The sequence below is a fragment of the Phocoena sinus genome, chromosome X, assembly GCF_008692025.1.
Source record: "Phocoena sinus isolate mPhoSin1 chromosome X, mPhoSin1.pri, whole genome shotgun sequence".
Taxonomy (NCBI): Eukaryota; Metazoa; Chordata; class Mammalia; order Artiodactyla; family Phocoenidae; genus Phocoena; species Phocoena sinus.
The window spans coordinates 41,507,350-41,795,707 of record NC_045784.1 but is presented as its reverse complement, the minus strand read 5'-3'; the positions used below and the strand labels follow the sequence as shown (position 1 = coordinate 41,795,707).

General features: G+C 41.5%; 2 protein-coding genes and 1 long non-coding RNA gene across 7 annotated transcripts; 1 reads left to right on the top strand and 2 right to left on the bottom strand.

Moving 5' to 3' along the window:
- Nucleotides 1–109,638: 109,638 nt before the first annotated feature.
- Nucleotides 109,639–264,174, top strand: SLC9A7 (solute carrier family 9 member A7). 4 transcript variants are annotated; one of them, XM_032619552.1, is made up of 18 exons: nucleotides 109,639–110,080; nucleotides 185,299–185,498; nucleotides 187,452–187,529; nucleotides 193,358–193,434; nucleotides 196,329–196,441; nucleotides 212,441–212,546; nucleotides 212,879–213,020; nucleotides 213,977–214,082; nucleotides 215,337–215,425; nucleotides 215,518–215,631; nucleotides 217,837–217,948; nucleotides 220,836–220,989; nucleotides 229,027–229,086; nucleotides 236,078–236,141; nucleotides 245,364–245,446; nucleotides 253,201–253,306; nucleotides 257,033–257,282; nucleotides 264,066–264,174. In XM_032619552.1, exons 1-17 carry the CDS (start codon nucleotides 109,753–109,755, stop codon nucleotides 257,252–257,254), a joined length of 2,154 nt encoding a protein of 717 aa, XP_032475443.1. In that variant the 5' UTR covers nucleotides 109,639–109,752; the 3' UTR covers nucleotides 257,255–257,282; nucleotides 264,066–264,174. The 4 variants fall into 4 exon arrangements, with proteins under 4 accessions (XP_032475443.1, XP_032475442.1, XP_032475441.1 ...); XM_032619551.1 differs by having other exon boundaries at nucleotides 257,033–257,299; nucleotides 264,066–264,160; XM_032619550.1 differs by lacking the exon at nucleotides 264,066–264,174 and having other exon boundaries at nucleotides 257,033–259,951.
- Nucleotides 135,579–149,133, bottom strand: LOC116747428. Its single transcript, XR_004348038.1, has 3 exons — nucleotides 149,001–149,133; nucleotides 145,426–145,428; nucleotides 135,579–135,614 (listed from the first exon to the last, which is right to left on the bottom strand). It is a non-coding gene; the product is annotated as an uncharacterized LOC116747428 (long non-coding RNA).
- Nucleotides 263,551–287,711, bottom strand: CHST7 (carbohydrate sulfotransferase 7). 2 transcript variants are annotated; one of them, XM_032619559.1, is made up of 2 exons: nucleotides 286,030–287,711; nucleotides 263,551–264,186 (listed from the first exon to the last, which is right to left on the bottom strand). In XM_032619559.1, exon 1 carries the CDS (start codon nucleotides 287,522–287,524, stop codon nucleotides 286,061–286,063), a length of 1,464 nt encoding a protein of 487 aa, XP_032475450.1. In that variant the 5' UTR covers nucleotides 287,525–287,711; the 3' UTR covers nucleotides 263,551–264,186; nucleotides 286,030–286,060. The 2 variants fall into 2 exon arrangements, with proteins under 2 accessions (XP_032475450.1, XP_032475451.1); XM_032619560.1 differs by lacking the exon at nucleotides 263,551–264,186 and adding an exon at nucleotides 264,705–264,792 and having other exon boundaries at nucleotides 286,030–287,660.
- Nucleotides 287,712–288,358: the final 647 nt, after the last annotated feature.

The following is a 288,358-nucleotide window of genomic DNA, read 5'->3' as shown; positions in this document are numbered from 1 at the left end:
ATGCTTGTCAAGAGTATGGAGTGGGGCAAATATGTATCACTTTTCTGGAAAGCAAATTGGCAATATATAAGAAGAGCTTTTAAAATGTCTGTTCCTTTGATCCAATAACTTCATTTCTAGGAATCTGAATTGAGGAAATGACCAGAAATGGGGATAAAAAAACTATGAACAAATACTTTTACTGTGATATTCCTTTAACATCTTTATTGGAGTATAATTGCTTTACAATGGTCTGTTAGTTTCTGCTTTATAACAAAGTGAATCAGTTATACATATACATATGTTCCCATATCTCTTCGCTCTTGCGTCTTCCTCCATCCCAACCCCCCTATCCCACCCCTCTAGGTGGTCACAAAGCACCGAGCTGATCTCCCTGTGCTATGTGGCTGCTTCCCACTAGCTATCTATTTTACGTTTGCTAGTGTATATACGTCCATGCCACTCTCTCACTTTGTCACAGCTTACCCTTCCCCCTCCCCATATCCTCAAGTCCATTCTCTACTAGGTCTGTGTCTTTATTCCCGTCTTACACCTAGGTTCTTCATGACATTTTTTCCCCTTAGATTCCATATATATGTGTTAGCATACGGTATTTGTCTTACTTACTTCACTCTGTATGACAGACTCTAGGTGCAACCACCTCACTACAAATAACTCAATTTCGTCTCTTTTTATGGCTGAGTAATATTGCATTGTACATATGTGCCACATCTTCTTTATCCATTCATCCGATGACGGACACCTAGGTTGCTTCCATCTCCTGGCTATTGTAAATAGAGCTGCAATGAATATTTCGGTACATGACTCTTTTAGAATTATGGTTTTCTCACGGTATATGCCCAGTAGTGGGATTGCTGGGTCATATGGTAGTTCTATTTGTAGTTTTTGGGTTTTTTTGTTTTTGTTTTTTTGCGGTACGCGGGCCTCTCACTGTTGTGGCCTCTCCCGTTGCGGAGCACAGGCTCCGGACATGCAGGCTCAGCAGCCATGGCTCACGGGCCCAGTCACTCCGTGGCATGTGGGATCCTCCTGGACTGGGGCATGAAACCGTGTCCCTTGCATCGCAGGCGGACTCTCAACCACTGCGCCACCAGGGAAGCCCTTTATTTGTAGTTTTTTAAGGAACCTCCATACTGTTCTCCATAGTGGCTGTACCAATTCACATTCCCACCAGCAGTGCAAGAGGGTTCCCTTTTCTACACACCCTCTCCAGCATTTATTGTTCCTAGATTTTTTGATGATGGCCATTCTGACTGGTGTGAGATGATATCTCATTGTAGTTTTGATTTGCATTTCTCTAATGATTAATGATGTTGAGCATTCTTTCATGTGTTTGTTGGCAATCTGTATATCTTCTTTGGAGGAATGTCTATTTAGGTCTTCTGCCCAGTTTTGGATTGGGTTGTTTGTTTTTTTGTTATTGAGCTGCATGAGCTGCTTGTAAATTTTGAAGATCAATCTTTTGTCAGTTGCTTCATTTACAGATATTTTCTCCCATTCTGAGGGTTGTCTTTTGGTCTTGTTTATGGTTTCCTTTGCTGTGTAAAACCTTTGAAGTTTCATAGGTCCCATTTGTTTATTTTTGCTTTTATATCCATTTCTCTAGGAGGTGAGTCAAAACGGATCTTGCTGTGATTTATGTCATAGAGTGTCTGCCTATGTTTTCCTCTAAGAGTTTGATAGTTCCTGGCCTTACATTTAGGTCTTTAGTCCATTTTGAGCTTATTTTTGTGTATGGTGTTAGGGAGTGTTCTAACCTCATACTTTTACATGTACCTGTCCATTTTGTCCATTTTGCAGCACCACTTATTGAAGAGGCTGTCCTTTCTCCACTGAACATTCCTGCCTCCTTTACCAAAGATAAGGTGACCATATGTGCGTGGGTTTATCTCTGGGCTTTCTATCCTGTTCCATTGATCTATATTTCTGTTTTTGTGCCAGTACCATACTGTCTTGATTACTGTAGCTCTGCAGTATAGTCTGAAGTCAGGGAGCCTGATTCTTCCAGCTCCGTTTTTCGTTCTCAAGATTGCTTTGGGTATTCGGGGTCTTTTGTGTTTCCATACAAAACTGTGAAATTTTTTGTTCTAGTTCAGTGAAAAAGGCCAGTGGTAGTTTGATAGGGATTGCATTGAATCTGTAGATTGCTTTGGGTAGTAGAGTCATTTTCACAATGTTGATTCTTCCAATCCAAGAACATGGTATACGTCTCCATCTATTTGTATCATCTTTAATTTCTTTCATCAGTGTCTTATAATTTTCTGCATACAGGTCTTTTGTCTCCTTAGGTAGCTTTATTCCTAGATATTTTATTCTTTTTGTTGCAATGATAAATGGGAGTGTTTTCTTAATTTCACTTTCAGATTTTTCATCATTAGTGCATAGGAATGCCAAAGATTTCTGTGCATTAATTTTGTATCCCGCTACTTTACCAAATTCATTGATTAGCTCTAGTAGTTTCCTGGTAGCATCTTTAGGATTCTCTATGTATAGTATCACGTCATCTGCAAACAGTGACAGCTTTACTTCTTCTTTTCCAATTTGGATTCGTTTTATTTCCTTTTCTTCTCTGATTGCTGTGGCTAAAACTTCCAAAACTATGCTGAATAAGAGTGGTGAGAGAGGGCAACCTTGTCTTGCTCCTGATCTTAGTGGAAATGGTTTCAGTTTTTCACCCTTGAGGATGAATGTGGCTGTGGGTTTGTCATATATGGCCTTTATTATGTTGAGGAAAGTTCCCTCTATGCCTACTTTCTGCAGGGTTTTTATCACAAATGGGTGTTGAATTTTGTTGAAAGCTTTCTCTGCATCTGTTGAGATGATCATATGGTTTTTCTCCTTCAATTTGTTAATATGGTGTATCACGTTGATTGATTTGCGTATATTGAAGAATCCTTGCATTCCTGGAATAAACCCCACTTGATCATGGTGTATGATTTTTTAATGTGCTGCTGGATTCTGTTTGCTCGTATTTTGTTGAGGATTTTTACATCTATGTTCATCAGTAATATTGGCCTGCAGTTTTCTTTCTTTCTGACATCCTTGTCTGGTTTTGGTATCAGGGTGATGATGGCCTTGTAGAATGAATTTGGGAGTGTTCCTCCCTCTGCTATATTTTGGAAGAGTTTGAGAAGGATTGGTGTTAGCTCTTCTCTAAATAATTGATAGAACTCGCCTGTGAATCCATCTGGTCCTGGGCTTTTGTTTGTTGGAAGATTTTTAATCACAGTTTCAATTTCAGTGCTTGTGATTGGTCTGTTCATATTTTCTATTTCTTCCTGATTCAGTCTTGGCACGTTTTGCATTTCTAAGAATTTTCCATTTCTTCCAGATTGTCCATTTTATTGGTATAGAGTTGCTTGTAGTAATCTCTCATGGTCGTTTTTATTTTTGCAGTGTCAGTTGTTACTTCTCCTTTTTCATTTCTAATTCTATTGATTTGAGTCTTCTCCCTTTTTTTCTTGATGAGTCTGGCTAATGGTTTGTGAATTTTATATCCTCAAAGAACAAGCTTTTTGTTTTATTGATCTCTGCTATTGTTTGCTTCATTTCCATTTCATTTATTTCTGATCGGATGCTTATGATTTCTTTCCTTCTGCTAACTTTGGGGTTTTTTTTGTTCTTCTTCCTCTAATTGCTTTAGGTGCAAGGTTAGGTTGTTTATTCGAGATGTTTCCTGTTTCTTAAGGTAGGATTGTATTGCTATAAACTTCCCTCTTAGAACTCCTTCTGCTGCATCCCCTAGGCTTTGGGTCATCCTGTCGCCATTGTCATTTGTTTCTAGGTATTTTTGTATTTCCCATTTGATTTCTTCAGTGATCACTTCGTTATTAAGTAGTGTATTGTTTAGCCTCCATGTGTTTGTATTGTTTACAGATCTTTTCCTGTAATTGATATCTAGTCTCATAGCTTTGTGGTCAGAAAAGATACTTGATACAATTTCAATTTTCTTAAATTTATCAAGGCTTGATTTGTGACCCAAGATATGATCTATCCTGAAGAACGTTCCATGAGCACTTGAGAAAAATGTGTATTCTGTTGTTTTTGGATGGAATGTCCTATAAATATCAATTAAGTCCATCTTGTTTAATGTATCATTTAAAGCTTGTGTTTCCTTATTTATTTTGATTTTGGATGATCTGTCCATTGGTGAAAGTGGGGTGTTAAAGTCCCCTACTATGAATGTGTTACTGTTGATTTCCCCTTTTATGGCTCTTAGTATTTGCCTTTTGTATTGAGGTGCTCCTATGTTGGGTGTATAAATATTTACAATTGTTATATCTTCTTCTTGGATTTATCTCTTGATCATTATGTAGTGTCCTTCTTTGTCTCTTCTAACAGTCTTTTTTTTTTTTTTTTTTTTTTTTTTTGGTGTACGCGGGCCTCTCACTGTTGTGGCCTCTCCCGTTGAGGAGCACAGGCTCCGGACGCGCAGGCTCAGCGGCCATGGCTCACGGGCCCAGCCGCTCCGCGGCATGTGGGATCTTCCCGGACCGGGGCACAAACCCGCGTCCCCTGCATCGGCAGGCGGACTCTCAACCACTGCGCCACCAGGGAAGCCCTCTAACAGTCTTTATTTTAAAGTCTATTTTGTCTGATATGAGAATTGCTATTCCATATTTCTTTTGGTTTCCATTTGCATGGAATATCTTTTTCCATCCCCTCACTTTCAGTCTGTATGTGTCCCTAGCTCTGAAGTGGGTCTTTTGTAGACAGCATATATATGGGTCTTGTTTTTGTAACCATTCAGCCAGTCTGTGTCTTTTGTTGGGAGCATTTAGTCCATTTACACTTAAGGTAATTATCGACATGTATGTTCCTATTTCCATTTTCTTAATTGTTTTGGGTTTGTTATTGTAGGTCTTTTCCTTTTCTTTTGTTTCTTGCCTAGAGAATTTCCTTTAGTATTTGTTGTAAAGCTGGTTTGGTGGTGCTGAACTCTCTCAGCTTTTGCTTGTCTGTAAAGGTTTTAATTTCTCCATCAAAGCTGAATGAGATCCTTGCTGGGTACAGTAATCTTGGTTGCAGGTTTTTCTCCTTCATCACTTTAAATATGTCCTGCCACTCCCTTCTGACTTGCAGAGTTTCTGCTGAAAGATCAGCTGTTAACCTTATGAGGATTCCCTTGTGTGTTATTTTTCACTTGTTGCTTTTAATATGTTTTCTTTGTATTTAATTTTTTTTTTTTTTGTATTTAATTTTTGAAAGTTTCATTAATATGTGTCTTGGCATGTTTCTCCTTGTATTTATCCTGTATGGGACTCTCTGGGCTTCCTGGACTTGATTAACTATTTCCTTTCCCATATTAGGGAAGTTTTCAAATATAATCTCTTCAAATATTTTTACAGTCTATTTCTTTTTCTCTTCTTCTTCTGCGATCCCTCAAATTCGAATGTTGGTGCATTTAATGTTGTCCCAGAGGTCTCTGAGACTGTCCTCAGTTCTTTTCATTCTTTCTTCTTTCTTCTGCTCTGCAATAGTTATTTCCACTATTTTATCTTCCAGGTCACGTATCCGTTCTTCTGCCTCAGTTATTCTGCTATTCATTCCTTTTAGAGTATTTTTAATTTCATTTATTGTGTTGTTCATTGTTGCTTGTTTCATCTTTCGTTCTTCTAGGTCCTTGTTAAATGTTTCTTGCATTTTGTCTATTCTGTTTCCAAGATTTTGGATTATCTTTCCTATCATTATTCTGAATTCTTTTTCAGGTAGACTGCCTATTTCCTCTTCATTTGTTAGGTCTCGTGGGTTTTTATCTTGCTCCTTCATCTGCGGTGTGTTTTGCTGTCTTCTCATTTTGCTTATCTTACTGTGTTTGGGGTCTCCTTTTTGCAGGCCGCAGGTTTGTAGCTCTCGTTGTTTTTGGTGTCTGTCCCCAGTGGCTAAGTTTGGTTCGGTGGGTTGTGTAGGCTTCCTGGTGGAGGGGACTAGTGCCTGTGTTCTGGTGAATGAGGCTGGATCTTGTCTTTCTGGTGGGCAGGTCCACGTCTGGTGGTATGTTTTGGGGTGTCTGTGGCCTTATTATGAGTTTAGGAAGCCTCTATGCTAATGGGTGGGTTTGTGTTCCTGTCTTGCTTGTTGTTTGGCATAGGATGTCCAGCACTGTAGCTTGCTGGTTGTTTAGTGAAGCTGGGTCTTGGTATTGAGATGGAGATCTCTGGGAGATTTTTGCCATTTGATATTATGTGGAGCTGGGAGGTCTCTTGTGGACCAGTGTCCTGAAGTTGGCTCTCCCACCTCAGAGGCACAGCACTGACTCCTGGCTGCAGCACCAAAAGCCTTTATCCACACGGCTCAGAATGAAAGGGAGAAAAAGTAGAAAGAAACAAAGAGGATAAAAATAAAATAAAATAAAATAAAGTTATTAAAATAAAAAATTATTATTAAGAAAAAAAAATTTTTAAGTAAAGAAAAACAAACAAAAAACGGACGGACAGAACCCTAGGACAAATGCTGAAAGCAAAGCTATACAGAGAAAATCTCACACAGAAGCATACACATACACACTCGCAAAAAGAGGAAAAAATAATATATCTTGCTCTCAAAGTCCACCTCCTCAATTTGGGATGATTCGTTGTCTATTAAGTTTTTCCACCGATGCAGGGTACATCAAATTGATTGTGGAGATTTAATCCGCTGCTCCTGAGGCTGCTGGGAGAGATTTCCCTTTCTCTTCTTTTTTTGCTCAGCTCCCGGGGCTCAGCTTTGGATTTGGCCCCGCCTCTGTGTGTAGGACGCCAGAGGGCGTCTGTTCTTTGCTCCGACAGGACGGGTTTAACGGAGCCGCTGATTCGGCGGCTCTGGCTCACTCAGGCTGGGGAGAGGGAGGGGCACGGAGTTCGGGGTGAGCCAGCATGACGTTGCACCAGCCTGAGGCGCGCCGTGCGTTCTCCCTGGGAAGTTGTACCTGGATCACGGGACCCTGGCATTGGCAGGCTGCACAGGCTCCCGGGAGGTGAGGTGTGGATAGTGACCTGTGCTCGCACACAGGCTTCTTGGTTACAGTAGCAGGGGCCTTAGCGTCTCATGCCCGTCTCTGAGGTCCACGCTGATAGCCGCAGCTCCTGCCCATCTCTGGAGCTCCTTTAAGCAGCGCTCTTAATTCCCTCTCCTCACACAGCAGGAAACAAAGGGAAGAAAAAGTCTCTAGTCTCTTTTGCAGCTCCAGACTTTTTCCCGGACTCCCTCCCGGCTAGCCGTGGTGCACTAACCCCTTCAGGCTGCGTTCTCGCTGCCAGTCCTCTCCCTGTGGTCTGACTGAAGCCTGAGCCTCAGCTCCCAGCCCCGCCTGTCCCGGCGGGTGAGCAGACAAGCTTCTCGGGCTGGTTAGTGCCAGTCTGCACCGCTCCTCTGTGTGGGAATCTTTCTGCTTTTCCCTCTGCACCCCTGTTGCTGTGGTGTCCTCCGCGGCTCCAAAGCTTACCGCCTCCGCCACCCGCAGTCTCCACCCGCGAAGGGGCTTCCTAGTGTGTGGAAACATTTCCTCCTTCACGGGTCCCTCCCACTGGTGCAGGTCCCATCCCTATTCTTTTGTCTCTGTTTTTTCTTTTTTCTTTTTCCCTCCCCAGGTACGTGGGGAGTTACTTGCCTTTTGGGAGGTCTGAGGTCTTCTGCCAGCATTCAGTGGGTGTTCTGTAGGAGTTGTTCCACATATAGATGTATTTCTGATGTATCTGTGGGGAGGAAGGTGATCTCCGCATCTTATTCTTCCACCATCTTGCCCCTCTCTCCTATTGTGATATTTTTAATAATAATTGAAAATGGATGCACTAAATGTTCATTAACTTGAGCTCACTGGGAATATGCACCCAGCCATTTTATGGACTATTATGTAGGCATTTAAAATTTTGTTGACAAAAATTTTTAAATGTGTGTGAATATCTTATATATGATATGGTGAAAACTGAACACAAATTGAATATTTATATGAAAAAAATCAATGTAAAATTTATATGGGAATTGAAAAATGTGCAAGGAACTATGTTAAAATATTAATTGGTTGCCTGTGGATTGTAGGAATGTAGTGATTACTATTTTATTATTTGTAGTTTCCAAATCAAAATGGGCACGTATTATAGGTATAACCTGCTTCACCAGATTAAGTTTTAAAAAATCACATTTTTAAAATTTTGTTTTTAAATTAATTTTTATTGGAGTATAGTTGCTTTACAATGTTGTCTTAGTTTCTACCGTACAGCAAAATGAATCAGCTATACATATACATATATCTCCTCTTTTTTGGATTTCCTTTCCATTTAGGTCACCACAGTGCATTAAGTAGAGTTCCCTGTGCTCTACAGTATGTTCTCATTAGTTGTCTCTTTTATACATAGCATCAATATGTGTCAATCCCAATCTCCCAATTCCTCCCACCGCCCCCCCCTTTCCACCTTGGTATCCATACGTTTGTTCTCTACCGCTGTGTCTCTATTTCTGCTTTGCAAACAAGATCATCTATACCATTTTTCTAGATTCCACATATATGCATTAATGTACAATATTTGTCTTTCTCTTTCTGACTTATTCACTCTGTATGACACTCTCTAAGTCCATCCCCCCAAAAATCATATCTTTAAAATTTTTTCCAGTTGTTCTCTTGAACTTTCTTCTGTCACTTTAAGCAGGCAATCCAATATCTTTCCCCATAAATCTCCCCACTCCATCTCCCAGACTTTCAAGAATCCTGAGGTTTACTCTGGTCAAAGGGCACACCAGTCCTGTGTGCAAAAACCTAGGTAAAATAATAATTTTGAAACTAGGTATAGAAATAATAAGAACTACTATTTATTGAACTCTTAATGTGCCAAACACAATTCCAAGTTATTAAATCATTTAACTCTCCTAAAGACTATGAGAAGAGACTTTTATTATCCCCATCTTGCAGATGAGGAAAATGAAACAGAGGGAATAACTTGCCTAAGGTTACACAGTAAGTGGCTGAGGTGGGCTTTGAACCCTGGCAGGATGGCTCTGAGCTTGCTCTAAACCACTGCTTAGGATGTGTCCAGCAAGAACTGGAAAGTAGGGTCAGTTCCCTGCTGCTCTTGTTTCCAAAGCCACCCAGAGTAGCTTTTGAAGTCTGTTCCTGCCCAGTCCCACCTGGGACCTCGGTGGAGGCTTTTGGCTGCATGCCTCAGTTTTCCTCCATATAGTTTCCAAAAGAGCAAGAATGGAGGCTGCAATACCATTTAAGACCTAGGCCTTGAACTGGTACAGCATCATTTACATCATATTGCATTGTCAAAGCAAGTCATGAAACCAGACAAGATTCAAGGGGAGAGAAATAGGCTCCACCTCTTGACAGGAAGAGGTGAAAAAATCACATTGCAAAAGGCATTCAGGATGGGCAGGATTGCTGTGGCAATCTTTGGAAGCAATCTACCACAGCACTGCAATGTTTTAAGAAGGGGTGTGGTATGCAGGACGGAGGAAGTTAACCTTGGTGAGAAGTTGGGTTGGGCTGAATTAAAGCATTGTTCTAAACCTGGTTGATGACCAGAATTACCTGGGGGAGCGTATTAAAAATAAAGGTTCCCAGAACTGATCACAGACGTACTGACTCAATCCCTAGGAATAAAGCCTGAAAATATACACTTTAATACTCTTTCTTTCAACAGAGATTTTTATTGAGCACATTCTCTGTGCTAGGCACCATTCTGTGCTCTGGGTATAAGATGGTGAATGAGACAAAGGTCCTGTTCTTTCCTGGGGGCAGGGAGTGAGCGGAGACAGACAACAAATGAACGACCAAATAAACAAATGAATATCTTTTTTGGATTTTTTATCAAAAACATTATTTTCAAAAGGAAACAAAATGAGATGCTGTTAAGTCATAATTAATAATTGAGAAAACAGGTGGAGATAGAGGGAATGGACGCATATGTAAAAGTTATTTATTATAGCATTGCTTGTAATAGCAATAGATTCATTAAAAGCAAGTTTTCTTCTTTTTGAATTTTTTGTTCTTTTATTTTAAATTTAGTTTTTGATGGTTTTCTTTTTAATTTTTCTTGTTAAAAGCAATTTTAATGGGGTGTAATTTAAGTAAAATAAACTGCATCCATCTAAAGTGCACAACTCAATGAATTTTGACAGATGTCACAACCCCCTACCTCCAATCCCCAGGCAACCACTGATCTGCTTGCTGTCACCATGGATTAGCTTGCAATAATTAAATTGCATACAAATGGAATCATACAGTATATAATAACAATAGATCTTTAAACAACTTATATGAACAGCAATAGTGGTACTTTTTGGTACATTTATTCAATGAAATACTATGTGTCCATGGGAAAGGGGAGTAAGCTTTTTAGGTACTAATTTGGAACGATTTCCTCAAAAATATTGTTACATGGAAAGGCATGGTGCAGAACAGGGCATAAAGTATGCTACCATTTATATAAAAAGAGAATAAAGAAAAATCCATATATTTGCTTGTATAGGCCTAGACTACCTGAAAAAAGCTGGCAACACAGATTGTCTCAGGAGAGGAAAACTGGGTGTCTTGGAGACAGCAGTGGGGAGGAGGCTTTTTACCATAAACCATTTTGTTCCTTTTGAATTTTGTACCAACAGAGATTTTTACCTATTCAAAGAACTAATAATTTTTTAAAAAATCTTAACAATTTAAAAATCATAATAGAGTGATAAATTTCCCCCCAAATTGGCAGATGACCTTGTAATGTTCAATGAATGACTGTAAACTTCAAATATTCTACTTCAAACTTGATTAAAATATAGTTAAAACCAGAAGCCACAAGTCTCAATTATCAGCTAAAGAGAAACCCTCAAGGAAAAAAAAACTGTAAAGAAGTTGAGGATTGGAACTAAACAAGCTGATCCCGAAATTCACATGGAAAAAAAAAAAAAATAGCAAGAAAAAAATCTGAAAAAAAAAAAGGGAACAATGATGGGGGACCAGAATGATCAGATAATAAAACTCTTTATAAAAACTTAAAAGTGGAACTAGCATATGAATAGACGGACAAATGGAGTAGAAGAGAAATTTCAGAAATGGAAATTGACATATAATAAAAGTGCTATCTTGAAACAGTAGGAGAAAAAAGATCAGCTCTGGGGTAGCAAGCCAGGGAGGTGGGACAGTGGGAATGGCTCACCTCAGGTATAAACAATAAGGAGTTCATTGTTATAGAGAATTTAAAACAATAACAAGACTGACTAAATCAACTTGATTTTTATCATCATCAGGCATCGTTAACTGTAAACAATGTCAGGGATAAAATGATAAAATTCCCTCCTCACTCCAGCAACTGGGGGGACAGCTCCCACCTGCCCCTTCTTTGGAATACTGCTGAATGGAATCTTTAATACATTTTGTTGGGACAGCTGGATAGTGTCAATGAAAAAAATGACTCAAATAGAGGATAAAGGCTTTACACAGCTGATGCACATCAGGGAGCACTGCAAAGTTAGGCAACGACCTGAGCCAAAGCAGGATTGGAGTTGTCATAGGGCAAGGAGAAGAGAAGAGCATGGGACTTTGGTCTTCTCCCAGGTTGAAGTTTTCTTTAAGTGAAACTGCTGCAAAGCTTTCAGTTGGAAGGGTTGGTATAGGTTTGGTTTTTCAGTTCTTTCTTGGGATGGGTGATGTGAGGTGGAATGTCATTTCGACAGCTATATATGTGTGTGTGTAAGAGACGGAGACAGAGAGATTGAGAGAGACAGAGGTTGGGGAGAGAGAGAGAGAGAAAGAGAGAAAAAGAGAGAGAGAGAGGGAGAGGGAGAGAGTCTTTAATCAAACCAAATAATAAATATTCTCTACTTGACAGCTTTTAGACCAGTTTGGGTCACAAGCCCACCTCTGGAGCAATAACATTTTCCAGGGGAAATGCTGGATTGATTGATTTAAGCCTAGTATTTTTGCATCCCTGGCAAGGGCAAAGGAATTAGCACAACTGGCCTAGACTTCTCAGGACCCACCCTTCAAGTTGAGCTACCTTCACCCAAATTACATAGGCCGAACAAAAAGAGGCAGATACTTAAATAAAATTGGGTTCCTTCAAGAAGCAGGATAAGGGGTAGATGCTGGGTAGGTAACCAATGATGTCACCATAAATGCTTATTCTAAAGTGAGGTGCACATGTATTGTAATGAACTTTTAAAGCATATTTACAGTCTTATAACTAAACATGGGGGTCTCAGAAGGCAAAACATGACTGTTTAAGAGCATGAGCTTTGAAGTTAGACTGCTGGAGTTTGAATCCCAGGAACCTTGCGACCACAGGCAAGTTAATTTCCTGAGCTTCATTTTCCTGATGATGATGATAATAGGATGGTATGCTACAGATTTCATAAGATTGTTATGAGGATTAAATGAAACAATGTACACTAGAGCAGAGTACATAATAAGTGCTCAGAATCACTAAGTCATTGACCAGGCAGGGATTAACATTTTTTTGTGGTATTGAATTTGATCAATAATTGTTCTTATTGTATTAGGATTTGATAGTCTTCTTTATTATTTTCTTTTTCTTTTTTTTAATTGAAGTATAGTTGGTTACAATATTGTGTTAGTTTCAGGTGTACAGCAAAGGGATTCAGTAATATATACATATCATATATATATGTGTGTGTGTATATATATGTATATATATATATGTGTGTGTATATATGTATATATATATATATATATATACTTTTTCAGATTCCTTTCCCTTATAGATTATTACAAGATATTGAGTATAGTTCCCTGTGATATACAGTAGGTCCTTGTTGGTTATCTATTTTATACTTAGTAGTGTGTATATGTTAATCCCAAACTCCTAATTTATCCCTCCCCACACTCTCCTTTCCCCTTTGGTAACCATAAATTTGTTTTCTATGTCTGTGAGTCTATTTCTGTTTTGTAAATAAGTTCATTTGTATCATTTGTTTAGATTCCACATATAAGTGATATCATACGATATTTGTCTTTTTCTGTCTGCCTTACTTCACTTAGTATGATAATCTCTGGGTCCATCCATGTTGCTGCAAATGGCATTATCTCATTCCTTTTGATGGCTGAGTACTATTCCATTGTAGATATGTACCACATCTTCTTTATCCATTCATCTGTCAATGGACACTTAGGTTGCTTCCATTGACAGTATTTCTTGAGATGTTTCACACTGATTTCAGCTACTAGCATATGTCTTCCCCCTGGTAGCATCAACAGACTCCTGTGTCAAGAGCAAGTCCACCTGGTGATGCATGGGCTGATCCACCTGGCCCCTCCACCTGAAAGTATCAAATCCATGATGGCACTTTCATGATAACACTTACTAAAGACCTTCTTTTCTCACATTTCAGGGTAATGTCCACAGCTTGATGCCCCACTCACAATCTTGGTGTAGCTCCAGAGTCCCAGCAGAGAGCTAAAGCTTCAGACAACACAAGTTTTATGTAATTTTATTTTATTTCTTTAGCTCAACCTAGCTAGAAGAGAAGTCTCCACACAGGGATGTTTGACTGACCCCTTGCTTGGAACTGAGTCCAGTTTCTCACCTTTACTTCCTACCAGAGCAGTGCAGATAAAAAATGTTGTCTGCCATTCTAGTAAACAACAAATGTTGCCTGCAAACAGCCACTGTAGATGCCCTTCTTCCTCTGTCCCGATAGTGCACCCTGAGGGGACTTCAGGATGGAGAAAAACAGGATACTGGCCCTAGATAGTTAAGATGCATATCAAAGGAATGATTTCAAGGAGCCCAGGCTCTTGCATCTTTTCATACAAAGAAAAGCATTAAAATCATTAATTTGAGATGTCTGTTTTTTTGTAATTAGCAGTAATCTTTTGATGTTTGACTACATTTTTTTTCAGCAAAAACTCCTATATATCCTGACTCATCCCTTACCTCTTTGGAGTGGTTGCTCAGAGTTATCTGAGAGCCTGTCTCCCAGGCTATAGTCCTCAGTAAGATCCCCGAATAATACATAACTCGCAACTTTTAGGTTGTACATTTTTCTTCCGTCGACAGTACAATGCAGCAGAATGCAGTGACCAATGGAGGAATTGAAGCCCCCCAGAACCTTATCAGCTCCTCCCATTTTTGAGTGATGAGCAACATTTTCTCAATTTTATGTAAATTGTTAGACAAATTCAGCTCTAAGATGGAACCCTAGAAGACCTTCCTTCACTACAGATTGTCACTCTAGCCCCTTCTTATCAAAGCAAATTCTGAAGCCACCACTAACTGAAATCTGGCTCCTTCCTTTCGTATCCCTTAGATTAAACTTCAATCTAATTCCTTCTCCCTAACCGCAGGAAAGCCACTATATTTCTCAAGGCTGAATCCCCAGCACATTACTTGGACTCTACCATCGACTGTGACACCCACCCACCTCTCACCTCAACCCTTACACCACCCTTAAAAATATATATCCAGTGCCACTGACCACACCTGTCATGACAGGATGTCATAGCAGGATGGATGCCTATCAAGTACATGTGATGGAGACAATAAGTCCAATGTGAAGTGGGAAGGTAAGGTAGGAAGCCAGGGGGAAATAAACATTTTATAATGTATAAAGATATAGTCAGTAACACAATTTTAATCCCTTACCCCCCAAACCTGGGGCTTGGACCATTATGTGTTTTCAGTTTTGCCCATTCACAAATTAGTTTCATCCATAAATAGAGGATCTATGCTCCATTCTTGTCTTGCCTTATTTCCAAATGATCCAAGACTCTGTAAAGTAATTCTTGTTGTAATTCTATAAGTTTCATTTTTATGCCTGTGTTAACAATAAACAATCTTGCTTTATTTTGAAATGTTTTCAAAAGATTTTTGAAACGTTTTATGAGTTTCAAAGAAAAGTTGGTACTTGATATTTTATAGATTTACCCATATTCAACTTATTTGATTATAATATAACTGCTTCCAGGGAGATAAGGGGAGCTGATATACAGTTTGGGAATTTTCTGTGTCCTTTTGCAAAATGAAGTGACCGAATACAGAGAGATTTTTTTTCTATATATTTGGACAAGGCTGATAAGAGGGTGTGTAGATTCGCTACAGGGTCTTTCTTTTAAAAGCATGTAGGGTGAAAATACTGAAGAGAAAAAAATTTAAGTAGTTGGAAGTTTTATCCCATGATGGACGATGAGGTGGGAAGGGCTAACCTTGAATAGGAAACAGGCTCATAGAAGCATTGATGACTATAGCCAGCAGGTGGCAGCAGGGGGCCACATCAGGAGAATTCACTGACCTGGAAAAGCCCTAGCTGATCCTTTGGGCTTAGGAACCAGCAGCTGTGGGGAGCTGGAAGAGGGTATGATGTGTTTCTCAGCAGAAAAGGAACGGGTGACAGAGTCTTCCAGAAGCCCAGGGTTAGAGTCTGGTGTCTAAAATGAAAGGCCCACACAGCATCGTGATTATAGTCAACAATACTGTATTATAAACTCCAAAGTTGCTAAGACACTAGATTTTTAGAAATTTAAAAAAAATTTTAATTTTTAAAATTGAGGTATAATTGATTTACAATATTAGTTCCAAATGTACAACATAGTGATTCAAAATTTTTATAGATTATACTCCATTTAAAGTTATTATAAAACATGGGCTGTATTCCTTGTGCTGTACAATGTATCCTTGTAGCATACTTATTCTATACATACTAGCTTGTGTCTCTTAATCCTCTACCCCTATTTTGCCCCTCCCCTTCCCTCTCCCCACTGGCAACCACTAGTTTGTTCTCTATATCTGTGAGTCTGTTTCTGTTTTGTTATATACATTCGTTTGTTTTTTATTTCATCATATAAATGATAACATACAGTATTTGTCTTTGTCTGACTTATTTCAATAAGCATAATACCCTCCAGGTCCACCCACGTTGTTGCAAATTTCATTCTTTTTATGGCTGACTAGTATTCCATTGCATACACACACACACACACAGACACACACACACACACCCCACATCTTCTTTATCCATTCATCTGTTGATGGACACTTGGGTTCCTTCCATATCTTGGCTATTGCAAATAGTGCTGCTATGAACATTGGAGTGCATGTATCTTTTTTTAGGGGTGCATGTATATTTTTATTTTTATTTACTTTTATTGAAGTATAGCTGATTTACAATGTTGTGTTAGTTTCTGGTGTACAGCAAAGTGATTCAGATATATATATATTCTTTTCCATATTCTTTTCCATTATGGTTTATCACAGGATATTGAATATAGTTCCCTGTGTTATATTGTAGGACCTTGTTGTTTATCTATTTTATACATGTATCTTTTTAAATTAGTGCTTTTGTTTTCGTTGGAAAAATACTGAGAAGTGCAACTGCTAGATCATATTGTATCATTTTGAATTAGTGTTTTCATTTTCTTTGGAGATATACCCAGGAGTGGAATTACTGGATCATATGGTAGTTCTATTTTTAGTTTTTTAAGGAACCTCCATACTGTTTTCCATAGTGGCTGCACCAATTTACATTCCCACCATTCCTAGTATACCAGAGTTTCCTTTTAAGAGACTAAACCTTAATTGTTCCCACCACAAAAAAGAAATAATTATGTGACATGATAGAGGTGTTCGCTAATGCTACAGTGGTAATCATACTGTAATATATAAATGTATCAAATCAACACAGTGTCACCTGAAATTTACACAATGTTATATGTCAATTATATCAATAAAAATTTTAAAAATAAATAAATCAAATGAAAGGCCCAGAACCCTGGTTGATTGATAGGGAGCAGGTATGTATGCAAGGCTAAGAAAGGAAGGGAGGCACAGGAGGGAGGGCATAGGAGAAAGAGCAGGCAGTGGGTCAGTCTCTGACACACAGATGACAGTGCAGAGTAGGAAGCAGGTCAGAAAGGGGGGGTTATTCCTTTTTGCACGAGCACTGATTTTTAAAAGCTGTAAGAATAAGTGGAAGCAACCTAAACGTCCACCAGCGAATGAACTGATAAACAAAATGCATTATATACAGACAGTGGAGTATTATTTAGCCTTAAAAAAAGGAAATTCCAATACGTGTTATGACGCAGATGAACCTTAAGGACATTATGCTAAGTGAGATAAGTCAGTCACAAAAAGACAAATACTGTATGATTTCACTTATCTGAGGTATCTAGAGGAATCAGATTCACAGAGACAGAAGGTAGAATGGTGGCCGCCAGGGGCTGAAGGGAGGGGAAATGGGGAGCTGTTGTTTAATGGGTATAGTACTTTGGTTTTGTGAGATGAAAAAGTCCTAGAGGTTGGTTGTACAACACGACTGAACTGTACACTTAAAAATATTAAGATGGTAAATAAGGTTCCATCTCTTCTGGAACTCCCTTAAGGAGTGATAGGCCATTCCAGGCAGGGTGGTAGGACAGGATATGACATCAATTTAGTATAAAAAATAATACCTCACATTTAAACGGCACTTTGCAATTTACACAGTTCTAGTATGGAAATCTCTTACCTTGTCACGGCTTCCTAACAACTAGTATAGTGTGGGTTGGGTCTCTGTGTTAAAAGTAAGTGGGTGGGCAGAACTTCCCTGGTGGTCCAGTGGTTGACTCCGCACTTCCAATGCAGGGATGCAGGGGACGCGGGTTCGACCCCTGGTCGGGGAACTAAGATCCCACGTGCCGTGTGGCATGGCCGAAAAAAAGTAATATCATCTTCTTAAAAAAAACAAAGGAAGTGTGTGGGCTACATGACTAGAGAAGCAGGGAGTGAATGGGTTAACAAGGAGGCGTAGGACAAATGCTAGAATTCGTGGGTGGAAACAGGTGGAAGAAATGGAAGAGAAAGAGGCAAAGCAACCAGCTCGTGATCTACTTGATTGCAGTTTTTCCTCAGATGGATAGGTGGTAACCCCAGTGTCGACTGAAAAACAATGAGCAACCGAAAAGTTGCGAGTTATGTGTTATTCGGGGGACTTACAGAGGACCTCGGCCTGGGACACAGGCTCTCAGGTCATCTGAGGAGCTGCTCCAAAGAGGTAATGGAGGAGCCAGGAGATTTTGCAACAAAAGCCAGGTAGTCGGAACATCAAAAGATTACTGTTAATTAAAGAAAAAACAAACATCTCAAGTTAAGCAATTTAGCGCTTCTCTATGTATGGGAAGATGCAAGAGTCTGGGCTCATTGAAATTATTCCTTTGATATGTACCTTAACCATCTAGGGCCAGTATCCTGCTTTTTCTCCATGCTGAGTCCCCTCAGGGTGCACTGTCAGGGTCAGCTGCAGTGGCAGATGGCTTGATGGCCGCAACATCCTTTGTTTCCTGATATGGCAGGTGACATTTTTTTGTCCACACTAGTCTTCTGCATTCTTCTGTTTTCTACTCTTTCTGCACCCTCCCCCCCTTTTTTGTTCATAAGCTCTGCTCCAAGAAGCAGTATTGCTTCTTAATTAAAGGTGCTTGTGTTCAAAGTTTGGCCCTGGCCCTTCCTGATTACATGATCTCTGGCAGGTTACTTATCTCTCTTGGCTTTAGTTTTCTCTCTGATAATAACAGTTCCTGCCACCGCTAAGCCTTCAATGCATATTTTCTCTTTTCATTTTTTTCAGCCTTGTGACCTCAGGAGCAAATACTGCCCACTGACTGAGTGAGAGGGAATATCTCTTCGAGGCTTTTCTTCCTTCAGCTCATCTTGCCACAGTGTTCTTGAGAATATTTCCAATGTCAGCAAGCAGGAAATGAAATTCTTTGCAATACACAGGTTTCATTTTTAGTATAACTTGATGACTTCACGGGTTTAAAAGAATACAGTTGACCTGAGTGTGAAATTGGCTGTTCCACAAAGCTTTTCAGAGATTAGTTGAAAAATTTGAGGGATGTTTCTGGCAAGTGATTTCAACAATTTCCCTAAAGTACCTGATTACAGTAGTTGGGGTGACATTCTGGGTAATGAGGTAGATATTTTCATTCATGCAGCCCATAGACTGTCACCTATATTGAACACCAGGAAAACTTGGCTCTTAAATTTCAAGAGGCCTTGCTTGTTACATTGGCTGCATTCTGACTCGTTGGAGATGGCGGTTTTCAATCCCTTCTATTCAAAGAGTCCTTACATTTTAATTAAAACCTCAAGTGGAATTCCTCACTTCTGCTTGTTAGCAAGCTAAATCATGCTAGCTGCTATGAAGATAAAAGAACTTCTTTCATTTGGATTTTTCAAGCACTGATATGCACTGCTCATTTGAGGGTGTCTGGAAACATTAACTAAAAGAGATTATCTTATACATAGAGAAAATTCTTAGCTTTAAAACTATTTAACTAAGATTGCTTGATATATTTTATGACTAACACAACTGGACCAACCTGTATTTTATGTTTAGTCAATGTAAAAATAAACACAAGCCGAATGGCAACCAGATTAAATTGTAAAACATTAATTTAGGATCAGGAACTAAACCTGTGTGGTGGAAGACTGATGTCCCCCTTCTCTGAGTCATCTTCACTCTTGGACTTTTTAGGATGACCTGGATTCAGTTGTCATATACTTGCCTCTTGAAGCAAAAAGCACATAGTGAACTCCTAAAAATGATGCTTTTAATCCAGAAATTCTCCTTTCTAATTCTCCAAAAGGAAGAGTTTCTCTAGGTCATTTCCAGGCTCTGCAGAGCCAAAAGATGCATGAGAGCCTATTCTGTAACAGTTCAGGGACAGACCCGAGAATTTATCACAAGAAGCTTTGTATCCCATGTTGTTACTGAGCAAATGTATCCAATTGCTCAATAACAAATTACCCCCAAACTTAATGGCTTACAATAATCATTTTATTCTGCCCACTAATTTTGTGGGTCAGGGATTCTGACGGAGCACAGTGGGAGTCATTTTTCTTTGCTCCACCATGTCTGCGGCCTCAGCTGGGAAGACTGGGCTGGGGTAACTCAAAATCTGGGGGCTGGGGTCATAGGAAGGCATCTCCATTCTCGTGTCTGCCTATTGATGCTGGCTGTTGGCTGGGACCTAGGCTGGAGATGTTGACAGAACTCTACCCTGTGTCCTTTCCATGTGGGCTGGGCTGCCACACAGCATGGTGGCCTCAGGGTAGTCGGACCTTTTACATGGTGAGTCAGGGCTTTAAGGTTAGTGTCCCAGGGAACAAGGTAGAAGCTGCATTGCCTTTTCTGACCTGGCTTCACAAGCATACAGCATCACATTTGTCTCATTCTATTGATTACAAGTCAATCACAAGCCCACCCCAGTTCAAAGAAAGGAGACAGAGGCCATACGTCTTGACGGAAGGAGAATCAAAGAATTTGTGGACATGTGTGATGGTTAATTTTATGTGTCAACTTGACTGGATCATGGGGTGCCCAGATATTTGCCTAAACATTATTTCTGAGTGTGTCTATGAGGATGCTTCCATATGAAGTTAGCATTTGAATTGGTGAGCTCAATAAAGTGGTTTGCCCTCCCCACAGTGGATGAGCATCGTCCAATCTGTTGAGGGCCTGAATAGAACAAAAGGATGGAGGAAGAATTCGGTCCTTCCTGACTGTTTGAGCTGGGTATTAATCTTCTGCACCATTGGTGCTCCTGGTTCTCAGGCTTTTGGAGTTGGATTGAATTACACCTCCAGCTTTCCTGGGTCTCCAGCTTGCAGAGAGTAGATCGTGGGACTTCTCAGCCTTCAGAATTGTGTGAGCCAATTCCTTATAATAAATCTCTTCATATATATATATATATATATATATATATATATACACACACACACACACACACACACACACAGCGCAGGATGGGGACCCCTTCCAGGGCCTGAGAGTGGGCTCTTGTCTAACACTCAGAAATGAATTGTCCGAGGAGACACACATGCTGACAAAGCAAAAGACTTTATTGGGAGGGGGCACCTGGGCAGAGAGCAGGAGGGTAAGGGAACCCAGGAGGACCGCTCTGTCACATGGCTCACAGTCTCAGGTTTTACGGTAATGATGTTAGCTTTCCGGTTGTCTCTGGCCAATCATCTTGCTCGTGCCCACATTTGGTCTGACTCAGGGTCCTGCCTGGTGGTGTGAGCACCTCTCAGCCAAGATGGATTCCAGCAAGAAGGATTCTGGGAGTGTGGTAGGACAATATTATGGGCTGGCATTTCCTCCCTCTTTTTGGCCCCGCCCAAATTCTCCTGGTTAGTTTTCAGTGGCAGCACCATGTTTCTCATCAGGACCTCCTGTTGTGAGACAACTCATGCAAGTGGTTATCATCGAGCCAAGGTGGGTGGTTTTGGTCAACGTTCCCTAACATATATATCCTATTGGTTCTGTTTCTCTAGAGAACTCTGACTAATACAGCATGTTTTTAAATTGCCACAATGTGTTAAGCTTTATATATTTATCTCTGAAGGATTATATCATGATTTTTAAGCAATACATTAGACTGGACAAAAATGATGAAAAAATGAACTGTAACCTCAGAGATGAATGAAAAGAACACAGTAGAATTGCCGTCAGATACTGAGCTCAGGGGCCCTGTGTTTAAGATTGACTTAGGCAAATTTCCAGGATCAGTGACTTACACCTCTAAAAGGAGGAAGAGGGAAGAGCTTGTTGGCCCAGTTGCTGAGTGTGTTGTGGGTAGACAGCTTTGCTCAATGCTCGCATCCAATGACTGATGGATGCAGGAGTAGATGGCCTGGCCATTTTGGCCCAGTCCAGGACAACTCTGAGGGGCCATTTTATCTCCATCATGGTCCATAGAGTTGCTTGATGTTTTGGGGCCTATTTTGCAGCTTGACTTGTCTCTCTGCCCAGTTCTTCTCCCTTCCCTTTTTGTTCCAGGTGTTGTTTGTGTCGACTGAAAAAATTCACAACCTAAAAGTTGAGAACTATGTTTTATTTGGTGGACAAAACTGAGGACTTGAGCCTGGGATGCAGCCTCTCAGATAGCTCTGAGGGACTGCCCCAAAGAGGTAAGGGAGGAGCCAGGACATATAGGAGTTTTTGCAACAAAGACCAGGCAGTCAGAACTTCAAAAGATTACTGTTGATTAAAGAAAACCAGACATCTCAGGTTAAGAAATGTGGTGCTTTTCTATGTATGAGAAGATGCAAGAGTCTGGGCTCACTGAAATCGTTCCTTTGATATGCACCCTAGCCATCCAGGGCCGGTACCCTGTGCTTTCCCATCCTGAGTCCCCTTAGGGTACACCCTCTGGGGTGGCTGTAGTGGCTGAGAGCTTGGCAGTGGGCAGCCCAACCCTTTTGTCTCCATCCTGAGTTCCCTTAGGGCGCACCATGGAGGCGGGCAGCTGTAGTGGCTTGATGGCTGCAACATCCTTTGTTTACTGACATGGCAGGCAACATTTTTCATTCACATTTGCAAGGACACTCTTTAATAAATATTCTGTATGTTAAACTCTGTCTCAGAGTCTGCTTCTTAGAGAACACAACATGCAACATTATCTGCACTCCTGAACTTTATCTCCATGTTATCTCCTATCAACTTTGTCCGTGACTGGGCCCCAAACTAGGAATCTCATGCGTTCCCTGCTTAGTCATGGTATATCTCTCTTTTAAGCCAAGGTTGACCTAGCTTTAATCTCCACTCAGCTTTTACTTCATGGATTGAGCTTGGAGCCCCATCCCACCATCCAACTCCTAATGTGGCTCTTTGGTATATACTTTGGGTGCTCAGCTTGAAACACAGGGCTCACCAACATTAAGTATTTACTGAAGGCAGGGTCAGTAGTTGAGGGTCAATTGTCATGGGAAGAAGACAACCATAGTGTTTTAGATCACTTTAGGAATCACGTATTCATAGTATTGAGGAAAGTCAACAATTTGGTTCAGATGGAAAGAGAGAACATGCAGTTGTTGACTGAACTAAAGAACACAAAAAGAATTTAGCATAGTCAGATACACAGCTAGAAATCAGTAGTATTTTCAATGACAGAGGGAGGTGTTTAGTTCCAGATCCCCAAAAGGACCTTACCGGTGGACACACAGCTGTACATAGTAAGTCTGAGAGAAGTAACCTCACATCCAAGCTTCTGGAAGCTCAGCAATATGGTGACAGAGTATAGTTCAGATCAGAATACTCAGACATGTACACAGCCTTTATTTCTTGCTCTCATCTCAGCTAGACCAACCCAGCCTGGGCCAACTGCTTTTCAGAGCTCAGAGCTGTGAGAATGTAATGAAAGTCAGTGACCCAGACATCTCTGGGGGTCTTAGACCAGCTCTAGAGCTAATCCTGGGGGGATTTGTTAGAAGGAGCAATGATAATGTAAAAACAATGTCTAAGAACGATGACAGAGGTCACAAATGGATTGAGACCAGGGTGGGTACCAAAGATGAGACTCTGACACCATGGTTTTAGTAGATTAATTGCATTAATGGCCCCAATTAATAATTCCTCCCAGTATCCATACCCTTTGACAAGTAACTTTGAGGCTACTCTCATTGCAGTGACTGAGCATATTTCTGTACCCCTTGATTCCAAGTTTAGCTATGTGACTTTCTTTGGCCAATGGCACGTTAGCAGATGTGAGGCATGCAGAGGCATTAAAAAGCACTTGCATGTATCTGATTCTGCTCTTGTTCCTCTGAGAACATGCCCAGGCTGGCCTGCTGGAGGATGAAATACATATGAGGCAGAGTCAAGTCACCCCAGTACTATCCAAGGCTATCTGAGATAAGCTGACAGCTAATCTATCTCCAGAGAGTAGAGTGATCCCAGTGAAAAACAGAGGACCCCCTCCTCCACCCCCACCACACACAATCTGGGTCCAGTCTACATTTGCTGAGCCACAGTTCTGAGCTAAGTACGTGCTTACTGTTTTTAAGCCACTGAGTTTTGGGGTAATTTGTTATGCAGCAATGTTGTGCCAATAGATACCTTAGCAGTCAAGACTGAACATGTTCTGAGGAAGTGTACCGAAATGAAGACTAGGTAAGCAAAAGCAGGGATAAGCGTCAGAGTACTCTCTGGGAGGTATACTAGGGGAAATGCTTCCCTCTGGTGGAGCAGATGGTTTGGCAGAGGCTGCCCTTTGCTCACATTCCATCTCCACCACTGTCCTCTCCTGCTTTGCAATAGAGCCATCCAGCATGCACATTCTCTACATGTTTTGTTTTTAATAAATTTATTTATTTTTGGCTGCGCTGGTTCTTTGTTGCTGCACGGGGGCTTTCTCTATTGCCGCAAGCGAGGGCTACTCTTCATTGTGGTGTGAGGGCTTCTCATTGCGGTGGCTTTTCTTTTTGCGGAGCACGGGCTCTAGGTGTGTGGGCTTCAGTAGTTGTGGCATGCGGGCTCAGTAGTTGTGGCTTGTGGGCTCTAGAGCGCAGGCTCAGTAGTTGTGGCGCACGGGCTTAGTTGCTCCGCGGCATGTGGTATTTTCCCGGACCAGGGCTCAAACTCGTGTCCTCTGCATTGGAAGGCGGATTCTTAACTACTGTGCCACCAGGGAAGTCCCTCTGTACATGTTTTGTCAGATTTATACCGAAGTATTTCATTTTTGGAGACATTGTGAATAGTACTTTCCCCCCAGCTACAATTGGCCCATAATACCGTGTAACTTTAAGGTGCGCAATGTGTTGATTTGATACATTTATAAATTGCAAAATGATTACCACCATAGCATTAGCTACCACCCTATCCCGTCACATAATTACCATTTCTTTTTTTGTGGTGAGAACATTTAAGATCTGCTCTTTTAGCAACTTTCAAGTATATGATACAGTTTTATTAGCTATAATCACCATGCTGTACATTAGAGCTCCAGAACTTGTGCATCTTATAACTGGAAGTTTGTAGCCTTTGACCAATATCTCCCCATTTCCCTCACCCCCCACCCCGGTAACAACAATTCTACTCTCTGTTTCTCTGAGTTTGACATTTTTAGAATCCATATAATATTTGCCTTTCTCTGATTTATTTCACTTAACATAATGTCCTGAAGGTCCATCTGTATTGTTGCAAATGGCAGGACTTCCTTCTTTCTTATGACTGAATAGTATTCCATCGTATATATATATGTATATATATATATATATATATATATATATATATATATATATATATATACCACATCTTCTTTATCCATTCATCTGTTGATGGATAGTTAGGTTGTTTCCATATCTTGACAACTGTGAATAATGCTGCAAATAAACATAGGTGTGCACATATCTTTTCAAATTAGTGTTTTCATTTTTTTTTAACATCTTTATTGGGGTATAATTGCTTTACAATGGTGTGTTAGTTTCTGCTTTATAACAAAGTGAATCAGTTATACATATACATATGTTCCCATATGTCTTCCCTCTTGCGTCTCCCTCCCTCCCACTCTCCCTATCCCACCCCTCCAGTCTGTCACAAAGCACCGAGCTAATATCCCTGTGCCATGCGGCTGCTTCCCACTAGCTATCTACCTTACTACGTTTGTTAGTGTGTATATGTCCATGACTCTCTCTCGCCCTGTCAAAGCTCACCCTTCCCCCTCCCCATATCCTCAAGTTCGTTTTCTTTAGATAGATACCCAGAAATGGAAGTGCTGTATTGTATGGTAGTTCTATTTTTAATTTTGAGGAACCTCCATACTGTTTTCCGTAGTGACTGTACCAATTTACATTTCCACCAACAGTTTACTAGGATTCCCTTTTCTCCACACCCTCACCAAAACTTGGTGTCACTTGTCTTTTTTGATGATAGCCATTCTAACTGGTGTGAGGTGATATCTCATTGTAGTTTTGATTTGCATTTCCCTGGTGATTAGTGATGTTAAGCATCTTTTCATGTATCTGTTGGCCATTTGTATATTTTATTTGGAAAACTGTCTGTTTAGTTCCTCTGTCCATTTTTTAATTGGGTTGTTAGGGGTTTTTTTGCTATTGAGTTGTATGTGTTCTTTATGTACTTTGGGTATTAACTCCTTATCAGATATATAATTTGCAAATATTCTGTCCCATTTCATAGGTTGCCTTTTCGTTTTTTTGGTTGTTTCTTTCTCTGTGCAAAAGCTGTTTAGTGTGATGTAGTCCCATTTGTTAATTTTTGCTTTTGTTGATTGAGCTTTTGCTGTCATATCCAGGAAATCACTGCTGAGACCAATGCTGAGGAGATTTTCCCCTATTTTTTCTTCTAGGAGTTTTATGGCTTTAGGTCTTAAATTTAAGACTTTAATCCATTTTGAGTTAATTTTTGTGAGTGGTATAAGACAGGGGTCCAATTTCATTCTTCTGCATGTGGTTATCCAGTTTTCCCAGTATCATTTCTTGAAGAGACTATCCGTTCCTCATTGATTATTTTTTGTTCTCTTGTCAAATATTAGTTGACTACATATTTGTATATTTATTGCTGGGCTCTTCATTCTGTTCCATTTGTCTATGTGTCTATTTTCATACCAGAACCATAATGTTTTGTTTACTATAACTTTGTAGTATAGTTTGAAATCAAGACATGTGATACCTCCAGCTTTGTTCTTCTTTCTCAATGTTGCTTTGGCTATTTGGTTTGTGTGTGTGTATGTCTCCATACAAATTTTAGGATTTTTTTCTATTTCTAGAAAAATGCCATTGGAATTTTGATAGAGGTTGCATTGAATCTATAGGTGACTTTCGGTAATATGGACGTTTTAACAATATTAATTCTTCTGATCCATGAACACGGATTTGTTCATGTCTTCTTCAATTTCTCTCATCAAAGTTGTGTAGTTTTTAATGTATGTATCTTTTACCTCCTTGGTTAGATTTATTCCTAAGTATTTTAGTGTTTTTGATGCTCCTGTGAATGGGATAGTTTTCTTTATTTCCTTTTCAGATGACTTGTTGTTAGTGTATGAAACACAACTGTTTTCTGTATGTTGATTTTGTATCCTGCAATTTTATTGAATTTGTTGATTAGTTCTAACAGGTTTTGTTGTAAAGTCTTTAGGATTTTCTATATAAAGATTATATAATCTGAAAACAAAGACAATTTTACTTCTTCCTTTCCAATTTGTATGGCTTTTATTTCTTTTTCTTGCCTGATTTCTCTGGCTAGGACTTCCAGTATTATACTGAATAAGAGTGGTGAGAGTGGGCATCCTTGTCTTATTCCCAATCTAAGAGGAAAAGCTTTCAAGCTTTCATCATTAAATATGATGTTGTCTGTGTGTTTGTCATATGTTGCCTTCATTGAGATGAGGTGTGTTCTATCTATAGGCAATTCCTTGAGTGTTTTTTTTTAATCATGAGAGGATATTGCACTTTGTCAAATGCTTTTTCTGCACCTATGGAGATGATCATATATTTTTTATCTTTCATTTTATCAATATAGTGTCATATTATTCATTTGTGTATGTTGAATCACCCTTGCATCTCAGGGATAAATCCCACTTAATTATGGTGAATGATGAATGGTACTGTTTTTAACTTCTATTGCAGTTGTCTATTACTAGTATAAAAAATAGAATTGATCTTTGTGTGTCAGCCTTGTGTTCAGTGACCCTGCTAAATTCACTTATTAGTTATAAGTCATTTTGTGGATTTTTTGGGATTTTCTACACAGACAACTATCGTGTTGTCTATAAATAGGAAGTGTTTTTTTCTCTTTCTTTCCAATCCATATCTTTCTCTATATTTGTCTTGCCTATTGCATTGACTAGGACTTTCTGTACTATCCCTATTTGTACATAACATGATGAAAAATTTGCCATAACCACATGAGATTTATCCTGGGAATGTAAGGCTGAGTCAATATTCAAAATCGATCAATGAATTACATCATATTAAAAGATGACAAATCATATGATCACATCAATTTATGCAGAAAAGAATTTGACAGAATTCAACATATGTTCATGAAAAATACAAACAAACAAAACCTCAGCAAACTGGAAGTACAAGAACCTTCCATAATCTGATAAAGGGCATGCACACACACACACACTAAACCCTATAGCTAACATCACACCTAATGGTAAAAGTCTTAATGCTTTTTCCTGAGATCAGGAACAAGGTAAGAATGCCCACTCTCCCCTGCATTGCTTAGAATCAATATATTTTAAGTGGAATGCAGAAACATTACTATTGCCACCATAAGATTACTTTCAGGCTTGGTTTAGGAGAACAAAAAAAAAAAAGAAAAGAAAAGAAAAGAGAAACATAACGGGATTTCCATACGTTATTTGAGTTTTAGAAGATTCCTTTCCCATTCTTCAAGCCTGAACTAGAGGAGTTCTTTTGGGGCTCTCTCTGTCAGCACTTATGGGTTCGGGCTGCCAGGGGATGCCAGAGGGAGGTAAAAAAGAGGTAAACTCACCATCAGTTCAGTGATACTTTGAGTTCTAGTCTTTTCCCTAATGTGCCTACTCTCATTTTCTTTTCAGAGTCCTGAAAGTAACTGCTCCAGGCTTTATAGCTGCATTCAGTGGGTGAGACAGGCAGAGTATGCTTATTGCATCTCACCTAGAACTGGAACCTGGCATTATTTAATGATATTGAAGCAACACAGGTATGTTAACATAGCAGTTCTACTCCTAGGTATACTTCCAACAGAAAGGCATGTGAATGTGTACTACAATTATACCTACAAAAATGTTCATTGCAGCACTAATGCTCATGAACAGTAAAATGTATAAAAGTTATGGCACAGTCATACAATGGGATACTATACAGCAAGAAAAATGGACAAACTGGGCTTCCCTGGTGGTGCAGTGGTTGAGAATCCACCTGCTAATGCAGGGGACACGCGTTCTATCCCTGGTCTGGGAGGATTCCCACATGCCGTGGAGCAACTAAGCCTGTGCACCACAACTACTGAGCCTGCTCTCTAGAGCCCATAAGCCACAACTGCTGAGGCCCATGCGCCTAGAGCCCGTGCTCCACAACGAGAAGCCACCACAATGAGAAGCCTGCTCACTGCAACAAAGAGTAGCCCCCGCTCTCCACAACTACAGAGAGTCTGCGTGCAGCAATGAAGACCCAACGCAGCCAAAAATAAATATATTAATTTTTTTTTAAATGGACAAACTATTTCTATACATAACAACATGGATGAATCTCACATATTGTTGAGCATTAAAAAGACAATTCACAGAATATTATATGCAATGTGACTTCATTTATACACATATATTTAAAAAACAAAAACACACTATATTTTTAGGGTTGTATTCTTAGGTCATAAAACCATGAAGAAAAGCAAGAAATGATTAACATAGGGAATTCCCTGGAGGTGCAGTGGTTAGGACTCTGCACTTCCACTGCAGGGGGGCACGGGTTCAATTCCTGGTTGAGGAACTAAGATTCTGCATGCTGCAGTACAGCCAAAAGAAAAGAAAAGAAATTAAATGAAATGATTAGCATAAAAGTCAGGGTAGTGGTTACCTCTGGTGGGGGATGGAAGGGGAGGAACTAGGGATCCATGGCAGGGGTTGCTTTTAAAGGGTGACTATAATGTTCTCTTTCCTGACCTGCTTAGTAAACACAGACATTTACTTTTTAAAAAACTTTAATAGACTTTATTATGAGAGCAGTTTTAGGTTCACAGCAAAATTGAGCAGAAATGCAGAGCATTTCCGTATACCCACTAATCCTACACATGCACAGCTCACTTCACTATCAACATCCCCCATTAGATTGTACATTTGTTACAATCAGTGAACCTACACTGATGTTTCATAATCACCCAAAGCCCACAGATTATATTAGGGTTCATTCTTGGTCTTGTACATTCTATGGGTTTAGACAGATGTATAATGACATGCATCCACTATCATAGTATCATACAAAATAGTTTTGCTGCCCTAAAAATCCTCTGTACTCAACCTATTCCTCCCTCCCTCCCCTGTAATCCTTAGCAACCACTGATGTTTTTCTGTCTCCACAGTCTTGCTTTTTCCAGAATGTCATTTAATTGAAATCAAACAGTATGCAGCCTTTTCAGACTAGATTCTTTCCATTAGCAATAGACATTTAAGGTTCCTCCATGCAGGCTTGACAGCTCATTTCTTTTTATCACTCAATAATATCCTATTGTCTGGGTGTATCACAGTTTATTTATTCACTCATCACCTACTGAAAGACATCTTGGTTGCTTCCAAGTTTTAGCAATTATACATGAAACTTCTAAAAACATCTTAGTGCAAGTTTTTGTGTGGATACAGTTTACTTTTTATTTTTTTAATTACCTTTATTTTGTAGGTACTTTATTTAAATTAGATTGAATTTTTTCTGAACAAAATACAGAGGTCAGAACAATTATTAAAGAATTAACTTGGGTAGTTGAAAGAAGTCATCACAAGTTTAAGTTTCATTTACGTGATTTTTTAAAACATCTTTATTGGAGTATAACTGCTTTACAATGGTGTGTTAGTTTCTGCTGTACAGCAAAGTGAATCAGCCATACATATACATATATCCGCTCTCTTCTAGACTCCATTTCCATATAGGTCATTAGAGAGCACCTAATAGGTCACATTTTACTTTTTAACCATTTGGTAAAATGTGCCTATAACTTATATATTTTTTGTGTATTTCACACCAAAACATTTGAAAATGAGAGAATACATGTAAAGCACAGTGTTTGGCACATAATTAATGCCTAACAATGTTATGTGTTATGATTAAATGAGTTACATTCATCTCCCTCAAAAAAAAGAATTTGAGTACCGTTTAAATCAAAGGGTCTGACCAAAGCCAAATGTAGCAAACGGGGGCTTTTTCACATGTTTCTGTTAGCAATATATTTCTGCTTGTTATGAAGATAGGACTCTGTTATGGCACAAAGACCTTATTGTGCCAAGTATTTCCTTAATTGCACTTCCCTTTGTATGTGTTCCTAGTCCCCTCTTTTCTCCTAAGGTGTTAACAATACAAACATTTTAATGTAATCAGCAAGCTTATTGAGCTCAACCACTATTTTTTTTTCAACCACTATTTTTAGAACACTGATAAGAATACTCATTCCAAGCCTCTTAGATAGCCTCATCCACCAGAGGGCAGTCAGAAGAAGGAAGAAAAACTACAATCCTGCAGCCTGTGGAACAAAAACCACATTCACAGAAAGATAGATAAGATGAAAAGGCAGAAGGCTAAGTACCAGATGAAGGAACAAGATAAAACCCCAGAAAAACAACTAAATGAAGTGGAGATAGGCAACGTTCCAGAAAAAGAATTCAGAATAATGATAGTGAAGATGATCCAGGACCTCGGAAAAAGAATGGAGGCAAAGATAGAAAAGATGCAAGAAATATTTAACAAAGACCTAGAAGAATTAAAGAACAAACACCTAGAAGAATTAAAGAACAAACAAACAGAGTTGAACAATACAATAACTGAAATGAAAAATACACTAGAAGGAATCAATAGCAGAAAAAGTGAGGCAGAAGAACACATAAGTGACCTGGAAGACAGAATGCTGGAATTCACTGCTGTGGAACAGAATAAAGAAAAAAGAATGAAAAGAAATGAAGACAGCCTAGGATACCTCTGGGACAACATTAAATGCACCAACACTCGCATGATAGGGGTCCCAGAAGGAGAAGAGAGAGAGAAAGGACCCGAGAAAATTTTTGAAGAGATTATAGTCAAAAACTTCCCTAACAGGGGAAAGGAAATAGCCACCCAAGTCCAGGAAGTGCAGAGAGTCCCATACAGGATAAATCCAAGGAGAAACACACTGAGATACATAGTAATCAAACTGACAAAAATTAAAGACAAAGAAAAGTTATTGAAAGCAACAAGGGAAAAACAACAAATAACATGCAAGGGAACTCTCATAAGGTTAACAACTGATTTCTCAGCAGAAACTGTACAAGCCAGAAGGGAGTAACATGATATATTTAAAGTGATGAAAGGGAAAAACCTACAATCAAGAGTACTCTACCCAGCATTATCTCATTCATATTCGACAGAGAAATCAAAAGTTTTACAGATAAGCAAAAGCTAAGAGAATTCAGCACCACCAAACCAGTGCTACAACAAATGCTAAAGGAAATTCTCTAAGTGGGAAACACGAGAAGAGAAGGACTTACAAAAACAAACCCATAACAATTAAGAAAATGGTAATAGGAACATACACATCGATAATTACCTTAAACGTGAATGGATTAAATGCTCCAATCAAAAGACACAGGCTCGCTGAATGGATACAAAAACAAGACGACAGGGGCTTCCCTGGTGGTGCAGTGGTTGACAGTCCACCTGCCAATGCAGGGGACATGGGTTTGTGCCTTGGTCTGGGAAAATCCCATATGCCGTGGAGCAGCTGGGCCCGTGAGCCATGGCTGCTGAGCCTGCATGTCCAGAGCCTGTGCTCCGCAACGGGAGAGGCCACAACAGTGAGAGGCCTGTGAACCGCAAAAAAAAAAAAAAAAAAAAAAGACCCCTATATATGCTGTCTACAAAGGGACACACTTCACACCTGGGGACACATACAGAATGAAAGTGAGGGGATGGAAAAAGATATTCCATGCAAATGGAAATCAAAAGAAAGCTGGAGTAGCAATACTCATATCAGATAAAATAGACTTTAAAACAAAGAATGTTACAAGAGACAAGGAAGGACACTACATAATGATCAATCCAAGAAGAAGATATAACAATTATAAATATATATGTGCCCAACATAGGAGCACCTCAATATATAAGGCAAATGCTAACAGCTATAAAAGAGGAGATCAACAGTAACACAATAATAGTGGGGAACTTTACTATCTCACTTACACCAATGGACAGATCATCCAAACAGAAAATTAATAAGGAAACACAAGCTTTAAATGACACAATAGACCAGATAGATTTAATTGATATTTATAGGACATTCCATCCAAAAACAGCAGATTACACTTTCTTCTCAAGTGTGCATGGAACATTCTCCAGGACAGATCACATCTTGGGTCACAAATCAAGCCACAGTAAATTTAAGAAAATTGAAATCATATCAAGCATTTTTCTGGCCACGATGCTATGAGACTAGATATCAGTTACAGGGAAAAAAACGTAAAAAACACAAACATATGGAGGCTAAACAATATGTTACTAAATAACCAAGAGATCACTGAAGAAATCAAAGAGGAAATCAAAAAATACCTAGAGAAAAATGACAATGAAAACAATCCAAAACCTATGGGATGCAGCAAAAACAGTGCTAATAAGGAAGGTTATAGCAATACAAGCCTACCTCAAGAAACAAGAAAAGTCTGAAATAAACAATCTAACCTTACAACTAAAGTAACTAGAGAAAGAAGAACAAACAAAACCCAAAGTTAGTAGAAGGAAAGAAATAAGGATCAGAGCAGAAATAAATGAAATAGAAACAAAGAAAATAATAGCAAAGATCAATAAAAGTAAAACCTTGTTCTTTGAGAAGATAAATGAAACTGATAAACCATTAGCCAGACTCATCAAGGAAAAGAGGGAGAGGACTCAAATCAATAAAATTAGAAATGAAAAAGGAGAAGTTACAATGGACACCACAGGAATACAAAGCACCCTAAGAGACTACTACAAGCAACTCTATGCCAACAAAATGGACAACCTGGAAGAAGTAGACAAATTCTTAGAAACGTATAACTTCCAAGACTGATTCAGGAAGAAATAGAAAATATAAACAGACCAATCACAAGTAATGAAATTGAAACTGTGATTAAAAAATTTCCAACAAACGAAAGTCCAGGACCAGATGACTTCACGAGTGAATTCTATCAAACATTTAGAAAAGAGCTAACACTCGGGAGGACGAGGGGAAGATGGCGGAAGAGTAAGACGCGGAGATCACCTTCCTCCCCACAGATACACCAGAAATACACCTACACGTGGAACAACTCCTACAGAACACCTGCTAAACGCTGGCAGAAGACCTCAGACCTCCCAAAAGGCAGGAAACTCCCCTCGTACCTGGGTAGGGCAAAAGAAAAAAAGAAAAAACAGAGGCAAAAGAATAGGGACGGGACCTGCACCAGTGGGAGGGAGCTGCGAAGGAGGAAAGGTTTCCACACACTACACACAGACACACTCACAAAACGGGCGGAGACTGCGGGTGGCAAAGGGGGAAGCTTTGGTGCCGCGGAGGAGAGCACAGCAACAGGGGTGCAGAGGGCAGAGCGGAGAGATTCCCACACAGAGGATTAGTGCCTACCGGCACTCACCAGCCCGAGAGGCTTCTTTGCTCAACCGCTGGGGCGGGCGGGACTGCGAGCTGAGGCTCGGGCTTCAGTCGGAGCTCAGGGAGAGGACTGCGGTTGGTGGCGTGAACACAGCCTGAAGGGGTTAGTGCACCACGGCTAGCCGGGAGGGAGTCCGGGAAAAGGTCTGGAGCTGCCGAAGAGGCAAGAGACTTTTTCTTCCCTCTTTGTTTCCTGGTGCATGAGGAGAGGGAATTAAGAGCGCTGCTTAACAGAGCTCCAGAGACGGGCACAAGGCACGGATAAAAGCACGGACCCCAGAGATGGGCAGGAGACGCTAAGGCTGCTGCTGGTGCCATCAAGAAGCCTGTGTGCGTGTACAGGTCACTATCCACACCCCTCTTCTGGGGAGCCTGTGCAGCCGCCACTGCCAGGGTCCCGGGATCCAGGGACAATTTTCCTGGGAGAACGTACGGTGCGCCACAGCCTGGTGCAGCGTTACACAGGCCTCTGACGCCGAAGGCTCGCCCTGCATTCCGTGCCCCTCCCTCCCCCGGCCTGAGTGAGCCAGAGCCCCCGATCAGCGGCTCCTTTAACCCCGTCCTGTCTGAGCGAAGAACAGACGCCCTCCTGTGACCTACTCGCAGAGGCGGGGCCAAATCCAAAGCTGAGCCCCTGGGAGCTGTGAGAACAAAGAAGAGAAAGGGAAATCTCTCCCAGCAGCCTCAGAAGCAGCGGATTAAAGCTCCACAATCAACTTGATGTACCCTGCATCTGTGGAATACATGAATAGACAACGAATCATCCCAAATTGAGGAGGTAGACTTTGAGAGCAAGATTTATGATTTTTTCCCCTTTTCCTCTTTTTGTGAGTGTGTATGTGTATGCTGCTGTGTGAGATTTTGACTGTACAGCTTTGCTTCCACCATTTGTCCTAGGGTTCTATCCATCCAACTCTTTTTAAAAAATTTTTTTTCTTAATAATTTTAATAACTTTATTTTATTTTACTTTATCTTCTTTCTTCCTTCCTTTCTTTCTTTCTTTCTTTCTTTCTTTCTTTCTTTCTTTCTTTCTTTCTTTCTTTCATTCTTTCTTTCGTTCTTTCTTCCTTGCTGCCTTCCTTCCCCCCTATAGACAACAAATCATCCCAAATTGAGGAGGTGGACTTTGAGAGCATGATTTATGATTTTTTCCAATTTTCCTCGTTTTGTGAGTGTGTCTGTGTATGCTTCTGTATGAGATTTTGTCTGTATAGCTTTGCTTCCACCATTTGTCCTAAAGTTCTATCCGTCTGGTTTTAAAAAAATTTTTTTTTCTTAATAATTTTAATTTAATAACTTTATTATATTTTACTTTATCTTCTTTCTTTCTTTCTTTCTTTTTTGTTCCTTCCTTCCCTCTTTCCTTCCTCCCACCATCCCTCCCTTCCTCCTTTCTTTCTTATTTTCTTTCCTTCTTTTCTTACTCCTTCCTTCCTTCCTTCCCTCGTTTCTTTCTTTCTATCTTTCTTCCTACTTCTACTAATCCTTTCTTTCTACTTTTTCTCCCTTTTATTCTGAGCTGTGTGGATGAAAGGCTCTTGGTGCTGTAGCCAGGAGTCAGTGCTGTGCCTCTGAGGTGGGAGAGCCAGCTTCAGAAAACTGGTCCACAAGAGACCTCCCAGCTCCACATAATATCAAATGGTGAAAATCTCCAAGAGATCTCCATCTCAATGCCAGCACTCAAACTCACTCAACAACCAGCAAGTTACAGTGCTGGACACCCTATGCCAAACAACTAGCAAAACAGGAACACAAACCCACCCATTAGCAGAGAGGCTGCCTAAAATCATAATAAGTCCACAGACACCCCAAAACACACCGCCAGACGTGGACCTGCCCACCAGAGAGACAAAACACAGCCTCATCCACCAGAACACAGGCGCTAGGCCCCTCCACCAGGAAGCCTACACAACCCACCGAACCAACCTTAGCCACTGGGAATAGATACGAAAAACAATGGGAACTATGAACCTGCAGCCTGCAAAAAGGAGACCCCAAACACAGTAAGATAAGCAAAATGAGAAGACAGAAAAACACACTGCAGATGAAGGAGCAAGATAAAAACCCACCAGACCTAACAAATGAAGAGGAAATAGGCAGTCTACCTGAAAAAGAATTCAGAATAACGATAGTATAGTAAAGATGATCCAAAATCATGGAAATAGAAGAGACAAAATGCAAGACACATTTAACAAGGACCTAGAAGAACTAAAGATGAAACAAACAATGAATAAGAACACAATAAATGAAATGAAAAGTACACTAGATGGGATGGATAGCAGAACAACTGAGGCAGAAGAACGGATAAGTGACCTGGAAGATAAAATAGTGGAAATAACTACTGCAGAGCAGAATTAAGAAAAAAGAATGGAAAGAACTGAGGATAGTCTCAGAGACCTCTGGGGCAACATTAAATGCAACAACATTTGAATTATAGGGCTTCCAGAAGAAGAAGAGGAAACGAAAGGGAATGAGAAAATATTTGAAGAGATTATAGTTGAAAACTTCCCTAATATGGGAAAGGAAACAGTTAATCAAGTCCAGGAAGCACAGAGAGTACCATACAGGATAAACCCAAGGAGAAATACACCAAGACACCTATTAATGAAACTGTCAAAAATTAAATACAGGACCTTGAAGATGGCGGAAGAGTAAGACGCGGAGATCGCCTTCCTCCCCACGGATACACCAGAAATACATCCACACGTGGAACAACTCCTACAGAACTCCTACTGAAGGCTGGCAGAAGACCTCAGACCTCCCAAAAGGCAAGAAACTCCCCACGTAACTGGGTAGGGCAAAAGAAAAAACAGAGACAAAAGAATAAGGACGGCACCTGCACCAGTGGGAGGGAGCTGTGAAGGAGGAAAAGTTTCCACACACTAGGAAGCCCCTCCGCGGGCGGAGACTGCGGGAGGCAGAGGGGGGAGTTTCGGGACCGCGGAGTAGTGCACAGCGACGGGTGCGGAGGGCAAAGCGGGGAGATTCCTGCACAGACGATCGGTGCCAACCGGCACTCACCAACCCGAGAGGCTTGCTGCTCACCCACCGGGGCGGGCGGGGCTGCGAGCTGAGGCTCGGGTTTTGGTTTTGGACGGAGCTCAGGGAGAGGACTGGGGTTGGCGGCTTGAACATAGCCTGAAGGGGTTAGTGCACCACGACTAGCCGGGAGGGAGTTCGGGGAAAAGCCTGCACCGGCCGAAGAGGCAAGAGACTTTTTCTTCCCTCTTTGTTTCCTGGTGCGCGAGGAGAGGGGTTTAAGAGCGCTGCTTAAAGGAACTCCAGAGACGGGCGCGAGCTGCGGCTAAAAGCGCGAACCCCAGAGACGGGCGCGAGCCGCGGCTGAGGGCGCGAGCCCCCGAGACGGGCGCGAGCCGCGGCTGAAAGCGCAAACCCCAGAGACGGGCGCGAGCCGCGGCTAAAACCGCGGACCCCAGAGACGGGCGGGAGACGCTAAGGCTGCTGCTGCCGCCACCGAGGGGCCTGTGTGCGAGCACAGGTCACTCTCCACACCCCTCTTCCGCGGAGCCTGTGCAGCCCGCCACTGCCAGGTTCCCGGGATCCAGGGACAACTTCCCCGGGAGTACGCACGGCGGGTCTCAGGCTGGTGCAACATCACGCCGGCCTCTGCCGCAACGTCACACCGCCTCTGCCGCCGCAGGCCCGCCCCGCACGCAGGGCCCCTCCTTCCCCCATCCCCCAACCCCCGGCCTGAGTGAGCCGGAGGCCCCGAATCAGCTGCTCCTTTAACCCCGTCCTGTCTGAGCGAAAAAACAGACGCCCTCCAGCGACCTACACGCAGAGGCAGGGCCAAATCCAAAGCTGAGCTCCTGTGAGCTGTGAGAACAAAGAAGAGAAAGGGAAATCTCTCCCAGCAGCCACAGAAGCAGCGGATTAAAGCTCCACAATCAACTTGATATACCCTGCATCTGTGGAATACCTGAATAGACAAGGAATGATCCCAAATTGAAGAGGTGGAATTTAGGAGCGAGATCTATGATTTTTTTCCCTTTTCCTCTTTTTGTGAATGTGTACGTGTATGCTTCTGTGTGAGATCCTGTCTGTATACTCTTGCTTCCACCATTTGTCCTAGGGCTCTATCCGTCCATGACTTTTTTTTTAAAAATTCTTTTTCTTAATAATTAAGTTTAATTGTAATAACTTTATTATACTTTACCTTCGTTCTTTCTTTCTTTCCTTCCTTCCTTCCCTCCTTTAGACAACGAATCACCCCAAATTGAGGAGGTGGTCTCAGGGAGCAGGATTTATGATTTTTCCCCCTTTACCTCTTTTTGTGAAGGTGTATGTGTATGCTTCTGTGTAAGATTTTCTCTGTATAGCTTTGCTTCCAACATTTGTCCTAAGGTTCTATCCGTCCCTTTTTTTTTTTTTCTAAATATTTTTTAATTCAATAACTATATTATACTTTATTTTATTTTTACTGTATCATCTTTCTTTCTGTCTTTTTTCCTTCTTTCCCTCCTTCCTTCCTTCCTCCCTCCCTCCCTCCCTCCCTCCTTTCTTTCCTTCTTTGCTTCTTTCTTCCTTCCTTCCTTTCCTCCTTTCCTTCTTTCTTTACTCATACTTCTACTAATTCTCCCTACTTTTTCTCCCTTTTATTCTGAGCTGTGTGGATGAAAGGCTCTTGGTGCTCCAGCCAGGAGTCAGGGCTCTGCCTCTGAGGTAGGAGAGCCAACTTCAGGACACTGGTCAACAAGAGACCTCCCAGCTCCACATAATATTAAACGGTGGAAATATCCCAGAGACCTCCATCTTAACACCAGCACCCAGCTTCACTCAACGACCAGCAAGCCACAGTGCTGGACAACCTATGCCAAACAACTAGCAAAACAGGAACACAACCCCACCCATTAGCAGAGAGGCTGCCTAAAATCATAATAAGGCCACAGACACCCCAAAACACACCACCAGACGTGAACCTGCCCACTAGAGAGACAAGATCCAGCCTCATCCAGCACAACACAGGCACTAGTCCCCTCCACCAGGAAGCCTACACAACCCACTGAAACAACCTTAGCCACTGGAGACAGACATCAAAAACAACGGGAACTACGAAAGTGCAGCCTGCAAAAAGGAGACCCCAAACACAGTAAGATAAGCAAAATGAGAAGACAGAAAAACACACAGCAGATAAAGGAGCAAGATAAAAACCCACCAGACCTAACAAATGAAGAGGAAATAGGCAATCTACCTGAAAAAGAATTCAGAATAATGATAGTAAGGATGATCCGAAATCTTGGAAGTAGAATGGACAAAATGCAAGAAACAGTTAACAAGGACCTACAAGAACTAAAGATGAAACAAGCAACGATGAACAATGCAATAAATGAAATTAAAATCACTCTAGATAGGATCAATAGCAGAATAACTGAGGCAGAAGAACGGATAAGTGACCTGGAAGATAAAGTAGTGGAAATAACTACTGCAGAGCAGAATAAAGAAAAAAGAATGAAAAGAACTGAGGACAGTCTCAGAGACCTCTGGGACAACATGAAACGCACCAACATTCGAATTATAGGGGTTCCAGAAGAAGAAGAAAGAAAGAAAGGGACTGAGAAAATATTTGAAGAGATTATAGTTGAAAACTTCCCTAATATGGGAAAGGAAATAGTTAATCAAGTCCAGGAAGCACAGAGGGTCCCATACAGGATAAATACAAGGAGAAACACGCCAAGACACATATTAATCAAACTGTCAAAAATTAAATACAAAGAAAGCATATTAAAAGCAGCAAGGGAAAAACAACAAATAACACACAAGGGAATCCCCATAAGGTTAACAGCTGATCTCTCAGCAGAAACCCTACAAGCCAGAAGGGAGTGGCAGGACATACTGAAAGTGCTGAAGGAGAATAGCCTGCAACCAAGACTACTCTACCCAGCAAGGATCTCATTCACATTTGATGGAGAAATTAAAACCTTTACAGACAAGCAAAAGCTGAGAGAGTTCAGCACCACCAAACCAACTTTACAACAAATGCTAAAGGAACTTCTCTAGACACGAAACACAAGAGAAGGAAATGACCTATAGTAGCGAACCCAAAACAATATATAAAATGGAAATAGGAACATACATATCGATAATTACCTTAAATGTAAATGGACTAAATGCTCCCACCAAAAGACACAGATTGGCTGAATGGATACAAAAACAAGACCCTTATATATGCTGTCTACAAGAGACCCACTTCAGAACTAGAGACACATACAGACTGAAAGTAAGGGGATGGAAAAAGATATTCCATGCAAATGGAAACCAAAAGAAAGCTGGAGTAGCAATTCTCATATCAGACAAAATAGACTTTAAAATAAGGACTATTAAAAGGGACAAAGAAGGACACTACATAATGATCAAGGGATCGATCCAAGAAGAAGATATAACAATTGTAAATATTTATGCACCCAACATAGGAGCACCTCAATACATAAGGCAAATACTAACAACCATAAAAGGGGAGATCAACAGTAACACATTCATAGTAGGGGACTTTAACACCCCACTTTCACCCATGGACAGATCATCCAAAATGAAAATAAATAAGGAAACACAAGCTTTAAATGATACATTAAACAAGATGGACTTAATTGATATTTATAGGACACTCCATCCAAAAACAACAGAATACACATTTTTCTCAAGTGCTCATGGAACATTCTCCAGGATAGATCATATCTTGGGTCACAAATCAAGCCTTGGTAAATTTAAGAAAACTGAAATTGTATCAAGTATCTTTTCCGACCACAACGCCATGAGACTAGATATCAATTACAGGAAAAGATCTTTAAAAAATACAAACACATGGAGGCTAAACAATACACTACTTAATAATGAAGTGATCACTGAAGAAATCAAAGAGGACATAAAAAAATACCTAGAAACGAATGACAATGGAGACACAACGACCCAAAACCTATGGGATGCAGCAAAAGCAGTTCTAAGGGGGAAGTTTATAGCAATACAAGCCCACCTTAAGAAGCAGGAAACATCTCGAATAAACAACCTAACCTTGCACCTCAAGCAATTAGAGAAAGAAGAACAAAAAAACCCCAAAGCTAGCAGAAGGAAAGAAATCATAAAAATCAGATCAGAAATAAATGAAAAAGAAATGAAGGAAACAATAGCAAAGATCAATAAAACTAAAAGCTGGTTCTTTGAGAAGATAAACAAAATAGATAAACCACTAGCCAGAGTCATCAAGAAAAAAAGGGAGAAGACTCAAATCAATAGAATTAGAAATGAAAAAGGAGAAGTAACAACTGACACTGCAGAAATAAAAAAAATCATGAGAGATTACTACAAGCAACTCTATGCCAATAAAATGGACAATCTGGAAGAAATGGACAAATTCTTAGAAATGCACAACCTGCCAAGACTGAATCAGGAAGAAATAGAAAATATGAACAGACCAATCACAAGCACTGAAATTGAAACTGTGATTAAAAACCTTCCAACAAACAAAAGCCCAGGACCAGATGGCTTCACAGGTGAATTCTATCAAACGTTTAGAGAAGAGCTAACACCTATCCTTCTCAAACTCTTCCAAAATATAGCAGAGGGAGGAACACTCCCAAATTCCTTCTACGAAGCCACCATCACCTTGATACCAAAACCAGACAAGGATGTCACAAAGAAAGAAAACTACAGGCCAATATCACTGATGAACATAGATGCAAAAATCCTCAACAAAATACTAGCAAACAGAATCCAACAGCACATTAAAAGGATCATACACCATGATCAAGTGGGGTTTATTCCAGGAATGCAAGGATTCTTCAATATACGCAAATCTATCAATGTGATAAACCATATTAACAAATTGAAGGAGAAAAACCATATGATCATCTCAATAGATGCAGAGAAAGCTTTCGACAAAATTCAACACCCATTTATGATAAAAACCCTCCAGAAAGTAGGCATAGAGGGAACTTTCCTCAACATAATAAAAGCCATATATGACAAGCCCACAGCAAACATCATCCTCAATGGTGAAAAACTGAAAGCATTTCCACTAAGATCAGGAACAAGACAAGGTTGCCCACTCTCACCACTCTTATTCAACATAGTTTTGGAAGTTTTAGCCACAGCAATCAGAGAAGAAAAGGAAATAAAAGGAATCCAAATCAGAAAAGAAGAAGTAAAGCTGTCACTGTTTGCAGATGACATGATACTATACATAGAGAATCCTAAAGATGCTACCAGAAAACTACTAGAGCTAATCAATGAATTTGGTAAAGTAGCAGGATACAAAATTAATGCACAGAAATCTCTGGCATTCCTATATACTAATGATGAAAAATCTGAAAGTGAAATCAAGAAAACACTCCCATTTACCATTGCAACAAAAAGAATAAAATATCTAGGAATAAACCTACCTAAGGATACGAAAGACCTGTATGCAGAAAATTATAAGACACTGATGAAAGAAATTAAAGATGATACAAATAGATGGAGAGATATACCATGTTCTTGGATGGGAAGAATCAACATTGTGAAAATGACTCTACTACCCAAAGCAATCTACAGATTCAATGCAATCCCTATCAAACTACCACTGGCATTTTTCACAGAACTAGAACAAAAAATTTTGCAATTTGTATGGAAACACAAAAGACCCCGAATAGCCAAAGCAATCTTGAGAACGAAAAAAGGAGCTGGAGGAATAAGGCTCCCTGACTTTAGACTATATTACAAAGCAACAGTAATCAAGACAGTATGGTACTGGCACAAAAACAGAAAGATAGATCAGTGGAACAGGATAGAAAGCCCAGAGATAAACCCACGCACATATGGACACCTTATCTTTGATAAAGGAGGCAGGAATGTACAGTGGAGAAAGGACAGCCTCTTCAATAAATGGTGCTGGGAAAACTGGACAGGTACATGTAAAAGTATGAGATTAGATCACTCCCTAACACCATACACAAAAATAAGCTCAAAATGGATTAAAGACCTAAATGTAAGGCCAGAAACTATCAAACTCTTAGAAGAAAACATAGGAAGAACACTCTATGACATAAATCACAGCAAGATCCTTTCTGACCCACCTCCTAGAGTAATGGAAATAAAAACAAAAATAAACAAATGGGACCTAATGAAACTTCGAAGCTTTTGCACAGCAAAGGAAACCATAACCAAGACCAAAAGACAACCCTCAGAATGGGAGAAAACATTTGCAAATGAAGCAACTGACAAAGGATTAATCTCCAAAATTTACAAGCAGCTCATGCAGCTCAATAACAAAAAAACAAACAACCCAATCCAAAAATGGGCAGAAGACCTAAATAGACATTTCTCCAAAGAAGATATACAGAATGCCAACAAACACATGAAAGAATGCTCAACATCATTAATCATTAGAGAAATGCAAATCAAAACTACAATGAGATATCATCTCACACCAGTCAGAATGGCCATCATCAAAAAATCTAGAAACAATAAATGCTGGAGAGGGTGTGGAGAAAAGGGGACACTCTTGCACTGCTGGTGGGAATGTGAATTGGTTCAGCCACTGTGGAGAACAGTATGGAGGTTCCTTAAAAAACTACAAATAGAATTACCATATGACCCAGCAATCCCACTACTTGGCATATACCCTGAGAAAACCAAAATTCAAAAAGAGTCATGTACCAAAATGTTCATTGCAGCTCTATTTACAATAGCCAGGACATGGAAACAACCTAAGCGCCCATCATCGGATGAATGGATAAAGAAGATGTGGCACATATACACAATGGAATATTACTCAGCCTTAAAAAGAAATGAAATTGAGCTATTTGTAATGAGATGGATAGACCTAGAGTCTGTCATACAGAGTGAAGTAAGTCAGAAAGAAAAAGACAAATACCGTATGCTAACACATATATATGGAATTTAAGGGGAAAAAAATGTCATGAAGAACCTAGGGGTAAGATAGGAATAAAGACGCAGACCTACTGGAGAACGGACTTGAGGGTATGGGGAGGGGGAGGGGTGAGTTTTGACAGGGCGAGAGAGAGTCATGGACATATACACACTAACAAACGTAGTAAGGTAGATAGCTGGGGGGAAGCAGCCGCAAGGCACAGGGATATTAGCTCGGTGCTTTGTGACAGCCTGGAAGGGTGGGATGGGGAGAGTGGGAGGGAGGGAGACGCAAGAGGGAAGACATATGGGAACATATGTATATGTATAGCTGATTCACTTTGTTATAAAGCAGAAACTAACACACCATTGTAAAGCAATTATACCCCAATAAAGATGTTTAAAAAAAAAAAAAAGAAAATTAAAATGAAAAAAAAAATTAAATACAAAGAAAGCATATTAAAAGCAGCAAGGGAAAAACAACAAATAACACACAAGGGAATCCTCATAAGGTTAACAGCTGATCTTTCAGCAGAAACTCTGCAAGCCAGAAGGGAGAGGCAGGACATATTTAAAGTGATGAAGGAGAAAAACCGGCAACCAAGATTACTCTACACACCAAGGATCTCATTCAGATTTGATGGAGAAATTAAAACCTTTACAAGCAAAAGCTGAGAGAGTTCAGCACCACCAAACCAGCTTTACCACATATGCTAAAGGAACTTCTCTAGGCAAGAAACACAAGAGAAGTAAAAGACCTACAATAAGGAACCCAAAACAATTTAGAAAATGGGATTAGGAACATACATATCGATAATTACCTTAAATGTAAATGGACTAAATGCTCCCACCAAAAGACACAGATTGACTGAATGGATACAAAAACAAGACCCATATCTTTGCTGTCTACAAGAGATCCACTTCAGACCTAGAGACACATACAGACTGAAAGTAAGGGGATGGAGAAAGATATTCCATGCAAATAGAAACCAAAAGAAAGCTGGAGTAGCAATTCTCATATCAGACAAAGTATACTTTAAACTAAAGACTATTAGAAGAGACAAAGAAGGACACTACATAATGTTCAAGGGATCGATCCAAGAAGAAGATATAACAATTGTAAATATTTATGCACCCAACATAGGAGCACCTCAATACATAAGGCAAATACTAACAGCCATATAAGGGGAAATCAACAGTAACTCATTCATAGTAGGGGACTTTAACACCCCACTTTCACCAATGCACACATCATCCAAAATGAAAATAAAGAAGGAAACACAAGCTTTAAATGATACATCAAACAAGATGGACTTAATTGATATTTATAGGACACTCCATCCATAAACAACAGAATACACCTTTTTCTCAAGGGCTCATGGAACATTCTCCAGGATAGATCATATCTTGGGTCACAAATCAAGCCTTGGTAAATTTAAGAAAATTGAAATTGTATCAAGTATCTTTTCCGACCACAATGCTATTAGACTAGATATCAATTACAGGAAAAGATCTGTAAAAAATACAAACACATGGAGGCTAAACAATACACTACTTAATAACGAAGTGATCACTGAAGAAATCAAAGGGGAAATACAAAAATACCTAGAAACAAATGACAATGGAGACACAACGACCCAAAACCTATGGGATGCAGCAAATGCAGTTCCAAGAGGGAAGTTTATAGCAATACAAGCCCATCATAACAAGCAGGAAACATCTTGAATAAACAACCTAACCTTGCACCTAAAGCAATTAGAGGAAGAAGAACAAAAAAACCCCAAAGCTAGCAGAAGGAAAGAAATCATAAAAATCCGATCAGAAATAAATGAAAAAGAAATGAAGGAAACGATAGCAAAGATCAATAAAACTAAAAGCTGGTTCTTTGAGAAGATAAACAAAATAGATAAACCATTAGCCAGACTCATCAAGAAAAAAAGGGAGAAGACTCAAATCAATAGAATTAGAAATGAAAAAGAAGAAGTAACAACTGACACTGCAGAAATACAAAAGACCATGAGAGATTACTACAAGCAACTCTATGCCAATAAAATGGACAACCTGGAAGCAATGGACAAATTCGTAGAAATGTACAACCTGCCAAGATTGAATCAGGAAGAAATAGAAAATATGAACAGACCAATCATAAGTAATGAAATTGAAACTGTGATTTAAAATCTTCCAACAAACAAAATCCCAGGACCAGATGGTTTCACAGGCGAATTCTATCAAACATTTAGAGAAGAGCTAACACCTATTCTTCTCAAATTCTTTCAAAATATAGCAGAGGGACGAACACTCCCAAATTCATTCTATGAGGCCACCATCACCTGGATACCAAAACCAGACAAGAATATCACAAAGAAATAAAACTACAGGCCAATATCACTGATGAACATAGATGCAAAAATCCTCAACAAAATACTAGCAAACAGAATCCAACAGCACGTTAAACAGACCATACACCATGATCAAGTGGGGTTTATTCTAGGAATGCATGGATTCTTCAATATATGCAAATCAATCAATGTGATAAACCATATTAACAAATTGAAGGAGAAAAACCATATGATCATCTCAATAGATGCAGTAAAAGCATTCGACAAAATTCAACACCCATTTATGATAAAAACCCTGCAGAAAGTAGGCATAGAAGGAACTTTCCTCAACATAATAAAGGCCATATATGACAAACCCACAGCCAAAATCATCCCCCATGGTGAAAAACTGAAAGCATTTCACTAAGTTCAGGAACAAGACAAGGTTGCTCACACTCACCATTCTAATTAATCATAGTTTTGTAAGTTTTTGTCACAGCAATCAGAGAAGAAAAGGAAATAAAAGGAATCCAAATCTGAAAAAAGGAAGTAAAGCTTTCACTGTTGGCAGATGACATGATACTGTACATAGAGAATCCTAAAGATGCTACCAGAAAACTACTAGAGCTAATCAATGAATCTGGTAAAGTTGCAGGATACAAAATTAATGCACAGAAATCTCTGGCATTCCTATACAGTAATGATGAAAAATCTGAAAGTGAAATCAAGAAAACACTCCCATTTACCATTGCAACAAAAAGAATAAAATATCTAGGAATAAAGCTACCTAAGGAGACAAAAGACCTGTATGCAGAAAATTATAAGACACTGATGAAAGAATTTAAAGATGATACAAATAGATGGAGAGATATACCATGTTCTTGGATTGGAAGAATCAACATTGTGAAAATGACTCTACTACCCAAAGCAATCTACAGATTCAATGCAATCCCTATCAAACTACCCCTGGCATTTTTCACAGAAGTATACCAAAAAATTTCACAATTTGTGCAGAAACACAAAAGACCCCGAGTAGGCAAAGCAATCTTGAGAACGAAAAATGGAGCTGGAGGAATCAGGCTCCATGACTTCAGACTATACTACAAACCTAAGTAATCAAGACAGTATGGTACTGGCACAAAAACAGAAAGATAGCTCAATGGAACAGGAAAGAAATCCCAGAGATAAACCCACGCATATATGGTCACCTTAGCTTTGATAAAGGAGGCAGGAATGTACAGTGGAGAAAGGACAGCCTCTTCAATAAGTGGTTCTGGGAGAACTGGACAGGTACATGTAAAAGTATGAGATTAGATCACTCCCTAACACCATACACAAAAATAAGTTCATAATGGATTAAAGACCTAAATGTAAGGCCAGGAACTATCAAACTCTTAGAGGAACATATAGGCAGAACACTCTATGACATAAATCATAGCAAGATCCTTTTTGACCCACCTCCTAGAGGAATGGAAATAAAAACAAACATAAACAAATGGGACCTAATGAAACTTCAAAGGTTTTGCACAGCAAAGGAAACCATAAACAAGACCAAAAGACAACCCTCAGAATGGTAGAAAATATTTGCAAATGAAGCAACTGACAAAGGATTAATTTCCAAAATTTACAAGCAGCTCATGCAGCTGAATAACAAAAATACAAACAAATCAATCCAAAAATGGGCAGAAGACCTAAATAGACATTTCTCCAAAGAAGTTATACAGACTGCCAACAAACACATGAAAGAGTGCTCAACATCATTAATCATTAGCGAAATGCAAATAAAAACGACAATGAGATATCATCTCACACCAGTCAGAATGGCCATCATCAAAAAATCTAGAAACCGTAAATGCTGGAGAGGGTGTGGAGAAATGGGAACACTCCTGCACTGCTGGTGGGAATGTGAATTGGTACAGCCAGTATGGAGAACAGTATGGAGGTTCCTTAAAAAACTACAAATAGAACTACCATATGACCCAGCAATCCCACTACTAGGCATATACCCTGAGAAAACCATAATTCAAAAAGTGTCATATACCAAAATGTTCACTGCAGCTCTATTTACAATAGCCCAGAGATGGAAACAACCTACGTGCCCATCATCGGATGAATGGATAAAGAAGATGTGGCACATATATACAATGGAATATTACTCAGCCATAAAAAGAAACAAAATTGAGCTATTTGTAATGAGTTGGATAGACCTAGAGTCTGTCATACAGAGTGAAGTAAGTCAGAAAGAGAAAGACAAATACCGTATGCTAGCACATATATGTGGAATTTAAGGGGAAAAAATGTCATGAAGATCCTAGGGGTAAGACAGGAATAAAGACACAGACCTACTAGAGAACGGACTTGAGGATATGGGGAGGGGGAAGGGTAAGCTGTGACAAAGCGAGAGAGACACATGGACATATATACACTACCAAACGTAAGGTAGGTAGCTAGTGAGAAGCAGCCGCATAGCACAGGGAGATCAGCTCGGTGCTTTGTGACTGCCTGGAGGGGTGGGATATGGAGGGTGGGAGGGAGGGAGCCGCAAGAGGGAAGAGATATGGGAACATATGTATGTGTATAACTGATTCACTTTGTTATAAAGCAGAAAGTAACACACCATTGTAAAGCAATTATACCCCAATAAAGATGTTAAAAAAAAAAAGAGCTAACACTCATCTTTCTCAAGCTCTTCCAAAATATTGCAGAGGAAGGAACATTCCCAAAGTCATTCTATGAGGCCACCATCACCCTGATACCAAAACCAGACAAGGATACTCAAAAATAAGAAAATTACAGACCATATCACTGATGAATATAGATGCAAAAAGCCTCAACAAAATACTAGCAAACAGAATCCAACAACACATTAAAAGGATCATACACCATGATCAAGTCGGATTTATCCCAAGGATGCAAGGATTCTTTAATATACACAAATCAATGTGATACACCATATTAACAAATTGAAGAAAAAAACCATATGATCATCTCAATAGATGCAGAAAAATCTTTTGGCAAATTTCAACACCCACTTATAATAAAAACTCTCCAGAAAGTGGGCATAGAGGGAACCTATCTCAACATAATAAAGGCCATATATGACAAACCCACAGCAAACATCGTTCTCAATGGTGAAAAACTGAAAGCATGTCCTCTAAGGTCAGGAGCAAGACAAGGATGTGCACTCTCGCCACTATTATTCAACATAATTTTGGAAGTCCTAGCCTGGGCAATCTGAGAAGAAAAAAGAAATAAAAGGATACAAATTGGAAAAGAAGAAGTAAAACTGTCACTGTTTGCAGATGACATAATACTCTACATAGAGAATCCTAAATGTGCCACAAGAAAGCTACTAGAGCTAATCAATGAATTTGGTAAAGTTGCAGGATACAAAATTAATGCACAGAAATCTCTTGCATTCCTATATGCTAATGATGAAAAATCTGAAAGGGAAATTAAGGAAACATTCCCATTTACCATTGCAACAAAAAGAATAAAATACGTAGGAATAAACCTACCTAGGGAGACAAAAGACCTGTATGCAGAAAGCTATAAGACACGGGTGAAAGAAATTAAAGATGATACAAACAGATGGAGAGTTATACCATATTCTTGGATTGGAAGCATCAGTATTGTGAAAATGACTATACTACTCAAAGCAATCAACAGATTCAATGCAATCCCAATCAAGTTACCAATGGAATTTTTTTACAGAACTAGAACAAAAAATGTTAAAATTTGTGGAGACACAAAAGACCCTGAATAGCCAAAGCAGTCTTGAGGGAAAAAAAGAGAGCTGGAGGAATCAGACACCCTTACTTCAGACTATACTACAAAGCTACAATAATCAAGACAATATGGTACTGGCACAAAAACAGAAATATAGATCAATGGAACAGGATAGAAAGCCCAGAGATAAACCCGCCCACCTATGGTTAACTAATCTATGACAAAGGAGGCAAGGATATACAATGGAGAAAAGACAGTCTCTTCAATAACTGGTGCTGGGAAAACTGGACAGCTACATGTAACAGTATGAAATTAGAACACTCCCTAACAGCATACACAAAAATAAACTCATAATGGATTAGAGACCTAAATGTAAGACTGGACACTATAAAACTCTTAGAGGAAAACATAGGAAGAACACCCTTTGACACAAATCACAGCAAGATCTTTTTAGATCCACGTCCTAGAGTAATGGAAATAAAAACAAAAATAAACAAATGGGACCTAATGAAACCTCAAAGCTTTTGCACAGCAAAGGAGACCATAAAGAAGACCATAAGACAACCCTTAGAATGGGAGAAAATATTTGCAAATGAATCAACTGAGAAAGGATTAATCTCCAAAATATATAAACAGCTCATGCAGTTCAATAATAAAAAAACAAACAACCCAATCTAAAAATGGGCAAAAGACCTAAATAGACATTTCTCCAAAGAAGACATACAGATGGCCAAGAAGCCCATGAAATGCTGCTCAACATCACTAATTATTAGAGAAATGCAAAGCAAAACTACCATGAGGTATCACCTCACACCAGTTAGAATGGGCATCATCAGAAAATCTACAAACAGCAAACGCTGGAGAGTGTATGGAGAAATGGGAACCCTCTTGCACTGTTGGTGGGAATGTAAATTGATACAGCCACTATGGAGAACAGTATGGAGGTTCCTTAGAAAACTAAAAATAGAATTACTATATGACCCAGGAATCCCACTACTGGGCATATACCCAGAGAAAACCATAACTCAAAAAGAGACATGCATGCTCATTGCAGCACTATTTACAATAGCCAGGACATGGAAACAACCTAAATGCCCATCGATAGACGAATGGATAAAGAAGGTGTGGTACATATACACAATGGAATATTACTCAGCCATAAAAAGGAACGAAATTGGGTCATTTGTAGAGACGTGGATGGATCTAGAGACTGTCATACTGAGTGAAGTAAGTCAGAAGGAGAAAAACAAATAACGTATATTAACGCATATATGTGGAACCTAGAAAAATGGTACAGATGAACCAGTTTGCAGCATAGAAATAGAGACACAGATGCAGAGAAGAAATGTATGGACACCAAGGGGGGAAAGCGGCGGGGGGGTGGGGATGGTGGTGTGATGAATTGGGCGATTGGGATTGACATGTATACACTGATGTGTATAAAATGGATGACTAATAAGAACCTGCTGTATAAAAAAATAACTAAAATTAAATTAAAAGAAAATACTCATTCTGACACTTAAATCAACTCTTTTGGGCCAGGCCTGGACTCACCCTTCTTCACCAGACCTATGCCCTTCTGGGATTGAGAATGTGAGAGTGAGGGACTTCCCTGGTGGTCCCGTGGCTGGGGCTCTATGCTCCTGTGCGGGATGTGGTGGGGCCCAGGTTTGATCCCTGGGCTGGGAGCTGGATCCCACATGCTGCAGCTAGAGGGTCCCGTGTGCCGCAACCGGGAACCGGTGCAACCAAATAGATAAATTAAAATAATTTTTTTTTTTTTTTGCGGTACGCGGGCCTCTCACTCTTGTGTCCTCTCCCGTTGCGGAGCACAGGCTCCGGACGCGCAGGCTCAGCGGCCCTGGCTCACGGGCCCAGCCGCTCCACGGCATGTGGGGTCCTCCTGGACTGGGGCACGAAACCGTGTCCCTTGCATCGCAGGCAGACTCTCAACCACTGCACCACCAGGGAAGCCCAAAAATAAAATATTTTTAAAAAAAGAGAATGTGAGAGTGTATATGTGTTGGGGGTGGAGGGTGACAGCTCAGAAATGGAGGTCTGCTTGACTTGGGTTTGGCTGCAGCCGTAGCATGCAAGCATCTCCAACCCTGTCCTGGCACAACTCCACGATGCTCCAGTGCTTCCTAGAGTCCTTTGTATGCTTTAGCCCCTGTTAGCCCCACCTCCATGCTGATGCCCACTCTCAAGGTCAAGGTGGAAGACATCTAATGAGGATGGCATTTTCACCATGGTCCTCCCATGTGCTCCAGTGATGCCTTGTTTACTCAAGTAAATGAGCTTTCTGGGGCAAGCATTGTTCTGCATAAGGGAATTTTCCATGCAACTCAATTTACCACTTTTAGTGCCAAATTTTTTTCTCTAAAATTGAACAGTCTTAATAGAACACTTTTTTTTTTTGGCCGTGCTGCGCTGCTTGCAGAATCTTAGTTCCCCGACCAGGGATCGAACCAGTGCCCCTTGCAGTGGAAGTGTGGAATCATAACCACTGGACCGCCAGGGAATTCCCAGTAGAACACTTCTTAAAATAGATTGTAGAATTATCTGCCTTCTTTCAAAGTGTATATTACATATAATTTGATCTTTCCTTTGTGTTCCATGGTGCCATGGCTACCAAGATGTGTAGGACTGTTTGCCCTATGGCTCACCTCAGTGTGCTTTTATAGTTCTACCAGCTGGGGTTTTAAAGTAACATTTGCTTTTCCCTCGTATAAAAATATTACATCTTTATTATAGAAAATTTCAAAAATAGAAAGAAGTAGAAAGAAAATTACTCATTTAGACTTAGAAACATTTAGATGTATTTCCTTCTGGTCTCTTTTTAAAATATTTCTTTGAGACATTTTTCTATGTATAGCTTATTTATTCTACTTAGTTGCAGTTTCTTACAGCTTCCACAGATGGTTCTGTGTTGGGAGGCAGAGATATTGAATAATATTGTCCAAACTGAGAAGGAACTTCGAGACTAAAAAGCGAAGCAGGCTGTTCCATAAAGTGCAATTATGAAGTTTGTGGTGAGTAAGTTACATACAGGCAGGACTGGGTGGACGACTACGATCCAGAGGCATTCAAAGCTGCACTCCACACTGATGAAAGGGGTACAGGGGAATTTAAAGGGGCCAAAGCTAAAAATAAAATCTGACTACCAAGTGAGAAGCACCGCCTACATTGATGGGAACTGAGGGTTTTTCCTCCCCGAGGGTGCTCATGACCATTAAGCATCCACGTCAGCAAAAGGCACTCTTCCAGTTTTTATATCAGCTGAAGGCAAGGGTAAAAGTTGATAGGGAACTTATCTGGCTTGAGCTAAAGCTCAGTCATGTGGAAAGGGGAGGTGGTAAGAGTGCAGGCCCAAGATGGAGCTGACAAAATGGAGTCAGTGTGGTTCAGCCAAACATTCTCTCCTCTGTCTCTTAGCCTGTTAGTCATCCCTTCTTACTGTCTCTAGGATCACACTGTCCACTCCTCCTCGCTTTCATAATCTGTGACTTCTAAACTGAGCAGGAGAAAGAGTTTACCATGACTATTAAAACTGTAGGCAAAAGTAACAATGGATAGGCTCTTCAGGAAAGCCTGCAGTTCACATCACCATAGTCACATATGTGGGTTTTGAAATGGCTTCTGCAGCCAATCAGCAGATTTCTTGGTTTTCCTGCTCCATTCCACATGTGTGAGATTCCTAGAAAGTCTACTCTTCCCTTAAAGGTGTTGATACCATTCTGCAAGTACCTCTTGTCATTGACTGAGTAAATATTTGATTAAATTTTAAGTGCCTTGAGAGTAGGGACTATCTTCTAACAATACCTTGTATTATGCTCCACACGTGATAGGCACTCTAGAAATGCTTTTGGTGAATAACATTCAATTGAGATATTCCCAGTCTCAATCTAGACTCCGTTTTACTGATATCTTTTATCTTGATCAAAGTTTAGATTTTTACCAAGTTTTAATCTGAATAAGATTAAGAGTGTCTCAAGGAGTGATTGTGGGGGATGTGTGAGTATCCTTTTACCCAATCTCTGCCCACTTCCCATGGCTTCCATATGGCAAATTATTCCTCTCCCACCCTGACTCAGTGTGAAGCATGTGTCCTGGACATAAACCAATCAGCATCGCCTTCTCCCAGCCATAGTGATTGGTTCAGACTTGGGGCATTTGATCCAGCTAGACCTAGTTAGAATGAACTTCAGGACTTCTGGGAATGCTGGGATAAATAAAGATGCTTGCTTCTTTTTGCTGGCTGTGAAATTGGAAGGCTACCCCAGAAGTTCCTTGCTGCCACCTTCCAGCCATGAGGTTGCCTTTCCTGAATAAGCTAACATACAGACATGAGCAGAGCTATACTGAGAGATAGAAAACAGGGCCTGAGTACATCTTTGAGTCTCTGCATTCCTGTGTATGGCCATGCCTGAAGCCAAATTTACCACTGGTCAGACCACTGTTGCAGGTCGGGGTCTCCAAAAGCAGACACTGAAATGCAATTTGGGAAGTGAGAGGTTTATAAGGGGTAAACACCTGTGAAAGGAGGAGGAAGCAGGATGGGGCAGCAGTGAGGCAGGTCTGACAAAGCCTCAGCCAATACAGCAGGGATCTCCAGAGCAAGTATTTCCTGTCAGAGTTCAAGTCTCAAGGTGGGGTTTTGATCCTCTGCCTTGCTCTGTCATTGGATATGGGCTCAGAAGGGTGTGACCTTGAGGGAGGTGGCCCTTTGCACTTGAGGCAGCCATGGAAGGAGCTGACAACTGGAGGCTCTCACAGCTCTCTTAAGGGAGACCTGGGGGTGCATCTCTGTGTCTAGCACAGTTACGTAAGCCTTATCATTATTGTTATTACTATCATGATGCTAAACTAGTCTGAGCTGAATTTTCTGCCACTTGCAGCCAAAAGCCTTCAAATTAATGCAGTGATGATTTTGATAGTTAAAGCCCCACTGTGATGTGATAGAGGCAATTCTCTCAGACCCAAATAGTACTTGGATTTAAGTATCTCCATTTGAGATGTTGAGCAGACATCAGCACTGAAGCTTGACCTGGCATTAGGATTCAGGGACTAATAATGTTGCTCTTGCTTAAATGGTCCCCATGCATCCTTCTCTTATGCTTCTATGCCCACACCTGGCTTCAGAATGTTGGAAGTGGAGCCCTCTGTCAATATTCTTGATTATTTGGAATGGAGGCTATGTCCTCCACAAAAATAAGGGATATTCTCCTACAGTGAAATAATCACTCATTCAAGGACCCAGAGAATCTCATACTGAGTGAAGTAAGTCAGACAGAGGAGGACAAATACCATATGATATCGCTTATATTTGGAATCTAAAAACTGGTACAAATGAACTTATTTGCAAAACAGAAATAGAGTCACAGATGTAGAAAACAAACGTATGGTTACCAAGCGGGGGAGGGGGCAGGGGTAAATTGGGAGATTGGGATTGACATACACACACTACTATATATATATACTAATAGGAACCCACTGTATAGCACAGGGAACTCTACTCAGTACTCTGTAATGGCCTATATGGGAAAAGAATCTGAAAAAGAATAGATATATGTATATGTATAACTGATTCACTTTGCTGTACAGCAGAAACTGGCACAACATTGTAAATCAACTATACTCCAATAAAAATTAATTAAAAACATACACCAGGACCCAAACAATCTGATGGTTGGGCCCTGTGGTATATTCAAGATGGCCACAAATTCTTTGCCAATCCTCCCATCAAGTGCTGGACTCTGTCTTCCCACACCTTGAATCTTGACTGGTCTTGTGACTTGCTTTGACCAATTGAATAAGGTGAAAGTGTTATTATGGGATTTCTGAGCCCAGGCCTTAAGAGTGAATGACAGCTTCTGCTTTCTTCCTCTTGGAGTCCAGCTGCCATGACATAAGGTAGTCCAGGCTAGATTGCTGAATGATTAGAGGCCATGTGGGGAGAGGTTCTGGAGCCTGAGAGGTCATCTTAGAAGTTCCAACCCAAGCCACCTTTAGAGATCCCAACTGAACACAACTGCATAAGAGATCCCAAGACCAGCCAAAGAACAACAGAGCTGAATTCCAGCCATCCCACAGAATTGTGAGAGATAATAAGCAATAATTATAATAATTATCTTTTTATTTTTAATTGTGGTTATAAACACGAACATGTAATTTACCATCTTAAAGTGTACAGTTCAGTAGTGTTAAGTGTATTCACATTGCTGTGCAACCAACCTCCAGAACTTTTTCATTTTGAAAACTGAAACTCTGTACCCATTAAACAACTCCCCTGTCCTCCTTCCTCCCAGCCCCTGTCAATCCCCATTCTGTTTTTTGTTTCTATGAATCTAACTACTTTACATACATCAGGTGAGTGGAATCATACAGTATTTGCCTTTTTGTGACTAGCTTATTTCACTTAGCATAATATCCACAAGGTTTATCCATGTTGAGTAAATAATTATTTTAAGCCACTAAGTTTTGGGACGGTTTGTTACACCACAATAGATAGTGGATACAGAATCATCTGACAAGTTTTGTTTTTCAAAAGGAATAAGCATTTTAATTTTTTTCATTAAAGGGTTGGACCTATAGGAGAATTAAGAAGATCAGCTTATCTGCTGATAGTTTGTAGCATATTCCTTTTTTAATAATTAGATTGCATGATAGCACCTTGATTAGGAATCTTTTTCTTTCAGTTTTATCGAGATATAATTGACATTTAATGTTGTGTAAGTTTAAGGGATACAGCGTGATGATTTGACACATGCATATATGGTGAACTGGTTACCACAATATGGTTAGTTAACATCTCCATCATCTCACAGTTATCTTTTTTTTCTACTCTCTTAGCAACATTCACGTATATATAGTATTGTTAACTATAGTCACCACACTGTACATTAGATCTCAGAACTTATTCATTTTCTAACTGGAAGTTTGTACTCTTTGACCAATATCTCCCCATTTTCCCCACCCACAGCCCCTGGTAACCATCATTCTACCCTCTGTTTCTATGAGTTCAGCTTTTTTAGATTCCACATGTGAGATCACACAGTATTTGTCTTTTTCTATCTGACTTATTTAGGATAGCATAATGCCCTCAAGTTCCATCCATATTGTTGCAAATGGCAGGATTTCCTTCCTTCTCATGGCTGAATAATATTCCATTGTGTAGATAGATAGATAGATAACATCTTCTTTATCCATTTATCCACTGACAGACACTTAGACTTTTCCATATCTTGGCTATTGTGAATAATGCTGCATTGAACACTGGAGTGCAGATATCACGACAAGATCCTGATTTCATTTCCTTTGGATATACACACAGAAGTGGAATTGCTGGATCATATGGTAGTTCTATTTTTAATTTTTTTGAGGAAACTCCATACTGTTTTCCACAGTGGCTGCACCAATTTACATTCCCACCAACAGCGCACAAAGTTCCCTTTTCTCTGCATCCTCGCCAACACTTGTTATCTCTTATTTTTTTGGTAATAACCATTCTAACAGGTGTGAGGTGATATATCACTGTAGTTTTTTTAAATTAATTAATTTATTTATTTTATGTTTATTATTTTTGGCTGCATTGGGTCTTCATTGCTGTGCACAGGCTTTTTCTAGTTGGGGCGAGTGGGGGCTACTCTTCATTGCGGTGCACAGGCTTCTCATTGTGGTGGCTTCTCTTGTTGCGGAGCATGGACTCTAGGCACACGGGCTTTATTTGTTGTGGTATGTGGGCTCAGTAGTTGTGGCTCGTGGGCTCTAGAGCGCAGGCTCAGTAGCTGTGGTGCACGGGCTTAGTTGCTCCACAGCATGTGGGATCTTCCCGGACCAGGGCTCAAACCCGTGTCCCCTGCATTGGCAGGGGGATTCTTAACCACTGCACCACCAGGGAAGCCCCTCACTGTAGTTTTGATTTGCATTTCCTTGATGATTTGTAATGCTGAGCATCTTCATGTACCTGTTGGCCATTTGTATGTCTTCTTTGGAAAAATGTGTATTTAGGTCCTCTGCCTATCTTTTAATTGGATTGTTTGTTTCTTTTGTTATTGAGTTGTATGAGCTCTTTGTATATTTTGGATATTAATCCCTTATCAGATACATGACTTGTAAATATTTTCTCCTATTCCTTAGGTTGCCTTTTCACTTTGTTGATTGTTTCTTTTGCTGTGCAGAAGCTTTTTAGTTTGATGTAATCCCACTTATTTATTTTTGCTTTTGCTGCTTGTGCTTTTGGTGTCTTAGCGGATATAGCATATTTCAAAAAGACTGCTTTAACTTATTCAAACATTTGGTTTGATAGTGTAGTCAAATTCTTGGAGCTTTGATTTTCGCTGCTCAGCTCAAATAGGCTATCCATATAAAGAAACAGGAACTAATGTTAACATTCATTTCAGATGGCCATACATTTATTTACTGATTCATAGGCCTGGGAAGGAACTTGATGGAATATTTATTTAGCCCATCTCTAAGCAGACTTGTACTAGACAGATAGAAAACAGGCCTTTTAAAGGAACTAGCAGAATTATTTTAAAGAAGCTATGGCACAGTGGTTAAGAGCACAGGCCTGGCTTTAAGCATGGGCTCTACCATGAATTTTAATGTTTTCGTAAAGTGGGCATAATGATAGCACCTATCTCACTATCTCAGTCTTGTAATGAAAACTAAATGACTTAATGCATACAAAGGACATAGCAAACACTCAGTAAATATTGGGTTGGCCAAAAAGTTCGTTCGGGTTTTTCCGTAAGATTACAGAAAAACTCGAATGAACTTTTTGGCCAACCCAATAATACTATATTAGTAAATCACTCCAGTGTTTAATCACATCTTCAATATCAAAAGCTTCCTTCTACTTTTCAATGTGTGTTTCTAAACTCATATTAAAGCAAATTCAAAAAGAAGAACTCCAGCCATAGAGATAATAGTCTGTTTTCACTCAACAAATATGTATTGAGCACCTAGAATGTGCTAGGCTCTGTGTGGGGTGAATAAAACGACATCGTTGATCTCAGATCTTGCATTTTAGAGTAATGGGAGACACAAAATGCATAAATAAGCCAAACCAAAATGGCAATAGACTGTGAAATTTGCTGAGTAAGAATTAAACAGGGCACTGTAATAGAAAGTAACTGGCAAGACTAGTGTGCATTTAGATAGGGTCGTCAGAAAAGGTCTCTTTGAGAGGACGACATGTAAACTGCAACTTGGTAGATGAGAAAAAAGGACACAAGGGACAGGCAAAGAAATCAGTGGTAAGGCATTTCAAGGAAAAGGAACGGCATGTGCAAAGTCCTAGATGCAAGCCCTGAAACTGGGAAAACATATCCTCTAGTATTTCTCTACAGCTTAACACAGTAAAAGTTCTCTCTTGCTGGAGGAACAGAAAACTGCTACCCAGAGGTATCCATCCTTTCCACTAACACTCTTATCTCATTCATGAGCAGATAACACTGTTCCATGGTTACAGCAAACTATAAAGACTGTGCATGCAAGAGCAAGAGTTGAGAACTGTAACAGAGGTTAATCTGAATGCATTTAATGATATAATCTGGGCAAATTGACCATCAGCCCCTCTCTTCACACTCGTCCTCCAAATGACGTCACCAATCTCTTCACTGCTCAAGTCAGAGCCAGGGGACCCATTCAATCACCAAGTCTGGTCACTTGTCCCAAGTCAGTCTCTCATCCATCCTCACTGTCATTAATTTGGTTTGGTTCTTCTCATTTATTTCCTTCTGAATTACAAAACGTTACCTCCCAGCTGTTGTAGTGGATTGCAGAAATGGCCACAAATAATTGCAGCTCCTTCTGTCAAGAGATGGAATCTCTTTCTCCAGTCCTTGACTCTGGGCTGGCCCTGACACTTGCTTTGCAGTTGAAGCAATATTGTGTGAATTTCAAGTGAGAAGCTAATGGAACCTTGTGTGCTTCCACTCTTGCTCTGGGAACCCCTACCACTACTGCCATGTGGGCAAACCCAGAATAGCCTGCTGGAGGCTGAGAGACCATGTAGAACAGAGATGAGCCATCCCATCTCAGCTATCCTGGACCAGCCAGCCCCCAGTTGACCCAGCCACTCACAGCAAATGCATGAGCCCAACCAGGTTCAGCCAAGCTTGGCCCATATCAGCAGAACTTCCCATCTGAGCCCAGCCCAAATTGCCTAAGCACAAAATAGTGAGATAAATAAATATGGGTTTCTTTTTAAGCCATTAAGTTTGGGCTTAAGTTCCTGCCACAGCAAAAAATAAAAAAAATTTAAAAAGCTAACTGATACAACTCATTTCCTGGCTTCTGGTTTTGGTCCCACCACAATCAGTGGTCCTTCAAAAACACGACCCAATCATGATGCTCCTCAACATTTTCCCATCACCTTCGTGTAAAACCCAAACTTCTCAGTTGTGCCCCATCATTCACCACTCAGTCACAGGCTATACAAATTTCCTGCAGTTGCCCAAGCATACAATGCATCCTTTCACCTCCATGACTTTGTGAATACCTGCCATGGGCTGAAAATTGTGTCTCCTCTCCAAACTCATATGTTAAAGTCCTCAGGACCTCAGAATGTGGCTTATTTGGAGATAGAGCCTTTAAAGAGGCAACTGATGTAAAATGAGGTCATATAAGTGAGCCCTAATCCAATATTTCTGGTGTCCTGATAAGAAGAGGAGGTTAGGACACAGACAACATAGACAGAGCATTGACCATGCAGTGTGAAGATGCAGTAGGCAGCCACCTGAGAGCCAAGGAGAGAGGCCTCAGGAGAAGCCAGCTCTGCCAACACCTTAATCTTGGACTTCCAGCCTCCAGAACTGTGAGATAATAAATGTCTGTTGTTAAACCATCCAGTTTGTGGTATTCTATTATGGGAGCCCTAGCAAACTAATACAATGCTATTCCTTCTACTAGGAATTCCTTCAAACCTCAGTACACCCATACCTGCTACTTCTTCACCTGGATAATTTTGACTTGTCTTTCACATCTAGCCCACTACCTTGGGGAAGCCTTCCCTAATTCCCTTGAGGCTGGTTAAGTAACCCTGGTCTGTGATTCCTCCACTGTATAGTGCACTTATCCTGGTGTGTTAAAAATTTTTTGTGTGTGGTAAGAACATTTAACATGAGATCTACATTCTTAATACAATTTTAAGTCTATGATACAGTAATTTTAACCATAGGCACTATGTTGTAAAACAGATCTCTATAACTTAATCATCTTACATGACTGAAACTTTATACCCACTGAACAGCAACTCCCCATTTCTCCCTTCCCCCAGCCCCTGGCAACTACCATTCTACTCTCTGTTTCTATATGTTTGACTATTTTAGATACCTCATGTAAGTGGTATCGTGCAGTATTCGTCCTTCTGTTATTGGCTTTTTTCACTTAGCATAATGTTCGGGTTCATCCATGTTGTCACATATGGCAGGATTTAATTCCTTTCTAAGGCTGAATAATATTACATTTTATGTTTATATTGCATTCTCTTTATCCATTCATCTGTTGATGGACATTTAGGTTGTTTTCACATCTTGGCTAATGCTGCAATGAATGTAGGAATGCAGATATATCTCTGAGATCCTGATTTCAATTCTTCTCGATAAATACCCAGAAGTGGGATAGTTGGATCATATGGTAGTTCTATTTTTAATTTTTTGAGGAACCTCCGTACCATTTTCCATAGTGGCTGCACCATTTTACATTCACACCAACAGAGTACAAATGTTCCAGTTTCTCCACATCCTTGCCAATACTTATCTTTTTTTTTTTGCTGTTGTTAATAACCATCCTAACAAGTATAAAGTGATATCTCATTATTATTTTGATTTGCATTTCCCCAATAATTAGTGATTTTGAGCATCTTTTCATATACCTGTTGGCTATTTTGTATGTTGTTTTTTGGAGAAATGTCTAAGTCTTTTGCCCATTTTAAAATTGGATTATTTGTTATTTTGCTGTTGAGTTGGAGTTCTTCATACATTTTGGATATCAACTCCTTGTCAGATAGATAGTTTGAAAATATTTTATCCCACTCCATAAGTTGCCTTTTCACTTTGTTGATGGTTTCTTTTGCTGTACAGACGTTTTTTAGTTTGATGTGGTCTCTGCCACCTAAGGGTAAAGAGCGTGCCTTTCACGTCTTAGTCTCCAGTGCTGAACAGAGTGCCTGGCACACATCATATGTTTAATAAATGCTTGTTGGAATAAAATCCTGTCATTTCCTGCCTCCACATTTTCCCAACTCTGTGTATTTATTTTCTCATGCTGCCCCCTCACTTGTAATGCTCTTCTCTACATCTTCCCAAGTCCAAATCATACCATCCTATAAAATTCACCTTAAAAATCATCTTTTGGAGAAATTTTTCTGATTGCACCAGCTAGAAGTGATCTACCTTTCATTTGAATGCCCATTGTACTTTATATGTAGCTCATTTAATGTATTTTTCGTTGGTATGTTGCCCAATACCTGAACCCCCTACCTCTGCTGCTCATCCTATAAATTTATTTTTCATAAATTTATTTATTTATTTTTAGCTGTGTTGGGTCTTTGTTGCTTCACACAGGCTTTCTCTAGTTGCGGCGAGCGGGGGCTACTCTTCGTTGCAGTGCACGGGCTTCTCATGGCGGTGGCTTCTCTTTGTTGGGGAGCACAGGCTCTAGGCACAGGCTCAGTAGTTCTAGGCGCAGGGCTTCAGTAATTGTGGCTCGCGGGCTCTAGAGCACAGGCTCAGTAGTTGGGGCGCACGGGCTTAGTTGCTCTGCGGCACGTGGGATCTTCCCGGACCAGGGCTCGAAAAGCTGGTGCTTGCTTTGCCTGCCTTCCTTGCAGCTAGGGGGCTGGCACATGATCTAGGCTGAGCCAATGAAACACATCCACCTGGTACTTTGTATCGAAAGCGGGAGAGGTGAAGAATTAGCAACAGTGAGGAATGTGTCCCATGGTGGTGGCAATGGCAACAGTGACACCCAATCTCCAGGGCAGTGTGCCACTGAGATGCCAGGACCTCAGGGTCACAGTCTACACTCCAGCCTCCAGGAGTCACAGGAAGCAGCAGGGGTGCTTCTGTTGGAACGGTTTGGGGGCACAGTTTGGTCTGTTCTGGCTGCATTGCTTACCTTGGTCTCTGCTCATTTTCTGAGTGTGATGTTCCAGCCTTGCCATTACCTCTGTGAAAAGCCTACATCTGTGGCTGGAGCAGAAGAGCCTCGACTTGTAAAGAATTATAAGATCTTTGACAGCAGGGCTCTGACTTGGTGAATTCACTAACTTGATTGCAGAGCATTGTACACAGGAGGAATTCATTAAATATTTCCTAAGTCAATGAAAAAATAATTAGTGATTATTAGATATAGGGAAACCAAGTGTTTATAGCTTTCTTTTCCATTTGTTAGCTTCTGGCATTTTTCATCAATGTCACTTTTCCTTGATATATGGGCACTTACTGTCAACATACTTCATATTCAGAGAAAAGACTTTAATTCCTGAAGTTGATTCCATTAAGCTATAATGCCTGCTATAAATTATAGTGCTTGTATATGATTGACCCCGGATATTTCACTATTTGGTGAAATGAAGGGTTGAGAGAAGTACTTTAATAACAGTTCTATGATCTGTATGGCTGAATATGGGGAAGGAGGAAACTTGGGCAGAAGACATAGTCGCATGCTTGCTCACGTATATCTTTTTGTATTATTGTTAATAGCCATCCTAACAGGTAAGGTGGACAAACACCCATGCATAAGCAAGTAGAAGGCTGTACATGAAGAAGTGATGATGAATGTGAACCTGTGTGCCTGCATTTGATTGTAAACATGGCTTTGTTCCACCTGGAGAATAGACATTGACTTTTTTTTTTCAATGAAAGCTTCTTTCTTTCTTTTTGGCTGTGTTGGGTCTTCGTTTCTGTGCGAGGGCTTTCTCAAGTTGTGGCGAGCGGGGGCCACTCTTCATCGCGGTGCGCGGGCCTCTCACTGTCACGGCCTCTCTTGTTGTGGAGCACAAGCTCCAGACACACAGGCTCAGTAGCTGTGGCTCACGGGCCTAGTTGCTCCGCGGCATGTGGGATCTTCCCAGACCAGGGTTCGAACCCGTGTCCCCTGCATTGGCAGGCAGATTCTCAACCACTGTGCCACCAGGGAAGCCCTAGACATTGACTTTAATGCACAGATGGTAGAATAGGTAGTTTATCTCGGTCAATTTAATCAAAACTGAAAGAAGGAAAGATTCAAACAAATATAACTTGGATATGAGATTTTCTGTTTTGTTCTTGACTTTATTTATTTTTACAATATTGTAATAAGAAAAAACCTTTCAGATGACACCCATAACAATGCAAAGCTACAGCAGTTAATTGTGTTAGCCTCTGCCTATTATGTAGAAACCCCTGAGGCCGCTAGGCTATAAAAATCCTCTTCCATTACCTGGCTTCACCTGAAATCCAGTGGGTCTGAAAGCCCATTATATGCTGTTCAAGGATGGATATTAGAAAACAGAATAGAGATCATCTCTATTTTGTTCTGGCTCATTCTTTTCTGTTTTTTACTTGCATCTCTTCAGCATTTCCCTGTTTCCATTTCTGACTATTGCTTCAAATCATTGCAGAAACATTTTTTTTCCTCCTGGCTTTGAGAGATCATGGAACATGATTGGTTTGGAAGGATAGCATGATTTTATTCTCACTGTTTGTTTTTGGAAAAAAGAGGGACCAAGTAAAACCCTGTAGCTTCAGTTTTAGTCAGAAACAAACCTAGCCTTTGTAGGGAAGTGCACATGATTTTGCCTTTGGAAGATGATTTTAAAACCAGTCTTTCCTTTTCTGAGCTCCCTTCAAAACACACTGTATCCGTTAGGGATGCTTTAGGTCAACACTGTCAAGTAGAGCTTTCTTGATGATGAAAATGTTCTAAGATTCTAGCTGTTCAATACATTAGCCACTAGCTCCATGTAGCTATTGAGGATTTGAAATTTGTCGTGTAATTGAGGGACTGAACATTTAATTTTATCGACTTTTAATTAATTAAAATGTAAACAGTCAAATGTGGCTACTACATCATATAAATAGTAGCTAGCCCAGACTGATAAAGCCATCTGGTAGGATTAGCAAGATGCAATCCTCAGATTTTTGCCCTGGTATCCTTAATATGCAGACCTCCATCCTCATGCTCCTTGACTTGTGGCTGCAAATGACTGCTGTACCTCTAACCATCATATCTGTATTCCATCAGGAAAAAGGAGGAAGAGGAAGAAGAGAAACTAGAAATCATCTGTACTTGTCACAGGGCTTAACTGTAATGGAGATTGGGAAATGGAGTTTTTAGTTTTTATAGCCTTGATAGCAGAGGTAGGCAAGGAGAAAAAAGAGTTTGAGTTAGCCAATTTATAATGCCTGTCTCAACACTGAAATTTATTAGGCCCTCATGGATTACTGAGAAATTACACATGTGCTTAAAGAAAAATAGCTGATTAGGTAGCTGCCTGGCAAGGGGGCAAGCAGACAGCTGGAATCACCCAGGTGATTCAGTGTAAAAGTGATTATTCTCATTTTCAGTTGATGAAATCCAAGAGACTTAAGTGCAGAAAGCTTAAGTGATCTAAGATAATATGATAATACCTTAGAGAGTAGGGATTCTCAAGCTTGGTTGAGGAATGGAATTACCTGGGGAGGTTTTAAAAATCCCAATGCCCAGGCTGTACCCCTGACCAATTCATTTATTCTCAAGGGGGGGATGTTCAGAGTGTAGCTAAGCTTGAGGACTGTGTTGCCTGTTGTGGAATAATAAAGTACCTCAAAACTTTCTGCCTTAAAACAACAATCATTTCTTGGACTTCCCTGGAAGTCCAGTGGTTAAGACTCTGCACATCCACTGCAGGGGACACAGGTTCAGGGAACTAAGATCCTGCATGCCACGTGGTGTGGCCAGAAAAAACAACCCAACAATCATTTCTTATGGTTTATTGTGGTGATTCTTCTCTTCCACGTGGTATTGACAGCAATCCTTCTATGATGTGCAGCAAGCAGATGGGCTGGAGGGTCTAAGATAGATCTACTCATGTGCCTGATACCTTGACAGAAATGGTTCTTCAGAGGCTGGGCTCAGCTGGGACTGTTGACTAGGGCATCTACATGTGGCCTCTCTAGCACTGGGGCCTCAAGATAGGGACTTCTAACATGTCTGCTCAGGGCTCTAAGAGAAAATATTACCGTGAATAAAGTAGACCATGACTTAGCCTCGGAAGTCACACAGCGTCACTTGTGCCATACTCTATTGGTTAAAGCAGTCACTGGCTCATCCAGCATCAATGGGAGGGGCATAGACCCCTCCTATCTTAGTCCATTCAGGCTGTTATAACAAAATATCACAGATTGGGTTTTCTTATAAACAAAAGAAAATTTTATTTCTCACAGTTCTAGAGACTGGGAAGTCCAAGATCAAGGCACCAGCATAGTCACATTATGGTAAGGGCCAGCTTTCTGGTTCATAGCTGGCACCTTCTGTAGTATCCTCATGTGGTGGAAGGGGTGAGGGAGCTCTCTGGGGTCTCTTTTGTAAGGCGCTAACTACATTCATGAAGGCTCCACCCTCATGACTTAAGCACCTCCCAAAGCCCCCACCTCCTAATAGCATCATTTTGGGGCATTAGGATTTCAACATACGAGCTTTGGGGGGAGGACACAAACATTCAGACCATAGCACCCCCCAACTCTCAATGGGAGGAAAGTCAAATAATTTGGGGCCATGTTTTAAAACCACCGCAGAAGATTACAGAGCAGTGGTTCTCAAACTTTAATATGCATTTGAATCCTCTGGGATTCCTGTTGAAATGCATATTCTGATTCAGGTCTGGGATAGAGCCCAAGATTCTATAGCGGGATCCAATGCTGCTGTTCCTCGGACCACACTTTGAGTAGCAAGGGTGTAAGAAAATTCAAACTTCAAGCTGGTCAGCTGTGTCTTTCTGATTGCCCCCCACCAAGCACAGTCACTCAGAATCCAATCCTTGTTGCCTTGGTGAGTGTGTGTGTAATAAATGTTGTTAGGAAGTAAGCTCTTGCCCCTTTCAATGAAAGGATTAAAATATCAAATCAGGCTCAAGTGGTGAGCAAAGAAACAGCAGTTGAGTTTTCAGCAAGAACCTATTGTTTTCTTAAGCAGAATCTATCATTTAGCTGAATGCTTTTCCAGGCCAGTCTGGGACCTGGATCACACAGTGAGACCTGGGTTCTAATTCTTGCTTTGCCACCAATTACCTGTGTAAGCATAGGTCAGTTGCATTTATCCCTCAGTTTTCTCATCTGTACAATTAGGTAAATACAGATCTTCCTTAAGGTCTCTTCTGACTCCAACTAGCTCCACAACCCAGTTTCAAAGAGTGGTTACAGGGCTTCCCTGGTGGCGCAGTGGTTGAGAGTCCGCCTGCCGATGCAGGGGACACGGGTTCGTGCCCCGGTCTGGGAGGATCCCACATGCCGCGGAGCGGCTGGGCCCGTGAGCCATGGCCGCTGAGCCTGCGCGTCCGGAGCCTGTCCTCCGCAACGGGAGAGGCCACAACAGTGAGAGGCCCACGTAACGCATAAAAAAAAAAAAAAAAAAAAAAAAAAAGAGTGGTTACACTTGTACACTTGTTTCACTGAAAATGTAAGTTTGTCTCAAAAATGTAACCAAAGAGATAATATAGCATATTCTGAGGGAATATGGCCTGATTTACCCTCTTGTTCTAGGTGTTCCCTTTGCCTTGGTTAGAAGCACCTGCCCTAGCCTCAGTCCTGGTCAGAACACTTCAAAGTCAGCCTTAATCCTCCCCCACCACAGCCTCTCACAAGGATAGTATAGCCATAGGTCTCACAGACACTAAATTAGGACACTGAATTTTGATAAGGACAACCATTTCTCCAATGGAAACATTTAACCTCTGTGACAGAATGGATCTAATGTGTAATTAGGTTTCTGCTGTGATAATGCTGTGTAACAAACAATCCCAAAGTTCAGTGTCTTACACAAGCAGTTATTTCTCATTCATGGGCCTCAGGGTTAGTTTGGGCAGTTCTGCCTCAGGCTGCAGGTCAAGTTCAGATCTGATAACAGCAGCGACATGGGTCATGTTCTTTTTATGGTGATGGTAGAGACACAAGATGCCAGGCTAAGCCAAGTAAACACATTTAGAGCCTCTGCTCATACTGTGTTTGCTATTGTCTCATTGGCCAAAGCAAGTCACATGACCAAGGATGAAGCCCATAAGGCAAGGAAATTTACTCTACCTACTTTACTGGGAGTCCCTGCAAAGTCACATAGAAAAGGGTATGGTGATATAATGTTAATAAGGGGAGAGAGTAAAGAGTGAGCACAATAATCCAATCTGCTACTGTGGGGCATAGCTTTTTTCTCCCCAGTATTTTATTATGAAAAATTTCAAGCACAGAAAATTTGAAAGAATTTTACAGTGAACACCCATATACTCTCCATCTAGATTCTATAATTAATTTTTCATTATATTTGATTTATCACATTATCTATCTCTTCATCATCCATCAATCTTATTTTTGATGCATTGCATATATCAGTACATCTCCTCTTAAGTACTTAAGTATGCATAAAGTTAACTGGAGTTTAATATTGTTGATGGTTAATTTTTTCCTTTGAGATAACAATTACATACATTAAAATGCACGCATCTTAAGTGGACCATTTCACGAGTTTTGAAAAAAGCATACACCTGTGTAAAGCAAACTACATTCAAGATATAGAATATTATTATCACCCCAGAAAGTTCCTTTGGGACATAGATTTTCAGTAGTTTTCTTTTCCATCTCACAAGTTTATCAATGGTAGATCCACATAATGCAGTCTAAAAATTGTCCCACCGCTAAGTGAAACACATAGGAATGAGCAGAAACACAACAATGGGAAGCCCCATGCTGCCCTTCCTGGGGCCACCTGGGGCTGTGGCCAGAATTACAAAGTGCTCATAGAAGGAGGGCATTTATTTATTTAAAAGTTATTTGTATTTTATTTTATTTTTTAAAAAATTTAAAAGTTTTAATACAATTTTAAAGGTTACATTCCAGTTACAAATTATTAAAAAATATTGGATATATTCCCCGTGTTATACAATACATCCTTGAGCCTATATTATACCCAATAGTTTGTACTTCCCACTCCCCCACCTTTATATTGCTCCCCCCACACTGGTAACCACTAGTTTGTTCTCTACATCTGTGAATCTGCTTCTTTTCTGTTATATTCACTAGTTTGCTTTATTTTTTAGATCCCATACATAAATCGCATCATACAGTACTTGTCTTTCTCTGACTTACTTCCCTTAGCATATCAAAATTATTTTTGAGAGCCTCCAGAGCTGCTGCCACTCCACAAGAAACCTCTGTGTGAATTACAAAAATGCTCACTTTCTGGGCAGGTGTAGCTCTTCTCACTTAGCTTGGGGAGCCCAGAGGACCTTTGTGCAAGTTAGAAAAACCTTCATCTTCTCAATTGGAAGAAGCCCCCACCAGGGTGCAGGTTTGGTGAGCAGGGAGGGCTGGATTTTAGTCCTGGCTAATGTGCTATCCTCTTGGCACACACTGTAGGAAACAACCTGCAAAACCATACACGAAGCCCTAGGTGACTTCTATGCACCGGGCCCTGTGTGCTAGGCGCTGGGGAGACTGCAGTGAGGAAAGCAGACATGATTTCTGGCCTCAAAGAACTTACATTCAAGTAGGACCAACTTACATTCTAGAGTTGAATGATCCATTCAGCAGCAACTATTCAGCAGTAGTTAGCAGTCTGGACACGTAGCTGATATGTGAACTGCCTGCAGTTGATAAAGACAGACTGAAAATCTTTGAAGTCCAGATACAAGAAAACAGACTCTGACACTGGTGGAATTGAAGTTCAACAAGACTAAGACAAAAATGCTTCCCTAATCACATCCTAAGGCATTCTCTTCATAGAGAGAAATTTGAAATTAACATTGGAGCCATGGGGTATATTTTGTATTGTCTGCTATCAATACTTTCAGACTTCAGTTCATTGTTAGTGAATCATTTCAAGCTCAGACATTCTTGACTAATTCTCACCACTTCCTTTATTTCTTAAGTACCAAGTTGAATGAATCATTTCCAGGGATAGTTCTTATTAATGCCTTCAGGAGCCCAGTAGGTTCTGTACAGATGTGAAGCACTCAGCTTGAGAAAATACAGTGAGGGGATTATGGGAAACTGGAGAGCACATGCCCCCTTACCATGTTCAAGTATAATTCAAAAATAATTAAAAAAATAACAGTATTAATAATAAAATAAACAAATGTGATGGCCAAACAAAATGTACTTACGGAATGGGTTTGGCCAGCCTGTGACCTCTGAGGTATATTGACAGAAATGTATACTTAGTGTTCTTATCAGACAGACCAGGTAAGTGGCAGCAACGCCTGTTACAGAACAGGGTATAGCCCTGTAGGCAGGTCCATTCTTACCTTGGAGTGGAGTATGTTACTCATGCTCTGGGCTGTATGATCTTTTTTTTTCTTTAATAAATTTATTTACTTATTTATTTAATTTTTGGCTGCATTGGGTCTTCATTGCTGTGCGCAGGCTTTCTCTAGTTGGGTTACTCTTTATTGCGGTGCGTGGGCTTCTCATGGTGGTGGCTTCTCTTGTTGCGGAGCACGGGCTCTATGCGCCCGGGTTTCAGTAGTTGTGGCATGCAGGCTCAGTAGTTGTGGTTCGTGGGCTCTAGAGCGCAGGCCCACTAGTTGTGGTGCACGGGCTTAGTTGCTCCACGGCATGTGGGATCTTCCTGGACCAGGGCTTGAACCCGTGTCCCCTGCATTGGCAGGCAGATTCTTAACCACTGAGCCACCAGGGAAGCCCTGGGCTGTACGATCTTAAATGAGTTAGAGAATGAAGGATTGTCTGAAGGATGTTATGCTGCTGTATCAGTTACAATTAAGTTTGCTTGTAAATAACAACCCCCTCCTCCTAACAAAAAATAAGATAGAACTTTCTCTCCCATTTCTCTCAGGTAAAGGAAATCTGGAAGTAGGCTGTCCATGAATGGTATAGTATCTTCAGTCTCTTCTCTTTTTGCCCTACTATACTCAGAGCACAGCTTCCATCTTCAAGGTCACTTCACGGTCCAAGTTGGCAGGTGATGCTTCAGCCATCAAGTCTGTTGTGCAGGCTGGAAGACAGAAAAAAAAAAAGGTAGGACAAATGGTCATACACTGTTAAGGATCCAACTGGGAGACCCACCCAATGCTTCCATTCACATTTCACTGAACAGAACTTAATCCTATAGCCATAGCTTGCTGCAAGGGAAGCTGGGAAATTATAGCTTTCTGTTTTTGCTTTTTTGCTGGGCACATTGACTAGGTTTCCGTTACTAAGGAGCAAAGGATAGAAGAAGGGGATATTGGAGGCTGACTAGTTATCTCTGCCTCGGTTGCAAATCAGTGGCTCTTGTTGAAACTACTACTGCCAAAATGAGTTTGTAGGAGCTGAAGAATAAATGTTATACAAAGATTATTTGCAAAAAGCTGGTCTTCATTTTTTCAGTAGAAGGCAACAGAATACTCTTCTTTATTGAGTGAAATTCACAAGACATAAAATTAACCATTTTAAAATGAACAATTCAGTGGCATTTAGCACATTCACAATGTTGTGCAAACATCATCTCTCTAGTTCCAAAACATTTTCATCACCTCAGTGGAACCTGAACCCATTAAGGAGTTGCCGTCATTCCCCCTTCTCCCCCACCCCTGGTAACCACCAACCTGCATTCAGTCTCTATGGATTTACCTACTCTGGATATTTCATATGAATAGAATCATACAGTATGTGACTTTTTGTGTCTGGCTTCCTTTACTTAGCATGTTTTTAAAGTTCATGCATATTGTAGCATGTGTAAGTACTTTGTTCCTTTCTCATGGCTGAACACAAGAGGAGAATCCTTTTAGCAGGTACGGTACCTGCCCCACTCCATGCCACATTCTAAACAAAGGCCTTTTAATTGGGTATAATATTCCTGAACAGTCTTGCTGAGGCAGACATTGGTACAAGTCCCAAGACTTTGGTGTAAGTACACTCTTTGTAGCTAATGAATGGATCCTTGATCTTCTATGAAGCAGCAGCCTCACAACTGCACTAAGCCAATTATGACAATCCCACTCCTTGTTTTGTCAGCCTCTCTTGCACCCAGAGGTGGTAACTTAAGCTCCGGGTGATGAGACCAAGCTGAAGTATGCTGGGACTCAGAGAGATAGGTCTAGAAAATCTTTTGCCTTCTTGATAAAAGGAGAGAGGCTGCAGGGGCCCTTCTCCCATCTTCCTACTCTGAACCTAGACCCTATGGTTGGAGCTGTCTTACCAAACTGAACTTGGGTCCGCTTGCCCGCTGCACAGCACAGCCAATTTACTGACACCAGGTTGAGGTGAAGGAAAGTACAAGCATTTATTGCAGGACACAAAGCAAGATGAACAGGCAGCTCATGCTCAAAAGGCCTGAACTCCCTGATGGCTTTCAGAGAAGGGGTTTTAAAGGCAATATTTGGGGTGAGGGTTGCAGCTTGTGGACTTCCTTCTGATTGGTTGGTGGTGAGGTAACAGGGTGATGTTTCAGGAATTTCAATTATCAACCTTCTGGTTCCAATCAGTCTGGGGTATACGTGCTTCTGGTCATCACGGAGTCATAATCCTCCACCTGGGTAGGGGGTATTAGTTCCTGCAGAGCAACTCAAAAATGTGCGTCAGATTGTTATGTATATTCCTTGAGGAGGAACTAGGACTTTGTTTTATTGCTGACTATAGTTTAAATTATCATTACTTTTCTTTTTTCCATTTTTTTCACATCTTTATGGGAGTATAATTGCTTTACAATGGTGTGCTACTTTCTGCTTTATAACAAATGAATCAGTTATACATAAACATATGTTCCCATATCTCTTCCCTCTTGCATCTCCCTCCCTCCCACCCTCCATATCCCACCCCTCCAGGTGGTCACAAAGCACCAAGCTGGTCTCCCTGTGTTATGCGGCTGCTTCCCACTAGCTATCTACCTTACGTTTGGTAGTGTATATATGTCCATGCCTCTTTTGTGCTTTGTCACAGCTTACCCTTCCCCCTCCCCATATCCTCAAGTCCATTCTCTAGTAGGTCTGTGTCTTTATTCCTGTCTTACCCCTAGGTTCTTCATGACATTTTTTTTCTTAAATTCCATATATATCTGTTAGCATACAGAATTTGTCTTTCTCTTTCTGACTTACTTCACTCTGTATGACAGACTCTAAGTCTATCCACCTCATTACAATTAGCTGAATTTCGTTTCTTTTTATGGCTGAGTAATATTCCATTGTATATATGTGCCACATCTTCTTTATCCATTCATCTGATGATGGACACTTAGGTTGTTTCCATCTCTGGGCTATTGTAAATAGAGCTGCAATGAACATTTTGGTACATGACTCTTTTTGAATTATGGTTTTCTCAGGGTATATTCCCAGTAGTGGGAATGCTGGGTCATATGGTAGTTCTATCTGTAGTTTTTTTAGGAACCTCCATACTGTTCTCCACAGTGACTGTATCAATTTACATTCCCACCAGCAGTACAAGAGTGTTTCCTTTTCTACACACCCTCTCCAGCATTTATTGTTTCTAGATTTTTTGATGATGGCCATTCTGACTGGTGTGAGATGATATCTCATTGTAGTTTTGATTTGCATTTCTCTAATGATTAATAATGTTGAGCACTCTTTTATGTGTTTGTTGGCAGTCTGCATATCTTCTTTGGAGGAATGTCTATTTAGGTCTTCTGCTCATTTTTGGATTGGGTTGTTTGTTTTTTTGTTATTGAGCTGCATGAGCTGCTTGTAAATTTTGGAAATTAATCCTTTGTCAGTTGCTTCATTTGCAAATATTTTCTCCCATTCTGAGGGTTGTCTTTTGGTCCTGTTTATGGTTTCCTTTGCTGTGTAAAAGCTTTGAAGTTTCATTAGGTCCCATTTGTTTATTTTTGTTTTTATTTCCATTTCTCTAGGAGCTGGGTCAAAAAGGATCTTGCTGTGATTTATGTCATAGAGGGTTCTGCCTATGTTTTCCTCTAAGAGTTTGATAGTTTCTGGCCTTATATTTAGGTCTTTAATTCATTTTGAACTTATTTTTGTGTATGGTGTTAGAGAATGATCTAATCTCATACTTTTACATGTACCTGTCCAGTTTTCCCAGCACCACTAATTGAAGAGGCTGTCCTTTCTCCACTGTACATTCCTGCCTCCTTTGTCAAAGATAAGGTGACCATATGTGCGTGGGTTTATCTCTGGGTTTTCTATCCTGTTCCATTGATCTATCTTTCTGATTTTGTGCCAGTACGATACTGTCTTGATTACTGTAGCTTTGTAGTATTGTCTGAAGTCAGGGAGCCTGATTCCTCGAGCTCCGGTTTTTGTTCTCAAGATTGCTTTGGCTATTCGGGGTCTTTTGTGTTTCCATACAAATTGTGAATTTTTTTGTTCTAGTTCTGTGAAAAATGCCAGGGGTAGTTTGATAGGGATTGCATTGAGTCTGTAGATTGCTTTGGGTAGTAGAGTCATTTTCACAATGTTGATTCTTCCAATCCAAGAACATGGTATATCTCTCCATCTATTTGTATCATCTTTAGTTTCTTTCATCAGTGTCTTACAATTTTCTGCATACAGGTCTTTTGTCTCCTTAGGTAGGTTTATTCCTAGGTATTTTATTCTTTTTGTTGCAATGGTAAATGGAGTGTTTTCTTGATTTCACTTTCAGATTTTTCACCATTAGTGTATAGGAATGCCAGAGATTTCTGTGCATTAATTTTGTATCCTGCTACTTTACCAAATTCATTGATTAGCTCTAGTAGTTTTTTGGTAGCATCTTTAGGATTCTGTATGTATAGTATCATGTCATCTGCAAACAGTGACAGCTTTACTTCTTCTTTTCCGATTTGGATTCCTTTTATTTCCTTTTCTTCTCTGATTGCTGTGGCTAAAACTTCCAAAACTATATTGAATAATAGTGGTGAGAGTGGAAAACCTTGTCTTGTTGCTGATCTTAGTGGAAATGCTTTCAGGTTTTCACCATTGAGGACGATGTTGGCTGTGGGTTTGTCATATATGGCCTTTATTATGTTGAGGAAGGTTCCCTCTATGCCTACTTTCTGCGGGGTTTTAATCATAAATGTGTGTTGAATTTTGTCAAAAGCTTTCTCTGCATCTATTGAGATGATCATACGGTTTTTCTCCTTCAGTTTGTTAATATGCTGTATCATGTTGATTGATTTGCGTATATTGAAGAATCCTTGCATTCCTGGAATAAACCCCACTGAATCATGGTGTATGATCCATTTAATGTGCTGTTGGATTCTGTTTGCTAGTATTTTGTTGAGGATTTTTGCATCGATGTTCATCAGTGATATTGGCCTGTAGTTTTCTTTCTTTGTGACATCATTGTCTGGTTTGCGTATCAGGGTGATGGTGGCCTCGTAGAATGAGTTTGGGAGTGTTCTTCCCTCTGCTATATTTTGGAAGAGTTTGAGAAGGATTGGTGTTAGCTCTTCTCGAAATGTTATATAGAACTCGCCTGTGAACTCACCTGGTCCTGGGCTTTTGTTTGTTGGAAGATTTTTAATCACAGTCTGAATATCAGTGCTTGTGATTGGTCTGTTCATAGTTTCTATTTCTTCCTGATTCAGTCTTAGCAGGTTGTGCATTTATAAGAATCTGTCCGTTTCTTCTAAGTTGTCCATTTGTTTGGCATAGAGTTGCTTTTAGTAATCTCTCATGATTTTTGTATTTCTGTAATTCTATTGATTTGAGTCTTCTCCCTGTTTTTCTTGATGAGTCTGGCTAATGGTTTATCTATTTTGTTTATCTTCTCAAAGAACCAGCTTTTAGTTTTATTGATCTTTGCTATCGTTTCCTTCATTTCTTTTTCATTTATTTCTGATCTGATTTTTATGATTTCTTTCCTTCTGCTAACTTTGGGGGTTTTTTGTTCTTCTTTCTCTAAATGCTTTAGGTGCAAGGTCAGGTTGTTTATTTGAGGTGTTTCCTGTTTCTTAAGGTGGGCTTGTATTGCTATAAACTTCCGTCTTAGAACTGCTTTTCCTGCATCCCATAGATTTTGGGTCTTCATGTCTCCATTGTCATTTGTTTCTAGGTATTTTTGTATTTCCCCTTTGATTCCTTCAGTGATCACTTCGTTATTAAGTAGTGTATTGTTTAGCCTCCATGTGTTTGTATTTTTTACAGATCATTTCCTGTAATTGATGTCGAGTCTAATAGCATTGTGGTTGGAAAAGATACTTGATACAATTTCAATTTTCTTACATTTACCAAGGCTTGGTTTGTGACCCAAGATATGATGTATCCTAGAGAGTGTTCTATGAGCACTTGAGAAAAATGTGTATTCTGTTGTTTTTGGATGGAATATCCTATAAATATCAATTAAGTCCATCTTGTTTAATGTATCATTTAAAGCTTGTGTTTCCTTATTTATTTTCATTTTGGATGATGTGTCCATTGATGACAGTGGGGTTTTAAAGTCCCCTACTATGAATGTGTTACTGTTAATTTCCGTTTTTATGGTTGTTAGTATTTGCCTTATCTATTGAGGTGTTCCTATGGTGGGTGCATAAATATTTACAATTATTATATGTTCTTCTTGGATCAATCCCTTGATCATTATGTAGTGTCCTTCTTTGTCTCTTCTAATAGTCTTTATTTTAAAGTCTGTTTTGTGTGATATGAGAATTGCTACTCCAGCTTTCTGTTGGTTTCCATTTGTTTGAAATATCTTTTTCCATCCCCTTACTTTCAGTCTGTATGTGTCTCTACGTCTGAAGTGGGTCTCTTGCAGACAGCATATATATGGGTCTTGTTTTTGTATCCTTTCAACCAATCTGTGTCTTTTGGTGGGAGCATTTAGTCCATTTACATTTAAGGTAATTATCGATATGTATGTTCCTATTCCCATTTTCTAAATTGTTTTGGGTTTGTTATTGTAGGTCTTTTCCTTCTCTTGTGTTTCTTGCCTGGAGAAGTTCCTTTAGCAGTTGTTGTAAAGCTGGTTTTGTGGTGCTGAACTCTCTCAGCTTTTGCTTGTCTGTAAAGGTTTTAATTTCTCCATCAAATCTGAATGAGTTCCTTGCTGGGTACAGTAATCTTGGTTGCAGCTTTTTCTCCTTCATCACCTTAGATATGTCCTGCCTCTCCCTTCTGGCTTACAGAGTTTCTGCTGAAAGTTCAGCTGTTGACCTTATGGGAATTCCCTTGTGTGTTATTTGTTGTTTTTCCCTTGCTGCTTTTAATATGTTTTCTTTGCATTTAATTTTTGACAGTTTGATTAATGTGTCTTGGTGTATTTTTCCTTGGATTTATCCTGTATGGGACTCTCTGTGCTTCCTGGAGTTGATTAACTATTTCCTTTCCCGTATTAGGGAAGTTTTCAACTATAATCTCTTCAAATATTTTCTCAGTCCTTTTCTGTTTCTCTTCTTCTTCTGGAACCCCTATAATTCGAATGTTGGTGCATTTAATGTTGTCCTAGAGGTCTCTGAGACTGTCCTCAGTTCTTTTCATTCTTTTTTCTTTATTCTGCTCTGCAGTAGTTATTTCTTTTATTTTATCTTCCAGGTCACTTATCTGTTCTTCTGCCTCAGTTATTCTGCTATTAATCCCACCTAGAGTATTTTTCACGTCATTTATTGTGTTGTTCATTGTTGTTTGTGTCATCTTTAGTTCTTCTAGGTCCTTGTTAAATGTTTCTTGCATTTTGTCTCTTCTATTTCCAAGATTTTGGATCATCTTTATTATCATTATTCTGAATTATTTTTCAGGTAGACTGCCTATTTCCTCTTCAATTTTTCGGTCTGGTGGGTTTTTATCTTGCTCCTTCATCTGCTGTGTGTTTTTCTGTCTTCTCATTTTGCTTATCTTACTGTGTTTGGGGTCTCCTTTTTGCAGGCTGCAGGTTTGTCATTCCTGTTGTTTTTGGTGTCTGTCCCCAGTGGCTAAGGTTGGTTCAGTGGGTTGTGTAGGCTTCCTGGTGGAGGGGACTAGTGCCTGTGTTCTGGTGGATGAGGCTGTGTTTTGTCTCTCTGGTGGGCAGGTCCACGTCTGGTGGTGTGTTTAGGGGTGTCTGTGGACTTATTATGATTTTAGGCAGCCTCTCTGCTAATGGGTGGGGTTGTGTTCCTGTCTTGCTAGTTGTTTGGCATAGGATGTCCAGCAGTGTAGCTTGCTGGTCATTGAGTGAAGCTGGGTGCTGGTGTTGAGATGGAGATCTCTGGGAGATTTTCGCCGTTTGATATTATGTGGAGCTGGGAGGTCTCTTGTGGACCAGTGTCCTGAAGTTGGCTCTCCCACCTCAGAGGCACAGCACTGATTCCTGGCTGCAGCGCCAAGAGCCTTTCATCCACACGGCACAGAATAAAAGTGAGAAAAGGTAGAATGAAAGAATTAATAGAAGTAGAAAGGAAGAAAGATAGAAAGAAAGAAAGAAAGGAGGGAGGGATGGAGGGAGGGAGGAATAGAGGATGGAGGGAAGGAAGGAAAAAAGAAAGAAGATAAAGGAAAATAAAATAAAGTAAGATCAAATATAGTAAAGTTATTAAAATAAAAATTAATTATTAAGAAAAAAAATTTTTTAAAGGACGGATAGAACTCTAGGACCAATGGTGGAAGCAAAGCTATACAGACAAAATCTCACAGAGAAGCATACACATACACACTCACAAAAAGAAGAAAAGGGGAAAAAATTCATAAATCTTGCTCTCAAAGTCCACCTCCTCAATTTGGGATGATTCGTTGTCTATTCAGGTATTCCACAGATGCAGGGTACATCAAGTTGTTTGTGGAGATTAAATCCACTGCTTCTGAGGCTGCTGGGAGAGATTTCCCTTTCTCTTCTTTGTTCTCACAGCTCCCAGGGGCTCAGCTTTGGATTTGGCCCCGCCTCTGAGCGTGGGTCGCCGGAGGGCATCTGTTCTTCGCTCAGACAGGACGGGGTTAAAGGAGCCGCTGATTCGGGAGCTTTGGCTCACTCAGGCCGGGGGAGGGAGGGGCACGGAGTGTGGGTTGAGCCTGCGGCGGCAGAGCCTCACGTGACTTTGCACCAGCCTGAGGCGCGCCGTGCGTTCTCCCAGGGAAGCTGTCCCTGTATCCCGGGACCCTGGCAGTGGCGGGCTGCACAGTCTCCCCGGAAGGGGGTTGTGGATAGTGACCTGTGCTCGCACACAGGCTTCTTGGTGGCAGCAGCAGCAGCCTTAGCGTCTCATGCCAGTCTCTTGGGTCCATGCTGTTAGCTGCGGCTCATGCCCGTCTCTGGAGCTCCTTTAAGCAGCGCTCTTAATCCCCTCTCCTCGCGCACCAGGAAACAAACAGGGAAGAAAAAGTCTCTTCCCTCTTTGGCAGCTCCAGACCTTTTCCCGGACTCCCTCCCGGCTGGCCGTGGTGTACTAACCCCTTCAGGCTGTGTTCACGCCGCCAACCCCAGTCCGCTCCCTGCGTTCCAACCAAAGCCCGAGCCTCAACTCCCAGGCTCGTTCGCCCCGGCGGGTGAGCAGACAAGCCTCTCGGGCTGGTGAGTGCCGGTCGGCGCTGAGCCTCTGTGCAGATATCTCTCCGGTTTGCCTTCCGCACCCCTGTTGCTGTGCTCTCCTCCGTGGCTCCGAAGCTTTCCCCCCTCCGCCACCCGCAGTCTCCACCCGCGAAGGGGCTTCCTAGTGTGTGGAAACCTTTCCTCCTTAACAGCTCCCTCCCACTGGTGCAGGTCTCGTCCCTATCCTTTTGTCTCTGTTTATTCTTTTTTCTTTTGCCCTACCCAGGTACGTGGGTGGGGGGTTTGCCTTTTGTGAGGTTTGATGTCTTCTGCCAGCGTTCAGTAGGTGTTCTGTAGGAGTTGTTCCACGTGTAGATGTATTTCTGGTGTATCTGTGGGGAGGAAGGTGATCTCTGCGTCTTACTCTTCCGCCATCTTCCCGGAGCTCCTACTTTTCTTTTTTAGCTGCTTTTTCTTTGTTTCTGCATTCCCTCATTTCCTGAATTTGTACCTGCTTAAGTCTGCTCTTTGGAACTTGGGGAAGACCTAGGAGACAAAAGCCTTTTTCCTACAAACAAGAAATAGGGGATACAGAGGGGCTTTTGTTCCCGGAAAGGCCCTGAAGGGTCCTGCTCAGTTTCAATCCCCCTTTTTCTTTGATTCTCCTTAATCCTAAGGGGAACAGGGATGGGACAAGAAAGGGTAGAAAGTTTTGGATACAAAAGTTAATCATAAAATTGGCAGGGGAACTCAGTTTTAGGGGGGACTCAGTTTTAGCTGCAGTATTTGTCTCTCAGTCATAAAGGCTGGGCTATGTGAAAATTCGGTCCTTATATCCTTGAGGCACTGAACGTGTACTAGCAGCTTCCTACAGAGAACACTCCTGTTATATGAGTAAGATAAACTCCTATTTGCTTTAGCCATTGGGAGACAGGTTTTCTGCTACTTATAGCAAAAGTATTTCTAATAAACCTGATGAGTTCCTTTTTTTTTTGCGGTACGCGGGCCTCTCAGTGTTGTGGCCTCTCCCGTTGCGGAGCACAGGCCCTGGATGCGCAGGCTCAGCGTCCATGGCTCACAGGCCCAGCCGCTCCACGGCATGTGGGATCTTCCCGGACCAGGGCACGAACCCGTGTCCCCTGCATCAGCAGGCGGACTCTCAACCTCTGCGCCACCAGGGAAGCCCAGTTCCTTTTAACTGATGAGTTTTCCTGTACATGTCAGAGGCAAAAGTTTACAGCCACCATGGGAAGAAGGATAACGTCTGTGGAGGGGACTCCTAAGGTATACTGTGGCTAACCTCTGACTAGAGTCTGAGGCAGCACTTTTCTAATATGGCTACCGAATCATAAACATGTAGTCTGTGTGGTTTCATGCAGGCATGCAGGTAATGGTACCTGGGTCTTCCCTGTGTCTTTTTGCCCATCTTGCATTACGAAAAGGATAATCTATTTATACTTGTGGTAGTCAACACATCCACAGGATCATCTGTTTATACTTGTGGTAGTCAACACATCCACAGAAGTTCCCCAGGGGCTATTCGACCTTAGCTGTCATCAACTCACAGAGTGGTGCACTGCAGCCATATCTGGGTGGAAGCCCAAATTTGCAGGATGCTAAAAGGAGCTTAGAAAATGCAATACCAACATTTTGCTTAATGTAGTGAGACAGGAGCAGGCAGATATAAGGGACAAACCTGAACTGTTAATAAAAGCTTTGAGGAGTATTTTTAGCTCATAATAGGCTCTTTTTAAAAATTTTAAAACATCTTGATAATAAGGGCATTCTCTCCAGCATTTGCTTAACTATCTTCAGATTACTTTAAGATAATTAAAAGGAATCTGGAGGTTTCCCAAGCCTTTGCTTAACTGATTCACATTTAAAGGAATTTCAATGTGTTTAATAAGAAACAAAACTATGAGTATCTAGAAATGACTTTGCCTTTTTTAAAGAGAATCTGAACTGAGACTGAATTTGAATTGGGAGGGATTTTTGGCCCTTGGAAATAGAAGAAAAAATGGAGCACTGTGATTTGGGGATGATAAAATTGCTGAAAAAAAACCCCAAACCTTTTCTTTTATATTTAAAAGTAACTTTAATTTGGAATATGTTACAAGAAAATTATAGCATTAAATACATAAAATATATTTAAATCCTTTCAGTTTTCCAAGACTGCACTGAATTTTAACTATACATATTTACTGACACAAATCAAGTAAGTGGATTCCGTAGAAATAGATCAATGAAAGTAAGAAGGGGGCAGAAAATATATTAGACAAAAGCAAGTGATAACTAAAAAGATATGAATTCTAAATAAAGTAGATGATCAAAAAGCCACATGAGGTACCTTGGAAAAATATAGAATTCACAAAATGACTTGCAGTTAAATTGCATTATATGTATATAGCTAAACATTAAAAAAATCCTCTGCTTTATTTATGTATGTTTAATCATTTATTCAGCAAATGTTTTTGAACATCTACTATGTACCAGGCATTGTGCTCAATGCATTATTTAGCTAGAGATAAATATAAAAAGCAACAGTAAAAAATACAACAACAACAAAAAAGACTCAATTTCTGCCTCTAAAGAGTCTAATGTAAAGTGGGATATCAACAAATAATTAGATAATGTGATACAACATGGGAAGGGTCATATTACAGTTAATCACAAGGTATTAGGGGAAAATATAGGAAATAGACCTAACCTAGATTAACAAGGCTTCCTGGAATAGGTAGCATCTGAACTGGGCTTTCAACTACTGGCAGCAGGTGTCAGGTCAAAATGATTATAAGGCAGACAGAGGAGCATATACAGTATCCCAGAGGCATTAAGCTTTCTTGATGCACTTAGGGAAGAGTAAGAGAGTAGGGGCCACAGCTAGAGATGAATCTAGAGAGGTGGGCAGGGGACAGATCACAAATGTATTAGTCAGTATAGGCTAGATTTTACTGTGGTAATTTAATTTATTTTATTCTGTTTTATTTTTAAATTTTATTATTTATTTTTAAATTTATTTTTGGCTGCATCAGATCTTAGTTGCAGCATGCAGGATCTTCCTTGAGGCACGTGGGATCTTTCATTGTGGTATGCGGGCTCTTCGTTGTGGCACGTGGGCTTCTCTCTAGTTGTGGAGTGCGGGCTTTCCCTCTCTAGATGTGGTGTGGAGGCTCCAGGGTGCGTGGGCTCTAGTTGTGGCATGCGGGTTCCAGAGTGTGTGGGCTCTGTAGTTTGCAGCATGTAGGCTCTCTAGTTGAGGTGCCTGAGCTCAATAGTTGTGGCGCAGGCTTAGTTGTCCCATGGCATGTGGGATCTTAGTTCCCTGACCAGGGATCAAACCCACATCCCCTGCATTGTAAGGCAGACTCTTTACCACCGGACCACCAGGGAAGTCCCCTGTGGTAATGTTATTGAGTGAAAGTTTGTGTGTCTGATGCACAGTGAGGCCAAAAAACCAAAAGGTCGGAGTTTGGAGCAGAGAAAGATTTATTGCAGGGCCAAGCAAGAAGAATGGGTGACTCATGCTCAAAAACCCCCAAACTCCCTGATGGTTTTCAGGGAAAAGCTTTTTTTTTTTTGCAGTATGTGGGCCTCTCACTGTTGTGGCCTCTCCCGTTGCGGAGTACAGGCTCTGGACACACAGGCTTAGCGGCCATGGCTCACGGGCCCAGCCGCTCCACGGCATGTGGGATCTTCCCGGACCGGGGCATGAACCCGTGTCCCCTGCATTGGCAGGCGGACTCTCAACCACTGCGCCACCAGGGAAGCCCCAGGGAGAAGCTTTTATAGGCCAAATTTGGGGTGAGGGCTGCAGGGTGTGTGACTTTCTCCTGATTGGTTGGTGGTGAGGAAACAGGGTGGTGCTCCAGGAATCTCGTGCTCAGCCTGAAGTTACCATCCTCCACCAGATTGGGGTCCTTAGTTGAAAATATTCGAAGTGCTTTTTTCTTTTTAATTAAATCCTCAGTAAATTAGTAACTCTCCAGCGTATCTGTGAAAACCTATCAGAGAATTAATTTTGTACACTTGATTTCCAATTCTAGAAAACAGGTCCCTTACCATGATGCTAAGATTTATGCCCTTAGACTTCATAGTACCCTATGGATGTACCTGGACTTAAGGGTTCAGCTTTCCTTTCCTGCCACGTCCTGCCACATTTCAGGGTAACTGAACTTAGGATATATCTCTAGTGGACTTTTCTTTTTTTTTTCCAAATCATGGTTTTTATTTTACTTTTTATTTGTTTCCAGTTTCATTGAGATCTAATTGACATACATCACTGAGTTTCAAGTGTACAGCAAAAAGGTTTGACTTATATTGTGAAATGTTTAGGGGACTTCTTGAAGGCTTAACGACCTACTTAAACCAATATAAAATTGGAGAATGTCCAAGGGTAACAAAAGGGTTTGTTAACACATGATGTGGAGGAATTATTTAGATCAACACACAGTAAAATGTATTTTTAAATATACATTTGTATGAATTTAACATGTGTACAGATTCATATAACCACTACAACAATCAGGATACAGAGCAATTCTGTCACCCCAAAAACCTCCCTTGTGCTATCTGTTTATAATTACACTCTTCCTCTCCTACTAACTCCTGGCAACTACTGATCTGTTCTCCATAACTATAGTTTTGTCTTTTCAAGAATGTCCTAAAAACTATGTGAAGGGTTGGGGGTGGTAGCTAACACTATGGTGATAATCATTTTGTAATTTATAAATGTATCAAATCAACACATTATACACTTCAACTTACAATGTTATGTGTTGATTATATCTCAATAAAGCTGGGGAAAAGAGAATGTCATAAAAATAGATTCTTATAGTATGCAACCTTTGAGACTGCAACTCATCATAATGCCTCTGAGATGCATTCAAGTTATTAGGTATATCAATTGTTTAGTCCTTTTTATTGTTGAGTAGTATTCCATTGTGTGATGTACTAGAGTTTATTCACGCACTGAAGGACATATGGGTTGTTTCCAGTATTGGGGGTATTACAAATAAAGTGGTGATTAACTATATATATATATATATATATATATATATATATATATATATATATATATAGGGTTTTTTACATCTTTATTGGAGTATAATTGCTTTACAATGGTGTGTTAGTTTCTGCTTTACAACAAAATGAATCAGTTATATATATACATAGGTTTCCGTATCTCTTCCCTCTTGAGTCTCCCTCCCTCCCACACTCCCTATCCCACCCCTCTAGGCGGTCACAAAGCACCGAGCTGATCTCCCTGTGCTATGCGGCTGCTTCCCACTAGCTATCTACCTTACATTTGGTAGTGTATACATGCCCATGCCTCTCTCTCGCTTTGTCACAGCTTACCCTTCCCCCTCCCCATATCCTCAAGTCCATTCTCTAGTAGGTCTGTGTCTTTATTCCTGTCTTACACCTAGATTCTTCATGACACTTTTCCCCCTAAATTCCATATATATGTGTTAGCATACGGAATTTGTCTCTCTCTTTCTGACTTACTTCACTCTGTATGACAGACTCTAGGTCTATCCAACTCATTACAAATAGCTCAATTTCGTTTCTTTATATGGCTGAGTAATATTCCATTGTATATATGTGCCACATCTTCTTTATCCATTCATGTGATGATGGACACTTAGGTTGTTTCCATCTCTGGGCTATTGTAAATAGAACTGCAATGAATATTTTGGTACATGACTCTTTTTGAATTATGGTTCTCTCAGGGTATATGCCCAGTAATGGGATTGCTGGGTCATATGGTAGTTCTATTTGTAGTTTTTTTAGATACCTCCATACTGTTCTCCACAGTGGCTGTATCAATTTACATTCCCACCAACAGTGCAAGAGGGTTCCCTTTTCTCCACACCCTCTCCAGCATTTATATTGTTTCTAGATTTTTTGATGATGGCCATTCTGACTGGTGTGGGATGATATCTCATTATAGTTTTGATTTGCATTTCTCTAATGATTAGTGATGTTGAGCATTCTTTCATGCGTTTGTTGGCAGTCAGTACATCTTCTTTGGAGAAATGTCTATTTACGTCTTCTGCCCATTTTTTGATTGGGTTGTTTGTTTTTTTGATATTAAGCTGCATGAGCTGCTTATAAATTTTGGAGATTAATCCTTTGTCAGTTGCTTCATTTGCAAATATTTTCTCCCATTCTGAGGGTTGTCTTTTGGTCTTGTTTATGGTCTCCTTTGCTGTGCAAAGCATTTGAAGTTTCATTAGATCCCATTTGCTTATTTTTGTTTTCATTTTCGTTTCTCTAGGAGGTGGGTCAAAAAGGATCTTGCTGTGATTTATGTCATAGAGGGTTCTGGCCTATGTTTTCCTCTAAGAGTTTGATAGTTTCTGGCCTTACATTTAGGTCTTTAATCCATTTTGAGCTTATTTTTGTGTATGGTGTTAGGGAGTGATCTAATCTCATACTTCTACATGTACCTGTCCAGTTTTCCCAGCACCACTTATTGAAGAGGCTGTTCTTTCTCCACTGTACATTCCTGCATCAATATCAAAGATTAGGTGACCACATGTGCATGGGTTTATCTCTGGGATTTCATTCCTGTTCCATTGAGCTATCTTACTGTTTTTGTGCCAGTACCATACTGTCTTGATTACTGTAGCTTTGTCGTATACTCTGAAGTCAGGGAGCCTGATTCCTCCAGCTCCGTTTTTCGTTCTCAAGATTGCTTTGGCTATTCGGGGTCTTTTGTGTTTCCATACAAATTGTGAATTTTTTTGTTCCAGTTCTGTGAAAAATGCCAGTGGTAGTTTGATAGGGATTGCATTGAGTCTGTAGATTGCTTTGGGTAGTAGAGTCATTTTCACAATGTTGATTCTTCCAATCCAAGAACATGGTATATCTCTCCGTCTGTTTGTATCATCTTTAATTTCTTTCATCAGTGTCTTACAGCTTTCTGCATACAGGTCTTTTGTCTCCTTAGGTACGTTTCTCCCAAGATATATTATTCTTTTTGTTGCAATGATAAATGGGAGTGTGTTCTTAATTTCTCTTTCAGATATTTCACCATTAGTGTATAGGAATGCCAAAGATTTCTGTGCATAAATTTTGTATCCTGCTACTTTACCAAATTCATTGATTAGCTCTAGTAGTTTTCTCGTAATATCTCTAGGATTCTCTATGCATAGTATCATGTCATCTGCCAACAGTGACAGCTTTACTTCTTCATTTCCGATTTGGATTCCTTTTATTTCCTTTTCTTCTCTGATTGCTGTGGCTAAAATTTCCAAAACTATGTTGCATAAGAGTGGTGAGAGTGGGCACCCTTGTCTTGTTGCTGATCTTAGTGGAAATGCTTTCAGTTTCTCACCATTGAGGTTGATGTTGGCTGTGGGTTTGTCATATATGGCCTTTATTATGTTGAGGAAAGTTCCCTCTATGCCTACTTTCTGCAGGGTTTTTATCATAAATGGGTGTTGAATTTTGTCGAAAACTTTCTCTGCATCTATTGAGATGATCACATGGTTTTCTCCTTCAATTTGTTAACATGGTGTACCACATTGATTGATTTGCGTATGTTGAAGAATCCATGCATTCCTGGAATAAACCCCACTTGATCCTTGTGTATGATCCATTTAATGTGCTGTTGGATTGTGTTTGCTAGTATTTTGTTGAGGATTTTTGCGTCTATGATCATCAGTGATATCGGCCTGTAGTTTTCTTTCTTCGTGACATGATTGACTGGTTTGCGTATCAGGGTGATGGTGGCCTTGTAGAATGAGTTTGGAAGTGCTCTTCCCTATGCTATATTTTGGAAGATTTTGAGAAGTACAGGTGTTAGCTCTTCTCTAAATGTTTAATAGAATTTTCCTGTGAAGCCATCTGGTCCTGGGCTTTTGTTTGTTGGAAGATTTTTAATCGCAGTTTCAATTTCATTGCGTGTGATTGGTCTGTTCATATTTTCTATTTCTTCCTGATTCAGTCTTGGCAGGTTGTGCATTTCTACGAATTTGTCCATTTCTTCCAGGTTGTCCATTTTATTGGCATAGAGTTGCTTGTAGTAATCTCTCATGATCTTTTGTATTTCTACAGTGTCAATTGTTACTTCTCCTTTTCCATATCTAATTCTATTGATTTGAGTCTTCTCCCTTTTTTTCTTGATGAGTCTGGCTAATGGTTTATCTATTTTGTTTATCTTCTCAAAGAACCAACTTTTAGTTTTATTGATCTTTGCTATCATTTCTTTTTCATTTATTTCTGATCTGATTTTTATGATTTCTTTCCTTCTGCTAACTTTGGGGGTTTTTTTGTTCTTCTTTCTCTAAGTGCTTTAGGTGCAAGGTTAGGTAGTTTATTCAAGATGTTTCCTGTTTCTTAAGGTAGGATTGTATTGCTATCAACTTCCCTCTTAGAACTGCTTTTGCTGCATCCCATAGATTTCGGGTCATTTTGTCTCCATTGTCATTTGTTTCTAGGTATTTTTAATTTCCTCTTTGATTTCTTCAGTGATAACTTCGTTATTAAGTAGTGTATTGTTTCGCCTCCATGTGTTTGTATTTTTTACAGATCTTTTCCTGTAATTGATATCTAGTCTCATGGCATTGTGGTGGGAAAAGATACTTGATACAATTTCAATTTTCTTAAATTTCCCAAGGCTTGATTTGTGACCCAAGATATGATCTATCCTACACAATGTTCCATGAGCACTTGAGAAAAATGTGTATTCTGTTGTTTTTGGATGGAATGTCCTATAAATATCAATTAAGTCCATCTTGTTTAATGTATCATTTAAAGCTTGTGTTTCCTTATTTATTTTCATTTTGGATGACGTGTGCATTGGTGAAAGTGGGGTGTTAAAGTGCACTACTATGAATGTGTTACTGTCGATTTCCCCTTTTATGGTTGTTAGTATTTGCCTTACGTATTGAGGTGCTTCTATGTTGGGTGCATAAATATTTACAATTATTATATGTTCTTCTTGGATCAATCCCTTGATCATTATGTAGTGTCCTTCTTTGTCTCTTCTAATAGTCTTTAGTTTAAAGTCATTTTGTCTGATATGAGAATTGCTACTCCAGGTTTTTTTTCGTTTCCATTTGCATGGAATATCTTTTTCTATCCCCTTATTTTCAGTCTGTATGTGTCTCTAGGTCTGAAGTGGATCTCTTGTAGACAGCAAATGTATGGGTCTTGTTTTTGTATCCATTCAGCCAATCTCTGTCTTTTGGTGGGAGCATTTAGTCCATTTACATTTAAGGTAATTATCGATATGTATGTTCCTATTCCCATTTTCTTAATTGTTTTGGGTTCGTTATTGTAGGTCTTTTCCTTCTCTTGTGTTTCTTGCATGGAGAAGTTCCTTTAGCAGTTGTTGTAGAGCTGGTTTGGTGATGCTGAACTCTCTCAGCTTTTGCTTGTCTGTAAAGGTTTTAATTTCTCCATCAAATCTGAATGAGATCCTTGCTGTGTAGAGTAATCTTGGTTGCCGGTTTTTCTCCTTCATCACTTTAAATATGTCCTGCCTCTCTCTTCTGGCTTGCAGAGTTTCTGCTGAAAGATCAGCTGTTAACCTTATGGGGATTCCCTTGTGTGTTATTTGTTGTTTTTCCCTTGCTGCTTTTAATTTGTTTTCTTTGTATTTAATTTTTGACAGTTTGATATGTGCCTTGGCATATTTCTCCTTGGATTTATCCTGTATGGGACTCTCTGTGCTTCCTGGAGTTGATTAACTATTTCCTTTCCCGTATTAGGGAAGTTTTCAACTATAATCTCTTCAAATACATTCTCAGTCCCTTTCTTTTCTCTTCTTCTTCTGGAACCCCTATAATTCGAGTGTTGGTGCATTTAATGTTGTCCCAGAGGTCTCTTAGACTGTCCTCAGTTCTCTTCATTCTTTGTTTTAAATTTTGCTGTTCAGTAGTTACTTCCACTCTTTTATCTTCCAGGTCACTTTTCTGTCCTTCTGCCTCAGTTATTCTGCTATTAATCCCATCTAGAGTATTTTTAATTTCATTTATTGGGTTGTTCATCATTGTTTGTTTTATCTTTAGTTCTTCTAGGTCCTTGTTAAATGTTTCTTGCATTTTGTCTCTTCTATTTCCATAATTTTGGATCATCTTTATTATCATTAGTCTGAATTCCTTTTCAGGTAGACTGCCTACTTCCTCTTCATTTATTAGGTCTGGTGGGTTTTTATCTTGCTCCTTCATCTGCTGTGTGTTTTTCTGTCTTCTCATTTTGCTTATCTTACTGTTCTTGGTGTCTCCTTTTTGCAGGCTGCAGGTTCGTAGTTCCCGTTGTTTTGGGTGTCTGTTCCCAGTGGCTAAGGTTGGTTCAGTGGGTTTTGTAGGCTTCCTGGTGGAGGGGACTAGTGCCTGTGTTCTGGTGGATGAGGCTGGATCTTGTCTCTCTGGTGGGCAGGTCCACGTCTGGTGGTGTGTTTAGGGGTGTCTGTGGACTTATTATGATTTTAGGCAGCCTCTCTGCTAATGGGTGGGGTTGTGTTCCTGTCTTGCTAGTTGTTTGGCATAGGATGTCCAGCAGTGTAGCTTGCTGGTCGTTGAGTGGAGCTGGGTGCTGGTGTTGAGATGGAGATCTCTGGGAGATTTTCGCCATTTGATATTATGTGGCGCTGGGAGGTCTCTTGTGGACCAGTGTCCTGAAGTTGGCTCTCCCACCTCAGAGGCACAGCATTGACTCCTGGCTGCAGCACCAAGAGCCTTTCATCCACCCGGCTCAGAATAAAAGGGAGAAAAATTAGAAAGAAAGAATTAGTAGAAGTAGAAAGAAAAAAAGAAAGAAAGGAGGGAGGGAGGGATGGGGTGAGGGAGTAAAGAAGGAAGGAGGGAAGGAAGGGAAAAATAAAGGAAGAATATAAAGTAAAATAAAATAAAGTAAGATAAAATATAATAAATTATTGAAATAAAAAAATTGTTATTAAGGGAACAAAAAATGGACGGCTAGAACCCTATGACAAATGGTGGAAGTAAAGCTATACAGACAAAATTTCACACAGAAGCATACACATACACACTCACAAAAAGAGGAAAAGGAGAAAAAATCATAAATCTTGCTCCCAAAGTCCACCTCCTGAATTTGGGATGATTCGTTGTCTATTCATGTATTCCACAGATGCATGGTATATCCAGTTGATTGTGGAGCTTTAATCGGCTGCTTCTGAGGCTGCTGGGAGAGATTTCCCTTTCTCTTCTTTGTTCTCACAGCTTCCAGGGGCTCTGCTTTGGATTTGGCCCCACCTCTGTGTGTAGGTCGTCGGAGGGCGTCTGTTCTTTGCTCAGACAGGACGGGGTTAAAGGAGCCGCTGATTCGGGAGCTTTGGCTCACTCAGGCCGGGGGGAGGGAGGGGCACTGAGTGCGGGTTGAGCCTGCTGCGGCAGAGGCCGGTGTGATTTTGCAGCAGCCTGAGGTGCACCATGCATTCTCCTGGGGAAGTTGTCCCTGGATCCCGGGACCCTGGCAGTGGCGGACTGCACAGGCTCTTCGGAAGTGGGGTGTGGAGAATGACCTGTGCTGGCACACAGGTTTCTTGGGGGCGGCAGCAGCAGCCTTAGCGTCTCATGCCTGTCTCTGTGGCCCGCGCTTTTAGCCGCGGCTTGTGCCCATCTCTGGACCTCCTTAAAGCAGCGTTCTTAATCCCCTCTCCTCGCGCACCAGGAAACAAAGAGGGAAGAAAAAGTCTCTTGCCTTTTCGGCAGCTCCAGACATTTCCGGACTCCCTCCCGGCCAGCCGTGGCGCACTAACCCCACAGGCTGTGTTCACGCCGCCATCCCCAGTCCTCTCCCTGCGCTCCAACCGAAGCCCGAGCTTCCGCTCCCAGTCCTGCCCGCCCCGGCGGGTGAGCAGACGAGCCTGTCGGGCTGGTGAGTGCTGGTCAGCACCGATCCTCTGTGCGCGAATCTCTCCGCTTTGCCTTTCGCACCCCTGTGGCTGCGCTCTCCTCCGTGGCCCCGATGCTCCCCTACTCCGCCACCCACAGTCTCCACCTGCGAAGGGGCTTCCTAGTGTGTGGAAACCTTTCCTCCTTCACAGCTCCCTCCCACTGGTGCAGGTCCCATCCCTATTCTTTCGTCTCTGTTTATTCTTTTTTCCTTTTGCCCTACCCAGGTACGTGGGGAGTTTCTTGCCTTTTGGGAGGTCTGAGGTCTTCTGCCAGCGTTCAGTAGATGTTCTGTAGGAGTTGTTCCACGTGTAGATGTATTTCTGGTGTATCTGTGGCGAGGAACGTGATCTCTGCGTCTTACTCTTCTGCCATTTTCCCGGAAGCCTGTATATAGGTTTTTTTATGAACATAAGTTTCATTCCTCTTGGATATATACCTAGGAGTGGGATTGCTTGCTTTTATGGGTAAATATATATTAATTTTATAAGGAACTGTCGAACTATTTTCCAGAGTGGTTATACCAGTTTGCATTTCCACCTGCAGTGTACAAGGGTTCTAGGTAGTTTGCTTTCTCACCTTTATTTGGTATTGCCAGCATTTTGTACTTAAGCCATTCTAATAGGTAGTAATCATGGCATTAATTTTTATTTCTCTAATGGCTACAGATGTTAAACATCTTTTCATGTCATTATTTGTCCTCCACATATCCTCTTTTGTGAAGTGTCAAAGTCTTTTGCCCATTTTTAAATTGAGTTCATTTTTTTGGGCATATGAATATCCAATTATTTCAAACCATTTGTTGAAAAGAATGTACTTTCTCCATTGAGTTGTGTATGTACTTTTGTCAAAAATCAGTTCACCATATTAGTGTGTAGACCTACGTCTGGACTCTATTCTATTCCACTGATCTATATATCTATTCTTTTGCCAATAATACCTTGCCTTGTTTGCTTTATGCCTTATTACTTAATATAGTAGCTTTATAAGTCATCTTAAATTGGGTAGTATGGGGTCTCCAGTTTTATTCTTCTTTTAAAAATTTGTTTTGGCTATTCTAGTTACTTTGATGTTCCTATTAATTTTAGATTTTCCTTGTCTATATTTACAAAAATTTCTTCATAGATGTTGGCTGGAATTGCATTAAGTCTGTACATCAGTTTGGAGGGAATTAACATCTTTGCTAGGTTTCTGATACATAAACATGGTATGTCTCTCCATTTATTGAGGCCTTCTTTCATTTCTTTCATCAGTGTTTTGTAGTTTTCAGCATATAGATCCTGTACATGTTTTGTTAAATCTAAGTATTTTCTTTTATTTTCTACTATTGTGAATGATATATTTTAAAAATTGTTACCTCAAATTGCACATGGCTAGTACATAGCAATAGTTCTAGGATTTTATGGATTCCTTGGGATCTTCTTAGTAGACAATTATATCCATCTGTGAATAGGAGAAATATTCTAATATCCTTTGATAACTCCTTTTATCCCCCTTCCTTTTCATTTTGTTTCTTCTGGGTTTTTTGTTCCTCTGTTTCCTCAGTATTCAACTTAAATTTATATATTGTGATTTTTGCAATATCTGTATGCCTTTTGTTATTTTTTTCTGCCTTATTGCACTGACTAAGACTTTCACTTCACTGTTGAATAGGTGATAGTGGACCTTCCTGCCTCTTTCCTCATCTTAGGGGGAAATAATTCAGTCTTCAACCTTAAGAATGATGTTAGCTGTAGTGGTTTTTTGTTTGGTTTTTGTTTTTATACATGGTCTTTATCAAGTTGAGGAAGTTCCCTTTTATGCCTGTTTTGCTGAAAGTTGTTATCATGAATGGACAAGTCAACAATTTTGTCAAACATTTTCTCTGCACCAATATGATCATGTGGTTTTTCTTTAGATAGTTAATATGGTAGATTTCATTGATTAGTTGTCTCATGTTAAACCAGCCTTACAATCCCAGGAAAAACACCACTTGTTTATGATGTATACTTCTTTTTTCTGTTAGATTCAATTTGCTAATACTTTGTTGGGGAGTTTTATGTCTAAGTTCATGAGAGATAGTGTTCTGCAGCTTTCTTTTCTTGAACTGTCTGTCTGTTTTGGTATCAGGGTAATGTTGGCCTCATAAAATGAGAAGAGTTCAGTCCTCTCATATTTTCTCTGAGGGATTGTGTAGTATTGGTGTTAATTCTTCGTAAAAATTTTCAGTGGAATTTACCAGTGAAACCACCTGGGCCTGTAGAATTCTTCTTTGAAATGTTTCTTACTAGGAGTTCAATTTATTGAACAAGTACGTGTGGTATGCTGAATTATGGCCTCCTATATATATGTCCTAGTTTCCAGAACCTGTGGATATATTACCCTACTGGCAAAAGGGACCCTGCAAACGTGATCAAGTTAAAGATCTAGAGATGGGGAGATTACCTGGATTGTCTGAATGGGCCCCAAATATACTCACAAGAGTCCTTTAAAAAGGGAGGCAAGAGACAGGAGGGGAAGATGGCGGAAGAGTAAGACGCGGAGATCACCTTCCTCCCCACAGATACACCAGAAATACATCTACACGTGGAACAACTCCTACAGAACACCTACTGAACGCTGGCAGAAGACCTCAGACCTCCTAAAAGGCAAGAAACCCCCTAAGTAGCTGGGTAGGGCAAAAGAAAAAACCGAGACAAAAGGATAGGGATGGGACCTGCACCAGTGGGAGGGAGCTGTGAAGGAGGAAAGGTTTCCACACACTAGGAAGCCCCTTCGCGGGTGGAGACTGCGGGTGGTGGAGGGGGGAGCTTCGGGGCCGTGGAGGACAGCACAGCAACCGGGGTGTGGAGGGCAAAGCAGGGAGATTCCCGCACAGAGGATTGGTGCCGACCGGCACTCACCAGCCCGAGAGGCTGGTCTGCTCACCCGCTGGGGCGGGCGGGGCTGCGAGCTGAGGCTCAGACTTTGGTAGGAGTGCAGGGAGAGGACTTCAGTTGGCTGGGGGAGCACAGCCTGAAGGGGTTAGTGCACCTCGGCTAGCCGGGATGGAGTTCGGGAAAAGGTCTGGAGCTGCCAAAGAGGCAAGAGACTTTTTATTCCAGCTTTGTTTCCTGCTGCGCGAGGAGAGGGGATTAAGAGCACTGCTTAAAGGAGGTCCAGAGACAGGCGTGAGCCAGGGCTAAAAGTGCAGACCACAGAGACGGCCAGGAGACACTAAGGCTGCTGCTGCTGCCACCAAGAAGCCTGTGTGCGAGCACAGGTCACTATCCACACCTCCCTTCTGGGGAGCCTGTGCAGCCTGCCACTTCCAGGGTCCCGAGATCCAGGGACAACTTCCTAGGGAGAACGCACGGCAAGCCTCAGGCTGGTGCAATGTCGTGCCGGCCTCGGCCGCCGCAGGCTCGCCCAGCATTCCGTGCCCCTCCCTCCCCCGGCCTGAGTGAGCCAGAGCCCCCGAATCAGCCTCTCCTTTAACCCCGTCCTGTCTGAGCGAAGAACAGACGCCGTCCGGCCACCTACACGCAGAGGCAGGGCCAAATCCAAAGCTGAGCCCCTGGGAGCTGTGAGAAGAAAGAAGAGAAAGGGAAATCTCTCCCAGCAGCCTCAGAAGCAGCGGATTAAAGCTCCACAATCAACTTGATGTACCCTGCATCTGTGGAATACCTGAATAGACAACGAATCATCCCAAATTGAGGAGGTGGACTTTGAGAGCAAGATTTATGATTTTTTCCCCCTTTTCTTCTTTTTTTGAGTGTGTATATATATGCTTCTCTGTGAGATTTTGTCTGTATAGCTTTGCTTCCACCATTTGTCCTAGGGATCTATTTGTCCGTTTTTTTTTTAATTGTTTTTTCTTAATAATTTTAATTTTAATAACTTTATTTTATTTAACTCTATCTTCTTTCTTTCTTTCTATCTTTCTTTCTTTCTGTCTTTCTGTATTTCTGTCTTTCTTTCTTTCTTTCCTTCCTTCCTTCCCTCCTTTCGACAACCAATCATCACAAATTGAGGAGGTGGACTTTGAGAGCAAGATTTATGATTTTTTCATCTTTTCCTCTTTTTGTGAGTGTGTATGTGTATGCTTCGGTATGAGATTTTGTCTGTACAGCTTTGCTTCCACCATTTGTCCTAAGGTTCTATCTGTCCCTTTTTTTTAATTAAAAAAATTTTTTTCTTAATAATTATGTTGAATTTAATAACTTTATTTTATTTTATCTTCTCTCTTTCTTTCCTTTTTCCTTCCTTCCGTCCTTCCTTCCTTGCTTCCTTTCTTTCTTCCTACTTCTACTAATTCTTTCTCTCTACTTTTACTCCCTTCTATTCGGAGCCGGGTGGATGAAAGGCTCTTGGTGCTGCAGCCAGGAGTCAATGCTGTGCCTCTGAGGTGGGAGAGCCAACTTCAGGACACTGGTCCACAAGAGACCTCCCAGCTCCACATAATATCAAACGGCGAAAATCTCCCAGAGATCTCCATCTCAACACCAGCACCCAGCTTCACTCAACGACCAGCAAGCTACACTGCTGGACATCCTATGCCAAACAACTAGCAAGACAGGAACACAACCCCACCCATTAGCAGAGAGGCTGCCTAAAATCATAATAAGTCCACAGACACCCCTAAACACACCACCAGACGTGGACCTGCCCACCAGAGAGACAAGATCCAGCCTCATCCACCAGAACACAGGCACTAGTCCCCTCCACCAGGAAGCCTACACAACCCACTGAACCAACCTTAGCCACTGGGGACAGACACCAAAAACAATGGGAATTACAAACCTGCAGCCTTCAAAGAGACTCCAAACACAGTAAGATAAGCAAAATGAGAAGACAGAAAAACACACAGCAGATGAAGGAGCAAGATAAAAACCCACCAGACCTAATAAATGAAGAGGAAATAGGCAGTCTACCTGAAAAGGAATTCAGAATAATGATAATAAAGATGATCCAAAATCTTGGAAATAGAAGAGACAAAATGCAAGAAACATTTAACAAGGACCTCGAAAAACTGAAGATGAAACAAACAACAATGAACAACACAATAAATGAAATGAAAAATACTCTAGATGGGATCAATAGCAGAATAACTGAGGCAGAAGAACGGATAAGTGACCTGGAAGATAAAATAGTGTAAATAACTACTGCAGAGCAGAATAAAGAAAAAAAGATGAAAAGAACTGAGGACAGTCTCAGAGACCTCTGAGACAACATGAAACGCACCAACATTCGAATTATAGGGATTCCAGAAGAAGAAGAGAAAAAGAAAGGGACTGAGAATGTATTTGAAGAGATTATAGTTGAAAACTTCCCCAATATGGGAAAGGAAATAGTTAATCAAGTCCAGGAAGCACAGAGAGTCCCATACAGGATAAATCCAAGAGAAATATGCCAAGACACATATTAATCAAACTGTCAAAAATTAAATACAAGAAAGCATATTAAAAGCAGCAAGGGAAAAATAACAAATAACACAAAGTGAATCCCCATAAGGTCAACAGCTGACCTTTCAGCAGAAACTTTGCAAGACAGAAGGGAGTGGCAGGACATATTTAAAGTGATGAAGGAGAAAAACCGGCAACCAAGATTACTGTACCCAGCAAAGATCTCATTCAGATTTGATGGAGAAATTAAAACCTTTACAGACAAGCAAAAGCTGAGAGAGTTCAGCACCACCAAACTAGCTTTACAACAAATGCTAAAGGAACTTCCCCAGGCAAGAAACACAAGAGAAGGAAAAGACCTACAATAACAAACCCAAAACAATTTAGAAAATGGGAATAGGAACATACATATCGATAATTACCTTAAATGTAAATGGACTAACTGCTCCCACCAAAAGACACAGACTGGCTGAATGGACACAAAAACAAGACCCATATATATGCTGTCTGCAAGAGACCCACTTCAGACCTAGAGACACATACAGACTGAAAGTAAGGGGATGGAAAAAGATATTCCATGCAAATGGAAATGAAAAAAAAGCTGGAGTAGCAATTCTCATATCAGACAAAATAGACTTTAAAATAAAGACTATGAGAAGAGATCAAGAAGAACACTACATAATGCTCAAGGGATCGATCCAAGAAGAAGATATAACAATTGTAAATATTTATGCACCCAACATAGGAGCACCTCAATACATAAGGCAAATACTAACAGCCATAAAAACGGAAATCAACAGTAACACATTCATAGTAGAGGACTTTAACACCCCATTTTCACCAATGGAGAGGTCATCCAAAATGAAAATAAATAAGGAAACACAAGCTTTGAATGATACATTAAACATGATGGACTTAATTGGTGTTTATAGGACATTCCATCCAAAAGCAACAGAATACACATTTTTCTCAAGTGCTCATGGAATATTCTCCAGGATAGATCATATCTTGGGTCACAAATCAAGCCTTGATAAATTTGAAAAAATTGAAATTATATCAAGTATCTTCTCCGGCCACAATGCTATGAGACCAGATGTCAATTACAGGAAAAGATCTGTAAAAAATACAAACACATGGAGGCTAAACAATACACTACTTAATAACGAAGTGATCACTGAAGTAATGAAAGAGGAAATCAAAAAATACCTAGAAACAAATGACAATGGAGACACGACGACCCAAAACCTATGGGATGCAGCAAAAGCAGTTCTAAGAGGGAAGTTTATAGCAATACAAGCCCACCTTAAGAAACAGGAAATATCTTGAATAAACAACTAACCTTGCACCTAAAGCACTTAGAGAAAGAAGAACAAAAAAACCCCAAAGTTAGCAGAAGGAAAGAAATCATAAAAATCTGATCTGAAATAAATGAAAAAGAAATGAAGGAAACGATAGCAAAGATCAATAAAACTAAAAGCTGGTTCTTTGAGAAGATAAACAAAATAGATAAACCATGAGCCAGACTCATCGAGAAAAAAAGGGAGAAGACTCAAATCAATAGAATTAGAAATGAAAAAGGAGAAGTAACAACTGACACCACAGAAATACAAAAGATCATGAGAGATTACTACAAGCAACTCTATGCCAATAAAATGGACAACCTGGAAGAAATGGACAAATTCTTAGAAATGCACAACCTGCTAAGATTGAATCAGGAAGAGATAGAAAATGTAAACAGACCAATCACAAGCACTGAAATTGAAACTGTAATTAAAAATCTTCCAACAAACAAAAGCCCAGGACCAGGTGGCGTCACAGACGAATTCTATAAAACAATTAGGGAAGAGCTAACACCTATCCTTCTCAAACTCTTCCAAAATATAGCAGAGGGAGGAACACTCCCAAATTCATTCTACGAGGACACCATCACCTTGATACCAAAACCAGACAAAGATGTCAAAAAGAAATAAAACTACAGGTCCATATCACTGTTGAACAGAGATGCAAAAATCCTCAACAAAATACTAGCAAACAGAATCCAACAGCACATTAAAAGGATCCTACACCATGATCAGGTGGGGTTTATTCCAGGAATGCAAGGATTCCTCAATATACGCAAATCAATCAACGTGATACACCATAGTAACAAACTGAAGGAGAAAAGCCATATGATCATCTCAATAGATGCAGAGAAAGCTTTTGACAAAATTCAATACCAATTTATGATAAAAACCATGCAGAAAGTAGGCATAGAGGGAACTTTCCTCAACATAATAAAGGCCATATATGACAAACCCACAGCCAACATCATCCTCAATGGTGAAAAATTGAAAGCATTTCCACTAAGATCAGGAACAAGAGAAGGTTGCCCACTCTCACCACTCTTATTCAACATAGTTTTGGAAGTTTTAGCCACAGCAATCAGAGAAGAAAAGGAAATAAAAGGAATCCAAATCAGAAAAGAAGTAAAGTTGTCACTGTTTGCAGGTGACATGATACTATACATAGAGAATCCTAAAGATGCTACCAGGAAACTACTAGAGCTAATCAATGAATTTGGTAAAGTTGCAGGATACAAAATTAATGCACAGAAATCTCTGGCATTCCTATACACTAATGGTGAAAAATCTGAAAGTGAAATCAAGAAAACACTCCATTTACCATTGCAACAAAAAGTATAAAATATCTAGGAATAAACCTACCTAAGGAGACAAAAGACCTGTATGCAGAAAATTATAAGACACTGATGAAAGAAATTAAAGATGATACAAATAGATGGAGAGATATACCATGTTCTTGGATTGGAAGAATCAACATTGTGAAAGTGACTCTACTACCCAAAGCAATCTACAGATTCAATGCAATCCCTATCAAACTACCACTGGCATTTTTCACAGAAGTAGAACAAAAAAATTCACAATTTGTATGGAAACACAAAAGACCCCGAATAGCCAAAGCAATCTTGAGAACGAAAAGTGGAGCTGGAAGAATCAGGCTCCCTGACTTCAGACTATACTACAGACCTACAATAATCAAGACAGTATGGTACTGGCACAAAAACAGAAATATAGATTAACAGAACAGGATAGAAAGCCCATAGGTAAACCCATGCACAAATGGTCACCTTGTCTTTTATAAAGGAGGCAGGAATGTACAGTGGAGAAAGGACAGCCTCTTCAATAAGTGGTGCTGGGAAAACTGGACAGGTACATGTAAATGTATGAGATTAGATCACTCCCTAACACGATACACAAAAATAAGCTCAGAATGGATTAAAGACCTAAACGTAAGGCCAGAAACTATCAAACTCTTAGAGGAAAACATAGGCAGAACACTCTATGACATAAATCACAGCAAGGTCCTTTTTGGCCCACCTCCTAGAGAAATGGAAATAAAAACAAAAATAAACAAATGGGACCTAATGAAACTTCAAAGCTTTTGCACAGCAAAGGAAACCATAAACAGGAAGAAAAGACAACCCTCAGAATGGGAGAAAATATTTGCAAATGAAGCAACTGACAAAGGATTAATCTCCAAAATTTGCAAGCAGCTCATGCAGCTCAATATCAAAAATCAAACAACCCAATCCAAAAATGGGCAGAAGACCTAAATAGACATTTCTGCAAAGAAGATATTCAGGTTGCCAACAAACACATGAAAGAATGCTCAACATCATTAATCATTAGAGAAATGCAAATCAAAACTACAATGAGACATCATCTCACACCAGTCAGAATGGCCATCATCAAAATGTCTAGAAACAATAAATGCTGGAGAGGCTGTGGAGAAAAGGGAACACTCTTGCACTGCTGGTGGGAATGTGAATTGGTACAGCCACTATGGAGAACAGTATGGAGGTTCCTTAAAAAACTACAAATAAAACTACCATATGAGCCAGCAATCCCACTACTGGGCATATACCCTGAGAAAACCATAATTCAAAAAGAGTCATGTACCAAAATGTTCATTGCAGCTCTATTTACAATAGCCTGGAGATGGAAACAACCTAAGTGCCCATCATTGGATGAATGGATAAAGAAGATGTGGCACATATGTACAATGGAATATTACTCAGCCATAAAAAGAAACGAAATTGAGCTATTTGTAATGAGTTGGATAGACCTAGAGTCTGTCATACAGAGTGAAGTAAGTCAGAAAGAGAGAGACAAATACCGTATGCTAACACATATATATGGAATTTAAGGGGAAAAAATGTCATGAAGCACCTAGGGGTAAGACAGGAATAAAGACACAGACATAGTAGAGAAAGGACTTGAGGATGTGGGGAGGGGGAAAGGTAAGCTGTGACAAAGCGAGAGAGACACATGGACATATATACACTACCAAACGTAAGGTAGATAGCTAGTGGGAAGCAGCCGCATAGCACAGGGAGATCAGCTCGGTGCTTTATGACCGCCTGGAAGGGTGGGATAGGGAGGGTAGGAGGGAGGGAGATGCAAGAGGGAAGAGATATGGGAAGATGTGTATATGTATAACTTATTCACTTTGTTATAAAGCAGAAACTTACACACCATTGTAAAACAATTATACCCCGATAAAGATGTTAAAAATATATATATAAAAAGGGAGACAAGAAAGTCAAAGGAGGATTTAGGAGATGAGGCAATGGAAGTAAGATGCTACACTGCTCATTTTTGAAGATGGAGGAAAGGACCATGAAGCAGGTAATGAAGCTCCATTAGCTGGAAGAGGAAAGGAAATGGATTTTCCCCTTGAGCCTCCAAAAGGAACCAGCCTTGCTGAATTTCGCCCAGTGAATTTAGCCCAGTGAAACTGATTGCAGACTTTTGTTCCATGTGCACTTAAAGATAATGTATATTCTGCTGTTGTTGGGTGGAGCGTTCCATAAATGTCAATTACATCCAGTTGGTTGATTCTGTTGTTCAGATCTTCTGTATCCTTGCAGATTTTCTGTCTATTAGTTCTATCTATTACAGAAAGAGGAGTATTGAAATCTCCAACTCTAATTGTGGACATGTTTATTTCTCCTTTCAGTTCTGTCATCTTTTGCCTCATGTATTTTAAAGCTCTGGTATTTGATGCACACACATAGCTAGAACTGTGTGGTAGGCAGTCCCTAAGAAGGTGCGTCCAAATGAACTAACCTGTTGATGTTCATGCCTTTGTAATACCCTCCCATTGAGCAGGCGCAGGACCAGGGACTTGCTTCTAATGGGTAGAATATGGCAAAGGTTATGGTATGTCACTCTCTTGATTGTCATGTTATATGGCAAAGATGATGAAATATCACTCCCATAATTATTTCACATTATGTAAGACTCCATTTTAGCAAACTGGAGTGAGAGATTATCTTTGTTGGACTGATGAAGTAAGCAGCCATGTTGAGGAAACCCACATGGCAAGGAGCTTCAGCTAGCCTCTAGGAACTGCAGGTGGCCTCTCATATCTGAGGGTGGCTTTCAAAGGACAGCCAAGAAAAATCTAGGGCCCTTAGTTCGTTGTACTGCTGCAAGGAAATGAATTCTTCCCCAAACCTGGATGAGTTTGGAAGGGGATTTTTCCCCAGTCAAGCTTATGATGAGACTACATCCTTAGCTGATACCTAGATTGCAGGCACCTGAAGCAGAGAACCTAGTTAAGCTGTGCCCTGATTTCTGACCTACGGAAACTGTCAGATAATAGATGTGCATTGTTTTAAGTCACTCAGTTTGTGGGTAATTTGTTACACAGCAATAGAAAACTAGTGCAGATTGTAATGTCTTCTTGGTGCATAGATCAGTTATTGTTATGTAATGTCCCTCTTCGTTCCTAGTAATTTTCTTTGCTGGGAAGTCTAAGTCTGATATTAATAAAGTCACTCCAGCTTTCTGTTATTCATGTTTACATGGTATATATGTTTCCATCCTTTTACTTTAAACCTACCTATGTCAGGATATTTGAAGTGAACTTCTTCCTTTCTTTTTTGAATGGCAAAGTCAGGTTTATTGCCCTGGGTTAAACCAGTAGAGAAAGGATGTGGGGAGGGGGAGGGTGGACACAGGAAGTGGCTGAAGGCATCCTCATGGCCTTGGCCTGTGTGGAGTCCTCAGCACTCTGGGAAGCCAACCAGTGTACTTCGGACCTGCTGATCACTTGCTCACGGGCCAGGCCCCCACTAAAGTTCAAGGCACAACCCAAGGCTCTGCCTAGCAAGCCCCCTCCTCCGTATGGAGTTACCTGCATAGGTCTGAGCACAGAGGAGGGGGCTGTGGTGATGGCCTCTACTGGGGCAGCATCCTTAGGAAGGTGTCTTGGTGGAGGAGAAGGCTGCCGCCTTCTTGGTGAGGGTCTTCAACAGTGCCAGGTTCTCGGGCAGCCTGGTGCTGGCTTTCATCACATCATGTTTGATGTTCTTCCAGATCCTGACTGCTAGGTTTTACTCAAGCTTTTGCTGCTGCACCATGCTTGCCTTCTTGGGTGTCATAAACCAATGGCCCTTCCTCGGGCCCGATTCCACTCCAAGGCCACCACTGTCTTGCTCTTTGCTGGCTTCTGCACTTGAAGTGAATTTCTAGGCACTTGTTTTGGGGTCTTGTGTTTTATCCATTATGACATTCTCTCTTAATTGATTTGTATAGACCATTTACATTTAATGTAGTTATTGATATGTTTGGATTTATGTCTACCATTTTATTATTTGTTTTCTTTTGTTCTGTCTGATTTTTGTTCCTCCATTTCCCCTTTTCTGCCTATTTTTAGATTCCTTTGAACACGTTTTAGTATTCCATTTAATTCATCTATTGTGTTATTAAAATTTTTATCTCTTTGTATATTCTAGGGAATACAACATAGATACTTAAGTTTTTACAATCTACCTAGAATCAATATTTTACCAATTCAAGTGGAATATAGAAACCATACTAACATATAGGTCCCTTTATCCCCCTAGCCCTTTATGTTATGATTGTTTGTGTATTACATCTACATATATTGAAAATCCCATTAGATCATGTTATAATTTTTGTTTTCAAAAAGCCTATTTTAAAGAACTATTTTAAAGAGAAGAACTTCTCTTAGCCATCCTTTTATAGCAGGTCTACTGTCAATGGATTCTCTCAGTTTTCCTGCTTTGGAGAATGTCTTTATTTCACTGTTATTCCTGAAAGCTATTTTTGCTGGATATATTATTTGGGGTTGACAGTTCTTTCGGCACTTTAAAAATGTTGTGCACTTCCTTATGACCACCTTGGTTTCTGATGAGAAATCCATAGTCATTTGAATTGTCATTATTCTAAATGTAATTTGTTATTTTTCTGCTTTCAATGTATTTTCTTTGTCTTTCTTTTCAATAGTTTGAATATAATATGTGTGGACATTGGTTCTTTTGAGTTTTCCCTGTTTGGACTTTGCTGGGGTTCTTGAATCTGCAGGTTTATTTCTTTTGCTAACTTTGGAATGTTTTTAGCTATTATATGCTCACATATTTTTTTTTCTGTATCACACTCTTTTTCCTGTCCTGGGACCCCAAACACGTGAATATTAGACCTTTTGTTATTATCCTACAGGTCTTTGTGGCTATATTAATTTATTTCTCCATTTTTCCTCTGTTGTTCAAGTTGGATAATTTCTATTGATCTGTCTTCAAATTTACTGACTCATCTTCATTCTGCTACTGAGCCCATTTAGTCACCTTTAAAATTTCAGTTATTATATTTTTTAGTTATAACATTTCAGTTTGGTTCTTCCCTTATTGTTTACTCCTTTGCTGAGATTTTCTGTCTTTATATTCATTTCAAGACTGATTGCTTTAAATTGTTGGAGCGTTTTTACACCTGATCTTAGCCAAAAATTGGAGAAGCGATTGTTGGAGTATTTTTATAATAGCTGCTTTAAAGTCTTTTTTAGATAATTCCAATAGCTATGTCATGTGTCATCTCAGCACTGGTGTCTATTGAACGCCTTTTCAATAGGCAATCAATAGTTGAGATTCTTTTTTTTTTTAAACATCCTTATTGGGGTATAATTGCTTTACAATGGTGTGTTAGTTTCTGCTTTATAACAAAGTGAATCAGCTATACATATACATATGTTCCCATATGTCTTCCCTCTTGCGTCTCCCTCCCTCCCACTCTCCCCATCCCACCCTTCCAGGCTGTCACAAAGCACCGAGCTAATATCCCTGTGCCTTGCGGCTGCTTCCCCCCAGCTATCTACCTTACTACGTTTGTTAGTGTGTATATGTCCATGACTCTCTCTCGCCCTGTCAATAGTTGAGATTCTTAAGGTTCTTCATGTGCCAAAAAATTTTGGGCTGTAGTCTGGACTTTTAAAATATTATGTTATGGGGCTTGATATCTTGTTTTAATCGCATGGAGGAATATTCATATTTTTATTTTAGCTTGTAGTCAACTTGGTAGGGTCCAGATCGTAAGTTCTGACCTGCCTTTTGTGGATCATGGCTCCAAAGTCAATTCAGTTTTCAAAAGTTTTACAGTGCTATTTAGATCTGTCCCACATGTGTTTTAACCAGTGGCTAGTCTAGGATCTGGGTGGCGATCTGTTTCTTAGTTCAGTTACCACAGTCTTTGGTATGCTATGTAAGATCAGATCCACATGCAGGTTGGGGTGAATCTAGGAGCTCATAAAACAATGTGATAGGGTTGTTTTCCTAAGCAACTCCCTCTGCATAATCTCCCTGTTACTTTGCTACTCCTTGGAGTTCCCCTTTTCAATTCTTTAGCAAGAAATCTGAGTCTTTATTTACTACTCTCTGCCGTGCACTTCCTGCAACTTTACTCATGTCTGGGGCCAAGTAGTAGGAGAGCAGAGAGAGAAAATATATATATAAATAGGGTGTTGCCCCACTGGCTTGGGACCATAGCTACTCCAATCAGAGGAAAGATCTCCCCTCCCTTGTCATTTTAGGCACTTGAGAGCACTGCTCCCTCCATTGTCATGGTTGACTCAGCTGTCATAGGGGGATTGCCTATTGGCTAGGGTGTGAGAGATTGGAGAAAAGAAAAAATGGTACTTCCCTATTTTCTCTGAACATTAGGAGATCTATTTCTTGCTCGTCCTGTTGTGCTTTCTGTCCATGTCAATGCCCCCTACTGGGTTTTGGGCTGCCTTGAGTCCAGTCCAGTGGCTACTGGAGGGAAAAAAATTGTAAACTCGCTGCCAGTTGTTTTACTTCAAATTTGGGTGTTTTTCCTCAAATCACCTGGTACAATGTATTTTTTAGAGTCCTCAAATAGCTGCTCCATGCATTCTGTTCAGGTTTTATAGCTGCATTCAGTGGGAGAGAGTGGGTTGAGTGTGATTATTCTGTGTTAACTGGAATCAGAACCCTTGTATCATATACATTAGTTTTCATATATAAATATATATAGATAATGGAATGTTTTCTTTGGTGTATATTAGTGAATAGCTGGGACTAATCTTTTCATACTCTACCTGAGGCAACCACTTTATACTATAAATACTCTCTGGTTATCTATTGCTATGGGAGAAATCACCCTCAAACTTAGTAGCTTAAAATAACATAAATTATGTTATTATTATCTCATAGATTCAGGTATTGATTAGGCTCAGCTAGGTGGTTCTTCCTTGTAGGGGGCAGTCTCTCATATGTTTACAGTAAAATGGTATCTGGGAATGAAATATCTGAAGGCTCACTCATTCATGTGTGTGGCATTTGGTCTGGGAACATTCAAAAAGTTTGGCTTCTGTGGTGTCTGTCTCTACTGCTATGTGGTCTCTCCATGGTTTCTCCAGCATGGAACCTTCAAGATAGATTTCTTTTTTTCCCACCTTTATTGAGGTATGATTGACATATAACACTGTGTAAGTTTAAGGAATACAACATGTTGATTTGATACACATATATATTGCAATATGATTACCACCATAGCATTAGCTAATGCCTCCATCCTGTCACATAATTACCATTTCTTTTTTTGTGGTGAGAACATTTAAGCTCTACTCTTTTAGCAACTTTCAAGTATATAGTACAGTATTATTATCTATAATCACCATGCTGTACATTAGATTCCCAGAACTTGATTATCTTATAACTGGAAGTATGTACTCTTTGACCAACATCTCTCCATCTCTTCCACCCCCCAGCCCCTGGTAACTACCACTCTACTCTCTGTTTCTATCAATTTGGTTTTTTTAGATACTACATATAAGTAAGATCATACAGTATTTATTTTTCTGTCTGACTTATTTCAGTTAGCATAACACCCTCAAGGTCCATCCATGTTGTTGCAAATGGCAGGATTTCCTTCTTTCTCATGGCTGAATAATATTCCACGGTGTATGTATATACCACGTCTTCTTTATCCATTCATCTGTTGACAGACACCTAAGTTGTTTCCACATCTTGGCTATTGTGAGTAATGCTGCAATGAACATGGGAGCACAGATATCTCGATGAGATCCTGATTTCAATTTCTTTGGATATATACCCGGGAGTGGGATTGCTGGATCATATGATAGTCCTATTTTTAGTTTTTTGAGGACGCTCAGTACTGTTTTTCATAGTAGCAGCACCAATTTACATTCCCACCAACAGTGCACAAGGGTTCCCTTTTTTCCACATCCTCACCAGCAATAATTATCTCTTGTCTTTTTGATAATAGCCATTCTGACAGGTGTGAGGTGATATCTCATTATGGTCTAGATTTCTTACATGGAAGCTCAGGGCTCCAAAGTGAGTGGAGAGCAAGAGCATTAAGAGTGAGCCAGGGGCTTCCCTGGTGGTGCAGTGGTTGAGAGTCCGCCTGCCGATGCAGGGCACACGGGTTCGTGCCCCGGTCCGGGAAGATCCCACATGCCGTGGAGCGGCTGGGCCCGTGAGCCATGGCTGCTGAGCCTGCACGTCCGGAGCCTGTGCTCTGCAATGGGAGAGGCCACAACAGTAAGAGGCCCGCGTACCGAAAAAAAAGAGTGAGCCAGGCAGGAACCCGATTGCCTTTTACGACGTAGCTTTACAAGTTACCACATTCTATTCTTTGAGGCAGTAAGGGTCTACCGAGGTTCAAGGGGGGGTGAACATAGCTGCCACCTCTTAATGCAGGAGTAGCAAAGTTATGGAAGAGCATGTGGGATTGGAAACCCGGTTTCTGGCACTTTTGGAAAACACGATCTGCCGTAAGTACTATGTACGCGGGCCTCTCACTGTTGTGGCCTCTCCCGTTGCGGAGCACAGGCTCTGGACGCGCAGGCTCAGCGGCCATGGCTCACGGGCCTAGCTCTTCGCGGCATGTGGGATCTTTCCGGACCGGGGCGCGAACCCGTGTCCCCTGCATCGGCAGGCGGACTCTCAACCACTGCGCCACCAGGGAAGTCCAGAAACCTGTACTTTTAAGGTAGCTCTTGAGTTGTCCTCAGTGTTACCTATAGCGAGAAGCTTTTCCCTTGACTTTTGGGAATCTAAGAGGCTGTGATATTAAATATTATGCTCAGTGAACATGGCTTTTAATGACTCTCCAGAAATTAGATTTTCAGCAAACATGGCTTTTAGTGAGTCTCCAGAACTTAGATCAAGTTTTCCCATTGGTTAACTTTCTCTGTGACTATCCACATTTTTAGTGTTTGCAGTTTCATTGGGAAGCTGCATGGAACTTCAAGGTATATTGATTTTGTAGGGGCTGTGTGACAGTCTGGAAGAACAGGGAGAGATGCTAGCTAAAATCTAGATGAAGAGATTTCCCTGCTGCAAAGAAGGTACTGGGCAGCCTTGGCAGCGTGCTCACCTAGAGGGGAACCAGGAAGTCTGCAGTGCTCCACATATCTTTCTTACCTAATACCATCTCTACCCTATTACTACTCCTTTTAGTTAAGCATTGCTCTTTTCAATGAATCCTCTTAAAAATGCAGACTCCTCTGGGAGACAAAACTTGGACAGTTGGTACGGATTTCAGAGTGGTTCAGTAAACGCTTATGAGCACAGTGCTAGGCGCTGGGAATTCAGTGATTAACTCAATCTCTCTTTTCTTCCTTGACCAGAGGAACAAGGTAGATTGAAAATTCTTGTTCCTGAGGATTTGTTCCAAGAGGCTTTATCATTTCGAGTCCACTTTACGATTTTTTTTTCCAGACCTGGGCCCGGTCTTCAGAATCACCAAAAACTCCCTGGGCTACCAACAGGTCAACATAAAAGGGCCACTAGGGTAATTGCCCCTCCCCAACCACCTGCTGCTCATCTACCTGGAATGGCAAGTGTCCAGTTCCTTCTGGTTCAACCCGCTTCTCCCTGAGGGTTAGTTACACAGTCCAGAATAAGAAGTCAGTCTACTTGCCAAGTGGTAAAGGTGCTATTTTAACGCTCTTCCCTCATTTCAATCCCTTATCGGTGCTCACTTTGGGTCAGGCTAAAGCCGAGGTTTGAATGAAGCCTGGAGGATTCTGGGAAGCCCGGAATGCTGGAAGGCACTCTGAGAGACGTGGGAAGAGAGGTGTAGGGGGTAACGTGGCTTCGAGGCTCCTCGGCTTCTCCAGAGTCCCCACTTTACTGGGCCCAGGGCGGCTACACACTGGCCGGAGATCAGATACTTCGAGTGGTCCCAGACACAGGACTCGAGACCGCACATCCAAGAGGATGCTCCTGCCAGGCACGGGCGACCTCTGGCGTCCCGTTTACGAAGCGCGGCGGCGAGTGCCCAGGAAGTGGCCCCGCGAGCCCAGACGGCCTGGCCAGGTACGCTGGGACCGGGCGAGGAGCGCAGAAGGCGAGGGGCCAGCGGTCCCGCCCGCAGGCTGGAGGGCGACAGGCGACCCCGCTGGGGAGGCGGCGGGGCGGGCGCGCGGCGCGGCCGGGGGCCGGACAGGTGCGCGGGCGGAGGGCGGTGCTTGGGGATCCTGCGCACTGCGCGCGCCCCTCCCCCAGCGCGGCTCCCGGCGCGGCCCCGGCCCCGGCGCGAGCGGGAGGAGGAGCTGCGGCTTCACTGGCCACTCGGGCAGGTCGGCGGCGCCCCGGGAAGCCGCCGACGGCGCGGGCTGCCTGTCCCAGCGCGCAGGAGGCGCGCGGGCGGCGCTCGGGCCATGGAGCCTGGTGACGCGGCACGCCTCGGCCCGGAGCGGGTGGTTCGGGCGCTGCCACCGCGGCTGCTGCTGCTGCCGCTGCTCCCGCTGCTGCTGGGTCGGGGGCTGCGCTCGGCGGCCTCGGCCTCCTCCTCTGGGGCGGCGGCCGAGGACAGCAGCGCTATGGAGGAGCTCGCCACGGAGAAGGAGGCGGAGGAGAGCCACCGGCAGGACAGCGTGAGCCTGCTCACCTTCATCCTGCTGCTCACGCTCACCATCCTCACCATCTGGCTCTTCAAGCACCGCCGGGTGCGCTTCCTGCACGAGACCGGGCTGGCCATGATCTACGGTGAGCACCCCGCACCCGCGCCCACCGTTCCCGACTACCCTCGGCCGCCCGGGCTGCTGCGCTCCCCCCCGCCCCCCGTCGCCGCCTTGTGCTCCCCCTTCACTTGCCGACGTGTTTCGTTTCTTTTCCGTTTCCCGCTGCGACGGTCTTGGTTCCCAAGGTCAACTGTCTGCATTTTCGGGCTCCCTATTACCATGAAAAAGAATTCCACTCCATTTCGACGTTTCTTCAAGGGGAACCGGGAAAATGAAAGGCACCGGGGTGGCCTGGTTCTGTCCGATCGGTTCTGTCTCAGCTTCAGCCCCCTCTCGCGCCCCCGCCCCAGTTCAGCTCCACGGGGTGTGTGCGGTGGCGGGAGGTGGGTGACCTCCCAGGAACCGCACCGCCCCAGGAAGCAGGCCACCGTGAGGGTGGGGCGAGGGCTGAGCGTTCCTCGGCTTGGGTAGCGGCTGACGGGGCTTGGTGGATGCCGCCGCGTCCATGGTCAACCTGGGTGGGCGCCCACTTCTGACATCTGTGTTCCCGGATCTCTTGTGAATAAAGTCGAAGCTTGAAGCACTGTGAAAGGTGAGCGTGGTCCAGGACTTAAGAGTGGTGCACCGCCATGGCGGGCCTAGTCGGGGAGATGGGCACGCCTCCCACTCTTATGTCCAGGTGGGAAGTTTTACCTAGTTACTTGCCTTCTCTAAGCTAAGAGGAGCTTTCCTATTCCTCAGATTGTAAGAAGGACACGACTTCGAAGATACATTTAAGGGTGTATGAAGAGGAAAAGTAGTGGTTTTAATTCTGGAGTCAGCCTTCTTTTGTTGTGAAAGGTGGGCTAATGCCACCATCCTTTTCTGGATTTAATGGCACACGGTGTTTTACATGCACAGTGGTCAGCACAAATCTTCCATTACTACATGGATGTCAGCCGCAATCTGAATCATCCCTCTTCCCCCTGCCATGCCCCCACTCCGCCCCCACCCCCGCCCACCATGACATGACTCCAAACTGGAACCAAGTATTCTCTTTTTGAATTTAATTCAGTGGAATTAAGGCCCGGGTTGGCACCCTCATGTGAAATAGATGAGCCCACTTCACGACTATTCTCAGTAGGGAACATTTGACTTCATCACTTATACTGGAGGGATCTCTCCACTCAATTTCCATTCAGGGTTCCCTGATAGAGAATGGAAAGCAGACACCTTAATCTTTAATGTGACAATTACCCTTGGCCCTGGGCCTTGCTTCTCATGGTTCTTGACTGTTGACAGCCCAGGCTCATGGCCACCAAGGTTATGAAGTGCTGTCAGGGAGCCCTCTAGTTTTAAAGAGGTAGTGGCCTAAACAGGGCTTGAGTTGAAACAGGACCAGATCTAAAACTGAGTTTGGTTATTGCAAATTATAGGTGTGAACACAAACCTGGCCATTCTTTAGCTTTGTGGTTTGTGTCAGTCGGTGACGACTGATGCCCAGGCTGCAGGTAAGCTCGAAGGTTTCCTGAGCAGGTAGCAGAGTGGGGAGTTGAAGCATGTTGTCATTTCAGGCGATTTACTCTGCCATAGTGCAAATGAACGTTGCCTTTATATGTATATAGATAGCCATGAAAATATTTTTATTTTATAGCCCTTAGATCCAATTCATTAAAGTACAGTGTGAAATACTTTTAGGAGGTAGGTTTGACAGGCTCATAAATACATGCTCAAGTGCATGGAAATGGGATTTAAAAATGGATTTTCTGAGGAGTACTCCATGTTCTTAGCAGCTCAGTCACCTTTATCTTAAGGCTTGAAAACAACAGTGGAATTTTCCTTTGTGGATATGTACTTTTTAAACTCATCTCAATCTTTTAGTCATTGGGATTGTGCTACCAGTGTACTGTTTCATTTTGTCTTGCGGAAATCTAGTTTAATTGATGATGTTCAGAAAAGGCAACATCCTCTCATAGCATTCTCTGTAATTTTGTTCTATGTCTTTGGGTTTTTTAATCTTACTTTGAAATGCATTAAGAAATTTGTTTGTCAATGTGAGATGTCCTAGGTTCTGCCAAATATTAATATTTTGGTGTGGGTTGCCTATAATTGAGAGAAAATATTTCTCTTTTTCTCAGGGATATTTAGTCTACTGTTTCAAGTCTCCCCCGCCCCCAATTCTGAATTCTAATGTCATTTGATAAGCTAACTAGCCAATGTATACTTAGACTATTGGGATAGGGATTCTGATTAAAATACGGTATGAAAATCTTTGAATACTTATGTGAATGCAGTACAAATTTCAGGACTTCTCTTTCTTAATAGTAAGAAATCAGATTTCATTTCTTGATATCAATAGAGGAAATGAGTAACTGTCCTGTTGCCTCTGAGTAATAAAGGACAAAAAGATCCAAGGAAACATTTGTTAAGTATCTGCTGTGTGCTGGGTGCCCAACTTAATTTATGGAGGTGACCAATTTAACTTTTAAATGTTGGTAACTTTTCATGAATGAAAAGAGTTCAGCTGCGAATTTCAATTCTTTACTTTGAAATTTAAAAAATCTAATTCCTGCCACTTTAAAAATATTTAAGTGGTACTTTGAGAGGGAAGGCTTTAATATTTAAAATAAGTTGTGGTATATACATATATGATACAATGTATTAATATATAGTAGTATATTAAAATGTGATAATATATGTATTTGCTGGTGTAGTTGTAAAATATCTCTGGAAGGACATGCAATAGACTAGTACCATTGGTTTCCTTGTGAGAGAGGAACTAGGTGGGTGGGACATAGGGGTGGGAGGGAGACATCACTTTATACCCTTTTGTGCTTTCTTTTTAACTTTGGAAGTGGAATCACCTAATAGCATGTCCATGCCTCCATTCTGTGGCATTGTTGTGGCATTTTAAGATGCTCCTCAAATCACCCAGTTTGATGCCCGCTTCTCCCTATTCACATCACATTGTTATCAATTTTCTATGATCTTTCAATTGTTGACTACCCATGAAACTTTTGGAACCCTGTGTTTGGAAGGGAGACAAGACAGGGAAAGGGGGAGAGGTTTTCCCCCCCAAAAGAGTTGATGTTACTTTAGGAGCGGTGTGTACAGGTAGATCCCAAAGGACCCAAGGACAAGAAGAGACACGCTGTGAATGCTTAGCATTTAAATTGAAAGGAATTCCCCTACTTACCAAGGGACAGTTAGAAGCACTCCTTCTCCCTGGCCACCGGTCCAGGCAGCTACAAGGGAAGGTGACCAAAGACTAGACTCTCCAGGGACGTTGAAGGCAGCCCCCAGACCCTGCGATGGGAGCTGCAGGGCAGTGGGTAAGGTGCTTGCCTGGCACCAGTCTAACCTGTTTTGTCAGGGCAGGGAGCTCCCAGCTGTCTGGCTCGGTACGTGATTAAGTGCCATCCTGAAGTTACCAAGCCCCGCATGTCTGTGCAGCAGAAACAGTGAGTGTTTGAGGCAGGGAAAGGTGTCATAAACAGACTGTGTCAGTTAATTGTGGTTCTCTCTCGTGTGTACAGTGGTTCCACTTCCCCCATAATGTTTTTGTGACAACTGATATGGGTCCAGAATATCTAACTTTGCCATGCTAGCCCACCGCCTGCTTCTGGCTTCCCCATCCTCCATGCCTGTCAACTTTCCAAGTACATGTTGGTCAGCCCCTCCAGGTTCTGTGCACGGTGGGCTCGTTGTTTTGTTGAGGCTGAATTCCTAAGCACAGGCTGAGGGTGGGTTCAAAGCCAAAGTCTGAAAGAGGAAATATGGCTTTTTGCAGTAGCATGAAATTAACATTTGAGCCTGTGAGCAAACATTTCAGAACCACCCTCTTCCTGGTTAATCCGGAGCCCTTATTTATTTATTTATTTTAAAGAGCCCTTCACTTTGGCCCTAGTTTGGGGAAGCTCTGTATAGTCTCCGTTGGGTACCAGATCCCCTGGGTTCAAATGTTGGCCCTCTTACTTATAAAGCTGTGTAACATTGGGCAAGCTCTCTGAGCCTTAGATTTCTCTTTTCAAAAATGGAGACAATGCCACTCACCTCACAGAATTTTTGTATTATTGTGATATTGTAAAGGTCAAGTGCAGTGTCTGGTACTTACTTGGTAAATATTAGTTCTCATTTTCAACTTAGATTTGTGATTCTTTGGCCAGCATTGCTACTTGAGCAGAGACCTGCTGTAATTTTAAAATGCATTAGGATACAGTTAGTGGGAGTGATGAGAATCGTAATTTTTGGTGGGCTATTTGTTAATACTTAGAAAAAAATTTACAGGGTAGCTATTCTACTCTTTTATCTAGCAGTCTCCATTCTTGGACTTTATTTTTCAGAAATACACGCACTAGCATGTTACGTTATATAGATGGCAATATTTGTTGCAGCGAAACAAGTTGCAATACTCATTAAGAAGGAACTGGTTAAACTACAGCACATTCCCACTAAGGAATACTATGCAGCTGGGAAAAAGAGGTGTTTTGAGATGTCCTTTTAGGGCAGCTGCCCACACATAGTTTTGTGGGAAAAAACAAGGCACAGAGCAGTATGTATAGTATCTCATTTATTTTTTTGAAAGTCATATGATGTATATACATAAACATGATGCATATACATTTATATATGATATGTGTGCTCTGGAAGGATGCACAAACTTAGTGGTTATCCTTTGACAGTGGGACCTGTTGTTGGGAGGGAGAGAGGGGAGATGTTACTTTTTCTTTTTACTCTTCTGAATGGCCTGAAATTTCTATAACACTGACACATTACTTTTGCAATTGAAACATTTAAAAATAAAGCAAACAAAGAATAGATACATGTATATGTATAACTGAATCACTTTGCTGTACACCCAAAACTAACACAACATTGTTAATCAACTACACTCCAATATAAAATAAAAATTAAAAAAATAAAGCAAACACCTTTTTTTGTAGCAAAAATGCATTAGAAATAGATTATAAGTTGTGTGGTTCGATAACATTAGTTATTTAAAAGTTAGAAATGGAAGTAAAATGTGTCTTAAAATTAGAAAAATGACATTTCCTGAAAGCATTTCTTAGAACCTTTTTGGAATGATGTAATTAGAAATCACCATTTCACAGCTCCCAAGGACAGTTGATTTAGACAAGGATTTTCAGTGAATTCCAGAGCCATAGGTGAGAGGTTGTTGGGGAACATGGTACTTGCATGGTGCTGAGTATCACCCCACAGATTACTTACCTGTCACAAAGGAAAGAAGGTACCTTTACAGTGGAGAGGTCTGGCAGTCACCATCTTATACTCAAGTCATCAAATTTATTTTTGGTCCTTGTGGAACTATCTGGTATTATATGCCTCCTGATGTGTTGCAAGAGGAAGCATGCAGCTTTACCTATGTAGTATTCGTCCTCAGAATGTTTCATCTGAATCTAATCGAGGTTTAGGCACATATTCCAGTTTATAGGAAATATAGGGGATAGAGAAATAAGTTATAAAATACCATGTGAAAATGGGCATATCCAAAATATGGGACAGTCTACAAGACAGTTGGTCCTGGTTTCTTCAAAAAGTCTATGTCAAGGGAAACAGAAAGGCAAGATAAGTGACTGAATTGTGTCCTCTCAAAATTCATATGTTGAAGTCCCAATCGCCAATGTGATGGTCTTTGAAAGTGGGGCCTTTGGGAGGAGATTAGGTTTAGATGGGGTCATGAGGGTGGACTCTCCATGATGGGATCAGGGCCCTCTCTCTTCTGCCATGTGAGGATACAGCAAGAAGGCAGCAACCCACAAGCCAGGAAGAGCATCCTAACCAGACACCGAATCTGCCAGCACCTTGATCTTGGACTTCTCAGCCTCCAGAGCTGTGAGAAATACTGTTTAAGCCATCCAGTCTGTGGTATTTTGTTCTAGCAGCCTGAGCAGACTAAGACAGTGTTCTGAGTTAATGGAGACCAAAGAGACATAACCAAATGTAGCACAGGACAGTTGATTGGCTCCTGGTTTATGAAAATGAGCTATAAAAGTGTTTTGGGAACAGTTGGGGATATTTGAATGTGGACTTGGTATTAGATGATTAGGAAATTACTGTTATTTTCTTAGGTGTGATAATTAAGGTTATTTATATAGGAGAATGTACTTATTTGGAGATGTAGGCTGAAGTATTTAGGGGTGAAGTGTATGAGTCCTAATGTATGCAACTTTCAAAAAGTTCAGTTGAAAAAAATTCACCACATACATAGAGGAAAAATATGGCAAAATACTAGCAATTGTTAAATCTAGGTGGTGGATGAAAAGGTGTGCTTTATATTCTGTCAACTTTTTGTCTGTTTTGAAATTTTCATTAAAATAGAAGATTGGGGGAGATGTTAACCTCCCTGTAACTTCTTAGCTGGTAACTTTGTTAACTGTTCTGTCTAAAATGTTGTACAGGTGAGGCTGTCTACAACCCATCTGTTACTCTCATTAAACTCTTTCTGACACCGTGTAACACTGACTTTAGGTTGCATGAGGTGATGTTAGGCTTACATGACTTAAGAATCAGTAACTTCTTTTTCATTTCAGTTTTTTGGTTTGATTTTTAGGTTCACATGTTTTTTTGAAAAACTGCCTCTGTTCCACTTAGAAGAGAGTATATATTAGGAGACTTTTCTCTTTTGGTTAAATCATGCTCACTCTCTTTTTTTTTTTTTTGCGGTACACGGGCCTCTCACTGTTGTGGCCTCTCCCGTGGCGGAGCACAGGCTCCGGACGCGCAGGCTCAGAGGCCATGGCTCACGGGGCCCAGCTGCTTCGCGGCATGTGGGATCTTCCCAGACCGGGGCACGAACCCGTGTCCCCTGCATCGGCAGGCGGACTCTGAACCACTGCGCCACCAGGGAAGCCCATGATCCCTCTCTTTTAATCAATGTGGTTATTTGTATTAGGGTAATGCTAGCTGTTATAATAGACCAACCCCAAATTTCCGGCCTAACCAGAGAAAAGTTCATTTTTTACTCATGTAATGGGCCAGTGCAAGGGTCTGGCAGGTGGCTCTCCATGTGGTGATTCAGGGACCAGGTGTCTTCCATCTTGTGGCTTCCCCATCCCTTGGGGCTTTGGAATCCTCTCCCTCCAGCCAACGAATGAGGCAAGAAAAAGAAGATCATATGGGGAAGGCTTAGACACTAAGCCTGGAAGTGTTGCACATTGCTTTGCAGCTTCTGTTGGACAGAATTTGGTCACGAGGCCACATCTAACTGGAAGGGAGGCAGGGAAATATCGTCTAGTTGGAGTAAGAGGAACAGGTTTGGAAAGCAGCTAGCCAATCTCTGAAGTATTTGATGAGTACTTTGTAATACATAATCCAGAAAAGAGAAGTAGTAGGATTTGCATGCATATTTCTTGTTGTTGTCAGCTGTTGATAAACTAAATTTTGTATTTTAAGTGATCCAGTTTGAAGAGGGCATTCATCTTCAGTTTATGAAGTTGTTTCAATAGACCTATCAGCATTACCTGGGAGCTTGTTAAAAATAGCATGTCTGGCCCCAGACTGACTGAGAATGTCTCAGTGGGGCCCAGAAATCGGTGATTCAATACACTACCAAGGTTTTTTTCTTTTAAATACTGAAGTTTGAAACTCACTGCTATAGAATATTTAAGTTTTCACCCCTTAAATACATTCACTATGTTGCTTGTAATTAAATAAATGAAGGAAAAGAATAGCAGCTGTTTATTGAGCACCTGCTATAATAGTCAAGCACCATATTATGTATTTTGCATACTTTAAGCCATTTAACCTTCACATCAAATGTATGAAGACCATATTATTGGCCCCATTCTGCGAGATGAAGAAATTGGAAGTTAGGCTTAGTACCTCATTTGTTTAGAGTCACATGTTTGAGATTGGTAAATGGGGATCTATTAAAGGATGAGATCAATAGGTTGAGGATGTGTTTAGCCAGGATAGAGCAGAACCTGAATCGTGCCCTGATTACCTGGTTCCAGGAGGTCTTTGAGGGAAATCCATGCCCAGAGTATAAAACAAAGTGACCCTTTATTATTAGCTGGGACTTTGTCTCCAAACTCCAGTGTACAGCTGCAAGGGGTGAGGCTGGCCAGTTTGGAAGAATCAATTTTCCTATGCTAGATCTGTCTGGGGCCCTTGAATCCAAGTAAAGCCAAGATACCTGCTCATTTGTACCCCAAAGGCCACATTCCAGGTGTTACTCCATTGATATGTGTTATGGACTGAACATTTGTGGCCTCTCAAAAATCATACGTTGAAGTCCTAACTCCCAGGGTGATGATGGTATTGGGACATTTGGCCTTTGGGAAGTAATTAGGTCATGAAGGTGGAGCCCTCATGAATGGGATTAGTGCCCTTAAAAAGAGGCCCCAGAGAACTCTCCACCATGTGAGGATACAACGAGAAGTCGCCAGTGTACAACCCAGAAGAGGACTCTCACCAGAACCCGAACATACTGATACCCTGATCTTGGACTTCAGCCTCCAGAACTGGGAGAAATAAATTTCTCTGGTTTATAGGCTGCACAGTCTATGGTACTTTGTTATAGCAGCCCGAACTAAGACAATATGACAGAAGTCTCCCAGTGTTATGGAGGAATGTAGTTAAGTGTTGATCAGAGTGGCTGCACTAGGCCTTCTCACGTGGGAGCAGTTGCTTAAAAGTTTTCTCATCTCTAGACATCACTATCACAGAGGTGGGGAAGCGGGTAGAACTGGGTCTGTCAAGCGCTCGGGTCTCTCTGCTCTTACTGTGCTAGTTGTCACAGGCATATATCATAGTCTCCTGGAGAGATTTTTCAAAACATAATACCTGAGAAAGAAGCCTGGTGCAGGCAGGAATGTCTCTTTTGTTTGCTCTGTCTCTGCCCCTAGAACAGTGCCTAACCCATAGTAGGTGCTATGGGAATATTTGTTTAATGGATTCTACTTTGTCTAACAAAAAATGAGATGCTGTAATACTGCTTAGCATTAAAGGTCCTTCTTTCAAGTTGTTTTGCCCCGGATTTACACTGAGAGTGAAGTTTCTGAGAAGGAAACCTTTGTGAAAACATCTGCTTGAATCACAGCGAACTGTTTAAGAAAGGAGAATGAAGGGATAGGTGAGTATGTGTTTGCAGAAAATTGTATATTTAGCTAATAAGCCACATGGTGGGTTTTTCTTTCTTTTTTTATTGTGGTAAAATATATATGACAAAATGTCATTTAAATTATTTTAACTGTATAATTCACTAGCATTAATAGCATTCATAAAATTGTGTGACCATCACCACTATTTCCAAAATTTTTTCATCACCCCAAATAGAAACCTTGTACTCATTAAATAATAATGCCCCATTCCTCCCTCACCCTAGCCCCTGATAACCTTTAATCTACTTTCTGTCTCTATGAATTTGCCTATTCTAGAGATTTCATATAAGTGTATTCATACAATATTTTATCTGTTTCAGTTAAAATAATATTTTCAAGGTTCATCCATGTTGTAGCAGGTACATGAACTTCATTCCTTTCTGTGGCTGAATAGTATACCATTGTGTATATACGCTACATTTTGTGTATCCATCCATCAGTTCAGGGACACTTGGGTTGTTTCCACCTTTTGGCTATTGGTGGTATAATACTGCTATGAACATTTGCATACAAGTGTCTGTTTGAGTTTCTATTTTCAGTTCTTTTGAGTATATACCTAGAAATGGAATTCCTGGGTCGTAGGATAAGTCTGTGTTTAAATTTTTGAGGAACCACTGAACTGTTTTCCAAAGTGGCTGCAGTATTATACATTCCCACCACAATGCACAAGGGTTCCAATATTGCCACATCCTTTCCTACTTATTTTCTGTTTTTTTTAATAGTCACCCTAGTAGTTGTGAAGTGGTAGTTTATTATGGGTTTGATTGATGCTTCCCTAAGGACTAATAACGTTGAGCGTCTTTTCGTGTGCTCGTTGGCTATTTGTGTATCTTCTTTGGAGAAATGTTCATTCAAGCCTCTGTCTATTTTTAAAATTTGATTATTTTTTGTTGTTGAGTTGTAGTTCTCTACATATTCTGTATATTATTCTCTTGTCAGATATATGATTTGTAAATATTTTCTCCTATCCATTGGGTTACCTTTTCACTCTGTGATAGTGTCCTTTGATGTGCAAAAGTTTTAATTTTGATGAAGTTCAGTTTATCTATTTTTTCTTTTGTTCCTTGTGCTTTTGGTATCATATTCATTGCAAAATCCAGTGCCATGAAGCTTTCCTCCTATATTTTCTTCCAAGAGTTTTATAGTTTTAGCTTTTATCTATTTATTTTGGCCATACCACGCGGCTTATAAGATCTTAGTTCCCCGACCAGGGATCAAACCTGGCCCTGACAGTGAGAGCCCTAACCACTGGACAGCCAGGGAATTCCCTGTTTTAGCTTTTAAATTTAGATCTTTGATCTGTTTTTAGTTAATTTTTATATATGGTGTTATTTTCTTAATTTCCTTTTTGGATTGTTCATTACTAATATATAGAAGTATGACTGATTTTTTTTTTGGTATTGATTTTATATCCTGCAGCTTTGTTGAATTTGTTTATTATCTCTAACCGTGTGTGTGTGTGTGTGTGTGTCTATTCTTTAGGGTTTTATGTGTGTAAGGTCATGTCATCTGCCAATGGAGATAGTTTTACTTCTTCCTTTCCAATTTGGATGCCTTTTATTTCCCTTTCTCGCCTAATTGCTCTGGTTAGAACATCCAGTACTATGTTGAATAGAAGTGGTGAAAGCAGGCATCTTTGTCTTGTTCTTGATTTTAGGGGAAAAGGTTTCAGTCTTTCATCATTGAGTATGATGTTAGATGTGTTTTTTTCACATATGACCTTTATCATATTGAAAATTCCTTTTTATTTCTAGTTTATTGGGTGTTTTATAATGAAAAGGTGTTAGATTTGTCAAATGCTTTTTCTGCATCAGTTGAGGTGATGATGTGGGTTTTTCCCTTCATTCTATTAATGTGGTATATTACATTGATTGACTTTCATATATTGAGCCACCTTTGCATTCCTGGGATAAATTACATTGGGTCATGGTGTATAATTCTTTTAATATGCTGCTGAATTCTGTTTGCTAGTATTTTGTTGAGGATTTTTGCATCTATATTCGTAGGGACTGTTGGTCTGTAGCTGTCCTTGTCATGTGTTTGTCTGGCTTTGGTATCAGGGTAATGCTGGCCTCCTAGAGTCAGGAAATGTTCGCTCTTTTTCAACTTTTGGGAAGTTTGAGAAGGATTGGTGTTAGTTTTTCTTTAAATGTTTGGTAGAATTCAACAGTGAAGCCATGTGGTTCTGAGCTTTTCTTTTTGGGGAGGTTTTTGATTATTGATTCAATCTCCTTGTTACAGATCTATTCAGATTTTGTTTCTTTTTGAGTCAGTTTTTGATAGTTTGTGTCTTTCTAGGAATGTGTTCATTTCCTCCTGAGGGGCTCAACGGTATATTTGAGCAGGCAGAAGAAAGAAGTAGCAGTTTAGGTTTATACTCAGCAAATCTTTTCTTATCACTCTTTTCCATATCTACCTCTGTAACACATTTTAGGTAAAGACACGTTGACCTCAAATTATCTTAGGTTATTAAAACAGTTGATTCACAGATTACTTTGTGTTGAGTGTAGAACTAACTAGGTGTAGCAGAGACTCCAGTTACCTCCCAATATCCATTCTCCCTTTCATCTTTCTAATGGAACCCTGATTTTTAGCTCAGCATATTTCTGTGTAATGAAAGCACTGCATTTCCTGGCCTCTCTTGCAGTTAGGTATGGTCATATGACCAAGTTCTGGCTTAAAGACTAGAAGAAGTGTTGTTTGGGGTTAGTGCAAAGTGTCCTTAAAAGGAAGGGAGCATGCCCTTCTTCTGCCATGACTTCTGTCATCTTGAATGTGGATGTTATGGCTAGATCTCCAGCAGCCATGTTGGATCAAGAGGTAACCTTGGGAATGGAAGGCATTTCTGGCAATACAGTTAGATGGAGCTGAGGTCTCTGATAGCATAGAACTGCCATGCCAGGCTTGGACTACATACTTTTGGACTCCTTGTAAGTGAGAGAGAAATGGGTCTTTGTTATTTGCTGCTGAACCTAATTGTAACATTTACATCAGGCTCTGAGTTCCACTTGGAACTCGGGTGTCACATATGAGGCACTTTCAAGGGCCTAATGCGGATGTTCAAGACTACAGTGGATATGGCACTGCTTGGGATTCTAGGAGAGGCTAAAGAGTAGGCAGTACAGATCCAAAAAAAAGGTTTGAGGAAAGGGTTAAGATTTAAAGTACCACTTATATTTTGGAACTGTTTTGGGCATTTGATGATCACCCACACATTTGGTGATTTGCTAGAAAGACTCATGGGATTTAGAGACATTTGTAGTCACCACTATGGTTTGTTACAGCGAAAGGATACACAGCAGGATCAGCAAGGGAAAAAGGCATAATGGGTGGAGTCTGGAAGAGTCTAGATGTGGGCTTCCAAAGGGGTGGGGTTTCACAGAACAAGCTGCTTCCTCCAGCAATTAAATACAGCAGTGCCTGCACAGTGTTTCTGCCTAGGGAAGCTTGCTCAAGACTCGGAGTTTTTTTTTTTTGTAATTGGGGACTGATTAGGTACTGTTACTGAAATTTCTGATTCCCAGAAGAAAGCAGGTGTTCTCTATGAATTACATTTGCAGAAACTATCTAGCAAGGCTTGTATGGCCATATTCAGCATTCCAGGCACATAAAACAACCTTATCAATTAGTAGCATAGGGGATATTTTGCAGGCCAAGTTCCCAGGAGCTATTGCACGGATCAGTCATACAAGCAGGGCCTCCTAGAAATAGCAACATCAGGCCTATTATGTTCACTTTTTCCTGTGTTATCAATTGACTGTTAGCTTTTTGGGTTCCTGGGGGTTCTTTGGTTTCAAGATACTTTTTTTTTTTTTTTGGCCGCGCCTCACAGCATGTAGGATCTTAGTTTCCTGACCAGGAATCAAACCCGTGCCCCCTGCACTGGAAGCGCGGAGTCTTAATCACTGGACCACCAGGGAAGTCCCACTTTTATTTTAAAAATCATTACTTTTTTAGATTTATTAATTTTATTTTAAAAATTATCATAAGTAATATTGACTTTTGACATACAGTTTTATGAATTTTACAATAGATATGTATAACCATCACCACAACTGAGGTGAATATTAGTTCCTTCACCCTAAAAAACCCATGTTACCACCCTACTCTGACAACCACTGATCTGTTCTCCATCACTCTTGTTTTGTCTTTTCAAATGTCAACATAAATGGAATCTTTCAGTATGTAACCTTCTGGGATTAGCTTTTTTACTCAGCATAAGGCCTTTGAGATTTATCCATGTTGTTGCATGTGTCTATAATTAGTTTATTTTTATTGCTTCCATTTTATGGATATACCATAGTTTATTTGTTTGCAAGTTGAGGGACATTTAGGTTGTTTCCAGTTTTTTTGTGATTATGAATAGAGCTACTATAAATATTAGCATACAGGTTTTTGTGTGAATATAAGTTTCCATTTTTCTGTGGTAAATACCCAGGAGTGGGATTGATGGGTCATAGGGTAAGCATATGTTTAACTTGATAAGGAAACTGCCAAACTGTTTTCTGGAGTAGCTGTACATTCCAACTAGCAATGTGTAAGCGTTCCAGTTGCTCCACATTCTCTTCAGCACTTAGTATTGTTAGTATTTTTAATTTTAGCCATTCTAATAAATGTGTAGTGGTATCTCATCGTGGTTTTAATTTGCATTTCCCTGATGCTGAACATCTTTTCATCTGCTTATTTGCCATTCACATATTCTTTTTGGTGAAGTGACTGTTCAAGTCTTTTGCCCATTTTCTAATTGTATTGTTTTCTTTGATTTTTTGAGAGTTTTTTATATATTCTGGAATCAAGTTTTTTGTTGGATATGTAATATGAAATACATATATATATCTTTTGAGGGGGGGGGCCCTGCCATGCAGCTTGCAGGATCTTAGTTTCCCGACCAGGGATTGAACCTGGGCCCTTGGTAGTGAAAGTGCAGAGTTCTAACCACTGGACTACCAGGGAATTCCCTCAATTGCCCATATCTGTATGGATGTTTTTCTGGACTTTCTCCTGTGTTCCACTGATACCTGTGTCTAGCTTTGTGCCAGTTCCATACTGTCTTGCTTGCTGCAGCTTTGTAGTACATCTCAAAGTTGGGTAGTGTGAGTCCTCCAATTTTATTCTTTTACAAAATTGTTTTAGCTCTATATTCTTAATGATTTCCTATGTAGATCTATCAATTATTCACCACAATTTTAGGGCATTTTTATCACTCCCCCCCCCCAAAGAAACCCTGTATCCATAATCCTTTCAGGTTATTCTTTCCCCTCATATGCATATGTTGATCTCTTCTGAATACCTGAGGTAGAGACCCCCTGTGGATCTCCAGGATTCTTTCTCTGTTTAGGTCTCCTTTCTGGTGCTCAGTCCTGGGAACTTTAGCTGCTTTTGTATCCAGAATCCCAGGTTTGTCAGTTTCAGGAGTTGGCTAGACTTTGTCTCTGTTTCCCCTCCCTGTTTTGTGGCTTGGAAACGCTCTTAAGGCAGTAAGCTGGAGCAATCAAGGGCTTACCTCATTTCCCTGCATCTCTCAGGGATCACTTTTCTTCATTGCCTGATGTCCAGTGTCTTGAAAACCATTATTTCATGTATTTATGTTTGTTTTTGTTTCAGGCATGAAGATAATTCCAGTCCCTCTTTCTCTTTCTTGTCTGGAAGTGGAAGCCTTAATTCCATGAAGGAGTTTTGGTCTTTCTTTTTTGTCATGGTAACCCCCCATACAGACTCCTTTTGTTTTATTTTTCTTGAACTGTGGACTTCATGTGTGTGTCTGTGTTTTTATGCAGTTATGCATTTCTATATACACATAGACACACATTTAAAACAAGCCTACTGTGGATGATCTTATTCTAGTCTAGGAATCTGTTGGCTACTGTACATTTTTGCTGTTGAGAGAACTGGGGAAGGAAACAATTGCATTCATTAACAGAGTAGGCTATGAATGGGCCAGAGTGATTCTCTTCAGTGACATGAATGAGAGAATTGTCTCTTTTCAATGGCAGTGTTGTGCAGAGTGTTTATGATGGCACTGGAGAGAGACACAGACAAGATGGTAATACTGTAGTGTTGCCTGAAAGAAAAATGCATGACGTGAAAGTTGTGAGTTAAGTTTTATTCGGGGACTTTAGCCTGAGACACAGCCTCTCAGATAGCTCTGAGGAACTGCTCCTAAGAGGTAATGGAGGAGCTAGAATATGCATGAACTGGTGGGCGACAGCAGTGGCTAATGGCTTGATCCTTGCAGAATTGGAATGGCAGGCAACATTTTTTTTTTCTTTGCAGTAGTGATTTTTATTCATTGTGGGGAAATCTGGTAAAGAGTGAAGCTCTGATGTGGCAGATGAAGTCCCAATCCCAGTCCACTCAGAAAAAAAGAGGCAAGTAGTACAGTAGGAGACAACTGTGAACCAAGGCATTGGAAGAGCTGAGAAGCCAACCAGTGTGCATTGAAGCTACCTAGAGATAAGGAACAGCAGGAAGCCACTGTCACCCCAGGGGCGGACATAGGGAGAAGGTGGTGTTACCAGAGCCCGGGAGTGAGGTCGCCTGAGATACCCTGACTTCATTCCTCTCACCCTCTAGTCTCTTATCAGTGCCACCCACTGGATTAATTTAACTGGAAGCCACTTGCAAGGGGGCCTGGAAAAGTAGTTTACAGGAATCCCCCCTCTTTTCCCGTCCCCTGCAACACATAGCAGAGCAGCAAAGGGCAGAAAGTGGATCTGAGGGCACATCAGCCCAGGACCGGTGTGAAGGTCCTTCCTCAAATCGAATGCCCATTCTGATATGCAGTATGTCCAATACCTAGATATGGTCCAGAAGGGAAGAGGAAAGCTGCATGGTCAGGATCAAAAGAGCCAGTATTCCTATCAGCAGTCTGGGGGAAAGGAAGCTAGGTGTTGAGGCACAACACCTTTTAAAGCCATTTAATATCTGCTTAAAAGCCATTTAATATTTGCTCAAAGCCATTTAATATCTGCTTAAAGGATGAGATGAGGTAATTATGATAAACAGTTGTTCACATTTGAAATGTTAAGTTTATGCATTAACAAACCCCACATCAGCTATTTTTTAAGCTTATCTACTGATGCTGTTTGATTGAGTTATATATTATTTAGGGAGAGGAAGTGGTGGTAGATATGAGGAGAGACGGGAGGACCCTTTTTATTTTATTTTTATTTTTTATTTGGCCGTGCCACACGGCTTGCAGGATCTTAGTTCCCTGACCAGGGACTGAACCTGGGCCACGGCAGTGAAAGTGCCAAGTCCTAACCACTGAACTACCAGGGAATTCCCAATAAGTTTTTTTTTTTTTTTTGCGATACGCGGGCCTCTCACTGTTGTGGCCTCTCCCGTTGCGGAGTACAGGCTCCGGACGCGCAGGCTCAGCCGCCATGGCTCACGGGCCCAGCCGCTCTGCGGCATGTGGGATCTTCCCAGACCGGGGCACGAACCCGTGTCCCCTGCATCGGCAGGTGGACTCTCAACCACTGCACCACCAGGGAAGCCCAGTTCTTTTTTTAATTGAAATTATTGCAACCCAGGCAAGAATATTAGTTATTTCAAACTGATCAGAATCCTTGATTAGGTATTAACACTATAAGAATATCCAGTCTGTTGGATTAACAAAATGTTCAGCGAATTGTTAGTACATTATACTTTGCTTGACACAGTCTTTTAATATTTCAAATATCTAGACTTTGTGGGAAAAGGCTGCATACAAGATATAACTACGCTTGAAAAACTAATCAACAGCCTTCTGGTTTCAGTTCAGAGATGTGGAGTGTAGAGTTCCCATCCTTACAACAAGAAAAAAGCTGGACAAATTGCAAATTAATGACTTTTCTTGAACCCTATGGAAAACTAAGGTTTCCGGGCTTACACCTAGCCCCAAATCAGGAGAGATGCAGGTGGCACTGCAGGGAGAAATAGCACGTGAGCATTTGCTTACCTGGGATAGACACTGCCAATGTCATATAAGCCAATAATATTAAATTGTTAATGAGTTACTAAAGGTTGGGGGCCATAGGTATAGAAGGTTCTGTCTTGCAGACTTTTCCTTCAGAATCCCCACCAGGTGCTCACAGGGAAGATCAGGGAGACTCCTGAGAAAGTGTCCCCCATGTGCTGGCTAGGATAGCAGAACAACAGCCACTGCCAAAATCTGCCTAGACATGTCTCCTCATCTCCTAAAGGAACAAAAGTCTTAATCTGCAGGAAGAAGGGGAACAAAAACTGGTAGAAACCCACTGCAGCTGAGAAAGAACAGGAAAAACAAAGAAGCTCTACTCTTAGGGAAGGAAAGGAATACCATAATTCTGGGCACAGAATTTTGCTTGGAAGAGGATCACATGCTTATGGAGGCCGCAACCCCAAGACCCGGGGCCACAGTACCTATCTAATATTGATGATTGACCGGAACAGAAGAGACTGCCCCCATCTCCCACCTCCCCACTACCAAGCTAACAAGCATTAAGTAAACATAGCAGTAGAACTGATAAAATGGAATCATAAAAAATACTAAATAAGGCCTATAGAAAGAAGAAAGAGAGGAAAAAAAGAAATGAAGAACAAACGGAACAAATAGAAAACAGCTAACAAGATAGATTTTAACCCCACCATATCAGTAATCACTTTAAATGTGAATGGTCTAAAAGAGATTGTCAGATCGGATTTAAAAAAAAAGACATAACATGTATGCTGTTTACAAGAAACCCACTTTAATTAATTAATTAATTAATTTTGGCTGCACAGGGTCTTAGTTGCGGCACTCAGGATCTTTGTTGTGGCATGCGGGATCTTTTTTTAGTTGCGGCATGTGGACTCCTTAGTTGCTGCATGCATGCAGGATCTAGTTCCCCGACTAGGGATCGAACCCAGGCTCCCCCTGCATTGGGAGCTTGGAGTTTTACCCACTGGACCACTAGGGAAGTCCTGAAACCCACTTTAAATATAAAGACATAGATTCAAAGTAAAAGGAAGGATAAAGATACACCATGCAAATGCTAAACAAAAGAAAGCTGAAGTAGCTAGGTTGATCTCAAATAAAGTAGACTTCGTAACAAGGAAGATTAGGGACTTGAATTTTATCTGAAAAATCATTTCACCTTTTTCATATAATGTAACGTAATTGCAGGAATGATATCCCATCACCTTTGCCATATTCTTTTGGTTAGAAGCAAGGTAGAAGTCCTACCCACCCAAAACATAGGTAGTCCTCACTTTGCATCAGTCTGATATGTATGAATTTCAGTTACCATGGTTTAGTTAAATAACATCAGTCCCTAACAACACAGTTCAGATTTCTGGTACCATGGTATATTAACTGTGAGTAACTGCATAAAGTTCAGACTTTCCTGCTAGCTCTTTGTATTACATAAATAACAAATGGACATCAAGATGAGTGATCAGTCTTTCAAAGTCTGTCCATGCTCACTGCCCGCCTGTTATTCAGTTCACAAACAGACAGCAAAGCATGCAGTTGGGTTGCCTCCTTGTCTGCCAGTGATAAATCCATGTGACATTTTACAAAAATGGGTAGCTGAAAGAGGGAATTGGCCAAGAAAAATGAAAGTGCAGCAGAGAAATGAAAAGTAACAACACTGAAATTTGTATCAAACGTAAATGGAATAATAGAAGAAAGGGCTGATAGCAGAAATGTCGACACTGCCACCATTCGAGACACTCTAAATGTACAGCCAGATGAACTTAATGAAGAACTTACTGATGTAAATGAGCAAAGTGGTTGTGATGAAAAGGATGACGATCCAGAGGAAGTGATGCCAGCAAAAAATCTTCATATTGAAGGAGCTGTTGGAGAGATTTCAAGACATGGAAAGTGCTAAGGCTATAATGTGAAAACTGATCCTAACCTAGAAAGGAGTGTGACAGGTCACCAAGGCATAGAGAAGACGCTTGCTCTGTATCCCTCTGTGTTGTACAGTAAGTTATACAGTGAGAGAAAGAAAGCAAGCACTTTTCAAACTACTTTTGATAAGTTTTCTACAAAGAAATAACCCCTTTAAAATTATTTATTTATTTATTTTGTCTACACCAGGTCTTAGTTGTGGCATGTGGACCCTTAGTTGCGGCATGCGGACTCTTAGTTGTGGCATGCATGTGGGATCTAGTTTCCTAGCCAGGGATCGAACCTGGGCCCCCTGCATTGGGAGCATGGAGTCTTACCCACTGGTCCACCAGGGAAGTCCCAAGAAAAAACCCTTTAATTCTTAATATTTTTGGTGTTTTAACTTACAGGGTACTAAATAAATATAAGTTTTACTATCTTTTCATTTCTCTTTACATTTATAGCCAAGAGTAAGAGTCCTTAATGTTTTGATGACATTTTTTAAAGATCATTGAATGATTATATTTTCCCCATTGATTATTAAGATTGCTTTTCTTGCTTTTAGCTTGTATAGTCATTTTTGCAGTTCCCACTACCATGCAGGACTGTTTATACTATTTAGAGATTAAAAAGAATGAAGTAGTGATTCATGCTAAAACATGAATGAACCTCAACATTATGCTAAATGGAAGAAGTCATGCACAAAGGTTGCCTACTGTGTGATTCCATTTACATGAAATGTTTAGAAAAGGCAAATGTATAGAAACAGAAAATACTGGGGTGGCCAAAAAGTTCCTTCGGTTTTTAAGTAAAAATAAAAGACATTTTTCATTTTCACCAAGAACTTTATTGAACAACGTATTCACCATTTTGTTCCACTACCTTCTGCCGTTTTTCAGGCAACTTCATAATTCCATCTTCCCAAAACTTTTCATCTTTTTGAGCAAAGAACTGGTCCAGGTGCCTTTTACAGTCTTCCAGGGAATTGAAATTTTTCCCATTAAGAGAATTTTGTAAAGACTGAAATAAATGGAAATCTGAAGGTACGATGTCTCGTGAATACGGCAGATGAATCAGGACTTCCCAGCTAAGCTGTAACAGTTTTTGCCTGGTCATCAAAGAAACATGCAGCCTTGCGTTATCCTGATGGAAGATTATACATTTTCTTTTGACTAATTCCGGATGCTTTTTGTCGAGTGCTGCTTTCAGTTGGTCTAAATGGGAGCAGTACTTGTAGAATTAATCATTTGGTTTTCCAGAAGGAACTTAGAGGACTCCCTTCCAATCCCACCATATACACCTTACCTTCTTTGGATGAAGACCGGCATTTGGTGTGGTTGATGGTGGTTCATTTCACTTGCCCCATGATCTCTTCCGTTCCACATTATTGTACAGTATCCACTTTTCATTGCCCATCACAATTCGTTTTAAAAATGGAATGTTTTCATTACGTTTCAGTAGAGAATCACATGGAAATGGAGCTACAATCAAAGAAAGTTTCAATATTTTACTGGAATTAACTTAGCATCACACTGAAGTAGATTGCGATCAAGATGACTATTGTAATCCCTGGAACACCCACTATGGAAATAAAAAATAATTCAAAAATATAGTAAAAAAAAGGAATTGAAGTTCCACATACACACAAATTTTATATATATATATATATACAGAGAGAGAGAGAGAGAGAGAGACAGACAGACAGACAGACAGAGAAAGCATGCGCATGCACACAAGAAAGCAGTGAGAAAGTAAGAAAGAACCAAAATGGCATGAAACATAGAAAATAAATAGCAAATGTGGCAGTCATAAACTCAGCCATTAAATGTGATGACTAAACACTGCAATCAAAAGGCAGACATTGTCACACTAGGGAAAAAAAACTGAGATTCAACTCTATGCTGTCTAAAAGACATACTTTAGATGAGGTTTATCAACCTTGTACCATTGAAATTTTGGACTGGATAATTCTTGGTTACGGGGGCTATCCTGTGCATTGTAGGATATTTAGTAGCATCCCTGGTCTTTATCCATTACATGTCAGTAGTAGCCATGCAGTTGTGATAAACATAAATTTCTCCAGCTATTGCCAGATGTCACTCGGGGGACAAAAATTGCTCCCTGCTGAGAACTACGCTTTAGATTCACACACACACACGCACATGCACACAGAGGTTGAAAGTAAAAGGATGGAAAAATACATTCCGGCTAACGCTAATCATAAAAGCAGTGGAGTAGCTATGTTATCAGACAAGATAGACTTTAAGATAAGAAATATTATTGTAGATAAAGAGGGACACTTCATAATGCCCTCAGGAAGATATAAAAATTACGAATGTGTACACACCTAAAAACAGTTCCAAAACACATGAAGCAAAAATTGACAGACTTGAAAAGAGAGATGCAATTCAACAATAATGGGTAGGGACTTCTATACCTTTCAATAATTGAAAGAGCACCTGCATAAAAAGTTAGCAAGGTTACAGAAGATTTAAACAACACCATCAACCTACTTGACCTAACTGGCATTTATAGAACAGTCTACCCAGCAACAGTAAAACACACATCCTTTTTAAGCAGACATGGGACATTCTACAGAATAGGTCATATGCTTGGCCATAAAACAAGTCTTATTAAATTTTACAAGATTGAAATCATAAAGAACGTTCTCTGACCAAAAAGTAGTTTTATAACCAAAGAACGTTCTTATAAAGTTGTTCTTATAAAGTAGTTTTATAACAAGTATATGTAGCTCTTAATAATTTTATTGTTAGTTTTTGCCCTTCCTGACTCTCTTTTGCAAATATTTAAAAAATTTTGAATAGGTAATACATTTACACGGTCCAAATAGAAAAGAAACTTAAAGGGGACACATTGAAAATGTATGCCCCAGTGGGACCTTCAAGATGGCGGAGGAGTAAGACGTGGAGATCACCTTCCTCCCCACAAATACATCAAAAATAAATCTACATGTAGAACAACTCCTACAGAACACCAGCTGAATGCTGGTAGAAGACTGCAGACTTCCCAAAAGGCAAGAAAATTCCCATGTACCTGGGTAGGGCAAAAGAAAAAAGAAAAAACAGACAAAAGAATAGGGGTGGGGACTGCACCTCTGGGAGGGAGCTGTGAAGGAGGAAAAGTTTCCACACGTTAGGAAGCCCCTTCACTGGTGGAGACGGGGGATGGGCAGGTGGAAGCTTTGGAGCCACGAAGGAGAGCGCAGCAACAGGAGTGCAGAGGGCAAAGCAGAGACATTCTTGCACAAAGGATCCATGCCGACTAGCACTCACCAGCCTGAGAGGCTTGTCTGCTCACCCGCTGGGATGGGCGAGGGTTGGGAGCTGAGGCTCGGGCTTCGGAGGTCAGATCCCAGGGAGAGGACTGGGGTTGGCTGCGGAAACACAGCCTGAAGGGGGCTAGTGCGCCACAGCTAGCCGTGAGGGAGTCTGGGAAAGAGTCTGAACGTGCCAAAGAGGCAAGAGACCGTTGTTTTGGGGTGTGTGAGGAGAGGGGATTCAGAGCACTGCCTAAATGAGCTCCAGAGATGGGCATGAGATACGGCTATCAGCGCGGACCCCAGAGACGGGCATGGGATGCTAAGGCTGCTGCTGCAGCCACCAAGAAGCCTGTGTGCAAGCGCAGGTCACTATCCACACCTTCCCTCCCGGGAGCCTGTGCAGCCCGCCACTGCCAGGGTCCCGTGATCCAGGGACAACTTCCCTGGGAGAACGCACAGCGCGCCTCAGGCTGGTGCAACGTCATGCTGGTCTCTGCCACTGCAGGCCCACCCCGCATTCCAATTATAACCACAATACCCCTCCCTCCCCCAGGACTGAATGAGCAAGAGCCCCCTAATCAGCCACTGTTTTTACCCCCTGCTGTCTGGGCGGGGAACAGATACCTAACCTTATACCTAAAACAATTAGAGAAAGAAGAACAAAAATAACCCCGAGGTTAGGAGAAGGAAAGAAATCTTAAAGATCAGATCAGAAATAAATGAAAAAGAAATGAAGGAAACAATAGCAAATATCAATAAAACTAAAAGCTGGTTCTTTGAAAAGGTAAACAAAATTGATAAACCATTAGCCAGACTCGTCAAGAAAAAAAGGGAGAAGCCTCAAATCAACAGAATTAGAAATGAAAAAGAAGTAACAACTGACACCACAGAAATACAAACGATCATGAGAGATTACTGCAAGCAACTATATGCCAATAAAATGGACAACCTGGAAGAAATGGACAAATTCTTAGAAAAGCACAACCTTCCAAGGCTGAATCAGGAAGAAATAGAAAATATAAACAGACCAATCACAAGCACTGAAATTGAGACTGTGATTAAAAATCTTCCAACAAACAAAAGCCCAGGACCAGGTGGCTTCACAGGTGAATTCTATCAAACATTTAGAGAAGAGCTAACACCTATCCTTCTCAAACTTTCAAAATATAGCAGAGGGAGGAACACTCCCAAACTCATTCTATGAGGCCACCATCACCCTGATACCACAACCAGGCAAAGATGTCGCAAAGAAAGAAAACTACAGGCCAATATCACTGATGAACATAGATGCAAAAATCCTCAACAAAACACTAGCAAACAGAATCCAACAGCACATTAAAAGGATCATACACCATGATCAAGTGGGGCTTATCCCAGGAATGCAAGGATTCTTTAGTATCCGCAAATCAATCAACGTGTACACCATATTAACAAATTGAAGGAGAAAAACCATACGATCATCTCAATAGATGCAGAGAAAGCTTTTGACAAAATTCAGCACCCATTTATGATAAAAACTGTCCAGAAAATAGGCATAGATGGAACCTACCTCAACATAATAAAGGCCATATATGACAAACCCGCAGCCAACATTGTTCTCAGTTGTGAAAAACTGAAACCATTTTCTCTAAGATCAGGAAGAAGACAAGGTTGCCCACTTTCCCTGCTGTTATTCAACATAGTTTTGGAAGTTTTAGCCACAGCAATCAGAGAAGAAAAGAAATAAAAGGAATCCAAATCAGAAAAGAAGAAGTAAAACTGTCACTGTTTGCAGATGACATGATACTGTACATAGAGAATCCTAAAGATGCTACTAGAAAACTATTAGAGCTAATCAATGAATTTGGTAAAGTTGAAGGATACAAAATTAATGCACAGAAATCCCTTGCATTCCCATACACTAATGATATAATATCTGAAAGAGAAATTAAGGAAATACTCCCATTTACCATTGCAACAAAAAGAATAAAATACTAGGAATAAACCAACCTAAGGAGACAAAAGACTTGTACACAGAAAGCTATAAGACACTGCTGAAAGAAATTAAAGATGATACAGACAGATGGAGAGATATACCGTGTTCTTGGATTGAAGAATCAACATTGTGAAAATGACTGTAGTACCCAAAGCTATCTATAGATTCAGTGGCATTTTTCACAGAACTAGAACAAAAAATTCACAAATTGTATGGAAACACAAAAGACCCCAAATAGCCAAAGCAATCTTGAGAAAGGAAAATGGAGCTGGAGGAATCAGGCTCCCTGACTTCAGACTATAATACAAAGCTGCAGTAATCAAGACAGTGTGGTACTGGCACAAAACAGAATTATAGATCAATGGAACAGGATAGAAAGCCCAGAGATAAACCCATGCACATATGGTCACCTTATCTTTGCTAATGGAGGCAAGAATATACACGGGAGAAATGACAGCCTCTTCAGTAAGTGGTGCTGGGAGCACTGGACAGCTACATGTAAAAGAATGAAATTAGAACACTTCCTAACGCCATACACAAAAATAAACTCAAAATGGATTAAGGCCTATATGTAAGGGCAGACACTGTAAAACTCTTAGAGGAAAACATAGACAGAACACTCTATGACATAAATCACAGCAAGATCCTTTTTGACCCACCTCCTAGAGAAATGGAAGTAAAAGCAAAAATAAACAAATGGGACCTAATGAAACTTCAAAGCTTTTGCATAGCAAAGGAATCCATAAACAAGACCAAAAGACAACCCTCAGAATGGGAGAAGATATTTGCAAATGAAGCAACTGACAAAGGATTAATCTCCAAAATTTACAAGCAGCTCAGTAGCAAAAAACAAACAACCCAATCAAAAAATGGGCAGAAGTCCTAAATAGACATTTCTGCAAGGAAGATACACAGATTGCCAACAAACACATGAAAGGATGCTGAACATCACTAATCATTAGAGAAATGAAATCAAAACTACAATGAGGTATCACCTCACACCGGTTAGAATGGCCATCATCAAAAAATCTAGAAACAGTAAATGCTGGAGAGGGTGTGGAGAAAAGGTAACCCTCTTTCACTGTTGGTGGGAATGTAAATTGATACAGCCGCTATGGAGAACAGTGTGGAAGTTCCTTAGAAAACTAGAAATAGAACTACCATATGACCCAGCAATCCCACTACTGGGCATATACCCTGAGAAAACCATAATTCAAAAAGAGTCATGTACCACAATGTTCACTGCAGCACCATTTACAATCGCCAGGACATGGAAGCAACCTAAGTGTCCATCGACAGATGAATGGATAAAGATGTGGCACATACCTACAATGGAATATTACTCAGCCATAAAAGGAAATGAAACTGAGTTATTTGTAGTGAGGTCCATGGACCTAGAGTCTGTCATACAGAATGAAGTAAGTCAGAAAGGGAAAAACAAATACCATATGCTAACACATATATATGGAATCTAAAAAAAAAAAGTTGGTTCTGATAAACCTAGGGGCAGGACAAGAATAAAGACACAGACTTAGAGAAGGGACTTGAGGACATGGGGAGGGGGAAGGGTAAACTGGGACGAAGTGAGAGAGTGGCATGGACTTATGTATACTACCAAATGTAAAATAGATAGCTAGTGGGAAGCAGCCACATAGCACAGGGAGATCAGCTTGGTGCTTTGTGACCACTTAGAGGGGTGGGATCGGGAAACTGGGAGGGAGATGCAAGAGGGAGGAGATATGGGGATATATGTATATGTATAGCTGATTCACTTTGTTATACAGCAGAAACCAATACAACATTGTAAAGCAGTTATGCTCCAGTAAAGATGTTAAAAAAAAAGAAAATGTATGCTGCGTCCCTCTATATTCATTTCTCCTTGACATTGTAGTAACCACTTTTGTTTGTCTTTCCTGTATTTCTTCACGTAAATATAAGCAAATAACAAATATATGTTCTGATTTCCACCCTTCCTCCATAAAAGGTAGTATATACCATGTGTCCTGTAGTGCATCTTGTGTTTTTCATTTAAGTTATCCTAGAGATGTTGCCATATTAGAACAAAGAAGTCTTCCCCATTCGTTTCTTTTATAGCTGCAAGGTATTCTATTGTGTGGATGTACCATAATTTAGTCCTTTGGTGTTGGATGCTAGGATGGTTTCCAGGCTTACTGTCACCAAGCAATACTGCACTGGATAACCTTGAACATCTTGTACATGTGTGGTTGTATCTGCGGGATAGATTCCTAGAAGTAAGATTGCTGGCTCAAAAGGTAAATACATTTGCAATTTTGGGTGATATTGCCAGATTCTTTTCATTAGAAGTTGTACTATTTTTCACTCTTACCAGCAATGAAAGTGCCCATTTTCCCAGTCTTGCCAAAAGAATGTGTTGTCAAACTTCTGGACTTTTGTCAATTTGAGAGATAAGAATGGTATCTCAGTGTCATTTAATTTGCATTTCTCTTATAAATAATGATGAATATCTTTTCAAAAGGTTAAGAGCCATTTATATTTTTTTCTTGTGAATTGCCTATTTATATTCTTTACATATTTTTTCCTTATGGACTTGTCTCTTTCTTGATTCTAGGACTTTTTTTTAACGTCTTTATTGGAGTATAATTGCTTTATAATGGTGTGTTAGTTTCTGCTTTATAACAAAGTGAATCAGCTATACATATACATATAACCCCATATCTCCTCCCTTTCGCGTCTCCCTCCCACCCTCCCTATCCTGCCCCTCTAGGTGGTCACAAAGCACTGCGCTGGTCTCCCGTGTGCTATGCAGCTGCTTCCCACTAGCTAGCTATTTTACATTTGGTAGTATATATATGTCCATGCCACTCTCTCACTTTGTCCCAGCTTACCCTTCTGACTCCCCATGTCCTCAAGTCCATTCTCTATGTCTGTGTCTTTATTCCTGTCCTGCCCCTAGGTTCTTCAGACCTTTTTTTTTTTTTCAGATTCCATGTATATGTGTTAGCATACCGTATTTGTTTTTCCCTTTCTGACTTACTTCACTCTGTATGACAGACTCTAGGTCCATCCATCTCACTACAAATAACTCAATTTCATTTCTTTCTGTAGCTGAGTAATATTCCATTGTATATGTGCCACATCTTCTTTATCCATTCATCTGTCAATGGACACTTAGGTGGCTTCCATGTAGGACCATTTTAATATATTAGGGAGATTAGCCCCCTTATCTGTGATGGGTTGCAACTATTTTTTTCAGTTTATCTTTTTTTAAAAAAACCTTGATTATGTGTTTTCCTCCTCTTAGAAGTTTGTTGTTTTTGCTATCAAATAGTCAAAGTTTTCAGTTTTTACTCTTAAGATGTCTGGACTTCATCATTAGAAAGATGCTCCCCAAATATCTACTTAGTTGTACCATCACCAGTTACTAAAAAGTTCATATCGACCCTGCTGATTTGAGATGCCTTCTCTATCATACCCTAAATTTCTATTCTGTTCCATTGGTATGATTCTATTCATGAATTAATGCCATCAATATTATTACTGTACCAGTATTAAATAGTTCCAATGGTTTCAGCCCTTAGAATATTTTAAAATATGTTAGGGCTAATGTCCCTCATTGCTCATTTTTCCCCTTGAGTTTTCCCAGTTCTTGTCTGTTTAGTTTTGCATATGACTCTAGAATTCTCTAGTTCCCAAATGCCTATTGGTACTTTTATTGAGATAGCATTGAATTTATGAATCAGTGTGGGAAGAATAATTTTTACCGTGTTGATTCTTCCTATTCAAGGACCTCCTGTGCCTTTCTATTTTTCAAGACTCTTGTGTTCTTCAGGAGTATTTTTGAGTTTTCCTCTTAAGTTTTGTACCTTTCTTATTAACATTAAACCTAGATATTTTATGTTTTTGTTAATATTATGAATGAGGTCTTCTTGTCCATTATATCTTTAAACTGTATTGTTGTTCTGGAATACTTTTCATTTAAATTGGCTTAGCCACATTATTTTTCATTTTCTTTACTCTCATTTTCACAGCCCAGGATATTTCCTGAAAATTGTCAAATGCTTTTTACTACATTTCTACCTTGAAATGAAGTATCTTGAAAATTAATGTAAACAAATCAAAGTACTGAAAATGACTTAGGGTTTCTAGTGTAGATGTTAGCATAAGTGCTTGAAGGCAGAGAAGGCAAAACCCAGAGTGTATTTTGATATTGGTTTGGTGGAGGCTGGCTTGTCATGAACCAAAAACTTGGCATCCTTAAAGTTAACAGATTGATCACTTGTATTAGAGATAACACTGAATAACTATTTTGGCTAATTGTTGAATGGCAAGTGTTGAAAATTCGTATTTGGCCAACACCAAACCAAAGTATCACCAACTTAAAGTGAATCTCTGAGTTTACTAAATCTATATTTTATTCAGGGATGCGTTATTATTGCAGTTTTATTAAAAATGTCAGTTGTCATGTTTTCAAAGTTTGACATTACAGAGTGTAATTTCTCAGCACTGTCAGCTGCTAGATTGCATGGGGGAGTTCATTAGGTCGTATTTGTGTGATACCGAAGAGATAACTAGAAATTAAATGCAACTCTAGGAGTCTGTTTTGTGATGTTAATGGTACCAAACAATTCTACAAAGATTCGAATTATAACCTAATGTCTATTATTGTATCTTGTGTTGTTACTTAAACTTTTAGATATTTTTTGACTTAACCAGATATATTGTTTTTCCTTAAGTTATTTAGTGATTGCACTGTTCATTCAACCTTCACTGTTTACCTGTTTATTTCTTAATATATTCCTTTTTAAAAGTCAGGTTTATTGAGATATACTTTCATACGATAAGATTCGTTCTTTTTATGTATAGAGTTTGGTGAGTCTTCCCATACACATACACTTGTGTGACCACCACCAAAATCAATATATAGAACATCTATCCCCCCAGAAAGTCCTTGTGCATCTTTGCAGAGCATGCCCTCCTCCTACTCCAGCCCTCGGCAACTACTGGTCTGTTTTCTGTCCCTATAATTTAGCCTTTTCTAAAACTTCAAGTGAATGAAGTCATATATTAGGTACCCTTCTGTGTCTAGCTTCTTTCACCTAGCAAAATACTTTTGCAATTCATCCATGTTGTTGTGTGTATCAGTAGTCTGTTTCTTTGTTATTACTGAGCAGTATTCCATTGCATGGATGCATCATGGTTTACTTGCACATTCACCATTCGTTGAACATTTGGGTTGTTTTCAGTTCTGGGTATTATAAATAAAGCTGCTCTGAACATTTGCCTACACGTCTTTGTGTGGGCATGTGTTTTCATTTCTGTTGGATAAACACCCAAGAGTGAGATTTCTGGGTTGTATGGTAAGTGTATGTTTAACTTTAGAAAAACCTGGCAACCTTTTTCAAAGGGACTGAACATTTTGCATTCCCAGCAGCAGTGTGGAAGATTGCTCCACAGCCTTAACAATTTTTCTTATTTAGGAATTTTTAATTTTAGCCATTCTAGTGTGAAGTGGTATCTTATTGTTTTAATTTGCATCTCCCTAATGATCAGTGATGTGGAACTTCTTTTCTTGTGCTTATTTGCAGTCTGTATACCTTGTTGTGTTCTGTTCATATTTTTTGGCCCATTTTTAATCTTCTTTTTTCTTTTGGTCTTCTTGAGTTGTGCTTTTATATTTTTTCGGTGCAAATTCTTTATCAGATAAGGGGTTTGCAGTATTTTCTCCCTACCTGTGGCTTGTTGTTTTCATTTCCTTAGCAGTGCCTTTTGAAGAGTAGAAGTTTTAGATTTTGATAAAGTCCAATTTGTCCGTTTTTCCCTTTATGGTTTGTATTTTTTGTGTCCATCTTAATGCATTTTTTTTTACTTTTTTTTTTTTTTTTTGCGGTACGCAGGCCTCTCACTGTTGTGGCCTCTCCCGTTGCGCAGCACAGGCTCTGGACGTGCAGGCTCAGCAGCCATGGCTCACGGGCCCAACCGCTCCACGGCATGTGGGATCCTTCCGGACCGGGGCACGAACCCGTGTCCCCTTAATGCATTATTAATAAGTTAACTGTTTTGTATATAAAATCAACAGCTCTCCTAGTCATTTATCAACACTTTTTTTTACAATAATAAAGATGAATATATCACTCAAGAGACTGGTAGAATTTCTACATGTAAAACACATAAGGCAATCTGTACTCCAAATTACAAATAGATTTTATAATAAATACAAAAGGCATGCCTTGTTTATATTACTCATGTTGATATGCTGGTCACATGTGATGACATTCTATATCTTGTTGTCACATGGTCGTTGATCACTAACAGTTAAGGAATACCCAAAATGCCATTGAGGGAGACGTTCAGTTACTTCTGAAGACTGAAGCTGATTTGTGCCTGAGTCAAACTTTGGGACATCCCTCATTTATATTGATTAGTTCTTTGTGTTTATTTTGGTATTGTTTACTAATTACAGATTCCAGTCTTTCCATAAAGAGACCCAAGTAAGCCCAACCATGATTTTCACAAAATTAAGTCGTATGTTGACTACCCAAGTATTTGTGGCTATTTGTTGTACAGGGACACAGACTCTTCTCACAAGGACTGCTATGGGAGTGCTATGTGGAGGAGGTTATTAAGAAATTAGCTTTATGATCCCTCTGGAGCTGCTTCTTCCAGCAAGAGAAACAGAAAAATCGAGAGAGTGGTTTGGATTAGGCTTTCGGTCTTTAACATTTCATGTGTGTCCTCACTGTCATCCAGACACTGAGAAAATGATGTAGCATTCCTTCACTCTAGCAGAATAATTGTGACCCAGCTTTATTTTATTTATTTATTTGAGTTTTATTTTATACAGCAGGTTCTTATTAGTTATCTGTTTTATACATATTGGTATATAAATGTCAATCCCAATCTCCCAATCCATCCCCCCACCTCTTTCCCCCTTGGTGTCCATACGTTTGACCTCTACATCTGTGTCTCTACTTCTGCCTTGCAAACTGGTTCATCTGTACCATTTTTCTAGATTCCACAAATATGCGTTAACATACGGTATTTGTTTTTCTCTTTCTGACTTACTTCACTATGTATGACAGTCTCTAGGTCCATCCACGTCTCTACAAATGACCCAATGTCGTTCCTTTTTATGGCTGAGTAATATTCCACTGTATATATGTACCACATCTTCTTTATCCATTCATCTGTCAATGGGCATTTAGGTTGCTTCCATGACCTGGCTATTGTAAATAGTGCTGCAATGAACATTGGGATGCATGCGTCTTTTTGAATTATGGTTTTCTCTGGGTATATGCCCAGTAGTGGGACTGCTGGGTCATATGGTAGTTCTATTTGTAGTTTTTTAAGGAACCTCCATACTGTTCTCCAGTTGATACAGATAGTGGCTGTATCAATTTACATTCCCACCAACAGTGCAAGAGGGTTCCCTTTTCTCCATACCCTCTCCCGCATTTGTTGTTTGTAGCTTTCCTGATGATGCCCATTCTAACCGGTATGAGGTGATACCTCATTGTAGTTTTGATTTGCATTTCTCTAATAATTAGTGATGTTGAGCAGCTTTTCATGTGCCTCTTGGCCATCTGTATGTCTTCTTTGGATGACCCAGCTTTATTAGTTGCTTAAATGCAGTTAATGTTTTGCTGAGTTTTTCAGGTTTAAGAGACTATGCTGCAGTGCTGAGTAGTGGGAAGAGGAAATAAAGAAAAGGTTCTCCACCCAAGGAGTTGACACTGAATTGAACACAACCGTCTATGGTGCACCGAAAGCCAGGTCAGGCTGTGTGGCTGAGGTTAGGGCATGTGGGGATCACTGTAGGGCATAACACAGGAAACATAGGATTCAGGGAACAGAATCCTTTGTGGACCTCATTTGCCCTTTTGGAGTTTTGAGGCTGTCTTCTGTTAAAAGATGGGTTGGCATTTGTGAGCAAAGGTTTGGGTTGATTTAGACCTGCCTTAAGAATGATCTTGGTCTCCCATACTCTGTGTCTTTGGAAACGGTCGAGTTAAGATAATTGGGGGATATTGTGTCTGCCTCGGTTGTTGTATGGAGCTGCACCTGGCTTGGGGAGGTGTCAGTTGGAGTGTGGACCTTTAGCCTGCAGAGGATGGTATAAAAGATTGATGGGAAAAGGGGCTGTGGTGTCTCAACAAGACCCCTGAACATCTTGGCTCCCACTGTGGCAGTCATTCACCACTGGTGTGGGTGAGGGGACAGAAGAACTGTGTACTGGGATGGCTTCTGGGCTTCCCATGGAGATGAAGCTGCTGTCCCTGATGTATTTCCTGTCCATATCCTACTCTAAAGCGAAGTAAATGTTATATTAACTGAAAACCTGTTTGGGTCTTGGGAGTCTGATTGCAAGCTTGAACCCATCACTGCGACTGCACTTATGCCTGGGAATGAGAGGTTAGTGATACCAGCTGGGGAGATGCCTTTAGAGTGGTTGTGTTGGGGATGAGGAGGACCTGAATCAGGGTTATAGCAATGAGAAGGTGAGAATAGTGAATATCTGTACCCATCATGGCACTGAGACTCCCGTTAGCAGTTCTGTTAAGTGGTCTGGGGCAGAAGAGAGAACAGAACTCCAACTACAGCTCTGATGAGAGGTCTGAATGGGGTCAGGGGTTCTTCCTAGCTGTGTAAACTATTTTATTTCATTATTTTATTTTATTTTTAAAAAGTTAATTAAAAATTTAATAAACAGTGCTCAATATGTGCCAAGTACTATTCTGGGCACTTTATAAATATGAACTCAGTTCCTCATAACAACGCAATGCCATTTACCATTTACTGATGAGAAAATTGAGGCAAAAAGAAGTAACTTGGCTGAGGTCATCCAGCTTAGTAAACGGTGAAGCTGAGATTTTTAAAAATATTTAATTAATTAATTAATTAATTAGGCTCATCGGGTCTTAGTTGCAGCACACAGGATCTTCTTTGCAGCATGCGGGATCTTTCGTTGTGGTGCACGGGCTTCTTTCTCTAGTTGTGGCTCATGGGCTCAGTAGTTAGAGCGCATAGGCTTAGTTGCCCCAAGGCATGTGGTATTCCAGTTCCCTGACCAGGGATTGAACCCACGTCCCCTGCATTGGAAGGCAGATTCTTAACCACTGGACCACCAGGGAAGTCTCTTAAGCTGAGATTTGAACCCAGGCAGTCTGGCTCCAGAATCCCTGCTTTGAACCATTCCAATTCCTCTAGCTTCTCTTCTGCATTCTTCATCATAGCAAAAGAATGGAATTAGTAGTTGTTTTTTTTAAGGTTATCGTTGATGACTGAGTCAGAATGCTCATGCAGGTTACAGCTGTACAGTTATGTCTTTGGGCAGTTTCTGGGGAGCACAGATTCCTTACATGGGTGAGGAGAGCACCTACCCCTTGGATTGTACCCCTGTACAAGCCAAGGGAAGGCTTATGCTACAGTTATAGGGCCTCACTTCACATCTGTTGACGCCCTCTGCTACTGAGGCAGCCCTTTCCTCAAAGTTCCTCTTAGCATCTTTTGCAGGGCTCACAGCTGTGATGCTTTTGCAGTCTCCTACTTCACCTCTTCATAGGAGAGTGAGGGAGTTTGCTTTGGGAGGAAACCCAGGCAAGGTCTGAGCAATGGGTGTGCGCTTGGGGCTGGCTCAGGGCTTCAGACATTGCTCTGTTGAGGTTTTTTGCCTTTTCTTATGAGAAATCTCATTGTTAATATATGGACTGCCCAACCCAGGCCCTTTAGTCACAGCAAAGAAAGCAAATTGTTCCTTTTCCAAGATGAGCCTTATAATACCACATTATATTATTTTATTGGGTTGGCCAAAAAGTTCGTTTGGGTTTTTCTGTAAGATGCTACCAAAAACCTGAACGAACTTTTTGGCCAACCCAATGTAATATATTACTTCTCATATATTACTTCTCATATCAAGTCCTCCAGTTACGTGTGGTAGTGATTTATGTATTTTATTCATCTTTCTTTTGCTAGGTGGGTAGATTGAATGTGGCTTTTGTATCATGATTTTTATTCTTCACTACAAAGCAGTGATTTGGTTTCTAGGTCGACATTGCAAGCAGCCTGATGTTTTATCACAGCACTTCAGCTTCCTCTCACTGCTGGCTGACCAGGGGTTGCTGAAATATATTATCAACTGAAAAAAACCCACAGAACCTAAGAATTGAGAGTTATGTTTTATTTCGAGACCTTACTTGGAGACAGCCTCTCACAGGCTCTCTGAAGAACTGATACAAAGAGGTAAGGGAGGAGCCAGGATATATATATAGGAGTTTTTGCTAAAAAAACAAAAAACAAAAAAACCCAAACAAACCAACCAAAAAACCATGTAGTCGAACATCAAAAGATTACTGCTGATCACAAAAAACAGACACCTCAAGTTATGTTTTTTTTTTTTTCCGGTACGCAGGCCTCTCACTGTTGTGGCCTCTCCCTTTGCGGAGCACAGGCTCCGGACGTGCAGGCTCAGCAGCCATGGCTCACGGGCCCAGCTGCTCCGCGGCATATGGGATCTTCCCAGACCGTGTCCCCTGCAGCGGCAGGCAGACTCTGAACCACTGCGCCACCAGGGAAGCCCTCAAGTTATGTTTTAACTTGAGGTTTTAGTGTGCTTTTCTATGTGTGGAAAGGTGTCGGAGTCTATGCTTATTGATAATATCAAATTATTCCTTTGATATGCGTCTTAACTATTTAGGGCCAGTATCCTGTTTTTCCCCCATCCTGAATTCCCCTCAGGGTGGCCGGCAACATTTGGGTACCTAAATGGCAGGCAACATTCTTTGTTTACTGAAATGGCAGGCAACAATTTTTTTGTCCACAGTATTGATCAAGTTATTGGTATTTTCATTGTCCTATTTTGTACCGAATGAAGCATGATACATCCCACTCTGTGACTGAAGCTGTGAGTGACAGTTATTTCTGTGTGGTGGCCTAAAATGACAGGTTACTGCTTACTGTGGAAGAATCTTCTGGAGGTCCCCCCCCATACCTCTGCTTTGAGCCCACAGCAGAACTTGTGAATGGCATCTAGTAAATTGCAGTCTTATTGTTACAATGACCCACAGACACAAAGGAGTAACTTTGTATATAAAGTTTTGGAGCACTCAGATCACTTATTTAATGCTCTTTTTCATGGTTTTATTGGTATATGTGCCTGTGAAAAGACTTTGTGATCAGCATCTATCTCTTTTTTGGTTACTTTCTTTAATACTCCAATTCTTTGTGTGAAATGCTTAAATTAAATGTCATAAGTGGGGTTGATAAAACTCTTTTCTTGCCTTACTGAACTTTAGTTTTTACAAATAATCTTAGAATAATTCGGGTAACTAAGATTTGGGAAGGAAACAGTTTTTACTTGTACATAAAAAACCTCTATTACTCTCTTATGTTCCATTTTCTGCAAATAACTCTTATTAGCTAGATTAACTAACATTGTAACAAAGTGTTTTTTTAAAGCCATAGATCACTGCATTTATATTTAGAAAAGCCATAAACAAACAGGCATTTCCCCCTTATTAGGAGGACTTAAACAGATGTTTAAACATTAAGGTAGTGATGACTCTAAAGTATAATTAAACTCTAAGTTAAGGCTTTATGCTTATTTTGAAACCTGTGTTCATAGGCTACTCATGTGTGGAACACCTTTGCATTTTGTAACGAAGTACCACTAAGACTGTTGCTGATCCTGGTACCCAGTCACCCACCCCTCCACAAAAAAAACAGAGGCAATTTTTCATAGAGCACAGGATCATCAAAATAGATTTTTGGTTTATCACCCCTTAGACTAGAATAGAAAATCCACATTTGTTCTAATGTTTGTGCAATTAATAGTCCAAACCATGAAGTTATACGTTTATTGAGAATGTAGGAAGCAAAATGGAAAAAAAAGTGCCCCCTGTTGGTGCATGTCACCAACTGCTTTCACTGACAGCACTTAGCACAATACATAATCATCTCTTCTCTTGATTTACTTTTTTATTTTATTTTTTTTTTGCGGTACGCGGGCCTCTCACTGTTGTGGCATCTCCCGTTGCAGAGCACAGGCTCCGGACGCACAGGCTCAGCGGCCATGGCTCACGGGCCCAGCCGCTCTGTGGCACGTGGGATCTTCCCGGACCGGGGCACGAACCCGTGTCCCCTGCATTGGCAGACAGACTCTCAACCACTGCGCCACCAGGGAAGCCCTTGATTTACTTTTTTATTGGCTACTCCTCCCTACCTGCACTAGACCACAAGGTCCATAAAGGCAAGGCCCATGATGTCCTTCTTCGTGATGGCTCCAATACTGGCTGACTGAGAGCCTCCATAGTCTGCAGTGGGTTGGATGGTGATGCATGGAGGGGAGGGTCTTTTCTCAATCCTGGCCCTTCACTTTGGAATCCAAGCTGTGTTGTGATACTTATAATAATTTAAAACTGTGAAGCATCTGAAGATGACTTTACAGGAAACTGAATTTCAAAGCTAACTTACTTATTTCTTGGAAGCTGAATGGATGAATTTAAAGGAAGAGGACCATTTGCTCTAGATTTGTAAGCCAGAGAAACCAGAGGCTGAGGGATGTGCTCTTTTCCCTCAGTCTCCTATACTCTTGCAGCTCTGATTTCTATCCAGGGTAACATGACCTAGGTGAACTATTTGCATCTTTGAAAATTCCACTCTTCTGCTAGCTGATTAGAGTGGTAAAATGGAAACATATCTTGTGTGTTCTCTATCATTCTGGAGAATTATTAATAAAGTCTCTTTCTGGCAGTTCTCATTGAGTAATTTAATTTTAGAAGTGAAAAGAACATTATCTGTTGGAACACTTGAACCTAAGCAGGCTGTTATATTAAACTCATTTAAGAATAAAAATATTTACTAGAATTTTGTAAGATCAACTCAAAGTTAAGTCAAATTATATCTTCAGATAGGATCAGTAAGATAACCAACACAGGAAATATATTTTAAAAGCACTATTAATATCATCATATGTATTTGGACCAGAGCTAATCATCTTGTGGGAATGCGATTTGAAATCCTTTCTTCAATCTGTTTGTTCCTAAGTTTGGGTTTTCGTGTATCAAGAGACTTCATCTTTAACATCCACTCATATGATGCTTTATCACTTTTTGGAGAGATTTTGCTCTGGGAATTCAGGATATAGTCTTGGCAGTCTGTATGTGTAGGTGGTTTTGCTTTGATACATCATCTCAGAAATCCCCAGGGTTTATTTGGATGAGAGGCCCCCTTAGCTGAGATTCCCTTCTTCTCTATTTTTCTTGTCTTCCTTTTTTTCTCTCTCTCTTTTTTTTCCTTTTCTCCTCTCTGCCAATGCTGTGAGGAAGGTCTTGGAGGACATCATTGTCAGGATGATAGCAAGGTGAGTGAGGGGCACTCTGAGGTGTATTTTTGTTTTTTATTTTATTTTATTTTTTAGCCACGCTGCGTGGCATGTGGGATCTTAGTTCCCCGACCAGGGATCAAACCTGCATCCCCTGCATTGGAAGGTGCAGAGTCTTAACCACTGGACAGCCAGGGAAGTCCGTCTCTGAGGTGTTGAATGGGACGAGTGTTTATGTGTGAGGGCCAGATGGTGGTAGAAAGTGAAACTGGAGAGGTGGCAGATGCCAGGTCTTTGTGGGCCTTGAATGCCATGTTAAGAAGCTTGGGTTTCTTTTCCAGGGGCAGTGAAGTCACTGAAGAATTTTAAGCAGGGCTATGGCATGACTAGCCTTATTTGTGATTCAGAGAAGTTAGTCTGGTGGTGGTTGGAGAATGGATGATTAGGGAACCAGGTTAGAAGCGGAGAGGAAAGTTAAGAAATTATTGTGTAAAGTCCAGGTAGGAGACTGAACCAAAGTAATGTTAGTAAGTTGAACTACTAACTCGCTATGATGAGCAGGAAGAGTGAGTACTTAAGAAGCAGGGTTGGCAGGACTGGGAAATGACAGGATGTGGAGGTGATGCGGTGCCCCTCAGTGGTACCAAGCTTTTGTGCTTGAATCAAGTAATTGCTCAAGTGCTTGAACCAGAGTTGCTTTCTGAGGAAATCTTGTTTGTGATTTTAGAACCTTTCTTTAGCAGGCAAGAAGATACACTTGGAAACTGTAGCTTATACAGCTATTGAGGTCCTCAGTAATGATCTTAGTCATGTTGGTCATTCATCCTGCTTGTGTCAGAAGCCTGGCTGAAAATTTTAGAATTTGAGAATGTTCTTAAGGAATATATTACTTATTAATTCTTTAAAAAATAATTTCAACCTACAACACCAGGAAATGAAAGATTGGACCATAGTATTTTGCCCTCCAGTGTTCCACCCCCAGAGTTGTCCTTATAGAATCAAACTGACATCATGTCTTTAGTTTTCTCTGAGGGCTACGTATATATGGACTACTTTTGCGTTTTGGAGAAAAATGTTATTAAGGCTATTGACCTTAGTGGTCCTCTTTCCCTCTATTTCCACAAAGACCCTGAGACAGATTCTTCTTAGAGCACAGGACCAACAAAATAATTTTTTAATTTAATCAACCCTTAGTATCTATGGCTGAGTCACTTTGCTGTGCACCTGAAACTATCACAACATTATTAATCGGCTATACTCCAATATAAAATAAAAAGTTAAAAAAGAAAAGAAACGAAAACTAGAACTACTATATGATCCAGCAGTTCCATTCCTGGATATATATCTGAAGAAAATGAAAACACTAATTCAAAAAGATACGTGCACCCCAACATTCATGGCAGCATTATTTACAATAGCCAAGATATGGAAGCAACCTAGGTGTCCATCAACACTGACATTAGCAACAACATGTGTGGACTTGGAGGGTATAATGTTTAGTGAAACAAGTCAGGCACAGAAAGACAAATACTGTATGATATCACTTATATGTGGAATCTAAAAAATAAAAAAAGTTAGTAACTATAACAACAATTAAAAAATTTATTAACCCTTAGGCTAGAAAACGAAACTCATGTTTATTCTTGTGTTTTCACTTTGCTCTTGTAAGCAAAAAGTACAGAATTTTAAGCTTATTTTCTATGGCTTTCCTCAGATAACTTTTTTTCTTTTTTTCGATTATGGATTTTTTTCTGTTCTTTTTCTTACTGTATTCATTAATCTTTTAACTAGATTTGTGTTTTTACTTTAAGTCATTTTAATCAGTTGGATATATATTAAAGTATGTTTCTAAGGATAATGAAGATTTTGGATGACCCTATGTCAGTATTTATTAGGATATTTAAGAAGAGGACTGCTTAGACTTCCTTGAACAGTATTTTTTCCTCAGTGACTTTAACACTTTATTACCCAAACATAATATAAATTAACAAGAGAAATATTAGGGCAATTTTTGTGGTACTAAGTGGGATTTCTAGTCACTTGACCCTTTGTATAATTAATGTCTATACTATATATGACCATTTTATATTACTTGGAGCACCTTTGGAGTATTTTCCAGGAATATAGACTGTAGCTGCAACTTTGCTTTTTATGACATAGCTCCTGTCTGCAATGCTCAAGAATGTGACACCCCCTTCCCAATTATTTCATTATTTGGGGGGGAAATGCAATTAGCTTATTCTAGTGACTGCTTTGGCATAACTCATGTGACCAAATGTCCATGATGAAGAACCAGGACTAGGTTTTTTTAAGTTATCATTTGTTTATTTTATAATTACATAAAGAGTTAAATATTACATCCACATTAAGTGTCTTTAAAGTTTATTCTCTTTTTTTGTTGCTTTAAGCTCTTTTTTTCTTCCAGTTTTATTGAGAGAAAATTGATACACAATGCTATATAAGTTTAAGGTGTACAGCTTAATGATTTGACTTATATACATCATGAAATGATTAGTGAACATTCGTCATCTCATACAGATACAAAATTGAAGAAATAGAAAACTTTTTTTTCCTTGTAATGAGAACTCTTGGGATTTACTCCCTTACTAACGTTCATATATAACATACAGCAGTGTTAATTACATTTATCATGTTGTACATTATATCCCTGGTACTTATTTATCTTATACCTGGAAATTTGTACCTTCTGACTACTTTCATCCAGTTCCTCCTCCTCCCTCCTGACCATACCCTCCTCTGGTAACCACAAATCTGATCTCTTTCTCTAAGTTTGTTTTTGAAGTGTAATTGACCTACACCACTATGTTAGTTCTTGTTATACAGTGTAGCGATTTGATATTTTTGTACATTTCAAAATGATCACCAGGTTAAGTCTAGTTACAATCTGTCACCCTATGGAGATATTGTATAATTACTGATGGATGGAGAAGATGTGGTATATGTATGAGGGTGAGGGGAGAAGAGAAATAGGTGAGGGAGATTAAGAGGTACAGACTTCCAGTTGCAAAATAAATGAGCCACACGGATGAAATGTACAGTGTAGGGAATACAGACCTAGGGTTTTTGTTTTGTTTTTGTCCTGGCAGCCCATATCTTTTTGGTCAGAGTTCTGGCTTTATCTGGAAGCCAACTGACTTCAGGATAGGGTGGTCCTCCCTTTCCCAAACAGCAAGGAACTGGAATGAGAAACAGAAAAAAAAAAGAAAGAAAAAAATTAAGAAAAACTAAAGCATGATCAAAACAGCTTCAAATAGGGTTTGAAAGTCATTTGGGAATTATTTGCTTATTGATATCAGAGTCAACCCTTCCTGTTTGGGTGTAAATCAGTTAGACCTCCAATTTCCTGCTGCTATTTTGAATAAGAAGAATTAGTGCCTTCACAATAGGCTTAGATCTCTTACAGTTCAATATTTCAAGTGTTTTTCAGGGTGAGTCACTGGGGAGTTTGAGAGCAGATTTGGGAAAGGTATTTACTTCCCCTCGTCTGTGCTTCCTTAGCACTTGCCTGTACTGCCGCACTCCTGTTCTGTGCTAGGCTTCTTGTCTTACTGAGTAGGATCCTGCCTTAGTCATCTCAGGGCTTTCAGCATCTAGTGGCTGAGTAATGCAGGCAACAGGGAGTCCTTTCTTGACTGATTTCCATTTGTTATGAGCTTAAGTACTCTAAAAATAAGCATATGTTACCAGAAGTTACTGGAAGGCAGAGCCCTTTAAGGCCCTGCAAATGTTCACTTAACCAGTTAGCCACTTGGAGATGTATCGTGCATCCACTTCTATGCATATGAGCACTGGCTTAGGAGTCAGAAGTCCTGGGTCTGAGTCATTGCTTCACTCTTCAATACCCACCTGTACTTGAGCAGACCACTTACTATTTGTAGATTCCAGCATCTTGATTTACAAAATAAGGCTAATATGTGCACTGCCTACCTTGGAGTGCTTTTGCCAGGAATAATATTAAGTAATGTATATGTAAAGACTTCTCAAAACTGAAAAATAGACCATATGTGGTATTTGTCATTCTTAACTAACCAGGGATGATGGTGCCCTCACAGAAATTTGATTAGATCCACAACTTATATTAATGGACTCATATTTTAATTTTAGGATCAATGAACCACAGTATAGTTATTAACAATATTGCGGCCATTTCCAGGAGCTAACTGCACTTGAGCCATTATAGAGAAGAAGCTGTTCAGTCAAGTCACACGGTGGCAGGGATCTCTCTGGAACCTCTTTTAGAAAACACTAATCTGATTCATGAGGGTTCTACCCTTATGACTTAAGCACCTTCCAAAACCCTCATCTACTATATCACCTTTGGGGGTTAGGATTTCAACATATGAATTGTGGGAGCAAAGGAGAGGGACACACACATTCAGACCATAGAAATCAGTATTTTAAAATCTAGTTTACCAGTCTTTTTTTCTGCATTCTTTCTTCCATTGGCTCTGAATATACTGATCTTTCCTTTCCTCCTTGAAACCAGCTTTTTACCGTTCTGCCTGTTCCCTAATTAAGCAGTTAAATATTTTTGACATTTGTTCACTATGCATTTTAATGAGAATCTTATTTTTAACTCTTTGAAGTTCATACTTTGACAAAAATGAGAACCTAGAAATAATATATACTGTGGTTAATCCCCAGCCATCATCCAAATAGATTTAGTCCACGATGTAGCTGATAGAATATACAATTAAACTTTAAAAAATTAGACAGTTGTAATGACAGTAATTTAAAGATAATATTAAGGAATTTTATCTTAATTGACTTTTTTTTTTTTTTTTTGGCTGCATCGGGTTGTTGAGGCACGCAGGCTCTTCCTTATGGCGTGCAGGCTTCTCTCTAGTTGTGGCACACAGGCTCCAGAGTGCGCAGGCTCTCAGACATTTGATCCCATTGGTTCTTTTTTCTTTTTTTTTTTCCCGTGGTATGCGGGCCTCTCACTGTTGTGGCCCCTCCCGTTGCGGAGCACAGGCTCCGGACGCGCAGGCTCAGTGGCCATGGCTCACGGACCAAGCCGCTCCGCGGCATGTGGGATCTTCCCAGGCCGGGGCACGAACCCGTGTCCCCTGCATCGGCAGGAGGACTCTCAACCACTGCGCCACCAGGGAAGCCCTGATCCCATTGATTCTTTATTGTCCACACTTATCTCAGAGTTTCTGGTGTTGTTTCCTTGATATGAGTGTATTCTGAGCACAATTCTTACATTTTCCAGTCACAGACAGTGTTCTTGGTTACAAATATTACCTCAACATTATGAGGCAGGTACTGTTATTAACACATCTACTTTACAAATGAGGAAGCCAAGGTATGATAAGTAGTTTACCCAAAACCATCAATTGAGAAGTAATTGAGAAGTAATTGAGAAGCAGAGATTTGAACTCAGTCAGGTTGAGGCCAAAATTCACCTACTTAACCTTGCTTAAGCAGAGCTGCCTGTCAGTTCTGGCTTTGCAAATAGAGCTCACTTAACCTTAGCTGACAGGAGGGAAAATTGAGGTCCAGGAGGGTTCAAGCAATATGCCCAAGGTTAACTAGCTAATTAGTAGTGATTGGACCGTCAAGTGTTTATTGAATGCCTACTGTATGTACTGAGCTGTTCCATGTGGGAGATGTAAAAGAAATCTTATCTATAGAACTAATCCTTAAGGAGTTTACAGTCTAGTTAGGGATATGGAATAATTTAAGAACTAGTCTGATCTGTGATACAAATAAATTTTTTTTGTTTTGGCTGCATCGTGCAGCTTGTGGGATATTAGTTTCCCGACCAGGGATTGAACCCATACCTCCTGCAGTGGAAGCACGGAGTCCTATCCACTGGACCGCCAGGGAATTCCCAAATATTTATTATTTTAAAATGATAAGTAGAGTAATTGTTTAGAGAAATAAAATATCAACATGAACAAGAAACTTGAGTAGACTTTAGAAATTGAGGTTTAACCTGGGAATGTAATCCAGGTGAAAAGAAAGTTTGTGAAGGTATAAAGGTGGAGTAATTGCATCTAGCACAATGTCTGATATATGGTAGATGTTGAATAAATATTAATTTTCTTGATGAATGAATCTCTTTCAACACATTTATCTTCCAGTTTGCCAGTTCTCTCTGCCACTGTGTCTAGTCTGCTGTTGAACTTGAAAATGAAACAAAAATTCTAAGATTATGTTTTTCTCTTCTGGAGTTTCTCTTGGTTCTTTCTAAAATTACAATCTTCCACCCCACACTACTCTCTTTAACCCTTTCTCTGCTTTATTTTTTGCCATAGCACTTACCATGTTCTTTACTTATGTAATTTACTGTTTGTTTCTTGTGTTTCTCCCTCTACTAGAAGTAACGTTCCATGAGAGCAGGACTTTCTCTTTGTTTTGTTCACTGATACGTGTCCCCAAAGACTAGAACAGTGCATAGGACATAGTAGAAGCTCAAAAAATATTTGCTGAATGAATGTGTGGTCTGTAAATGCGGAGGCAATGATGAAACCTGTCAGGTCAGATTGAGGGAAGAGATCCGTGTAGAGCATAGTAGGAAATAAGATTGGGGGTGGGGGACAGTCATTATGGCCAGATTATAGAGAGTAGCCTGTGTTGAGGGGAGGTTTAGGGGTTCAATAAAATAGGTAATATATTATTTATAAAGTTGAGCAAAATTTTTCCTGCAATTCATTTGTCATCTGGGAGGCATCAGGAAATAGCAGAAAGAATTCTGGCTTTGGAATTGAAGTATATGAGTTTGAATCCTAGTTCTATAATTTTTGTGACCAGACCAGCTTTGTGACCTTAGGCAAATTATTTACTCTTGAAGATCTAGTTTTCTTAACTGTAAAGTAGTGTTAATGATCCCTACTTCATAAAGTTATGGTGAAAATTAAGAGAGAATGTTGTTAAGTAAAATCCTTAGTACAAAGTGGGTATTCAATAAGTATTTCTTATCCTGCACTAATTGATTTGAAACTGTTTTAACATAGTAAAATGTACCTTTTCTGTTTGGGGCAAATTAGAGTAATAAGGAGAAGCAAACAACGTTGGGGTAGTGTGTTGTAACTGTGGTTTAGAAAAAGTAACTACTTAATATGAGTAAAAATGAAAAGAAAGATACTATATTTGGGTGTTTTACAGTCATGAAAAAAACACACAGAAGTAACCAGTATCCTTTCACTTCTCCAAAATGGTTTGAAACCTTGAGTAAATTACAGGAGAGAGAAAATCCCCTAATTATACCAGAGTCACTAATAGTAATAGTATGATCTCCAAAAGTACCAAACCACAGGGAAGCCACCAGGCTCTGGGGGAGAATTGGCCTTTCCTGAGTGGTAAGGTCCTCATGGATGTCCCCCTCCAGGCAGGAATCTCATGTTGAACCTGGGGCACTACCTGACCCTCTGCGGAAAAAATTTTAATGTTAAGTCTTCTGTTAAGGGTCAACCAAGGAAACATTCTCCTGGAGAAGCCATGTGCATTTTTTTTTTTGTATAACTGGTTGTGAAAGACATTATCCTTTCGTGCTATTTGAGCCTTGGATAAGGGCTCTTGTGACAGATTTGTTTTAGAATTAGGATTAAGCAAACATCTGTTTTACTTAACTGGTTTATTTCCTTTTATCAGATGATGGGAATCAAACAGAACACAAGTTTCCTTTTTATTTCAGTTGTCAAGAAACCCAGAAACCATGTAATGCTTGACTACAGCAACAGAAAGTCAAGGAAGACCATTCATTTAATTCTTCCTTTTATGTACAGTGTAGTTAATATTATCAGTTTCTATTTTAATTGGCTTGCTGTAGGGTACCTTAAAGGCTTTAGAAGCAATCAGAGTGTACTTGAGTACATACTCAACTACTATACTCCATATAGTTTAGCATTTAACTGACATAACATTTCCCCTGATGTGATCCAAACACTGTAATTTAAGTGTTTAAAAGACCCAGGTGCTTAGCAATAGGGGAAAAGTTTAATAAATGTGGTGTATTCATAAATCCTAATTTAGGATTCATAGATCCTAAATTGTAAAGCAGATCTGTCACGTGAGCCCTTATAAGGTGCACGACATACAACTGAACAGCAGTGAATGTGCATGAACTTATATGTTTCGAACATGGGTAACTCTCAAAAACATCAAAAAAACGTCATATTTGAGCGAAAAAAGGGAGATGCAGCAGAATCCATCCAGTCACTATGGTAGAGAATGCTACTTGTCCCCAAGTATCTGCTTTCTATTTCTTCCATATACATGGAATTTTAGAAGGAGAAATGGCTTCCCAGAAAGAAGACTTTGTTTTCTAACCTCTCTTACAGCCAGACGTGACCACGTGACCAGGTCCTGGCCAGCGGGGTGTAAGGGTGTGAGTGGAAGTAGTGTGTCTCAGTTCTCTCTCCCTGAAATGTGGGCCTGATGGTGAGGGCGATACCCCGTGGATGGTAGAGCAGTAAGACTGGGGAGCCACTATTTTATCTCAGAAATATTTGTGCTCTGACTCTTATGTGAGAGAAAAATAAACTCTTGTCTCAGTTAAGCCCCTATTATTTGGGTCTTTGTTCCAGCAGCTGAACCTGTTTCCTAATTCTATATGATACTATTTATACAAGTTAAAAGAAGCAGAAGAATATTATATATTTATGGATATTTAGTAAACCTTGGACGGGACATAAACTAACATGAGCGATGGTTGTCTTGGAGGCAGAAAGGAGAGAATGGGACTTGGGCGGGGAATACAGCCTGCTTGCTCTGTATACACTAGGCCATAAGGGGTTCTCTCTCTTCTGTGTGTGCTGCTCAGTCAGCCATGTCTGAGTAGGACAGTTAATTCAGTAATGAAGGATGAAGAGTCTGTATATTTGAGATTTTTGCGATTGCTGTATACCAAGCTGTTTTCTGATGGCTTTTAACAGTGACTTTTACCCCTGTATAAAGTGACTGGGTTAGCAGAAAATATTGGTGTTATCTAATCACCCTTAAAAACAGACATGGAGAACACAGCTGCCGTTGTCATGAGAGGAGTGAGCTGTGAAATATAACTGGGAGAATAGACGCTTTTGCAGTTTGATGTTAAGGCCCGTGGCACAGCTGTTGCTAGGAGAAGGCTGGCAGGCTGCAAGAAGTCACACTGGTAGCATGTATCTTGGTCCAGACTCTGGATAAGGACATTGCCTGCTCAAAAGCTGCAATCAGCAGCAGCCTGAGTGACTCTGTCTCTCAGGGCCAGGCTTACGTCGGTCAGGCTCAGAGAGCCTGTACCTAAACCAGAGTGCCAGTTTATTAATTTATGGTAAAGGAGTTGGCTGTGCAGCATAGCAGAATGTACATTCAGGCAGGGCGGAGCGTTTTCTCTGCGTAGACCAGCAGCAGGGGACCCTGGGTTGTCATCAGAAGGTTGTTCAGGACAGAATAAGAACAGAGGCGTTATGCTATGTTTATATGCAGACTAGAAAAGGCTAATGAACCCATGCCTTGCTAGGGATAGACTTGTCGCCTACCCTCTGACCCCGCTGCCAGTCCGGTGCAAGCACTGTATCCTTTCCATCAGCCAGTGGTTGCACGGATGGTCTCACCATCTGACTTTTGGAGGTTTGCTTTTCTTTTTTTTCCATGTTATTTTTCCATACTAGATACCACATGATGGACTGGATTTCCCTCCAGTGAATTTCAGATTAGGTCACCTTGTGGTTTGGGGATTCCCAGGCTCTTCAGGGCACATGAACAGCTAATCTGGTTTACTCCCACAATTTGCTAGTCACATCCGATGTATGGCAGTTGTTGGCTAACTCAGAGGAAAGCCTTCATTCTCTTACCTTTACATCTGTGGGGGCCTTCACTTCTGCTCCCCTATTCCAGGTATTCATGATGCTTTCAGTAGTATTTTTGAATGAGGTTCTTCCCGTCACAGAGGAGGATCTTTTGTCTGCCCAGTTGTCCCTCCTTTCACTCTGTTTGCCTAAATGTGGAGGTGCCCAAGGGCCAGTCCTTGTTCTGATAACTTTCTTTCATTCTCTGATCTGTGGCTTCAGATGTCATTTTTGCATATCTGCCTTACAGGTCTTTGTATTCAGTCCACATGTTAACAGGTTATTTTGGAAGGTGGAGTACATAGGATTTGGCTTTCTGTTTTTTACGATTTTATATTGCTGTCTTTTAAAAATGTGTGTATGTATGTGTATTACTTTACACGTACATATAGGAAAACTGATTTATATAATAATAATAAATCAGGAAAAAATGTAATTTCTACAATACAGTCCTGAAACTCACCATTTTTTTTTTTTTTTTTTTTTGGCTGCATTGGGTCTTCGTGGCTGTGTGCAGGCTTTCTCTAGTTATGGTGAGCAGGGGCTACTCTTCGTTGTGGTGCACGGGCTTCTCATTGTGGTGGCTTCTCTTGTTGTGGAGCACGGCTCTAGGCACACGGGCTTCAGTAGTTGCAGCACGTGGGCTCAGTAGTTGTGGCTCATGGACTCTAGAGTGCAGGATCAGTAGTTGTGGTGCATGGGCTTAGTTGCTCCGCGGCATGTGGGATCTTCACGGACCAGGGCTCGAACCCGTGTCCCCTGAATTGGCAGGCAGATTCTTAACCACTGTGCCACCAGGGGAGTCCCACTCACCACTTTTTAAAATTAATTTTTGATAAGGTAATATATATCATAGTACAAAATTCAAAAGTTCCAAGAGAAGACAGCTGAAAAATAGGCCTCCCTTTGTTGCTGGACAGAAATGTATCCCATTCTCTTCCTTGGAAGCAAATGCTCTCCTCATTTGGGCCATTTCCCCCTGAATGTGCCATGCTCTGAAATCAGTGTATGTGATGACAGAGTTGGCGCCTTCCTTTTTTCTTTTTAATTTTTGAATTTTATTTAATTTATTTTTTTATACAGCAGGTCCTTATTAGTCATCAGTTTTATACACATCATTGTATACATGTCAATCCCAATCGCCCAATTCATCGCACCACCACCCCCACACCCCGCCGCTTTCCCCACTTGGTGTCCATACGTTTGTTCTCTACATCTGTGTCTCAATTTCTGCCCTGCAAACCGGTTCATCTGTACCATTTTTCTAGGCTCCACATATATGCGGTAATATACGCTATTTGTTTTTCCCTTTCTGACTTACTTTACTCAGTATGAGTCTCTAGATCCATCCACGTCTCAATAAATGACCCAATTTCGTTCTGTTTTATGGCTGAGTAATATTCCATTGTATATCCATTCGTCTGTCGATAGCCATTTAGGTTGCTTCCATGACCTGGCTATTGTAAATAGTGCTGCAATGAACATTGGGGTGCATGTGTCTTTTTGAATTATGGTTTTCTCTGGGTATATGCTCAGTAGTGGGATTGCTGGATCATATGGTAGTTCTATTTTTAGTATTTTAAGGAACCTCCATGCTGTTCTCCATAGTGGCTGTATCAATTTACATTCCCACCCACAGTGCAAGAGGGTTCCTTTTCTCCACACCCTCTCCAGCATTTGTTGTTTGTAGATTTTCTGATGGTGCCCATTCTACCTGGTGTGAGGTGATACCTCATTGTAGTTTTGATTTGCATTTCTCTAATAATTAGTGATGTTGAGCAGCTTTTCATGTGCCTCTTGGCCATCTGTATGTCTTCTTCGGAGAAATGTCTATTTAGGTCTTCTGCCCATTTTTGGATTGGGTTGTTCATTTTTTTAATATTGAACTGCAGGAGCTGTTTATATATTTTGGAGATTAATCCTTTGTCCGTTGATTCGTTTGTAAATATTTTCTCCCATTCTCAGGGTTGTCTTTTGGTCTTGTTTATGGTTTCCTTTGCTGTGCAAAAGCTTTGAAGTGGGCTTCCCTGGTGGCGCAGTGGTTGAGAGTCCGCCTGCCGATGCAGGGGACACGGGTTCGTGCCCCGGTCCGGGAAGATCCCACATGCCGCGGAGTGGCTGGGCCCATGAGCCATGGCTGCTGAGCCTGCGTGTCTGGAGCCTGTGCTCCGCAACGGGAGAGGCCACAACAGTGAGAGGCCCGCATATCGCCAAAAAAAAAAAAAAAAAAAAAAAAAGCTTTGAAGTTTCATAAGGTCCCATTTGTTTATTTGTGTTTTTATTTCCATTACTCTAGGAGGTGGATCAAAAAAGATCTTGCTGTGATTTATGTCAAAGAGTGTCCTTCCTATGTTTTCCTCTAAGAGTTTTATAGTGTGTGGTCTTACATTTAGGTCTCTAATCCATTTTGAGTTTATTTTTGTGTATGGTGTTAGGGAATGTTCTGATTTCATTCTTTTACGTGTAGCTGTCCAGTTTTCCCAGCACCACTTATTGAAGAGACTGTCTTTTCTCCATTGTATGTCCTTGCCTCCTTTGTCATAGATTAGTTGACCGTAGGTGTGTGGGTTTATCTCTGGGCTTTCTATCTTGTTCCATTGATCTATGTTTCTGTTTTTGTGCCAGTATCATATTGTCTTGATTACTGTACCTTTGTAGTATAGTCTGAAGTCAGGGAGTCTGATTCCTCCAGCTCCGTTTTTTTCCCTCAAGACTGCTTTGGCTATTCGGCGTCTTTTGGGTCTCCATACAAATTTTAAGATTTTTTGTTCTAGTTCCGTAAAAAGTGCCATTGGTAATTTGATAGGGATTGCATTGAATCTGTAGATTGCTTTGGATAGTATAGTCATTTTAACAATATTGATTCTTCCAATCCAAGAACACGGTATACCTCTCCATCTGTTGGTATCATCTTTAATTTTTTTCATCAGTTTCTTATAGTTTTCTGCATACAGGTCTTTTGTCTCCCTAGGTGGGTTTATTCCTAGGTATTTTATTCTTATTGTTGCAGTGGTAAAGGGGAGTGTTTCCTTAATTTCTCTTTCAGATTTTTCATCATTAGTGTATAGCAATGCAAGAGATTTCTGTGCATTAATTTTGTATCCTGCAACTTTACCAAATTCATTGATTAGCTCTAGTAGCTTTCTGGTGGCATCTTTAGGATTCCCTTATGTACAGTGTCATGTCATCTGCAAACAGTGACAGTTTTAGTTCTTCTTTTCCAATTTGTATTCCTTTTATTTCTTTTTCTTCTCTGATTGCCGTGGCTAGGACTTCCAAAACTATGTTGAATAATAGTGGCCGGAGTGGACATCCTTGTCTTGTTCCTGATCTTAGAGGAAATGCTTTCAGTTTTTCACCATTGAGAATGATGTTTGCTGTGGCTCTGTCATATATGGCCTTTATTATGTTGAGGTAGGTTCCCTCTATGCCCACTTTCTGGAGAGTTTTTATCATAAATGGATGTTGAATTTTGTCAAAAGCTTTTTCTGCATCTATTGAGATGATCATATGGTTTTTATCCTTCAGTTTGTTAATATGATGTATCACATTGATTGATTTGCGTATTTTGAAGAATCCTTACATCCCTGGGATAAATCCCACTTGATCATGGTGTATGATCCTTTTAATGTGCTGTTGGATTCTGTTTGCTAGTATTTTGTTGAGGCTTTTTGCATCTCTATTCATCAGTGATATTGGTCTGTAATTTTCTTTTTTTGTAGTATCTTTGTCTGGTTTTGGTATCAGGGTGATGGTGGCCTCATAGAATGAGTTTGGGAGTGTTCCTTCCTCCACAGGTTTTTGGAAGAGTTTGAGAAGGATGGGCACCTTTCATTTTTTAATACCAGTTTTCCTACTGTACATTCTCATTTCTATAAATGGTATCCACATCCTACCAGCCACCAAAGCTCAAAGCCTTGGTGTTTTCTTTTATTTCTCTTTTGTCCTTTTGCCTCATTCATATCTTCTTAATCATCATATTCCTTTGACTTATTCTTCACAGTGTATTTTGCAGCAGGCCTTTCCTTTCTGTTACACTAGGCTGCCAGCGGCACCCCGATAGAGAGTGAGGTGACCTCCCTGCTCACACAGCATTTGACTGCTTCATGATTCTTCTGAGAACCATGAGCGTCCACTGCTGGAATATAACTAGAAGGATGATAGATGCATTGTCTCTCTAGTGCTTTTTTTCTTTTCTGCATTTTGCCTTCAAATGGATTATGGACTCTTAGAGGGCAGGAGTCATTGTGTACTGTTTCTGGTCTGTCCCTTTTAGTGCTTTTCACAGTCTTATATATAGAGTGGGTTCTCAATATGTGTTTGTCAAATGATGAGATGAACACTTTTATTTTTGTTAGTTTCAGTAATTAAGATGTGGGCATTTTGTTTTTAAAAACATGGACAGACATAACTGGTGGAGAATATAATGACAAGGAGAAGAGCAGATAACCTTTTATATTTAGGACGGTTTATCACCTCTTCTTTGCTCTGTAATATTGCATCACTGTCTTACCCCAGGACCACCCACAACACCACCTGTGCTCCTTCCCTCCTTTATTTCCTCCTCAGTACTTACAATGTACTATTTAACTTATATATCTTGTTTTTAAAACATTCTTTCCCCTAGTAGACTGTAAGCCCTATGAGGGCAGGATTTTTGTCACTCTTGTTGAATGCTGTACTCCCAGTGCCTGGCATGTGGTAAGCTACTCAATGAATATTTGTTTTATGTATAATCCGGAGAGGTACCAATTGTGTGTGTTGTCATTAAATTGATTATTGTCACCAATCGTAGATTTCACTTCATTCTGTTCAGTGTTACTTAGTATCAGTGCTTTGAGGCTAGGGAGACATTTTTCATCTGTCTACAAAAAAAAAAAAAAGCTATAGTTTGGGGCTGAGTGACTGAGAGGCACATGGAAAGAAGAAATAGACAACATAGTGGATGGTCTTGGAAAAAGACATCTTGGGCTCTGCTCTCCAGTGGCTGGCATATTCTCCAAACACTCTCCACTTGAATTTTGCTAACCTATTTTGAGTGCTTTTTATAAAGGTGATTCATACGCCTGTTTGTTATTCTTACCAGAAAGTATATCCTTTTTAGTGGCTTAATTTCTCCTCCTTTTATGGTTAATATCTGGATTCCTTTGCTTAGGAGCTGTCACTCTGATATTAAGGAGGAGGACAGTTGATTGGGTTTGAGTTTGCACCTTAAATAGATCATTTAGTCACACAGAGCAAAATTCTGTTTTGTGACCACATTTTGCCTATCTAGTCAGCCAGCCGCTGTGAATATATGAGCCTTGGGTCCCATCTCTCGTGGGGGCAGTCGGGGGGGCCACGGCATGAATATAGAACTGGGGGGTTGCTGGCTGAATGGTGACACTGGCTTTCTGGTAAGGGCTGTCTGGCCACTCCGCCTCAGGAGATCCCTCGTTGTGACTGTGGCTGTCAGAGGTGAACAGGCTGTGCCACTCACTAGTCAGATAATGAGCTCTAAAATGGGTTTCGTGTCCTTTGTGAGAACTGGATTCACTAAGATGGTATCAGGAAAACCTCAGGACCTGATAAACACAAAGAAATCAACAGAGTGTGCTTTGCTCAGAAGTGGAGACTTTTGTGCTGTAGATGGCAAGGAGCCATCAGAAGGCTCGAAGCTTGGCAGAGATGTTTATTTTAGAATTGCCATCCTTGCAGTGGTTTTGAGGTGGACTGCTGAGGAGCATGAGATGGGTGCAGGGAGGTGAGGAGGTTGTCAAAAAAAACGTTTATGTGAGAAGAATTGTTGCTACTTGTGCAGAACTAGATGACTGCCTTGTGAATGAATGAGTTGAGGATGACTTGAAGGTATCTGGTCTCACAGGGACAGGGAATGGGGGCGAGAAGTGATGTTTACAGGGAGGAGTGAGAATCACCTCTCGGACCTATTGAGTTAGAGGTGTTAGGGAGATGTGGAGCAGAAATTTGGATAAGGTTCTGGAGCATGGGGGAGAAGACTGTCTTAGAACTATAGTTGCTAGAGTCATTGCTTTAAAGTTTCAAGTTGGGTGGATGACTCTTTTCAGTTTTATTATGGAAAAATTCACACATAAATGTCAAGACAGTAAACCACAATATAACAAAAAATTATGATAGTGTGATTTATAATAAGAAACATATATTTGGTTTCTTTGTTTCTGGCACCGAGCCTAAAAGCCTTGGAATTTCCTAAGTAATAAGAGCTAGAATGGCATCTTGATATTCATAATAAGCCCCTTTCAACCACACCTCAGTTTATGTTAATGAGGTGACTTTTGGAAAGCACCTTAGGGTGGGTGCTGGTTGCCAAGGAAACCAGCTAGTGATTATAGGGGTGGGACTTTCAGTCCCACCCCCCTGACTTCTGAGGAGGGGGAGTGAGGCTGGAGATTAAGTTCAGTCACCAATGGCCAATGATTTAGTCAATCATGCCTATATAATGAAGCTTCCATTAAAAAAACAGAAGGACAAGGTTGTAGAGCTTCTGGGTTGGTGAATATGTGGAGGTGCTGGGAGGGTGTCGTGTTCAGAGAGGGCATGGAAGCTCTGCAACCCTTCCCACATACCTTGCCCTAAGCATCCCTTCCATCTGGCTATTTCTAAGTTATATCCTTTTATGATAAGCCAGTAATTTAGTAAGTAAAATGTTCCTCTGAGTTCTGTGAGTCTCTCTAGCAAATTAATCCAACCCAGAGAGGGTGTTGTGGAGGCCACTGATCTATAGCCAGTTGGTCAGAAGGACAGGTGAATAACCTGGACTTGTGATTGGTATCTGAAGTGGGGTTGGGGGAGTATCGTGGGACTGAGCCCTTAACCTGTGGGATCTGATACTATCTCTAGGTAGATAGTGTCAGAATTGAGTTGAATTATAGGAAACCCAGCTGGTATTGGAGAATTGCTTGGTGGTATGCAAAACACACACATACAGAGAAGTATAATAAACCAAACTCCATGTCCCCATTACCCAGCATTGTTAATTACCAGCTCATAGTCAATCATGTTTCATCTATATCCCCCACGGCTACCCCTCCCCACGTCACTGACACAAAATTCCAAATTTTATTTGTAAATATTTTTGCATTTATCTCCAAAAGATAAGGAATCTTTAAAAAACATAGCCACAATACATTATCACCCTTCAAAAGTAACAGTAATTTCATAATATTTGCCAAATATCTGGTGAGTTCACATTTCCCCAATTGACTCTTTTTTTATTTTGCAATTTGATTTAAGATGCAAATAAGTTCCCTACAGCTACATTTGGTTGGTTTGTCTCTGTAACTCCTAAATCTGTCTTAATCTATAGGTTTGGGTGGGTAACTTTTCAGAGCATTCTGGGTCCTATTTGTGTGAACCCGAATGATAACCAGCACTTGAATGAAAGAAAGCGGTGGAGGCTGATGGGATAATGTAGGGATCTTCTTAATTGGAGGAACGATTTTGATATTTTTCCCCTGAGAGGCAGATGTTTTTAGGAAAGCCTGATGAAGTTCTTGTTCTTGTAGCCTCTCTCTCCAGCAGTTAATTCTCTGTATTGCTACTATGGTATCTTCCAAAAGTCAGGCCCGATCATGCCCCTTCTTAGCCCAGAAGTCTCTGTGGCCCTGTGGGCTGAAGTCTGCTCTTGTGAGCTTGGCTTAAGGAGATGGCTCACCATCTTCCTCACTCCTTGATGCTCAGTCTCCACCTTCCCCCTTCTCCCCAGCCTTGCTGTTCTAGTCAGTGTTCACTTTCCCACCTCATGCTGAGGGCTTTCTCTGAAATATAGTTCACACCCCCCTCTTCTTTCATCAAAATAAGTCTGACTCATCTTGAAAGGCCCAACTGAGAAGTCACCTTTTCTGTGAAGTTTTCCTGAACTATATTTTCACCTGAAAGAATTATTCATTCTGTTCCTCACTGCGCCGCCTTTTTATGCCTCTGAATTCACTGTTAATTATGTGTTCCCTAGGGTGGGCTGGTGGGGGGCTGAGGGGGGAGGTGCTGTGTCCCAGCCAGCTCAGTCTCCTCAGCACCCAGCCCAGAGCACTCCCCTCTTGGAATGCAGAGTATATCTGTTTGGTACCAACTCTTAGAAGGATGAACAACAGATTTTCTATCAGAGAAAATCTGGTAGAAAATCAGATTTTCTTCTCCACTCTGTGTTTTGTTTTAAAATAATTTTATCAAGTAGGCTGTTAAATAATGTATACTTTTCAACTGGACTGAATTAAACCCAGTGAGTAATTACATTTTATTCTGCTCACATAAACACATAAAGGATTTTGCTGGGTATATGGTGTGAAGTGTTTCTTGTTGTGTCATTAGTGTTGACTTTGATACTTCCCAGACACCAATTTCATGACTCAAGAAATTGCAACAAAAATACAGAAATCTAATCTTTCCAGATACTGTTTCATTGCCTGCCAAAACCCAGACATAAATTGCAAGGGAAAAAGGCATTATCTTCATAATTTAGGGAACTGATGCTTCCCTATGTGTATAATCTGTTAATATTATTTGTAGTCAAATTATAGTTTTTGATTTCCATTATCTCATTCTTTCAGCAAACATTTATTGAGTGATGACCGTGTCCCCGACTTTGTGAGGGGCTCAGACTTTTATTTAGCCATTACCCTTTGGAGGAGACATGTAGGCCTTTTATAATAATGTGTTGTTATCCATTCCATGACGTAGATTGGAATAAGTGAGCAGCAGCCACAGGGTGCAGAGCTGAGGATTGTAGATACTGTTTTCAACTCTTAGTCCAGATTCTGTTAACACACAGAAAGTCAGGTGTATTTGGTAAAGAACCAAATAGAATTTCAAGAAATTGAAAATAGTCATTGAAACTACAAACCCAATGGAGAGGGTAAAGAACTGAAGAGAGAATTGGTGAACCAGACAATGTATCTGAAGCATTATCAGGAAGGGGCACAGAGAGGCAGAAGGAAAATGTACCCATATGCTGAAATACTACACAGCAGCGAGACCACATGAACCAGAGCCACATGTCAACATGGATGATGCTTACAAGCATATTAAGGGGTGAAAAAAAGCAAGTTCCAGGATAACTCATACCATACATAATTCAAAGACATGCAAAATTAAACAATATATTTATCTGTGATTTAAACTCTAAGGTCATAATAAACACCAGATTGAGGTTAGTGGTTTCCAGGCAGTGGAGTGGGAGAAAGTGGGGGGATTGATTGGGAAGGGTATGAAGGTTCTTAGCTCTCTTGGTAATGCACTGTTGATTAAGCTGAGTGAAAGCTATGTAGATGACTGGCAGACCATTCTTGTCATAATAAATTCTTGTGAAATATAGTAAATATTTGAAATACTATATATAACTTATATACAGATAAAAAATGGAATAAACACCTGTGTTTACTGTCCAGCTTATGAAACAGAAAATTACCTGTACCTTTGAACCCCCTTGTATATTCCTTCCCAATTATATTATTCTTTATCCCTTATATATACTATACCTCTACTTTTAGGTATCTGATATAATTCATAATAAAAAATTTTTAAAGGATGCCCTATAGTCTTATAGTTATCTTACTAGTATATGTAATTAATCAATTTGAACTTAAACCTTTGTCCCCCCCGCCAGCCTTTTCTTTATTTATTTTTAGCTTCGTTGGGTCGTTGTTGCTGCGCGCAGGCTTTCTCTAGTTGTGGCGAGCAGGGGCTACTCTTCATTGCGGTGCGTAGGCTTCTCATTGTGGTGGCTTCTCTTGTTGCGGAACACGGGCTCTAGGCGCACAGGCTTCAGTAGTTGCAGCTCACGGGCTCAGTAGTTGCGGCACGTGGGCCCTAGAGCATGCGGGCTTCAGTAGTTGTGTCTCGTGGGCTCTAGAGCGCAGGCTCAGTAGTTGTGGCGCACAGGCTTAGTTGCTCTGTGGCATGTGGGATCTTCCTGGACCAGGGATCGAATCCGTGTCCCCTGCGTTGGCAGGCGGATTCTTAACCACCGTGCCAACAGGGAAGTTCCGTCCCCCTTTTCTGAATTGTTGTATTGGTCACCTAAGTAAAAAATTATGTATTGTGTGACTATGACTAAATTTCTAAACATTTTCAGGATCTTCCCAAGTGTGTGATGTTTTAAAAGCATTAATGAAAATTAAACTTGGGTCTGGCCCTATCAGGTTTGATCAGGGAGAACAGAGGTGTGGTAATTTCTTGGTTAGTGCCATAGGATAATACTTTCTACAAAAGTGGGACTTCATGTCAGGAGGTCAACATGGTGTAAGTCTCCTTTGGAAGATTAAGAAAACTCATGATGGTGGTATGGGAAAAACAAAACAAATAAGCAAAAGAAATTTCTGGAGTAGGGTTTAGGGACCCTGTATTACAGCAGTGAGAGCTTAACTTCTCATCTGTAAAAGAAATGTTTCCTGGTTGGGAGGTGGGATGTGAATTAGCTGTAGAGGTATTGCTGATGGTCCAGAGAAGCCACCTGCAGTTTCTCAAAAAGATAGTATGCTAGTCTGTATGGGCTGCCATAACAAAATACCACAGACTAGATGGCTTAAACAGTAGAAATTTATTTTCTCACAGGCCGGAAGTGTGAGATCTGGGTGCCACCAGGTTTGGGTTCTGGTGAGGCCTTTCTTCCTGGCTTGTTGGATAAGCCACCTTTTCACTGTGTGCTCAGTTGGCCTTTCCTCTGTGCATGTGCACAGAGAGAGAGATCTCTCTTCCTATTCTTATAAGGCCACTAATTCTATTGGATTAAGACCCCACCCATATGACCTCCTCTAACCTTAATTACCTCCTAAAAGCTTGATCTCCAAATACAATCACTTGGGGGTTAGGGCTTCAGCATATATTTGAGAGTTTGAGTTTGAGTTTGAGAGAACACAGTCAGTCCATTGCAGATAGTTTATTTTGGTTGGTAGTCTTTGAATTCAGGTGAATTCTTAAATAGTATTTTTTTAAAAATATATACCATCAGAAATTGAGGTAAGTACACACAAGCTCTGTTTTGTTCATTTATTTTACCATGTGTTCTCCAAACCCGCCCTTTTCAGTTGTGTATATCTGTATATTTGCATGTATTTCAGTTTAAGACTCAACCATCCCTTAGTAATTGGAGTAAGTAGAGCAGCAAATGTAGTTACTATTGTGTGTTCCAGTTTCATGGCTCTCTAAGATAACTGTGATTAGTGCATTTGTTTATTTGCAGTGTTGTTTAAATTCAGGGCTTCTAGGGAGTAGATTCTGTAATATGCTTCAAAATTATTGGAAGTTTTTTACCCTATGAGAGTACTTGAATTTTATTTATTAATTTAGGCCAAATTATAAAGGCTGATAAAGGTGGGCATCCTTGAATTTAATGGCAGGTAAGAGGCTGAAAATATGTAGTTGCTTCCTTAGGCATCAGAACTAAGGCTCTTTTCTTATAACTCAAATGGGGTAATTCCTTGTTAACACATGGCTACTGGCTAATGTCTCCGTAGTCTATTGTCGTTTACTGAGTGGTTGTGGTAGTCAGATGCAGGGATGGGTGGTGAGTACTCATTGAGCATTGCCTTCAGGAAAATTAGCCCTGGGGATGAGGGACAGGCACTTAAGTGGCAGTCACAGTGCAGTGCAATCATTGTTCTGATAATGTAGTCACTATCAGAGACTGTTCCGGAAATGCATGATGAGATGGGTTGCCACATATGGTTGTGTACATTGTGCCCTGAACAATTCCAGGGAGCCTCTTTCATGTTGAAGTCTGTGAAGGCAGCCCTGATTGTGGAGAATCCAACCCGGTCCTGTGGTATCAGGAAGGGCTTCCCTGCCTGGAAGAAGTGATATCTACATTGTGACTTGAAGGACGAGTAGGAGTTAACCCATTGAAGATGGTTAGGGAGCAGAGAGTGGGAAGAGAGTTCCAGGCAGAGGCTCAGAGGAAAGATTGATTAATTTATTTCAAAAGGTAGCTGATGTTTAGCTGAAAGTCTTGTCCTGGACCTTTAAAGAGTGGCAAATGGGTCAGGAAAATGTGTGATAATCTGCTGTAGTAACATTTGTAGTCCTTTGGCAGTTGACTTGAACTTGATTAGTGTGTTTTAATTAAAGGGGGAATACACAAAACAGCAATTAAAGTGTGTTGAGTGATGATTCAGCCACAAGTACACTGTCCTTGATTTTGGGGAATGTCAGAGTATGAGGCAGAATCAAATATTCAAATACCTGACTTAAGGTCCTTAGACATTATCCAGGAATCTGCTAGCCTCCCATTATCTTCTCAAAATCTGTGAATTTTATTTTAAAAGCATTTTAAAGAAAATATGTTTAAGAATTTGAGTGGTCATCCATATTGCTTGGGATTTGAGGGGTTGAATTAGTGATACTCTCTCTGTTATCGAAATTTGGAACCAATTGGGAGATAAAGGAGCCAGGTAGATAGAGCTTGGAGAGTGTGGTTTGGGTGTGTGGCAACAATGGCTTCCTGAGACTGTAGCCCTGGATTAGACAGAAATAATCTCTCCGGGCCCTGGAGGTGTTGAGCCAGCAGAGGCCCCTCCTAGAAGGAGGCAAGTGTAATCAATTTATACTTGGGTACCATATTGGACTCTAGTTAAAAGTTCAGTCATCCAGATGAATGGATAAAGAAGATGTGGCACGTATATACAATGGAATATTACTGAGCCATAAAAAGAAACGAACTTGAGTTATTTGTACTGAGGTGGATGGATCTAGAGTCTGTCATACAGAGTGAAGTAAATCAGAATGAGAAAAACAAATACCATATGCTAACGCATATATATGGACTCTAAAAAAAATGGTACTGATGAACGTAGTGGCAGGCAGGAATAAAGACGTAGACATAGAGAATGGACTTGAGGACACGGGGGCGGGGTGGGGGAGATGCTGGGGTGAACTGAGAATAGCATCGACATGTATTACACTACCAAATGTAAAATAGTTAGCTAGCGGGAAGCAGCAGTATAGCACAGGGAGATCAACTCAGTGCTTTGTGATGACCTAGAGGGGTGGGATAGGGAGGGTGGGAGGAGGCTCAAGGAGGAGAGGATGTGGGGATATATATATGCATATGGCTGATTCACTTTGTTGTACAACAGAAACTAAGACAGTATTGTGAAGCAATTATAATCCAATAAAGATCTATTTTTAAAAAAGTTCAGTCATCGAGTCCAAGTCTGCCTCCTTGGTTCCTAGTTTTCAATGAAAGACTCTCCCACTCTTCCATTATATACTAGAATGGGCATCTCCATTTTGTAAAGACTGTCAGAAGGTATGTGGTATCTGGTCACCCATAGAGAAATGCTGTGCAGCACAGCAATGATGAGAAGATGTTCCTGGTGTCCCAAGAACTTCATGGGACAATATAATGATTTTTCCATATCTTGTTTTCCCAAGTAGATATCTAAGACTTAAAGTCATTTTCTTCCTCTTATTCTTAACTGTGACATTCCATATTTAGGGAAACTACTTAGCAATTATGGTGTTTTTTGACTCACATAAACTTGTTCCATGTTGGTTTTAATCAAATCTTTGGAATTTTAGCTGTTGAAGAAGAGGAACATTGGATCGGAGGTTGAACTCTTGGCCGATGGGCCTGATTTTCACTATTTTAGTATCTCATATACTGATGGAAGCAAGACAGAACATTTGTCTTGAAGGGCTACAGACTCAGTTTATTTCTTTAATTAAAGTCAACCTTCATCAGAATAGCATTGGCTGGCTGATTGGTGATTCACAGATTTTCTGTTGTATTGTCAAGGGTTATCAGATTTGAAGCAGCTAGAACTCTCATACATTGCTTGGCACTGGGTAGATTGTTGCAAAATGGTATAGTAACTCTGGGAAATGATTTGACCAATTCTTATAAAGTTAAACATACACTTGCCCAATGACTGAGCAGTCCCACTCTGGGTACTTGCCCTAGAGAATTGAAAACATGTTCACATAAAACCCTGTTTTATGGATGTTCATAGCAGCCTCATTTGTGATAGCCAAAAGTATGCTTGACATCATTAGGCATTAGGGAAATGCAAATTAAAACCACAGTGAGATATCACTTAACACTCTCTGAAATAGATACAATCAAAAGACAATAACAAGTGTTGTAGAGCATGTAAACAAACTTTAACTCTCATACTTTGCTGGTGGGGATATAAATTGTATAAAATGGTATACAGTTTCCCAAATGGAAAACAGTTCAACAGTTTCTTAAAGTAGTAAACATAGATTTACCATATGACACAGCAGTTCTGCTCCTAGGTTTCAACCCTAGAGAAATGAAAACATATGTCCATACAGACTTGTATGCAAATGTTCATAGTAGCATTATTCATAATAGCAGAAAAGTGGAACCAACGCAAATGCTCATCAACTGGTGAATGGATAAACAAAATATGGTATATCCATACAATGGAATACTATTCAACAGTAAAAAGTAATGAAGTACTAATACCTTTCTTCCACACTGGGTGAGGCTTGAAAACAGTATGCTAAGACAAAGAAGCCAGACACAAAAGAGTGCATATTGTATGATTCCATTTATATGAAATGTCCAGAAAAGGCAAATCTATAGAGACAGAAAATAGATCAGTTGCCTGGGGCTGGGAGTGGGAAACAGAGTGACTGCAAAAGGAAATGTTCCAAATTAGATTGTGATAATTGCACAACTCTGCGAATATAATAAAATCATTGAATTGTACACTTAAAATGGGGAATTTTATGGTATGTGAATTGTACCTCAGTAAAATTGTTTTTAGGGCTTCCCTGGTGGCGCAGTGGTTGAGAGTCCGCCTGCCGATGCAGGGGGCACGGGTTCGTGCCCCGGTCCGGGAAGATCCCACATGCCGCGGAGCGGCTGGGCCCGTGAGCCATGGCCGCTGAGCCTGCGCGTCCAGAGCCTGTGCTCCGCAACCGGAGAGGCCACAACAGTGACAGGCCCGCGTACCACAAAAAAAAAAAAATTGTTTTTAAAAAGTATTTCACTATATATTCAAAACAAGTAACAAAAATATTTTAAATGAATTCTCCTTGAAACGAATATATCAATGAATAGCACAGCTGCATAATAAGTAATAGAACAAGTAGAAAAGGATATTGAAAAGGCTGTAACATACATTCTTAATACCAGAGTCGCTTAAATGACCCCCAAACCTGAAAAATCATTGTCACTGCTGGCATCCATTGCATCCTCTTTATTCGCTCAATTAGAAATAGTTATCACTCTCTTCAAACACTGTGTAATGGGATGTGGAATGGGACGCTTTCTTTTCTCAGAATTTCAGATGAAACTTTAGAACTCAGAACAACTCCTACAATGCTGTAAAAATCCCCATAGCGGTGGCCAAACCGAACTGATGATCATCTGCTCCCAGTAGCTCATACAAGGGAAGGTGGAGTCTCGTTAGAGAACAGTGCATCCATGCACCTGTTCCCAACTCCTTAACAAAGGCTTATTAATAGAGACATTTAAATATTGCAGCAGGTGGATAGCTGTCTAGAATTACAGCTGAGTGTCGATTTGTTCAACTGTCTTCCCAACAACCTGAGTCACAAAAGCGGAAACTGGCACCAGACTAGTGGGGCTAGTTCCTTTAATGGCCTCACAGCATTTTTGAACAATGCTTTGTCCATAATTAAGTTCCTTCCTCATACCACCAATGGGCACATGCACAAATTGTATATAGGGTTCTTTTTTTGGTTATGTGTTTCTTTTAAACATTAGAAAAGTTGGCAGTTGTATACCATCAGCACAATATGCAAATACAGGAGTTTTTTCATACTCAAAAGTTGCAACAGTCTTGAGTTTTCTCTACTGAAAAAGTCTTGAATTTTTGCACCTTTGGAGTTCCCCATGTTGCTTTAAGCCACATCAGATGTCAAAGGAATTTCATGTATATTTGCTTTCTGTAAAAGTTCAAAACTAAATTCTTTCCTAGCATTAGTCATATACCTGTGAAATCAGTGAGTCTCTTTTCATCAGTTGACATGTGATATTTTTCTGGCCCACACACAGTAGATTATTGCTCTTTGTAATCTGGAACACTATGATGTTGATCCAGTAAAGTCATTAATGCCTCTATTGTTCTCCATCATTTTTTGGGGAATACTGAAGTTTCTGAGCTTTGAAAAATATCTAATGTCAAATTCTAATTCCTTGTAGTTATGACCTCTTTATAGTTCCCTGTCAGAGGATGTCTTCCATAGCTAGAAGATGAAAATATGCCATTCATGTTTTTTCCAAGTCTTTGTTATATTCTCACTAAAATACCCCTCTGCAGTCCTAATGTCTTATTCTTTCTTGAAGTGGAAGATGCCACACGTGAACTCAATATAGCAATGACTGTCCTTTTGTGCCATGGACTCCAGTGGTAATAAATATGAATCTAAATGTCTGAGGAGCTACTCAAACTCTACCTTGAATTAGCAGCAAATCCTGTTGCTTGGTATATTTTTGGTCAAAACTATCAATCAGGACGTTTTAACCTGTATCTTTGCTGTGAGGGGGCTTTGTTGCCATATTTTAACACAAGGGGGCAGCATCATCACCTTTACTGTCTCCATCACATCTTTAGCATGGGCACATTGGACCCGGGTAGGGAGGGAAAGATTTTATAAGTATGTATTATTATTTTTAATATTCGTCATCTAATAATGCTTCTAGGTATGATGGTGATGATTACGGACAGAGACTGCGAGGGTATTTCCCGTAGTTGAGGAATTTGTCTGCAAATAAAAGCCTCCTGTAAGGAAAAATCTGTTTCGCTTCTGCTCTCAATACTCTTACTGGACATTTCTGTGACCACATGTGTGGGAGTTTTCTCACACCAAAGCAGTTCTCCAGCTCTCTAGTGGATACCGACTGAGTATCCCACAATTTAACTCAACTCTGACACTATCTACTTGGAAATAGCATCAGATCCCACAGGCCTCATAAGACCCCTGCCCCTCTCACTTCAGGGGTTAGTCACAAGTCCAGGTTATCACCTGAACTTCTGACCAACTGGCTATAAATCAGAGGTTCTCATGTTCCCCTCCTTAGCTTTGATCATTTGCTAAAATAGCTCAAAGAACTCAGGAAGCCCATTTACTTACTATATTGCTGGTTTATTATCAAGGGATATAACTCAGGAACCGCCAGATGGAAGAGATGTATAAGGTAAGGTATGTGGAAAGGGACATGGAGCTTCCATGCCCTCTTCGGGTGAGCTACCCTCTCTGGCGCTCCACGTGTGCAGCAACCCAGAACCTCTCTGAACCTGTGTACTTTGGGGCTTTTTATTGAGGCTTCATTACATAGGTGTAATTAATTAAATCATTGGCCATTACTGATCCACTTAACCTCTAGCTCCTCTTCCCTGCATGGAGGTCAGGGGGTGGGGTGGAATTAAAAGTTCCAACTCTGGGGACTTCCCTGGTCATCCAGTGGGTAAGACTCCGTGCTCCCAGTGCAGGGGGCCCAGGTTCGATCCCCGGTTGGGGAACTAGATCCGGCATGCATCCTGCAACTAAGAGATCGCATGCCATAACTAAGAGTCTGCATGCCGCAACTAAGAAGTCCTCATGCCGCAACTAAAAAGATCCCACGTGCCACAATGAAGACCGTGCGCAGCCTAAATAAATAAATAAATAATTTAAAAAGTTCCAGCTCTCTAATCACCTGGTTGGTTCCCCTGGCAACCAGCCCTCATTCTGAGGCTAATCCGGGAACCCCCAGCCACCAGTCACCTCATTAACATACAAAAAGACACTTAGCACTTCAGAGATTCCGGGGTTTTAGGAGCTCTGTACCAGGAAACTGGGACAAAGACCAAATATATATTTCTTATTATAAATCACAGTATCACAACTCCTCTTTTGTTAGAATAGTTGTCATTGTGAAGACCCTGTGCTATTGTGGTTTATTTTTTTAGTTAGCTCTGCAAATAATGAAGCTAGTACTGAAAAGAAACAGTGAGTTATGTAAAGCAGCTATTGATTTGGGAGGATAGCCTTTTGTAAATGACTTACTTTGGTTTCCTGATGAAGACACTGTTAACTGAAGCAAAACGTGTTTTATTCAGGGACCTTACTGAGTACTATACAGCCCAGGAAACAGCCGCTCAGATAGCTCAGAGGATCTGTTCCAAAGAGGTAAGGGAGGAGCCAGGATATATAGGAGTTTTTGCAGGAAAAAAAAAACGAAATGTGTAGTCGAACATCAAAAGATTACCACTAATCACAAAAACCAGACCTGTCAAGTTAATGAATTTAGCACTTTTCTGTGTCTGCGAAGATGCAAGAGTCTGGCTCATTGAAATTATTCCTTTGATATGCATTTTAACTATCTATGTTCATATCATGTTTTTCTCCATCTGAATTCTCCCCAGGGCACACCTTGGGTTGGGGGGGGCGCGGTTACATTGGCAGCTGATGGCCGGCAATATTCTTTGTTTACTGGAACGGCAGGCAACATTTTTTTTTTCCACAGCACCCCCTCTTGGTCGTAAATTAGACCAAGGTTTGGGAGGCATTTCTTGACCAATTTGTCCCAAGGTGCTAAGAAGGCTCATTCCTAGATCAGATGAGGACTGTGTTGATAGGCCACTCAATGTGCTAAATTTTGGATTAGGCCCTGTTAGTAACCTAAAATTCTCTGTATCTTCTGTTTTACTAGTCTGTTATGATCCAGGGGATGTTTTCCCTTGTTGCTTCTTCCCACATCTAGAGTTGCACTATTACAATTAATTCTATATAGAGTTAAATGTATGATCTACTATCTCAAGATGTTTAGCCATCATTAATTTTGTCAAGAGGCCTGGTTACACATTGGGTAAAAATTGGGTTACAATTGGGTAAAAAGCATATATATATTTAACTGGGGTAAATAGAGTGGACTTGTTTGGGGCCCTTTAATGTTGGGGACCATAGGGGATTCCTTTGGCCCATCCAACCTTAGGTAGTGTTGTATCAAAACCTTTTGTTTTAACCCCATTAACATCTGTTTTATTTATCCCATTTCTTAATAACCATCTGAAGATTTTTATCCTTTTGGGACGAGTCCCTTTAAATTGTTCACCTTTTTGGAAATAAATCTATAGACTTTCTCTCAGGTTCTTATTTTCCTGTTAATCAACCTAATTAACAATTAATCTCCTGTTCATTAGCATCTGTAAGACCCATTGAGGGTAAGTTGAGACCACAAATGAGGCTTCCCAAACTGGTTTTTTTGTTTTGTTTTGTTTTAAACTGAGGGAGTTCTTAGGTTAGCTTTTTTTTTTTACCACCTTCTAATTTGTTTTTTCATAGGTACCAGTAAAATGGCTGTTTATGAGAGCGCTCTAAAAATTCACCAATTTAGACGTTTCCCCAATTTAAAGGATCCATCGTCTGGCCATTGATGAGATATGTTAATAGTGACACAAATCAATAACACGCTAGAGGCATCCCCACAAGAGAGTGCAAAGGATGCAGCCTTCACAAGATCTAGAAAGTTTACTCCCCAAAGTAGTCTTAAGAGATTAAAGGACCTTCGTTGTACAGGTTGACACAACGAAGGTGAGGATGACAAAGGCCCCTTATGGGCACCTCGTATGACAAATTTCCCTTAGAGCTGGCACAGCCAAGCCAGAAAAAGAGACTGCTCAGGACCCCAGTCTGTTTGATTGGCTGCCGAATGTGTGTACCTTCCAGAGCGCAGAGACCAAGCTCTCAAATTGAGATTATTAAGAACCTCATTTTTAATCTGTAGGAAAATTTTACAACTTTATTTGTTCACAGAAGTCAACAAAGTTCAAGTATGTTAGTACAGGTCTTTAACAACAACAACCACAACAACAGTAATAAAGCAATACAGACACAGAGCACAGAGTTTGGCTTAAAAAACTATATCTTTCTGGATTTTATATATTATTTGTTCTTCAGCAATGTCTTGTGAGTTCTCATATGTCTTGGTGATAAGAGACATTGTAGTGTTAAACCCAAACGGTCTACGAGGGATTCCAACTCGCCCAAGAACCGCCAAGAGTCGAGAGCCGCTGCAACACGCAAGAGGTTTATTAGGAGCCGATGCACCGGGGTTCCCTGAACCTCACGCAGGAGGCCGATGGGGAACCCCTAAAAGCGGAATCACATACTTTTTATAGGTTTATTTACTCATAGGGCGGGTATATTCTCACAATGATTGGGTAAATGTGGTGACTTTTGAATTCATTGGCTTAGGAACTTTTGTCCCACCTTCTGGCCGTTATAGTTGTCTGTTCATTGTGGCGGTTAGGGCGTATACCTGTTACGGGCAACTGGAAAATTACCCGCTGTCTGGCAAGTCCCCGTCAACTGAAAAACTCCAAGAATTGGTTTCGATAGGGAGAAGGAGTGGCGCACGATAGGGAGAAGAATTGGTTTCGATAGGGAGAAGGAGTGGCGCACGATAGGGAGAAGAATTGGTTTACGGGAACAAGTGAGGGGGTGGAAAGTCCCTAAAGGCCCCACATTCCCCCCTTTTTTTTTTGTAACTAATTTCAATCATGGAATTTCAGTTTCTTTTTGCGAGTTTTGGTATTGTTGCCTTAGCATTAAAACTTGTACCGTACTAATGCGTTCTCTAATAAAGGCTATCAGGCGATTCAGAATGCATGGTCCAAAAGTTAAGAGCAACAATAAAATAATGAGGGGCCCTAACAAGGTGGAAACTAAAGTAGTAAGCCAGGGAGATTTATCAAACCACGATTGAAACCATACTTTTTGATTTTTCCTTTCCTGTTGTCTTTTGTCCAGGCGCTCCCTAAGTTTGTCCATAGTTTTGGTAATAGCCCCAGAATGATCAATATAAAAACAGCATTCTTCTTTTAGTGCAGCACATAGTTCGCCCTCCTTAAGGAACAGCAGATCTAATCCCCTCCTGTTTTGCATTACCACCTCTGAAAGCGAGGTGAGGGATTCTTTTAACTGAGTTATGGAACTTTCTAATGCCCGGAGGTCAACATCTACAGCTTGCCTTAAGGCATCATAATAGTGGGGTTGTTGGATGAGGGCTGTTGTACCCGTTCCTACCCCGGCTGCCATTCCTAGTCCTAGGAGTACAGCCAGGGTGAGTGTTATGGGTTCCCTCTTAAACCTTCCTCTGCCCTCATATTCATCTAGAAAGGATGAATCTGAATGATAAATGAGTCTGGGGACCAGCTGAACTAACACACAAAAATCGGTTGAAGCTTTAAGGACCTCTAAAGAAATGCAGGGGGTCAATCCTGTGTTACATGCCCACCATCCATCCGGAGGAGGGAGGAGATACCCTGAGCCCTGTGGGAGGCTTAAATTGGTACAAAGATGTCGGTGGGACGAGGGGGGCGTTCCTACACATGTACCGTTTCCTAATACTGAGGCCAGGGTCAATTTACTATTTCCTTCTTGTTTCCATCGACATTGATCTGGAGTGTTAACATTATTATAATTAGAATTATATCCTATAGCATCATAATAAGGGGGAGGAGCAGCATAGCAAAGCCAACATGATTTGGTAGCCTCCGGGTTTGTGGCATTTAAAACCTCAAAAGCCGCCTGGACCAATGAGAGCATTCGGTCCCGGGGGGTCTTGGGCTTGATTGTTATTCCTTTTGGCTCAGAAGTTTGGTTTCTTATCTCTGGTAACGCTGTGGGAGGGGCCAAAGGTAGCAAAGAGTGCCCTATCTCAGGGTTGGGGCCTATAGGAACTGGAGTAGGGGTTTCAATTTTTAGTTTGATGGTCATTAGTAATCCATCATCATATCCTTCTTTATAAAACCTGATTCCCCATGAATGGCCATTTATCCAGTTTTTTATCTTTTTTTCCTGGTTCACTAAAAGAAATCTTAAGGGGATGGCACCATTTAGTACATTCAGGCCTATAAGTTAAGGGGTTGGTTGGGTGTGTATAATTGGCTGTCACCTTAATAAAGTCCCAGCCAGAGGTGGGCTTCCAATAGGTGTCTCCTGTGGTTTCATATCCCCAGCTTTTGCAATAAAAGTTTTCAGTTCCTCCATATTTATAATTAAGGGACCTGTGGCGATGGAACCCGGGGCATATGTAGAAAGCAGGAGCTCTGAGCCCAGTCCTCCGAATCCCGTTTTTGCAACCCTTTCCGGAGGAATCAGCTCTAGTTGATAAAATTTTTGGAACATTATGTTGATCATAATAGTCTTCTAAATCCCAACCGGGAGCCCCTATGGCCAGTTTACAAACATCAGGAAAAAGGTTTGGCCACCAGGTCCATGGGGGAGCGATATTGCTAACAGACCATATTACATCTCCAGTCTGGGAAATTACCTGCCAGGTTAAACGCTGGGGCAGGTGAGGACTAAAATTACTCACAGTCAGTAGGGGTAACAAAGTTAAAGTTATAAATCTGATGATCGCAGAAGCTTGAGCTTGAGCGGGTTGCTGGTCTTTTGGGCTCGCCATTCCGATGTTGCAGATGCTGGTGCGGCCTTCACGTGTGAAGCGTGGATCCACGCAGCGATGCCGTCTACCTTTATAGCCGTGGGGGTGGTGAGCAGGACGATGTATGGTCCTTTCCACCGAGGCTCTAGAGTCTGGGTTCGGTGCCGACGGACGTACACGGAATCTCCGACTTGGAAGGGATGAGCCTCTGCTGGTGTTCCTGGTCGGTAAGCCTCTGCCAGCTGGGACCACACCTCCTTTTGGACCAACTGGAGTCCTAACAGCCTAGCATATAAGTCAGTGTTATTCTGACAGTCAGGACTTAATATTTTCCTTAGCGTAAAAAGAGGAGGTGGGGCCCCGTATAGTATTTCAAATGGAGTAAGATAATAGCGGGAGGGGGTATTTCTAGCCCGGAACAGGGCTAAGGGAAGGAGCACCGTCCAATCTGTACCGCCAGTCTCTATGGACAATTTAGTTAGGGTCTCTTTTAGAGTTCTATTCATTCTCTCTACCTGTCCTGAACTCTGGGGTCTATAGGCACAATGTAATTTCCAATCAGTCGCCAGGTATTTGGCCACACCCTGACTTACCTGGGCGACGAAGGCGGGACCATTATCTGATCCTATTACCTTTGGTGCCCCGAACCGGGGGAAAATTTCTTTTAAGATCTTTTTGGCCACCACAGTAGCTGTCTCCTTCGTCGGGAAAGCTTCTACCCATCCTGAGAAGGTATCTATAAAAACTAGAAGATACCTGTTACCGTACCTTCCAGGGCGTATTTCAGTGAAGTCGACCTCCCAATAGGCTCCTGGGCGGTCTCCTCTGAGCCTTTTTCCGACCTCAAGTTTTCCTTTATGGGAGTTTACCTGTTGGCATGGAATGCACTCTCGTGCAATCTGCTCAGCTAATTTAGTTAGTCCAGGGGTATCATAACCTGTCTTGTGTAGTAGGGACATCATCTTTTTGGTTCCCAAGTGTGTCCATCTGTGAATCTGTTGTAGCATGGATTTTGCTTGTTGAGGAGATAATGTTCCTTTAGTTATGGCTGGGGTACTTGTTCCCCTATCATTTGGTTTCCCAGGACTCTCATCTGATAGTTCTAGTATGATTTCCCATAGAGCCACTTCTCGTGCCACCCTATCTGCCATGTTGTTGCCTCTTGTCACCGGGGTATTGTCCTTCTGGTGTCCGGGGCAATGAATGATGCTGACTTTAGTGGGGAGCATGAGGGCAGCTAGCAGTGCCACTATTTCTTCTTTGTTTTTAATTTCTTTGCCCGCCGAGGTGAGCAACCCTCTTTGTTGGTAAATGGCCCCATGGACCTGGGCGGTAGCAAATGCGTATCTACTGTCCGTATAGATGTTTACCTTTTTGTTTTCTGCTAGTTCCAATGCTCTAGTCATGGCGATTAGTTCAGCCCGTTGGGCCGATGTCCCTTGCGGTAATGTGGCTGCCCAGATGACCTCTTTCCCGTCTACCACGGCTGCTCCCGCCCGACGCTTACCTTCCTCTAGGAAACTGCTTCTGTCAGTAAACCAGGTAACGTCGGCGTTGGGGAGGGGCTGATCCATCAAGTCTGGTCTGCTACGGTGTGCTGCAGCCAGTACTTCCTGACAATCATGGATGACGGTAGTGCTTTCCAGGTCAGGGTCGGGTAGCAAGGTGGCCGGGTTGAGTCCTGTGGCTGAGGTAAACTTAATACGATCTGAGTTTAACAGCAGGGCTTGGTAATGAGTCATCCTGGCATTTGTTAGCCATCTGTCGGGTGGCTGGCGAATTACACTTTCTAATGCATGGGGGGCTGTTATCGTTAGGTTCTGCCCCAAAGTCAGTTTGTCAGCATCTTTGACCAAAGCGGCCACCGCGGCGATTATTTTTAAACAGGCGGGCCATCCTGCTGCCACAGGATCCAATTTCTTTGATAGGTACGCAACCGGGCGATTCCAGGGGCCCAGTTTCTGAGTTAGTACTCCCTTTGCAATACCTTTATTCTCGGCCACGTACAGATGAAAAGGCTTAGTGATCCTTCCCCCGTTCCTTTTTTTAGGGCATTCTCTTGCCCAATGACCTTTTTCTTTACGGTAGGCACATTGGTCCTTGTCTAATGGCCGCCTTCTATCCGTTGTTCGCCCTTCCTGTCTATTTCTGTCTCTACTGTTTCCTCCTCTGACTACAGTGGCCAGTATCTTACTCAAATGTCTTTCTTGCCTCTTATCTCATCTTACCTCACGAGCCTCTTGTTCCTTCTGCTTTCTTTCTTCTCTTTCTTCTTCTGTCTCCCTCTTATTATATACCTTATCTGCCTCTTTTACTAAGTCCTGAAGGGAGAAACCTTGTAGGCCATCCAGCCTTTGTAACTTCTTTCTAATATCAGGGGCCGCCTGGTCAATAAAGGCCATTGCTATGGTGGCCTTATGTTCCTCAGAGGTTGGATCATAAGGAGTGAATCGTCTAAAAGCCTCCATTAAGCGTTCTAGGAACACGGTTGGCGATTCCTGGGGCCCCTGAGTTACCTCTCTTACCTTAGCCAAATTCGTGGGGCGCCTGGCCGCTCCATGGAGACCCGCCACCAGAGCCTGGCGATACATTTTCAGGTGCTCCTTACCTTCCAGGGTATTAAAGTCCCAATTCGGCCTGACGAGTGGAAAACCGGCATCAATCTCATTAGGCAACTGGGTAGGTTGTCCATTGGCGCCTAACACATTCTTTCTAGCCTCCAGGAGAACCCGTTGCCTCTCCTCAGTTGTGAGGAGAGTCTGGAGGAGCTGTTGACAATCATCCCAGGTGGGTTGGTGGGAGAAGACGAGACTCTATTAGAGCAGTAAGAGCCTGTGGGTTTTCAGAGAAAGTAGGGTTATGCATCTTCCAATTATAAAGATCTGCAGAGGAAAAGGGCCAGTATTGAAGGGGCCTATTCCCGTGGTTATCGGGGGGGCCATATTCTCTAAGGGGTAAAGCAGTAGGATCCGGGGAAACAGCCCTCCGGCTTCTGGTGCCCGCCGAGGGACCCCCCCTTTCCGCCATAACAGGTGGCCCTACTGGTGCGGAGGGTTGTGAAGCTGGGGGTCCTAGGGGCGACATGGGATTTAGGGCCGGAGGATAAGGAGGTGGGGAATCTAGAAGAAGCAAATCAGACTGCAGGTCAGGATATATCGCCTTTGGCGGGTCCGGGGCAGCAGATGACTTTTCCGTGTCTGGGGTTTTCTTCAGGGCCAATATCTCCGATTGTGCTGGAGCGCATGCAGACGTGCCTGTTGAGGAAACAAAGGGCCGGACCCACGGAGGCGGGGAGAGAACTAGATCTTCCCAGACCAAGATATATGGTATCTGGTCTGGGTGTCCGTGGGGTCCTGTGTTAAAGACCCTAGACTTGACTAGCCCAACCTTATCTAACAAAAAAGATCCTTCGGGTGGCCACCCTGTCTGAAATGTAGGCCACTCAGAGGTACACAGCGTTTGCCATTTTCCTTTCCTTACTTCTACCGAAAGGTTGTGGGCCCTAGCCCTAACTTCGGTCCAGTGGCTTAGGGTAAGAGAAAGAGGAGTCGTCATAGTTTGTCCCATTGTCGTCCGTCAAAAGAAAGATAATAGTACAGAAAAACAATAAAATTTCAAAAGACACACATTGATATTGCCGCCGCGAACTTAAACCCGAAACCAACTCAAATTCAGATGGCAGCTTATATAACCTGCCAGAACCAGCCGCCGCGAACTTAAACCCGAAACCAACTCAAATTCAGATGGCAGCTTATATAACCTGCCAGAACCAGATGAAGGGGAGACAAAATTTGTTTCTCCTTCCAGATGGACCACCAGGGCGTCCCCCGGGGCCCGTGGACACCAGCTTTCGGCACGTCTGCCTAGCCAGGAGTCCAATACAGATTCCACAGCAAGCCGGTTCGCACGGCTTTTTCCTAATGGCGGCTAGCAACAAACAAACGACAAACAAACAGACAATTGGGCTCGAGCCTACCTGATACCTCCGACTCCCGATGTTCTTGTGACCCGGGGGCGAGAGGGGATCCCGGGCGAGCCCCCAAATGTTAAACCCAAACGGTCTACGAGGGATTCCAACTCGCCCAAGAACCGCCAAGAGTCGAGAGCCGCTGCAACACGCAAGAGGTTTATTAGGAGCCGATGCACCGGGGTTCCCTGAACCTCACGCAGGAGGCCGATGGGGAACCCCTAAAAGCGGAATCACATACTTTTTATAGGTTTATTTACTCATAGGGCGGGTATATTCTCACAATGATTGGGTAAATGTGGTGACTTTTGAATTCATTGGCTTAGGAACTTTTGTCCCACCTTCTGGCCGTTATAGTTGTCTGTTCATTGTGGCGGTTAGGGCGTATACCTGTTACGGGCAACTGGAAAATTACCCGCTGTCTGGCAAGTCCCCGTCAACTGAAAAACTCCAAGAATTGGTTTCGATAGGGAGAAGGAGTGGCGCACGATAGGGAGAAGAATTGGTTTCGATAGGGAGAAGGAGTGGCGCACGATAGGGAGAAGAATTGGTTTACGGGAACAAGTGAGGGGGTGGAAAGTCCCTAAAGGCCCCACAGTAGAACATTATACATAGGATATAATAAACATTTTCTTTCTTTTTCTCATATAACGTTCTCCATTAATGGCAAAATGAGATGGGGGAGCATTTTACCATTCTCTTTCTTAATACTGCTAGCAAAGAACTGAATATAGAGAGAAGTCTGAAGTTTTCCACCTAAGAGAGAATTGTGGAAAGTGTCTGGTGGTTATGTTTTCTTTTTTTTCACATTTCCCTCACTTTTACTTGGGCATGTGTGACTCATGTCTAGAACCAGGGGAGCAACATTTCTTCATAACTCATGGAATTAAATGCTTACACACAATTTTGCTGGTTTTTCCTCCTAAAGGGAAAACCCTGCTAAGAACAGAATGAGACGGAAAGACTTGCAGCTAATTATGCTAGCTGTGTCAATGGCATAGCCCCAAGAAGCCAGCTCTCCAGTCCCTGAATCATGACTGCGAAAATTGGCACTGTGCTGTTTAGCTCCCTAAGGGATGTAATTATTTTCTCCATGATACCCAATACTTGAAATGACCTCAGCAAAAGCATTTCTTTTCTTTTTTTCCCTTCCTCTAGTGTGTGGCAAAACAAATTGCATTTGTAACAACTAGAAATTCCCGAGGCCTTGTCCTCACTGGCGGATGGCCTGAGGGATGCTGCTGGTGCAAATCAAAGAGCTCAGTGGTTCTGCTTTGTGCTGTGCTAGGCAGAAAAAACACTTTGCCTCTTATCACCCCGTCTTCCTCCAGCAGAAACCTGAGAAATGAGACATGATCAGTGGTTCATAGTACTCGGAGTACTGTCATAATCCTGAAAGGTACTGTCCTACCTTGTCCTCTTGGTGGCTGAGGGACTCAAACCAGAATAGATGGATTCTTAACCCTTTTGAAGGACTGTGTAGTTGTCCCTAAAATACACATCATCTACCTGGTCTCTAAGATTACTTCAGAGTTTCTTAGTTGTTGCCATTATTCCCATGCTCTCTGTGTCCTTCCACAGGCCTGATGTTTTCTTCCACTCTGTTTCAGGGCTCATCGTCGGGGTGATCCTGAGGTACGGCACCACTGCCACCAGTGGTCATGACAAGTCACTCAGCTGCACTCAGGAAGACAGGGCCTTCAGCACCTTATTAGTAAATGTCAGTGGGAAGTTCTTCGAATACACCCTGAAAGGAGAAATCAGCCCTGGCAAGGTCAACAGTGTAGAGCAGAATGACATGCTGAGGAAGGTGAGCTCGGGCCACTCAGCCACTTTGGTCCTGACGTGGTTTTTGATTTTCCGATTCTGTCTCAACTTTGTGAACAGAAATCTTTTGACACTCCTGGAACATCAGTAACATTCCTGGCTGTCAGTTTGGCTAGGAAGCTTTTGGACTGTGATGAGGAGAAGGAACCATATTTGAACTTGAGCCTTTTAGCTTTGTCAGACTGATGTGGGCCACCAATGGTGCAGTGGGTTCGTACATCCCACTCAGCTCCTCTGTTCAACTCCCATCTCTTTTTGATTATGTCTCTTACTCTTGTTATGGTTTAGGGATGAGATTGTTTCTTTCTTAAATTAAGATTGGTTTCTTATTTTTTTTTTAGCTTGTTATAATCAGTGTTCAGAAGTGTTATTCTTACTTCTTTGTGGTTATTTAACCATATTCTACAAACATTTATTGAGTTTCCCACTCTCATTGGTGATTGATGCCAAAGGCTTAATGAATCTTCAGAGGAAAAATGTCTTGTTGTCTTAGAATTTGAGTCCACATGTTGTTTTTCATTTAATGTTGGGGGTAGCTAAAATACTCCACAGGAAAAGGGATTATATATCTCTTCATTTCACTTGGGTGATTTCCAGGATAAGCACAAGATCTGTATTTATCCACATACATTCTAGTACCTTATAGACCTGGGCTTATCAGCAGGAGGGCTTCCGTATAAAGTCTAGGGATCCAAGTTGTGTGAGACCCCTTTAATATGTGAAAGCTTGCAGTCAAAGAGTGTAGCCTGTGCTCCAAAAATTAAATTATTATTGTTCTCAGGATCTGCCATAATCCTTAAAGAAAATTATTCTCAACCTGAAGCGTTCAACATGCCCATCTTCTCTCTGTCCCTAAAGGCGGTCCTAGTGAGCTCTTTGCTCTCAACCCTTCATAAGAATGCATGGGATTTCCATAAACATTTGTGAAATTAAATGCAACTGAGAAAGATACCCAGTGTAATACCACACTAATGGCTGTTTACATTTAATAATTAGAACAGAGATTTAAAATAATTAATTGAAATAAGAGCCAGTTAATCTACCAACGTGAACAAATTCTTTAAAAAGGTTAGGAGGGGGCTTCCCTGGTGGCGCAGTGGTTGAGAGTCCGCCTGCCAATGCAGGGGACACGGGTTCGTGCCCCGGTCCGGGAAGATCCCACATGCCGCGCAGCGGCTGGGCCCGTAAGCCATGGCCGCTGAGCCTGCGCGTCCGGAGCCTGTGCTGCGCAACGGGAGAGGCCACAACAGTAAGAGGCCCGCATACCGCAAAAAAAAAAAAAAAAAAAGGTTAGGAGGCTTTATACAATGTTTAATTCTTTTCTGGATGTGATAAGGCTTTGCTGATAGTTTCAGAGTGATTTCCCTGATTGCCTACAGGTAGTTTTAGTCCCCTTAGAGTTGATGAATTTATGTTGATATTCAGGAAGTCACTAGCACCACTGGAGACTTTGATCTAGTCCACATTACGTATCACAAATGGCTGGTCACTCAAAAGAGACTTAAATTCAGTAAGATTATGTCTATAAATCATTATGTGGTAGGATACAGGAAATTAATAAAGACTCATGACTGCATCTTTTATTGTAGTTGAACCTTTATAAAGGTTTGATAAAAATCAAGATGTTTTCATTTCTTGTTTAAGAACATTGACCAGAAGCTTTCTGTGAGTTCTCAAAATTGCATTGAATTGTTGTGTCTTAATACATTTCAACAACACACCAAGAGTAGAAGGCAGAAGTACTGTGTGGAGAAGAACAGGCCAGTGCTCATGGGAGCTGTGGCTTCTCTACTGTGCTGAGTCTGTGATTTTTCACATTTATGTCATTTGTTTTAAATATTCAAACTTTAGTCAGTGGCTTAAAATATTAAGCAAATATTATGGCACCAATTGGTATTCAACAAAAAATGGGCTTTTTTTCTTTTTAAACTTTTAGGTAACATTTGATCCAGAGGTCTTTTTCAACATTCTACTGCCTCCAATTATTTTCCATGCTGGATACAGTTTAAAGAAGGTAAGGAATTTTTGCCAGTATTTCTTAAAGCATGGGAATCTCTGCTTTAATTTTCCTGTACAATATTCTAGTTTTTTTCCTTCTCTCAGATTGCTCATTACTGTGTTCTGTACCCACTCAGAGACTACAGTTGACTCATCATCAGTGACTCATTTCTGTTTTAAAGTCTAGAACTCTTATCCATTGCTGGTGGGAATGTAAAATGGTATGGCCACTCTGGAAAACATGTTTGCAGTTTCTTATAAAACTAAAGTTGAAATTACCATATGACCCAGCGATTTTATTTCTGAGGATTTATCCCAGAGAAATGAAAACTACTGTTTACACAAAAAACTGTACATGGTTGTTCATAATAACTTTATTTGTAATAGCCCCAAACTGGAAACAAACAAAATGTCCTACAATAGGTGAATAGTTAAACAAGCATCCATACCATGGATATTACTCAGCAATAAAACGGAACGAACTATTGACACACAAAACAGCCTGGATGGATCTCAAAGGCATTATGCTAAGTGAAAAAAATCCAATCTCAAAAGGTCACATACTATATGGTTTCATTTATATAGCATTCTAGAAATGACAAAATTATAGGGATGGAGAACAAATTATTGGTTGCCAGGGGTTAGGGATGGTGGGGATGAGAAGGGGAGGGGGTGGCTGTGACTATAAAGTGGGTAGCATGAGAGAAATCTTCATGGCAGTGGGACAGTTCTGCATCTTGATTGCAGTGGTGGTTACAAGAATCTACACGTGTGATAAAATGACATAGAACTATGCACACACATGGTACCAATGTCAGTTCCCTGGCTTTGATATTGCACTACAATTATGTGTGATATAACCAGTGGAGGAAAATGTGTGAAGGTACCACGGGACCTCTCTGCACTATTTTTGCAACTTCTGTGAATCTATAATTACTCCAAAGTAAAAAGTTTAAAAAATATCATTATTGAGGGAGGGTCATTGTGTTCAGCAGCAAGGTTGGGCCTAAGCCCCTAGATATTTAAAATACCAAATACCTTTATAAATAGTGTGAGTGGCTCCCTTCCTCCCCATTGTGGGACTATTCTGTGAAAATTTAGCCTTCAAAAGGGCCTACTTCAGATAACAGCCAAGGACCTTGTTTCAGCTGTCTTTCTGAAAGGGGACTAAAGGAAACCTTTTCAGTGAGCCTAGAGAAGAGAGATCTTGGCTGCCAATAAAACTCAGTAACATCCTTAGGAAGTAGAGAATGCCTTCAAAGTTGATAAACCTCTAGATAGATCAATCAAGGTAAAAAAAAAAGAGGAAAGAAACAAATTACCTATATTAGGAATGAAAGAGGGGACATCAGTATAGACCCTTCATACATTAAAAGGACAATAAGAGAATAATATGAACAACTTTGTACCAATAAATTTGACAACCCAGGTGAAATGGACAAATTTCTCGAAAGGCACAAATTACCAAAACTGACCCAAGAAGAGATGGAAAGCTTCAACAGCCCTATATTAATGAAATAAACTGAGTTCATAGTTAAAAACCTTTATGTAAGCCCAGATGGCTTCACTGGTGAATTCTATCTAGTATTTAAGGAAGAAATAATGAGTCCTACACAAAATCTTTCAGAACATAGAGGAGGGAACGGTTACAACTCATTTTATGAGAGGGTGCCTGCCCATCAGGCTGGTTCTTCTGTCAAAGCAACTCTGCAGTTTTCAGAAGGTTTTTAAACTCTTCCCAACCCACACAAATATAGTTATTTATGGAGCATATGATATAAAGAACTTTGCATGTATCCTTTATTTCGGTTTTTATGTACAGTATTTCTGATCATCACAGAAACTCTGTAAGAATGTGAGGGTGGTAGATTACCTCACACCCCTTCTCCCCCAGGTTTCCAACTCATTTATAAACAGACACAAGGAGCTAACTGGCAACTGAATGATCAATTTATGACCCAAAGTCCCTGGTGACGCATCTTGGATGATATAGTTTAGCCCTTGGTAATGGGGCTCCTTACTGCCGACCTCATGAATTGAAGACAGATGCCCTTTAGCCACCAAGTCGGTCACAGTCACAGATACGGAGGCTGAAATGGAGAGATCCTAGAAATTGTTGGGCCTACCAAAGGCTGCCTCTTTTGCTCGTAGCATGGAGGCCCTAGGAGCAAGAGCACTCCCCCACTTTCCGTAAGAGAGTCAAGGCTACAAGTCAGGGTCAAGCCAATCTCGCCCTTCAGAGATCACACGGCCCCTTCTTACTGCATCACCTTCAAGGGAGGAGGGATGGAACTTAAGTCCCCTCTCCACAATGGATGCCTGAGGAGCAGGAGGCTGTGTTTCTGCACACCAGCCCAACGCACATCTGGACACTCACAGACATGTAGAGAATGTCCTGCATTTTACTGATGATGAAGCCAAATTGAGAACGATTAAGTGACGTTTGAGGTTATGTAGGTGGTGCAGGACTGAGTCAAGGTTATGCCTGTCTGTCTGACTGGAGGGCCTAGAGTTGTTCCTCTGTGTTACATTCTTTCCAGATATAGGTTTTCTGTACCGAAAAAGTATCCTTTTTCAGACTTATTTATGAGGTTGCCAAAGTAATCTGAATCTATATGTCAGCTATTGACATGTAAAAAATGGTAGATGATCTTACAGGTATAAATAATGTTATTCTTTATCTGAATAAAGAGTTTGGGAGCTGCTCTTAAGATCAAATGGGTGATGAATAATTTGGTATTTTAAATAACTAAACTTAATGTATAATCAAGGTCATAGTTGCTTTAAAGTGAAACCAAACCATTCGTTGTGAAAGCCACTCTAATGGCTAAAAAAACCCTTAGTGTTTGCAGAGCCTTCCCTTTGTCAGCTTCATTTTCTCAGAAGAAAACCAAACAACAGGCTTTGCCAGTTACCAACTTAAGTTGTTTTTGAAATGCTAGTCTTAAAGGTTATTATTAGCTCTTAGTTCAGCCTCTTTCCTTTTTAATCAGGCACCTAAATAGTTGGTACTTATGTGGTTGCCATCTCTGATTAAATGTTCCCAATTAAATGTGTAATAAGTGTTTCACCATTTAACCTCTGGTATGTAAACAGATTCATACCCTTTGACCTATGTACATGTAGTTGTCATTCAGACATGGGCCTTCTTTTTTCTAACTTGAAAAAAGTACCATGGTCTTAGCTCTGATTTTGTGCTACCACTCAGTTTGCTTAGAGGGCATTGGCAGGGAAAGAATTCACCTATAGAAGCTTTCATATTTTGTGCATTTCCCCCAATACACACACACATACACACACACACCATGTTAAAATTTGTCAGGGGAATGGGCGATGATAAGGTTTCCCAAGGAGTAGGAGTGTAAGGCTTAGAATGGTACAACTAGGAATTGGGATGCCGGGTGGATTTTCATTGAATGCAAACCTTCTCATCCTGATCTGTTTTAGGTTTATATTCTCAAAGGCTTTACCAGGGCATGTCATCTCCTTTTGTTTCTTTTTGCCATTCTATAATGGAAAGGAAAAAGAAGGGAGAGACTGAACCAGTCATGGCCATGTGAACCACACGTGACTGTGAACTGTTAAGGCCAAATAAGAAGATGATGAAAGATACAGGATTCCACTAGACACCTCCTGTCCTTCTTCCCTAAAAGGATGTGGTGGGAATCAAGAAGGGCATCTTGTGCGGTGAGAGTGCAATGCCTTGGGGTCAGAAGACCTGCTTTCGAGTTCTGGTGCTGCGGTTTGGTAGACATGTGACTTCAGGCAGCTCACATCACACTTTTGAGCCTTAGTTGTCTCTCATATAAAATGGTCCAAAAACACCTTCATGATGAGGTTGTTGTGAGAATTGGATGAGCTAATATGCGAAAGTACTTTGTAAACTATGAAGTATATAATGAAATACTAGGTGTAATAATATACAAATAAGTGGCATGTTATACCTTTTCAAGGTGCAATAAAATTCCAGTTCAGGGCTTCCCTGGTGGCGCAGTGGTTGAGAGTCCGCCTGCCGATGCAGGGGACGCGGGTTCGTGCCCCGGTCTGGGAGGATCCCACGTGCCGCGGAGCGGCTGGGCCCGCGAGCCATGGCCGCTGGGCCTGCGCGTCCGGAGCCTGTCCTCCGCAACGGGAGGGGCCACGACAGTGAGAGGCCCGCGTAACGCATAAAAAAAAAAAAAAAAAAAAAAAAAAAAAAAAAAAAAAAAATTCCAGTTCATATCAACAGATATGAATGGGATGGGTAATTTGTGTGTGTGTGTGTGATTTTAGAATATATCATGAATGCATTTTTGGTGGTAGATTTACATTTCTAATTTTCTGCTTTGGCTAATATCATAAATACAAATTTACTTAATATATTCAAACCAGCCATAGGAATGATTACCCAAAAGAAAGCCGAGTGGCAAGGGAAAGCACATCTAGGATTAAAATTTTGCTCCTGGATACTTCGCATGTGTTTCATTGGTCTCGTGTCTTGTCCTTGATGCACTCCCTCCCTGGTTTAAGCACTTGACGGAGCTTTTAAAGGCAAGTAGGTCACAGTTGTTGGGTTTTTTTTGAAGTCTAATTTTTTTTCAAAACAGTGGCATATAAATGCATTAGCATTAAAAAAAGACTGAGGACAATGACTGATTTAGGAGGCAAACATAATGTGTCTGTAATATGTACAGGCAGTACCTTCATTTGATGACTGTCAGTGTGGGAAGCCCTTGAAGGATTCTGTTCTGAGCAGGTGGTTTAGGGGCACTAGGGGTCCTTTGATGCCTTCTTCACAGCCTCAGAGAGGGGCAGGCATTGGGGAAGGCTGAAGCCAAGGTCTTAGGTCCTCTGTCTGGAATGCAGGCCAGTGGTCGCCTGCAGCCCTGTGTCTGGTCAGACTTCGTGAAGGCTGCTTGATCCAGGCTGAGTGCTTCTTCTGTGCCCTCTCTTTCCCTGATGGTGCTTAGATCACATGCTGGGGCTCTCCTGCCTTTTAAAATTTCTAGATAAAGTGTTCCTGGTTCCTGTTTAATTAGGGTGTTTAGGGGATTTTGTTTGTCTGTTTTTGTTAAATAGTTACGATTGTCCAGTGTGAACAGCTTTATGCCTTGAGAAGTAAGGATCATGTCTCAGGGTCCCAAGAACATGGATTTTCCCCATCAGAATATCCACAGGCCCAGTGATTTGTGAGAAGTAAATTCATGTGTGTGTGTGTGTGTGTGTGTGTGTGTGTGTGTGTGTGTGTGTACACATACTTTTAAATTTGCCCATCTTAGATGAACTACCTGTTTCTTGTTTCTCCACACCTATCTCTATTTTTCCTCTTTCCCAGGCTCCAAAGATGAATTCAGATGAATATCAGAAGACGCTTCCGATGCTGAGTTAACCAGAAAGCTCCTTAGCACTTTCATAGCTTATTAGTTTCAAACTTATATCTGTAACGTTCTTCTAAAGTACCACCATAACTGGAAGCGACTAGTTGAATCACTAGGGTAAAATAGTTTGGGTTAAATCTGTGAAAATGATTGGTCTACTTACACATACATAATACTCTCTCTCTCTCACACACACACATGCACACACACACACAAAACACACAAAATGTAATTTAATATAATCAGCCAGAGTAGTTTTTTCTGAAATTTACTAAGGCCTTGCTTGCTTGCTTACTGATTGGTAGGACAAAGGATATCTTAAAACCATGATTTTCTAAGGCTAAATAGCATTATTCAGGAGTAACTTCAGTTGTTAATTGATATAATGGAAGCAGTAAGTAAAGTTTCACTTTTTAGAGACTTGTAGTGTTTCTAATGTTCACTGTCAAAATTCACAATGTGATTCCTGCTTTTTTGTTTTATTCAGAGACACTTTTTCAGAAACCTTGGGTCTATTCTGGCCTATGCCTTCTTGGGGACTGCCGTTTCCTGCTTCATTATCGGGTAAGTGACTCTTTGTCGTATAACCAAATTACCACACTTCCAAAGAGATGAGATCCACATGGGTCCACAGAATCCAATATTTTCCCCAGCTTTATTGAGATATAATTGACACATAACATTGTGAAAGTGTAGGGTATACAGTGTGTTGATTTGACACACTTATAAATTGCAAAATGATTACCACCATAGTATTAGCTACCACCTTCATCCGGTCACATGGTTACCATTTCTTTTTTTGTGGTAAGAACATGTTAGCAACATTCAAGTGTGTGGTAAAGTATCATTAGCTATAATCACTATGTTGTACATTAGATCCCCAAACTTATTAATCTTGTTACTGGAAGTTTGTACCCTTTGAGCAACACCTCCCCATTTCCCCCACCCCCCCAGCCCCTGGCAAGGGCCAGATTCCAGTATTTTGATGTTTATGATGATTGTAATTAAGATCTAGAGTTACATTGTCCAGTGTGGTAGCTATGAGCCACATGTGGCTATTTAAATTGAAATTAAGATTCATTAACACTGAAATAAAATAAAACCCAGTCTCCAGATCTTAGTTTCTAATAGCATTCTTCAGTGAAAAGAACCAGGGTCCCTTGCAGAAATGGCTGATTCTAGGGCTGGGGCAGCAAATATACAAAATGACAATGGAGCATCTTATAGTGTCAGAGAGTAAGGAAGTGCTCAGAAAACAAACAAAAAGGATATGGAGCATGTCAAAGGGACACAGAGCCAACCTGCAAACCCCCCCTCCCTGATGGCTAAAGAACAACAAAAGAAATAACATTGTTTTGGATCATCACCCAAAGTATAAAACAAATATATTTGAGTCTATACTGATATAAATAAATGATTGGATGAATAAATAAATGGGGGAGAAGTGACAAATCTGTGCAGAAGAATTCCAAATAATTTATGCAGATATAGCCCCCCTCAAGGAGATGAAGCTTGGGCCTTCCCCCCTTTGATTGTGGGCTGTGCATAGTGACTTCCTTCCAAAGAGTACAGCATGCAAAGGAAGAAGAAAGAGTAGCTTTACAGAGGAGAAACCAGGCAAACATTGCCTCAGCCAGATGATCAAGATTAACACCAAAATTGGTAAATCATGTTGATACACTGTACCTTTGGTATCTGTGATGAGAATGGCACTTACTGCTGTGTCTTCCTCCCAAAATCACATTACCTCAGTCTAATTAATCATGAGAAAAAAAAAATCAGACAAGTCCCACATTCTGCAAAATACCCGACCAGTACTCCTCCCCAACTGCCAAGGTCATCAAAAACAAGCAAAGTCTGAGAAACTGTCACAGCCAAGAGGAGACAAAAGAGATATGATGACTAAATGTAATGTGGTATCCTGGATGGAATCCTGGAACAGAAAAGGGATATTAGGTAAAAACTAAGGAAATCTGACTGAAATGTGAACTTTAGTTAATTAAAAAAAAATTAGCTGGAAAGCTGGAGGTAAAAGCAGGAGGCTTTTATGCCACTAAAACAGGAGGGGCTTGGACTTCGTCCTTTAAGAGAGACAAGCCACTGAAGAGTGACAGGTTAGATAACTGGTATCGGTGACTATAGGGAAAACGCTACCACGGAGAAGTCTATTGCTCAGATCTAAGCTTATGATAGAAGGAAATGGAGAGGAAGGTCTAGTTTCAAGAAATATTTAAAAAGTAGGTGAAAGAAGCCTTTGATAAGCAACAAAGAGCAAATCAACTCTGTATCATAGAATTCCTGTGAATTGAAATATAACTGTTTAGGTGTCTGGAACAGTGTCAATGTCTGGCACACAGTAGGCAAACACTAAGTCATAGCTATTTATTCTCAAAAGGATTCAATTCTGCAAATAGTTCTTGAACTTCTAGCTTCGTCAATCTACTGTTCTAGACACCTAAGGTACAAAGATGAGCAATGATACGGTCTTGACCTTTAAGAATCTTATTATTGGGGGTTAGCTGTAGGGTACAATGAGTCTATTCTGTGGCTATTTATTTTTGGCATTTTATACTTTTCAATGTCGTTGTAAATGGGATTTTCTTAATTTCTCTTTATTCTGTGGTTGTTTTTATTCCCCTAATCCCTACAGCTGTTACCAGCACACACACACACACAGACACACACACACCCTTAATAACATGTACTAGGCCTTTTAACATTCTTCACTCCTCCCAATTTGTCAGCTGTCCTGTAGGAAATGTGCTCTGGCCAAGTTGAAATATTAACTTGGTGGTCCTTCTTGGGCCATATCACATTCTGCACAGTATAAGGAGGGCTGCTGCTGGCCTGCCTAACCCACGCAAAGAGTGAGAAGCCAGGTATGTCCATGAGTATGCTGATATTTTAATGGGATGTTCAAAGAGTTTTGCCTCTCTTCCCTTCTTTGAAATAATTATTGGCAGAGAAGGTTGACCAGTTGGATCTTTGTGGCCAACCCATTTTTTTTTCTCTCCAGCTTCATCCAGTCCACTCATTTCCGTGATTTAAATGCATTGTCTTAGAATCCAGGGAGTTTTGTAGCAATTCATTACGCATTTTGCAGGGTTCTTTCTCTTCCTTTCTTCCCTACTACCCAGTTGCTTAAAATGCCCTAACTGTTGCTAATTGAGGATCATACTTTATAGCTGTAAATAAGCACAGTTTTTTAAAATGGAGTGTTCAGATATTTCAGCAAGGTGACATTAACTGCAGACCATTACTTGGTGCCAAAGTCTTATTTGCACATGTTCCTGGTAAGTGTCCAAGCACAGCAGCTGCCCGATGTTTTCACAAACCTCTCTGGAAGTACAGTATTCTAGTACTCCTCTGCTTGCTCATTTGCCAGGTTACTCGATTAGATGGGTTTCTTTTCTTTTTTTTTTTTTCCTTCTGACATAGTTTACCTTCCCTTCTTACAGAAATCTCATGTATGGTGTGGTGAAGCTCATGAAGATTGTGGGGCAGCTCTCGGATAAATTTTACTACACGGATTGTCTCTTTTTTGGAGCAGTTATCTCTGCTACTGACCCAGGTATTTGCATATTTGGCCTTATCATTATGATGTTTTATTATTTAAATCTTAAAAAGTTCAGAGCAATCATTAACTTTCATTACAGTAGGGAGACTGTAGTATTAACATGGAACAGTGGAGGAAGAGACCAGTAAGTGGTCTAACAGACTTAGATGGCTTTTCTAAGGGCCTGCATTTCCCTTTTCTTCTTCTTCTTCTTGTAAAAAAAAAAAAAACATAAAATTTACCATCTTAATCATCTTCAGGTGTATAGTTCAGCAGTGTTGAGTATATCCACATTGTTGTGTAACCAATCTCCAGAATTTTTTCATCTTGCAAAACTGAAACTCTATACCCATTAAGCAACATCTCCCCATCCTCCCCCCACCCCACCCCCCAGTCCTGGGCAACCACCATTCTACTTTCTGTCTCTATGAGTTTGACTACTGTAGATACCTCATATAAGTGGAATCATCAGAAGTTGTCTTTTTGTGTCTGGCTTATTTCATTAGCATAATGTCCTCAAGATTCATCTATGTTATAACATGTGTCAGAATTTCCTTCCTTTTAAACCTGAATAATATTCCATTGTATGAATATACCACATCTTGTTTATCCATCCATCTGCCAACAAGCCCTTGGGTTGCTTCCACCTGTATTTCCCTTTTGTCTTTCATTTTAGAATGTCTAATTTAGTCATAATTTTTACACTTAGACTGTCTTTTTTCTCAGTGTTGTGCTTTTTCATTCTTTTAGGAAACCTATCATTTGGTTTAAATAATACCTTTGCTTAGTAGAAATGCACACCAGTACCTGTAGTGAATGTGATTTGATTTGTAAAGTCCTTTTGTGCAATGTTCCTGCACACTGATGTGGTTCCTATTCATAAATCTCTTACCTTGTATTTTTCAAGTGTTAGTTGAACCAGTTCTTAAAAGTGGAATTAGTATATACCCTTCCTCCCCTGCAGCTCAAAACAAACAAGCTCTCCTCTCCAAGTTGGAACCCATAATTGAATCGGTTCACATAAAGTAGTTACGGCTATTCTTTCCTCTAGTGTTAACTACTGAGAGTGTCATTGCAGGGAAAGAATTTACGGAGAAAGAGCTGATCTTGTTCTTACAGTACAGATGGAAAGGTCTTTTCATTGTCTATGATGTCCTCTAACATTCTGGGCAGTAATGATCTCTAAGATATACAGATTCCCACCATGCCCCACCTCCACTTCACCGTGCCTCTTGGGGGGTCCTCTAGATCAGCGCTACCCAGTAGACCTTTCTGTGATGATAGAAATGTTCTATAGTCTTCCCAATCCTTTATGGTAACCAGTAGCTACGTGTGGCTATTGAGCACTTGAAACGTGGGATAGTGCAAGAAGAACTGATTTTTGAACTTTATGCTCAGTAATTTAAGTTTAAATGGCTACATGTGGCTAGTGGCTACCGCATTGGATAGCACAGCTCTAGACAGTTGTGTAGCTCTGAAAAACCTTGATGATCCAAAAACCGTTGATCTCTCTCACCACCCCCCTATTTTTTTTTTTTATGTTTTGAAAAAATTTTTTCCCTTTTTTTCCTTTTTTTGGCCGCACCACGAGGCATGTGGGATCTTAGTTCCCTGACCAGGGATCGAACCCATGCCCCCTGCAGTGGAAGTGTGAAGTCCTAACCACTGGGCCACCAGGGAAGTCCCTCTCACCCCCCTGTTTTCTTACAAACACTCTAAGTAAATTGATACTGAAGACTTGGCTAGTTGAAGCACCCTTGTTTGTGAGAAGAATGTGGGATGTGGAGTTGCAGGTGGTGGTTTGAGTCCTAGCCCTGCCAGTCAGTAAGCGGGTAGCCTGGGCACACTTTATCTCCTGAGCATCAGTTTCCTCATTTATGAAGTAGGAATAATGGTACCTGTTTCCTATTGTGAAGGGCTACTGTGAAGATTAAATGAGATAATGCACGTAAAGTGTTGAGCATAGCATCGGCTGATTATGTTGGTCTCTATCAACATCTTCTGACTCAGGCAGAGATTTCTCTGTTTTACCTCTGTGTGTGTGTGTGTGTGTGTGTGTGTGTGTGTGTAATAACAGGTTAGCACTTAACCTAAGCACTGTGAAAAGTAGCTTTATTATTCTAACACTACAATGTCTATGACATCTCCAAATGTGTGTCTGTTGAGAAATGATTCTATATAAGTTTAAGAAAGGTAGTGTCTCTGAAAATATATTACTAACTATACTCATCTATAACTTTATTACTAAAATCTTATTAGTACCACCAATAAGCAAAGGGAAGTTAGTGTAACATAAAATTACTGATACTGTTTTCTGAGCCATAGTGTCGCTTCATTTAATTGGATAGAAAGGCTTATTTTTCCAGATTATCTTTGTAATTGTTTACTTCACTTTAATGTGTCCATGCTGTGGTAGAAAATAATGGAAGGCATTACCATGACACACCATTCTTATTTGTCCTGTGAAGATTGGCACAGTAAAGGTTTTACAGAAATGAAAGTTCTAGAAAATTGAAACTTTAAACTTGTTAAACATCAGGACATTAACTTTAACTGCTTTTTAATGGAAATCTTTCTGAAATGTAGAATGTTTTTGTAAATTAAAAGTGTTTTACCAGCTTCCTAAAAATCTGTTGTTTGAGAACTTGGGCCATAAAAGAAATAAAAACTTTAAGTGCAGAGTTAGAGGGGAACCATAAGACCAAATTGACTTCTTGTGCCTGGTGCATCAAACAGAAATTCTGGTATTGGGATATGTAGTGGTATTGATGGAGGTGAAAGAGTAAGAGTCCTTGTCCCTGATTTCACTGTACTTGGCTCTTGTGTTTGGTCTTTCCGTTGATGGGGGCAGCCTGTGCGTGGTATGCTATAGGCTGCTCTGTGACCAGGAGCCCTCTCCATTCCGTGGTTGTGTGTCATGGGTGCCACGTGCCATCTTTGTGGACTGTTACTTAAATGGATCCACAATTCAGGAAAGAAAATAGAAGTTTCCAACCTGTAGTATTGCTACATTCCTGAGCAGCTACCAGAGAAAATGAGCGCCATTCCTTCTTGTGAACCATTATGCAGTGATTCCTCTCACTGGAATCCTGTCACTTCTATACCCCTTGAATCAATCAGACCCACTCACAGGTTTCAAAAGCTGTGATCTGTGCTGTCAGAGAGTAATTCTCTAGTTGCACCACCCAGGCTGGTCAGTCTTTTGCTTAGTCTTTGAGACTGAGTTCAAATCTGCCACCTGCCTGGTTATTCTTCCTTTACTGCTTCAGTCAGTAGCTCCCACAGCTCTTGAGTCAGGTCTATTTTCTACATAACATTACTTGCCGCTTTGTACTGAGCATTTGCAAGTGCTAAGTACTTTTTAGTACACAGATGGAGTGTTCGGGGAAAGTTAGTTGAAGGAACAAAGTCAGGTTCTTGATTTTTCCTTCTTTCTCTTTCCACCGTTCTTTCATTTTTCCCACTGCTTTTTAGATACCTGTACCAGCAGTCTTCATTCAGTGAATTGTAATTTCTCAGTCCATGTCCAGTTGGAAACAGCTGCTGTGACCTTGTTCTCTCTGATTGCAAGGGTCCAGCTGTGGGGGGAGCCACTCACCCAGTCTGTCATCCCCTTCCTACCCCCACCCCCGCATCATCTTCTGGTTGTCCACACCCGTCGTCCTCATCTTGGTTGGGCACCTTGGTTGCCCAGGAGGGACATGGCCGACTTCCTGCCTTGCTTTCTAAGGTGATGGGCAGGGAGAATGAGAAATTGAAATTCAGAACAGCCAAATTCAGACCAGTACAAAGCGTTAATTATTAATTATGCAGAGCTAGTGTTTATTGTCATAAATAAATGAGTTAACTACACATTATTTTTTTTTTTACTACTGGTACAGTAGTATTTTAGGAAAATAGTGTTTAGAAGTCAAAGGGGCTTTTGAAAATCATGTACTCAAGGCTTCGCTTTACTCTGTCTTTGGACTTTGCTGTGCACTATTGGATGGCTTCCGTTTGCCCCTCCACATTTCCACACTACCCTTCCCCACTCTCTTCTTGGCACTGGGAGGCTGACTGGTATGGAAGATTGCAAAGGTTCCTTTGCCTTCTACTTTCCCATTGGATTTGTCCGCGGGGAGAGCACCAGTGGGAGACTGGGAGGAGGCTAGACATGCAGGGTCCCTGTGGGCTGGCTGTGTCCCTTGAACAAAGGTCACGGCTCCTGTTGGGTGACCCTCTCCACACAGCTCCTGGTTCTGGCAACCACTCCTTCCCTGGACTCTTTGAGCCTAGGGATGGTATAAAAGCTCCCTGTTTTCAGCCACAGGTACTGCCCTCCCCCTCTCCCATGCTCTCTACACACTTCTATAAATAATGCCTTTATAAACACTTCTCAAATTACTCATCTGTTTCCTGCCAGAACCCTCGCTGATAAAGTCCTGGGACCCAGGTGTCCTGGGCTGCCAGCCCTGTGCTCTGTTCATTGAGATTAGCCTCCACCAGTCTTGAGTCCCTGACTGACTGACTGACTGATGTGAACAGAGGCCTCTGGTGCCAACCGCCAGTGGACGTACTGTATGAGTAATAGATAAAATTTCTCTCGGGTTTGACCACTGAGATTTTGGGAAGTTTGTTGCGGCAGCAGAAAGTAGCCCACCACACAGGGCCTGTTTTCTCATCTCTAAATTGGGAGGTATGATACTACTACCTTCTTAGGGTTTTCATGAGGACTAAATGAGATTGTAAAATGTTTAGCATAGTGCCTGCTTCCCGGTAAGACCTTAACCATTGTTATTATTATCATTGTTAATGTTTCTTCAACATTGGGTTCAAAACAAGACAATTCTTGTGTCATATAACGATAAACTAAGAGTAGAGGTTTTGTATTAGTCAGGTTTCTTCAAAGAAACAGAATAAATAGGAGACATATGTGTGTGTGAGGGGGCGAGGGAAAGAGACGTATTGATTGATTGACTGCTTGATTGTAACGAATTGGCTTATATGATTATGGAGGCTAAGAAGTCTCAAGATCTGCAGTGCAAAGGCTGGAGAACCAGGAGATCCAATGCTGTAGTTCCAGTCTGGGTCCAAAGACAGGCAGAGAAAGTGAATTCTCCCTTACTCTGCCTTTTTTGTTCTAGTGAAACCTTCAACAGACCACATGAGTCCCACCCTCATTGAGGGGGGCCATCTGCTTTACTCACTCTACTGATTCAAATGTTAATCTCATCCAGAACCTCACAGACACATACAGAATAGTGTTTAATCGAATATCTGGGCACCCCATGGTCCAGTCAAGTTGACAAGTAAAATTAACAATCACAGGTTTTATGGAAGGAGCCACACATATCGTTAATGTAATAAATAATCCAGAAAACAAGAAATTTTTGTAGCCTAATCCCTAAAGATTTTTCCTGTTGTGTAACTTGACAAACTGTTTTCAAGGGTGGAAGAAAGAGATTGACCTTGTTTGTGTCTTGTTTTATGCAGATGACACGTCTGTCCTTTAGGAAGTATGCCTGCTGGTGATGCCCCCTGTTGATGTCTGGTTAACATCTGAAAGCTTAGAGTAGTGGTTTTAGTGCCTAGATTTACGATTATCTGGAGCAGCCTCATGATATAGTTGACATTTTTCCACTCCAAATTATTTTTTTTTTACTCTCAATAAATGAGTTGAACTTTTTGAAAAGAAAGGCGTGATGGGAAGTGGTTTCAGAATCTCCCTTAATCCCTAACAAAAATAGAGAAAGCAAGACAAGCAAAAAAGAAAACACAGACTCTACTAGCTGACAGAGTGTCTCCATGAATCCCCAGTTATCAACTGGGGGGGGGGGGGTCAAACTACCTGTAGCAGTGAGACTTAGGGATAAGAACAGCAGCTGTGCTGGAGGAAGCAAAGGAAAGAGGGGCTGCTGGTCATTTTGATTGTCAGGGAACCTAGAAATTTCCCACAAGTATTCACAGTCAAAAGGAGGGATCCCCACTGGGAGCAAAGAATTTTATGGTTGTATTGGATAACATCAGTGAATATTGGGAGGAGACTTTTCAGGCTCTAATTTGTGGGGGAGGGCAAGGAGACTGGAGGAGGCGTGAGGCTGCTGGAGTGACCTGGGCCCTCAGACCTCTCAGGAAATTCCTTGTAGAAGATCTCTCTGCAAGGACAGAGCCACTGCCTAAAAATGACCTGCTCGGACCACAGACCTTGATTGATGGGGCATTAAAGGAGAAAGAAAGCTCAGATAGTAATGGTGGAGAAGGCCAGAGGAAGTCGATCTGAGTATTGGCTACACCTCTGGGTGGCTACGCCTCTGGACCATATTTTTAATACTTCAATGTAAAACCAGAAGAGGGAGCCCTAGAGCCATGAAACTGGAAAAGCTGTTCTGGGCCTTCTACCCCCTACCCACCTCACTTAATATGGGCAGCAGAAATGGATTGAGGTTGAACTTCATGTAAATATAAGAAAAAATGGGGATAACCCCTATGAATAATAAAGTTACAGATAATGAAGTCATACCAGAAGAAGAGGGTCCCAAAGCAGATGAAACTTTATTAACATTCCAACAGAAGCTAAAGTAAGTTAAGAAAATGATAGAAGTTATAAAAGAACTGTATACATCAGGATTGGAAAATTCAGAAATGAGAGGACTACACAATAGGGCGTTATGAAAAGAGAGCTGACAGAAAGGAATGGAGGGGGAACCCATGGAGAAAAAGAGATGTAAAGTATTAAAACAATAAATTTGAAAATGGGTAAACCCCGAATGATAGTGTCAAGGAATATACATCAGTGGTCAAACTATAAGGAAATGCAAGGAAATGATTCCTATAAATCGTGTTACTGGTTACTTTTGAGTGAAGGAAGGGACTTGAGATTGGGATGGAACATATTGTGGGGTGCTTCTGTGGGGGTTGGCAAAGTTCCATTTCTTGAACTGGATGATGGTTACAAGAGTGGTTGGCTTATAATAGTGCTAAATATTTGTTTGGTTTTGTTTTCTAATAGTATCAGTTAGTAATGCACTTGGCTGCAAATAACAGAAAAATCTGGCTAATACTAGCTTAAACAGAGAGCCGTTTAACTTGGCTAATGGCTCCGAGCTGGTGCCATGGCTGCCACTACAATCAGGCATCCAGGCACTCAGTCTTTCTAGGTCATTACCCTTGGGTTTCAGACACACCTTAGTTGCCCCATGGAGGCAAGATGACTGCACTGCGTCCAGTCTCCTCCCTCTTCCAGGCAGCAAAAGTGGCACTCACCACAAGGGAAGCTGAAGAAGTGAGTTTAGTTTTTCAGGTCCTTATGGCAGAAACTAACAAAGCAGAAGGTAGTTGGGTGTGAGTGTTGAGAGAGAACCCCGCCTGCATGTGTACATTTAGAGCAGTGGTTCTCAACAGGGGGTGATTCTGCGCCACACCCCTCCCCCCACCCCCCTGCCCAGCAGACATTTGGCAATGTCTGGAGACATTTTTAGTTGTCACAACTTGGCAGGGGAGAATGTGCAGTGCTACTGGTATCTTGTGGGTAGAGGTCAGGGATGCTGCTAAACTGTCTTATGAGGCACAGGACAGCCCCCACGACAGAGTTATATGGCCCCGAATATCAGTAGAACTGAAGTTGAGAAACTCCAAAGCCCTTTCGGGTGGGTCCATAAAGTCAAAACTGATTTAATAATAATAGTAGTACGTCATTTGTCTTTTTACTTATGTTCTTTCACAAGTGTACCATTGAGTAGAGTTTTCCAGGGGCTATATAATGTGTGATACTGACTCTCTGTTGATCGAATGCAGAAACAGATATGAGAACCATCTATCTTCCATTACTTCACATGTTAAAGAGATCTGAGAAAATGTAAAACAGTGGCTCTCTTCTCACTATTTTTGTTGTTGTTTTGGAAAATATAATTATTTTTCATTAAAAATATGTTAACATATAATGGTTTTACTAGTAATTTAAATGAATAAATATTTAATTTTTTGTTTTATTCAATACAGTAAATATTGATACCTATAGCCCACAAAACTAAAGCTCTTTGGAGCCTCAAAATTTTCTAAGGGTGTAAAGAAGTCCTGAGATCAAAAGTATGAGAGCTGCTGGTCTGCAAAATAGCTGATTTTTTTTAAAAATTTTAATATCTTTTTATATAGCAGATTCTTATTAGTCATCAGTTTTATACACATCAGTGTATACATGTCAATCCCAATTGCCCAATTCATCACACCACCATCCCCCACCCCCGCCGCTTCCCCCTTGGTGTCCATACATTTGTTCTTTACATTTGTGTCTCAATTTCTGCGCTGCAAACCGGTTCACCTGTACGATTTTCTAGGTTCCACATATATATGTTAACGTATGATATTTGTTTTTCTCTTTCTGACTTACTTCAATCTGTATGACAGTCTCTAGGTCCATCCACGTCTCAACAAATGACCCAATTTCGTTCCTTTTTATGGCTGAGTAATATTCCATTGTATATATGTACCACATCTTCCTTATCCATTCGTCTGTCGATGGGCATTTAGGTTGCTTCCATGAGCTGGCTATTGTAAATAGTGCTGCAATGAACATTGGGGTGCATGTGTCTTTTTGAATTATGGTTTTCTCTGGGTATATGCCCAGGAGTGGGACTGCTGGATCATATGGTAATTCTATTTTTAGTTTTTTAAGGAACCTCCATACTGTTCTCCATAGTGGCTGTATCCATTTACACTCCCACTGACAGGGCAAGAGGGTTCCCTTTTCTCCACACCGTCTCCAGCATTTGTTGTTTGTAGATTTTCTGATGATGGCCATTCTGACTGGTGTGAGGTGATACCTCATTGTAGCTTTGCTTTGCATTTCTCTAATAATTAGTGATGTTGAGCAGCTTTTCATGTGCTTCTTGGCCATCTGTATGTCTTCTTCGGAGAAATGTCTGTTCTGGTCTTCTCCCCATTTTTGGATTGGGTTGTTTGTTGCTTTCATATTGAGCTGTTTATATATTTTGAAGGTTAATCCTTTGTCCATTGATTCGTCAGCAAATATTTTCTCCCATTCTGAGGGTTGTCTTTTTGTCTTGTTTCTGGTATCCTTTGCTGTGCAAAAGCTTTGAAGTTTCATTAGGTCCCATTTGTTTATTTGTGTTTTTATTTCCATTACTCTAGGAGGTGGATCAAAAAAGATCTTGCTGTGATTTATGTCAAAGAGTGTCCTTCCTATGTTTTCCTCTAAGAGTTTTATAGTGTGTGGTCTTACATTTAGGTCTCTAATCCATTTTGAGTTTATTTTTGTGTATGGTGTTAGGGAATGTTCTGATTTCATTCTTTTACATGTAGCTGTCCAGTTTTCCCAGCACCACTTATTGAAGAGACTGTCATCTTTTCTCCATTGTGTATCCTTCCTCCTTTGTCATAGATTAGTTGACCATAGGTGCGTGGGTTTATCTCTGGGCCTTCTATCTTGTTCCATTGATCTATGTTTCTGTTTTTGTGCCAGTACCATATTATCTTGATTACTGTACCTTTGTAGTACAGTCTGAAGTCAGGGAGTATGATTCCTCCAGCTCCGTTTTTTTCCCTCAAGACTGCTTTGGCTATTCGGCGTCTTTTGTGTCTCCATACAAATTTTAAGATTTTTTGTTCTAGTTCCGTAAAAAGTGCCATTGGTAATTTGATAGGGATTGCATTGAATCTGTAGATTGCTTTGGGTAGTATAGTCATTTTAACAATATTGATTCTTCCAATCCAAGAACATGGTATACCTCTCCATCTGTTGGTATCATCTTTAATTTCTTTCATCAGTTTCTTATAGTTTTCTGCATACAGGTCTTTTGTCTCCCTAGGTGGGTTTATTCCTAGGTATTTTATTCTTATTGTTGCAGTGGTAAAGGGGAGTGTTTCCTTAATTTCTCTTTCAGATTTTTCATCATTAGTGTATAGCAATGCAAGAGATTTCTGTGCATTAATTTTGTATCCTGCAACATTACCAAATTCATTGATCAGCTCTAGTAGCTTTCTGGTGGCATCTTTAGGATTCCCTATGTACAGTATCATGTCATCCGCAAACAGTGACAGTTTTACTTCTTCTTTTCCAATTTGTATACCTTTTATTTCTTTTTCTTCTCTGATTGCCGTGGCTAGGACTTCCAAAACTATGTTGAATAATAGTGGCGAGAGTGGACATCCTTGTCTTGCTCCTGATCTTAGAGGAAATGCTTTCAGTTTTTCACCACTGAGAATGATGTTTGCTGTGGGTTTGTCATATATGGCCTTTATTATGTTGAGGTAGGTTCCCTCTATGCCCACTTTCTAGAGAGTTTTTATCATAAATGAGTGTTGAATTTTGTCAAAAGCTTTCTCTGCATCTATTGAAATGATCATATGGTTTTTATTCTTCAGTTTGTTAATATGGTGTATCACATTGATTGATTTGCATATATTGAAGAAACCTTGCATCCCTGGGATAAATCCCACTTGATCATGGTGTATGATCCTTTTAATGTGTTGTTGGATTCTGTTTGCTAGTATTTTGCTGAGGCTTTTTGCATCTGTATTCGTCAGTGATATTGGTCTGTAATTTTCTTTTTTTGTAGTATCTTTGTCTGGTTTTGGTATCAGGGTGATGGTGGCCTCATAGAATGAGTTTGCGCGTGTTCCTTCCTCCTCAATTTTTTGGAAGAGTTTGAGAAGAATGGGTGTTAGCTCTTCTCTAAATGTTTGATAGAATTCACCTGTGAAGCCATCCGGTCCTGGACTTTTGTTTGTTGGAAGATTTTTAATCACAGTTTCATGTTCATTACTTGTGATTGTTCTGTTCATATTTTCTGTTTCTTCCTGCTTCAGTCTTGGAAGGTTATACCTTTCTAAGAAATTGTCCATTTCTTCCAGGTTGTCCATTTTATTGGCATAGAGTTGCTTGTAGTAGTCTCTTAGGATGCTATGTATTTCTGTGGTGTCTCTTGTAACTTCCCCTTTTTCATGTCTAATTTTATTGATTTGAGTCCTCTCCCTCTTTTTCTTGATGAGTCTGGCTAATGGTTTATCAATTTTGTTTATCTTCTCAAAGAACCAGCTTTTAGTTTTATTGATCTTTGCTATTGTTTTCTTTGTTTCTATTTCATTTATTTCTGCTCTGATCTTTATGATTTCTGCTAACTTTGGGTTTTGTTTTTCCTTCTTTCTCTAGTTCCTTTAGGTGTAAGATTAGATTGTTTATTTGAGATTTTTCTTGTTTCTTTAGGTAGGCTTGTTTAGCTATAAACTTCCCTCTTAGAACTGCTTTTGCTGCATCCCATAGGTTTTGGGTTGTCGTGTTTTCATTGTCATTTGTCTCCAGGTATTTTTTGATTTCCTCTTTGATTTCTTCAGCGATCTCTTGGTTATTTAGTAACGTATTGTTTAGCCTCCATGTGTTTGTGTTTTTTACGTTTTTTCCCCTGTAATTCATTTCTAATCTCATAGCGTTGTGGTCAGAAAAGATGCTTGATACGATTTCAATTTTCTTAAATTTACTGTGGCTTGATTTATGACCCAAGGTATGATTTATCCTGGAGAATGTTCCGTGCGCACTTGAGAAGAAAGTGTAATCTGCTGTTTTTGGATGGAATGTCATATAAATATCAATTAAATCTATCTAGTCTATTGTGTCATTTAAAGCTTCTGTTTCCTTATTTGTTTTCTTTTTGGATGATCTGTCCATAGGTACAAGTGAGGTGTTAAAGTCACCCACTATTATTGTGTTACTGTCGATTTCCTCTTTTATAGCTGTTAGCAGTTGCCTTATGTATTGAGGTGCTCCTGTGTTGGGTGCATATATATTTATAATTGTATATCTTCTTCTCGGATTGATCCCTTGATGATTATGTGGTGTCCTTCCTTGTCTCTTGTAACGTTCTTTATTTTAAAGTCTATTTTATCTGATATGAATATTGCTACTCCAGCTTTCTTTTGATTTCCATTTGCATGGAATATCTTTTTCCATCCCCTCACTTTCAGTCTGTATGTGTCCCTAGGTCTGAAGTGTGTCCCTTGTAGACAGCATATATAGGGGTCTTGTTTTTGTATCCATTCAGCAAGGCTGTGTCTTTTGCTTGGAGCATTTAATCCATTCACGTTTAAGGTAATTATCGATATGTATGTTCCTATTACCATTTTTTAATTGTTTTGGGTTTGTTTTTGTAGGTCCTTTTCTTCTCTTGTGTTTCCCACTTAGAGAAGTTCCTTTAGCATTTGCTGTAGAGCTGGTTTGGTGATGCTGAATTCTCTTAGCTTTTGCTTGTCTGTAAAGCTTTTGATTTCTCCATGGAAGCTGAATGAGATCCTTGCTGGGTAGAGTAATCTTGGTTGTAGTTTCTTCCCTTTCATCACTTTAAGTATATCATGCTACTCCCTTCTGGCTTGTAGAGTTTCTGCTGAGAAATCAGCTGTTAACCTTATGGGAGTTCCCTTGTATGTTATTTGTCATTTTTCCTTTGCTGCTTTCAATAATTTTTCTTTGTCTTTAATTTTTGCCAATTTGATTACTCTGTGTCTCCGTGTGTTTCTCCTTGGGTTTATCCTGTGTGGGACTCTCTGTGCTTCCTGGACTTGGGTGGCTACTTCCTTTCCCATGTTAGGGAAGATTTCGACTATAATCTCTTCTAATATTTTCTTGGGTCCTTTCTCTTTCTCTTCTACTTCTGGGACCCCTATAATGCGAATGTTGTTGCGTTTAATGTTGTCCCAGAGGTCTCTTAGGCTGTCTTCATTTCTTTTCATTCTTTTTTCTTTGTTCTGCAGCAGTGAATTCCACCATTCTGTCTTCTGGTCACTTATCCGTTCTTCTGCCTCAGTTATTCTGCTATTGATTCCTTCTAGTGTAGTTTTCATTTCAGTTATTGTGTTGTTCATCTCTGTTTGTTATTTCATTCTTATAGGTCTTTGTTAAACATTTCTTGCATCTTCTTGATCTTTGCCTGCATTCTTTTTCCGATGTCCTGGATCATCTTCACTATCATTATTCTGAGTTCTTTTTCTGGAAGGTTGCCTATCTCCACTTCATTTAGTTGTTTTTCTGGGGTTTTATCTTCTTCCTTCATCTGGTACATAGCCCTCTGCCTTTTCATCTTGTCTCTCTTTCTGTGAATGTGGTTTCTGTTCCCCAGGCTGCAGGACTGTAGATCTTCTTGCTTCTGCTGTCTGCCCTCTGGTGGATGAGGCTATCTGAGATGCTTGTGCAAGTTTCCTGATGGGAGGGACTGGTGGTGGGTAGAGCTGGGTGTTGCTCTGGTAGGCAGAGCTCAGTAAATCTTTAATCTGCTTGTCTGCTGATGGGTGGGGCTGGGTTCCCTCCCTGTTGGTTGTTTGTCCTGAGGCAACCCAACACTGGAGCCTCCCTGGCCTCTTTGGTGGGGCTAATGGCGGACTCTGGGAGGGTTCACGCCAAGGAGTACTTCCCAGAACTTCTGCTGCCAGTGTCCTTGTCCTCATGGTGAGCCACAGCCACCTCCCGCCTCTGCAGGAGACCCTCCAACACTAGGAGGTAGGTCTGGTTCAGTCTCCTATGGGGTCACTGCTCCTTCCCCCGATTTCTGATGTGCACACTACTTTGTGTGCACCCTCCAAGAGTGGAGTCTCTGTCTCCCCCAGTCCTGTTAAAGTCCCGCAATCAAATCCCACTAGCCTTCAAAGTCTGATTCTCTAGGAATTCCCCCTCCTGTTGCTGGACCCCCAGGATGGGAAGCCTGACGTGGGGCTCAGAACCTTCACTCCAGTGGGTGGACTTCTGTGGTATAAGTGTTCTCCAGTCTGTGAGTCACACACCCAGCAGTTATGGGATTTGATTTTACCGTGATTGCGCCCCTCCTACCATCTCATTGTGGCTTCTCCTTTGTCTTTGGATATGGGGTATCTTTTTTGGTGAGTTCCAGTGTCTTCCTGTGGATGATTGTCCAACAGCTAGTTGTGATTCTGGTGTTCTCACGAGAGGGAGTGAGAGCACGTCCTTCTACTCTGCCACCTTGGTTGATAATCGAAAATAGCTGATTTTTAAATGTCTATGAAATGTGAAAACTGTGAGAAGTGTAATTATGTATACTCTGTTATAAATGAAGACTTTCATTATTTCAAAATCCTTTATTAAACCTTCACTGTGCCCCGACCCTATGCTGGAGCACAGTGATCAATAAAATAGGGTTTCTATTTCCATGTTCTTTCTTTTTATTCCTGGTGGTCATTAACAGGCATTTAAAGAGAAATTGATTTTGTTAGCTCTAAACTCAAACTTGAATGACCAGAAATAGGCATTTTGCCCCCATTATGCTTTTTTTTATTTTTAATTTAAAAATTTTTAATTATTGTAGTTAATATGTAATGTTACATTAGTTTTAGGTGTACAGCAAAGTATTACGTTATTTTTTTCCAGATTATATTCTTGTTTTTTAACATCTTTATTGGAGTATAATTGCTTTACAGTGGTGTGTTAGTTTCTGCTTTATAACAAAGTGAATCATAAACATATACATATGCTCCCATATCTCTTCCCTCTTGCGTCTCCGTCCCTCCCACTCTCCCTATCCCACCCCTCTAGGTGGTCACAAAGCACCAAGCTGATCTCCCTATGCTATGCGGCTGCTTCCCACTAGCTATCTATTTTACGTTTGGTAGTGTATATATGTCCATGCCTCTCTCTCGCTTTGTCACAGCTTACCCTTCCCCCTCCCCATATCCTCAAGTCCATTCTCTTATATTACAAATTTTTGAATAAACTTTTTGTTGTATCTTTTGGATCTTAAAAGGTGTAAGTCTGGGCCGATGACAAATTACCAGGAAATTGAACCTGCACTTTTATCTTCTAGTTTGGGAGCATGGCAGAGTTTACATGCTCTTCAGATCCCCAGCGAGCCCAGGCTTATGATCTTTCCATGTGCGGAGTCCTTTTTCCAATGCTTTACCACTAAGATTTTGAGATTGAAATGGTGCTTATGGGACTTCCCTGATGGCGCAGTGGTTAAGCATCCACCTGCCAATGCAGGGGACATTGGTTCGATCCCTGGTCCGGGAGGATCCCCCATGCCGTGGAGCAACTAAGCCTGTGCGCCACAACTACTGAGCCCGCGCGCCGAGAGCCTGTGCTCCACAACAAGAGAAGCCACCGCAATGAGAAGCCTGCGCACCGCAACGAAGAGTAGTCCCAGCTCCCCACAACTAGAGAAAGCCCACACGCAGCAGCAAAGACCCAACACAGCCAAAAATAAATTAGTTAATTAATTTAAAAAATAAAATGAAAAATAAAATAAAATAGGGTTTCTTTGCAGCAACATGGATGGACCTAGAGACTATCATACTAAGTGAAGTAAGTCAGAAAGAGAAAGACAAATACCATATGATACCACTTAATTTGGAATCTAAAATATGACGTGAACGAACCTATCTATGAAACAGAAAGAGACTCACAGACACAGAGAACAGACTTGTGGTTGCCAAAGGAGAGGAGGGTGGGGGAGGGATGGAATGGGAGATTTGGATTAGCAGATGCAAACTGTTATATATATCAATAGAATGGATAAACTAGCACAGGGAGCTATATTCAGTATCTGTGATAAACCGTAATGGAAAAGAATACGAAAAAGAATGTGTATGTGTGTGTGTGTATATTCAGATATCACTTTGCTGTAACCTGAAACTAACACAACTTTGTAAATCAACTATACTTCAATAAAATAAAAAATAAAATAGGGTTTCTGCCTTCAAAGAGATTTCACCCCACCAGTAGAGCCAAGTCACATTAATTGTGATTATTTTTTACGTTCTGTAATAGAAGTGTTTTCAAAGTGTGTTGAGATTACAGTTGAGAGCACAGTGTTATTAGAATCAAGCATCATATCACTCCTCATTAAGATTAGGAAGATTGCCATTTTCATTTCTGCCATAGACAGACGACCCATCTTTGACTCCCTTACTGTCTCCCAAACCACCCTGTCCCACCAAAGATAAGAATTGCTTCTATGAATTTGTTATCAATGGCTTAAAGTCACAAACCGAAACTAATTTGTATGCTTTTGTCCCATGTTTTAGTGACTGTACTGGCGATATTTAATGAATTGCATGCAGATGTGGACCTTTACGCACTTCTGTTTGGAGAAAGTGTCCTAAATGATGCTGTTGCCATTGTACTGTCCTCGTAAGTAACAATATTTCTGCCTGGGAAGAGAGACTCTGGCTTCCTGAATGCTCTGGGCTAAAATCAGAGGCCCATCTTAAAAGTGTTAAATTTTGAATTGGGTGCTCTTCTAAATGAGGTTTATCGACTTAGTTGATAAAGTTATGTTGCTTTGTCCAGTTGGCAGCGGTTGGAATGCCGATACCATCATAGCATGGTGACTGCAGATTAAATTAAATGAATACACCATGGGGAGTGCTCTGCAGAGTGTAGATACCTATGTTTGTCGATATTTGTAAGTACCATGGTGTAAAACCAGCTTAGTGTTTTTTATCTCTCTCTTTAAACTCCAGGTCTATTGTTGCCTACCAGCCAGCGGGGCTGAACACTCACGCCTTTGATGCTGCTGCCTTTTTTAAGTCAGTTGGCATTTTTCTAGGTATATTTAGTGGCTCTTTTACCATGGGAGCTGTGACTGGTGTTGTGACTGCTCTAATATCCTTTTTGTAGTTTCTGCCCCTGCCTAAGTATGACTATGTGGCATTGCACTTGGGAAAAGAAAGTTCTCAGTTCTTCCTTTCAGAAATGAATCTTAAATTAATTGTTCCACTGGGGGCTGGGGGCTCCTGAAATGTCACCCTTTGGTGAAACATGACAGTCGATGGCCTAGCTAAGAGTTTGAGAAAACGTTTGAGAGTGTAGCTCTTGGCTTAGCTCTGTCCTCACCTTTGTGTTTTCTGTCCTTCCTATAAACCTGTCGGAGATAGGAGCTTGGGGGAAGTGTCAGTTTTTTTGGGGGGTGGGGTGGGGCTGAAAGAGTGGAAGAGCCAGGAGGAGGCTGGGAATCAGGGACCACCTCTCAGGAGGCTGGGAGGAAGCAGGCTGTGAAGTACTTTAGCCGCAGCCTGACTGCTGTTGCCCACTGTTCCAGGCCATATGGGACTAATGTGGCCGTAAGTAGCCAGGGACTATCTGGGGGAATTACAGCAAGGTGGCCTTCCTTAAGCCGAGGACTGCACAATATTGCCTTAAAAACCAACCAGCCAACAAACCAACCAACATAAAAGCAAAGTGCAGAATGAGAAGGCAAGCCTTCCACAGGTTAAGATTTAATCATTTTAAGTGTACAATTCAGTGGCCTTAGGTGCATCCACAATGTTGTGTAACCATCCCCGCTATTTCCCGAACCTTCTTCGTCATCCCCAACAGAAAGTGTGTGCCCATTAAACAATATGATCCCTATATCCTCCCCTCTCCCAGCCCTTGGAAACCTCTATTCTACTGGGAAGCTTCATTTTCTTTACTTTCAAAACCAAGCAGCAGCTCTGGGGCCCCAAAGGAAGAGCTGAAGGGAAAGGGTAGCCCTTAGGGAGGGGTCCTGGGCTAAGAGAGTGTGGTTCTTGGTGACCCTGATACTTGTTGCTGGAGACAGTTCCTTGACAGGAGCTGACGTGACCAAGTTTACCAAGCTGCACTGCTTCCCCCTGCTGGAGACGGCGCTCTTCTTCCTGATGTCGTGGAGCACCTTCCTCTTGGCAGAAGCCTGTGGGTTTACCGGTGGGTTTCCTCTGCCCTTGGCCACCCTTCCCCTCACTGTGGCGGAGGCTGTGGGAGCTTGAGGGGAGCGAAGAATTCTTAAATAGCTGCTGCCCAGAGTTGATAAACCACTCACGGAGTGTCCATATGGAGGACTGCTGAGCAAGGCTGGTATTCTGCCTTATGAATAATTTAGTTGCCCAGAGCTACATATTTTTTAAAGGATAAGCTTTATTGTTTCAAACTCAGTTACATCTTTGAGTACTCATTCTAACTATAAGTAGATACTTAGCTGCAAAAGTTACTGAATATATTAACACCTTATTTGTATCCTCCCCTGGATTGCTTCGTTATTTTACAAACAGTAGCAATAACAAGCAAAATATATATCCTTTTAAAGGTAATTTTGCTTCTACTCAGATGAGTGTGAGCACAGTTTTTCCTTGTTTTGTTTTTGGTCTGTTTAATCATTGCTTTTCAATGCTGTGTTTTTATGGTGCCCGTTTCATAGATTATTAGTGCGAGTGATCATGTGGTTTTAGTTCCTCACATTCCCTCATTAAAAAAAATAAATCATTGGATTTTTCTATTAGAAAACTCAAGTACAGTTACTATATATACATAATCCAGGTAATTCGGAAGTCCTTTTTATCGTCTTTTCAAAATATTGAAGCATATCTTTATATGCCCCACTTCCTTTAAAACTTGACAATCATCTGTAAACATATAGGCAGAGTCCCAGGTGTGTTAATTGTCTTACACAACAAAATAGTCACCGTTAACCAGAAATCTAGATTATCAGGGCCAGGATAATTGGACTAGTACTCTGGATCCATTTTGTCTGAAGCCCTAGACCATGCAAAAATATAAAGCATTGGTTTGAAATTAAATTCATTCTTTCAGTGAACAGAGAGGAATATGACAAAAGTGTGTGATGGGCGCACACTTCACAGTCTCTTTGAGGGAATGAATGCTAAATGCCATGCCATATAGAGATGGCCAATTCAGTAGGAGTTTAGAAGAGGGGAGAGAATGCTCTTAAATCTGGAACAAGAGGTAAATCAGTGGCCTTGTCTTTGAAGGAGGGCAGGGTTGGGAGAAGCAAAGGTTGATATGAGAAGTGTGGGCAGAGGAGCTTTCAGTAATAGGAAATTTTCAAAAACTTTCAGGAAGTTGGATATGCTGGGCTTGACTACCTTAACTTTTTGTTTCAGGTAGGATTTTTTTCTGCTTTTTTTCCCTCCATTGATTTTTTTTTTTAAACTATCTTGCCAGGCGTTGTAGCTGTCCTTTTCTGTGGAATCACACAAGCTCATTACACCTACTACAATCTGTCGGTGGAATCAAGAAGTCGAACGAAGCAGGTGAGGGAGAGGCCTGTGTCCCCACAAGTGACCTGCGAATACGAGGGAGGGGACCCACAGGGTTTACGGCTTCCTTTTCCCTTTTTGTGCAGCTCTTTGAGGTGTTACACTTCCTGGCAGAGAACTTCATCTTCTCCTACATGGGCCTGGCGCTGTTTACCTTCCAGAAGCACGTTTTCAGCCCCGTTTTCATCATTGGAGCTTTTGTATCCTTTTTTTGGTTCCCCCATTTTCTACACGGAAAGACGACCACTGCTGCGGAAGCTGTAACAACAATAATTTCTAGTTTGGCGGGGAGGTGACTGAGCCAGCACTGGTTCATGGTATTTTTAGGATGAGAAAAAGAAGGCTTAAGTGGTAAATATAAAGCTAAGTGTATTTGATTTCAAGGACCGGTGTTGATTCTAGGGTTGCCCTTTCTGCATTTTCTGTGTAAGGTGGCCTTTCTGTTACACTGGTGATTGGCAGGTGGTATTTTGTTTTTTAAAGCACCCTTCCTAGCAGAGCTAAAAATCAGCAACCAGCATCAGTCCCCCAAATTGTTTTCTTCTCATCGCCACGTGAATTCCAATCCAGGAGCTTCCCCGTTTGGAAGACCTGAAGGTTCTGTGTCTCTTGCTCTCAGCTGCACGTGGTTGCACGCAGCCCTTCCTCTCGCCGCCCAGGGCAGCCCACAGGCAGTGTGCACGCTTTCACCCAATTCCGTATGGTGACCCTTTTCTTTACGCAAAAAAAAAAAAAAAAAAAAAGAAATGGAGAGAAAGGGCAGATGAAATGGAGAAATACTGGGTTCTTTGATTTAGTCCCATCATGAGAGCAGTTTTTGGAAGAGAGACACAGTTTTGGGGGTTGGCTCCTCTCAAGTGAGGAGAGATACGAATGCCCAGCAGTACGTGGACACCTGAGGGCTTTACTCAGTTGGCCTCAGATCCTTATTGTTTTTGTTAAAGTGAACTCTTCTGGGCCTTGGAACTATAGCAGGAGTCCACTACTGCCTTTTCTGAGGTCTCATGGGTATCCTTAGATCTTGGGATGCTGGCCCCCCAAAAAGGAGTATTTTTCTCTTCTGGGCTTCTCATTTATTGTGCAGGTATAAATGATACTCACCAAGCAGCTAGAAAGCGACAGTGGCCTAATGCCATGCCAGAGTCCTGCCAGTTAGAGTGTTATCTGCTTCAACTGGGGCTCATTTCTTAGATTTACACACTCAACAGACCAAGAGCTAAAGATCCAGCGGATCAGTGTTTTTATTCTTAAGAAAGACCTGGCATGTCACTTTGATTTGTATTCTTAGCGCGGCATCCTGTGAGAGATAGTGAGAGTGCTGCCTTGTTTACAGCGCGGGGGCCTTGTTCAAGGGGGAGCCGGGGCCTCTGTGAATCCTGAAGGCCGCTTCCACTTGCGGACTTATGCGTGGCTCCTGGGATAGAATGTTATAAGCACGACCTCTTTCCTTCTGTGAAAAAGAAAACAAAACAATAGCAAAAAGGGAAAAACAAGAGAGCGAGAAAAGAAGAAAAGTAGTTAGTATTTTATCCTAGAGAAGGCAGAAGACAGTCCCGCCCTCGCTTCTGTCTGAAACAGCTGCAGCTCCGGCTGGTCGAAACGGAAGCTCCCTGTTCCTCTGGCTCCCACAGTGGTTTCCTCCTATGACCAGGGCAGTGTGCATCTCTCTGCTGGGCTCTGTTCTAAACTCAGCAAGTGACGAATGACCGGTTTCCCTGAATTCTTTGGTTTGCACAGTAAGAGTTCCTCTTCCATACTCCTCCGTTTCCATCTCTTACCCTCCCCAAAGATATGTTAGCCACTTAGGCAGATAAATCTCCCCAGGATGATCCTTGTGAGGAATATGAATATGTCTTCATGGTAGGAATACTGTAAGTTTCCCCACCTCTTATTTGTAGTATCTTCCTGGTCATACAAACCCCTGATGTTTACTTCCAACCAAAGCTTACAAGCTCACCCACCAAGCTTTCTCTTTATAGTTTGACTCAGGGGTTAGTAATTTTTTCTTCTTGTGATTTTTTTTCTTCCAATAGAGTCCAGCACGCTCTTTGGTTCCCTTAACTCCCCACCCCAGCCACGGCACCTTAGCTTATTTCTGGACTCATTTTTAGGTAGGTCGGAGACTTGGTCCATATCAGTTTAATCAAATCAAGAAGTTACAAGAGTGTGTTTAACAGGCCAAAAATTGTCTCTGTGAGCCAGGAGGTTGGGAAAATTGGCCAGTGGAATCCCACTTGCTGCTGAGACTTGTTTGGTGGGAAATGAGACAGCCTGCCTTCTCTGTGCAACTCTCCTGATCACAGCAGGGTGTCATGGCATTCCTAAAATTCTCTGCTCAGTCACAGGTTGTGTGAAAGTGCCATCCTGGAAACCTGTTGGGCCCTTAACCTCCACCTGGCGGCCAGGTTGCCATCTTCCTGGGAAGAGCTGCACACATCTACCCGCTCTCCTTCTTCCTCAACTTGGGCAGGAGGCACAAGATTGGCTGGAATTTTCAACACATGATGATGTTTTCAGGTAAAAAAAAAAAAGTAAATAAAATGAGTTTTATTAACTTTCTATGGAGTAAAAGAAATAAAATATACTCACATTAGCAAGATGAACCCCAAACTGGAAGATAACAGCTGTGATAGTTCTGCTTGACTTACACTGTCTCCCAAATGCTTCCTCTTCACTATAAAGCTGAGAAGAGTGGAGAAGCCACTGAGGGGACAAAGGACAATAAAGAAATATGTGGAGATAAAGAAAGGAGAGAGCAATTGGCATGAGGTAGATGGCGCAGTGAGAGTGGAAAGCATCCGACTTTATAGACGAGACCCAAGTAAGAGCATCTCTGTAGAGCAGAGGGAGGAGATAGGCAAAAGGCCACCGTGACCCTTAAAGGTGCCTCTGTCCGGGAAGGGGGAGAGGCTGTACAAGAGGCAACGTGAGTAGCAGCCCTTTACTGCCACACAGTAGTTCTTGGAGGCCTCGGAGAGTCATACTGAAATCACACCAACAGGCACTGCTCAGCAAAGCAGTTGCTTTGTCTAGTCCTTGCTTGCATCTGCACTTAAGTACACAGCCCGCCTTAATGATTTCCTTTCACTCTGACACACATTTGTTGAGCATCCTCGTTATATAAGTCACACTTCAAGGTTGTGGAGGATACAGAAACCCACCTCCTTCCAGGAGCTCACAGTCCACTGGTGGGAGACAGGTGTACAAAGAGCTAAGTTTCTCCCGAGAGAGGCTGGTGAATCGCACAAAAGAAAAGCAGGGCCCAGGGCCATCTTCGCCAAGGGGTAGCCTTCGAACTGGACTTGGATGCAGTGGCATTTCAGGAGGTGGCAGGTTGGAAGGGCAGGAAAGCATTGCTCTGTGTGGCTTTTTCAGGGAAGGGTAGCAGTCTGGTTTAAATGTGAGACACGTGGGATAATGCAGAACAAGAGTGAGGTTGGAAAGGGAAATTGCATGTAAACTGGTGCAAGCCTTCAGGTTGCATCTGAATCACCTGTTGGGCCGGTTAATAGCAGATTGCTGGGCCCCACCACCAGAGTGTGATTCTGAGGGTACGGGGTGAGCCCCGAGAATTTGCATCTCTAACATCTTCTCGGCTGCTGCTGCTGCTGCTGCAGCTGGTTTGAGGACCACACTTCAAGAATCATTGCTGGAGTCTAGACCACAGAGAAGCTCCAGTGCTATGCCAAAGAGTTGGGCTTTTATCCAAGGGCAGCTGGGAAACGTTAGAGGTTTCTGAGGAGGGCAATGACAGACCAGATCGTCCATACATATTAGAAAAATGCCAGTGGAAAGAGAAAGATTAATTGGAGATAGCTCAGTCACCTAGACAAACTTTTAAGTGTGTCCGTTATCTTCTGTGCTAAAAGACTGAGAAGTACACAGTGCTGTTTAAAGATATCTCCTATCAAAATTATTTTCTGCTGGGAGAAATTTGGCTTTCAAAAGGAACTCATTCTTCAAGGCTGTGAAAGAAATACCTGAGGTTTCACCTTCATATTGCTTACAGTGTTTACCTAATAAAGAAGAATGGAGCACGCACTGTCTCTCTCTGGCCCTCAAGTTTTCTTCTTTGAGACAACGTCCATTTAAAGGTTTAAATATTAAGTGGTGTCGTAGCTGGCTGTAGGATGGTCTAGATGTGTGTCAATATTTGACTAGGACAGATTAATTGAGAACATCAACTTTGCTCTGTTTTTTAATGTATATTTTACTGAATCACTCTTCTTTAGTGAATTGTTGTGAAGTTCTCAGGTTAATGAAATTGTGAAATTATTGGAAAAGGTGGGAAAATATGTGAAGAAATATAATGAGTATTAATTTTTCATTCTCATAATATACACACAGTCTTACGCATGGTGAATAGGAATTTATACTAGATAGCTATTAAAGACCATGGATTAAGTCTTTACTGTAGAACAAATTAGGAGCATGGTATGGGGAAGGAACAAAAGAGCTTAGCTAAAAGAGAAGCTCTAGAACATAAAAATGTGGCTGTAGACCAGGGGTCAGCAAATTTGGTTGCTGCCTGTTTTCATCTACCCCACGGGCTAAGAATGGCTTTTACAGATGAATATTTGCAACCTATTTGATGACAGGGGACACTAACTTTGAAACCCAATTAACTGAAATCTCCCACCCCCAGAAGAATTCCATTCTTTTCACTAGTAGACCTGGATTACAATAAATTGGACTCATTATTATAATCATTATTATTACTTATTATAATTACTTATTATAGTTTTATAACATGGCACTTATATATTATAGTACTTATTATGCTCTTGGTTTTTGTCAATAAAATTTTGTGGAAATTTGTTTTCTCTCTTTTATGTAAGTACCTACATAACATCCTTGGTTTTTCCTCTTGGCCCACAAAGCCTAAAATATTATCTGACACTTTACAGAAAACTCACCAACTCCTGATATAGATCAGGTTATATTGTTACTTCTCTGCTTGGCTTTGCTCAGGAAATGCTGAGCTGTTTTGTGCACTTCACATACTCATACCTAGCCTGCTTCTTAAGTTTATAATGACTGTATAGTGCTTGGGTAGTACTTGGATCACAGACTTAGAGAGCTTATATGATTATTTCTTATTTATATTTCTTTTTGGTTCATGTTATTATCAGGAGAATTATTTCAGTAATAAAAGAGTATTATTATTCTAAAATGTGCTATACAAAGCGGTGCAGTGTTTTTCTCATTGCATTTGGGCATTTTGCAAAAGAAAACTTCAAATAGGAGGAAATCCTATTCCTTTAAAGTTATTTTCTGTATAAAACAACTCGACTCCTGAAGCATAAGCAGATACAATTTATTAGCCCCAGGTGGCAGCAGTGGATTTGAGGACACATTGTTATTTATCCTTATGACAGGACAGCTTCCTCTTTGGTCCCTGCAGGCCTCAGGGGAGCGATGGCATTTGCACTGGCTATTCGAGACACGGCATCCTACGCACGCCAGATGATGTTCACAACCACCCTCCTCATTGTCTTCTTCACCGTCTGGATCATTGGTGGAGGCACGACGCCCATGTTGTCATGGCTTAATATAAGGTTGGTTTGAAACCAAGGCCAGTCTCGTGTCTAACTATGTCACTATTCCCGTGCAGGGGGTGCTACATACAGCTTAGTGCATGGAAGGCTTTTATAGTTTCTTGTTTTGTTTGGGGAAGGATTAAAAATTTAAAAACAATAAATAAAAATTCAGAGTATTGAATTTTCCACGAGAAAAAAAAATCATTAAACTGTTTGTGGGTACAAAAACACAAGGAATTAGAAACACCTGGACCTTGCTAGTGCCGCGACATTAGGGCAAGAATTCAAAAAGTCTTAAAGCTGCAGGAGAGAGAATAGACATAGCTGCTGGCAATGTCTGGCATTTCACATTCCTTTGAAATCAAACCTAAGGCCTTGAAAAATAAGCTCATCAGCTGGAAATAAAGGGAGGCCATTAGAGTTTTGTTTTAGGAGGAAACTGTATGCCGCGTCTCTTCTTGCTTTAGTGAACAGAAGAGGTGACATTTCCTGCATAACCCTCACTTCTTGCAGCCTCATGGACATCCCCGGCCTGTGGTTTTGTAGCTGTGTCAGCATGGAGGGTCATTGACCTAAGTTTGATTTTTTTTTTTAAGAGCATTTGAATTGCAAACTGTGCTTGTGAGCTCCAGCACCTTACAGTAAAGAGGACATTGGAACAGGGGTCAGGAGACCCACAGCCTAACTCTGACCCTGGTTTAAGACAAGCTCCTCATGTCTTTTCGGCCTCTGCATTCCTTCACGTTAAATAAAAGCGTGCTGTCACCTTTTCTCCAGGTCCCTGCAGCTCTAAGTGTGTCCTCTGCGTCATCGAAAGTGCTCTTGCCACTTGCTTCAGTTTCAGATCTGCAAAGGGTGAACATGCTGGGAATGAGAAGACTTGGGTGGCGCATAGGTGTGAAGAATTCTCTGAAAAGCCACAAGATGGCAATGTTTTTTTTTCTTTCTCTGCTGGCTGTTAGTTTGCTCAGGGCTGACAACTGCGGAGTACACCTAGCTTGAAGGAGGGAGAAACCGACAAGGATCTTGCAGTCATCCTTGGGGGCAGGGAGAAAACTGGGATTTGAGAGAATAGTCTCCCTCTTCTGGAACTTTTATATTGATGGGAGGCAGGGATTCCTGGGCGTGGCCACTGCCGGCTGCACCATTTCTGGGTTAGTGGGTCTCAGCCTCAGATCTGAGTGGGTCTGCAGAACCTGGGTGGGCTTATCAGTAAGAGTCTTACAATAGCTAACGTTTGTGCTGCAGTTGTTGGTTGAGATGCCAACACGTACATTAAGATAATCCTCATAGCATTCCTATAAGGGAGTTACTACTATTATTTTCATTTTAGAGCTGAGGAAACTGAGGCACAGAGCAATAACTTGCCCAAGGTCACAAAGCTTTAAGTGGGCAAGCTGGGATTTGAACCCAGGCACACTCTTAGCTACTGTGCTATACTGCCCGAAAGGCTTGCTGTGTTAGGGACCATTTTCATGTTGTAAAATTCAGGATGATTAAAATTTCAGTTTCCTGGCGTGAATCTCCAGTCATATTAAGGAAAATAATTCATCTGTGGAAGTAGAAATCTGAAGAAGAAAATGTACAGATTTTTGGCTTTAAACTTAAGACATAAGATGGTATCATCTTTGTTCCGTGTAGCAGAATAAGAGCAAGAAAGGAGGTTTACCCTGCACAGAGTTGAGATCCTTTGCATTTGGTGACCTCTCTGAGATTACTTCCTGCTCCTATTTATCTGGTTACCCAGTAGGTGCCCTGGATGCTCAGAGCCTGGTTAAATCGTGTTTGTTTTTCAGGCTATTTCATAAGTTCTTTGCTGACCGCCCCCCCAACACATACAGGACCAAATAACTTTCCACTGAGAGTAGACAGTTGACTTGTGACATTTTGCACTTCTCATAACCCTTTTCAAAATATGGGCCATTGAAGTAGTCCTACCCAGAGCCAGGAGTGGGGGCTACTTTCCCTGATGTGTGCAAGCTGTATATGTACACATATAATAATTGGATTGTGAAAATATTAATGGGATATATATAGCACTTCAAACATAACAGCTAGCACATGGTGAGAGGTCAGGAAATGACTGCGCATGAGGGATCCAGTTTCTCCCATATCCTTGCCAGCATTTGGTGTTGACACTTTTTTATTTTAGTTCTAATAGGTATGTGGGGATACCTCATTGTGGTCTTAATTTGCATTTCTCATGGCTGATGATGTTGAATATCTCTTCATGTGCTTATTTGCCATTCTAATAAGCAATGGTGAAATATCTGTTCAAGGTTTTTGTCCATTTTCTAATTGGATTATTTGTTTTTTTAATTGAGTTTTGTCAATTCTTTATTTGTTCTAGATACTAGTCTGTTATCAGATATGTGGTTTGCAAATATTTTCTCCTAGCCTGTAGCTTGTCTTTTAACCCTTTTAACAGTCTGTCATAGAGCAGAACTTTTAATTTTAATGAAATGCAATGTATTTATTTATTTTTAACATCATGGTTTTGGTGTTATGTCTAAGGACTCTTCATCAAGCCCTAGGTCCCAAAGATTTTCTTCTGTGTTATCTTCTAAAAGTTTTTTAGTTGTATGCTTTACATTTAAATCTGTGATCCACCTTAAGTCAATTTTTATATTAGACATGAGGTTTAGGTTGAGGTTTTATTTATTTATTTATTTTTGACTATGGCTATCCAGTTGTTCCAGCACAATTTGTAAGAGAGACTGTCCTTTGAATTACTTTTTCTCCTTTACCAGAAATCGGTTCGCTGTATGCATTCGGGTCTGTCTCTCTTCTGCTCTGTTGATTTATGTGTCTGTACCTCCACCAGTACCACACTTTTGATAACTGTGGTTATATAATAAGCTTGAGCATCAGGCAGAGTGGGTCCTCCCACTTTATTCTTTTTCAAAATTGTCATAGCTCTTCTAATTCCTTTCTATATACATTTTAAAATAAGCTTGTCTACATCTTAAAAAAAAACTTGTGCTGGGATTTTCATAGGAATTGTGTTAAACCTGTATATCAATTTGGGGAGAATTGACATCTTTACCTCATTCAGTCTTCCAATCCATGAAAATGGCACGTTTCTCCATTTATTTATGTCTTCTTTGATTTCTTTTAGCAGTATTTTATAGTTTTCAGCATAGAATGCCTGTGTGTGTTAGAGTTACGTCTTGAGTATTTCTTCTTCGTTTTGAGCTATTTTAAATGTTATTCTGTCTTCAGTTTCACTTTCTGTGTGTTCATTGCCAGGATATAGAAATAAGGCTGGTTTTTGTAGGTTGACCTTGTATCCAGACACCTTGCCAATTTCACTTATTAGTTCTAGGAGAGTTTGGTTTTGTTTTTATAAATTCTTTGGGACTTTCTGTGTAGACCATCAGATCATTTGCAAATAGAGACAGTTTCACTTTTTCCTTTCCAACCAGTGTGCTATTTCCTTCTCTTAACTTATTGCTCTGGCTGAGACCATCAGTACTATGTTAAATAAGAGTGATGTGAGCAGACATCCTTGCTTTGTTCCCGATCTTAAGGGGAAAGCATTCAGTCTTTCGCCAGTAAGTGTGATGTTAGCTGTAGGGTTTTTGTAGATGTTCATCATCAAGTTGAGGAAGTTCCCATCTATTGCTAGTTTTCTGAGAGTTTTATCATGAACAGATGTTGAATTTTATCAAATGCTTTTCTGTATCAATTGATATGATCATATGATTTTTCTTGTTTAGCCTGTTAATATGATAGGTTACATTGAGTAATTTTCAAATACAGAACCACCCTTGCTTGTTAAACCCCACTTGGTTGTGGTGTATAAATAAATGTTTTACATACTGCTGAATTCTATTAACTAATATGTTGTTAAGGATTTGGGATACCGGTCTGTAGTGTTCTTTTTTCATACTGCCTTTGATTTGGTATCAGGGTAATCTGGCCTCTCAAAATAAGTTGGAACATGTTTCCTACTCTTCTGTTTTCTGGAAGAGGTTGTTTAGAATTGGTGTTAATTCTTCCTGAAGGTTTTATGGAATCCTCCAGTGAAACCGACTGGTCCTGGAGTCTTCTTTTCCAGGAGTTTTATTATATAAATTATGAAGCCAATTTCTTTAACAACTATATCTCATATTGGTGAGTTGTGGCAGTTTGTGAAATTGGTCACTTTCATCTAATTGTCATGTTTATGTTGTTCATAGCATAACCTTATTATTGTTTTTATGTCTGTGAGATCTGTAGTGATATCCCATGTTTCATTCATGACACAGTATTGGTAATTTGCATCTTCTCTCTTTTGTTTTTCTTTCACTCTTACTAGAGGTTTGTCAATTTTAATGATCTTTTCAAAGAACTAGCTTTTTATTTCATTGATTTTCTGTATTGTTTCTCTGTTTTCAATTTCAATCTGCTTCTATATTAGTTCCTTCTTTCTGTCCAACTCTACCCAGATAGTGTAATGAAGCAAAATGTGCCATTGGTGAAAAATACATATGGTGTCAGTTCATTGCGTTTTTTTCAGATGTGTATAAATAGTGATATGTTAGAGGTAGAAACTGACATTTACGGAGATTACATCAAAAGAAATTCCCTCAGAAATAAGGTAATGAGACTGATTGGTTTTTGTGGCTTGGGCTTATGGTGTTACTTAATGGCCACGGATCATTTATGTGGACCAGGTTCTTATTCTAAAATGATTCGGAAACTCCCTGAAGTTCAGTGTGGTGTTTTGACGTCTGTGACCTCAGTAAGATCAGTACCTAGTTGTTTCTTACTTCTCCAGGCTGCTGACAGAGGTCCTGATCAGCTGCTAAGTGGCTGCCCAGAAGTCAGAAGCCCAGGGTAGGACTTGGAGTTCCTCCATAAATAATTAGGAGTTAGCTATGACTTTTTTTTTTTTTTTTTTTTTTTTTTTTTTTTTGCGGTACGCGGGCCTCTCACTGTTGTGGCCTCTCCCGTTGCAGAGCACGGGCTCTGGACGCACGGGCTCAGTGGCCATGGCTCACGGGCCCAGCCGCTCAGCGGCATGTGGGATCTTCCCGGACTGGGGCACGAACCCGTGTCCCCTGCATCGGCAGGCGGACTCCCAACCACTGCGCCACCAGGGAAGCCCAGCTATGACTTTTAACCATGGCTAATTTCTAGTCTGTGTATAATATAAAATGAATATAACCACAAATCCAAAGCCAGATCACTGCTTTCCAGAAATCCAACTTATCTTTTTAAATTGGAATTTTGTGATTGCTATTTTGTTTTTTATCATTTCTTTAACCATTAAAAAAATTGAAATATAGTTAATTTATTACAATGTTGTGTTAGTTTCAGGAATACAGCAAAGTGATTCACCATCCATGTTGCTGCAAATGTCATTATTTCATTCTTTTTCGTGGCTGAGTAATATTCCATCTCGTGTGTGCGTGCGTGTGTGTGTGTGTGTGTGTGTGTGTGTGTGTGGTGTGTTCGTATATCACATCTTCTTTATCCATTCCTCTGTTGATGGACATTTAGGTTGCTTCCATGTCTTGGCTATTGTAAATAGTGCTGCAATGAACATTGGGGTGCATGTGTATTTTTTTGTTTTGTTTTTTGGCCACACCACACAGCTTGTGGGATCTCAGTTTCCCAACCAGGGATTGAACCGGGGTCACAGCAGTGAAAGCCCGGAATCCTAACCACGGGGGCTACCAGGGAACTCCCGCATGTATCTTTTCGAATTATAGTTTTCTCCTGATATATGCCCAGGAGTGGGATTGCTAGATCACATGGTAATTCTACTTTTAGTTTTTAAGGAACTTCCATACTGTTCTCCATAGTAGCTGCACCAATTTACATTCCCACCAACAGTGGAGGAGGGTTCCCTTCTCTCCACACCCTCTCCAGCATTTATTATTTGTAGACTTTTTGATGATGGCCATTCTGACTGGCATGAGGTAATACCTCATTGTAGTTTTGATTTGCATTTCTCTAATAATTAGTGATGTTGAGCATGTGATTGCTATTTTAAAACATAATGGCAAAATGCTCAAATTGCTTTCTGGTAATATACAAACTTCAAATTGCCTTCTGGTAATATACAAACTACATACTATTTTTCTTAGTCTCTTGAGCAAGTTGTTGTTATTCACAAAGGTTGTAATTTTGGCAACTTGAAAAAACCATCAGATGCGCAGATTCAGCAGATGAGCCTCACCTATGTCCTGAGCACATTTTGGTGGCACGGTGGCTGTCCTCTTGGAAGGCCCAGCTTCAAGTGACACATCAACGAAGTGGTGGTGATTGTGGGGGGTTAATGGCATACACCCAGGCAGCCAAATGAACAGGATAACCTTCATACTCCGGAGTGCAGCAATACAATCACCCAAGGACAAGTAAGGTCACTCTGCTAGGTATAATCCTGTCACATTGAGAGTTTAAGATAAAGCTCTTTAAAGATAAATTAAGGAATAAAGGCAGGGAGAAGCCCTGAGATCTTTATGTAATAGCATTTGTTACTGGATATTTTAAAAGAATTTAAAGACGCCACCTTGTAGTCAAAGGCAATATCCTGTAAGGGGTAGAGCTAGGGCTCTGGGATCTAACAGCTTCAGTTGCAATCTTGGTTCCATCATTTTCTACCTTTGTGACCTTGGGCAACTTATTTAACCTTTCTTGCTCTCCGTTTCCTGTCTGGGTAAATGGGGATGACAACAGTGTGAAGATAAAATGTGATACCAAATAAACATGATAAAGAATTCTGCCGTTAAATGTACCATCTGGCACATGGAAAGCATTTAGTGTATTTTAGCTATGACATTATCATTGCTAATCATAACCTTAATACTGCTGCTATTACTATTATTATTACTAGTGAATCTTACATTAATGGAATCCAGCTTGCTCTTCTGGAATTTGTTACCATTTTTCAATACTGTAGTCTGGTTTAAGTCACATTCTGAACATATACCTAATTAAAAGTACCACCTTAAGAAGAAGCATGTTCTCGCTTGCTTTTTTCAGGGCATATTAGTAGCATGAGTATTTGGGCATTGTCTAGCACAGTGTTTCTCAACCTTTTTTTTCCATCACTGCCCCTCTGAATAAGAGCCTTTAAAAATGTTCTTTTTATCTACCTCTTCCACTGAAATTTTAATACCACAGATCTATGTATCTGTTTATGTACTATGGTGCTTTAGAGGGCTACAAACCACTGTAATATCTAAAAAAAAATTTTTGTCCCATAAGAACCGATTTTCATGCCCCTGGGGTCTATATCACCCCCCACTGAGAATGCAGGACTTAGAGTAGGGGTTCTCAGCTATGGGCAGTTTTGCCCTCTCGGGACATTTGGCAATGTCAGGAGACATTTTTGGTTGCTCCAGCTGGAGGGGGGTGCTACTGGTGGTATATTGCAGGTAGAGGCCAGGGCCCAAAATGTCAGTCAGTAGTGCTGAGGTTGTGAAACCCTGCTCTTAGTATGATGGTGTAATTCAAATGTAGTCTGAATAACCCAGCAGTTATTAAGGGAGGTGAAAATAGACCGTGTCAACTCTTGAAGCCATAAGGTAAAGAGAATAGCAGAAGTTGGGTTCCTGACCTACGGGTACAACCCATGGACAGTGTGATTACTTGTCTAGAAAAAAAGGCCATTTTATCTTCTGATTTTGCTGTTTTCAGTGATACAGTGTTCTTTCTGTCAAATATGTGTAAAACTGTGTGTAAACACTTCAAATATATGTTTAATAACAACTTTCTGTTTTCTAGTTTTTGTATGGATGTGTCTTGCTTTATAAAACAGATGAATTCCTGAAAATTACATGAAGTCATTTTCTATGAGTTGCATTTATTACTCTGATTTCATTACGTTATATTTTGAGAGGCTTGTCTTCATTCCTAGTCAATCCTCATTTGACTTGGCTGCTAACATTGTTGCTTTTGATGTAAATTTAGCAGCCTCTCTGGGTTTTAGAGAACAGGGGGACAGTTTAAGAGGGGGTGCGGATTTTATTCTTTGATGGACGTGGTCCAGGTCATGTGCCCAGAGCTCCTAGTTCCCCTGTTGTCCCCGTCACACTCACGTTCCCTTCTTCTGCTGCCCAGAGTTGGCGTCGAGGAGCCCTCCGAAGAGGACCAGAATGAACACCGCTGGCAGTACTTCAGGTGACACAGGGCATCCTCAGAAACAAATTAACTGGGCCTGGCTTTTCTCCTCTTTCTAACCTGAGATGTTTCTCTTTATGCTGTTTGTCTCTTTCTTCCTTCCCCGTGTGCGCCAACCATCTGCCCCTTTTCGAAAAGGGGCAGGAGGTCCGGTTAATCATTATTCTACCCTCCTCTGGGCTGATTAATGTGTTGGTGTTCTTGAGAGTCTGTCCCCCCTCGCCCCATTTTGGACAGTGTGTGGCACCAAAGCTGGAGTTGGCGAGTCTCTCCGTGTACAGCTGAGCTTAGTGTTAAGAGCAGCCCATTTTCAGAGCCACAAATGCTTTCCCCACAAGATTCTGCTTGTGATCTAGTAAACAAGGCTTTTAAGTCATAAAGAGAACTCGAATTTTATATTTCAGCCATGACTGGGGTATGGTTTATACCATTTTAATTAAGCACCAATGCCGTTTTACTTTTTAAGTATGAATTTGTGTACTTGTACCTTATCATGGTGAATCAGAAGATACAAAACACAGATTTTTTCTTTAAATCAGAAGATAATGAAAGACTCTTCTAATGCGATTTGTTTCTCAGTGTCCATCCAAGTTTATCATTTGATTATGCCTAAGGGTGGTGATTTGGGGCTATCAGAGTAAAGACTTCAGTGTTTCTTCTTTCCTTTCCATATCTTTAACTGGCATGCTTTCTTCCTGATCTGATTCTGGGTGCTGGTAGATAAATCAAACACAAAACAGGTTTGAACTCTGTTCTTCTCTCGTGAAAGTGTTTTACTCTCTGAGGACAGTGGTAAAAGCCGCAGTACCTGTCATGGGGCATGAATCTTGGGATATTGCCAGGCCCCAATGTAAACTATAATGACATGCATACAATTATTTGAAGCATTTAAGTTCCCTGGATTCACACTTTTTTCTCCTGCTTAAAATACACACACACACACACACACACACACACACACACACACACACACACACACAAATTCATTTTCAGAGACCTGACTGTAACTACCATTTAAGTAGCAGGGGAAATCCTTTCCTTTGAAATATCCAACCTTCAAGAAGGAAGGTCCCTCAGGCAAAGTGCAAGTTATTACACTTGGGACATGAGAGAATTCAGATAATGATCTGTTTGTTGTTCAAGGTTTTATGTGAACCTGTGTGTCTCATATTCCCCAAATAATTTAGGACCTCAGCCATTCCAGTTAAAAAGTAAAAACTTGTTGATTAAATCTAGCTTCTAAAATTTCTGAGATTTCATGGCATTTTCTATGGTGGTTAATCAGAATGTACATACTATATCAAAAGGGAAATGATTCATTTTTTGTATTCATTCCAGAATGAGCACATCTGTGTGATAGCTTTATTTTCTCATTTGGTATGGGATTACCACATTTGTCTTATTCTTAATGAAAGTAAGGATAATTCAATTCATTCTGGAAGAAAAGACTGTTGTATGTGCTTAGATGAGCTCAACCCTGATGTATCAGGGGAGTGCTAAAATATGATGTAATGAAACAGCACAGAAGTTTTAGATTTATGTGGTGGCCTGGATCAAAAGCGTTATAACAGGTCAGGAGGGAAATATATATTGTGGACAGTTTCCTGAAACCAGGAATTTCAGAAAGTTAACGGACCCTAAGTCTTCTTGAGCACTGTACTTAAAATACTGTACCTGGTATTTCTTGCTGCCCAGCACACCACCACGCATCCTGCCCCAAGGGTGAGGCCCTTTGTAGGGGTCCATTACCATCCTTGGGAATTGGTCCAAGAGACCCTCAACTCTGCCAGAAAAGTAATCATTCAATTGTCCTGAAGTAAACAGCCTCGAATGGGGAAAGAACTCGCAGAACACGGTCTGTGTCGCAAGTCCCCTGGTCTGTTTTCTTTCGGCATTTAAAACCCAGTAGCAAGCTGGGAAGCAGGTTTACTTTCTCCTATTCAGCACTTATGTCAGTAGCAGGGACCTCCGAGACCCTCCAAGGGGCCCTCCCAAGTTACTCCACCTGTGGGAGGGCCCCAGAGGTCTTCGGAGGCTCTGAGTGGGCCAGGAGTTGGGCTGCATCTCAGGCAGGTAGTTGGTGGTAGCAAGTGGCTGCAGCAAGTATCAGAACTGCCATGGCAGAGGGAGGGAAAAGCAAGGAACGGGGGCTCTGGGTAGGCCTGTGCTCAGAACTGTAGGTTTCCAGGGGATGTGCACAACCAGATCTGAGGATGGCTGTCTTGGTTGGAATTTAGTTAACCATATGTTTCAGTTAACTAGCATTTTTCTCCTTGCCCTTCACTTTTAGGAGGAAAACCTCAACAGAATATTCTAAGATTTATCTGGGATTTAAAAAACCGTGTAATTACTAGACTGTATCTACCTGTTTACCTATTATAGCACCCTATGTCCATGAATCTTCACAATTTGTGATTTTTCAGACCCTGGAGTAATATGAGGATCCCGACTCATCATTATTAGTAAATTAGATTAAATTATAGAGACAGGAAATTGTACTCACGTATTTGTGAAACATTTTCACCAAAGATATAATTAAATATTGTTTTTAAGTTGTGAAAAATTTTAAATCTGTAAAAGAAGCTGAAAGAATGGAGCAATGAATATCCAAGTTCTAACCTGGATGTGCCAATTGCTAACATTTTGTCATACATTTTTGCATCATTTTCTCTCTCTCTCTCTCTCTCTCTCTCTCTCTCTCTCTCTCAACCATTTCTGAGTACCTCAGAGTACATTATAAACATCATGACTTTCTACCCCTAAATACTTCAGCATGTATCCCCTAGGAATCTAGTCTTCTACATAATCACAGTATATTTATCACACCTGAGAAAGTAACATGAATTTTATACACACACACAGGATCCAGGATCCAATCAAAGTTTCCTTTGGCTGTCATCTTTTTTTAAATTCAGGCCCGTGGTGGCTCCATGCCCCTCCCCCTGCTCCTTGCCACTGTATGCTCTGACTGACCTGGTTGTCACCTCTGTAGTCTCTTTTTTCTTTTTTTTTAATTAATTAATTTATTTTTGTTGCCTTGGGTCTTCGTTGCTCATTGCGGTGGCATCTCTTGTTGCGGAGCACGGGCTCTAGGCGCTCAGGCTCAGCAGCTGTGGCTCACAGGTTTTAGAGCGCAGGCTCAGCAGTTGTGGCACGTGGGCTTTGTTGCTCCGCGGCATGTGGGATCTTCCAGGACCAGGGCTCGAACCCGTGTCCCCTGCATTGGCAGGCGGACTCTTAACCTCTGTGCCACCAGGGAAGCCCCTCTAGTCTCTTTTAATCTAGAACAATCCTCTCCTCCTCCTTTTTGTCTCTTATGACATTGAGGGTTTTTTTTTTTTTAAGGAGTCAGGATTTTCAGGATAATTGTCTTGCATAATGCCCTACAAAGTGGATTTTTAAAATTTGTTTTCCTCTTGAGTAGAGATAGATAATCATTTTTGGGGGAGGCAAAAATAATATAAAAGTGATGTTATACTTTCTTGTTGCATCATATCAGGTGGTGCATGTTGTCAGGCTGTCCTTTTATTAGTGATGTTAAATTTGATCACTTTAGACGCCAGGTCTCTCCATAAAAGCACTGTTTTCCCTTTGTAACTAAAAAGTTACCTGTAGAGTGATCCTTTAACATCATATGAATAGTCAGATTCCCAACAACCCTTTACCCACTGGTAAAATTGTCTCAAAACAATTATTACACTGTGAGGGCCAAGTGGTGATTTTCTAATCCTGTCATTCCTTTCATGTTTATGACAAGTATCTGTATAGAAGAGCTTTCAGCGGGTTTTCAATCTTATTTTCTATACCGAGGAAGTGAGAAATCTCTCCATTGTCTAAGTAATCAGTTCAAGCAAATTTTTACTTAATACGTATGGGGCTACAGAGTTGCGTCTCCGCAGGATCCCAGCAGGAATCTTGGGTATTATCACTGAGAAGGCAGAAGGAAGCAGATAGTTGGCATTTTTTTTGGCAGAGAAAAAAGTGATGCTAGAGAGACATGGCTGGAATTAGTACTTTCTAGAATCTGTACTGTGCAATTTGGTAGCCACTAGACACATGTGGCTGTTTAAATTTAAATTAACTAAAATGAAATAAAACTTAAAATGCAGTTCCTCAGATCTAGAATACTGCCATCACTGCGGAAAGTTCTGTTGGATGATGTGCATCTAGAATCATCCTCAAGTTCCCCCAAGCAAAATGTCGAACCAGTTTGGGATGAGGTTAGGGTGGCCCTGATTTTGTGAGTTTATCAGGTTATTCCAGTGTTTCGTACTCCATTGTTTGAATTCTGGCCTGGCCATGTGGGCCGAGGATAATAGATGAATTCCTCTTATGTTTCCAGGACTTGAATGAAAATAGTCAAAACCTAGTCTTTATAAGCAGTTCTTGTTAAACAGAATTTATTTTAATTCTTGTTAAACAATTTTTTTTTTCTCCTAGCAGAGGTTAGTTGAAAGAATAGAGGGAGCTAGACTTCATTTGGAAGCTTTTATTACGTTTGGCTTTATTTTCTTCATTGTGGGACAAGGCACACTTAAGCCTTTTCTCTTACCTATAGGGTTCCTATTTCACCTAGGCTGATAAAATCCATATGTTTTATCTTTACGGCGTGGAAGCCACTTACAAAGGCAATACACCTGTTTCAAAATTCACAGTAGAGAAAGGAGAGACTGTCCGTGGCAGGTATGAGCTGCTGTGCTCTTCGCCATCCTGCCCGCCGTGCCCTTCAGATCACATCATCTCGTGGCTCCTGCCCCACAATAGCCTCTCTGTGGTTAGGCAGAAGGCTGCTGTGTCACCAGGCTTTCCGGTAGGCTGTCTGGGAGACAGACTAGTAACCAGTGCTCTGCCCCTCTCTCTGAGGCTTTACTGGGGAGCTCATCCATGCAAATTAGTCTGCCATGAAGTGGCTCCATGCGGCTGTAGAATCCACAGAACAAGACCTAATGTTGGATTCCTAGCTGTTGGTCTTACAGATCTGACACCATATAGAGGACATTTCTCTATGGAACGTACATTAGAGACTCAAATCAGGTGAGAGTTAAAGATGAACAGCTAGGAATTCAGTGTGACCTCTCCTCTACCACTTCAGTATGTTAGACACTTTGGTAGCACTGAGGCTCTCGTGTGACCTCTGTGGGTAGTCCTGGGACCCCAGAATATTTCATTTCCAAAAAAATCTCTGTGAGATTTGTTGCTCAAAAGTTCCTGGATAGGGGCTTCCCTGGTGGCGCAGTGGTTGAGAGTCCGCCTGCTGATGCAGGGGACGCGGGTTTGTGCCCCGGTCCGGGAAGGTCCCACGTGCCGTGGAGCGGCTGGACCCATGAGCCATGGCCGCTGAGCCTGCGCGTCCGGAGACTGTGCTCCGCAACGGGAGAGGCCACAACGGTGAGAGGCCCGCGTACCGCAAAAAAAAAAAAAAAAAAAGTCCCTGGATAATGTCCAGCTATGAGATCAAGCCTCCAGGCCTCAGAAACTCCTGCCAGAAATTGACCTCTAGACACAGCAAAGTCAGTCTAATTCACTACAAAGATTCCATCAAACCTCAGGCCTGTGGGGAGGAAATCTGGTGCCAGGTACACTATAGGTTTTAACAGAGTGCTCAGAACAGGGCCTGGCTTGGTAGGCACTCAGTAAATATTTGCTGAATGCATGAATGCATCTCGTGGTTTTTAAACTTTGCCTTCAGCAAAATATGGGGCAACTGTTCCCTTTCCTTCTGTATCTCCTCACCCCCATCCAGGGGGCACGCACCTTGGCTTAGTGCTCGGCAAGCCTGGAGTAAAACAGAGTGGAGGCTGCCAGTATGTCTGTGTTGTCTTCTATTCTTCCTTTCCATTAGTCTCTTTTCTCAAGATATATCCTGGGCATCACAGGCAGAGAAGCGGGAGGGAGAGGAGGAAAAATAAGGCACACATGGGGCTTTGCACATCCACTGTCTGCTCATCGGAGTCAGCACCCTGGTGCCAGACAGCAAATAACACACGTGATCAAGGCCATTCAGCACCTCTCTTCAAGCTCAAATCAGACCTGCTGAAAGCTGTGTATTCTGTTTGGCTTTTATGATCCCAGCCACTATTTGCAATATTGGAGGAACAAGGAAAGTAGAGAATTTTCCTGGCATCTTTGTCTCCTCCTCCGCTGCCCCATGTTATCCGTGTCATCAGTGCCACAGTTCTCTGCCTTACAATGAGGAAGGTTCAAGGATAAAGAATTAACAGATACATAGGGCAACAGTTGGTATGTTGCTAAGCCAAGTCAGCTTACCCTAGTGCTTTCATGGATTTCGTTATAAGTGGATTGTGCCACCTTGCTTTTTCTTTCTGTCTTCAGTTGCTGATCTCAAACGTGTGAGTTCTCAGGTCATCTGTGCTGCAGGGGGACACATGATATGCATGCTGAAATATTTAGGGGGAGTGTATGGATGTCTGCGACTTTATTTGAATTCATCCAAAAAATGAGGTGGATGATAGAGAGAGGGCTAGGTATGTAATAAAGAAAATACAGCAAAATGTTAATGGTAGAATCTGGGTGAGGGGTATATAGATATTCACTATAAATTCTTTCAAAACTTACCTGGATATATGAAACATTCCATAACAAAAGGTTAGGGAATAAAAGCAGGTCAGAGGGGAGTAAGGAAGCAGCAGAGAGGAAGAGGCCTGGGACGGCAGGACCCACCTTTTGCTACCTGGGGCCATCTGGTGCGGGAGGGCAGGCAGACAGTTTGCCCGCTGCTGCCGTTCTCCAGAGGTCTTGCTTAAGGTGTCAGCACACAGGTTGATTGCCCGGCCTACCCCTGGGATCTGGTGTGATGTGTGACCTCTTTCGCACGACTTTTGCATGACAGCCTTTCCCTTCTTTTAGCTAACCACTCCTTCCACCTTGGGAAGATGGTCAGCCTCTTGGCTACTTTGAGCCAGCCTGGCCGCTATGGTCCAAGCTAATACTCTCTGTTTTTCTCCTTGTCTTTCTCTCTGATGACTTACAGAGTTGGTGTTGATCCAGATCAAGACCCACCACCCAACAATGACAGCTTCCAAGTCTTACAAGGGGTAAGTCACAAGAGATGCTTCTTCCCAGGGAGGTGTTATTAAAAATAGCTAAAATTTATTGAACGTTTACTACACGCCAAGCAGTTTACGTGGATTCCCTCATTGTGGTCTTGTCAACAACCTTATGAAGTAGGAGCTGTTATCCCCAGTTTACAGATTAGAAGCTGAAGTTTGAGAGTTGAAGTGAGTCATCTAAGGTCAGAGAATTTGAAAATGATGGAGGCAGGATTTGAGTCCAAAGTCCCTGTTCTTAACATATTAAGGGGCCAAAAAGTATGTTTAAGCTGACTCCCTACCTTCCAAGAATGGATATATGGATACATCGGTGATTGGCTTACGGTAACTGGTTCTGGGAAGGAGAGGGATGTGATCAACTCTGCAGCCCAGGGAATCTGAGCAAGAGAGGAGGGACGCTGGGTGACGGCGTGGGCGTAGCAGAGCAGCAGCCCTCAGCCCCATAGGCGATGAAGGTCACAGCAAGGCTAACGGTTAAGGTTTGGGCAGGATCGTGGTGGCAGTGACAGCCTGGAGTGGAAGCTGTAGAAGCAGGTGAGGGCAAGAGCGCTATGGCCGCATCTCGTGTGACAGCAGGGAAGAGCTCCTGCTGCCACAGAGAATTCTGATGGAGACTGGGGTGGGGCGGGGGTGGGGATGGTGGGGGAAGAGGCGCGTGCTGGTCCTTGGTTTTGCCATCTGCTCCGGTCACTCTTGCAGCATAATGCACTGCCCCAAACATAGGAAGGAAAGTGAACAACAATTTCGTATCCACATGCATTCTCTAGGTTTGGAAAGGGCACGGTCGGGACAGCTTGCCTTTGCTCCATGAAGAAACCTGGGGGTAACTCAACAGCTGGGAGCTGGAATCATCCAAAGGCTCATTCGCTCATATGTCTGGCACCTGGGCTGGGAGGACTCAGACTAGGACCAGCGACTAGAATGCCTGTGATGGCTTCTCCGTGGCCTCAGGGTATGGGACTTCTTATGTGATGCCTCAGGCTTCCAAAAGCCCCTGTCCCAGCAAGCAGGGTGGAGACTATGTGGCCCTTTCTGGCCTAACCTTGGGAGTCACAGAGCATCACTTCCGTGACTTTCTCTTGGTTACAACAAGTTGCTAGGGCCAGCCCAGATTCAGTGGGAGGAGATAGAGACCATCACCTCTGGATGGGAGGAGCATAAGCGAAGTGGCAGCCATGTTCTAAAGCTGCTGTATCAGCCCTGTTGTGGGGCTGGTGGGCTCATTCTGCCTCCAGGTTTTTGGGTTTTTTTGTTTTTCTTTTTGCTGTACGCGGACCTCTCACTGCTGTGGCCCCTCCAGCTGCGGAGCACAGTCTCCAGACGTGCAGGCCCAGCGGCCACGGCTCATGGGCCCAGCCGCTCCGCGGCACGTGGGATCCTCCTGGACTGGGGCACGAACCCATGTCCCCTGCATCGGCAGGCGGACTCTCAACCACTGCGCCACCAGGGAAGCCCTGCCTCCAGGTTTTGCTCCTTCCCCAGGCCAGCATTTCCTGGGCAGGCAAGGTGGGGGAAGGGAAAGTCACGATAGGAGCAGAGATGTGTTTCCAAAATGTTATTATTTGGCCTTGGGAGTGAAGAACTGTTTTGTTCAGCATACAATACCCAGTGCTGAGCACAGTGCCTGGTCCATGGCGGGGGGGGGGGGGGGGGGGCTGATCGGTATTTGATGGGAAGATGGGGGAGCGAGAGCAGCACAGGGCATGGGAAGCTTCACTCACCACGTGCATGTGTTGTCCACAAAGCCATGTTGAGTGTTTTTCTTTCAGTCAGCTTTGCATCACACTCGTCATTGCACTTAATCCCAAATCCAGTCTGCACGTCTTAGATTCCCTAGGATCTTCTAAATGACTCCAGCTACCGAATCTGATTTAACACATCTTGCAAAATGTGGTGCCGTGTGGGGCCCAGGGGTGCCACCACAGCTTTCTCTGAGGGTGGTTACAGCCTGATGAGCCATTCTTGGGTTGATGCCCCTTAAGGGACACAAAGCCCTGACCTCTGAAAGTTCTAGGCATTTTGGGAAGAGCTTTCAGTGAGCTTCACTTAGAGATTTGGTGCCCACTTTAATGGTGCTCCAGAAGACCTTTGCGGCTATATTAGAATTGGCCATTGTGCCAGTTGGGAACATGTGGCTTCAATGAGAAGCTCTTTTTGAAAAGTTGCTATTTGACTTGAGCTTTGATTAAGGACTTAAGAAAACAGGGGTTCAGGAACTGTGCACCTGGCAGCCAATTTAGAGTCTGACAGTTTGGGTTCCCCCAAACTGGGATCTGAGGAAACCTGGGTGAAATTCATGATGGACATCCTCATTTCACCGAAGGGAAAATAATGGCTCTGGTAGGATACACATCCTCCATAGACCTGTGGCCTGTCAAGTTAATTTTGTAAGAAAAACAGGTCACTGCCAGGTGGATATCAAGGGTTTGGGGCAATTTCATCTTGACAGTTCCAAGTTGGTCAACATCGACCCCCTCCCCCCGGCCATTTTGCTGTTTTCCATTGCTCCTGCCTCTGGACTCAAGCATCTGTGAAAGGAAATACATGAAATGGTTTGGTTGGTTTCATGTAGCTGAATTTACTATGTCTCAGAGACAGTGGGCTTGTAACTAGACTTCGTAACAAACATGCTGTGGAAATGTTTGAAAAGCAGTGGGTCCTAAATGCTAAGGGTTCTGGCAGTGCATTTAGTCCATGCAGTGATAGTTAAGGTAGCGCCCCCAGCCTCAGGCAGGGCCAACATTGGAAACCGCCCTTTGGGCCAATTTTGACCAGGCAGGTGGTAGCCACTTCCGCTGCACTCCCAGTGGCGCCCCTTTGGCCGGCCCTGGTCAGGAGCTGTGTCACACCTTTGCTTTAACCACCCTCCTTCCAAACCTCATACGCAGTCGTGCAGAGGGCCCTCAAAGGCAGTTTTGTTGGCATTTTGAAAGTCTTTCAAGATTGCTGTCAGAGGGAAGAGATATGGGAACATATGTATATGTATAACTGATTCACTTTGTTATAAAGGAGAAACTAACACACCACTGTAAAGCAATTATACTCCAATAAAGATGTTAAAAAAAAAAAAAGATTGCTGTCAGACTGGGAAAAAAAAGACGAACTTCAAGTTCAGTTCTTCGGGACACCTTCTGAAAAATGACTCATGCCCTCATGCAGAAAGGGCCTCATTTTTCCAAGTCCTTCTGACCTGACTTGATCCAGTAAGCCATTAACAGGGCTGGGAGCACTCAGTGGTCATGAGAAACCAGTAAAACAGAGAACTAAATGGGCTTCTCAGTTTTGGGTGAAACCCTGGGTTCCTTGCAGCTTCCGCTGAAATGGATCCAGGTCACATGCTCAATGTTGCCATGAAACTGAAATCAGAGGTGGGGGAAGTCCAGATGTTTGTTCCCCATCTTGCTAAAAGCAAACAAACAAACCAAAAAGTGATATTTGATGGGAAAGCACAATTTATAAGGAGCACGATTTTCCTCACCGGTCCTAGAAGCCCAAGGTTATAAACAGAATCATGGCTACAGAGCCACAGAATATTAGCTCATGTGGGCGAAAGAAGGGAGCTGTTGGCCAGAACTTTTGGCTCTATGTGAGGGAAGCATAAGAATATCGTGGATAGACTTCAGCTTCATGTCCCTGGCAAGTTTGACTCATTACAACAAAACAAAACAAAAGACTCAGCTGCTTTGTTTCTGTGGAGGTCTTGGTGACTTTGCAACCAAAACAAAAACAAGCCCAGCTGGAGGCAAGCTGCCTGGTCCTGGGGGTGGCCTCCCAACCCATTCAATGGGGCATTTTTCATGCCAGATGCAGCTGAGATTTATGTTGGCCGGACACGCAGACACATCATTCACTTCCTTCCCCAAGTTTACAGAAGCGCGCTCATTGATGAGGCCGCTTTGGAGTAGGCAGGAACACGAATCTGAATGTATCCCGCCTCTGTCATCTCAGCAGGACAAGGTCACAAGCAGGATATTAGTGGAACGTGGGGGAAGGGAACCACTGTGCTCGTGGTGTGTGTGTGTGTGTGTGTGTACCTGAAAACTGCAGAAACTCAGCTGTTTATAGTCGCATTCACATATACCTTTCTGGGCAAGTTGGATTTGTTTGTTCCTGAGTCCTCCCCCAGTTTCCTTCCAGGCTAAAATCTGACATCCAGTCCCTTAAATCTTTAACTTCAAACAGTTGCTGAAGTGCCTTTCCTCAGATTACTACTCTCTGACTGCCTTCCCCACCACACTTTTTTGTTTTTCTGATGGCCTCCCTTGGCCCCTGATTTCCCTTTCTGCTATTCTTTTTTTTTTGTCTTAGAAGTTCAAAATTAACATTTATTCATTCATTTGACAAATATTTATGGAGCATCTGTTATATTTCAAACATTCTTGCAGGCCCTGGGAATACATTTGCAAACACGACAGATGAATCTCTGTCCTTAAGGGCTTGGTGACAATGTGATGAAGGATAAGGGTGGAGGGTGGCAGAGGTGAGATGGTGGAGGGCCTTGTCCGCTTCTCCAAGAGGGACCGTGAACCTCCCCCCCTGCTGTTCCGAGTGTCCCCGTGGACAGCAGCCTGGGCATCACCCGAGAGCTCGTTAGAAATGCAGACTCTCAGGCCCCACCTGAACCCACAGAATCAGAATGTTCACTTTAACAGGGTGCCCAGGAGGGTTGTGTGCACTTTACAATTTGAGAAGCCCTGGTGGAGGCAGTGTGGAGCTCTTAATTCCCTGTTTTTAAACCCTGTGTTACCCGCTTCTGAGAAATCTTGGCCCCATCATCCCAGGGACATGAGAAAGACCCAAATCGGGTTGCATCAATTATGTACTCTTGTGCTCTGCATTAGTTTCATATCGTTGCTGTAACAAATTACCACAAACTCAGTGGCTTAAAACAACACAGTCTTATAGTTCTGTAGGTCAGAAGTCTGGTGGGTTCTACTGGTTTCTCTCTTTTAGGTCTCTTAAGGCCAAAATCACGGTGTCAGTGCGGTTGGGCTCTGGGGGAGAAGCCACTTCCAGTCTCCTTCAGGTTGTTGGTAGAATTCCCTTCCATGTGCTTGTAGGACTGAGGTCCTCTTTCCTTGCTGGCCATTGGCCGGGAGTCAAGCTCAGGACCTAGAAGCACCCGCATTTCCTGGCTCTTGACCCCCTCCACTTCCAACTATGAAAACTTCATACCCTGAATCTCTCCTGCCTCTTCTCCCACCGCATCTCTCTGACTCTCTTGCCCGCCTTGTCCACTTTTCAGGGCCCATGTGATTATACTGGGCCTACCTGGAAAACCTTAAGTCCACCCACAAAGCCCCTTTAGCCGTGTAACGTTAACAGACTCAGGCTCCAGGGATTAGGATGTAGAAATCTTTGGGGGGCAGGGGCAGTATTCTGCTCCATCTCTGAAAAAAAAATAAGCTGTTCTCATTATTGTAATGACCTTAACATAAAAAATACATCTCTTAACAATTAGAATGGAATGAAATATAACTCTACCCAGAAATCATTATTCATTAGTTCTAGAAAAATTATTTCAAAATAGGACCTTTTTGCCACTCCCCAGGTCTTCAATCTGCTTTCTTTTTCTTCACCCCATATGTATCTGTCTGTCTGTCTCCCCCTCTGGAAATGTGCTCCTCAAGTGGCAGGTGCTGGGTCTCATTCCTCTTTGTGTTTCCAGCACCCAGCATGGTACCTGGCACACAGTAGGTGCTTAATGAATGCAGGAGAAATAGCCATTCATTGTTTCATGCTCAAAAATTGGTGATAAGCAGAGCTAGTGGTATTTATTTTCCTGAAGGGGCTTCTCTATTAACAATTTCAGTAAAATGTTTTTAAATCCCTTGTGTAGGGCTTCCCTGGTGGCGCAGTGGTTGGGAGTCCGCCTGCCGATGCAGGGGACATGGGTTCGTGCCCCGGTCCGGGAAGATCCCACATGCCGCGGCAGCGGCTGGGCCCGTGAGCCATGGCCGCTGAGCCTGCGCGTCCGGAGCCTGTGCTCCACAACGGGAGAGGCCACAGCAGTGAGAGGCCTGCGTATCGCAAAAAAAAAAAAAAAAAAAAAAATCCCTTGTGTAACTCATAAGGACAGAGAGCAGAATGGTGGTTACCAGGGGCTGGGGGATGGGGGAGGGGGAGATTTGGGGAGATGTTTAAGGGTACAAACTTGCAACTAGTAGATAAACAAGTTCTGGAGAGCTAATGTACAGCATAGTGAATGTAGTCAACAATACTATATTATAAACTATAAAGTTGCTAAGAGACTAGATCTTAATTGTGCTCACCACAAAATAGAAATGGTAATTATGTGACAGGATAGAGGCATTAGCTAACCTACGGTGGTAATCAAACTGCAATATATAAACATACCAAACCAACACTGGTGTACACCTTAAACACACGCAATGTTATATGTCGATTATGTCTCAATTTAAACTTGCCCAGAGTCACACAGCAGGGCGAAGGCACAGTCAGGAGTAGAGCTAGGACTTGGGCCCAGGTAGTCTGTTGAGAAAGCCTGTGATGGTTACACCTACGCCTCTTGGAGCACTCCATTGCCTTTGAAACATTTCTCAGAGATGCCATCCTTGTGCACAGCCTTGAAAGATGAATAGGGATCAGCCAGGTAGGTGTTGTGGGTGGAAGAAGGTGAGAATATGCAAGGGTGTTCTGGATTCTAGAAGCAGCCTGAACTAAAGACATGGGGGTGTGAACTGTCCTGGTGGGGATGGAGGTTTTGAGGAGGGTGTGGTGGGAGAGCCAAGTCCCCACTTTTCCTCTGGGCAGCCCAGGCAGGCGGCCCACCTACTGTAGGATCACCTGCACCCACACCGACCCCTGCTTGGAGCCCGCAGGAAAGGCCGGCTGGCTTGTGAATGGTAGCCGCCCAAATCATGCTAGGAAGCAGTTGTTGGTTGTCTTCTGGGTCAGCTTAAAAAAATCAGTCCTGTTCCACAGACCCTCCCCGATTTCCCCAAAGCCTCTATATGTGGATTTATCCAAGTTCTTCCTGTACATAATCATGCTTCTGGCCCCATCTCTTAGAATAAGAAGTTGTTTAACACCCCCGTTACAGAGTTGCACTTTTTATTTGCCCTGAATTTGTAACCCTTCAGGGTTGGCTCTTAGTGTCTTACATTTCTAAGGTCGCTTTATCTTATTTGTGGACTGTAGGCATATCTCTTTGTAGCCTGAGAAGACCTTTTCTTAATTTGCCTTCAAAAAAAAAGCCTTTCCCTTGCTTTACTCATTTTCATTGTCCCTCTTGGGGCTTATATAGGTCAGTCTCCTGTAGCCTCCTTAAGGTGAGATGGCAAGAACTTAAGTGTTGCAGGTGATGAGAATGCACTGTGATTTGATAATGCAGAGGTTAGGATGACAGAATAGGGGTTTGCCATTTTTATTGTTATTTTAGTGGAAGAGCAGACAAGTGACTTTGGGGAACTTGTCTTATGCCCAATGGTTTATAGCATCCTTCCAGAAGATGTTTATCATCTTGCTAGTTTTTTCTTTAGTAAGATTCTACAGACACTTAGAACCAAGAGCTTGGAGCCTATCACTTTATAAAGAAGCATTTAATTTTTTTCGTAAAACGGTCATCTCTCAAAAAAGTCATCTACCACTTTTCCACTCTGTCGTGTGGCATTTTGAAATCTCCCTAGAGTTGTCATTGGGCTAGCAATTAATTACCTGAAGGAATGATTGTTATCTGCAAATAGAGACATTTCTGTGCCCCCTTTTCCCTATGTGATTTATTAAAATGTGAAATAAAGTTGGTCTCTGGGGTCTCTCCTTTTTATTTCCTCATCCACAGAAGGGCCCATTTAACTAAGCCATTTGCAGATATGTCACTAAACATTCCTCAAATACCGTGGGGGACCCTGTTTTTAAAAGTCATCTTTGCCGTTGGAAATATTAGGAATTTAAATAGTGCTTGCTAACTTCCCTCCCTATGCTTGTCTGTATCTTCTTACCTTCTCAGAGATTTCTGACTCATTCTTGGCATCTCTACTACAGGTAGAATTTACACCCACCGAGATTTGGAACTACATACTTGTAATCATTGACTCAACTTTTATTTGGTTATTCTTTTTTTTTTTTTTTTTTTGTGGTACGCGGGCCTCTCACTGTTGTGGCCTCTCCCGCTGTGGAGCACAGGCTCCGGACGCGCAGGCTCAGCGGCCATGGCTCACGGGCCCAGTTGCTCCGCGGCATGTGGGATCTTCCCGGACCAGGGCACAAACCCGTGTCCCCTGCATTGGCAGGCGGACTCTCAACCACTGCGCCACCAGGGAAGCCCTATTTGGTTATTCTTGATTGCCCCTTACTTGTAGAGCTGCCTCTCCCTAGAACATTCAAGAGGAGGATGATAAAAATGGCTGCACTTCACAAGCAGCCTGTACTTTCAGAGCTTGTCATCCAGCAACATAGAACCCCAGCACTGCCCTCAGACTGCTGCCATCAGTCCACTTTTTAATATTAATTGTGCTGCTTATACTACTCACACAGAACAGATTTCCTAAACCACAAATGAATGTTTGATTGTGCCAGTTACTTTGAAAATGAAATGATGGGGATGTTTGAGTTGGAAAGACATGAGAGGAGTAGTAAAGGAACGTACTACTTGAGGGCAGAGACAATAACAGAGATGCTGATTCTGGCTCCCTTTCCCCTGCCCACCACCCCCCCCTTCCTAAAGCTGGGAGGGCAAGTTACTAACTGCCTGGAACACAATGCAGGTGCCTGGGTAAGGACCCCAAAGAGCCCTTGGCTGGTTTGTCAGGAAACTCAACCAAGCGTGATTTCCCCAGGCCAGCTGTGGGGGACCTGGAAAGTTGGTTTTACAGATGCTTTCTTTAATCTTCTCTATAAATCAATTTTGGCCTGTTAGGATCTAGATACTTTAGGGTAATTAACCTGCTAAAAGGCACTCTGAGGAAAATTACAGTAAAAATGCCAAAAGAAATTTTGTACTACATTGAGTTGGTCTACTCTCAGACATAACCAAGCCTGTTTCTTTGGGGATTGATTTGTCTGCCTTTTGGACTTATTTGATTTCTTTTAAAATATTACCTCCCGATAAATCTTTGAAATTTTGGTGATACAGGATGTTTGACTCTGAGCTCAAAATCTCTAAAGGTTATGGTTAAAAGGGAAGCTTTTGCCCCTATTTCAATCCCTTTTCTGCAACTAAGTATCTTTCTTCTTGTTTGTTCCTAGGATGGTCCAGATACTGCCAGAGGAAACCGGACAAAGCAGGAGAGTGCATGGCTATTCAGGCTGTGGTACAGCTTTGACCACAAGTATCCTTTTAAGAGGATTCCCTGTATTTGTGCAACATCAATGATGAAATCCTCTTGTTGAGTTGTCAGTGAATGACTTCTGATGAGCAAGGAAAGATGTGTGCTTGCTGCTACAGGTGTAGTCAGTCCTCTCTTGGGACACATGCAATGATCATTCAACCACAGGCAGTCATAACTAGCATCTCTCTGGCCAAGAAGAATGTTTGCACATCATTAGGGTAGCCAGTCCACAGCCTGGTAGACTCACGTGGCACTTCAGAGCTTTGTGTCCAAGGGAAATATGCCTGTGTAGGTGAATTAGTTAAAATTCCACTTGAACCATGCTGTGGTCAGGAAGGGAAGTGGAGGTTGGCCAGTTAATCCGTGTGGAGAGGATGATTCCTATTGGCTGAACCGAGTCTGGCCAGGTCTGATCCTGGCCTTAACTGGACCACATGCAAGGCAGACTCTGTTCTAGTAGATTCACTTGGCCCCAGGTGAAAAATTAAAAACCAAAAAGTTACACTTTCATGGTTTCTTAGGTTGACATAGCGGTCAAATGGGTAGGTAGCTTATATATGGTCTTTGGAGACTTTGAAAGTGTTTAAAATTTTTTTATTGACGTAAAGAATACGTATAGGAAAGTACATAAATCATAATTGCTCTGTGAGTTATTGCAAAATAAGTACACTCAAAACCAAACGGGTCACGAAACACAAAATTACCAGTTCCCCTCATGCCGTAACCCAATTACTGCCCCTTTCTCCTCCCCAAACATAACCACTCTCCTGACTTCTAGCAACACTTAATAATATTACCTGTTTCTGAACTTCGTATAAATGTGATTATAGAGTGTTTATATTTTAGTATCTGGTTTGTTTGGCTTGACATTATTTGTGCGATTCATCCATGTTGTAGCTCTAGTTCATCTATTTTCATTGCTGTATAGTATTTCATTGTATGACTATATCATAATTTATTTATCATCCTGTTGATGAACATGTAGATTGTTTCTAATTTGGAGCTACGATGAAAAATACTGCCATGAACATTCTTATACATGTCTTTGGTGCATGTTTACATACATTTTTGTTGGGAATATACCCAGGAGTGAAATTGCTGAGTCATAGGACATGCAAAGGTTCAACTTTAGAAGATGATGTCAAACAGTTTTATAAAATGGTGGTACCACTTTTCACACTTACCTCTAGTGTATGAGAGTTCCATTTGCTCCACATCCTCACTGACGGTTGGTATTGCCAGTCTTGTTAATTTTAGCCCTTCTAGTGGATTTATAGTGGTATTTCATTGTGGGTTTTTTTAATGGAAGTATAGTTGATTTACATATTATATTAGTTTCAGGTGTACAACACAGTGATTCAATATTTTTATAGATTATACCCCTTTGTGGTTTTAAGTTGCATTTACCTAGTGACTAATGAGGTTGAGCACCTTACCATATATTTACTGGCCCTTTGGTATGTTCCTTTGTGAAGTGCCTGTTCAAGTCTCTTGCCCACTTTTCTCTTGGGTCATTGGCCTTTTTATTACCGATTTTAAGAGTTCCTTTGTATTCTAGATATTAGTATTTTGCTAGTTATATGTGATAAAAAATATCTTCTCTACTTGTGACTTGCCTTTTCACTTTTAGATAGAATATTTTGATGAACAAAAGGTCCAATCCAATTTCTTGATCTTATCTGTTCTGGTTATTATTGTTTGTGTTCTGTTTTAGAAATCTTTGTCTACTCCAAAGTCATAAAGCCAATTTCCTATGATATCTTCTAGGAGCTTTATTGTTTACCTTCTGTACATCTGTGTTTGTTTGTTTTTTATATAAGTGACAGACATGAGCAATGAAAAAGTATAGAGAAAATTTGAGATGCTCTAGATGAGGTTATCATCTTTCATCTTTCAGAGGTGATTTACCTTACATCTGGTCAGTGGCAAGTTTAGGGGAATGAGCAATTCCAGATCACTTTAATCCAATCAGGAATAAAGGTGATATGAATCTGGGCTTCAGTTCCTGTGAGGGTTAGTCTGTTTTCTGTGTGCCCTTTCTTCTAGGGTTCCAACCTAGAGCCTAGAGTATTTATGTAGACTTCCTCAGAAGACCCTGGACTCCAGTTTTTGTCAGATTCACTGTTTTTGTGAGTCTGCCAGATGCTCTGCTTAGCTTCTCAGGTGCTTTTAGGGAAAACGTGGCTCACCGTGTGCAGGGCTCACCTCTTGGATTTCCTTTTCCAGACTCTGGCCCTCTTCACTGCCATAGTAGCTTTCTGATGCCATTAAGCAGAAAATTTTGTTGTGTTTTATTTTCCCAGCTTTTCTAGTTAGCCTCAGTTGAAAAGATGGTTCAAATTACCTTGTTTGCTATTAACTAAAATAGAACCCCCCAGGGATTTTTTTAAGTTATATGAACTTTGTCTACATTGTAATTCAGAATGCATGTTACTCACTGGGCTTGGAAAGGATGTAGAGAAAATTGGAGAGAGTTCACAGGAGAGTGACAAAATGCTCAAGTGATAGATCATTTGGACAGTAAATGAATAAGGAAACATTGGGCTTGAACTACATTTTAGACTAAATGACATTTAGGCATATGCAGAACATTCCATCCGACAACAGAATACACATTCTCCTCAAGTGCACATGGAACATTCTCCAGGATAGATCATATGTTGGGTCACAAAACAAGTCTTAGCAAATTTATGAAAATTGAAATCATACCAAGTATCTTTTCCGACCACAATAGTATGAAACTAGAAATCAGTAACTGGAGAAAAACTGGAAAGTTCACAAATATGTGGACATTAAACAACACACTCCTAAACAATCAATGGGTCAATGGAGAAATCAGAAGAGAAATTTAAAAATTATCTTGAGACTAATGAAAATGGAAACACAACACAGGAAAACTTATGGGATGCAACAAAAGCAGTTTTGAGAGGGAAGTTCATAGTAATAAGTGATACATTAAGTGATACATTAAGAGAAAAGAAAAATCTCAAACAACCTAACTTTACTCCTCAAGGAACTAGAAAAAGAAGAACGAAGCCCAAAATTAGTAGAAGGAAGGAAATAACAAAGGCCAGAGCAGAAATAAATAAAATAGAGACTCAGAAAACAATAGAAAAGATCAACGAAACTAAGAGTTGGTTTTTTGAAAAGATGAACAAAATTGATAAGCGTTTAGTTAGACTAAGAAAAAGAGAAGACTCAAATAAATAACATCAAATGAAAGAGGAGACATTACAACTAATACCACAGAAATATATAGGCTCATAAGAGACTACTGTGAACAATTATTCACCAAAAATCGTATACCCTAAAAGAAATGGATAAATTCCTAGAAACATGCAACTTACCAAGACTGTCATGAAGAAATAGAAAATCTGAACAGACCAATACAAGCAAGGACATTGAATTAGTAATTAAAAACCTCACAGCAAAGAAAAGCCCAGGACTATATGGCTTCACTGGTGAATTCTACCAACGATTTAAAGAAGAATTAATCCGGGAATTCCCTGGAGGTCCAGTGGTTAGGACTCTGGGCTCTCACTGCCGAGGGCCCAGGTTCAATCCCTGGTGGGGGAACTAAGATCCCACAAGCCATGCAGTGCAGCCAAAAAAAGAATTAACCCTTCTTAAACTCTTCCAAAAAATTGAAGATGGGGGAATATTCCCAAATTCATTTTTTGAGGCCAGCATGGCCCTGATATTAAAGCCCACCAAGGACACTACAAGAAAAGAAAATTACAAGCCAGTATCCCTGGTGAACATAGATGTAAAAATCTTCAACAAAATACTAAAAATCTGAATTCTATAGCACATTAAAAGGATCAGACATCGTAATCAAGTGGGGTTTATCCCTGGGGGATGCCACATAATCAATGTGAACACCACAGTAACAAAATAAAAATCACGTGATCGTCTCAATAGATGCAGAAAAAGCATTTGACAAAATCCAGCATTCTCTTATGATAAAAACTCTCAACAAATTAGGTATAGATGGAATGTACCTCAACATAATAAATGCTACATATGACAAACCCACAGCTAACATGATACTCAATGGTGAAAAGCTGAAAGCTTTTCCTGTCAGATCTGGAGCAAGGCAAGGGTGTACACTCCTGCCACGTCTATTCAACACAGTACTGGAAATCCTAACCAGAGCAGTTAGGCAAGAAAAAGAAATAAAAGGCATACAAATCAGAAAGGTAGAAGTAAAATTGTCTCTGCAGATGACATGATCTCACATATAGAAAACCCTAAAGATTCTACCAAGAAATTGCTTGAAGCTTTTAAACTAAATCACTAAAGTTACAGGAGATAATATCAGCATACAAAAATCAGTTGCATTTCTATATACTAACAATGAACTATCCAAAAAAGAAATTAAGAAAACAAATCCATTACAGTAGCATCAAAAACAATAAAATAGGGCTTCCCTGGTGGCGCAGTGGTTGAGAGTCCGCCTGCCGATGCAGGGGACACGGGTTCGTGCCCTGATCCGGGAAAATCCCACATGCCGCGGAGCAGCTGGGCCCGTGAGCCATGGCCGCTGAGCCTGTGCGTCCGGAGCCTGTGCTCTGCAACGGGAGAGACCACAGCAGTGAGAGGCCCATGTACCACAAAAAAAAAAAAAGAATAAAATACTTAGGAATAAATTTAACCAAGGAGTGAAGATCTATATACTGAAAATTAAAGAACATTGACAAAAGAAATTAAAGAAGAAACAAGTAAACGGAAAGATACCTGTGTTCATGGATTGGAAGAATTAATATTGTTAAAATGTCCACACTGCCGAAAGCGACCTACGGGATCAGTACAATCTCTACTAAAACTCCGATGGTATTTTTCACAGAAAAAGAAAAACCATCCTAAAATTTGTATGGAACCACGAAAGAACCTAAATAGTTAAAGCCATCTTGAGGGAAAAGAACAGAGGTGGAGGCATCACACTTCCTGATTTCAAATTATATTACAAAGGTACCGTAATCAAAAAAGTATGGCATTGGCATAAAAACGGACACACAGATCAAAGGAACAGAATAAAAGTCCAGAAATAAACCCTTGCATATAGAGTCAAGACCAACATGCCAAGGAAACACAATGGGGAAAGGGAAGTCTCTGTAATAAATGGTGTTAGGAAAACTGGACAGCCACATGCAAAAGAATGAAACTGGACCTCATCTTATACCGCTCATAAAAATCAACTCAAAATGGATTAAAAACTTAAATGTAAGACCTGAAACCATAAAACTCCTAGATGAAAACAGAGGGGAAAAGCTCCTTGACATTGGTCTTGGCCCTGATTTTTTGTTGTTGTTGTTGTGTTTGACACCAAAAGTGCAGGCAACAAAAGCAAAAATAAACACGTGTAAAATTTTTTACATCAAACTAAAAAATTTCTGCAAAGCAAAGGAAACCATCAACAAAATGAAAGTCCTAGGATGAAAAAGATTTTTCTGAGCTTAGAATTCTATACCCAAACTGTTAATCAAAAATGAGCAGGGCTTCCCTGGTGGCGCAGTGGTTGCGAGTCCGCCTGCCAATGCAGGCGGCGCGGGTTCGTGCCCCGGTCCAGGAGGATCCCACGTGCCGCGGAGTGGCTGGGCCCGTGAGCCATGGCTGCTGAGCCTATGTGTCCGGAGCCTGTGCTCCGCAAAAAAAAAAAAAAAAAAAAGGAGGGTGGCTTTCAGACATGCAAGAATTCAGAAAGTTTAGCACCGTGCAGACTCTAAGAAGGGGGGAAAATAACATAAGGATTAAACGAAACAAAATCCAACTAAGGGGACAGTGATTTGTTATAACCCAGAAGAAGTGAACAAGATCAAAGAGAAATTAAAAGAAGATCTTTTTTTTTTTTTTGCAAGATACTCAAATGTTCTTTTCTAACAAAGTTTAAATGACATTGTATTACATTTCCTTTAATAGTATTCCAACCACTCTGCTTGGTTACAGTGAATAATATTCATAAATTACATTATTACAAGTGCTGCTTACTGGTCTTTAACATTAGGCTCAATCCATAGACAAAGCAGATATTTGCTTATTAGTTACAGAATGCAAATGTTATATATCTACAGTATAAAATTAATTATAAATAAAAATTAGAAAGGAAAAAAATTGAAAATAGGCAGGAATATAAATGAATTAAATTTACCATCCTTCATAAGAGGGAGCTAAAAGCTGACTACAGTTTATAAATCAGGAAATAGGCGAAAAAAACTGTATTCTATAAAGCTGTAATGGTAAATTACCAGAGAGACTGGGTGGGAGGGAGGCTTGATATTTCAATTTTGCCCTTCCAACAATCTGAATATTTAAAATCTATCTGTAAATATTTTTTCTCTTTTAAAGAAGTTGTTAGAGGGCCTTCTGTATTTGAGAAGAGCGAGCTTGTCTTTGAACTGCCCAAGACGGAACTAAAAGGTAGCCTCTGGGTTCACCGGAACTCTTTTGTATTAGTCATTCTGCAAATCCAGCTGCTGTCAGCTTCTGAGCTGAAGACACAAGGAAACTGATAGGCCTGTAGGGGCTGTTTCTAGGAATGAGGACAGCAGTCAGAGGGGGCTTGTTCTGCTTGTAGAGTCCCAGCAGAGCCCGCACATCCTCCTTTGATGAGTAATTCCCAGTCAGAATTTTACCCAGGGCTCACCCTTCCATCTCCTTCTGTAGAGAAGCCTTTTCTCTCTCATGCTGCTCTGAATGAAGACAGGAAGTGATGGTGCTCGGAGCAGTCATCAGCTTGGGTACAGACAGCTGTGACTCCTTCTCACCTGCCTTTAAAGTCTCTCGGCCTTTCCTGCATTTGAGGTGGCCCTGTAGGTCTCCACCTTTTCCATATTGCTTTGGCTCTGGGTATCAGAAATGGTCCCAGCTCCATCGTAATGTGACACAGGGCTGCACATTTGCCAGCACAAATATCCGTAGATTGGCAAACCCTGAGCCGGTCTCCACAGAACAGTTGACCTTCATGTTAGAACAGGGGGCTCAATTGAGGGCAGGTTTGCTTCTCAGGGGACACTGGGCCGTGTCAGGAGACATTTTTGTTGTCACACCTGAGGGAAGTGTTGGGGGTACTCTAGTGGGTAGAGGCCAGAGATGCTGCTAGGCATCCTACAACGCAGGACAGCCCCCTACGACAAAGGGTGATCTGGCCCACAATGCCACTAGTGTCGAGGTGGAGAAACTGTGTTGGAGAGTCTGGGAGAGAGGCAGCAGGTAGAGGGAAGAGTAGTCCTGTATGGGAAGGTGGGAGGTTGAGGTCTGAGTGACCTTCGTGAAACCGTTTTGCCTTTTGCCGAGTCCTCTCAGGTCCACCTCAAACATTTCCACCATGTGACATCTGGGGGGAGGGGACCCAGGGGCTGTAACATCTCCACTCCAGCTACACGATTTCCTGTTTCCAAAACATGAGCTGGTTGTGTGTCAAAAGCTAGAAGGCTGATCAAAACCAAAATTCTCATTCAGCATAACAAAGAAGGCAGAAGGGTGTTCTAATTAATCAGATATTCTTTTTAACTGAAAATGAGGAACCGCCAACCTGAAAGTTAACAGGTAACATTTAAGGCTGTTGGGGCATAGTTTAATCTTGGATTCAGACTGTTGCAGACTACAGGTACTTTCTGTATTGTACTGGTAAAATGGGGGAAAAGAGGCTTTTGGGGGGTAGAATGCCAGATGATTTACTCTTTGGGATTTCTAAACACATTTTGTTGGGTGTGTGTTTTCTTTGCAGGCACTTTTCCTTAATTCTCTTTTTAAAGTTACTTGAAGCCCATCCTCACACACAGTGGCCCCCCATTAACCACCACTCTCCCAGCCTGGTGTGGCTTGCTCGCTCGATGTCTGACCAGTCCCCAGGTGTACGACGTAAGTACAGCATGGCCAGGTTGCCATGGTAACACTGCAGTTCTTCTATGGCCTTTGCTTTGAATTTCTACCAAACGTGACAGAGAACAGCATCAATGTCTCCTTCTCTTAAAGATAGTTGAGGCTTCCAGCCTCCCCAGCCCCTCCCCATATACAAATGGAATTCCCGTGCCACCTCTGATAAACTGTTTTTAAATTACAAAAAATGGGTCAGATGCCAAGAACACCATTTCCTTAGAACTGCTCCCGGTTTTGTAAAGTGATTTTTAATGCTTATGGTGAGTTTTTAGTGGAATATGAGCCTAGGTAATAATGCCAATTACCTTTCCTTTTATGTTGGAAGGATACAGACCAATAGATTAAAAAGTTACTTTTATAATTTCCCATCCCATTTTATTTAATAAATCTGTCTTATTTTGAATGCTAAATAGTTTGCTCAGTTTGGACCTCTGTGTAAAGTGACAGTGTGGGCCATTTGGATGTGTTTTATCATCAGAAACAGAGGGTAGTGACTCGGCATCCTCACTTCTCCCGCTAAAGAAGCTCCAACTGATTACACTGTTTGATTTTGTTTCACTGGGCTTACGTGTTTCTTTGCCTTCTAGCTCTAGTCTCCTTTAACCAATTTCTAAAGCCTTCCTTCTTACTTAGGTTTTACAAGGGTCACTTTTCATGTCTCTGTAATAGTAAAGTAACTAACCCACTATGAAAACTTTATAAAAACCTTACCTAATCGGAAGCTTACCAACTATTCCTCACACATCAGTTAGGGGTATCTGGCCTACCTTGAACTCAGCATAAACTCAATATACTTCCAGGGACTTAAATTGAAAGTGCTCCCCTGACCACTTCCAGAGCCTGCCCAAGGTTTGCTTCCTGGGGTAATGTTTGGGCTGTGGACTTCCCACAGCCAACCCAAGATGCGGTGACTTGGGCTACAGGCAAGAACCACCCTCTATTCTGCCGTTACTGCCTTGGGCTGGGGTCCTGACTGGGGTCCCAGCCACCTCCAGACACGGAGAGGCCTGCTGCTGAGAGAGTGAGAGCAGAGAGTCTTTGGAAGTTTAACTGAGGAAGCCAGAGGTGAGAGAATGGAGGGGGCTCCATGTGGAGTCTAGTGCCGGGTGAGGGCATCAGATGAGCCATTCTCTGGGCTGTTTGACACACTTTTGGGTGGGCCCCCCCCATCACCTGTAGGGCGTTTTATACTTCACCAGGATTCTTTGGGAGATATGGAAGATGTTCGTTATTCCTCATTTCCACTAACTGTAAATGAAATTTAGGTTTGAGAACCGCCTAGAAAACAGTGTTCTTCCACCTAACGAAAATGATCTGTGGATATTTAAATGCACACATTCCCACGACACTCTTGCTTGCAGGTGTTTGCAGGGTTATTTCACTCCATTTCCATAGCAGCCCTCACTGGACAGCTAGTTATGTAATTACACAAACCTTCAGCTGAACACAACTTTTGTCAATCCTGTCATCTGGAATTCAAGGGTGTGGGATAGTTTTGTCGTCAGCATAGAACATTCCTTAAGCTTCCATCTGGAAATCCCTCTCCACTGGGTTTTACTACGTCCTTGTTTCTGAGTGACCTTTCCTGGGGTACTATTTGTCTGGGCTTGTGAGTTTCATCATGGAATGGGACAATATCCAGTCTTGTTTTCTCCTGTCAGTGAATTGTGGCCCTGCTTCCCACTGCGAGGGGTCAGAGTGGGCCACGCCGGAGCTTCCATCTGGGGGTTCCTCTGTGCTGCTGGGGAGGGAGGGGCTTGGCTCCATTTGCAGAATTCCCCGCACATGCAGTTGTTCTGTATTCCTCTGTGTCCCCGTGTGGCTCCTAACCTCGAAACAGCAAAATACGTGCCAGGAGAGTCTTCTCCTGAACATTGGGAGCTAAGGAGCCCTGGGAGAGAGATTTTGACAGAGATGAACAAAAACATTACTTAGCACATGTATGAACAGGAGAAATGGAACGTGCTAAAGCAGGGAACATGATGTCATCTGTTGTTAAGAAAACCATCATGGAGCAGATGGAGTTTCAGGACTTTCAGAACTACTAATGGGGAGGAGGAAATTGGGGAGTTTGGAGTGAGCTTTAGAATTATGCTCTGCCCGAGTCAAGGATGTTTATTGAACTGTACGTTTGCTCCCTGCCTCATTCCGGTGAGGGATGGAGGCAGCGATCAAGAGGACTTGCGTGCTTGCCTGTTAAAAAAGTCGGAGCCCTGATTAAGTGGAGTCGCACTGTGGAGAGTGGAGAAGCCGACGTCACTGAGAAACAATGCAGAAAACAAGCATGTGCTTGTCACTCTTACGTGCCCAGAGATGGGCCAGAACCCACGGGTCCTCCCTAGGTCAGTGCATTTAACAGGCGTTGATCTAGCACCTCCTAAGAGGTCAGCAGCGCAAGCAAGGGCGCCAGGAAGAGGAGGAGATCACTGCTCTTCGGTGATTTCTCGCGTAGATGGGGATCCCCGGCCCCAACACGGGAGAATCTACCCCAAACTCGGGCAGCGAGACTGAGTGGGGGCCACATGGCTGTCAGGGAGGCAGGCTCAGCATCCCACACCAAGGAGACCCTGTCGTGTAGAGGCTGAAGGACCGCAAATGCACTTTGAAGGGAGATGGGAAGTAGGAGAGAAAGAACCGTTTACGTGGAGCGGCTTGGAAGCATATGTTTGCCGTTCAAGGAAGAAGCTCCCCGTGTTTGACGGCCGTGCAGCGGGGGCCCCTTGCTTTGCTTGTTAAACCATCGGAGGGTGAAAGGTTGTGCCTGACTTGATGCTGCTTCCTGACACTCTCCCCATAGTCTCATAGTTTCAAGTGGCTGCCACTTAGCCTGCTTTGCTCAGCCTTGTCTGTTCTGCTACCACCGCTGCCTAGCATGAGATGCCCCACCGGTCCTCTTCCCGACAGGGTGATTTTCATATTTTTTATGTGGGTAGAACCAGTCTAGGGACAGCATAAATCCTAACTCTGCTTCCAAGCAGCTGGACAGCCACAGGCAAATTCCATGGGTTCTCTCAGGTTTTCTTCTCTGTGACCCGAGTGTTTGTGCCCTTCATAGGGAAGGGGTGAGGATCAAATGAGACCTTCTGTGACGTTCCTGGCAGACGTATAATAGATGCTCGAGAAAACGTCCCCTCCCTCTCTGTCCCTCGCTTCATCCACCTGAGGGCTTCCTTCCCATCAGGGTGTTTCTGTGGGGACAGGAAGGAAATCCTAATTATGGCTTATCCTCTTCCCTGAATTGCTGACTAGGACAAAGAGTAGTTCAACTGTAAACCAGGTGGGTTTACGGTGGTTTGTACAGGGCAGGAGGCCGCCTCCACCCCCGGAAGACCTTCCCAAAGAAGGGAGGACCTGAAACCTATTTGTAGGTTTGCCCAGGGACCTTACTCCTTCCTACCTTTGTGGGTTGGGAAGCCGAAAATTGGAGCTGATCTCCCTTTCTTCCCTTTTGTCACTTTTTGTCCCCAAGCTGTCAGGCATTTAAAATCAGAACTGCTTTCTGGTGTTTGAAGTGCTGGTTCAGCAACAGCCTTACATTGACTAGCACTCTACAGTTTGCATCCAGTTATCATGCTAGAGGCTCAAGGCAGGCAAGTTTTATGATCCCTCTTTTCAGATGAGGAGCTGAGGTTGGGGTTGGCTTCAGCCCAGGAAAATAGTGGTCTTCCATTTGTTGTTGATGTTCGTGGTGTTTGTTGCACGTTTCAGAACCAAGAGCCGCTGAGAGAGGAAGATTCTGATTTCATCCTGACCGAGGGCGACCTCACCTTGACCTACGGGGACAGCACAGTGACTGCAAACGGCTCCTCAAGCTCCCACGCAGCCCCCACGAGCGCCGAGGAGGTGCTGGAACGAGACCTGGGAATGGGAGAGCAGAAGGTTTCCAGCCGGGGCACCCGCCTGGTGTTTCCCCTGGAGGATAACGCGTGACTCCCCGCCCCGAGCCCTGAGTGACGGGGTAGGCCCACTGGCGGGGTGAGGATGGCTGCGAGCTTGACGTGGGGCCTTGACTGAATGGAACTAAACACTTCTATTTTATTGGGGTCTGAAGATATCTTCACATTTAAAATTTAACCCAAGACGCAGCTAGTGGGGCTAAAGTGTCTCTAAATCAAGACAAATGCAGACCTATTCCCACTTTGTTCACATAGTAGTGCGCTGTTCAGAGTTAAACAAACAAACAAACTAATAGCATGCTTTAATGCTCTCTTCATTCATTCACCTGCGGACCTGAACAAGATGTGGCAGGGTGAAGAACTCCTGGGGGTTCTTCCCAGGAGAGGCTTCATATCCAGACACAGAGATGCAGGTCTGGCTGGTTGTAGGAATAGCAAGGGGGGGAACAGGCTAGAAAAAGACCGTGAAGGAAGGCAGTTGAGATTGGACCTCCAAGGATTGTGAGAAGCTGGTGTTAAACGGGCCAGAAAACATGAAAAAGCAATTTGAGTGGAGGCTCCAGCAGCGAGGCTGCGTGACTGCACCCTCCTATCAGGATTCCTGCCCTTTTTGGCTACCTGTGTTTCCTCTAGACTGAAGGGTGGAAAATATGTCCATGAACATTTCAACGTGGGGGAACGAATTCCAATTCCTTCTCTGGAAATCTCCATAAAGAAGAAGTTACTGAAATGTTTGAAACCAAAGGCAAAAGAGTGTTGTACTGTTGTTTTTAATTAATCTGAGGACAGGAGAAACTGTTTAGAAACTGATGGTGATATCACTGCAAAAATCAGTCAGTTCTTGAAGGCTCCCATATGAGCTGACTGCCTGGAAAACGATTAATAGGACTGGGTTCTATTGTGGGTTTAGAAATAACACCACAATTTGTGGGGTGCCATTTTATCTAGGGAAGAGAAGGCAGTAAGAAGCCTAAGAGGGAACAAGCTAGAATTCGGAGGGAAGAAATCTCACTGCAAACAAAACTAACTGCAAAGAAAATACAAGATAGTATTCTTACGACTGAGTAGAATTCCAAACTTTGAGCTAATAAATACATGAGATTTCAGTGGCCAAATGGGGAATCAGAGGCAAGTCAATGAAAAGTTCAGCATTATTCACCTTGATGGAAGTTTCTGTCTACTATAAACAGATTAAGAATCCAGATGTCTTGACATTGAATGCCATGTAGAGAAGGGCCATTTTCTTGGTATCTGGGGAGGCTTGCACCAGCTTAATGTGTAAGTGTGCTTTAAAATTTAGGTTTTTAGTTTGGGTTCTTTGTGGATGAGCTGTTCCACCTGCCCGCACCTGCAGTAGGTGAAATACTGAGAGAACTCTTGGAAACCAAGTTTGAGATTCTCCCCATGTCTCTATGCCTCAGTGCTAGTATATTTGAAAACCCAATTTCTAAAAAATGCTTTCATAAAATGTGGGCATTTTTCTTATTATGGCAGACAAAATAGTGGCCCAGTTCAGTCTAGGACACCCATAATGAAGTCAGTCATTTAATCTTCTTGATTCGCATTTTTAATGGTTAATTTTTAAATAAGACATTACTTGATACTTTGTTTTTGAATTGATAATTTGTGCAAACCAGGAAAATTTTATTATTAGGTTAAGCCATATGAAATTGCTGACATTCAACCATTTAAAAAAAAATAGGGCAATTTCATATGGTTCAATATAATATAACTGAATCATTTTTTATTCCCCTCTTTCCTTCGTATCTACACTAAAGTCCATTTTGATTTTATGATCATCCATGGGCTTTGTCCTCTTCACTGCAAACATTTTATTCTAACCTACTTAAATATAAGTAAATGGAGATTTGCTAAGGCTAAAAGTTAGCTAGGTTTGTAATTATGTGGTTGGATTTTTTATTCAGTGGATCAGAGTGAATCACTGACCTGTCGTCCTAATTTTGGTTTGTAAGATGTGGAGATTAATCCTGACCTTACCAGGGGTCATGGGAAGTGAGTCCACTCATCAACGTGCTTCCACCTCTCAGAAGCATCATGCCTGTGCTGAGTGGCAAAAAAGTAGGCCTGAAATCACCTCACTCAAGGCTGAGTGTCTGTTGCCAGTCTGGCAGAAATCAGATCGAAACTGCTAAGTGATGGTGCATCCAGCTGAAGAAAAGTTCCCCTGAGAGAGTAATCCCAAGTCATCTTATAAACATGCTTGTTCTGGGTTAGGGGGATGACAGTTCAGTAGTCGAATGCTCTAGAGCACAGGTTCTCAAACCTGGCTGCACATTAGGATTACCTGGCCAGTTTTTAAAACTATTGATGCTAGGGCCCTACCCTCAGAGATTCAGATTCAGTAGGTTTGGGGTGGGGCCTGGCTGCCATGCTTTGTTCTAGATCCTCAAGGATTCTAATACACAGCTAGGGTTGAGAGCCTCTAGTCTAGAACTTGCAGTGGACCCTATCTGGAACCTTAAAGAATGGCCTAGCAATGAACGTTTTATTTTAGTTGTTAGTCATGTGGAACAAACAGTTGTTGATCGGTAATACAGACTGGGCAGATATGAGAGTTTCATGCTAATCTTTGCAGAAGTCGAGAATGTACCTCTTAAAGTGCAACCTAGGGCTTCCCTGGTGGTGCAGTGGTTGAGAGTCCGCCTGCTGATGCAGGGGACACGGGTTCATGTCCCGGTCCCGGAAGACCCCACATGCCCTGGAGCGGCTGGGCCCGTGAGCCATGGCCGCTGGGCCTGCGCGTCCGGAGCCTGTGCTCCGCAACGGGAGAGGCCACAACAGGGAGAGGCCCGCATAACACACACACACACACACACACACACACACACACACACACACACACACACACACAAAAGTGCAACCTAAAAGGTCACTTTTGAAAACCTTAGAGCGTGAGAAGGAGAGATGGGCGACTTGAGTGTATGTTTGGCGGGGGGGCGGGGGGGATTAAAAACCTGTCATGTTTGCCCCCATCTGTGGGAAAAAAGGGGTTTTGTCTTAACTGAGCTGCAGACTAATCAAATGTGAAGGTTTCTGAGATGGTATCTTTGCAGTTTAACCTGAGATTATATTAATAGTCCCCATTGCAGTCAAGTGAACTTTCTTTCTCTTCACACTTTGCTTGTCCCCATGCCTGCATCCACGATGGACTCCTCAGGGTAAGGATGGGCCCATTTATTGCCTGAGCAGAGGCCCCGTATTAAGTGGAAAGTTGTGATCACTTTGCTGTCACGTGGGGGTGGTGTCGGTAGCAGGTAATTAAGGAGATGCAAACTTTTGTATAGCACCGACACAGGAAAGACAAAAACACCTGCAATTCCTTTTCATACTCTTTTTGGGGACTACAAGGAGAACTGAACTAAAGAAGGAAATTTGGTATTTCTTCCTAGGAAACAGGTATAGGAAGGGCATATGTGATTAAGTGGACTCTGACCATCAGGACTCAGAGTGACCAGACAAAGCATTGATGCCCTGCAGCCCAAAATCACGCTGCGACATCAAATGTTTCATCAAGCAAACAGCAAGGCGCTCTTTACGCCGTGTTCTCTAGACCTGAAAATGTCCTTCATGGTTCAGTTGACAAAATCTCTTCAGAAAACCTGAAAGAATGTTATCTCAGCTATCCGCGAACATTTCAGTCTCGGGCAAAGAAGTAATGGTTCTTTCCAAAACAGAAGTCTGCTTCACGCACACACCTCCCACCCCCCATCATAGCTCTCCCTTTCTATGTCCAGAGTGGAAGTTAATGTTATCATGTCAGCTCTTTAATGTGAACAAAATGATTGCTAAATGTAGAAACACCGCTGATGCGCTCAGGGGAGGTTGCTGGCAGGGCAAACAAGCAACTCATCAGAGGGGAAAATCATCCGCTTGGAAACCTACCTTGGTACCCATTGCGAGTTCTAAGAGGTAGATCAGAAAGCTGATTTTCCCATCTGCTATAAAATGCAATCTGGACTGAGAGCATCTGGAAAGTCAGCTTTCTGATTCAGTAAGTATATGACTCCTTATTCCACTTCAGAAATGGGACACTTGACAGGTTTCGTGCCTGCTTTTTGATGTTGCTTCTATAGGTGAATTAGTGTAGGAGCTAGTCTGTCAAATACAGTAGACTGGTATCATTGAATTCTGATCTCTTCTGTTGTTTTTTTAAATGAGAATCTGGCTCACCAGTGTCAGTTGCTGCGTTCTGATACAGTAAATTGAGGGCATCTAGTGGCCAAGAGTTAGAGTTTAGAAACCACCCACCTGAATGCTGCTTTCACCATGTGGATACCTCAAAAGACCTTCCCTCTTTCTAAAACCTGATAAGAACAATCTACAGAGAAATATTCTGGAAACCAATGCTAGTGTCTAACAAGGAAAAGCAAGTAGGCTCTTTGACAATCCTTTCAAAACGAGACCTAGAAATAAACCATTTTTTTTCCAGTTCCAAGTTTCATAAGCAGTGTTTTTATAAATTAACAAACCCATCTTGTCAGCCAGTGCTAGCAGAAATTGTAAAGAGCAAAACCAAAGTTTTTGATGTCAGTTTTATTTTTGTAAGCAGGGTATAGTCTAACCATGGCCCACATGGCGCACACAGGCAGCCAGTTTTCTGCTACATGAACCTTGGAAAAGATGAGAAGGAAGGGCTGCCTGTTCTGCTGCCCTTTGTAAAGGTGTGTACCAGACATGAGAGTGCTCGGGAGAGGGAGAGGTTACCTTCTTATCCTGATGGCCACCTTTTCAAATGGGTTCACAGAACTGCCACATGTCATGGTCAGCTCAACTCTTGGCCAGTGGAAAATTATCTGGGCCTGTATGTGTTGGGGGAACTCAGGTGGAAAAGGACTTGGAAACAGCATGAAGAACTCTACATCTGCTGTCTAAAGCACTTCAAAAAAGTTAAGATCCCAGTGTTACTGGGTGAGTATCTAGCTGCATGGACATTTGGGGGTTGACTTTAGTTGTGATTATTCCAGCTTTGGGCTTTGGAGAAGCAGTGGGATGATTTTCAGTCATGTGGGTGTTAAGTCTATGGATTTGGAATTTGTCCCTGAAATCACTCATTCGAAGTATGACTTCATGGTAGGGTCACCTCCTAGGTTTTGCATTTTTTACATAAAATACATCTGGTACTTCTTACTTAGGAAGTTTTACTATGTCTATTAAAATGATTAAATGGGAAGGCCACCAAGATTCATTTAATAGCTGAAAAGCAGTTTTTTAAATAGAATAGGATGAATTTAATTATGGGCTGATGTGACCTTCTGGGGAATTTTTTTATAGAGAGCTTACATACTGTAATTGGGGAAATTTTTGTCTTTTACTTCCATTCAACAGTAGCAAACTGGTGGCTTTATAAAATTAACATAGGATGTTATATAAACATGTTATATAAAATAATATTAAAGTATGTCTAACTGTGAAAAAGTGAAGACTTGGAGTTATCAGCAACCTTTATGTGCAATAAGAAAAACTGGAGTTAGGCCCCCAAAGTGCTCCCTTTCCCTAGCATTTTACTTAAATGTTTGCCTTTGTGTATATGTTTAGATTGATATTATAAAGCTAGCTACATGTTTTCCTGCCCTTTACTGATATTTAACACATTTTTCTCAAAGCTTTTTTTTTTTAACAAAACTCAAAATAAAAAGATTAACTGGGTGAGCTCATCTTGCTTTGTATTTCTAAAAGTATTGTCCATTAGTAGAAGAATGCAGTATGATCCTGTTCTTAGTCTGTTTCTTTCCCTCACAGAGAGGTTCTGTTCTGGGTGGAAGCTATTCCTCTCCAACTTCATTTAGAACAGAGATTGACAAATTACGGCAGCCCCTGGACCAAATCCAGCCTACTGCTTGTTTTTGTAAATAAAGTTTTATTGGCACACACTCCACTCACTCATTTGCATACTGTCTGTGACTGCTTTCACGCAGAGCTGAGGAGTTGTAACAGCAGTGAACAACTAGCTGCTCATAAAGCCTGAGCTATTTACTATCAGGGTCTTTACAGAAAAGTTTTTTGCTGACCCCTAATCGAGATGCTTGAAAATTTTTAGTTTTAAAATTAGATCTGAAAATCACAGCAACAGATTTTTTTTTAGATGTTAAAAATGTGCCTTAGGATTAAAAGAAACACTTTAAACCTGGTCTCTGCCTGTGACTTCTCCTGGCCTGCAATCATCTTTAACAGGCTTTGAGTGTTGGCTAGTTGCTAAGATTATTGAGCTCGCTATAGTTTCCTTCATAGTCTTTGTGTTCTTTTGTATGTAGACTAGCTTTTCCCTAAACCATGCAATTGAACTACATCATAACAGAGCAAAACCAAATCTTGTCATTAACAGTGACACCAGAGTCATTTAATAATATAATTTACAAAAACATCAGATAGAACAATTTAAAAGCAAAAATTTCTTTCAGTTCATTAGGGTTCTCCCACCCCAGGGAGAGAAATTACTTTTTAAAACTCCATTCAAGGGTCGGGGTGAGGGGAGCTATTTGAATTAGAGCTGGATGAGTCAGATTTTAAAAAATACCACCCAGACCTTTTATTTAATATTAAGTAATTTAATCAAGATACACAGGACTGTACTTGAACCTTATTCACATTGATGTTTTGTCCAGACACCTGCTGATGGGAAATGGTACCAAATCACGTCTCTTCTTTGTTCTGAGAACGCCTTGTTGACATGGCTCCAGCAGAGGCAGGGTCAGGCTGGGAACTAAAGCTCTTCCTATTTTATTGCCATAATTATCCACATTGCACTGTCACTTCCTTACTGGAAACTTCATTTCAACCAATGTGTCAGTCATTATTTAACAGCTCATAATATTCCTGCTCCACAGAATGGCACAGCAGTTGGTACCAAGTCAAGCCCCAGTCTCTGACAGTGACAGACTGCCTCCACAGCATGGCTTCTCCAATGCTGGGACAACGTGCTGAGTGGCCTGGTTCGTGGTGACTGACCTGGAAGGGAAGGAACAAAGGATGTTTGAACTTCAGAACACAGGAATCCACGGAAAGCCTGTTGAACCTTGATGACATAAGGCCTCTTAAATACGAAACCTATACTCTTCCCTACCTAAGCTGCATTATCCAATGCTGTAGACCCATACAGAATCAGTATCTATCATTTCTGCTTGTGACCCAAGAGGTGTTTGGTGAGGATAAAGATGGGGGCACCTCTCTTAGTGTGACTGTGCTTTCTGCAGCTGCTGCTGTGGGGCACCTGTTGAGAAGAAAACTTTCTGAGACCTGCTGTGTAGAGTAGGGTAAGGGCTGGGACTGAAGCTGTACCTTTAGGCACCGACCATATAACCATCCACCTTTCACTTGTGTACTGGTTCATATGTGCGAAATAAATCATGCCAGCAACGATCAGCTGTTCTATAAAACTGAGGCTGTATATAAGCAACGAGTCCAGCTTCCTACCTCTGTGAGATCTGGGCTTTTTCCATCTTCCATTAAAACACATTGCTGCATCACTTTATGGGAGCGGCAAAGGGTGAACTGATGATGTTCATGCTAGTTCTGCCACCAGTTTCTGGCTTTCTTGTGATCCTTCCTCTGATCCTGGATATGTGCCAAATTTGACATCATTTTCTAATGTAGTAAAACTTGATAGAACTACTGATGCAGCGGAGTTTGGGTAAGGAGCACTTTCAAGGTGATTAAAAATGTGCAATAAAGATTCACATTAAGCAATTAGACAGGAACTGATTTCATAAATGCCTTGAGGCCTGTCTCATGACCTTTAGCATTCTGTTAGTACTGGTTATTTACATAAAGAAAGAGCCAGCATGTCAAATTTCAGTTGAATTTAGTTTAATAAAAACCAATTTCCAGACAGGCTGACTGTGGTTCCAGGTAAGGTAGAATAGATGCATTGCTCCTTATTCCTCCCACAAAGTGTAACTAAAATTCCCAAATATATTTATAAGATGAAGATAAGACTCTGAAGGATAGGAAAAACAAGCTGGACTGACTAGGGACCTTGGGAGTTGAGGAACAACACAGGTGTGAGTTGCCTGGGTTTTCTTTTTGCCTCCTCAATATCCGAGGATGGATGCTGAAGAATCCAGCAGGCCAGAAATACCAATGGCCACAGACCATAAAAGCTCCATGAAAAGCCTGTTATCTCTAGCCAAAGGGCAGGGAAAGGGTCAGCCTAGAAAGAACCCAAGCACCTCAAAAAAAAAAAATCCCCCCTCCTGTCAGCAGAGGCCTAGGGGAAGCCAGGGCTTCTGGACTACCACCCCCACCTGGCAATAACCAGGTGATGCACCCCTTCTTCTACCAGCACATTGTCAGTGGAGGCCTGCTAAAATAAATAAAACTCAGAGATTCATAATATATGTTCAAATGTATGCCAAAGGTTTAGGATACAATAAAAAAAAAATCACTTGTCAAACCAAGAACCAGGGAGATTTTGACTTGAATGAGAGAAGACACCTGACAGATGCCAACACTGAAACAACACAGATACTGAAATTATCCAAGAAGGATTTTAAGCTACCATCGTAAAAATACTTCAATTAGCAGTTACACACTTGAAGCAAAAAAAAAAAAAATTCCTGGCAAAGAAATATAATACAAAAACGAAAGAGGAACCAAATGGAAAATTTAGAACTGTAAAATACAATAACCAAAATTTTAAAAGCTCACTGGATGGGCCAAATTGCAGAATACAGATGACAGTAAAGAATTAGTGAGTCTGAAAATATAACTATAGAAATTACCCAATCTGAACAAAAGAGAGAAAGTAGAGTGAAAAAAGATGAACAGGGCATCAGGGACCTGTGGCACTACAATAAATGATCTAGTGTTCATTTTTTTAAAATCAGAGTTCCAGAAAGAGGGAATAGCAATTGAGGCTGAAAAAGTACTTGAATAAATACGGCTAAAAATTTCCCACATTTGGCAAAAGACCTACAGATTCAAGAGGTTGGGTGAACCCCAACAAAACCCCAAAGAAATCCACACCAAGATACAGCATAATCAAATTTCGGGAAAGTAAAGACAAAGAAAAAATCTTGAAAGCAACTAGAGAGAAATGATGCATTACTTATGGAAATAATGATTTGAATGTCAGTGGATTTCATATCTGAAACCATGGAGGCCAGAAGGAAGTGGCATGACATTTTTCAAGAGCTGAAAGAAAATAACTGTCAACTCAGACTTCTATATTCCATGATAATATCCTTCAGGAATGAATGTGAAATAAAGACATTCTCAGATGAAGGAAACTAAGAGAATTTATTGCCAATAGAACTGCTGTAAAAGAACTGCTAAAGGAAGTTTTTCCAGCAGAAAAGAAAGGATAAAAGAAGGAAACTTGAAACATCATGAAGAATGAACAGAAAGGATAAAATAGAAGTAAATTTAATAGACTATTCTCTTGAGTTTAAAAAATTATGTTTGACAGTTGAGGCAAAAATTATAACATTGTATGATGTAGTTCTCAATATACAGAGAGAAAATATTATAAGAGAATTATAAAGGGCACAGGATAATGGAACCTAAATGGACATAAAGTTTCTACACTTCACTTGAGGTGGTAGTAAAATGTTGAGACCAGTAGGTTGTGATTAGTTACATACGTGTAACCTAAAGAAGCCACTTTTTTGTGCAGCAAAGAAAACCATAAACAAAACGAAAAGACAGCCAACAGATTGGGAGAAAATATTTGCTAATGATGCAACCAACAAGGGATTAATTTCCAAAATATACAAACAGCTCATACAGCTAAATATCAAAAAAAAAAAACCCAATCAAAAAAGGGGCTGAAGATCTAAATGGACATTTCTCCAAAGAAGACATACAATGGCCAACAGGCACATGAAAAAATGTTCAACATTGCTAATTATTAGAGAAATGCAAATCAAAACTACAATGAGGTATCACCTCACTCTGGTCAGAATGGCCATCATCAAAAAGTCTACAAATAATAAATGCTGGAGAGGGTGTGGAGGAAAAGGAACCCTCCTACCCTGTTGGTAGGAATGTAAATTGGTACAGCCACTACGTGGAACAGTAGGGAGGTTCCTTAAAAAACTAAAACTAGAACTACCATATGACCCAGCAATTCCACTACTGGGCATATACCCAGAGAAAACCATAATTCAAAAAGACACGTGCACCCCAATGTTCATTGTAGCACTATTTACAATAGCCAGGACATGGAAGCAACCTAAATGTCCATCGACAGAGGAATGCATAAATAAAATGTGGTACATATATACAATGGAATATTACTCAGCCATAAAAAGAAATGAAATTTGAGCTATTTGTAGTGAGGTGGATGGACCTAGAGTCTGTACAGAGTGAAGTAAGTCAGAAAGAGAAAAACAAAATACTGTATGCTAACATGTATATATGGAATCTAAAAAGAAAAAAAATGGTTCTGAAGAACACAGGGGCAGGACAGGAATAAAGACACAGACGTAGAGAATGGACTTGAGGACATGGGGAGGGGGAAGGGTAAGCTGGGACGAAGTGAGAGAGTGGCATGGACTTATATACACTACCAAATGTAAAATAGCTACTGGGAAGCAGTCGCATAGCACAGGGAGATCAGCTGGGTGCTTTGTGACCACTTAGAGGGGTGGGATAGGGAGGGTGGGAGGAAGACACAAGAGGGAGGAGATATGGGGATATATGTCTATATATATAGCTGATTCACTTTGTTATAAAGCAGAAACTAACACACCATTGTAAAGCAATTATACTCCAATAAAGATGTTTAAAAAATCTACGTAAACCGACATCTAACCTCATTATTTATGGTGAAAGACTGAATACTTCCCCCTTAAGATCAGGAAGAACACAAAGGTGTCTGCACTTACCATTCTTATTCAACATAATGCTAGAAGTTCTAGCCAATGAAATAAGGCAAGAAAAAGAAAAGCCATATTGATTGGAAAGAAAGAAAGAAAACAGTCCTTATTTGTGTTTATATGATTATGTACATAGAAAATCCCAAGGAATACAAAACAAACTCCTAGAACTAATAAGTGAATTCAGCAGATTTGCAGGTACAAGATCAATATTTAAAAATCAACTTTATATATACTAGAAATGAACATCTTAAAACCAAATTTAAAAACTCATGCTATTTATGATCGCTCAAATTAAATACTTAGGTATAAATCTAACAAAACAATAAAGGACCTGTATGCCAAAAACTACAAAACACCAATAAAAGAAATCAAACAATCTAAATCAATAGAGAGAAATAACTATGTTCACGGATTGGAAGACTCAAGTAAAGATGTCATTTTTTCCCCAAATTGATTTATAGTTTAACAATATTCCTACCAAATTCTGTCAATGCCTTTTATACATACAGAGAAGCTTATTCTAAAATTTATATGGAAAGGCAAAAAAACTAGAATAGCTAAAACCTTTCTGGAAAAGAATAGAGTAGGAATAGTCATTCTATTCAATATTAAGCTACATCTAACGACATTAATCACAACAGTGTGATACTGGTGAGGGACAGGCAGTTCTTAGACATGACATCAAATGCACAATCTACGAAAGAAAAAATGATAAATCGGATTTCATCAAAATTTTAAAACTTCTGCTCTGCCAAAGATCTTGTTAGGATGAAAAGACAAGATACAGTCTGAGAGAAAATATCTGCAACCACATATCTGACAAAGGGCTTTTATCTAGAATATACCAATCACTCTCAAAATTCAAGAGTAAAAACCAATCCAGTTAGTAAATGGGCAAAACACCTGAACCAACATTTCACCAAAGAGGAGATATGGGTGGTAAATAAGCACACAAAAAGATGTTCAACATCACTAGCCACTAGGAAAATGCAAATGAGTACAATAACATACCACTTCATACCTATTAGGACAGCTAAGATACAACATAGCAACAATACCAAATGCTGGCAAGGCTGCACAGAAATTTCTCTCTCATACATTGCTGGTGGGAATGTAAAATGGTACAGCCACCCTGAAAAACAGTTCGGTAGTTTCTTATAAAACTAAACATAATATACCACACAAACCAGCAATTCCACTCCTGGGCATTCATCTCAGAGAAATGAAATTTTACATCCACACAAAAACCTATACCCAAATATGCATTGCAGCTTTATTTGTAATAGTCCAAAACTGGAAACAATCCGAATGCCCTTCAAATGGGTTAATGGTTAAACAAATTGTGGTACATCCATACCATGGAAAACTACTCGGCAATGAAAAGGAATGAATTATTGATACGTGCAACAACCTGGATGGATATCCAGAGAATTACGCTCAATGAAAACAGACAATCTCAAAAGGTTATATATTGTATGATTCCATTTGTATAACGATCTTGAAATAACACAATTACAGAGATGGGGTACAGATTAATGTTTGCCAGGGAAAGGGGAGGGATGAGGTAGGGTATGTGACTATAAAGGGATAGCACAAGAGTTTCTTTTTGCTGACGGAACAGTTCTGTATCTTGATTGTGGTGATGTTTACATATATGTGATAAAATCACACAGATCTATGCACATACATACACACAAAATGAGTGCACGTAAAAACTGTTAAAAACTGAATAAGGGGGCTTCCCTGGTGGCGCAGTGGTTGAGAGTCCGCCTGCCGATGCAGGGGACACGGGTTCGTGCCCCGGTCTGGGAGGATCCCACATGCCGCGGAGCGGCTGGGCCCGTGAGCCATGGCCGCTGAGCCTGCGCGTCCGGAGCCTGTCCTCCGCAACGGGAGAGGCCACAACAGTGAGAGGCCCGCGTAACGCATAAAAAAAAAAAAAAAAAAAAAAAAAACTGAATAAGGCCTGTAGATTGTACCAATGTCAATTTCATGGTGTTGCTATTGATCTATGTGTAAGATGTGTAACATGTTACCTTTGGGAGAAGCTGGGTGAAGGGTACACTGGACCTCTTTGTACTATTTTTGCAACCTCCCATGAGTCTATAGTTATTTCAAAATAAAAAGTTTTCCTCTGTCACTCTTTCTTTGTACAATGCATTCAGCTCTCCATTTGGGTCATTTTAAAGACTGAGAACACTTGGCAGTAACTCAGGGTGGCTTTCTGTCAAAAACTAACCAAGTGCTAAATGTTGCCTGATCATATCCCATGTCCTGACAGATGCTTATGGAGATACTATCAGCCCAACCTGTGGACCCATAAGCACTCTTTAAGTCCTTTTATTAAAAACCTTCTTTAAAAAATTTTTTAAAATCTACCTGAAAAGCTGCTTTTTGTAAGTCCAAATTTTCTTTTTATCAAATCACCCAGCAGTACAAGGTGGGAGGAGAGGAGAAACAGGTGCCCTCAAAGATCTATTACTGCCTCTGGGGTATTTGAAGAACAATTCTGAAGTCCTGCTAAGCCGGGCTGGGCCCAGGCAGCAACCCCACAAGGCCCTTTCTTCACATCAGAAATGGATTCCTGTTCTTCTGGTTTGGTCTCAGTTCCTGAATGTCACCGCACCAGGGCAGGGATGCTCAAATACCTTCCAGTTCTCACTTCACCTCCAAGTAGACCCTACAAAAACTATCAGTTAATTTCCTCCCATTTTAATTACTTTTGGTTGTGTTTAAAACACTAACATGTCCATGAATTCTTAGTGTGATGATCCCCCAAATTCTTAAGCTCCTTAGATATAGGATTAAGAATTTAATTAACTCCAGACCCCACTCTTCTTAATACTATGGGGCCTGATTCATTTGGAGCAATGTGAAGTATTCAAGTTTGCATGCATAGTTTAAAATTGAACGCTCAGGTTATCAGCCAGCTACAGTTACCAAGTAGCCAGCTTTGCCCTTTTACAACTGCTAGATGTTTAACAATGTAGAAGTAAATTTTAAGCTACTAAACTTCTTGGTTAAAATTGTTTCCACTTGTCCAGCGTCTGGGGAGAATGACTACTGCCTGAACCACCTGAAATGGTGTAGACCCTTCTGGTCATTCTGAAGTCAAAACTATTTCAAGACCTATCCTGTATGATAATAGAGAATAGATAATTTTAAAAACTGTCTTGGTGCAATTAACTTCCAGAATTATAGAGATTTCTGTATATTGTTTTGTGAAGCATGTATAAAAGGCTTTTTTTTTAATATGTGGCATTGAAGTGTGAAGTCATTCCTTAATGGCTTAATTAATACTCAAATTAATTCACTTGCACTTTTAAAAAATGGATTGTTTACTTAAAGATTCAAAGTCATACTCCCATGAGTTGGGTGTATTTTATCTCCTTTGCTACAGTTCCCCTGAGTACTTAAATGACCAGCCGGGCCCTAATTGCAGCTGGTTGACCTACTAATAGCCTCATTGCCATCAAAGGGAAACGTCATTCCAGGCTGTGATTGCCTGCAGTTGGCTTGGCTGAGGCTCTCCGGGCGGAATAACCCAGGAAGACATACTCTTAGCATTTTAATCAAACTTTTTTCAACGTTTGAAGCTGGGATGGGGGAGGAGGAAGAATCAACTTCCTGCCGGCTTTCAAGGTTGAGAACAGAAGATTCGGCCAAATGAACTTGCCTCTTTCAGTGGCCTTCCTGGCCGGTTTCAAGTCAGATACCGATCCCTGGGCGTCCCCAGTGGCTCTGCGAACCGGCATGGGCACCTCCCTCCCCTCCTTGAATTGCACTTGTAGATTTCTACTAGACCCTCTTTCCTTCCAGTTTTCTTGGTTTCACCTGTCCCTGCGCACACACTTGTGCCAGGTGAGGTGCCCCAGGTTCTCCACCAGAAGCCACTTCACAGATGCTAAAAGTTGGTGCAGGGACCTGGCATTTTGGCTGCCGGAGCTGAGGTTTCCGGGTATTCAGTGGGTCCCGTTATCATGGGGGGATTACTTTCCAGCCTATTGTAACAGCCTTCCTCTCGGACCCGCTGCAGAACAAATGGGCCGAGGACAGGCATTAGCCTCCTTTTCAAGGGCGACGTGTTTTGTGTGTGTGGGGGGGTCATCTCCCAATATCCTACTCTGAAACAGCCCCCTTGTGAGTGATGTTACCATCTAAGTTTATGTTAACCTTGGTTAAGCTTTCTTCACCTTCCTGTTTTCACCTCAAATTAGTGAAATGCAGTGCCAAGGAAAACGGAAATAACTGACAAAGTTTGTGACAATAGAGCCATTAAGTTGTCTTTTTTTTTTTAAGGGAGCTGCCTAGGGATAATGTTAAAATAATACTTGAAATACCAGAAATGTCAAAGTGCAAGCGTTCCCTCCCTGTGACTCTAAAGCAAAATGGAACAGGAAATATGGAGTTTGCTAATACAACCACACCCCCCAAATAGCCTAGAAATGTACTTGAAGCAGCATACATGTTGTAAATCATTTCCAGACTGTGAATCTGAAAAATTAAGTAGCAGTGGCAGGGGGCACCAGTATCTTTGCATTAGTCAATACTAGTTTCAGTCCTATTTAATACATGAAACAACTCTCCCTTTAGTTGAAAACAGAGGCTGAGTTTAAAAGAAAAATAAGGGACTTCCCTGGCCGTCCAGTGGTTAAGACTTCGCCTTCCAATGCAGGGCGTGTGGGTTCGATCCCTGGTCCGGGAGCTAAGATCCCACGTGCCTTGCCGCCCAGAAACGAAAACATAAAACAGAAGCAATATTGTTACAAATTTAATAAAGACTTTAAAAATGGTCCACATTCAAAGAAATCTTTAAAAAAAAAACCCACTAACAAACAAAACTCTTGCCTGGGGAGTAAAGGGGGAAACTAGGGGAGAAGCCACTTGCCTGACCCTGGGCAGCCCATGTCCAGAGTTGAGCTGCATCTCCATCCCTCCCTGCCTCCAGTGGGAGAAGAGGACTCACTTCTCTGCTCCGGAATTCAGAATAAAACCTCATTCCATGGGACTCATTAGTCAAGACCCAGAGTCAGCCAGTGCAAAAACGGAATGGCTATTACATTTCCCCAACAGAAGAGAATAAAATAATAACACGTTTCCAATCTTATCATACCCACCCCCAGCTAAAACTTTCCTAAATTTCTGGGCTCACTTCAGAACAAAAGGAATGCGCTCCAAACCAGTGTTAATAAAACTTGGAAAGACGTGAGTTTGGCTAGTTGACTTTTGTTTTTTCCTTTCATTGAGCTGCTCCAAGATACAATTTTAATTGGTGTACCTACTTGCTTTTGTGAGTAAAGTCGTTCCCAACTCAAATAAAGGAACGGAGTCAGTATTTTATAATATATATTTGACCGCCCACTTGTAGATGTTTGCCATCTACCAAGTGGGGTTGGCAGAGGTTACTGAGGGCACAGGGTTGGGAAGCTTGGACCTACCATTCTACCTCTACAGGGGGCCAAATGGAGTGGGGGGGGGCACTAGGGCCACTCCCGATCAGCTTCAGGATTCACAGGTTAGGATGGCTAGTCAGGTTACAGAGTTTGTGTGTCACCCCAAGTCTAGCCCATCACTTCTGGTTCTCTCTCCCTGCGGAGCGAGGCACTGTGTCTGTGCCACCCTTTCCTAGCACCGTGCACAGTCTGGCAGGGATGAAATGGCCCCATGGCCAAGAGCAGGTTCACTTTCTCACAGGACGCTGGCGAGCCGTACACCAGTCTTCTCCTGGGCCTGTAGGATTGCCAGAGATTGCCATACTTAGGAGCAGGACATGGATTTTTCCTGAGCTCAGAATGATTTCTCCTTCTCTTTGACTGCTGAGAAATAAAAATAAATCTAAAAGGCATTCGATAATGCTGGGAGTTTTGTTGGTCTTCGGTAGGGCTGTGTGTTTATTTTTAGCCAACCATCTCCTTTTTGTAAAATAGTCTCCTTGGCAATTCCCAGCTGGGGGGATGGGGTGGGGAAGGGGAGTGCACGGAAAGGCAACAAAGTTTAACTTTTTTGTTGTTTGCAGAACCTGAAAAATGTATTGTTTTCCCTTCTCACATCCCTGTTAGCAATATCCTTTATTACAGGAAGAGACAGCATCTATTTTATTGCTTCTAAAATCTGTATATTTAACATACACCAGCTCTAGGCTGTTTGAAAGGAAGTCCTATTTTTAAAACATTATCTTGGTTTTAGTATTTTTGGCTTACTGTTCCCATAAGCTCTCCGAGGCAGTAATGAGTCCTTTTTGGTAATGTCTGGTCTCAGTCATGGGGAAAGTGACCCTCAAAGCCCTGGGACATTTTTTCCTTGATGATCACTTGATCTGTATGTATGTCAGGACTGCTTCAGCCAGCCTCCCAGTTGTGCTGTTCCTAACTTTCCCCAGTTCATCATCTTTACAAAAGAACTCAGAGTCTCGAGTCCCCACCCACTCCCCATAGTTTACAAACGCTTCTGTAATGTTCTACTTCAGCCTTTCAGTTAGGCTGCTTTCTGTTTCCAGCCTGCTGGTTACCGTGACCAAACCGTCTTAATCACACAAGATTAATCTGTCCAAGCTGGCCCTCTAAGCGATTGGATTTCACATTCTCACAACTCTCCCTGTGCCTTCGGGGCTCCTTCTAACACCTCTGCCTGAAGGTAACACTTAAAAGAAAGGGCTTCCATTCCACGAGTGAAAAACACAAGAGCTATTTGTAATGAGGTGGATAGACCTAGAGTCTGTCATACAGAGTGAAGTAAGTCAGAAAGAGAAAGACAAATACCGTATGCTAACACATATATATGGAATTTAAGGGAAAAAAATGTCATGAAGAACCTAGGGGTAAGACAAGAATAAAGACACAGACCTACTAGAGAATGGACTTGAGGATACGGGGAGGGGGAAGGGTAAGCTGTGACAAAGCGAGAGAATGGCATGGACATATATACACTACCAAATGTAAAATAGATAGCTAGTGGGAAGCAGCCGCATAGCACAGGGAGATCAGCTCCGTGCTTTGTGACCGCCTGGAGGGGTGGGATAGGGAGGGTGGGAGGGAGGGAGATGCAAGAGGGAAGAGATATGGGGATATATGTATATGTATAACTGATTCACTTTGTTATAAAGCAGAAACTAACACACCATTGTAAAGCAATTATACTCTAATAAAGATGTAAAAAAAATAATGATGACAAAAAAAAAAAAAGAAAAAAGAAGAACACAGGGCTTCCCTGGTGGTGCAGTGGTTGAGAGTCTGCCTGCCAATGCAGGGGACACGGGTTCATGCCCCGGTCCAGGAAGATCCCACATGCCACGGAGCGGCTGGGCCCGTGAGCCATGGCCGCTGAGCCTGCACGTCCGGAGCCTGTGCTCTACAATGGGAGAGGCCACAACAGTGAGAGGCCCGCGTACCACAAAAAAAAAAAAAAAAAAAAAAAAAAGAAGAACACAAGTCTACCTCAGTGGCTATTTTTAGAATGTGACTCTACAGCCAAGCCCCCTGCTGCACCCATTTCAGGGGAGGAGAAATTTGCTCACTGTGGTCATCATTGAAGTCAAACGTGGTAGTCGTCTTCCACCGCCCCTTAACCCCCCAGATTTCAAAACATTCACTGCCAGCTGCCGTTCCAATGTCTTCTCAGCGTCCAGTGGACTGACGGCCTCTGGCTTGGTGCCTGTGGGCTGGGGCAGAGCTGAAGGCTTCCCATTCCCATGCAGACATCACTGAGCTCAGCAACTTTGCTCCGACTGAAACTGCTTCCTGTTCAACTCCCCAGTAGTTCTCCACTTCCCTGTGTTCTTGAACTTGGGCCAGAGCTGTTTCTTAGTCCCTACTGTTCTTATTTTATACTGCACCTGAGCAGAAATGGTTCTTTCAATAGAGCAAGTTCCTCAGGTTCCATTACAAAGTGAGAGGATGAGGGGCCAGGCTTTTTTTAAGTTTCAGTCTTTTCTGTACTGTTTGGACTGAGGAATTTTAAGCCAGCTGCTTATAAATGTTTTTTAAAAGCATCACTCCCAATTATTTATATTACATTAATATTCATGGGAAACAAATCCCTGCCCAGACTAAAAAAAGCCTCTTTGAAAATCCTCTGAATCCTGCCTCAACAACTGCAAATGGGCACTTCCGCCTTCCACCTCCCTGCCCCCACCAATAAAGAGGGCTCTCAGGAGTAGAGAGAAAATGTATAGAGTTCAACCTCATTTAAAATCAGCCTCAGTTCCCCACTGATAGTGTCCCGAAATAGCTGAAGTTCAAGTCACTAGGTACAATCCCCTGCAGCAGTAGTAGGAGAAGTTCAGCTTAGTAAGAAGCTTGCTACAACCTGATGTCCTGTGTAAGTGTGGTTTTATAAAGGGATGATTACTTTGATTTCAAGATGTGTCCAGTCCTTCAAAAGAACCACAGAAGTGACACTTTGCAAACCCAGGTGCGTCAAAGAAGGACTAAGGAATGAATTTCATCTTGGCATCTGGTTATCACAACCTGAGGTGGGAGGCATTTATTCACCGCCTGAGATGAACTGTAGGGTCAGAGAGGGCCAGGGCGCTGGGAGAAAGGGTTTTCCACCTATCACACTAGCCATGCTGAAAAAATAAATAGATAAAATGCTTGTTGTTGAAAGTCTAGGAAGCGGACACTCCAAGAAACAGCTGGTGGGGGCAGATGTTGGTGCAACGTTGAACAACTTAACCTCTCAAAATGTAAAAAAGTCTGTATACCTTTTGCTCTATACCATCACCCTACTACAGAAATTTTTCTTACAGATGTACTTACATGTATGCAAAAGATGCTATTAAAAATGCAGCAATGAAATGTTGGGACTAGGAACTGGTTAAATATGTTACAATACATTCCTACAATGAAATACTAGACAGTCACTGAAAAGAAGATATAGGAACTTTTTGTCTTTTTAGGTTTCATTAGTTTTATCCCTGTAACCTTTAAATCATACCTCACAAATTAGCTTTTGTCACAAGTGGATTTAGAGAAAGCAGAGGACTCGAGTTCACTATTTTCTGAAACACTGACACAAAAAAGGAAAGGGAAGAATTACTTAGAAAAGATTCTTCACAAAAGGCCCTCAGAAAAATCCCTAAACAAAAGTGAAATACTTAATCATTAAGTTTAATGCTAATCGGTAAAGGACTTTAAATCAATTCGCTGGCATTAAGTTTCTTGTTTAAGCCTACAAATCTTTCTCTAAACATTACTGACGCTTTGCCAAAGGATAAATGGATGAACTGAGCAGTACCTTATGACACAGCTAGCTGTGGGAACATTCTATAAAAAATGGAAAATAATTTTGTAAGAACATGATGGCAACAATCAGCAGCCAATATTCTCAGTTTCCAATTACCAAAAGCATATATGATTTTAGTCTAGAAAAGTAAGTCAATTTTATAAAATTAAGCTTTTTAGATTGAAAAGCATGCCACTTTAGGGAATTCCCCGGTGGTCCAGTGGTTAGGACTCTGCGCTTCCACTGCAGGGGGCCCAGGTTCGATCCTCGGTGGGGGAACTAAGATTCCGCAAGCCGTGCAGCCAAAAAAAAAAAAAAAAAAAAGCATCCCACTTTAACTGGCACAAAGATACTGAAAAATAGTCCCTAAAATTCTCACTAAACAATTTATAGAACGAAAAACATGCCCTTATAGTTATTAAATGTAGTCAGTATTGGGACTTTTCAAAAACAGGTGATAGGTCTTCCCTGGTGGCACAGTGTTTGGGAGTCCGCCTGCCAATGTAGGGGACACGGGTTCAAGCCCTGGTCTGGGAAGATCCCACATGCCGAGGAGCAATGAAGCCCGTGCACCACACCTACTGAGCCTGCATTCTCGAGCCCATGAGCCACAACTACTGAAGCCCGCGGGCGTAGAGCTTGTGCTCCGCTACAAGAGAAGCCACCGCAACAAAAAGCCCGTGCACCTAACGAAGAGTAGACCCCCGCTCGCCGCAACTAGAGAAAGCCCGCGCGCAGCAACAAAGACCCAACTTAGCCAAAAATAAATAAATTTATTTATTTACTTTTTAAAAAAAAAAACAGGTGATATACGTGCCCTCAGCTGCTGGCCAGGGACTGGTAGATGGGTGGCTGAGAGCGGTGAACGTGCCCCGTGGCCATGTTCTCTCCATAGCACAACTTCAAGTACTTATCCAAGATAGTGATTACCTCATCATTTAGAATCTGGGACTTGCGAATTCGAATTCTCTCCACCATCTTCCTCAAAGGCACGGTTTTCATAAACTCATCTTTGCCATCATGTTTCTGGACTTTAAGTAGATGACAGCAGAAATCCAGTACAACAAAGTACCCCTCCCTGTCACCCAAGAATTGTGGGAATGTGAATTGGTGCAGCCACTATGGAAGATGGGATGGAAGCGCCTCAAAAAGTTAAACATAGAGCCATCATATGATCTAGCAATTCCACTGCTGGGTATTTACCCAATGGAAATGAAAACACTAACTCAAAAAGATATCTGTACCCCCATGGTCACTGCAGCATTATTTACAATAGCCAAGATATGGAAATGCCCTATGTGTTCATCAGTGGATGAATGGATAAAGCAAATGTGGTATATACGTGTACAAGGGCCTATTATTCAGCCATAAAAAAAGAATGAAATATCACCACTTGTGACAACATGGATGGACCTTGAGGACATTATGCTAAGTGAAATAAGTCAGAAAGAGAAAGACAAATACTGTGTGCTGTCACTTATATGTGGAACCTAGCCCTCCGCCTCCCACCCCAAAACCCATGAATTTGCAGATGCAAAGAACAGACTGGTAGTTGCCAGAGGCACTGGGTGAAGGGGTCAAAAGGTATAAAATCCCAGGTATAAAATAAATACGTCAGGGATATGTAATATACAGCATGGTGACTACAGTTAATAATGCTGTGTGTATGTGTGTATTATTATTATTTTTTGGCCGTGCCGCACGGCTTGTGGGATCTCAGTTCCTCAACCAGGGATCAAACCCGGGCCCTCAGCAGTGAGAGCACAGAGTCCTAACCACTGGACCGCCAGGGAATTCCCATATATTTTAAAGTTATTAAGAAAGTGGATCTTAAAATTTCTCATCATAAGGAAAAAAACTACATAACTTTGTGTGGTGATGGACAGTAACTAGACTAACTGTGGAGATCTACTGCAATATATACAAAGAGTGAACCATTATGTTGTACACCTGAAACTAATATAATGTTATGTCGGATCTCAATTTTTAAATTTTAAGGAATTAAAAATAAAAAGATTTAAGTACAAAAAGGCTACATACTTCTGTTTGAATTTGCATAAAATATTTCTAGACATATATCACAAGAAACGTAGTGGTTACTTCTATGAAGTGAGCCTGGCAGGTATTTTATATCCTCCTAAACTGTTGAACTCTTTTTTCGCCACGTGCTTATATTATTCCTAAAAAATTTTTAACACTAGTTTCAAAATAGAGAGCACCTGATTTTAATCCTCTGGCTGTGTTATCCTTAGCAATTACCCAACCTCTCTGAGCTTGTTTCACCACCCATACAATGGGGATACTATGTACCTCATAAAGCTAAGATGAGGACTAACTCGGACAACATGCACTAAGCTAGTAACACAGTACACAAAATAGGCACTCGATAAATGTCACACACACCCCCACTTAGTGCCAAGAAAACTCGTAAATCCTCTTAATTCAACCTCGTCTTCTTATTGGTAGAACACTAAAGCCAAAATGGTTTAGGGACTTGCCAAGGTCAATCATGTAGTAACCAGGAAAGCCAGGCTCTGATGCCTGGGTTCCTGTCCCCTAATATAAAAACTGATTTCATATGAGCCAAGGAATGACTCTGCTACTACTCTATGGCCACACCTCAGTTCGCAGGACCAGCCTCCTCCCCTGCTTCACTCACCACATTTGGTGAGCCGTGATTTTTCCTAAACACTAAATCCACCATCAACTGAGGGGGTCCTGCCTGGGAAGGCAGCCCCAAGGGGGAGCTCCAAGAATGTCTTGGTCAAAGGCAGCACTAACCTCTCGAAGGGGCAATAATAATTTGGATGTGGATGTGTTTTTTAAAATTGCTCGCACCTTACTGCATCCCTGCCACTCAAGTACCTATCTATATGTACACACACACACACACACACACACACACCATCCTAACTTCTAGTCCTCTGGCTCGAACACAGTGCCTACATTAATTTACAATTAGGATTTTTTTAACATCTTTATTGGAGTATAATTGCTTTACAATGGTGTGTTAGTTTCTGCTTTATAACAAAGTGAATCAACTATACATATACATACATCCCCATATCCCCTCCCTCTTGCGTCTCCCTCCCACCCACCCTATTCCACCCCTCTAGGTGGTCACAAAGCACCTGGGCTGATCTCCCTGTGCTATGCGGCTCCTTCCCACTAGCTATCTATTTTACATTTGGCAGTGTATATATGTCCATGCCACTCTCTCACTTTGTCCCACCTTACCCTTCCCCCTCCCCGTGTCCTCAAGTCCATTCTCTACATCTGTGTCTTTACTCCTGTACTGCCCCTACATTCTTCAGAACCATTTTTTTAGATTCCAAATATATGTGTTAGCATACGGTATTTGTTTTTCCCTTTCTGACTTACTTCACTCTGTATGAGTCTCTACGTCCATCCACCTCGCTACAAATAACACAATTTCGTTTCTTTTTATAGCTGAGTAATATTCCATTGTATATATATGCCACATCTTCTTTATCTATTCATCTCTCAATGGACACTTAGGTTGCTTCCATGTCCTGGCTATTGTAAATAGTGCTGCAATGAACATTGTGGTACATGACTCTTTTTGAATTATGGTTTTCTCAGGGTATATGCCCAGTAGTGGGATTGCTGGGTCATATGGTAGTTCTATTTGTAGTTTTTTAAGGAACCTCCATACTGTTCTCCATAGTGGCTGTATCAATTTACATTCCCACCAACAGTGCAAGAGTGTTCCCTTTTCTCCACACCCTCTCCAGCATTTATTGTTTCTAGATTTTTTGATGATGGCCATTCTGACTGGTGTGAGATGACACCTCACTGTAGTTTTGATTTGCATTTCTCTAATGATTAGTGATGTTGAGCATTCTTTCATGTGTTTATTGGCAATCTGTATATCTTCTTTGGAGAAATGTCTATTTAGGTCTTCTGCCCATTTTTGGATTGGGTTGTTTGGTTTTTTTGATATTGAGCTGCATAAGCTGCTTGTAAGTTTTGAAGATTAATCCTTTGTTAGTTGCTTCATTTGCAAATATTTTCTCCCATTCTGAGGGTTGTCTTTTCGTCTTGTTTATGCTTTCCTTTGCTGTGCAAAAGCTTTGAAGTTTCATTAGGTCCCATTTGTTTATTTTTGTTTTTATTTCCATTTCTCTAGGAGGTGGGTCAAAAAGGATCTTGCTGTGATTTATGTCATAGAGTGTTCTGCCTATGTTTTCCTCCAAGAGTTGGACAGTGTCTGGCCTTACATTTAGGTCTTTAATCCATTTTGAGTTTATTTTTGTGCATGGTGTTAGGGAGTGTTCTAGCTTCATTCTTTTACTACAGTTAGGGATTTGAACAAATTTTGTTGAATGAGAAATTCTAGGTAGGAACAATGTTTAACGAATGGCTATTCTTTAGCAGTACAGACTACTGTTTAAGCAAGAGATTTCCCTTTCAGTGATTTTTATACATAAGCCATTTGGCTTTACTAAAATGGAATGACTTTCAAAATGCTTTGTTAGGGATTTGGTGACGGCTGCTCATTTCTTTTTGTTTGGATGATTTCCTTAGAAAGAACACTTTCTGATCGTTGGGGTTTCGGCTACAGTGCACTTATCTCCCTTCTTAATTTCAATCAGAGGGTCCATCTATCTTGTGAAGAACAAAGACCAAGATGCCTTAAATGCCTAATGAAATGAAATCTTGGGTCCTACCAAGGGCAGAGGTCAAACGGATACATGCTGAAAAGGATAGGACAGCACATGAGTCTGTTCAGAATGGTAGTGGATAGTGTACCATGATGGATTATAGATAAGGAGATACAGACAACAAAGCATTTGAAGGAATGTGAGAGGGTGATAAATGGAGCCGTGAATAATTTAAGACGTTTCCATATTAACACCCTACAGCTGCTTGGTATTTCACAGCTTCAAGTTCTTTCACATAAACGACTATGGCAGACAGTTCGCTGCTCATCAACTTTAGTCTGCATCCTCATCCTGTTCCAGTGGCAAGGGCTCAGCCCAGGGGATGAAGCATGACGGGTCCAGGTAGGTGGCTCTCATCTTTGGCTGCACTATACAATCCCCTGGAGGATTATACAGTAATTATATAACTGGATCCCACCCCAGACCAATTAAATCAGAATCTCTGAGGATGGAGTATTTTTAATATTGACATAAGAAAAGAAAAGCTCCTCAGGTGACTGTAATGTTCAGCCAGGGCTGAGAACCCACTGGTCTAAGCCAATCATGACAACCCCCTTCCCTTTCACCAATTACTGGGCTAGGGCAGAACACGTGACCCAGTTCTAGCCAGTGAGACATAAAAGGAAGTCGACTGGGGTAGGGGTTTCTGGGGATGGTCTTATAACCAGATTGGAGGAAAGACAGATACATGAGGGAAAACGCTACCCCTTAGTAACCACCTTCCTTCCTTTCTGCATTTTCACGGCCCTGTGTGGTTGGGTGAGGAAGTGATACTTCTTGTTGAGGCTACCATCTTGTGACAGTGGGAAGATAAGTTGGTGAACGAAAGCCAAGAAGATGGAAAAGATGGAAAGGGCCTGGGGTCCTCGGTGACTTAGTTTGGTGCTGCGGTCCCCACCCAGCCCTGAAAAAAAGCGCACTGACTCCCTCCCTGCCAAATCCTGGCTGTCAGGTCTGGAGCATCCAGAAGTCGCTCAGGTTAATTCACGTGCAGTCCCTCTTCACTGCTGAGCCAAGGGTGCCCCAAGGGTGCTCAGGTGCCCCAAGCGAAGGACAGCCATGAGGAGGACGGCTATAGAGTCAGGGGCTCTCCCGTGTAGGTGCTGTTGGCAGCGCTCAGGGATATTTTATTGGTTTGTTCAGTGTTTGTTAGTAATAAAGCTAAGTGTGGTTCTCACCCTAGAGTAGCCACTATGCCTGGCTGCAGTGCCAAAAGGGTGCCAGGGGACGGTAAAGGGGGGGGGCGGGCAGGTGAGGGCGTGTTATAATGGAGAGATTCTGAGCTCTGGGGTCTAACACTCAGCTCAGCAGCCCAGCAGCCCAGGTGTGACTTTGGGCAAGGTACCTGACTTCTCTGAATCTCTGATTTCTCATCTGTAAAACTGATAATATGTCATGATGAAAGAAATGTTCACATATGGAGGTATGGGGAAGTCATTCTGGCTTATACATGATTTAACCCGAATGTGATGCTAACTAAAACAGCCTGTTTGTGGCCTATCAAACGTACACGGTACTTCTACTTTAATTATTAAAGAAAAGGGCGCATTGACCAGAAGTAAAGAATGTCTGTGTTAAAAATAAAGATTAAATGTCTTCCTTCCTGGGACGCTCATGCTGGTACTCCTTTAATGATAAGACTCTCTTCCCAGGTGCTGAGGACATACTGGCTGATCTCTTTTGTTTTGTTTTGTTTGTCTGTTTGTTTTTGGAAACCTTGAAGGAACGGATCCCTGAGTTGCTTAGTGTTCTTTGTTCTGACAAGATGTAAAACTGGTCTGAAAACCAAGCTTCTCTGGAGCAGTTCCTCAGAGTTATCTGACTGTCTTCCGGTCTTTGGGGCTATAGTCTTCAGTTTGGCTCAAATAAAACTCTTTCCTATTCTTATTATAGATTGTTTATTGCTTATTTTCATCGACAGTCACAGTAATGATATATCCACAATGCCTAACTCAACACATCGCACCTGAGGATCCATCCCCTTCCCATTCCTAGAGTGGAGTGTGACAGACTTTTGGAAACTCGTCAGTTGGTTGGTAACATTATCTTTCTCGGAACCAGGAATACAAGCATTTTGATAAATCCACTAGTTGGTGGTGACATGGTAAGTGCCCGATAATTCCAGCAGAAATGTGGGAGGAAGAGCTCAGTCACCAGAGTTTGAAAGAGCCTAAAGCTTGTTCCCAGATGTCCCTGCAGCCCTGCAAAGGAAGCCCCATTGGCTCTTCCAAACAGCAGCACCAATGTCCGGCCCCATAGTCACTGTCACGTGCACAGACTCTAACCTCCTAGAGGATGAAGACTGTGTCCTCTAACCCTCCTCTCTATTCACTTTCTTACCTCACCCCAGTCAGTGCCAAATGTTAGTAAAAATGAAAAAAAAAAGAGAGTTTCTGGGAGATTGTCAATTCTTAAAACCATATAATGCTGCAGCCATTTGTCCTCGAGAGGCGTTCCCTCAGACCGGTGAAGGAGGATTGGAGACCCATTATGTTACATCTGTAAATACAGGATTAGCAGATGAAAGGATGTTTTTGTTAAAATGTGACAAGTCACCCTGTTCCTTTTACCTTCACTCTGGAAATCAGGAAAGAACACAGACTTCCTAAGCAATTACAGAAACTAAGAAAATGACTTGATCACTAGGAGGAAAATCAGCTTCCGAAATCACTCTGAAACCCTGGCTCTATTCACAACAACAAAATCCATCTTCATTAACGTCTTCGACTATTGTCCTCAGAGCTTCATCCCAGAGGAATACTGAATTACACTATAAACTAATGAATGGAAACTTAAGTCATTTCCGCCCACCCGGCACTGCTTTTCCTCCTCTGGACTGCACAGTGCAGAAGGCTGCACTCTTCCAGCTCACACAAAGTTTGGGAAATCGCATTCCCACGCCACTAACTAGACTCCTGAGGTCAACATCATGTAGAACAAACTTCCCTCATCCCAATGAACAGGCCATAGACCGACCCAGACACTGAACACATTTTGAGATCATTTAAGCCCCATTTTGGCATCTTAGGATACCTTAGGATATATGCTTTATAGAGAAAGAAAAAAATGGGAGGGGGGGGCAGAAAGGGAATGTCTTTTCACAAAGCTCCTTCAGCAGTCACAGCCAAAGCTGCTACTGCCAATCCAAGGTTCCATCGATGTCTCAAGTGGATCGGGCAGAGTGAGGGAAGCCCAGCCCTGAGGTTCTGTCCGCACTAGAGGAAGCAGACCAGGCAGCTTTTGTGACCTGATGTGAACGGAATATGGTCAAATATCCTGGGAGCGCCAGCCATTGGGGGCGGAGGTGGGAGGTGGGGGGAGCCACCCCTCGAGCCAGGGGAAAGCAAAGTCCATTCCACGCCAGTATACCAGAGCCTGAGGCACACACATGTGCAAAAGCTGTTGCAAGAGAAGCCTATGACTGTATGTTTGGTAAATCTGAAAGAAAGTCTCGAAGTCTGCACGTCAGAGAGGCAGAGGCAGAGAAATATGAAACAGATTAGGGGTAGGTAGGATAAGAGTCAATAACTTTCCCCCAAATTTTGCTTTTGGTTTTCCCTGTGCCTGCAAGCACTGCTGCAAAAGGTTTCCCCACAGGACCTAGTGGCATCAAGATAAAGTCATAATCATGGACCTCATATGGTCCCTGAAATCCTGTACTTTTCATGTCAATTCCCAGTCTCAAGTTTCATTGTGACTTTCAAACCTTCACTACTCTGCTCAGACCCGTGATATCCCTCTTCCCTCTCCTTCCCCCATTCCTCATCCTCCACAGACGATCCTACCTTTTACTTCATAGGGGAAACTGGTAGTGTGGAGACCTGCGTTCCGCCTTAGCCATAATTAACCTCTCGCTTCTCTGGGTCTTCCTTTGAGAAGGCAGGGGGCTATGCTAGAGATCCCAATGACTCTCCCAAATGCTCCCAGCTGGACTTCCCCTACCGCTCGGATCTATTTTCATCCGGTGAGATCGATCTGAGACGGCATCCTTCCCCTCCCCCTGAAGGCTGATCCAAGCTCCCCAAGACCCTTTCCTGACCCTACCCTGCCGGGGGCCACCTTACCCGGATCCGTCCCGGGCGCGCGGGAGCGGGGCTACGTGGCGCCGTCGGCCCCCGTCTCCGGCGGCGTCTCCTCGTCCTCGGACGGCTCGGCGTTGCCGTCTTCCCAGCTGCGAGGGTAAGCCAGCAGGCGCATGGCTGGGGCGCATGCGGCCTCCACCTGGCGCACCTGCTCTCGGCTCAGGCGCTCGCGCCAGGCGTGCACGGCCTCGCGGGCATCGCGCGCCGACAGGTGGAAGGGCCGGTCCGCGCCGTAGGCCACGCCGCGCGTCATGTTGAGCGCGAAGGCGTCGAGCGCGGCGAGCGCGCGCAGCCCGGCGAAGCGCTGCAGGCGGCGCAGCTGGGCGCGCGGCTGCTGCACCAGGTCCTCGTAGCGCAGCCTCAGGTAGCGGCGCCGTAGCCACGCTGGCGCGCCGCGCGCGAACAGCAGGTCGCGCAACCAGGCTTCGCAGATCACCTCGAGCGCGCCGGTCAGGAAGAAGTCGGCGCGCGGGGCGGCGGGCAGTGCGCGGGACGGGCCCCCGGGTCGAGCGCCCATGCCGTGCGCCAGCAGCACGCGGTGGAAGCGGTCGCCCCTCTGGCGGGTGCGCAGCACTTGGATGCTCTCGCGCAGCAGCCCCTGCCGAGACTTGAGGCGCGAGTTGTGCACGGCCCGCGGGTCGCGGAAAAGCTGCACCACCTTCAGGTTGAGGCCGGGGTCGCGCAGCAGGGGCACCAGCACGCCCAGGTCGAGGAGGCGCACGTCCTTGATGACCACCACCGGATACTTGCGGCACTCAGCCTCCAGGGCGCGGAGAGCCACGGGTGGGCAGCTGCGCTCGCAGGCGGCGTCCTCGACGAGGCCGACCTCGGCGCGGGCCCGGGGCGCGCCGGGGCACAGCGGCGGCGAGCAGATGACCTTGTTGGTCCGCCAGCGAAAGAGGGCGGCCGTGGTGAGATTGGCCGCGTCCGGGGCGCGCGCGGCGGAATCCCCCGGCGGCGCGTACAGCTGCAGCACCGAGAAGTCGCAGCGGAAGAGCGAGCGCAGCATGTCGCGCAGCGCGCCCTGCAGGCTCTCGGCGTCTCCCGGATACAGCGCCTGCCACAGATGCCACATGGGCTCATACAAGTAGAAAACGTCCGGGTGCTGGTTAAAGAGCTCGCCCAGGAACGACGAGCCCGTGCGCCAGGTGGCGTGCACATAGATGTGTTGCTTTTCGCGAGACGCCGCCTCCCCGACGGCGCCGTTGAGGTTGCCCCGGGACCTGGGGTACCGGCCCGCGTCCTCCTCCGCAGCGGGCCGCTCCTCGGCGCCCTGCTCGCGCTCGCCCGCCGCCGCCGCCTCCAGGCTCCACACTCCCAGGCTGCGCTGCAGGCCCGGGCAGTGCCCAGCGCCCTTGTCCCCGTCGCGGCCGCCGTCCAGGACAGAGGGGACGAGCAGCAGCACCAGCGTGTACAGCACCAACAGCAGCGCGAACTTGCAGTACTCTCGGCGCCGCCGCCGCCGCCGGCCCTTCATCGTTCACTGAACCCCTCCAGAGCGGGTGGGGCGCCCTTCCTCTCCCTTTCCTCGGAAATCCCGTCCCGAGTGCGCTCCTCCGGCCTCTTGGAGCCCCTCTGCGCCGGGAGGAGCGGAGTCACTGGGGCTGTGCATCCACAAGGGAAACTCTGGAGGCGGTGGTGCTAGTGGCGAATCCCCTGCCCTCTCCAGGCTCCGCGCTGGAGAGCCGCCTATTGGCCGACTAGGCAGCGGCCCGCCCCGCCTTCCACCCCGCCTCTCTACCCGCTGGGGTTCTCCCCGCCTCTCTACCCGCTGGGGTTCGTCCAGGGCTCTGCCTGATCTGGGAGGGTTTGCCGCGGGGCGGGGGACGCCGGCTGGGGCGCACGGAGCCAGACCCCACCTTTCCCCAACTCCTCCGTGATGAAGTCAAGTCTTCATGAATTGAGTGCAAGCAAGGGAGGGGCTCGTGTGTACAGAATGTACCCAGTGACAGGACGTGGACCCCACCCGGAGAACTCCACTGTCTCTCCTGTTTTATGTCCCCTGCTTGGCCATCTCTGTCGTAAGCAGGCTCGCCTCCACACTATTTAGAATGGGGCCCCTGGTCACTATCTACATCCAGCGCCCCCGTCAGCCCCGGGGTGGGTGTTACTGAGCTCTGGATGGGAGCACTTCTCCACTAGCATAAAGACGCAGATTGCATAGTGCATCGTGGTCCAGAGGAATTGGAAGCACAACTGCGTTCACTCAGAGCATTTGATTGTTTAGGTGTAGCCTTTGCGGAAATATAAGTGTTGTCTTCCCAGGGTTTTGCCCGCTGAGGGCCATGCACGTTTTACCGACACCCTGAAG

Coding starts and splice junctions, on each gene's coding strand:
- SLC9A7 (XM_032619552.1), top strand. CDS start 109,753: ATGGAGCCTGGTGACGCGGCACGCCTCGGCCCGGAGCGGGTGGTTCGG. Junction 187,530..193,357: donor CTGGATACAGTTTAAAGAAG/GTAAGGAATTTT, acceptor TGTTTTATTCAG/AGACACTTTTTCAGAAACCT. Junction 193,435..196,328: donor GTTTCCTGCTTCATTATCGG/GTAAGTGACTCT, acceptor CCCTTCTTACAG/AAATCTCATGTATGGTGTGG.
- CHST7 (XM_032619559.1), bottom strand. CDS start 287,524: ATGAAGGGCCGGCGGCGGCGGCGGCGCCGAGAGTACTGCAAGTTCGCG.